Genomic DNA, 235,357 nt, shown 5'->3' on the forward strand with positions numbered 1-235,357 from the left:
GTATTTAGGATTAAAAACAACAATTGCTGCATGAAATATTCTCTTCATTTTAATATGAAAGCGTAAGTCGCCATGGCTCTCTTGTCCCCGTCGTCCAAAGGAGTAGCCACATGTAATCATGAACTTACGGGTAAACTAAATTCAAATAAATGAGGAAAATTTGTCACCCATGACTGTGGTATGTAAGGAGAAGATCTGAGTGCTGTGATAAGTTATGAAATAGAATAAATAAGCATAATGCCTATTGTGACGTTATAAGATTGGCGACGATCGACTTTCTCTAACATTGTGCAAGGTAGCTCTTTCTTGAATGAAAAATCCGGAATGCTCTGGTATCTGGTATGGCACATGAAAAATAATTGGAAGCGATTGTACCAACCACTTTTGTAATTTGAACAGGAATAGTGTATTTAGAAAAGGAAAAAATTACTAATAAATACAACCTAAAAATTATTTTTAACAAAACAATTGTTTCACTTTTTAAAGTTTAAACAAAAGCTTCATTACCACACCTGGCTACATAACGCCCCAAGCACTGAACACATCCTCACTGGCAATTTTTTTACTATTTTTAACAAAACTATTGTTTTACTTTTTGAAGTTTAAACAAAGCTTCATTGTCACTCCTGGCAATATAACGCCCCACGCACTAAATACATCCCCTCTGGCAATTTTTTTTACCGGCGCCGATGATCCTCTACTTGTACTCTTTACTCAAACATTAAATGCGACTGTTAGGATATGAATGAATTGAAAAGGCCGTATCCCCCTCGAATGAATGTGCCCTCCACTCCAAAAATCCTGAATGAGTCCTCCCTCAGTCACTCTTCTTAGCTACTGCCCCAAATTTTGATGGAGCTGCTTGCGTCATGCCTCCGATCCAGTGGCATAGCCAGGAATTTCGTTCAGAGGGGGTCCAAAACCAGGGGGGGGGGGGAAATTTTTGAAAAACAGGGTACCAAGTAGAGGGTTTTAAACTAATTTTAACACTCTTCATAATTGAAAAATATTAATTTGTTAAAGAAATATTTTGTAAATTAATGATATTTCAACATTTTGTTTTCTTTTATGAAGAAAAATTGTATTTTTACATTTAGGGGGGGTCCGGACTCCCCGGATCCCTCCCTGGCTACGCCACTTCTCCGATCCCTGTGGGGCACCCTGAATGAGTGAAAAAACTGGGATGTCAGTACCCTATCCTCAGTATCAGTATCCTCAAACGTTAATATGTTTACGCAGTCGCTACGAAAAAGAAGAGAATTTTCCTTAATTTTGGCTCGAGAGTGTTGAAAACGGTCGCGATATGTCAATAAAAACTGCGTAGAATCTACGACGTTTAATCTTAATTACGAAAGTTATTTAATTTGACATAAACCTGAGGTTCCAAAAATTGAACTCGCAACCCATAGAAGATAAACGGTGAGTTGCTGGATATGGAATAACTATTTCTCCAAAAGCATACATCCCCACCCATTCACCGAATAATGGATGGATTAAATAGCGTCATCTTGTAGAATCGACAGATATTTCCTGTAGAATAATAAATTTATTATGGATTAAATTGCATTTTCCTGTCGTAGATGTGCTAATAAACGGCCATGTTAAATTAGTCTTACATATTTTGATTAAATCAGTGACATTCACTTTTTAAAAATCGGATCGAATTACCCAGCAGCCATCCAAGCCTGTCTGTCTTAGCTGACGCGGGAAACCTTACGCATGAAACAGCGAAGAAATGAACGGACAGATCAGTTCCGCCCACGTAAGGAGTGAAGCCTCCTAAGTTAGGCAACTGAGATGATTCCACACATTGACTCGTGTAAATGAGCGTGCCCTTATGGGTATGCATGTGCCTGGGGAGACTGAAATTTGAGAAGAAACGGGACTTAAGAAAAATCGCATTGCACAGGGTAGGTACCCCTCCATTAACAAAATCTTCGCCCAATATAGGGGTCTGGGACCCGATTTTGAGTGTTCGTCGGCAATGAGATTAGATCCATTTATTAGCCAGTACTGACTATCCCATGAGCTTTAAAGTGGGGACAGTATTACTTCAAATGTTATAGGCGATAAATGTGGAATAGTGAATCAAGAGTGAGATAAATTATGCAATTTGTAATTCTTCGAGTAAATTTATTTACAGACAACCAGTTTAGATGCTAACGTGTCATTCTCGAGGATACGACGCTCTTGAGGTCCTCAAAGGAGATATCACCCACTTTGAGTGGCCAATCATTGAACTCACAAATTTTAAAGTAATCAAAGAATCTACTTTTTACTATGTCTAATTTTTTCCATTGCGCGTGAAATTTCATGACAGCAGGGAAGTAAATTTAAAAAATCTCTATGTGGTTCATTTGGTCAGCAAAACAATCAAACAAAACAAATCATTTCCCAAATGTTCATCTCTTCCCAGCTTTTAGGATGGGTACCTATAGTGTTTCCGGTCTCAAAACAGGTCATAATCCCTGGTGACCCAATATCCTTGTATCCGAACCTGGGGTTTTATCTCGCTGTCCCCAGCGAAAACTCGGGCGAGGGTCGGCCGTTCGCCTCGCCTCACCGAAATTTCTGGTTTTAATTTTCTGCCCTAGTCCCAGCTGTTTTAGCTGTCTCCAGTGTGTTTCTATTAAGTTAGTTTCAGGTACGTTTTTATCTTTGTTTGTTTACAGCGTGACAGGTAGGGTCGCCCGTATTCAGTCCACGGATGCTGAGTCCTCGCTCCACGTGCCTCGCCTCCGTGTCACAGCGTTCAAAGTTTCAGGAGAACTCTATTAGCATATATCTACCAACTTTTGAACTTGATTTAAGAATGCTGTAAAATACCCCAGCTTACATGATGACATACAACTTCCCTGTATGAGCCGTCTTCATCGTGACGTGCACGGTTGAACAAGGTGGACCGATATGTGACGAGAAATAATTTTCGAAACGAGAATTTATTTATGATTCCTCTTCCAAACTTATGCATAAATCTTCCATCCCATCGGATTGCACACGACCGCCCTAGTGTCATAACTCGAGGAGTTATTATTTGGCTATTAAGTCTTCTTGTCAAGGTTTTCATGAGGCTTCCCGTCTTTCCTACTCTTCTTAGGACTGCCTCATTACTTACTCGGTCGATCCATTTGATCCTCATCATTCTTCTATAGCACCACTATTCGAAGGCCCATACCCTTGATTTCTCCGCGACTTTTATTGCCCATACCTGAGTTCCGTAAAGAAGTATACTCCAAACGTCAGTTCTGATAAACTGTTTCCTTAGATCTAGGTTTAAAATTCCCGGTGTAAGTAATCTTTATTTTGTTGGGATGCTCTCTTCGCCTGGGGTATTCTGCTGATACTTCGGAGACTGCCCCTCTTCCGTAGAGAGCTCAACAAGACCAATTCCCATAGTAATAATAATGAAGTTGTGGTTTCAATATTGGCCTCATCTTTTGGTTGATGCACAGCCACCTTGAGCTCTCTTGTGTACATTTACTCCGAGGTCTACCATCGACCACGCCGCAATCACAATGCGCGAGGAGTTTCCGTGAGGTCCTTCACCCTTTCGCGGGCCACAAGCGTGGAGGGCGGACTTATTTTGAGGGGAAAGGCAGTGAGAGATAGAGAGGAGGGAGGGGTGGGAGGATAGAAACCTGTTCCTATTTATCTCGGTCCTTTAAGTGGGACCGGTAACAAAGGAAATCTCTTCTCCACGCCAAAAGTCGCCTCTCCTCCCACACCGCCTCACCTCCCAACCGGAAACACCCCTGAACCCCTCTTCTCACCCCACTCCTCCGAACTTCATCCCTCCATCTGTGTGACGTGCGATACTGTTCACGGAGCACAAAAAGTGTAAGGATTTAGTGTATTTTCATTATTTTATCTATTATCAACGTCTCCGTAAACAGCACATAACGGCCTTTTACAACGAGGATTTCCAACATTAAAGTAGTACAACACAAACATCCATGCCCTGGATAGGGGATTCGAACCCACGGCCTATGGTTTGGCAGGCGAGGACTTTACCCCACCGCCACCGAGACCTGCAAACCTTCACCATGCTTAAATCTTACCTACAACTTGAACAACCATGGCAACCAATTATGCAACGATAATGTATTTTACGAGGGAAAAATTTACAATTTAATTCACAAACAAGGATCCCAGGATCAAAACTGAGGGGGGGGGGGGGGCAAGCCATGGTTGTTCAAGTTGTAGGTAAGATTTAAGCATGGTAGAGGTGAATAAATTAACATTTTAAGAAAACTGTAACAGCTCTTTATTAATTTTTAAAATTATTTTCTTAAAAAAATATTATTTTCCTTAAAGATATTTGCATTTTTGCTCCTAGGGGGGGCAGCTGCCCCCTCCTGCCCCTCGCTGGGTATACCCATGTTCACAAATATGGATGTTAGATATCCTGCCAGGAAAGAGATCACCTCTCTTTTGGGAACCATCACGAAATATATTGTATAAGTATTACGAATCATAAATGTTGATTCACGAGCGTACGCGAGAAAGACCAGTTTTTTTACAGAAAAATTTTTCATAGACGAAATATTTTTAATGGGATGAAAATCAATCTCAACAAAACACCGTCTCTACATTGTTACATTACGTACTAATCTAATGAGTGATGTAAAGATAAAATTTATTTGCCAATCGAATAAAAAAATCCTAAACTGCTACAAATGAGGGTTTTCACCATTCAGGGTATGGGTGTGCATAAAATTCTGCTCATCCGATGCCTGGAAAACCTAAACCCTATAGGCTACGACTTCTAGGATTTCAGGAAAAAGACTGGGACAGAATCGTCAGATTGCATTAAAAAAAAAAAACTAGCAGGTCACCCGGCGTTACTCGGGGAGGATAGTACCCAGAGATATGGAAAACTTGGCATTCATTATCATGAAGGATTTTTCTGTTTTCTCTTTGAGCGTGTCAAGAGATGTGTCTACCCGGCAGGATGTCCAACCGTAGAACTGGTATGACGTGACGAGAAAACGACGCAAATGACGCATCGCACGTAACCAAAAGTAGCACTACAAGGTTTGGGAGCATGAGGTGCTCATATGTACCATCTTAAGTCGCAGTGAAGCCGTATGGAAACGCATAGCGGACAGTCAAACATATATTGTTTTTTCTATGCATAGAAGATACAAGGTGGAGAAAAATTGTGTTAAGAAATTTTAACCCAGGATAACTGATGCCAGTAGGAACCAAAATTAACAATGATATTTAGCTCGGAAACGCACAATTTGTAACAGAAACTTCGCACAAGCGCTCTTATTGGCCGCGAGTTTGCCCTGTAACCGCGCTACCACTGTGATAGCGAGCTGCTTTGAATATATAGCAATCTCCGGCAGGCAGAGCATTCAAGATCTTCAGTTGTCAGAGCACCCAGTAACAGGGCTAACTCGCGGCCAATCGGAGTTCTTGATACAAAGTTTTTGTAGGAAAGAAGCAAATTTCATTTTCATGAAAATTTCATAAAATATCTTCATTATTCAGATTTTTAAACATACTTATTGACCAAAATTTACTAACCCACTCTTAACTGATTGTGAGTGGTAGTCCGTCACACGGTATCTTGGTTTACTATCCAAGATACCTCATACTTATTGTGATTTTTCACAATATGTTTTATTGAACCACCAATTCATTGCTTTCGTTATGGCCTTAAGTCCGGTAAATATCCTGTTTATTTATACTTCATTCATCAGCCAATTAATTTCGAGGATTTTTGATTGATACTATCATAATAATAACCGCTTTTCTAAAGTATATTAAGATAGGTTTCAGCCATTATTTAGCTTAATAATGGAAATCAGTGGGGTAGCCAGGAATTTTATTCGGGGGGGATCCAAAATCAGGGGGAAAATTTAGAAAATCAGGGTACAAAGTAGAGGGTTTTAACCTAAAATCAACACTTTTCATCATCAAAAAACTTCATTTCTCAAAGAAATATTTGATAACTTCATGATTTTTCGATATTTTGTTTCTTTTATGAAGTCAATTGATTGTGTTTTTATATTTCGGGGGGGTCCGGACTCCCGTACTTCCCCCTTCGCTACGCCACTGATGGTAATGGTTTGCTGCAACTTAGATCGGCTCGCTAGCTCAATGTAAGCGCGCCAAACTTCGAGGATATATTGCGATGTCCAGCAGGCAAAACAGTCGAAGTCATGAGTTGTTCGTATCAACCGGCAACAGGGCAACCTCGCGGCCAATCGGAGCGCCTATTTGAATTCTATTCTCTTCCCCACCTTGCCACGCATATAACTTTCTATCTTCAGAAAAAAATCATTGTGATATTCAGGATTAAATGCCAAATTTATAAAATGCAAGGTGCCGCTTTGATGGGAAAATCTGATCTGATTGTCTACATAAACTTGATGTATATGTCTTTGGTCTTTCAGACAATATAGCGAGCTTGGCGTTGCAAAACTTCCATTTCACGTACACAAAAAATCAGCGGTCTTTTTAAAATCCTATTTTCCATAACGTATATTTTCAGTGTGAATCGCAAGGTCATTTCTATTTTCTCACTAAAAAGTCGTAGCTTTTTTGTTAGTTTCCTTCGGTTATTCTTCATGCTGAACTTGCTACGCTAGCATTCTAATAGTATCCTGAACATCATTTATAGCCTCTCTATTACACGCAAGTTTTATAAATTACTTCTGCGAATGAATGCAGGTTATTAGATGAAAAATCTAACTCTGGTTCCTGGAAAATCTAATACAGTTCATGACATGGACAATTGAACTCTGTTAATTTTATCCTTTTCCATCAAGGAAATAAAAAAAACAATTTTTCTGATTGTATTCGCTTTGTTAACAGTTTTTTATTACGCTAATGAACATGAGAGCAGTAAATAACATTAGTAATATATTTTAAATATTAACAGATCAACATAATATTAGCATTAAAAACCTTTGCTGGCTCAAAATACCATTTGTTGGAGATATAATGTCACAGTAACTGCAATGGAAGATGGCACATCTTTGAATTTTTTGATAGCTTATACGTTTATTACAGAAAAAAGTATATTGTTCCATTATGCTCTCTCTGTCTCATTTATGTGGAATCGTAAAATTCTAAGTATTTAATTATAAATTTACAAGTTTTCTTTGAAATGAAATGGTGATCGACGTCTTAAAATTTCCCCCGTGAAATTATGCACGTTATCTACATAGATAGGTTTTAATCTCGCATTCCGTGCATTATCAATCGGTATGTGCATCGACATTTAATGGCAGATAATGTCGAATGATAAGCGCACGTAACTTGGCCGATTTTTATAAACATAACTCAACATCTACCTTTGCCACCCTTGTTGTGACTTCGAATAAGTTTCGCACAGAAATTGCGGGTGTAATGGTAAAGTGTTTCATTTGCAAGGAAATGGTGTTGTAAGTTCCTTAAAATATTGTGTGAACGGAATCGAAAACTCGGCTATTGACCAGGAGAAGGATATCTCATCGTCAGACCACTGTGCGCTGCCGGTATTTTCGATTTTCGGCACCGTGACTAATTTCTGCATTAGACTCAGAACTCTTTATGTGTCAGTGCGTTCGCCTATTGAATGTCGTGTCCCTGATTTCTTATCCCGTGAACATGTTCTGGCGTTTCGTAGCTGAGCCGTACTCAGTTGGTGTTTTGGTTCAATATAGTGTGGAATGTGAGCTATACCGTGGTGGATATCGTCCGTATTAAGTTATTGTGTAAGTGATTGTTGTGTGGTGCAAATTTAATGAGATATTATTGTGATGAGATGATGTGAGGATAATTTCAAAGAAAACTTTCATCCGGCGCAATGTGCGGTAAGTAGTAGAGTACAGAATACCTCTGATATACAGTCAGCTATGTCTATAGGTATTATTTACCAATTTTTAGATTTCACCGTTATTACATATCCTATCGCCTTTCATCATGTTCAGATTTTCCAAGGTGAAGGGCGAGGGCTGAGTCCATGGTGTTAGTGTTAAATTTGTGCAATGCCACATTGCACTCTCAAGTGGCAAGTGTTTAAACATTGAATTCGCAACCCTCGCCTTTGGGATGTTGTGTAAATCTGCCAATACGTGGTGCGCTTTCCGTTTCTCGTCTCTGGTGCCATAACCCCTTCAAATTGGTCATATGCCAATGAGTAGAGGATCAGCTGTGGGCTGCTAGTTGGGCGGCTTTTATGTGGAAATTCGTCAACCGGTATTTTCCTTCTTCTGAGAAACGTGCTCCTTGGAATTTGAAGAGAGCCTCCGCTTTCATTGTCGTCATGAACTAGCTACAGTGTATGTGATTTATAAAATTGGATTCGATGATACTTTGTAGCAGAAGTCAATAAGCACTCGAGAATATAATAGATAATATTATATGATATATACAATGTTAATCGAAATACATGCAATGTATGGGATATGAAACGCGACCAACGGGGTAGGCAGCCACAGCATTTTTCAGCACACGAACACATCCTCTTAAACTAGAAATTCGAAAAGAATGATTTCATATTATTCATTTCATTCGAGTGTTATTTATGGAAATGCATTCTACGAATAATTAAATGAAACGTAACGAGGTGAGTGGCAAAATGTTTGTATCACCGTCATTATAAACGGATTTTACAAACTCGATGATATATGGTGCACCCTTAGCCTTAATTGAACGCATGAATTGGTTACAGTAATCGGTTGAATAGATGGTAGTGGTTGTATGAATAATTTGTGGAAATGTGCTTGGAATTAATGAAAAAGAGAGATGGATAGGCGTAAGATGAAGGTACTTTTTTACACAAATTTACTGATAAACTTAAACGCGTTTCGACGGTTAAATCATTTTCAACTACACTATGAAATTGTTGAAATCAGGAGCTGTATTTATACAGTTCGGATTAGTGGAGGTGGGAAGGGGGAGGGGAAGGTTGAGGAAAGAGGGGAGATGTGTCATTGGGTAGTGCACTTGGGGAATGGGATGGCAAGGAGTGAGGAGTGGCCCCTGAATGTTTGTTCCAAGGGAACTGCATTGAGGAGGCTCAATTCCATCCCGCAGAAGGCTGATTTCTGCTGCCACTTCGGTCACATTTTAATGGGGTTTAAAAAATTGTCCGCGGCGCGGTGATGAGTGCAATGCGATCCACTTTCTTCCAATATTTTTCAGTATTTTGCAATTGCGAGGAATAGAATTTAGAAGTTTTGAATTTGGTAAATCACACCACCATGTAAATGCATTTCGGTTGACACCCCTAATTATACCTCATTTCCCCGTGAAACTCGGATCAATTGGTTCGTCATCGACGGGAGTGGCGACTTTTGTAAACCCACTTAAATGCGCGGTAGTTTACAACACATTTAGAAGCCGACTTGAGTAATCCTCTTTTGTAATATTCGCAGTTTGTTCGTTCATTGAGGATATACCTCCTTGCATAATTTCCAATTTTTCCAGTGCATCCAGTCTTCAGCCTTTCCTTTCCAAGTGGACGATCTCCGGGTGCAAATCACAAGAACGTTTCTCTTCAAGATGTTTCGCCACGAGAGAGGTGGTCTCTCTCTTTTTTTTCAATTTGTTCATAGAGCAACGGATATGTTATTGTGTGGAAATTGTTTCTTTCATTCGCTCAAGTTTAATGGTCCGCATGGCCGTCGTCAGAGGGGTGTCGAAGGGTTCAAACCCCCCCCCGGATTGTTGTTTTGGGAAGATCGGTCTTAGGTGTACCCCCTCCAAGTGAACCTCCCACAGAAAATGCTATTTGGCTACAACCTTGCAACATAACGAGCTACGAACTGGTATATTTTAGCACCTAAATAAAATAATACTGATACTTTTTTGTGCTAAAATACCCTCTTAGTAAGGGTACTCCATACGAACTTCCTTGTAACTTTCAGTAATTGCGTTCATGTACGCACTTGTTTGGATACATGTAATGTGTTACAATGGCCTTGAGGGTACTTTTTCGCGATGTATACTAATGAACAAAAGTGTACTCTCTGAGCAAAAAAGTTGCATATTTGGGTGGATTCGGAAATAGTTTTCGCGTGCACTTAGAAAATGCTTAGGACGAGTCCTGTTCATATCACGCTAATTGTTTTAAAAATGTAATCTCTCAAAAAATGCGTCAAAATTGCATTAAGACACCCCTCAAGAATCGCAGATCGCGACCAAACTCCCAAACAAGTGAATCAGTCATAACACGTACCCAATGCCTATTTAAATTACTTAATTACATACTTTTTATTCTTTTATATTGTTTTTTATTTTTAATGCTCTCATAATCGGCTGTTTGGAGTTATATCCCTATTTTTTTATTTGGAGCTAAAATATAATCTTTAAATGGGAACTCAATACGAACATCATTTCAGTTGACGTCTCTCATTGCGATGCATTTGATGCTTTCCTCGGTAATGGCTCTGGTGAATTTTTCTTGCGTTTCACATCTGACTAAATTGTGCTGGGTGGTCAAGGCTTCGTTGAAATACGGAGGCGCTTCCTTAACCCATTATTCCCCAGACGGCACATAGGGCTTTTAACTCCGGTTATTTCGTATTTTACGGTTAATTATGGCCTAATTAAGATTAATTTTTGGACAAAATTATTATATCCAGCATAATATATGATTTGCGTAATGTTGCGTTTACGCAACGCTGGGAAAACTCCGGCAAATAAAAGCAAAAAAAAAAATTTGAAAACTTAGGTTGCATATTTTATTTTTAATCGTCTTTTCTGATGTAATGTTCAATAATATGCTGCTCGGAATTAAACGTAGCGCTTTGAACAACAGAATTATCCTTGATTTGCAAATTTGACATCTTTGCCGGGAATTATATGAAGCCTGCGGAAGAAATGCCGTATTCTCCCTTGACGGGCATGCTGCGGTTAACCCCACATACATGTTATTTTTCCTAAGGTGTCCCGCATGTGGACACCGATGTTTATGCCAAATGTCATCAGCCATTGTATTGGAAACGATTTCTAGTCTCAGTAAAGTTTTACGATCTCGGACCGAAATTCTAACTGAGGAATTGCTTTGCCCGTGACTTTGGCGTAAAATCACCACGTATTCACCACTGCACTGTCAACCCCTTTTTGGAATAGAGGCCACCTCCATTTTTTGCTCATAAAATAGATACGATAACATACAACATAATTATTGAGAAAATCTATCCCTCCCATTCCCTGATTGTAATCGTTGATGATATTTCGATTTTCTACGGGAGTCTCCGGGAATATCTTTTCGTCCTTACTATGGGTACCATATTCCCATAATTTAAAGCAACAGCGATGACACAGTTATCCTGCCATCGCACTAAGAGAATAATTTTTGACCTGTCAAACGAATAGTAGAAATCCCCGTTAGGTTTTTTTATCAAATCTCTCGAAGACATGAGTGCGCAGTTTTCCGTTCGATTTCCTCTTGCTTTCCCGTTGAAAAATAACAATTAGTTACTAATTACTAGTAACTCTTATTAGTACTAAGTACTAATAAGAGTTACTAATAGATTGTAACTGATGAAGAAATTATCAAAATACTTGGCAAGAATTTTCGGAGACTAACAAAAAAATTCAGTAAATTTATTACAACCCTTTCTTCTAGTGAACTTACAAAACCTAGGCATATCACTTTCAAGTTCCACCTCTTCATATGGCAAAAATTCATATAGATAGTCTGTAGATGAGGCCAGACACCACAATGTATAACCTACTCTAAATTGTTCCCCACGAATGAACATTTTAGCTGTGTGCCACCTGAAATATGGAACCATTTGTTAGGAAAATTCCTAACTGAATGGAATTTTGGTTAAGTCTATTGAGAAAAAGTCCAACATTCAAAAATGTATCACTTTGTGTAGTTGAGAATTATCAGAGAGCTGTCGATATTTATTTAATTCATCAAACCAAATCCTCGTCATAAATTGCCTCACAATTGCGACAGACATCTCATGGCTTGTCCAGTACAACTTAGTGCGTGGTAATATATAATACCCCGACAACATTACCATTCCAATTATTTTTTTATTTCTGCCTCACTCTGAGTAAATCTATGGTTATTTATCTCCTCAGCGTAATTATTGAGTAGCTTAAAATTACTTCAATTAATTTTCCACTGAGAAATAAGTGACGGAGCTCATATGGTGAGTGGCCTCCATACTGACAATGAGTAATAAGTGTTTCTATTCCCTTTTTCACACTGAAACTCGGGACTCCTACGGAGGTAGATTCTATTTTTTCACATTTAGATGAACCGCTGTTTGTTCTCTGCATCTTTTACCTGGGTGTGCACGTTTACTGGACGATTTTTCTTTTGATACTGCTTGAGTAAAATATGATTTACCTTGCAGCACCTCCTGCAATATTCAAAATACTGAGAAGATGTAATCCCCATTGTAGTTCCAAATTTAATAAAATATTATAAATCGCCTCTCCTGTCAATTTATATTCTTCAGTCACCTTCTTGACGCTTCTTATAAAGTATACGTCTGAGGCGTAGAAATAACGAATAAAATTTTCTTCAATTTTAAATCTGAAGGAAACCCCTGAATAAATTATTTAGCAAAAAGCCGAGCAAAAACTACTGCGGTATGATTGATATAATTACTAGATGAGAATTGAAGATGCATTTCAGAGGACAATTTTACTGATACGAACCCAACTGAAGCTAGATTATTAGCCTTACATCACCTAAGCGATAGAAGAAAAAATAGGTAGGTAACTCAGGATTGCACGGAGAAAATTCCAATGAGCGACTAGAGGAAAGCTCCACCTTCCATCACAATCCTGCGCAAACTAATACGTTTCTCACCCTCTCATTCTACCACCTCTAAAACTGAATTTAACGTCTACTAAGTAATCCTTCCACTCAACGACATGGAAATGACATTGCCCTGTATCGGTTCCACGTGTGCGCGCAACAGTTTGACTCCACGAAGTACCAGAGTGTTCCATGTAAAATTCGTACCTATGGCCATGTTGGAATTCAAGTTACCAGTCACCCTTTACTATGTAAACTCACAGCCTGTGAGTGCCAAAAATGCATCTAAACTGCCTCCAAAAGACTACGTTGTCGATTAAAAGCCATATTGACGATTTTCGTTATGCTTTGAGACAAGCCCTCTGGTGTACCAGAGAATTCCCATCGTTGCGTAAACGCAACATTATTTACAACAACCATATTTATACCAGTAGCGATGAAAATTCGTGACAAAAATAAACATGATGAATAAAGAAGCTTAGAACTAAGAGAAAACATTACCTCTAGCAAGATCGCCCAATAAATCTTTGTAAAAAAATATTTACAGTTTGTAGTACTTCAGCGCTTCGAAATAGGCAAATTTCGAAGTAAAATAAAAATTATTATTTTAATGAATATTTTTCCAAAAATAACTGAAAAAGAGCGAATGGTATTTCAGGAATTCAGAAACTCTGAGAAAAAATTATCCTGAAGCAAAGGTTTTGTATAATAATTTCAATTCAATAATGTTGCGTTTACGCAACGCTGGGGATTAATGGGTTAAGGACGTTGACCACATAGAAATTCGTTATCGATTTTAATCCACGACTTGTTATCTCTATGAATAATTAGGATTTATCTTAGATCTAATGCTATGCTCACTTCCAAGTACAGGGTAGTTTCTTCCGCTGGGTTTCGCAGCGTTCCTCTTAAAGTAAAGTGTCGGGCCTTAAGTGTTCAGACGCGTGTATCCACATTATGCCGAATACTTATAGGATTCATTGATGCAACCATCTCCGGGTGTGAAGTGATATGATTTCGAAATGCGCGCACTAATTCATTGGGGCTCAGGGAATTCTCTGCGTACTTGCAATAGGCCATTTACATACACTGAACAGGTTGTAGCCATATTCGAGGTTGAGGCTTTTTTGGCTGCTTAGACAACTAATTGGACTCTGATGGTAGCCCGGGAGGGCAATGATTCTCCTCTGTCAAAAATTTTGCTTTTTTTTTCTCTGACAGTTTTGTGGTCCATTCCGAGATAAGTTTCCTCCTCTGTGGGTAAGCAGCCTAATCCGGCGGATGGAGTGCTGTACTTGCTACGCCCTGCACCCGAGCAAAAACTGGGTTTCCTCTGAAATTTATCCGCAATTCAAACGCAGAATTTTATCTTGTAATAAGTACCGCAATAACCATTCCTCCACTTCCTCTATTCGTTTACTGATATGATGTCGTAGCATCAATTATTCATTAATGATAAACAGATATATTCAAGGTGAAGCAATTTCGCCTGATAGTATAGTAATTTATTTTGTTTTGCGGTGAAACAACCTTCAATAAATATACGACTAGTTCACAATTTTAGCAGTTACCAGACTTTCCGAAAGAGAGTGGAATGATGTGCATTTGTATTTCTGCAAAGGGTATCAATATTATGATTACTCTATGCAAGAGATCAATATTATGGATTTGAGAATGTTTTCGTGCCGAGCAATACAAATGATCTCCACGTGGTCTTTAAGGTATTAGCGAGAAACCGATCGACCGAACACTTGGTTCTGCGGCCATAAATGATATTGATTTGAGAGGAGGATACGCTGCTTCCTTTTTCGTAAAAAAAAAAATTAAAATTTAGCAGTTGACTGAGTTTTCCTTATCCAAGAAATTCAATTTTTCATTTTGGCTTGACTTATTTAGAGTAAATTTAAACCGAGGTATTGGAAAAAGAGAAAAAAATACGAGCGGTTTTGGATTACGATCGTTGTTTCGATGTGTTCAGTGTTTTCGGAGCACCTGAAAATTATTGTAGTTCCTCTCGATAAAACTGGATTTCTGGAGGATCTTTTTCGACAAGTAATGCACACCAAGGGCATGCACGAGAATGCATGTATGCAATTGATTAAATAAAACTTCAGTGGGAAAACGTCGTGAGTAATTATCAATTCAAAAAAATAACGGAAGGCTGTGATGAGCATCTTATCGCCGGAAAGCGATTATATTGTAACATTTAAAAGCCTCTAAATAAGCTTGCTCTTTTGCACCGTTCCTTTGTTGATTGATTGACTTGCATTGATTTACGGTACGGTTCAATGTGGAAACGAATTGATGGCTCGAATACTTAAAAATGGAGGAAAAAGAGTTTTTCTTTATCTTCGGTTAGCTCCACTCCTGGTCATCACTTAGCTATATTTTTTATATTTTAATATCTAGGTAATTTCTCCGTTTATCCCCTCGTGGTAGATAAATCACCTTCCTTTCTCCATTGCAATTATCATAATCGTTGTTTTTTCATACTTTACTTCTTCAAGGCCATGGAGGAACATATGCTTTAGTAGTATCGCCATTACTCATATCCATTAAGTAATACCTGCTTTGTGCAAATATGTTGTTCAAATTGTTTTATCTCTGTGCTTTATCCCCGTGCATGTTGGGGATATTTACAAATGTTGTTATTACGGCAGTTTCTATATTAAGACCGTGTTTTGCATCATGCAAAGTCCATGGTAACTGCAAAATAGTATATTGTTATTCGTAGCTGAGTACAGAAAGATGTGGTACAATGCAATTGCAGGTGATGATCGTTGTATCAAGTGATATAGGTGATTTTGTTTTAATCCAAGTTATTCAAAATGCTTTTTAAGAATATTTTCTTGAGACATCAGAAAGAATATAATGATATACAAGCAATTGTATATTGAGATGGAAATAACACTTCTGTGACATTTTTAGAGAGTTCTTGACGGCATTGGTATCCGTAAATAGTATTCCTCTAACTCCCATTAAGTTTTCATTTCTGACAAAAACGCTATTCATTCTTTAACATTTAATGGAGATCGAAGAATAAAGGGAGGTGTCGGGCAATACTTCAAGAATATGGCGTAGATACGGAAAGGATATGGATCCGTGAGGCGCGCCTTTGTGAGAAAGGGGTAGACCGGTGTAAGGAGAGTAAAGTAAGGTACATTTTAGATAAAAAAATTATGATTCAGTTTTTAGGAGAAAATATGTTGCTGGATGGGTGGATTATACATGGCTATTGTTGATTGGTTGTTTCATTTATTTTAGGATAATATTTATTCATTAGCGAGAACCATGTGTTAATATCGACCTCAAAACGTCCCTTATATATTTTCCGAGTGGCAGCACTCCATATTGGCAATGAGTGCATAATGTCAAATTAGGGGAAGATCAATTATGAGGTCCTTAATTATATAAGGATCCTTCCATTGAGCAATTCGGCCTCCAGTATTCCTTGACCTTTTTGTAGTAAACATTGTCATCTCCGGATATGCTTTGGTGACTCAATACTCGTGAATAATTTTCTGTTTCGGATGACTCATGCTAACGTGACCCTTTCTTATGGTAGGATGGGGGGTTTAAAAAAAAAAACCTGATAAATTGATATCTGACTATCAGTTTTTCCTGGGCTCAATATTTCAACGAATACGGGCAGGCAAACCCAATAAACGTATTTCGTTTTTGTTATCAGGAATCACGAACATTCATGCAGACTATCTGACATCGCTAACGCCACAATGAAACTATTAAAGGTGATACCACCAACTTGCATGCTTAGCAAATCGCGTGCTTGTAACTGCTCTCTCCGACTAGTATCACTTTTCCTTTCATCTCCATGGCTACCTTGACATTGCCTAGGTATCACGGAGCAGAAACAGCACGGGAAACGCCCCCATCTTCATATATCGTAAATAGAGGTTCAAGGGAACTCGTATAGGTGTCAGAAAAAGCTCAGATGCATTTCGGGGAGTACTTGCACTTTTCCGAATCGACAAGATGAGTAACACACGGACATATATATGCTCCCATTTTTTTATCCCTCCTTTTTTTCGTCTCCCCCACCCTTTGAAAATAAGTTCACCCCAGTCCCTTTTCGAGTAGTAAATCCACTTCACAACTGGAAATGATTCACGACTGCAATTACGCTAAGTAAAATACGGATGACCTGTGGACTTGCTATTCTGAATTAATTCCTTTGACGTAAATTGAAAACGAATATATACTCCATTTAGAAAAGAGTAAGATTGTAACTTGGGTGTATAAAATCCACGTTCCAGCCTCGCACTGTTCTCACTATATCGATCCGATGTTCCCTCCCTCCTTGCAGACGAGCGACGGCGCGCATGCTCGGACGTCGTTCGCGTCGGAGCCGTCGACTTTGGAACGACGTCGGGCGCCACCTCCCAGGCCCACAATGCACCGGGTCGGTTCCCAGAGCGTCGCGACGGCCAAAGGGGGCGAGGCGGAGGACGAGGTCACCGCGGGCCCCGTAACCTCAGCGACTACGCCCGATACAACGTGGTCGAGGACGAGGAGGGACACCTTTGGCTCGCCAGGAAACAGCAGTCGGATCAGCTGTTCGTCGTCGTGGTATCTCACACCAGTCCTGAGCTCATAGAGGACGAAGTCTTCTTCCCGCCCGAAGCGGCCAGAACAGAAGAGGCATCATCTTCGCCCTCCACCAAGAAGTCGAGGAAGAGCTCAGGTCGCGGCTGGAGTACGCCCGGGAGGGTCGGAACCAGGTTCCGGCGTTTCCGCACAGCTTCCGCGAACCCCAACAGGGTTTCCCCCGCCTTGGGCGCGACCCCTTCGTCAGCGGGTCGGCACCCCGGCCGCGACAGCCTCCGGTTCACCGACCCACGGATCCGTAGGAGGACCATAGGAGTGTTGGATGTGAGATCGGTCGAAAGCCAGCAGATCCAGCGCCCGTTCCTGGGGGAAGAAGAGGACAGGCGAACCTGCGAATGGGCCATCGCAAAGTCCCTCAAGGCGAAGGTCAAGGATGGAGAGGAGGGTGCGGCAAGGTCGGGAGATGGGTCAGTAGGGTCCACGCCCAAGCAGGTTCCAGTGATTAAGGTCCTCAACGGCTTGAATGGCAGAGCTCATCACTTGGCCTCGCCCTTACCACCGTGCACCGCCGAGGACAAGGAAGTAAACCAAATATCCCTCGCAGACGCCTCTATCAACAGGACCCCACTCGTGATACCCACTATCACACGGAGCCCATCTGTCGCCGAGACAGACGATGATTCCAGTTGGTTCGCCATCCAGACTCCGAGCCTCCACAAACCATCCCCGACTTTGAGCACTGGAGTGTCAACTACAGAAGTCCAGCAACAGAAAGGTGGTTTCTTTAGCCGCCTCTTCAAGTCCAGGAGGTTCTCTCGGTCAGAAGACGAACGCGAAGGCTCTCATAAGGTAGGACAAGAAAGTGTTGAGGGAACAGAAATGGGGAACCTACAGGGTAGCGAAGGCAAGAAAGGGAAGGATGGCAAAGCCTCTGGATCCGCGGAGGGCAAGGGCCCTAAAGAGAGCCCAAAAGGTCGCAGCGGGAAGCTGCATCTCGGGAGGAAGTCGCCAGCGAAGGAGCAGCAGAAAGCCGCCAAAGCGGCAGCGTCGGCCGGGAAGGGCCAGGCACCGCCGCCGCCGCCGCAGACGGCTCCGATCGTGACTGATTCGTGGAGGCAGGTGAACCGCCTCGAGGCCGCCTCCTCCCGGAACAATCAGGCCCCATCCCTCCTCCTCCACTCTCCCTCCTCAGCCGCCCCACCTCCCTCCGCCCTCTCCCCCGTCAGCCGCGAGTCCAGCTCCGAGTCGGTTTTCACGGATCCCTTGACTTTCCCGCGGAGCGGCGCTGGCAGCGGGGATAGCATACTTGCGGTGCTGGGGGGAGGGGGAGGAGGAGGCGGCGGCGGAGGAGGGGGTCTGGGGGGAGCTTCGGGGGCCGGCAACAACGCCGGAGGAAGCATAACCAGTAGTTACTACTCGGACGCCGGGACGCTCTCGAAGGAGCCCACGGAGGAGGCAGGGCTGGACCGGGCGAATGGGACCGAGTCGGCAATCTTGGGCACGTCCCTCGAGGAAGAGATGGTCCGGTGCGGGGAGGCCCTGCTTCAGGAGGGCCGGCACTCCTACTCACCGCAGGACGAAGTGAGGGAAGAGTACGCCATGGTGCCCGATGGCGGCGGTGAGGCTAGGCTGCCCTCGGCGGCCGGGGTCATGTCGGCGTCGGCGGACTCCGCGACGCTGTCTCGTATCCTCCAGGGGCAGCAGCAGACACAGGGCCAGAAAGTGTCGGAGGGCGAGCCGCAATGGAAGACGCACAGTTTGGACGCGTTGGACGAGGAAGAGGATGGCGGTCAGAAGGGCAAATCGAGGAGCGCGGACGCTCTGGAGGAGACGAACGCTAATGGTGGTGCGGCGAGGGGTGTTGGTGCTGGTGTCGTGGGTGGTGGTGGTGTGTCTCGTACGCTCTCGAGCGGTGGTGCCGCGTTCACCCTTAGCAGGCACCGGAAGGTTGAGCTGCCGCCGGTGAAGGTGCCCGAGGGAGTGACGAAGGACATGTTTACGCTGAGCGAACTCTCACTTCTCTCAGGTAAGAGTCAATCTTCTGTTTTGATTGTTTACCTCCTCCTCCCTATCTCTCTATTACTTTGAAGTGGCGAACTCATGGCTAAAGGTCAAAACTCTCAGAAAAACAAAAATATATGTAAGTCCAACTGATTTCTCTCATTGTAAACTCTAAATGCGTAATTTTAGCCTTATTTTAGTTTTTATTTAGCCGGCATTAACCAACCCACTTTTTAGTGGAATGTGCCACTCTTTTGTTTTTTTTCCTTTGCTATCGAAGGTATATTTTATCGACACTTTTATTTTTGTTTTAATTTAGTTAATTTGTTTTGGTCTTTGATGACTATACGAAATTCTCGATTCGCCTGTAAGCATCGCCTTCGAAACTCCTACGTTTTCCTAAATATTATACCTCAAAGGTATAATTTCATTCTACCTTTGTTCTTGAACTAGTCGCTCTGGAGTGGATATATCTGATAAAGAGCCACCCTCTCTCCACACAGACGTCATAATTCACCATGGAAACCCTCCATTAATCTGAGGAAGTGGCCTTGCTTTCTCCAGAGAATTCCTCGAGCGAATATAGCTCCTCTTGGGAAGGTAAACAGCTCCCTATTTTCCGTAAATACACACGAAAGGAATGTTTATGGGATAGATTATAAATTTCTTCATATCTCCTGTGAAAAAACACCTGAAATATCATTTCCAATAATTATTTCCTTCCAGTTTTCATCTTGTGTGCCATTTATATTATGAATTGCCTATTGCCTAACTTTTTGTACTTGCAACTGTAATAAAGCTGTTCTACAAGCGTAATTGGGTTAGAGGTTCTCCGAAGAAGATCGTTGCAGAACCTTTGTGACTCTTGCCATTGCTGTCAGTTATAATCTTATTCAGAAAAATATTCTTTTACCGCCTTTATATTTCACGCTAAGCATGATAAATATATTTGCTGTTGCCAAGGGAATTAAATTTTTTTTTCCATTGTTCCTCACTTTTCTGCCGTAATAAAATCGCGATGAATATTTTTGGCAAACCAAATATCTTCCACTTTCTTTGCTTCTTCGCTATTTACCTTACATCGTAAGAGCAGAAGTATATGATCTAGTTTTGTGGCCCACGTGTTTATCGTATTCTCTACCTATGCAACACTTTTCATTCACTAAAAATCGTTATTGTAAAATAAATAATAGCCTTCCTTCTATGGTGCTGCTATCTCAAGTAACTGCGGTGGAAATTCATCTGTGATAGTGCATAGGACTTTTTTTCTATGCTATGAACATTTCACAGTGCTCAAAGGAATTCTTTCCAACATTTTATCCAGTTTGCTGCCAACGTTATTTGCCCATAAGAATAATAACGCTTGAATATATACTCTACTAGCTGACCCGACAGACTTCGTCCTGTCAAAAAAATTTGTAATGTGGCAGTGTTTTGTTCCTACCTTTTTTATATTCTTTGCAAAAAATTATCCTGAACAGAACCGTCACCCTGGTAATAATTCGGTGTGAATTAAAAATAATTAAATAAAACACTATAAGCATTTAAAAGTAAGTAATTTTAATCATGTAAATCATAATTATTAACAAAAAAAAATCAGTTCTATTTTCATTTTAGTGCTTTGTGATAAACGATGTTTTTTGTTTGATTACCTGGCGCATAGACAAACAAATCTGATGGTTTTCCAATACGGGAACAGGCAACATACAATTGACCATGTGAGAAACATGGGTTTTCCAAATTAATACCACAAACACTTAATGATTGCCCCTGGGACTTGTTTATGGTCATAGCAAAAGCAAGCCGCACTGGAAACTGTAGTCGTTTAAACTCAAATGGCACATCAGTCGGAATCATTGGGATGCGCGGTATGAGAACATCTTCTCCTTTATACTTTCCTTTCAATATAGTTGTTTCTATCACGTTGTTTAGTAGTTTTTTTATCGCTAACCGTGTGCCGTTGCAAAGGCGCGGTTGGTTGATATTTCGCAACATTATAATTACCGATCCAACCTTTAATTGAAGATTGTGAGGTGGCAATCCTGGCAAATCCAGCGAGTTTAAAAATTCCGGTGGATAGTTAACTACATCGTCTTGGTTAGTTGCCGAATCAACTGATTTATATATCCTAGATTCGCCTGTAATTTGTTCTTGAATTTTGAAATTTAATTCATTTACATCAATGTTTTTAGCTGCCAATATAGCTCGTTCGCTTAACCAATCATGGTTTCTGTAATTTTGAGCAACATCTGGAAATACCTTCTGAATGAGTTCTTCTTTTGATTGAGTTAAATGACAAAAACTTTGAGGAAAGTTAATGCATCCAGTCAACATGTCAATAGGAAAATTGCCATTACCAATGTCAATGAGTTGTTTAGAGAATATGTTTCCAGATACGTCATTTTGCAACTCAACACGCATATTCTTGCTTAAATGAAGTACTTTGACATATTTCCACAAATTGGATGACTTTAGACATGCGTTGAGTTCATCAGCTGGCGTTGATATGAACTTTATATAATAATAGCAATAAAGCTCAAATTGATTCTACGTTTTAGTTAGAAAACGTTTGTATGTGAAAAAGAAAAGGGCTGTTTTTAGGGTTTTCCCGGCAATTATTCGATTTTTTCTCGCCGTAAGAACCATCCTTGGACTTCAACGAACATTTTAAAAAAAGAATTGGCCAAATTGGTCCAGGCGTTGTTGAGTTATGCGCTTACCAACACATTTTGCGATTCATTTTTATATATAAGATAATACAGCTGTAATACAGCTTGTCTTCTTAATATTTATTCCCAGCTGCAGTGCACTGATCTCTTATTTGATACTATTTGTATAATATTGATCTTTCTTTCCTCTTATATCATTATTAAAATCGACCCTTGCCGAAATCCTCTTATCATACTAGATCGACTGTTGGAAAATCTTGACCTTTTGTGTCAGATACACGTTTGACATTATGATTATGAAGTTATTTTTGGCAGGTAGATAATTGGTGTAAAGCATCTGGAGCTTCATTCACTTGCAATTTGCATTCGAGTTCATCAAAGTAGTTGAATTCTACACGAGATGTTTAATGGTATTTATTATTTTTATTCGAAAAACCTGTTTATTTTTTCCCTTATCTCGTCATTCTACGAATTGGTGGCGATGCGTTGACTGTTCATTTGTGGTACAGAACTTAAAATTACGTTGTAATCTGAAGCTAATTCATTTTCGTACTTACTTATTTGGTACTCCAAATTTGATGTAGAGAAACACTTATTTGCAGCCCCCAGAAGTCTTTGCTGTCACTTAAAAATGCTCTTGCTAGGATGAAATATCATGAACTACATATTTTTCAATGTCAGTGATTCAATTCCTGATCCAGGGTAATATTTTTCCAGGGCAATATATGTGGCTACATATTTGCTCCATAGAAGAGGGTCGATTGTGAAGATCACGGGAAAATAATCATTGAAATCATGGACACACGACAACATTCACAAAAGCGACTTTGGGGGGTCCGGATTCGAATATTGTTCAAGGATATGTTTCATCTGTATAATTCTCGCTCTTTCCGCGTAACTAAGGGTAAGCCACTGCCTGATCAGTGGTTATTCTTTGAATAATGACGTTTGATTATTCTAATAATAACCTGAAGTATTGAACTAAAATATTTTTGGCTAGTTATCTACGATCTCATTTATTTAGCTGTTCATGGTAATAATGATTGAGGAAAGGGCTGTTTTTCACATGCCCAAGATGTTGCACTTCGCGCTGATTCCTTATGCTTTTTTAAGTTAACGAAACTTGAGGTGCAAATGGAAATGTCTAAAGACATGATTTGAAAATCACTTTTAATGTAAAATTGAATGTTTTATCATGAGCGTTGAATTATTTATTAATGCGAGTTGATTATTCTTGATGCTGCTGGGATCCTGTCGCTCTTGAGAGCAGTGATAAATTTATGCCTGTGGTTAACAGTTTATCAAGTCATTAGTTCTATATCAATGCCGAAGGTGAATTATTTTATTCGGAAATTCTATTTTTTACATTTCTTTCATTGAATCCGCAATGAAAAATCAATCAATCAATCGATAACTATCTATTTACATCTCAGGTCACCTCTTCAGTTTTGAGTTTCAATGATCAGTGGCAGTTTCGAAATCCATAACTTCCTCATATTAATTAATTTCCTTAAAACAGACACATTCCTGTTGAAGTATACTCCTCTTTACTGACGTAATCACGACCTATTGAGCCATTCCGATGAGTAAAGAAATTGCAAAGCCGCTATAAAGGGGGCGTGGTCTTCTGGAGAGAAAATTTAACCAAGAATTTGATTTTGGTTCAGCAGATGGCCAAATTGTTTACAGGCCATTTCAATTTACTAAATGATAATGCCATGCTTACTGTTCGTGCTGAGTAACTTCTCCAATGGCGAGAGTGAAATTTTGAACCCGAAAACGTTATTTTTATAATAGGTGTATCAACTTTGGCTCCGAATTGACTAATCTAGCTGTTATTCCGTACCTTTAGACCACATATATTACTATTACATTATATTGAGAAAAAAAAACTTCTTACACATATATTCATTATATTGAAAAAAAACTTTTTCGAATAACCGTGTGTCTTTGCTTATTTTCATGGCAGTCACTGTCCAGTTGTGACACACTGGTCGCTCTCCATAATTCTTGTGATTTTGCGATTCCTTCCATGAGTAAAAAAGTGTGAGGGCGGTTTATTGCAACTTAGAGAGCGTTGCATTATTGATTAGATATTTCACCGGAAACTATCAGTTTGAGCTCTGATTTTAAAATAACGCATTAAATTTTTCTTCTCTCGTGAAGGTAGTGTCTCCCCTTGGATCTTTGGAAAATATATCAAATTTTTCTCATAATACTCCACCATTTGGAATTGTATCGTTAAGTAGTTCTTAATTTATGACCGCCTACCAAACTTTCAAGATATTATCATTGCTGCCTCGTTGCGAAAATAATTGGCCATTTTCGGTTCTTGTTTTTCTTTCACATATTCGGTGCGTAGAACGCTGTTGTAAGACTATGTATCGGGTTTTACATGGTGAAAATAAATTATCTCACTCAACATAAATAACATTGGGTTCCTGTCCTCCCATGTTTTACATAAATCGGTCATGCTTTTGACATCTGGGGTTGGAGACGTAAGGTGTCAGTAATAACTTGGAACGCAAGCCTTTGTCCTAAGAGGCCTTAAAATCTTCTGTAATCTTCAGGTCCAGATGTTAAAACTGTTGCCATTTTAATGTCAAAAGTGGGTGCAAAAGAACCCAGTACCATTTATTTTTACATTTTACCTTGGCCTTGGAGTCCTTAACTCATAGTGCCATCCTCAGGTCCGGATGTCTAAACAAAAGCCATTTTTTATTAAACGTGTCTGTAAAAGAGCCAAGTATCTTTTTATCATGAGTGTTGGTTAAAAATTTTAGGGGTTTTAAAACCTTTTTTTTTATCTTCAGATTTATTTGTTTCAAAATCGTTATCAATTTATACCTAACTTATGGGTAAAAGACAATATTTACTCAAATTGTCTGTAAAAGAGCAAAGTATCATTTTATCATGAATGCAGCTTAAAAATTTCAGAGGCCTTGTTATCTTGTTTTATCTTCATGTCCATGTGTGTCAAAACCATTATAATTTTTTATATAAATTTAATCGTATGCGTTGAAAATCCCCGTGTTTATTGGTCACAACTGCAAAACGTTCGTTTTTCTTCATGTCCCTCGTGGTTTTCCGATCCGCGTTTCCGATTCCACGCTCATGAGACAACAGCAAGAGCTGTTTCCAGTAACCGAAGGGGGCGAGGTCTTGCACCTCAGTCTCTTCAAATTGGATTCCGGCGGCGTGTTTATTACACCTTCCCTATGTGCACGCCATATACCCGCTCTCTCCCCCCCCCCCAATCGCCAACCCCATAGAGGCACAATTCTCTTTCCCACAACCCCCGTGGGACCCCGGGGGTGGAGTGGGCGGGTGCGCGAGAGCCATTATCGGGGACGCGGAAAATTGAGTTAGACGTGGAAACAGCTGAGGCACGAAAGGCTTTCTTTTTTTTTGAGCCGACGACACGACGAGTTTTACCGGCCGGGGAAGAGCATGCATCATGGACGGATTGTGGTTGGGATTTTTTTGGTCGGAGAGGGGGTGGGAAGGGGTAATTGGAGCCCATAGACGGCGTTACATCTTTGTTGTGACCAGGCGATTGAAATATTCGGTGAAGGCTGGAAGAAGGTTAAGGGGTGCGTTGGTGAAGCGTCGTTGATGGCTCGAGGGTACCAAGGTCAAGAGATCAAGGTCCATAGGCAAGATCCCCCCAGACCCTTAAAAATAGGCAAGATTTTTAACACGGTCCCATTATCATTGCGTTCATTTTTTATTACGAGGTATCCTTGTGCCCCCCCCCTATTCAGTAAATTGGGTGGAAGTAGTCTAAAATACTTTGATAATATTGGATAAACATTCACTCCTGTGGCCATTCAAATCCACGTCGATTTTTGGCCTCGCTATCAAGTTGTCACGAGACTACTCTGTCCTCCGAGATGTCAATCTCTTCCCCAAGTCCTCTCATAGTCATTCCTTCAACTACTTGCTCATTAGTCTTGGTGTTTCCCGTGGTTGCCTTCTTTCTGGTTGACCTCTCCACACTCTTCTTATCATTGCATCCTCCTACTTTCTTCTTACATAACCAAGCCTCCTGAATTTCCTTCTTATCCTTGGTGGGAAGGCATAAGTCGTGCACTACTTAACTTACAATTCATTTCCCGGGGTAAACACTAACAAAAGTTATATAAGATCATCCTTTAGGAGCCCGGATAGGATGATGAATTTTATTTTACTGCGTATGAAGTTTAGATTGAATTCGCTCCCGACATTTTGTTTTTCTATGGTGTATTTATCTTCAAATTGTCTTCTTCTGGGTAATATTTTTTTGAAACTTTATTAAATTCATCTTAAGTTAAAATTAATTTGACCATAATCTGGATCCTATTTAACTTGTTAGGTTTTCTAATAGGCCGTAAAGAGACGAAACGACAGATAGCGACTTTTGTAAGTCATTTATGCATTGTAATTGTAAATGGAAGAAGATATGGAGAACCTTACCCATTGTTATACCCGAAAAAACAGCAGAATAAAAACCAGGCATTAAATTATTTATGAATTTAATGCTATATGAAGGGACGAGTTGGTATCTTTGACGGGTTGAGCATTATGTATCCATTCACTCTCTTCTTAATCCCTTCCTTGAGCCATTCCCTTATTCATATCTCGTATTCTCTCGCGTCGAATTCAGTTTCACGTCAGTTCCCAGGTTACTTAGTAGCTGTTGACCAATAACTCACGAATGGACAGACGTCGATTAGGCTTCATTCCTTCGTCGTTTATTGTGGTCCGCGCCGACGCTTCCGATGTTCAAGTACCGGGGCCTTGATTCTATCGCGCAGTTGTTACATAACGAGCCGCAGATCTAAAGATCCGTCTGGCAAAATAAAACTCGGAGGAATTCATTGTCAGTGCTTCGACTCACGTCCTACGAGCGTACGTGAGGGCTGGATTAGGACGCTGTAGAGAGAGGGAATACTAATGTTAACGTCGCTGTGCCATCTTCGTGCGCTGTATCGGTTTAGCCAAGTGAGATGGTGGAGTTGGGAACTGCCGCTCGTATTCCTGCGGTCCCCATAGAATGAATGTCTTAGGTACATGAGATCGCTGATAGTTTACTGAAACGGCCTTGACCGCGACCTTCCCTTTCCAGCTGAAGGATTTGTCTGCCTTTGAAACTAAGACTGTGCACCCTTATTTTCTTGTGCGCGTAATTTCTAACTTTTAAGGAAACCCTTGTGCGTAGTGGCGGATACATACGGCCCCCCATTGCGGGGCCGCCCGCATTGCTTCACATAGCAGAACCACAATAATAACTTTTTATACCATAAGATGGCATTGTCTTGTATAAGCGTATTGTCAGTTTAAATAAAACTTAAAATTTGCATGTGACTTAATTATTTGTAATTTCGACAAAAGTAAATGTAGCTCAAGATATATTTTGCGCCCCCCCCTTGACTTTTTTCTGTATCCGCTACTACTTCTCCGTTGTCCCAAAAACTATTGTCTGATTGACTGAACAGGATATTTGTTTTTTATGATGCTTGTAATTTGAGGAATATTATCGAGAAACAGGATTTTTGACGATTTTACGTATTTCTCGTGTCTTAGCTTGACCGTGACCTTGCTTTACCAACTGAAGGTTTTGGCTGCCTTAGAAACCATGAATACGCTCTCATTTTTATTGCGAGCGTAATTAATAGCTTTTACATATGCCCTACACCGTTTGCCCAGAAACTCTTGTCTGAGTCACTAGGATATTTTTTTGTGATTCTTGTAATTTGTGGTTTACTATCGATGAATCGGATTCTTGGCGCTTGTACGAATTCCTCGTGTCTAATAAAAAATTGCGAAAGTGGTACTTCTATTTCGGGAGAAAACATTTTTTCGATACCTTTCAAAGAAAAATGGATTAGCTGGCTATTCATATCCATAAGTATGATGTGTTTTCTTCGTTGGTATTCGAGGTAAATCGGGACGACTTTTTCACCTAGCCGGTATATCCATTTCCTACTAGGTTTGAAGATTAAATCGCCGATTCTTAGGAGGAAAGTAAAAGCATGGCGCAGTGAGAAATCTGAATATCTTGCATCCCATCCTATGTTTTTTGTTTGGAAGTTAAATTGCCAGCGTTGAAAACTTTAACCTTATCGATACCTCCACTGCACAAACGCTCAATAATTCCCCACCGAATCTAATCCGTTCATTTAATGACCCAACAATACGAATGCGCTCAGCTGGCAGTATCCGGAGCATAAACGCTCACCTCCAATCCACCCAAGCTTCGGAGGTGAGCGTTTGTGTTCCGAACACTGCCAGCTGAGCGGATTTGATTTGGTGGGCGATAGTTGAGCGCTTTTGCAGTGGAGGTATCGTTATTGTATTAGTTTTTCTCTTCTGGCTACCTCAAAGAAGTGGATCTGGTTAAATTCCTGGTTAGTTCTCAAAATAAATACCCATGACGATACTCATTTATTTATGACTTTACGATGGGTATAACAGGACGTTTTCCCTAATATTTAGCCCTCTTACGCAGTTTTGGCGAGACATAAAGCAATGCGACCTTCGTGCGCGTAGGTTTTCTGGTGGATAGCTGTCATTAACGAATGGAATTTTTATATTTAAGAATCCCTTCTGAGTTAGCTATGCTGATCCTTTGTCTCCCCTCATCTATTTGCACCATATCCATCCTAATTTTTCCCCTACTCCTCTCACCACCCTATGAATACAACTATTCTTTGTTTGTTGTTTGATCATACTTTTGATTATAATTTTTTTCATTGTTGTCTACGGTTTGTTTACTATTTGTTAATTGTTTTCTTTTCTATCATGATTCCCTAATAATTGGCGTTGCGCTGTTTTTGGGGTGAATTAAATAATGATTAAGTGAATAAATATTTATGAAATGTGAAAAAAGCAAAGTTGTATCAAAGAGAATCAGTAGTCTTCTTCAAATCCTTTAATACACAAAACTCTTACAATTAATGCAAAGTTCGTAAAATCATTTTGAGTTTCAATCGCTCCCGCATTATTTTGTCCCCATGAATTACTAGTTAAACACTTACGCTTTCACCTCGAAATTTTCAGGGTATACGAAGTAGGCACTCGAAAACATTTTCCGGTACCTCGAATTTGAAAATTTGACCAAAGAAGTTTCTGGGTACTGTCAAGTTTTTCATTTGACGTACAGCCAAATATTCTAAAAGTTGTGCTCTATGTACACTCAAAACTTAATGATGATAACTTGGGTTTTCAACGCATAAATCGTCGCGAACATGGCAAAAATACAACCGGTCAAGAGAGTTTTCTGTGTCCACTGTCCCTCTTAACGGGTATAAGTGCACCCATAGAGTACAGTTACATACTAAGGCAGACATATATCCAGTAATATCCCAACAATACCTATTCTTTTTTTCAATGCCCTTTCCAATGAGTCCCTCATCTCCAGTCTGCAGTTGTGCGGAGGCCGCTCAAGAATATCCCAAGGTATTTCTCTCAAACGGGCCGCGCCTAAAGGAATTCCTTTCATGACGCTCCTAATTGGTTTTAATGGGCCGGGTCGAACTCTGGATGCTGCATTGCATCGCCTTCCGAACGATTCCGTCGAGGCATTGGGATTCGGTGACCTTGAGAGGATGGCGTCCCTATAAAGCTCCCTTGGGATGGCTGCGGTGCATGTGACGAGCCGCCGAATTCGATGCCAAAGTGGGTGAGGAGGTGGCCGATGGATCATCCCAAGGCCTCCTTCGCCCATTCCGTGACGGAATTCAATAATTTCTTTCGGAGGAAGTGGGCGGGCCTTTTAATTCCCAATGGGAACAGTATTTATTGAATGGTCGGGCGATAGGTAGAAGCACGAACGTTACAGTAGAAGACTCTTCAGTTGGTCTCTATATCTGCGGTCACCCACAGAACATTTGTATGGGTTCACAAAATCTGTCACTTGCGTCGCTGACGAGCGCAGCGCTCCGAATTATCCTGATAAATAAGCTATAATCACGGCTGATAATCAAAATTTGTAATGAGGAAGTCCTAAGAAGAGTAGAAGAGAAGAGAATCCTCACGAAAACCTTAACAAGAAGACGGAATAACCTAATCGGACATATGTTGAGACATGATTGCCTGTCGATTGAAGACAATCGTGGAGGGAAGAGAAGATGGCAAGAACGGAAAAGGAAGACCTAGAATGAAACAAATGGAACAGGTAAAGAAGGAGGTGAAAGAGAAGAAATACGTAGGTGCGAAAAAATTAGCTGATAAAAGAATCATATTATTTTTTATTGCCTAAATCGAAAGATTATTACTCCTAGAGTACATATTTCAGGCTTTTAGATTTTTAAATGACGATATCTATGTTTTGCGACTAAATGAAAATTGAAAAATTTCAAGCACGCGAAAACGCGACGGCTAAGTATGAATGCTGGGAAAAGCCCGTGTGACGTCTGGCTGTTGCTGCGTGATTTCACATGTGTGCGAAACTATGAACGCCGCCGCGATGCTTGCTGCCGAGCATGGCGGTAGCGTAGAGTACCCTGCTATCAGTTAGGGCTTGGCTTTTAATAAGGATTATTAATACCCTATCAAACGAAGGAAACTTTCCGACCTGAGGCAATTTAAATAGGTCGTTATTAAGAAATGTTTCCCTGATCTCTGTGCCTCATGCATGCATTGGTAATCTCAGACGATGTAAAACTCCTATCTATTCGTATAGAAACTAGGTCCCTGTGACATGACGTGGAGTGACAACGCATGGGTGCCAATCTGGCCTTTTTCAATGAGGTTTGACCATTAACGAATCGCAATCAATGCCTTTCATTTTCTTTGATGAAGGAAACTACCCTATTGAGTGGAGAGCTGCGTCAAACCAATCTTCGGATTGTCGACCAGTGATTATGAACAAAAATTTGTATTTGTGATAATGTGGTCTATCTAATTAACGAATTTTCAATGGTAATACTTTCAGTTGGGCTTTTGAAGTATTTAGATTTTTATAGTTTTCGTAAAACTTGCAATTACAATGCTATGATGCGTTAACGCTCGAGGAATAAAATCCGAAACCTATTCGTTCGAAAGTTTGCTCCCCTTATTGTATCACTTCAATCAATCTGCGGCCTTTAATTGTAATAAATGCTTGTTGCATATGTTAAATTTGTAGTTTTAAGTTTCCTCTTCACATAAACTGCATTTTACACCGCCAACGCAAAAAAATGCGCCTTTTTAACATTAAATATTTCTGTAAACTGTCTGGCTGGAGTGAGTAAGGGCTCACCGGAAGGGCATAATTGAACGCGCCTTAGGCGTGGTCATTGTTCGTGAACGGATCACAGTTCACCATGCATATGGGTTTATTTAGCTGAAGCCGGCTGATTTTAGTTAGGCCTCATTTGTCCGCGAATTCATTTGATTTTTAAATTTCATGTCCGTCTGTACTGGAGAGCGTCGATACAAAAAAAAATTCTTATCGCGGTCCCGTTCATACGTACATTCCTTTAGTGCGTCTGATTTTTTCTTTACATCTCCCTATTTCGTGATTACTCTAATAACTTTCCCCGCCAAAATCAGCGTTCTATAGAGTAAGAAGTTTAGATATTCGACACTTCTAGCGTCTTGTTGTGTATTTCAGTATTTAGCTGGTAATTTAGATCATTTATTTGATTTGATCTTTTCAAATGCGTGAAGTGGGCATCGGGATGAATGATAATAATGAAGTTGAAATTAAAAATGATTTTTCTCGCAAAACCTTAATTCATCACATTACAGTTCTTAAGGATTCTGGCCGAATTTATATGAAATAGATGATTTGCCTAACCCCGTGTTATCTTTGATTTTAGTTTTTGTAGATCACCTTGTGTCCTCAACACTGTCATTCATGGCACGTAATTTTTATTCAAAAGAGGCGTATTTATTAGTTGAGACTTGTCGAGTCCTATACACGATATTGATGTTTAAGAGTCAAATATTCATACTACCTTTTTTGAAATGATTATCCAAAGCGACTCAGAGACCCGTATTCCTTCCTAAGGTTTTAGAGACGGAGCAGTGGATGAGGAAGGCCATGCCCCTTCCTGGTACTCAGGCTTGCAGTTGGAACTTCGGAATTCGCATCCCGTAAAAAAAAAACGTTTCGGTACATTTGTGCACTCTCTGTTGAAAAATTCCCTCCTCGTAATTGAGAGGAGCGTCAATGCGTAAGTTATGCATAAATAAAACAGTGATAACAGGGAAAAAATATTCAATGGAAGAGACATGACTTCAGTCCAATGCTTACCTCAGTCGATTCCCACACATGATAGCTCTAAGTATGCCTATGTTTGTATTGCATTGGTACAAGATTAGTTTAAATTCACTATTTTATTCACTATGTATATTTGGTAATAAACAATACCTATATTTCAGTGAGTTACCAACTGGGAAGCTAATCGAATAAATGTTTGGTTTACCATGTGTATCTATGTATATCATTTTCTTTCGAATTGAAATTCCTAAATGAAATTCTGCTGCCGTTTGTATCTCTGAATTATTTGCGATGCGAATTCTCGGAGTGTTCGAGTTTTAATTTGGTGAAGGGTCTAGACTCCACCGCTCAATAACCTCAAGTTATTACTATTGACATTTAGTCATATAGACATTCCTCTAGAAATCGTTGGCTGTCTTTTGTTGATTTAATGTGGCCAACCATCTCTTGCGTGCATATTTCATTGGTCTTTTAATACTGTATCCTCACCTCTCAAACCAATAGTCCATATAAACCTCCAAAGTCAGTGACTCACTTCATAACTTTGAGTTTCAAACAATCCTAAAAAGTAAATTGCTTGAATAAATCCCTACTGCTTGCCACTATCCTCTGATTGGTTCGAGCAGACCCACTTACCCACTTAGTTTATCAAGTAGATGATTGAACGCCAAGTCATTGATAGGTTTGTGAAAGGAGGACAGTGGCTAGTCAAACAGAGATACGTAATGGAGTAAGAAAGAATGCCAATAAGATTCATGAGGGAGAAGGAGAAGGCAGACTCAGAATGGCAGATGGAGTTCCTGCGAACCTGCAGCTAATGTGCATGGAGGGATGGAGGTTAAAAGCAAAATTAGAGGCTCATTGTGTGTGTGGGCAAATATTGGAAGAGACCAACACTGACTGACTCCTCTTGCGACAGGAATAGATAGAGACTGAGAATATCTTATAAACCTTATCCTATTTAATGACGGATCATTAGGTGTCTTTGTTTTTCACGGGTAAAAATGCGTGTAGCTTCATATTTTTGTATTTTTACAACATTTTTGGTATCCGTAGCGTTATTTACGATGCCCGTGGTTTTAGATGGTGCTTGGACTCTGCTACACACACAAGATACTACAAGGAAATGAATGAAATTGATGAAACCGCGAAATTCAAGGAGCCCTAGAGATTGTGCCTATTACTTCTGACGTGAAATAATTGGGTTATGCCTAGAGCATGTCATGGAATTGCAGATTTAAGTCCTTGGATGTTATTTAAACCATAGCCATGTGATGATGGTTTATTTTTATGTCTTCTCACATGAAGTAATTAAGCCATGCCCGGGATAAATTATGCCATTGAAAATTCAAGAGTCCGCGAATATAAGCGTCATTAGCCCATGATTATTTCCTGTTTAAACGGAATTTGAACCGTTTCATCCAGCGCAAATTGCACGACCTTATTCGTCTTTAGATTTTTCAGATTCTTCACGGACCTGAAGGATAAAAAGTCGTAAGAGGACTGTGCGAATTTAATTCTTAGCGATGGCGATTAGTCAGTGATGTGGTGCCAGATTCTCTTTGATCATTTCCAGAACATTAGGGAGCGTTGCTTTATTCAATTCCCTTCCTTTTCGTCTCTCCACGGTCCCCGCGTGACACGAGTCTTTCTCAGTGGGGAGTTCATTAGTGTCCCGGGGTTTTCCGTCGGTGGTCTCTGGAGACAAAAGCGCGCCAACCTTTTGCCACCCCTGAAGTCATGGCGGGTGACCCATTTTGCACGCGCGCCGGCGAGTCCAAACTCAGGCGGCGAGTCACGAGACCCCAGCGCGTCGATCACGTGCTGCCGTCGCCTCGAATGCGTTGGTGAAATTCGACGTCTCCGCAATTCATGAATGTTGAAAATTAAAAAAAAGGAAAATATTAGGAAAAAAGCAAAATATAAGGTAAATTGTTGAGGAGGCCAAGACCATCAGACTGTCCATGCCCATATCTATCCGTTCGGCAAAATATCTCCCTTCAATTTATCGTCTTTATCGGACTTAAAGGGCTTTAATATGAAGTTCTCCGTGTCGCTGTTAAAGATACGCATTTTCAATCGCAAAAGCAATCTGAGCCTAGAGCGCAGCCTCTGATTCTCTAGCGGCTCTCAGCCCAATTCGCTAAACGTCTGAGTCAAGCTGTCTGACCGCACGTAGCAGTTTTTTACGAATCGCTCGGCTTTCCTTTGTATTTTAATCAGTTCACGGATTAAGTCTTTCTGCACCGGATCCCATATGCTCGCTGTATATTCAAGGTGTGACCAGACAACTGTGAAGTAGCACCTCTCTCTTAATTTGAGCATCCGGCTGCTCTCATGGTTTCCGGGTTTACACCGCGTTATTTATTGTCTGATGACGAATGTTTCGCTGGCAATACCCCCATTATTTTCAGTTCAGAAGTGGAGTTCGACACAAAATGGGCCTGTATGTGCACATAGGTCCAGTGGTGGTTGTAGCGGTCGTTTTTCAGTCAAGTTAGCTCTAAGTCGTATTAGGGTTTTGGGCGTGGGTTTTATGAAAAAGTCTTTTCCAAGCGTGGTGGAGAAGGTATCTGTCCTCTCAATGGAAGTTTCTTGGCGTTTTGGCCAGTTCTATAGCCTTCCGTATCAACTTAGGGAAGTCTTCGCTAGAACTTGAGCATCCACGCTTTAGAATACTTGAGAAATGATTCGCTCTACCCAGTTTTTTTTTCTCGTTTTTCCAACCGGCTGCATGGTCGATGCCGACATTAATTTTGGTAAATATCCCAGCGAAACGTCGATGAGTTTACTTCTAAAAGACGATGTTCACGGTTGAAAAGATAATACGGGGTTGCGGTTAATAGTTTTCATCTACATCTACGTACTACCGCAAACCGCTTAAAAGGCGTGTGGCAGGGGGTTTTAGGACACCAGCCGTTTACACATAAAAAGGAAATACGAAATTACGATCAGCATTTATTAAAGTCCTCATGGTTCGGGGGAAAAATGAATTCCCATATCTATCCGTTCGGCAAAGTATCTCTTCTAATTTATCGCTTCTGTCGGACTTGGAAATATAGTGGGGCTATAGTATTATGTCCTCCGTGTCGCTCTTAAATTCTCAATAGTGTAAGCAATCTAAGCTTTGCGGTTGGAGCGAGGAGAATTCACCAGAATAATTCACCGGGTAAGCTTTAGAGCAATCAATTTCTTTCGCTAGATTTTCAGAATAGGGGAGGTGAAATATGTTGCAAGGGGAGGAGATCTAGAGTTGGGAGAGAGGTAGGGTAATGTACGGTGGGAAAAGTGGGCACATGGCAAGCATATTGGCCAACATTCCTACTCATAGTATACGATCCGACTCACCGTCGAAAACGGAATATGCAGCCTGTATTCAGGAATGAAATGACGAGTCCCCTCCTTATCTCACAGCTGCGAATAGCTGGAGGCGTTCAAATTCGTTTGAGGATTTTAAGGAATTTCAATGTTAGCGACGTAAATCGTAAACTATTACCCGTCTTCCGGTGCTACCGGTCCACCTGCGGCACCCGTCTTTTAGGAATAAGCTCATCCAATTCCAAAACTCCTCAACTGCGCAATGCCTTAATCTTAGGCTGGGACTGTACTCTGTCTAGCTTCCTCAATTCCTTGGGGCTGGCCTGACTCCTTGTTAGCCGAGCATTTTCAATATTCTTATTTTTTGCCAATTTTGAAGGCTCAGTATTTTAATTTTTACGGCGCTTCCAGTTTATTAAGGTTGCAGTGGTGTTCGCATGTCACACTTTTGCTCTTAACCTGTGCTGTAGGAGTTTGGAAGCCTTATTTCGGTCAGGCTTGGCTGAGTTTGTGGATCATTCGGTGTCCATGTATGAGAATGCCTTCGTTTCGGGATATTATCCTTGAAAACCGTCATGTTACATTCGCGAAAATTCGATGGAAAACGCAAAAAGAGGCCTTCCGGGAACCTTAGCTGGTCTCAATACCGAGGAACCGCGAAATTCAAACACTTTCGTGGGAATATACCCTGGTTTTCGGAAAATATCGCCAAAATAGCCCGTAATACCGTATGATCGAAATAAATCGTAGTCAATAGCTGCAATTCCACAATACGCCAACATGGATGTTTTTTAAAATAATAGTTGACGTAAAAAACAGTTATTCAACAGTAATATATCATCAGCTTCGATAATTTTTGGTATAAATATCGGCGTAAAAAATTAATTTTTATTTAAAAGAAGAATCGCTCATTCTGATGCTTTCCTTGAGATCTAGCTGTATGCAAAAACTACGTCATGTGTCATGCATTCGTGACTATAAACAAGGGAAAGCAAAAATCACGAGTAAGCCTGCATTGCATATTAGGGTACCATAACACGAAGGCAAGTAAAACACTGCCCTCCAAAGACATGTGTGGCACTGCCCTGCTCAATGGACCTGTTTTCTCTGCCATTTAGTTGTAGTCCTGCAACACTGGCCCAACCCAATGAGCCAGACCAGACCGTGGAGCAGGCAAGATTGGGCGGCTAACCCTCTATTTTAAGTTTCGAAAACGCCCATAGCAGTAGATGTAGATGAATATTGTGGTCTTGGGCTGCGAGGTCGTTCGGTATACTGACTGCATCCTAGGCGATGGCATTCTCGCCTATCGGCGTTTGGGTGGCGCACCTGTTCCTCCCACCCACCCAGGAAGCGCAGCGGCTGGGATCATTGGCAATTGCACCCCGCTTCGCCGAACAGATAAGATAAATGGGCGCGGAGTTTGGAGAAGAAAGCTTGTGGGATGGCACGAACGGAAAAAAATAAAAGACTGCCGCATCCCGCTACCTGCCCGTCCGCATCCGAGGTGTGCGCAGTCACTTGCCCCGCAGGCAGTGCCGCTCGCCGGGGCCCGCGCTTCACTTCGCTCTCCGCGTGTTTTGCAATTCCCGGCCTCCAATAATTCATCACGACACCGGCACAGCCCTGGAAGACGCGGCGGGTAATGGTTACGGATGAGTGGAGAGGAAGATGACTAGAGGTAGTGAGAATCGTCAAGAGAACGCTTCATAGCCGCTCAACCAATCTTTTTTCTGGGCATATTATTTCTTTTGAAACGTTAGCTATCATCTTGAAAATTTCCAAGTCGCCGGGGTGGAGGAAAATTGTGTCACGAAAAGCCTGGATGGCTGATGCCAGGAGGACCCAAAATTACTAATGATGTTATGGTTGAAAATGCAGCATTTTTAAAATAAGGAAACTTTGAGTCAAGGTCTCCGATCGTCTCCGCGAGTTTTGCCCCGTTGCCGGATGATCTGTACATCCTGGATCTAGACGTCGTCTGATGTCAGATTCAGCCTAGTTCCACTCTTCCGTTTTTCTAATTGAAATGTCGTAACTTCCTGTGAGAGTGAATGGAATTTGGAGCACGAAATCTTTTGTATAAACATTTTGAAAATAATTTTCAAAATTGTGGTTGAACGATGAAAACGTGATCAAAAGAAATACTACTGCCCGTCCGAGCGTGCATTTCTCATTCATTCGCAAACGGCGCCACAAAATTGATGAAAACAAGGATTTCGCCAAAATATTTATTTTTTTATTTTGGAGCACTGTGCATTTTCGTGCTTTTTTATATCATCATCATGACGCATTTTGATGAAAAAAATCATCAATTACCTTTCTAGGAAATAACCGCACAATAGCTATCGCTGCACTAATTTCCCAAAGTGCGAAACATTTTCCGAGTCCCAGTGAAACCAATGGCTTTTTTCTCTGCAAATTTTTCGCATTTTAAAACCATATTGGTGATGGACCTCCATGTATTGAAGTGGGTATGAGTGAATACTTTTCAGCGCAATAATCGGAAGTCAATCGTTGGATGGCTGGATGCGCCCTAATCCGCATTTCTTTAGCTTTCCCGGTAGATAGAGAATCGTCGTGCAGTTATATATGTTTGGTGGTAAACACGGATGTAAGAATGCAAGACAAGCTGTAGCGAGGAGGACAAGGTGATTGGAGGTCTAGAGTCAGCGAAGGGTAAAGAATGAATAGCAGCTTAGAAAGGAGGATGTTTGCGACGGGCGAGTCGAAGGCTTGCGGCCGCTTGCTTTTCAGTTTTTTTTCCTTCGCCGCGAACTTGCTCCGTCCTGTACCTCATCCTCTATCGAACACGGCTCTGGATTCTTGAAGAACGCGTCTTCTGCGCCTCGACACGCGGCTTTAGAAAATTTTGCTCCGTGGATGAGGATATGGAGTGAGCGTGATGCTGTCGTTCTTGGCAAAACGTGAACAGCGGATGCAAAGCACGTACCTTGTTTTCCTCCTCTCTCTCTCGGTCAGAATCTCTTGGTAACTTTTTTCGCGAAAACGATAACGGATGAATGTATGTATGTATGGGAATTGGAGCGTTTGGTGAACCGGTTCATCTCGCCCCCTCCAGATCCTCTAGGTGCTTCGAAGGAAGTTGTGTAGGGTTGAAATCATCCCTGGTGCTTTCAACTGTCTGTGGTACACATGCATACACGTTGGATACTGTAATTGAGGTATTTGTCTGTTTAGGTCTCCATGTATGGTTTTCCTAGTCAGTAATGCCAGTTGTTTGACTGGGGTAATCGTGTCTTCACCTTTTCCTTGGCGTTACCGGCAATAAAAAATGTTGTGAGATAACGGTCGGATTTCTGCTGCAATGCTTGCATTTCTCTTGTCCCGGAATCGAAGAGTGCCATCAATTAACAAGCTAGTCCGTTGATTGAGTTCTACCACGACGCTATGACGGACAAAAAGGATGAAATCCCTAGTTTAGAATATTTATCTTAATTAGTAGGTGTTCAAAGGTTGGCTTAAAGGAGAATTGAGTGGAGAGCTGCGTCAAAACAATCTTAGGATTGTTGACCAGTGATGGTGATGATGAGAAGGAAAGAAATCTCGTATATAAAAGCAGCTATCTGGAATACATAGATGGGAACGCCCATAAAAACGTAATGCTTGTAATTCATCCAAAATACTCAAAAGCGACTTATTTAGAAGATAAAATGAACTTGATTTTCAGGTGGGTCTCAGCCTCTTTTAACTATCATTGCAATTATGAAAAATCTTTCATAACTATTTTATCAAAGTTAAAAAGATTTTATTTTACCATTAGAACGTATTACAAAAGGAAAAGGCTGGTTCTATTGATCTGATCATATTCTTCGAATTTCTAAATCCAATATAGATTTTGTGACGATGATGCACGAGAAATGTGAAACCATACCTTAATCGTTAAACATTTTAAGCTCTGAAAAGTTTTCTCGGGAATAAATTGCCTCGAAAATGCGTGAAACTTGGTTGATATTTTGCTTAGGCTGTGAAAAATTAAAGGGTTTAAAAAGTTGAAAAATTAAATTAATATGAGTAAGTGATGAAATATAGTTCGTATGTTAATAAGGCCGTTCATGTGTTCATAAATATAGTTAGTGCTGAAATATAGTTCGTATCTGATTACAAAATAAAATTCTGGTAGATGAAGATCGCAACGACTGAAATGTTTCTGGGGCTTCTGGGCTCTCAATATTTTGGATTATATTTTCTCCCTTTGTACTTCGTCTGCGCATTATTGATTGCCTTGTCATAGCTATGTTTGAGGATTTTTTCCTTTGATTTGGCAATTCGACGATTTCACTTTTGATTTGAATTTTGAACAATGCTCTCAGTTGAATGAATATTGTGTGTTGGTATGGTCCGTATTTAAAGGAGCAGAAATTTCCGTATTCACTGTGTTTTTTTTCTGTTTTTGGTCTGAGGTAAGCGTCATGATACAGCAATCAAGTACCGAAAACAAAAAAAATTATGAATCTTGAATCCTCACTTGAAGCTATTTTTTGTGCGAGGCAAACTATTGTGAAACTCAAAATCCGCGATTACGTATGTCTGTTGATTGTTGGCTAAGTAAGTAGGAAGGTATGGCAGAGCTAAGTGTGAGGTTATGATGAGAGTCATTACAGATTAGATTTAACTATGGCATCATGATTCTATTTATATGAACTTCGGTCAGGTCACCCTGTCAAAGCTCCCTTATTTTGTAATATTACTATAATTACTAGTATACTAGTTATATAATAGTATTATTTTTACAATTAATTTTATTAGTAATGTACTCAATGTACTGATGCGTCAAAATGAGCGAGGTCAGATAGATGGAATTCTGAATACGCAAAATTATCATTAAATATGCCCGCGTGCATGAGTCTCATTCTCTTTCCATGTTTTATTTCGTTATCGGTTATCGTCTTATGGTGTAATTAAAACAGCATTAAAAGTGGCGTATTAATGGCCTACGTGAAGTTCAGTGCCTACGAGTTGCCCGTCATTTTAACTATTTTATTGCATGGACGCAATAGAATCCACTAGCTTCTTTGATGCACGATTCTGCATCGGGAATGAGTTGATGAAGAGTAGTAAATGGGCTTGGGGTGAGTCGGAGATAGTGAGGGTTACGGAATTTCGACATCAATTGGATGTTTTTGCGACCGCCACTGCAGTTTATCCCATGAGTCAACGTAACATCTTGCCGCCAACAGGCCTTTTAATTGCAGCATTTGTTTACTCCAGCTTTGATTACGTAAGTCGTATTTGTGCAACTACATGGTAGAATTCTTTGCCAAAGGTGAGATCAGGATAGCAAAGCTTATTTGAAATCCAGGTGAATATTTGGCCCAAGTTTTCCACGATTTAGGAGAGAGGAGAAATTTCCGGGATTTTGACCTAATTGCATTCTGGGATTTAAAAAATGCATATTAATAAGTACAAAAAAGAATACTTATCTATAAATATCTGACCAATGTCTTCTCCGTTACCTTTTATTATTTTATTTTTATTTTTATGAACCATGTCTATTTCAACCTATTGAATATCCTATTCTTGCTATCAATTATTCTCTTGCCACAGCGAACGTTGTTTTTCGAATCTGCAAGATGTAATTTTTTTCGTTTTTTCTACGTAAGGTCGCAATTTAAGCCAAATTTGCCTCATGAATCTTTAACATATGCAGAATCAACTGAGATAAAAATATAGTAGTCAATGACAAGTTACCCATTGCTCCTCGGGCTTGCGTCCAATATTTTCACTTTACCTTAAACATAATATTTTATATCGATGCTCTGTAGGTTTATTAGATTCATGTTTATTTATTTTTAAAGCCCATGTAGTTTGAGATGAACAATTCTTATGTTCCCTTTTGGAAGCGTGTTCGTTTTAAGAAAACCATTGAGGATCTGTTGTTTTCACAGTTAGAGTGCTTGTGTTAGTAGCTTATATGACACCCCAGATTACAGTGCGCTGATTGAAAGTGGACTTAATTCCATTCCATGTGCGGAAGGAAGGAAAATATACACCGAAATCGATAAATATTACTACACTAGGATTATAATGAAGGAATTAACTGTAAATTCACCACAAGTTTTAAATTATAAAGTATTGTTTTCATTATAAATAAACTGAAATTATTGTGCATAATTGTATGGAATTTTTATCACAGATGTCGCTTTTTCAACCCTCTAATTAATCGAATGCCATTATTTTATAGCGTATAAATATGTAAATCCCTTATATATTTCCTCTGTATATAATTCGTTTTCCATTTTTCATTTAACTCATCTCCGTGATTTACTAAGCGTGACTCTCTCATCATGAGCCATATCAAATCCCATTAACTTCTCCTCGTTTTTGTGCCCCACTTCACATTTTAATATTTCAGTGTTTTGCAACTCCTCGTTTATTATGGGCGATGACGTCTTTAAAGTTGGTTTTGTAATAAAAATTTAGCTCATATGAGGAAGGCTCTTCTGTTTTGGGTGTATCTCTGTTCGAGTGACTCTGGAGCACGAATCATCGATAGTGTTAACTTGTGGACTTGGAACGTAATAGAATGAAACTTAATGCTTTTCGGTTTCATAGGTCGATTAATTGGTGGAAATGTAAGTGTTGCGAGGATACAATGAAGAGAATGGCTTTATCGGCGATCTACACGATATATATGAGTTATTAAGATAAAGTATTCGAGGTAATTTTTCTCAGTAACTTTTATTTTTTCGACCGGTTTCAGCACTTCTGTGTAATTTTCATGGGACTGTTGATTCATAGCATGCGAGATATCTTATATAGGACACCGAAATGGGAGGGGGGGACTACAGGCAAAGGTATAATAATGAGTGAATGCCATCGTTTAACGTTGTGAAAAATGGAAAAATAACTAGGGAGGATATCAGGAAGGGAAGGGTGTAGAGGAATAATGGGGTTAAGGTGCAACACCTTTCCCTTCCTGATATTCTCTCTGGTTTTTAATTTTTGACTGCGTTAAACGATGGAATTCACTCGTCATTTTACCTTTGACTTCACTATTTCATCTCTCCCTTCCATTTCGATGTAACATATAATATCTCTCCCATGCTGTGAGTTATTAGTCTCTTGAAAATGGCCCATAATTGCTGGTTGGAAAAATATATGTTATTGCGGAACAGTACCAAGTTTTTTTTCTTAGTATGATGGACTTCCTCAAATTGACGCCTAAAGTTGTTTAGCTGAAAAGAGGAATTAAAACATAACTGTCACTTATATGATTCTGTACTATGTACCTCGTTGCCACGAAAATGGAAATAAATAATGATAAAGATATTTATTTCACCGCCAAAAAATAACACTAAAACACATGAGAAAACAGTAAAATTGGGCACGGCAGAAGAAAAAATCTTATACAGTGGTTGCTCTTCAAATACTCAGAAAACCTTCTATACTTATTTCAATTGAAAACGTCTTCCATTAGCCATAATTATACTGAAGTTGGGATTTTAATGTTGGCCTCGGATAATGGTTATTGTGCGGCCACTTCGTGCGCTCTTGTATATAATTGATCAGAGGTCGTTGAAATATTACCATAGAGGACTACGATATGATGTACATTAGAGGATTCTCAAGATAGTTGCTAGAATTGTTGTCGTTCCGCGCTCATTAAAATCTGATTTTAAAATCGCCACTCGCGGCGCTACCAGTCTTCGATTTCCACTTTTCACGAGGGTATACACGGCAGTAATGCGTATCTGAGCCAATAAATCATATAAACCACATTTTTAACGCTCGCGAGACGACTTCCAACTAAAATTAGACCACTTCCTCTTCGTTTAATGGGGAAAGTCGCACTGAACGAGATACCACTCTCTAGTTTCGCCGCCGAATAAAAACGCGAAACGGCAACAGATTTAACGATTCACCTCCATGTTCTTGGACCTCCTTTGATGAAAAGGAACTGCATATAGGAGGTCCAATTCCATCCCATAGATCTCTGATTTCTGTTTTTACTTCGGTTGCATTTGGATCAGTTTTCAAAAATGTCCGAGCCCGGTGATGAGAGCAATGCGATCCACTTTTTAAATGTATTTTGCAGAATGTTTGTAATTGCGAGGAATAGCACTGAAAAGTTATGCATTTGATAGATTACATCATTATGTACATAAATTTCGGTTAACACCCCTAATTATACCTCATCACCACGTGAAACTTGGATCAATTCGTCCGTCATCGACGCGAGTGGCGACTTTTGTAAACCCATTTAAGTGCGTGTCGGATGGCAACACATTTAGTGGTCGACTTGAGGATCTTCTTTTGCATCATTCGTGGAAGTCTCCTGGAATAGATGTTCACCTATCGCTCGCGAGAAATCCGATTTACGCAGCAAGGCTAATGACCTCTGTTTCCTTGCGTCTCTCCGTGTCCACAGCGCGTGCTTGTGGGTGGCCGAGTGTCTCCCTTTATCTCTTTCGTGTCATCCTTCTTCCGCGACTCCGTCCGCCTTCTTGCAATCCCCATCCTCTGTAACCTTCTCGCGAGGTAACGGGAAGGTGGGTGATGGAAGACTAGGAGAATGGCGGGCTGTTATCTCAGAGTAAACATAGTAAAGGAGCTCAAAGTGCCTGCGCAGTAAGCAAAACTTGAGGTGGATATCGAAATCCCTGAATTCGGTATTGTAATTCCCAAAGAAGTGAGCTCGCACCTATTTCCACGTGTATTTCGTGTAGAAATGATTTATATCTTTGGATTAGTAAAATGCAGTCCATCATTTCCAGCCATCCCATATGTTTGATTTGCAATTCCTTCCCCTCATATGATGCTTTCCTCATATTTATGACTACATAGTTACTTATGTTTAGTAATAAACGTTTTTCACTCTGTCATAAGATGAGAAGGGTATATAAATGTAACGCAAATACTATGATTTATATTTTATCACAAGTTTTTTTCTTAAAATGGCGATTAAAGAAATAAATATAAAAAAATTCATGGTCATCGGTTACTTCGAACGCTAATTGACGTCAATTAAATTGGAATATCTGTTTTTAAAAAGACGTGCGTACTACGGGTGTTAAAGTAGGTAATACCTTCCTAGTAGTAAGTTTCCCTCGACGTCTTATTAATTGGAGTTAATTCCCAGTGCCCTCGTTTCTTTCTTAATAACCTTTATTATTGGAGTTTTTTTTAATGTTCTGAGGGTCTTCTGTGTCAGTTGTGTTTCTTGAAAATTCTTTGAGGTTTTCCTTTGAGGAAAAACCCTCCGTTGCATATCACAAGAGTATCAATAATAATTGGAGTTAATTCCCAGTGCCCTGTTTGCCGTTGCCGTTTCTTGGTGGCGGTGGGGTAAAGTCCTCGCCTGCCAATCCGTAGGTCGTGGGTTCAAATCCCGCCTGTGTAGGTGATCCCTAACCAGGGCATGGATGTTTGTTTTCTGCTTTGTTAATGTTGAAAACTCGTTATGAAGGCCGCAATGTGCTGTTTACGGGGAAGTGGGTAATAAATAAGTAAAATAAAATAAAAAAATCATCCCAAATGACCAGAATCAATTTACTTCGGTTTGTATTACCGCTGGCGCCTTTGAATCGTGTTTTTTTGTAATTCTCTTTCAAAGAGAGCCGGATTGCAAGAATAGATATAAGGTTTCTGACAAAGCATGCCAGTGAATGGAAAACTTGTCTGTCTCATCGTGAAAACTCTTTTTCATGTGTGACAAGACTAAAAATTATTTGAGGTCAAGCTGCAAAAGAGCCGTTCCACCACGTCTTGGTTTTGGTCCATTGGTGCGTGAAAACACGTTCATGGTTGCGTGTTATGTATGTAAGATATGCGCTGAAAGATTGTAGCATAAATTAAAAGAGTTACCTATCTCGAGAGGATTTTCTTGGCAGAGGATTCTTCTATGCCGTGCTCATTTTCCTGATAGTGATTCTATATCGATCCAATTATGTTATTTCACGCGATCTGCTTCGCTGGAACAAGTGTTCGTGTCACGGCGTTAGGTATCAAGGTTCTTTAGTTTTTCTGTACACATCATTTTTGGCTGGGTAATTTTTTATCCGTCATTGAAATATTCATTAATTTTAAATGATTATCGCTTTCGTGCTTTCCCGGCGAATGGACTTAGTGAATAGTTCTCGGGATCGCCACCGGGTCAGGAACTCCATATTTGCCGACGTTTCGATGTCCGACTCGGACATCGAAACGTCGGCAAATATGGAGTTCCTGACCCAGTGGCGATCCCGAGAACTATTCACTAAGATTATCGCTTGTCTGCACATTTTATTAAATTTATTTTCACCAGTAGAAGATAGTTATATCAAATACAATTGATAGCTACTTTCTTGCTTTCTTGATTGCTTTAGTAAATTCAATAATATTTAAATTATACCAGCACTAATATTTAAATTCAACCAGCTTAGATTAATAATATGTAAAACTCGAATTAAATACTCTAATAGAAGTGCATCTAATTTTTATACAATATTTTTTCCGATCGTTATGTCGTATTCAAATACTTATTGCCGTTATAAAATTTTGCTTCGCTCTAATATGACTAATATGAGTGTTTTGTATGAAGTGATCTTAGCTTGGCTTTGCACATTATTTTTACGTTCTCCATCACACTGGCTTTACGGATATTTTCTGCAAGATATTAGTTACAAATGCGCTACCTCGTGGATTTGAATCACAATAAAAAAAATATGCAAGTGAGAATTAAATGTAAACAAGTAAGGAAAATTTGGTCAACTTAAATGTGTCATAGATTTATCATCGAGCAATATGCATGTTAAGATCTAGAAGATGCGTAGAGTATATTTTTGCTTAGGAAATTTCTCTTTCGTAGAAACAACCTCCTAAACCCATCTATTTAGTAGGTTAGAATGTGAGAATCGGAGTCGATTTCAATGAGATACTTATTGTGTGATAGAAATGAAATGAGTACATCGAACCCAATGTGGGGAGATATTTCAAGCATGATCCAGCTTTATTCACTTTGAAATCCCTATTTGTGTTATTGTGAAGGGTGGAAAATTCATACTACAAGAAGTACTTACATTTTTATAAAAATTCCTCTCTTCAGCGAACTGTATTATCGTTTTCAGAATAATCACCATAATTCAGTATTTGGATGCGTATATTTTATAAGCTCACATTTAATCTAACTCCTACAACCCGTATTTATTACTTCTTCTAATAAAATATTCAATAAATAATAATCGTATAACAAAATTTGCGAGTCGCTTGTGGTCCCTTGTCAATTTTATACATTTGAATCGCGAACTACAGAAAGGCATCATTAGCCCAGGAAATGAAGCATTTTGGCTTGCAATTTTTTCAAACTGAATCGATTTTCTTGAAATTTTCACAATAAGTAGGGTATATACCAAGAATCAAAATCTATATCATGCCGACGGGCGCTTTTACCCTGGGGGTGGTTTCCACCCCATCTCGGGGGTGGAAAATTTTAATTATATTTTGACCACAGGAATCGATAGAAAAATAAATTTTAAGAATAAAATGTTCTTTCCATTTTTTGCGTAAAATTAATATTTTTCGAGTTATTTGCGATTGAAAGTAACAGTTTTTTGACGAAAAAATCAACGATTTTAATCGATTATATGCAAATAACTTGAAAAGTATTAATGTTATCAGGAAATTGTGGGTTACAAAACTGTAGCTTATAAACAATTAAATAAAAATCTTATTTTATATTTTCTTTATGACCAATTCGGACCGAGCTACAACTTGTTTATGGTTATCTATTGTTTGTCATACGCTAAATTTGAAAGATTCAATACCAAAAAGCGGGAATAATGTAATTTTCGAGGAAACATTATGCAATTTGTTTGAAATTGTTTTTAAAAAACTTTCTTATAATGAGAAAAAATATTTTTTATCATGAAATTTGAGCGAGTTATGATTAAAAATAAGATCAGTCCCTACTTTTTTGTGCGAAAAAATCAGTGAAAACAACTCCTTATTACCACACTAGACAAAATTAATCAATGCCCTTCAGTATTTCTCTTTATTTAAGTATTTTTAATTGATCCTAGAAGTTTTTTCAATTTACAACCCTAAATTTTGAAAAAAATGGAGGAAAAAGTGAAAAGTCATTTTCTACATTTTTGTTAAAAATGCTCTTTTTTTCAAAATAACTCCAAAAAAACTGGAGATAAGAAAAATATTGCAAGAGTAATAAATTATACCTTCTTTATTTTTAAATATTTTGGTGTGATTTAATTTTCCATACAATAAATATTTGGTGAGATATTGATAATTAAAACCTCTATTTCCAAGGGAGCTCCACCTTATTTAAACCCTTAAATCCCTCCCCTTTCAAAATTAATGACTCGAAAAAAATTTTATTCACATGACCTTGTAGTCAGTAAAAACCCTACAAAATAAAATTTAAATGAACTTTCTATCATAAAAAATATAGGAGCTATGTTTGAAATACCAATCAAATTTATTATCGAAAAATTCGAAATCCACAATTCAGAGCATAATATTCCTCATAATCAGCATATACTTTGTGTACTTTACGTTAGAAGCTAACGATACACTCAAATTTGCTACAAAATAAACACACATACCAATAAGATATATATATACATACACATATGTGAGTATGTGTGCTCTCGCTCACAGTGACCTGTGAGCATGCATGTGGTGGGAAGACTGAAAGCCATACAGTCTCCGTTTGATTGTGTTTCATGTAATGTCTACATAAATGTACATTTATTTGTTTATGTTACCATGACGAAGTTTGTTCTGTTTATCATATTGTTATATCTTTTCTGTGCTGTGATTAAAATCATGAGAGAAACAAGTGAATACATAATAAAAAGAGTAAGAAAGTGAATAAGAAGATACAATGTGAAAAATAATTTTTATTTTTAGGGTAAATTATTTTTTTTACATTAACCCTCAATAAGGGTTGATTATTATGGGTTGAAACACCATAAAATTATTTCCTATTTTTAAGTTTTAGCTTTTAGGGGTAGTTTTCACCCCTAAAAAATAAAAGGCGCCCTTCGGCATAGTATAGATTTTGAAGAAGGGATTTTGAATGATTAGTCTAATCCCAAATATTTATGCAAATCGATTCGGTTTGAAAAAAATTTTTAAAGGAGGTATGATTAGTATAAACACAAATTTTTATGCAAATCGATTCAGTTTGAAAATTCTTTTTGACATTAACCCCCAATAAGGGTTGTTTATTATGGGTTGAAACACCATAAAATTATTTTCCAAACATAAAAAATAATTATACATAAAATTTAAACTAAATTTTACTCGTATTTAGCTTTAAAAAATAATTTTTTAAGTTCCAGCTTTTAGGGGTAGTTTTCACCCCTAAAAAATAAAAAGCGCCCTTCGGCATAATATAGATTTTGAAGTAGGGGGTATAATTAGTCTAATCCCAAATTTTGGTGCAAATCGATTCAGTTTGAAAAAATTGCAAGGTTTTACACTTTTTTGAGCTTCATTTCCTGGACTACATGTCCAGGTTGGACGATTTTTCTTTTTTCTTCTTTAAGTTGTTGGTAAGTGCAATAATCAAGGCTTCCTACTAAAAGGAAACATTTTATGATAGCATATGCTCGGTGTTATTAGCATGACATGTTTCATTATAGTAGGAAACGTTTAGTCTTGCACCCAGCAACAACTAAAATAAAAAAAGATAAATCGTCCATTTTGAACATGATGCCTTTCTGCAGTTAGCGATTCATTTTCGGATATCGGAAGCTGACTGTTGGCAACGAATTGCCTTTGCCTCAGCTGGGATAAGAACACATAGCTTACGAGATAGCGCAATCACGCCATCCCTCGCAACGTTTCATTTAATTAGTGAATGCGCCAACCTACATTTATCTATAGAACCGAAGGCATGATATGAGGATATATCGTGCGTCCTTCTATAGTTCTCTTCGCCTTCCGCACCTGGCTTGTTTACACTTTGAGATGATTTTACGAAGGCGTAACTCTGGCACCAGACGCATTTAGTATGTTTTGGAGGGCTGGTCAAGGTGACTGATGCCCGATAGCGGTGGGTGAGTTAGGCTACGAGCCTTATTTTCCATGGAAAGATCGATGATAAGAGCGGCCGTAGTGAGAAAGATCGAGTGCGCTCCGGAAAAATGAGTGTTATTTGCTGTCGTTACTCATCGCCATCTTTCTCAAGCCAAAGTCAAACTGCGTATATATCTTCAAAGAATTTTTACGACTTTGGTCCACAAATACTATTCGAATGCTTGTCAAGAGACTCCAATTATCCTTACGACCACTCTCTTTTTTGATTCTCATGTTGCCGAAGACTGGTCCTTAAGTTCCATAAAAGCTATTCTTCCATAAGTTTAAAATAGAACAAAACGCTAAGTTGCCGCTCACTTGTCACGAGCTTCTATAAGTTGGAGACGTTATCGGAGTTTTGGTTCATTTATTCGATCAGAAAGAACCTCTCATTTACTACTAGGTAAGGAATTGCTAGCAAGAGAGTAAGCAACAAGGAACCAAATGAGACTCGTACACGAGACCAAGGAGTAGCAAAGACGCGGTGACACGCCATAAAGTTAGTTCGTGACATCATCAACTTATCTCTGAAAGGGGCATGGAAATTGAGACGTCATAATATTGTGACTCATTTATTCGATCAGGATCAGGAGTAGCAAAGATGCGGTGATACGCCAGACATGAGTTCTAGACGTCATCAACTCATCTTCGCAAGGGTTATGGCCGTCGATTTTTCGCCTCCAATTTCATGTTTCGAAATCAAAAAGTAGGCATTCGATAGAAAAACGGAAAGATACGGGTCTCTTAATTTTTCAAAAATCAGGAAATAACAAAAATTAAATTGTTGAACGAGCCCATTTCGAGGAGGCCTTCCTGAATGTAGTATGTGGTAATTCCATCCAGTCGCCTCCCTCGCACTTTCGTCCATCTCTTCCCGTCGACCTGCACTATCCATCCTTTTTACAACCACACCTCCTCCCCTCAACTCTTCCCCCAGGCCATTCCACGGTCTGCTAGCCAAGCGTGTATCCTCCCCTACTCTATCTCCCCATTCAATCCTGGGTCTCCCCCCGCCTTGCAGTGCGGCTACCGGACCCTGGGGTTAACTTATCAAATGCATTGTGGACGTAGGGAAAGGTGGACTGAGTGCGAATCTGGGTGGTAAATTATACACTCCTGAATTCCGGTGCCCTCTCGTCTAATATTGCGTTTGAAGCACTGACGTCGCTGTGATGGTAATTTACACCCGTGGCCATGCACTTCAATCAGCCGGAGACCTCTGAATGACGTTGAAGAAATGTGAAAATAATCCTCTTGACGATTTCTCCCTCAAAGAAGCTTTTCTGTCGCTATTTCAAATATCCTGATGATCTATAAACCTAAAACATTGGAGTGTCTGATGTCATGTCTTCATTTTCACCGGCAAGACTTCTCTTGTCTGTATTAAAAGGTGCGTGTTATGATATCAAGGTGTAGCGTTATCTAGACACCACAACAAAACTTAGAGGCGAATTTTAATGTGCTCCTCAAGTCAGTTTAAAGGTAAAACTACCAATTAATATTTCTTTTTTCTATGACAGTAGCGTATGATTATCCGATTTTTACTTTTAAAAGCTGATAAGGAAAGTATTATTTTCCTGTAGTAACGGTTTCGGGGCGAAAGAGTCATATATACTGGTGGGGAGGTGGCGAAAGGAAATGTTTCCCTTCCCCATCCGCATGTTTAAAAAACTATAAAATTTAGTTGAATAAGGGCTGTATGTAGAACATTTATTCGTCAGAGTAGTAATAAATATGTAAATTATTTGTATTTAATTGAAGACACCTCATTTTTTAAACGTAAGCATAATTTACGTGGTATTTCAAAGTAAAAATATATGAGTTCTCCATTGCCCTCGGTTTTATCATTCCCTTCCCAAAGCTAATTCTAAGAGTCGTTATTGGTAAAAGACCGTATTTTAAACAAAAATTCTTACAGAAGTCGTATTGGTGACGTTCTACCCAGTTCTCATTACAAATAAAATTTAATCTATGCTTGAGCTAATCCGAACTCAAAATTAATTGAGCTCGCGTATTTTATGATGTCACTGTTACGCGGAGTGGGAGAGCAAAGTAAATTGAAATCCCGGGAGAAATATTTTTGATGTGTAATTTTGATGGTTTAAAAATTAATATTTCTTGGGAATACTATGAGAAGGCTGCTTATTCCTCTGGGGTAAAATTACTCGTGCCATCGCCGTCAGGTGCCTTGAGTTGAGTTAGGTGCCGCTTGTTTATATTGCTCAGCTTTATTAATGACTGCCGCCGCCGGTGCTTCGCAAATCAAGACTGCGATAATTCAGGCTGAAACGGGTATTAACACTTTCCGTAATGATTTTCTCGTGGCACGAAAGCGGTTCTCAGAGGAAAAAAACATCTTTTACTAGAAGACATCTGCACGATGTTGCCGAACGAGTTCCTTGGCCGACTTCAAGCGCGATTTCCACGCACTCAACCTAACTGCAGTTGGAAGATGCACGAGTGAAGAATATATTGCAAGTGTTTATTTTGGATGAGTTATTAATGATCATATTTTTAATGAATTAAAAAAACCCGCTATAATTGCCGCTGAAAAATATACATCGGCCATCATTATCTTGCATTTTTGTCGTATTTTCTTCTCCTTATCGTTCATATTCGTTCGCCGGCCTCGGGTGGCGTCGGGTTAAAGTCCCCGACTGCTAACCTAGAGGTCGCGGGTTCGACTCCCGCCTGGGTGGATTGATCACCATCCAGAGCATGGATGTTTGTGATTGTCCATCAAGTTAATTGGAAGAGAGGACAACAATGTCCTAAATTCGCTTGAGAAAATAAGAGGAAATAATAATAATAATATATATTTTATACTGGAACCAGGAGGTATATCAACAAATATTCTGCGGAGTTCTTAATTTTATTTTCCCCAAACATTTCCTGGGTGTTTATCGCTTTTACGTCGAAGAAAAGCATTGAATCATTTCACAATTTCGTTGGATCGCGCCTTATCATATTATTGACATCAATGCTTAAGCCTATGCGTTTAAGACCTATAACTTTACTTACTTTTATTTACTTCATATTGAATCTTCGAGGTCGTAGAGCCCAATTTCCCATTCTTTTACCTACTACCTGTTTTAAACTAAAATTCTTATCCTAAAATTTTCAAGGGAGCAGTTTTCTTTCAATTGCTTGTACCGCAAATTTAAAAATATTTCAAAACCGTCTACACAGATATGATATTTTAATATTTGAGATTCAGGCAAATGTCAATGAGGGCCCCCTTTTATGCACCGAAGGTGATAATTTTAGACAGTAATACTTCAAATAAAATACAACCGAGGAAGCGGGAGTGATGGGTCGTCTTAATTCGTGCAATCGTTGACTCCCTTAATTAATGTACAAAATCCCGCGTGGCTCCTGGTCCTCCGCTCTCGTCCTCGATCCACCGGCGGCCGGTTTCTTATTCCCACGATCGCTGGCCTCGAAAGAGTGCGAAGACTTGAGAAAAGGCACCCGCTCCACGACTGCGACTCCCCCGCGGCGCCCAAAGAGTCTTATCCTCCAACTCCCTCTAAACGCTCCCCATTTATTTCTACTATGTGGTCCGTCCGCAACTCTTTCCCACCTCCGATTGTTCCACCTTATGGCCGAGTCGTGATCCGCCGCGGTCTGTCTGCGCTTCGCCGTGGAAACAATAAGAATCAAGAGCCGTTCACCTGCAGGTTTCTGGGTTGTCATCCGCGTCGATTCACCTTTTGTGACGAAAGTTTCACCGGCGTTGCAGCTGCCTCCTTCAGGTATGAATATATGAAGTCACATCAAACCTGAAGACGCCGGTGAAACTTTCGTCACGAAGATGAATCGACGCGGAGGAAAACCCGGAAACCCAACTTCGCCTAAGGAGAAAGTACTTGATTCTTAAAGAGTTGGGTTGTATGCTTACTGGGCTGTCCTCCGCATCGATTTATCTTCGTGACGAAAGTTTCACCAGCGTTGTAGTTGCCTTCTTCAGGTATGAAGATATGAAGTCACCTCATACCTGAATATGCCTGCTGCAACTCCGGGGAAACTTTTGTCACGATGATGACTCGACGCGGAGAACAGCCCGGTAACTCAACTGCTCCTAAAGTGAACGTACTTATTGTTAGTTCATTATGTGTTGGGTTGTAACGCCGGCGAAACTATCGTCACGAAGAATAGACGCGGAGGACAAGCCAGTAAGAATATTACCCAACACAATAAGAATCGAGTACAGTTCACCATAGGCGCAGTTGGGTTACCAGTTTGACCTTCTAAACGTTTTTGAACTAATCACGTGACATGGTTCATTATGAATCAGAGTTTTAAGTATCAAAATCACTTTTCAGGCCCGCATGAATAATGAAATTTATTTAAGCATATAGGCATTCTAAGATCTTGAAATTTTGGCTAGAATCAAAATAAAATCAATCTTAACTTTGCTCCCAGTCGAGCAATAAATTTCATTATTGATGCGTGCCTAAAAAGTGATTTTGATATATACTTAAAATTCTGATTCTCAATGAACCATGTCACGTGTTTAGTTGCAGAATGCACGATTATGAGGCGGGCGTATAGGAAAAAATGAGAGAAAATATCAATTACACATTTAACGGAAAGTCAGCTTCGAAGCTCTGGGTAGTTTGTAAAACATTAAATCACGCTTTGAGTCAACAATATGCGGGAGAAAAACTCTGAAACAAAAGACTTTGACGTTGCGCACTTTGAAAATTTCACGAAAATTCCTAATCGGCCTATCTAACTATCTATCTATCATCTAATGTTTTCATTAATTCACCCAGTTTTCGCTCCATTCGCCCATCTTTGCTGCATTCTCATTCTAAGAACTCCCTATGGTCAATATGTCTATATTTTTTTCCTTTTGTCCAGACTTTACACTTCCAACGTCCCCGTGGATACCAAGATGATGACTAGAACGTTCTCTCTCCTTTTCTCTGCATGGGCATCGTTTCATCCTTTGTAATGAGCGCCCGTCATCCTCTGTGGGTCCATACTCATTTTGACGGCAGAATGTGAACCGCTCGTGATCTTCAATCGCAAGGAGAAACATCCATTTCCTGACTTTTTCATTGTTTCCGTCGCCATGTGTGATCGCAGTCATCTGGTCTCCTATAAATTTCGGTGAATTATCGTCGTGCGCTGTTATTTCACGTGTAAACATATGTTTCCAAGGGTCGCTGAATCGAACCATCAAGTCAAATGCGGTTGAACGCACTATGTTAGAGTGGGCCGTCCAAGCATTACGTGACCCTTTTTGACGGTGGTTAGGGAACTCTGATGTTGTTATGGTATTGCCACAGAGTATACAGAGAGGACAAAAGCTATTTTCTCCCTTTAAATTTTGTAATGCGGAATGCGCGCGTCGGCCATGTTCTAAGCACGTTAAAAGACGGCGCGTATTCAAATACACCATTCACTGATTCGCAACCATCACGTCCACGGCCGATTCCCTGAATATAATGTGAGGAACTCTGTGCTTTATTTCCCGATTATAGTCGTTACTCCCACGCCCTTCTATCCGTCCGAGTTGAACCCGATGGCGGAAAGTTATTCCCCCATTATTTATATACCTTTCCCTTCGCACAAGTTGCTGGGGTTTAAACGCGTCAATAGCCGTAGTCTTGCGAGTTTTTATCAGACTAAAATCTTACGAAAGCAGAGGACTTGAAGCAAAGTACATTTTTTACACAGAATTATGCTACAAAGAAGCCAATAAGGCTCGAAGTATGAGTAGAGCCTGTATAACCCAAGTCTGCCATTTTTCTACTATACTTAACATTGGCTTCTAATGATGAAATCCATAACCAATAATTCAGTTGTAATGTAGAAATAGAAATGTAGAAAATGATGCACTGAAATATAAGCAATGGCATTGAACCTCATGATGTTGTCTCCACCACATGAGCAGACACTCACATGAATATTATCACAAAGGATTACCTTATACTCTGTGGTATATTATACTCTGTGGTATTGCGTTGTAAGAGGGTTTAGTTTCATGTTGCCTTACTAGTAGACTTTAGATAGTAGACAAGTAGTTTTTACCACCCTAATAAACATTTTTAGGTCTTCATGAAAGATATTTTGCAGTAACTGAGGTGATTTTGAGCCGATGCTGCATCATGCGTAGGCGTGGATTTTGTGCTATTTAAAGGTTGTATAACGAAGCCTATAGGCAAATCATTTTCGAAATTGTATTCCTAAAATATTTTATCTCCTCCACCATTATCTCCGCCCACGATAACATTAAAATTAAGTTAATAACCTGAGGTAACCCTAGAATCATCACCATTTCAGTGTTTACATACCTTTTTCGCATGACAGTTTCAGTAAATGTCATCGTAGCTATGTTCAGTATTTAACCCTGGAATTTACGAGGTCATATGGTGGAATTCCTTTTGGAAGGTGAATTTTGGCTATCATTACGCCATATTATTATCTGCAATTGAAATTTACTTAATATTTGAGAAAATGAGTAATATTTCTGATGAAAGTGTAAATAAAATTCTTTCTCATCGTACTCCAATTACTACGGTACACTTATGTATTCTTTAGAGCTCCATCTCGTGAGATACCTCTTTATCATTGCGTTGATGGATGATATCACTAATGTTGATAGTCTCCATTAATCGATCGCGGTGAAGATGATATCGTTCAACAAATCATGTTTTCATCTCTATATTTGCAGTTTGAAATCAGCTATTGCTGCCACGTTTGTCGTTTGATGCATGTCTGTAAGATGATGGATCACTTGATTTGAGAGGATAAGTTTCAAAGAAATAATTTTAATTGCCCCGCAAAAATCAGCGTTTAACAAAGGTGGGTAAATAAGAAACAAGATATTTATCAGGGAGGAAGTTTTTGATTATACCTGTGATTGCCAGTATTTTCAAGATTGATTCATGTATACACATTTTGTCCACGGTTAGCAACTTAATTTATCCATATGATCGATGGGGTTATTTAAATCAGAGGGATGTTGGACCGGTTTTGATAGAGATCCTATTAGGTTAATTAAATCCATTTTGTGTATATAATGACTCCGCTGTCTTTCTTGTCCATTTTCCTATCTTGTCCCTTCAGAAACGACGCGTCGTGTCCTCCCTCAGGCAACTCCATTCAAGTCACGACTTTATTCCACGAGTGTCGATATCAATTTTATTTTCGCTGTTTCATTTGTTGAAGTAGTCGATCAATCATCAAACCCATTACCTGTGTATATGTATAGCTCTTTTTTTTCCTAATCTTTTCGGGAAACGACAGAATCTCTTATGATTTGCTGAAAGGATCCTCTCAAATTAAATTGATATCATAAATTCCCCGACAGCTTAGATATGTCTCACATTTAGAATATTAAGATTTATATGGCTGTCCAGTATAGAGTTACAATGATGTCTAATATGATTATGTTATTTCTAAAAAGAAGTGCTACGGATTCGTTTACTTTTAAGTAAGAAGTAACATAGATGTAAACGAAACAAAATCTTATTATTGATGAAAATTGGACATTTTTCGTGTTTTGATTTCTAAGAGCCAGGGAGAAAGATTGCCTCACCTTTAGAAGATGAACTCGTCTGTTTAGAAGGTTGTGAAAGAAAGACAAATTTCCTCTATCATAGAGACACGCTTGTGACTGTTGCTTGAAGGTCCCCGCAGAAAATTCAGGAATTAGAGTGAAAATTGTGGTTATAGACTTGAGTCGATTGAGTTGTAAGTTGGTCATTAAGCTTTTAAAATTATTACAGTTTATCGAACTTGTTATAAAACATTATCGTTTGTTTCATACCCTCAGGGAACAATTTGTTGGCTCGCAACATTACGTTGTGCACTTCTGGCAATCATGTGTTTATGGAGAAAAATAGCAATTATTATAACGTGCTCTAAGCTTGAAACTTTTTCTGTCTGCATGCTGAAAATGTTTTACTTTGTCATCTTTGTTAGATGTTTTTATTTCGTTTGAATTAATACCATTTATTTAATGTTATTTCTCATATTTTGCTGGGAGGACGAAACTTCGCATAGAAGTTGCATCATTCGATCCTTATTGTCCCTGTTAAAATTGGTGATAATTCGTTTGCGTTGTCTATTCATGTCGTCACGGCGAAGACTCGAATAATATTCGACACGCTTTGGTGCGCATCGGTATGCTTGTCTCCATATTCACTGGCCATACGAGTTCAGTGTTGACAACCTGCCAGATAATATTATCGCCAAGGCATCACCATAGCAATCGAAAGTGAATGACTTGTTTCTTTGCTCATGGAAAGATGGGTCCAATTCCAAGGAAACGGGCATATCAAAACCAAATATTGGAGCCATCTTATTTTCTCTCTGCCTTCATCCATGTATCATTTTGTTCTTGATTGTAATAATATATTCACTTATGAATTTACAAAAAACTTTCTATGTGGAAAGGGATTATCACTGTGACACCGAGGATGTGGGAATATTGTTACAAAATATATATTCAAAGGCTATATTTGATGACATCAAGTACTATTCATGTAGCTTTTTCACAAGGCATTATTTTAATTTCAAGGAATTTTAAATTGAAATGCATGCTGCGTATGATATCGGTATATAAATACTTAATATGAATTTTCGCAAGTCATTTGGGGACACATATGTTACTCTAATATGAACATTTTAAGTGTGGCAGTTATTTCGAGATTCACCCGATGTGGTGGTTTTACATGCTCATTACTCATGCCCCACAAGAATTTATTATACATGTGCTTCCCTGTCAGCCTAACATGTATAGCATAACTAGCCGCCGCGTCTTGTCTGATTTCATGTTTCTGCTTAGAATCTTTAGCGGTTACCTCCGGATCAACGAAACTCTCCCTCTTTTCCGTGTTCATGTTCCTCCTCGCCCCTTACGTAATAACTCTCTGCTTTACATTCCGCGATTCCGTCTTTCCATCTCTCAACGCTGTCTTTTCTACTGAATCCCGTCGTTTTTTAACTCCATGGCTTCAAAAATCCCCTCCCTGGACCTCTTTTCCTCTGCCACTATCCACAAATCCCTCTTAAAATGCCACCTAAACTATTAACCGCTGTCTAATCCACAATGTCCCTTATTATGTTCAAAAATTTTGTTTTCTGTTAGTTTTATATTTATCGTGTTATCTTTTAGCTATTATTTATTTACGAATACAGCCAATGTAAAAGCCTTTGTACCGTTTTTGGCGGTGAAATAAATAAATGTTGGGGGTTTGGAGTCCTAATTTTTTCATATTGATTAAACGCTTGAGTTTTTCATGTCCTCTGAGAACATGTTCTTCACAACGTTATGTATTCCAGCCTACCCTTGAGATGACTCCCGGAGGCTCTCAACGTGGAGACCTTGACCCGGTGAAAAAATAGGAGAGGATTTCTGCGGCTTATATCCTAAAGAAGCGCAATAGAACATAATCAATAGTTGAGAAAGTTTAAAGTAGAAGTGAGACAGTAATGACTGTAGCAATTTATAAAGTTTCCATATAGGCTTCCGCGAATATTTTGACAGTAGGCAGTGATTCTTCCGGGTTTCTTTCCACGCTCTTCAATTTTTTCCCCAGAAAAAATTAATAACGTGGAAGAAAACCCAGAGGGGTCACTGCCTACCGACTGCACCACATAGCTGCAATCCCAAAAATGTCTCGAGGAACGTGTAACTTAAGAGAAAATGTGAATCTTAGTCGCTTGGTTTAATTATAAAATAATGGCTAATTCTCCCAATAAATAATTTAGCATGATTTAAATTTATGTCAATTGCGAGTTACTGCCTTATTTTGTGGGTTTCATTGTTAACTATTACAATTTAGAGCAGTGGCGTAACTGGGCATATGCTTTGGGGGGGATGGCCTGGGTTGGCGACCCCCATCCCAGGCAACAGAGGTTCTGGGAAAATGTTTGAAAGAAACGACATGCCTGGAAATAGATTTTACATAACTTTGGCGCTTAAAATTTAACCTTAAGCAGATGCAGTTTCTATACTTCAAAACTAGACAATAGTTTTATATAATTTTTTTATTTGTCTGAGGCCTTGTTGGGGAGGGGGAATCTATCCCCTCATCCTCCTCCCGTTAGTTACGTCATTGATTAAGAGCGAATCTTCTTTGAGTCATTCTCGAAGAGAACCAATTTGAAATTTGAAAAAAAAAAATTGAACGTAAAATTTGAATCCTCAGGCAACCTTCAGTTTTTCATGTTCATTTTTCACAATATGCTGTTCACCTAAAATGGTAGTCAAAACAAAATAAAAATAATAGCCCGGTAGAAGATCGATAAGAATATATTAAACATTTTAACTTATTATTATATCTGCATCAAACATTGTTAAGATCGTAGCCTTGAAAATATTTTGGAGTTTGGTTTGTTTGAAGCTGGAATACATTTCAAGGGTGATAGAATCCCTTGAATCCCCCCCCCCAATCCAACGGCCTTGACACATACGGTACGGGCAAAAGTACGCACGTACGGTAAATTTTCAGTTTTTATAGATAATCCTTATTTCTTCATCTGTCTCATTTTTTTAACATTAAAACTATTTATCGTTTGAGAGTCAACATAGAGCCCTAGGTCAGCCGTCTTTTTCTTACTTAGTAAAATCTCATTTAAACGTAATAGAACAACAGGAATTAGTTCCATGTAATTTTTAAAATTTGATATTTTATTTCCTAAATTCTGTTAAATCTTCCAAAACTATACTCGCAAAACTGTCAAAGAGAAGATAGACAAATTTCGAAAAGACATTTAATCTACCATTATTCGTGAGAAGGCAGTCAGAAAATTGAAATTCGTGATATAATGATGATTTTCTTCAAACTAGGTGTTGTGGCGATTTTATTAATAAAGGTAAAAATATTTGCTGTGTATCAGTTATGTCCCAAGAAGACTACGGAGTGAGCTTACGGTCATATTCAGAGTTTTTTCATTACATAGTTTTAATAATATCGTATATATCCCTATTAATCGATGCTTACGGTGCCGTATTTTAGTTTATGTCGAGTACGTGATGCTTTTTCCTCAAGTCATTGGTCGTGGGCTGTAAAAAACACCGCACGTTAACCCATTAATGCCCAGAAGATTTTTTTCTAAAAATTTTACTTTTTTTGCTTAAATTATGATTACACATCATACCTGATGCGGGAAAAAATATTTTAAAAAATCTCTAACATTTGCATAGTACTTAATCCTACACGTATCTTAAGATACATCTGGGCACATAAGGGGTCAAAAATGCACATTATCATTTAATTGTGTTAATGCTCGTTTTTGCTATATTATTCATTACCCATGCCTTCATCAGTAGTTTTTAATACTTGAATTTGTATTATTATGCATCAAATAATATACATAATTTTGAGTATTATTATAGTATTATAGCGTGAACAATTTACATTTGCATTTTGAAATTTTACAGCAGTGTGATACTGTATCCGAGTTTTTTATACCGTAACCATCCCTGTACAACTGATACATCCAAGTCTCATCTAAAATATTTGAACCACCATTTTTATTCCTGATTGTTGTCCGGTAATTTGCCAGGAATTGATCACACATGTCCACTCCACCCATGTGAGAATTGTAGTCCGCGATTGCCACTTGCATTTCGGAAACAGAATAACAAACAGGAGTTTTCATTTTTTTTATGTATGCTAATAATAATCAATTCTGATATGAATAAGTTGTCAGCAAATATGTTTGTACCTGGTGGTAATTTTCACTCATCCACTAGTCCTAAAAGTACATCTCCTTGACCAATATCTGTTCTCTGAATGTTGGCTACAGCATGATAAAGGTTGACTTGATTCGAAAATACACCATAATTTTAACCATAATCTTACTCGTTTCCATCTAATACATTGCTTGCAGCCATATCCACAATAGTAGAGGTTGGATGATTCATCCACCGAACAGTATTCTCCAGCGCTTACAAATTTGAAAGTCTAGCTCAAAACCTCAAACTAAGGTTGAACTTTATATAGCCATCCTTGCCATCATTCTTCCCATTATAATATTATCTGCCAGATGCAGAAACCTTAACATTTCTTCAAACCTGTTCCTTCGCATTGACTGAGAAACTATTTCGATGCTGCAGTCTGGAGATGATCTCCGATAAAGCCATCAACTAAGTAGACGGTGACCTGAGAGAAGCAATATTCCAAACACTTCATAAATCACTTTGATTTGTACGTACTAAGAATGTACTAACATTTTTTAACAATTGTTCATCAAATTTGTCTTGAATTTTATCTGCTGACAGCACTGATGTTAGAGCTATTTCAGATTTGTTTCACATCTGCTCAATCACTAAGGTACGTCTTCTCTTCTCAGCGGTAAATGGGAGCCCCTATGCTGTTTTCTTGACTTATATAGCAAGCGGTGTGCAACAAAAGTAACAAAAAAGTATTTACAGAAGAGACGGTTGAAAAGTCTTTAAAGTGCAGATTCCTCCTTATGTCAGGTATATCTTTCGGAGACTCGAATTTGAATACAAAGTACAGAGTTTTTGGTGATGGAGCGTAGTACAAAGTTTCTTTATCAATGTTCACCAAAGTTGCTTATTTCGTAACTGATTTCCGGCTTGCAAATTGGATATTATTGCCAGGGGAAAGTTGAACGAGAAACAAAGTAATCAATCCATTCCACTGTCGACGATACAGAATACAAGTAATGCCATGACAGTGGCAGATACATATGGGGGGTGAAGGGGAAAACTTTCCTAAACTTTGCACGTGACTTGATTATTTTTCATTACGATACAAGTAAAGATAGCTCAAGATATCTTTTGTGCCCCCCTTGAATTCTTTTCTGTATCCGCTACTGTGCCAGGATAGGCAACTTGATATTGCGAGTTTTTGCATTTCCAGAAATCCAATACTGACTCATTTTCTGCTTCCAATGAAGGTACTTTATCACAATTCAAATGAGGTTGCACAACAATTCTGAGAAAATTCCTGTTTTGCTGTATTTACCTAATTGTTCAATATTATACTTCATGAAATGGCAGGAATATAAAACTGTCTTCGATCTATCACATAATTAGGATTATAAAATTATTACTTATTCATCTAATCAATAAATAGAATGAAACATACCAATAAGTCAAAACTTGAATTTTTAGTACCACAAGTGCCCAGACGTATCTTTAGATACGTCAAAACTTTACTGATTAGTTTTGTGATGAGCTTGAAAGAAAAATGAATATCTTTAAAAAGATAATATTCCTTATACATTTAAAATAAAACAGGTAAAAACTGGATTCAGATAACTCAATGGTTTATGTGAAAATTTAATTTTCACATGACCATAGCGTAGCGATTTCTGAGTAGTTCATGACCAGCCATGTGTAAGTAAGCATAAAAATTGCAAATATTGGCTTAAATAATCTAAATCACTTGTATACCATTTCAAGACTTTATTCTGTCATATTACGTAAAGAAATCGCATTAACAAAAAACCACAGAGTATTTAGGAATTTTTAAAGTGTGACGTATCTAAAGATACGTCTGGGCATTAATGGGTTAATGAGAATAATTTTACATTGGGTTCGTCTAAAAAATACCACCTGTTCAATGTTTCAGGGTTAACTATTGTCCCCATACTAAAGCGCCTAATGGCATTTTCTTATCATTCTCTGGCAACGGTATTCTTTAATGAATGGAGCTAATTTTTTCAACATGTGTCGGCTCTTTCTTTGCTTTGAGGGCTTGGGACTCATATATTGCTCGCAGCTGTAATGTGCTCGATAATTAACATTACCGTAATGACAATTGTCACGTAAACCTAAGAGATGAACCAGTGGTCCTTGCAATGAAAATGAGAACTTTAAGTTGCGACAACCAGTAAAAATCTGCTTGCTTAATTTTTATTTTATCGCGATTAATATTTTATAATTTTTCTTTTTATGATTAGCTTACATGATTTTCTTGTTTAAAGATATTTCTACCTTAGACTTATATCTCATTTTCAACTTATCGATAAGCCTTACTTTCGGAGGCTATTTACACTTTTCGGATTTATTAATGCAAATCCCATGTATACCTATTGGATGGAAAGTTTAATAATATTTTATTCCGGTCAACAGGATAGCATGTGAACGGTATATTTTGAAATTGTGATGAAATTTGACCAATCCATTATAAAATATAATTTATTAATTATAATTTCTTCACTTAAATATATAACTCCACTACCGACCACGGTTTCTTAGCCAACCGCAGGTGGTGGTGTTATATATTAAAGTGTGGAAATCATAATTTATAAATTATATTTTATAATGGATATATCGTATATCCATTGAATCCATTAAATGGATATCCACCACGTCAAGCCTGAGAAGGTTTCATAAATTTGACCAAATTTCGTTCCCTACTGGAGCTTTCATAAGTATTATCAGTCCCATTTTCTAATTTTGGTGAAATCCTTTTTCACTTTCGTTGCCTCGTGGTCCAGTCCACTCCGCCGTAGGCCAGAAGACGCTATTCTTCCCCTCCCCCGCTATTCTTCCATCTCTTTTTGCCCCCATCTTTCTGAAAACTAGTTCCGACCACTCTCGCCGACTTCGAGTTAAAAGATAAAAAAATAAACGGTTTCGTCGTCGTCCTACTGCGAAGCCTTTGCGGCTTCACTTCGTCTCTTTTGACTTTTTTATATAATATTGTAGGTCTCCCTGACTACCGATTCCGCGTGCGGTGTGTCAGACGTCAGTAGGTGGGGGAAGAGGTGCCTTTTTCGAGATTCCCAAGGTCGGAATGTCGGATGGCTGGAGTGGCTGCGTTCGTTTTCTTGGGGAGCGTAATAATATGGGAGAAAATCTGTGAGTGCCGACATCGCTTATGCAAATTATCGATCTCGCGTTGCTTCGATTTGTTTGGGCTCGCTTAATGATTTGAAAGCCTGGATTAGTACATCGGCGGTGCCGGAGGCCAGTGGCGGATACAGAGAAAACTCAAGGGGGGGGGGGGGGGCGCAACATATCTTGAGTTGCCTTTAATTTTATCGTAATAAAAGATGATCAAGTCACAGGCAAAGTATATGACAATTTTATTTTAAGTGATTATAAACATGTAAAAGACAATGCCATCTTATGATATAAAAATGTTACAATTGTGGTTTTGCAATGTTCGGCAATACATGCGGACCCGCAAGGGGGGGGGGGCGCGCGCCCCCTGCGCCCCCATCTGTATCCGCCACTGCCGGAGGCCCAAGTCCATCCAGCAGCTGGCAAAATTCTCTAGTTACTCCGGACATTTTAATCGGTTTTCAAAAATGTCCGCGGCGCGTTACTGTGTGATCGTCTTATATCCAATATTTTGCACTACAATGTTTGTTATTGCGAGGAATAGCATTGAAAAGTTTCCTGGAAAATTCTGCTTTTTGACGATTGGTGGTTGAATTCTTGCGACGCCGCCATCCAAATCGAAGCAAAATACATAATTATTTTAAATAGACTTTTTTCATATGTTTCCTGATATCAAAATCCCTCTTATCGGAAACTCTTCTTTCATTAACTTTCCACTGAGTATAAGATTTTCTGCTTGGATAGTTACTTCAATTGAACTCTCTTATTCAAATACTTACAGCTTTGAAAACTAATAAGAACTGCTTGGGTACTGGACTTCATGTCCCGGTCACTTCAGTTTCTACCTACGGTATTTCACGGATTCACTGTCATCTTGAGAACATTTTAGGTGTGAATTTTTTATAAAGATCAGGATATCGGTTTCCTGTTCTGTTTTTTTGTCTCGTGTGAGCTGAATTTATATAGAATATGTAGACGTTTTATTGAACCCCAACTAATTGGGGTAACCGACATGTGTAGACAAGTTTCCATCATCTCACCACGTTACACGCAGCATGTTTATGACTTAATAATCGTTCCTGTAGTCATTTATAGCTATCCCATGAGCTGTATGTAGCCTATATGCATGTTTAGGATTGGATAGCACCCTTTGAAGCAAAAATGAATCCTCCTGGTAAACTTAGAAGTCTGAGGATTTTTTTATTACTCCGCAGTGGACGACCTGGGTATCATTTAATTGAGAGATTACTACTGAGGAAAACCCTTTCACCAATGCATTTCTTTGAAACACAGTCCCCCGGATTCACACCGCATGCTTAAACCAGTTAAGCTATCAATTATTTATGATTACCAAGTACATAGTTTGAAAACTATTAATGTGAGAAAAAAAGCATCAATAAATCCTCGGCATCTTTATATCGCGAATTTTTCTATTCTTTTTTCTATTTTATTAAAATTTGTTTTTTTATGCATTAATATGTTTGCTAATAATGATTCAATATTACTCATTATTTTATGGGTGATACTTTCGTCAGATAAGGTCAATTTATCTCACTATCAAATGTAAACACTCTTTTAGTTACAGCTTTCAATTTCAGTTAGTAGGGGGAATTCTTGACAGCTGGACGTTAAGGAACGAATAACTAAAACCACGTGAAAGCGCAGTGTAACCGAAAAATATTCGAAAGGGAATGAAAATAAATGCACGTTGGGCAACAAGAATTTTCAGAATCCACAAATACAATGAAACGTTCATTGAGCGAATCCCGCAGAAAAGCGAAGTTTAGCCACCAGGTAATGGTACCTAATTTACCTATACCTGGTGGCTTTTGGTAAATTGGGCTGTGTCACATTACAAGTTACTTGTAATTACTTTAAAATGTTGAATAATGTATTGTTCCTGTTAAATGTCTGAGGACCTTTGGATTGGTTTGATTCGAAAATACTAATTACAGATTAATACGCAGAAATTAGTATTTTCAAATAATTGAATGTATTTTAAGCCTGATTTCTTCTCAGCAAGGTTAGTTAATTCTCTATTCCCATTTCTAAAGCCCACTTTGATACGGTGCAACCTTTTTCTCTTCGATGAAAGTGTCGTAAGCACCCCAAAATACCTGTAGTGGTGGTTTGAGGCGTGTATTCGTTTGGGATCGACTGGAAATACGAAGATGATGACTCCGCGCGTGAAATCATCCGCCCTCAATTGCGGTCACACAACCACCCGCTGCAAACATCTCGACTGGCCGGCACCTCAGGCCTCGGCTCCGTCCATTATTTCGACCGCGGCCGAGTTGAATGAACCGCTCGAAGGAACCGCTACGCTTTGCCATTAGAAAAGCGGGAAAGCCTTTCTACCTAGCCGTGGTGGATGCATTCGCCGCGTCATCTTGGGCTTTCCTTTCAAGAGATAACATGATGCTTGGCAGGGCCTCGGAGGTTTTGTAACCCCTAGGCTCTACCTGTGGTGAGGGCTCGGCCGAAGGTAATAATGATAATAATTCGTCTCTATAGAGCTAGATAGGGACTAAAAAGTCCTATCTTCAATCTAACCATCCGTCAAAAATTAAATTTTTGCTATTAAATACATTGTCAAGTTGCTCATGAAATTACACGCAGAGAAATTATGTAAAGAGACATAGAAGTACGGTTTTCATTCAACAAACAAAGTTAACATTTACCAAGTGTAAAAAGATGTGAGAACACGTGGGAAAAACCTGAGGATATTAACTTTCGTCCTTATTGGCAGGAAAACGCCCACACAAGAAGGGGGAAAACCTGCGAAAGCCTACTGAAAAAGAGCTAATATAAACATGGGTATCTACAAATACAAGAAATTACAAGGAAATGTCAATCACTACCAGCAGTAAATCAGTACAGAGGTATGGAGAATGTAGAGAGATCCGCAAACTACGGAAGTACCACAATACAGATCGAGTGAGTTGAGGAGTCCTCTGAAAATTCTTAGGTAATAATTGACTTTCGGAAACCTTTGTGGTGCAGCTTCATGCAGTAACCTTAAGAGGACGCATCACTCCCGTTAGACTGGTCGTAATTTGTCTTTTTGTGCGGGGTATTACTTGTTTAAAACCGAAGATATTAATTTCTTACTAAAAACATTTCGTCGGAACGGAGTGATGCCTTCTCTTTAAGCTTCCAAAACAAATCCCCTCCATAAATATGAATGCCCTCTGATTCGTCAGAAGCGACTACTTAGCTTACAACGTGAATAATCCCCCTAGCCACACATCTCCGCTCCTTTGAAGAAACCTTCCTCTCTATCTTCGATTGCCTTGTCGGAAAAATCACTCGAGATCTCGCTTCAAAATCCGATGTACCAAATTTTTCACTCCCAAGAACCTTTAAATCCGCTCTCAGCACTAGCCACAAAATTATCATGATACCCTAATCTTATCGCACCATTCAGTATCAAAACATGAAAAGCAGGAAAATCTGAAAAATACTCAATATTTCTGCGTATAAAATTAGCACTAATACTTAGCAGGGATGAAATTATAGAGCAATTTTTAAATGTGGTCCTAAAAATAAATTTTAAAAGAAATGGGGATGGAGGGTAAATTATGTATCGGTAGTATTTTTATTGTAATAAAATGTTCATCATATCACTTGTTTTTCGTCAACATGGATTCCAAAATGTTTTATCAAGTACCTACGGTAGTGAAATTCAATTGTGTTGAATTTAAAGTGGCGTTAACATTGAGTTACCTCTTATTAGTGGCGGCTGTTCTGGTTCCCTTCCGGGTCAATTCTAACATAAGATTCTTACATATTACTGAGACCTCGGCGTTCGTAGGAATTGTGTTTGTTACATTCTTTCGTGCGCCAAGTGTTCAAAGCGTATTAAGTATGAAAGGCTATGAGTGACTCGAACATCGAAAGGGCGCGGCGGCAGCAATGTACGAATTGACCCGATGTAGAACCGGAGAGGTCCTTACTTGTCGCTCATCCCGGCAAAGAACTTAATCCTCCTTCCTTTCTCAAAGTCTGTTTGAAATTTTTGTGATTTTATTTTTAGTTGAAGAAGTGCTGTTTCCTAGTTATCCTTCTGCTCCTAAGCATTTAGCGATATACATTTTTCCTCTTAGTTCCAACAATCTCTTTGCTCGTTAGTTCTATTCTTTTGTGAAGATTAGTCCCTAGTGTCGACAGAGGTGGCGAGGCTATCCAAAAATCGAGTAAAATTCCCTGCTTCAGTCATGTACTCGTCTGCTCTAAATTCCTTGAGCCTTCCGCGTTGGAATTTTCTTGAAAGTTGAGAAAGGAGTGTCCCCGCGGAGTAGGGACTGAATTTCAACTTGACAGCGGAGGGCGATTTCCTGGTAATGGTACTTGGGGATTCTGCTCGAGTTCAATTCTCATGTCTTTATTGCCCCCTGTATCAACCGACCGTAAAGACCCATGCAGCACTGCGGCGCATTTCTCTCTCCACCTCATACTTCCTGTAGGTTCTGCTTTTAAGATATTCATGGATGAAATATGGCCAACATTTTTTGGAAAAAAATATATAACATTTATCCATTTATTTTTTTCTTAACATTCATCCATGATATATTTAACATTTATCCATGACATTTTTTCGGCATTCAAAGATTTTTAGTGTTTATAGGCATACAATTTTGGGTCCTTTTTTACAAACAAATTAGACGAATAAAGAGCCTAGTGTGAGGAAAGAGAAAGGAGAAGATGTTTCGTGGATGTTAAGCAGAGTAGCAAGCTTAATACTGTCCTCTAAGAAGATATATCAATGTGGGAAGGACGACAGACCCAAACGTTGATTAATGATGATGATCTATGCTTACATTCCCTGGATTCCGTTTGCGATAAGTAAAATGTTTCATACGAGTAAAAACCTGCCTTTTAATGATGGATAACTTACAATAATAATAATACAATAATTACCCATCTTCACTCCATCATGAGTGCTACGATAATCATGAAATTCCGAACATCACCTTCCTCGCTCATATTCTCCCAGTCACCATTCTCATACCTCCGCACCCAGTCTCACGCTCTCTGATTTCCCGAAGACTCGAGCGAAGAGGGGCGGCGTTAATTGAAACGGCTTGGATTAATTAGCAAACGGCCGGCGGGCAAATCTTCCACGGTCGGTTTCGCGCGCGATTATATTTTCTTGCGCTCTTGATTTCCGCGCTCTGTTTGGCGCGTCCGGGTGGCGGCGCCACTGATGCGGGCAGGTTGAGTCGGTCCCAACAGGGCAAAGGATGCTGTACAGCGCACCCCTTTCTCTATGGAAACTGGGGATGAGGAGTCTGAATGCATTGTGGTGATGTTAGAGGAGCAGTGGTGGGCTGATGAAAACAGTGCGATGGAAAATTGTTATTCAATCGTAGACGACATTCATCGAGGTTGAAAAGAAAATTAAAAGTACGGGGTTGTACGTAAACCAATTTTTACGATTTTAAATTTGCAATTTTTTGCAGCTGTTTGACCGATCATTGCATGTACTTATCCAACGTAATTCAACTTCAAAAACTGCATTCATTTTCTAATATCTGAGAAATAATCCTGTTAAGAGAATTTTTTAAATCTATATTTTCAAGACGCACTGAAAATTGTAATTTTTTTGAACTAAAGACATCGACTGAGCTAGCATTAATAAACTTTATTCGCATATTTGGACAAGTTCCGTCACAATAGCTTTCTTAAAAATGTGGATTTTCGAATGCAATCTCCTGTAGATGTAGTGATGAAAGCCTATTTTTGTGGTCGTCAGTCGATGAGGTATAACTAGAAAATTACCGTAAATAAACAAAAGTCAAAAGCATACTCGCGCTCAGGGTAAATTTCGGAGTCCAAATTCCCTCATCTTTGGAACTCAAAATATTGCACATTGCGCCTTTTAAACGTTCGCCCTCGTGTTGGATGGAGAAAAGAGCAGAGAAATAGTTACTGACGCTGCAGCGTCATAGGAATATTTAGTCCTCTGGCGTGTGGTCAAACATTCGTACTTGATTAGTTCATTACGGAATAAAAACAAATCCAAACAGTTATAAAACACACAGTCATGGAGGAAGGGATCCCACGAAAACATTCCCGTGTTTGCTCTTTCCGTTTATAAACGCGATCAATCTTTATATCCATCATTACAAACGCGCAGTGGATGACCGATGGATAGCTCATACGTGCGATAAACGGTTTTGGCCTTAATCTGTGGAATATTAGCAGTAATAGTACTTCTGTGGAATTCAAACGGCACCCTCCGCAAAAATATCTGCAAAAAAATAAGTAATTAAAATTAAAATCACGTCCTATTAATTGCGGGTCCGAGAAACATTTTGAAATATAAATGTTGAATGAGAGACATTGAAACGCACATAGGATCATTCTCCTTGCATTAAATGAATTTATTAAATAATTAATTTAGTATTGTTCACTTTGAAGTTAGGTAGTAGTAGTAGTAATCTTGTTTAATGGGTGTGTTGACATCTGAGGTCATTTTTCACCACACCATATCTTATGTTATAACGTTTTTTTTATTTTAATATCATCTCATAAATTGGAGATAATTGCATAGTCATGGTTTTCTCAAAATGTAAATATGAAAGAGAAAATGTATAAAAAGAAAATTATTAACATAAACTTTGGTTAGAAGGCCAGGTACTTAAAAAAAACTAAACCTTTACTTTAATATAGCTTTGGCGCTGGTAATTTGTATTGCAGTTATATGTGAATGCCTTGCGTCAGTGCCTTTCGACCGTGTAACTCCTCAAAGCAGGACGTTGAGCCATAAGGAATTGAGGCGTATAAAAGTACGTATTCTTTTGTCAAAGTCTTTTTCAATGTCGATTTTTTTATTTTACTTTCATTCCTGGCACTGGTGGAGGTTTTTCAATTGTTTCTTCATTAATCGAGAAGAGTGGATCGAGAGAAAGTTCCATGTTTTCTTTCCCGTAAAGTAACACTTCGGACTTACTACACAGAGCATGTGTTTTGAGTACGATGGAAACGATGTTGTTTTTATCCTCTTTTTGAGATAACGTTAACGTTCCATAGTCTGAAAATCTCGGAACTTGAAATAGTTAAGAATAAGATTTCTGAATTTATCTGAATAAAGATTAAGTTAAGTGTTGTATCAACCATAAGAAAGGCGAATTTAAAAAAAATATCATCATTGACATGGTACATGGGATCTGAATTTATTTTGTCGAAAAAATTTGTATATAATGGCTTACTGAACAATATTATATAATTTTTGTGTTTTGAGGAGTATATTTGAATTGTTTTTTTTCAAGTAAGGATGTTCGCACGCTATCAAGTTTGCACCACGAACGATGATGGTATTGCTTTAGAATGTAGCATTTCGCCGGTAGAGGTCAACTACAGGTAATTGTCTGCCTCTTGACCTTCGGAGGTGACTGAATTCACTCGATAAACTTGAATAAAAACTACGGGCACGCTAAAAAATGATGTCCTTCGGGTAATAGCTGTATTTATAGTCTCACGTTTGGTTTTTCCTGTGATTGCTCTTGGTGACTTCGACTCGGTTGAATCGGCATTAAGTGAAAAGGAGTCCATTCGCTTGTGCTCGCGAGAGAGAATATCTAGCCAGCTTAACGGGGAATTTAATTGAGTGCGCATCGTATTGACGTCTGAAGATAGCTTATGAATGTCCGCGTCCGTGTCCTTGTACTTCCGCCTTCTCGGGATTTATTTATGGAGTTTATCGCGTTAGGTAGATAGCCTGTCTTTGACTCGGCGGGACCCGACCTCCCTGCGTTCCTCCCTCCAAGACACTTATCAGGATTTTACTACGGCGAAAAAATGATGACTGGTGGTCGCAAAACTGTTCATAACTGCACGCCATGAATGAGACGTGCATCGTATCTGGGAAGTGTGAATTTAGAATCGAAAGGTTAGGATGGCGGCATTTCAATTTAGTGAGTGGTAAGGGGACTGCATAGACGAGGCCCAAATCCATTCCATAGAAGGCTGATTTCTCTTGCCACTTCGGTCGCATTTTAATCAGTTTTCAAAAAACTCCGCAGCGCAGTGCAAAGCGATCCACTTTTTTCCAATATTTTGCAGTCTAGTATTTGTAATTGCGAGGAATAGCATTGAAAAGTTATGAATTTGATGAATAACATAATGATGAATGTAAATTTCGGTCGACACCCCTAATTTTACCTTATTTCCCCGTGAAATCGGATCAATTTGTCTGTCAGCGACGCGAGTGGCCTCTTCTGTAAACCCATTTATCTGCGCGTTTGGGCGGCAACACAATATGAGTCCGACTAGAGGACCCTCTATTACAATATTTGTGTCCTCTGGATTAAGAGTAAACACGCCTCAAGTTTCACCTGCATCCCTTACAAAAATGTTTACTTTATATATTGTTTATAAATGGTGAGCATCCTTGCATCTAGAAATTTATTAGAGTTAATTCCAACGCTTTTATGAGCTAAACCTTCAAAGTCTATTTTAAGATTAATTTAGTTACAGTTATTTGGGATTGTTCGATTACGCTAATACTCGAGTTTCTATGTTTTGAAAAAAAAAACATTTTATACCGGAATGTAATGTCCCATTTTTTTAAAATTCCCTTCAAAATATTGAATTACGCATCGGCACTGGACGGCCTTCGAGTCTCCGTTTTTGCATATGCACTGTCATACTGTGTTAAGATAGAAAAAATAATTTATTTATTTATTTAGTGCAGTTCAAAAACAGCACAGTGACAATTACAAAAGATCATAGTGATGGAGAAAACAATTAACAAATATTGAAATAAACAATTGCAATTATCCACGATTATAAAATTTATTTCGATAAATATTTTGACCTGTGATGTCGACATCGAAACCTATTTCGGAATAAAGTTTATAATCGTGATAAATTGCAAGTGTTTATTTCAATATGGAAAAATTCCACTCCATCACGCTTGGATCTTCGGATTTTATAATTTAAAAATCGTAAACAAAACGTAGACAGCAATGAAGAAAAAATATTCAAAACTATTAAAATGTATCATAATAAAAAGAAAATTTTTGAACGAGCTCTTTTTCTCGATCGCAGGCAAACACTATACTTGTCGCATCCCGACCCATATACTCTTCAAGGAAGTTCCTCTCTCTTTCGATCTGGCCTTATGCTGCCTTCCTCTCCCTCGCAGCCTCTCTCGTCATGCAGTCGGCCTTGCCTCTCGGTCAAACGTTACGGTCCGCGGGAGAGGGTAGGAGGAGGCGGCAAGGCACCTGAGAGTGTGCGTGAGATCTCAGGTCATTCCCTCCTCTCGGCGCAGTTGTTGTATCCGGATGTGAGAGGAATGGAGCCCTGTTGCCGTCGTCGAGATTTTTCCGTGAGGGTGACGCGGAAGGGATGTTGGCCATGACTTTAAGCATCGCTCTCGTAATGCGATTACAGGAATCTCTCAGCCGGAGTGGGGGGTAGTGGAATCAAGTATTTTCATACATATACAGCATGCATAAAAATGGATGTTTGAGTGCCCTAGATCGATATAATTCGACACCAAACCATTCGTATTTTATAGACTACATCAAACAATAAAGTGTGCCTGTTAGTTCACAACTTCGTGATGCAAAGTATTAGCCTTGCCGTGGATAAATGATAAATAAGATAATATGAATGATATATAGAATGATAATAAATGATAAATTCTAGGCCAAATATCAGGTTGATATTAACGTGGAATAACTGCCAATACAATCACTCATCCTAATACGTTTCACTAATTATTTTTACGATTTTTTAAATATTTTTATAACATACTATGGTTTTAGCTCGGAAGATCCATGGTATAGGGGTTAATTTAATTGTAAGTATACACAAAAACGATTTATTTGCAGGAAACAGGAAATTAACGGGATAAAGAAATTCTAGACACATTAATAAGTCGCCATTTCTTAGGTGAATTAGGCAGATTCACTGCGCATCAAAAGACCAGGTTTTTCAAGTCAAGTTAAATTTTGTTTTGGTCTTTCGTCGTTTGCGGGAAAGATGAATGTCTATACTTATTCAACCTCGAAATTAGTTTTCATCCCAAACATAAGACTGAAATTAAATGAAATATTTCATATAGAATCAATAATTTAGGATCTCTTAAATTTCTATTGAAGGTGTTTCAATAAAAGGCTATTACCCTATATTATTGGTGCTATTACTATCCCAGTATCTGGTGCTATTACTACCCCAATATCTGATATTATTTGATTATCCTGTACTAGGTGTCTCTTCTGGTTTTATATAATATTTGGTCGGAAATTGTTTGGAATGTGAGCACAGGCTGTACCGAAAATCTGATATCTTTGAGCTTCCAACGTTATATTCGGAAAATGTGCTGATGGAAATTCTTTCAACATCCACAATTAAAAACTTGTGCTAACATTATTATTGAACTATGTTTTCCGGAACCCCCTATCCAAAAACTGCTCTTTACTCTTGAATATCATTTGGAAGAGCAATAAAAAACGTATATGATATTACTGCTATTATTTTTACAGCCAAATTCATTTCAATGGATGATTTTCGTGGGCGTTTATGGACCGCAGGTGTGAATAATGGGAGAATCCAGCGCGAATCACGTGTCAAGGGAACATCGTTGAAGGGACACGCCCCCCTCTCGATCGAAGAGATACACGGACAGCCGGAAGTGAGTCAGAGTGAGCAGGAGCAGAGCGAGACGAGATTTCGTGTCGCCAGAGCCACCTCTGGCGATCGATACGCATCCCTGTCTCAAGAACCACGTTCGATTCAGTCGGAAACGGACGGTGAAACGGCAGCACGCCGATGTGGGAAAAATCGGATGCATTTGGGATTTCTGCCGGTAGGCGTTAAAGCAGTAAAGGCGTTGCCAATGCGTGCATCACACAACCAAGAATCAACTATTTCATAGACTAAATCGAACAATAAAGTGTGCCTGTTATTTCACAACTGGGTAGTTTCCTTCGTCAAAGAAAACGGAAGTCATTGATTGCGATTCGTTACCCACCATTAGTGTATTCATAATACACAAATTATTTGGTCTTATAAATCCCAATTTAGACGAATGTTAATGGTCAATTTCAACCTCATTTGAAAAAGGCTAGATTGGCGCCCATGCGGTGCCACTCCACGCGACGTCACAGGGACCTAGATGCTATATGAGTTGATAGGAGTTTTTCATAGTCTGAGGTTACCAATACTTTTCATTTAATCTCGAAAAATAGATACCGTCATTTAAAAATATAAAAGCGTGAAATACGTACTCCAGAAGTAATAATCTTTCGATTTAGGCCATGAAAAATAATAGGAAACCACTCTACTGCGTGATGCAAATTATTAGCCTCTGAATTACAAGCTACTGGAGAAAAATGATTCTATTCACGCCATTTTCCCCTACAGCGCAACGTTTTTTGTGCCTAAAAATAAGATAATCGGTAGTCAACACAACATCACACCAACCCGATTCCGCAAGTCCAGGTTTTCGTACGATTCAGGAATGGATGCTTTCGAGTTATCTAGGTTTGATCCAGTAAACGCTGTACTCACTAGCAGTGGCGTAACTAGGAATATGGCTTGGGGGAATGTGATGGCGACTCCTCCCTTCCACCAAATCTGGTAAAATTGAAAAAAAATTGACATGCCTGGAAATACATTTTACATCATTTTAGCACTAAAAATTTAACTTTTAGCAGATTTAGTTAATTTACGTTAAAACTAGACAATAGTTTTAAATATTTTTCTATTTCTCTGAGGCTTTTGGGGGGATCTATCCCCTTATTCCCCCTCCCCCCATAGTTACGCCCCTGCTTACCAGTATCCTTGCGCAAGTCCCTGAATCACATGATGACCTGGAATTGCGGGTTAGTGTGGTGGCCTGAGTGTTGGCTTCCGATTATCATATTTTTTTGGCACAATAAAAGTTGTGCTGTAGGGGGACAATGGCATTAAGAGTATCATATTTCACCTCAAACTCGTAATTCAGAGGCTTTTCTCTCATTTTAGAATCCGCTATGATGAAAAGAAAGCGTAATAATAACTTTGGATAATAACCAGCTCAGTTTCAACGCATTCTCGCATTTGTTCTAGCAATTTACCACGAATGCGCAATCAAAATTTTTCAAATTTTGATTGCGCTTTCGTACATATGTCGGATTGCGCAATGATATGTGTCCCGTGTCAGGGACGCAGCTAGGAATTAGGAATTAAGGCTGCGTGGGGGGGGGAGGGGTATGGTGGAGGTATGGAACACCCACCAGGATAAGCGGTGGGTGCGAGATAAATAAATTGCGGAATTTTAAGATAAATGGTTCAAAATGGTGAGTTTTACGCCTTTCTGAGGGATAGTTTATTAATCCTTACACTATTCTATTAGTAATATCAATCCAATTAAGTCAAATGGATTAAACTTAAAAATTTCTCTGAGCTCTGGGGGGGGGGGGTTTATCCCCCAAACGACCCCACCCTCGCTGCGCCACTGCCCCTGTGTAAAACAGCCTTTACCGTCTGCTTGCGAAGTCCATTTGAGAGCTCGGGAAGTTCATGGAGTGGGTATCTTCTTTCCGCTCTACGGTGGCGAAGAGTCTCAAAACCTTTTTAGTTAGCCGTGAAAATTGTTCCGCTTGGCGCCCTCCGCAATTTCCAAACAATGAGAGGAGCTGGGGGTGAATTTAAGGGGGGGAAGAAGGAACTGGAGTGTGAGGTTGGACGTGTTGGTAACCGTGGGAGCGCATTTTTAAAAGATTAAGGATGGCGAAAGAGAATAAGTGGAGAATGATATGCACGAACAGGTTGTTTATCTATCTGGATCGGTATTTTTCCTACGCTCTGTCGCGGTGTTTGTGTTCTAATGAAGTCGGTATATTTTTATCGTTGGGTTGGATAGTTGTGTCTACTCACTTGTGATACCAATTAAGACAGCAAAGTGCATGAATTAAGATTGTTTAAAACTAGAGATAATTTTATAATGAGAGATAATTAGATGACAGTCTTCAACGCTGATGTGATGTGTACTGGGTGGCGAATTCAGAAGAGAAAAAAGCTGTTCGAAATGACCTTTGGATTACTTTTAATATGGCTATTTTCTTTCCCTCATATATTTTAGCCAGTTGTAATGAAAATAAAATTTCTTATCAACGACATATATTTTTAAATAATCACCGGTTTCAAGCAATTAATCTTTGAGCTTAATCTCAACGTTTTTCAGATTGTCTCAGGCAATTATAATCGCAAATTTTACAATGAATTATATAACGTCCCTAAGAATCCTGAGTATTGAATAAATTTCGAAAAGGCTGGGTATCCAAGAAATACCGTTTTCACGTTAACTGCAACGTGCATCCAAAAAAAAATGTTTGCATTGCAATAGCTCAGTAACTAAAGAGTTGCGACCCAATGTTTATGGACAAAATAATGCTGAAAATTTTCTCCCCTGCCACCTCGTAAGGTACTGCAGATTCCTATTGAAACACTCTAAATTAGCACGCGGTGAAAATGAGTGGAGTGCATCAGTTGATAATTCGTCTAGAATGGGAGGGATTCGGGATGTTTTCGTGCGCACCTGATGAGAGGGTAGCTGGTTGTGTTGGGACCGGCAGATTCACCTTGCGAGGTTTGTTTCCTCGGCCGGTCGAGGGAGGCACAGGTGGGGCGAAAAGAGGGGAAGTTGAGGGTCGTCCTCGGATTTTTTCACGGTCGGCTGGGGGGGCGGAGTGGAGGGGAAGGAAAGGGCTCGCTTAGGGGAGGGTGCGGAGGGCCGGAAGGACGACGGGGGGAGGAATAGACCTCACCCCTCTGCTCTCGTTGCAGGGGGGAAAACTTCATCCACGTTTTACCCGGAGGAAATTCCAAAGTCAGAGCGTGATTCAAAACAAATACCCAATGGTGTATATCGTAGATATATCGCAAGACAAAGGCCTTCAACCCCGCGGCCCGCCGGATAATTTCTTGCGCCCCTGAAAGGCTAAAAAAAAAATATTATATCGCGCCACACAAATTAAAATATATATCGGCACACTCGTAAAAAATAAACAGTGCCAAAAACCGCATAGGTCGATTGAAATTTTTAACCAATAAAGATTATCTCACTTTGAAATTATGTTTCTTTTTAATTTCTTTGATATGGTGGCAAAGTGACGTGGAGCATTATGGCCCTCCAGACGATGTGAAATCGATTTTTGGCCCTTGCATTAGAAAAGGTTGAAGATCCCTGCCGTAAGAATATATATCGCAGTATTTTTTGGGAACATTGCTTTTAGCATTGACTTCAATCTTAATAGCAAAGTTATTAAATCCATGGTATGCGAGTACACTTTGTGGAATGGTGACATGATAGATTGAAAAGTTAACTTTTTTGTATTCCAGAGAGATTCACCTCTTAATAATGACCTGAAAATTCCGAAACCGGTATAGTATTTTCGAAAATACTATCTGGAATGCGACAAAGTTTAATTTTTTATCTATGCATTGTATTTAGTATGAAGAATAGTGAACGATTATATTTTCAGAACTCATTCCCCGTTCAAAAATTTACTGTAGTTAGAGTCGGCTGTTTTGCTATTGTCATATGGTTCGACTTCCATAACCTCATTTATTTACCAATAACTCAGGAAGTCCTTTTGTGACCTTCAATTGTACCAAAGCTATTGTACAAAAACTCAGAAATTTTTTTGTCAAAATTCATCTAATGATAAGTTGCACGTTTTGTATAATTTTTTTTAGCGATCTTTGTTATAATACCATAGAGTAAGTATAATATACTTACTCTATAATAATACTCAGCAGAAATTTCCTAATTACCTAATGTCATTTTCAGAAGACATCGGGTAAAAATCAAGAAGTTAGAGCGATAGTAGGTAATGTGTGAAGGGCGCATTTTGTAATTTCCAGCAAAATGGTAGCTATTCTTCTTCGCCGTGGATTTTCCTTCAAGTTTCGTCCTCTCTTAATAGGAAGTGGATATTATTTTAAAATATCGGTAATAAGGTACGCAGGTGTTCGCCCACCATATAATGCGCATGATTAGAATACGGGTTTTGCAAATATTGTCTATTGGTCTTGTACCAGGGAAGGCCGTGTGAGGCGAAACGCTTCGTTCGCATTTAAATATTGTGGAAAAAATTACCAGATTTTATTTAAATATGGGTTTTGTTGTGTCACTATTCTACTGACATCTTAATCTAATAAGTTTTTCCCGTAGTATCTAAACACCTTTCTAGAACTATTTATTAGCCTTCGCAAACTGAAAGGTCACGTATGATATCAAAACTTATGGTTGCTCATCAATTCGATTGAAACTTTGGTGTTGGATATAGTTCCTAAAAGGGCGAAAAAGTAAGCATAATTTTCGTACGATTTGTGTTAGAAAAAGTAAACTAAATGTTCATTACGTCATTTTCTTTTTCCGAAAATGCTACTCTCGGGCAATCATCTCAATATTCCGGTTACAAGGGATGCATGGCCTGGGATAACAACCTTGAGTCTATAGCTACCAGCCAGTAGACCTGCTATGAGTTTTTAACGGAATGGAGCTGTGATCGTATAATATTCTGGGTACCAGATTTTTCTGGGAAATATAATTTTGTAATCGGAAAGGAGCTGTCACCGCTGAGTTCTGAGTGAAAACTGTTTCTTGAATGAGTTGTTGTTTGTCTAATGTAGAGATAATTGTAGGAAATTCCACCATTAAGGAGTAATGTGAGGATGGAGATGAAAAAATTAGGGTTTATTATAGATGGTTTGTAAGTATAAAGGCGAGAGGATGCCGAAGTATTTGGAGAATGTGGTGGGGATTTATTGCATATGAGAATGTAGTGATGACCGATTCATTGTGACTTCCTTTGAATCGCATTTTTTTAATCGAATTTTACGAAGACTCAATCAAATTTCAGGTTTTTAATTTCAAATTACAAAGTTATAAAATATACCGGTTCAATTCGGTAGGCATAGGATTCCATATTTCGATTGTAAATCACGTCGTCATGGCAGTTGGCGACGCGTTTTGATGCTAGCCGCCTGGAAACCAAAGTATGGACATATTCCTTGTTATTTTCGTTTTCTAGATTCTCATGGTCAACTTCAATCTCATATTCCCCGTAAGAATCGCTTTGTAGACTCATTAATCCCTCAAACCCATTCTGACGGCCCTGATACCGTTTTTTATTCCCTTTCATACGGTTTGTCCTCCTTTACTAGCCATTAATAAACTCTAACTACACTGAAACCCCATTGATGCCCATGAATTCGCCTCAATAAATCGATGTTTATGGAGACAAGCCAGGATTCTTTGCCCTCTATGTTATCCTCCGCATGGGAAAAATATCGGTTTGTCATAAATGTTTGAACGAATTGTTTTCCGTGCGCAGGTAGAGTTGATATATGTTCCTAAATTCCTTGTAAATTAAAAAAATAGTGTAATAAATAAGCATGGTGCGTTAAATGAATTCTAATGTTATATACCTTTCAACAAACTGCATAAATTTAGTTGGAATATTTTGATTGTGCATATTTTTCACGATATAAAACGCGATAATGTGTGCTCTTTCGGTACAGAATTAAAAAGAGGTTCAGGCGTAGGTTACATTTATTTGAATGGAGAAGAAAACCGATTATATAGTACTCGGCTTGAATGCAGGGGAGAGAAAACTATTTGAGGAGATAAAAAAGAATACGGAACGATTTTTGTGAGCGTAAGAGTAGTATGATTTTGAAAGTAATGGTTGTACGAATATAAAGTGAAGGGAATAGAATACTATGAAATACCGTCAGTAGACAGAATGAGTACGAATTCCGAGATTTGTAATGTACTTTTTTATGAATCCGCGGGAAAATGCTGGTAATTTCACAGAAAATTATTTTATTGGTAGATTTCTGCTGATAATTATAAAAACGAACAAAATTATCAATGATATTGGCTCACGAATAAAGTCAATAGAATAATCTCGTTTTGGTTCTGTTACACCAAGGGAAAAAAATAAGTCGGAAGTCAAATATATCTACTCGCAAAGCACAATTTTCGATGACGAAGTTTTGATTGCAGTTCTTTACAAGATGTGAGTGATCGGAGAGTGATCCTCAGATTACCGACCTAAGATAAGATTGGGCAGACTATACACTCGTGAAAAGACCGTAAGAGAAAACGGAGGTTGTATTAACTGGTACTTTACGTATCTGAATGAATGGGTGATATTGTTATTTTATTTGTAATCCTACGGAAAGTCGGCGAGAGGTTCCTTGCTCGTGGTCGCCCTTTCAAAGGAAAATCTCGGAAAAAGTGTAAGTAAAGTGATGATCCAGCCATTATGTCAGGCATCCACTCCGCCTGTGGAGCCTCCAGTCTGTCGATTAATGTTATCTTCGCTAGAGATCTCAATTGCCCCGAGGAACCGCGGCGGTTCTCAACGATCTAGTGTGAATTACATGTGGTGCGAATTATAAATAGCTTGCAGGGTTTTTGAATCTCATTTAAGGTAATGTATATTCAATATCGGTTATATATCCATTTTTAATAATTTCTCATTTGAGAATATTTTTAAATGATGAAAGTTGCTATAGTTGGGGGTGATTCCTTTATCATATTAGCCATGCGGCCTCGAAATTAGGGGTGAATTGAAAATTTTAGGCCATGTGGTTGGCAATTTTGGTAGGTTTGATTACTCTAGTATTTATCATTTAAAATGGTTTATTTCCTGATAGAAAGTCTATTCTAGGGAGGAAATAGCTTTAGAGATGACGAACGGATCCAAAATGTTAAATTTATTAATCTCAGAGAGAATATTTTTCTCTCGGATTTTTTGGATTACTTTGAGTTCACCACTGGGAGGACATGAGTTACAGTCGGTAGTCTCTTCCAATAACTGACCAGCCATACGAATCTGCTATTAGTATCTCTTAGAGGGACGATCGTCAAGAAAAAATGGATGAAATCCCAATTTGCATGAAAGTTTCGTATTTATGGATGAAAATAGCTATTTTTAACTAATATTCGTGATAGTCAGTGAGAAAATTGGATGCAAACCTTCGTCATCTTCATATTTATGGGGCAGTTATGAGAAATGTAATGAGAGGTTGGATAATTTTAACGACGACTTAAATTACTATTTTTTGCTTGTCTCTGTTCTAAATAATTTAGAATGTCCTGTTTAAAATCTTGATTTTTAGCTTTTGAAAATTATTCCAGGCTTTGAATGACATTTTTGTTGGTCTTGGTCCTAAAAAGAGTCGTTTCTTGAATTATTTTGGACGTAAATTAAAAATTTCCGAATCCCCAGTTAATTAGTCGGTACCCAATCATATTTCCTGTGCTATGCTTGCTGCAAGGCCACCGAAAACACCTTAAGATGAATACCTAACTATTTTGTCGTTATCTGGAGAGTATATTCATTTGGAGTCCAAATGCACTCATTTAACTGTACATAATGCCTAAGTTATTCAAAACACTTATCTTTGAATTTTAAGCTTCCTTCAACATCATTTGGTTAACCAGCTTGACATAATTGACTTATATTTGACCGGAACGGTGATGACATCTAGACGAAACGATAGTGGCAGATTCCAGTCCGGTGCACATTGAATTTTGCGAGAGACCTTAATTTTTATTGAAGCTCTTGAGAAAAATCGGGAAGATACTAGATATAATTGAATACTTGGGTTTTTTTCTGTCGTTATTTGCTCTGTGCAATGAATGACATTTTCTCTGCGGTAGCTTGCTTTTCAAGACAGCAAATCTTGATCTTTTTCTGCCCGATTATATAACTCCGCGCGCTTAATTTAGATAATCAAGTATGCTTCCGAAGAGGCCGTTCGGAGAAATATCTGAATCTTCGCCATAGGTACTTAATGTTATGTAACCTCCGCGCGCTTATTTCAAAGAAAATATTCATCGATTTTGTGCTATGAGAGATTCGTTTTTTAAGATGCACATTCGCTCGTATATCGCTCTTGATATTTTTGAAGAGAGGTTTTTCCATTCATATATTGAGAAAATAGTATTATACTTCCTTTCCTGCTGTTTATTGATGCAGACCAAGCAGCTTGGGGCTGTTGCTTTCATGATCAGCGCACAATAGAATCCCTCTCGTCAGAATATTCCCGCTGGCTACATACTTAGTTTTCGTACGTGGCGTGCCGTGACGCCACTCGCGGTTCCCGCAGCACGGTGGCGACATCAAGTAGTTGAACTCTGCACTCGCTGTTACTCCAACGCGCGTGTCATTTGAAAAGGCCGCAGCGTGCGTCGCCGAGAAAATATTTTGTTACAATGTCGACCTCGGATTAGGATATGGTTATCTAGTCCTATTATTTTGCAGTCATCCTTTCATTTAAATTCTTGCCAGAGCCAACGTCGTTCATCTTCGGTTATCATTCGAAAATTCAGTTATTTTCTCGCGAAGTGATTTGACTTTCTTCTCACTTTCCACCGCAATAATGCAAAAATACGAGGTGTATTAAAATTGTTCACCACGTAAGAGTATCTAATGACTAGATTAGGCATAAAAATTATTTTTTTTCTCCATAATTTTCCTCTATACGTCTTTGTTGGCATATTCGTTCTTTCGCAAAAAAAGATTCGCAATGTAAAGGTGGTGGTGTCCCCCTCTTCTTAACGTCTTCCCGGATTACCCACTAAGACGTCTTTGTTTCTGCTGCGAATTTCTCATGGGCGTTCTATTGCCCGCCGTTTAGCTGGCAGGCAGTCGTCTTCTCCTCTACTGGCGATCGGGCGCTTGTACTTATCGCGCGGACCGACCGTAATGTCCGCTGTTCGCTGAATTTCTGCGAACGGCGACTCCTTTGCCTTATCAAAGAAACTGTTTGCCCGTTCGGGCTGAAGTTCCTTCAGTGTTTTTAAGTTTGTTGCTTCGTGCAGCCTGGCAATGGTCTCGTATCTGGTCGCAAAAAAAATTGGTGGCAAAAAAAGAAACCCAATCCAGGTTTAATTATGCTAATTTTGATGGAGTGCGTTTTGGTTTTATCGTTTTCATTGATGGATTCAAAAATAGGTTATGAGATGAAAGTTGTTTATGATAACGTTGACCCTCTTTTTTTCAACTGAATCGATTTTTCATGCAGTGTAATTGAAATTTCATTGATTTCATCATTCTCTATATTATATAGATTTCATACGGAGGCAGCCTTCCAGGAGTAGATTCGTGAAACATAGCACCTTTAATGTTTCTTTTACACCTCATAGCCACAATGTCGTTTTAGATGACCAATCAGGAGTAACCTCTCTGTGATTAATAACTAATCTCGTCAGACTCTTGTTCCAAATTCTACGGAATTAGTAAAATCTTAAATATCTCAGTTTAACTTATTGCCACAAGTTCAAATCTGTATTTTAAATTGGCAATTATTGTCTAGAGAGTGTAAAATTTGAAGTTTGGAGGATTCCCTGATAATTTCTCTTTTAAATAAATTATAAAAGTGGTACGTATATTTAAGTTGTGACTTCAGGATATGTTACGTGTATCCTCTCCTTATAAAAATAGTAAGTTTTTCGTAAACCTAATACATTTTCATTGCACGTAGTCTCACAATCAGTGGCGCGGCGATGGGAGGGGGGGTCTGGTGGATAGACCCACCCCCCGCCCCAGAGCTCAGAGACATTTTTAAGTTTAATCCATTTTACTTAATTGGATTGATATTACTAATAGAATTGTGTAAGGATTAATAAAATATCCCTCAGAAAGCCGTAAAACTCACCATTTTGAACCATTTATCTTTAAAATTCCGTATTTTATTTATCTCGCACCTACCGCTTATCCTGGTGGGTATTCCATACTTCCACACCACTCGGTGTTATGTGCACCTAAACCCCCCCCCCCCCCTGCCTTAATTCCTAGCAGCGCCCCTGCGTTGTCTAGTAACAAAATTGATAACGTAATGTAATCCAAGACGTACCGATAAAATATGTTTGGTGCACATTATTTTGTTTTTACTGTTTCATTTCCGATCTTACGAAAGAAAATCCAAGCTTTTCATAATTTAGCTTATTTATTTTAAAGAGTGAACTTCGGGGTGGGTTTTACCTTACACGGTGTTGACGTCACAGGTCCACACTGTGGCACATGTGGCGATGGTCGTACTTTCTCTAAAATGGACATAAAGGATTCTCCTTTAATATGAGTGCAAACAAGTGCGTACCCAGGATCATAACTAGGGGGGGGGGGGGAAAGCCATGGTCTAGAGGGTGGGCAAGCCATGGTCTAGGGGCTTCAATCCAAGTTGTGACATTAGTTTATGAGATTATTTCCTTGAAAAAATAGTTTTATTTTAGTTAGTATATCTCATGCATATAATTTTTCATGGGTTTAAAGGAAATTTGTTGAATGCTTTCGTTTCAATTCAGTACTTATTTTGCTTAAAGACTTTTGCGATTTTTGCTTCTAGAGGGGGGCAGCTGCCCCCCCCTGCTCCTCTCTGGGTACGCCTAGAGTGCAAACGATTTTGGACTCCGCCGTCATACACGCCGTAGCAGGCATCTAATTTTGCCGAAATCTTTGTTTTGCAGCGTGAGAAATGAGAATTGAATACTTTGCGACACTTATTTTAATTACCGATGTTTATTTTGTGTAAATGATCATTAACATTTTATGTGGATAGCGTAACAGAGGCCTCAGACGAATCTGACCAGACGTCTGCGACGTAGTTTTTGGTCGAGGTACTACTTGGAGCCTTAAGGATTGAATGTCTCCTCTTTCTCCATCCATTATCATCGTATTGTGAATGATAGTGCCATCTGTTCTTCCGTATCCTTTACAAAAGACCTCATACCGCCTTTCATCTTTCAACTACCTCTCATTTATTACCTTATCAATTTCCGCTTTGGAATGAGAGCTAAATGCTGTGGTAGTGTGTAAAGGCTTAAGTTAAAGCGGCGTAATCCACATGCGATTGATCAGTGGAAATTCTAAGAGATGATAATCCTGCGGAGATACTCGAAACGACTCTAAAGTGCATCGATTTACACGTGTAAGATGAGTGATGGAGAAACGCTTTGTCATGCTGCAGACTTTTTGTAAGCTTAAATATTTTCGCATAAGTTTAACCTTTTGCTTAATTTTTGGCTAGTGTGTATTTATGGTATTAAAACGAAGACTAGCTTCCTAAAGCGGCGTCATGGACACACCAGAAAGTAAAATAAAATCAAAGCTCTTGATATCCTTCACTCATAATTTCATTTTTAATCTTGTTTTTTGATCGAATGATGAAGAACTATTGCAATTCTTTGCTTTTAACCTGCGGGGAACAGATTAAGTAATCATTATCATAATACTTATTGGTACTTTCATTTATAGAAATTTTTTGTTTTACCTTTTTTCTTTGTACGATGTACAATTGTAGAACCTTGTATTCCTCTTAAAAGCACTTCCAACCTACAACCTAAAGTTCGTTGGTTGATGTAGTTAGGTACGGAGATGTAAGTCGAAAGAAAATCCCCTTTACAGAGAGTGTTAGTTAATTAGAAGAAGGCAAAACACTGAGCCAAACAGTTTACAGGAAACCTGTGAATAGTAAAAAAATATATACATAAACTCTGATTCACGTCTCTACTTTGGGAGCCACTATCTTTGACATTCGTGGACTTGCTACCTATGAAGTTTGGTACGCGAAACGAAGTGTAGTTCATGAAAATTTCAAAATATACTCTTGCAATTGCTCCTTATCGAAGGTCAGCCACAAAAAAGGCTTTTTGCTGGATCTTTCTTTAAATTTAGCCAAAAATCGGAATTTTTATGTAGGTTCTTTTGTCGATACTGGTCAAAGCATTCTAAAAGTGTCCATCAATGCTACTACTATATAAACTTCGTTTCCACAAAAAAATTGATTGAAAGTTTAAAATCGCGATTAAAACAAAACTTGATGGTGACGGCACTACCTTTTTTGAGTTAATAATAAATTAATTTCTGAAACTGAAGTCAAATCACTTTAGCAGGTACGATGGCGGGGTGTTAATTACTGGGTAGAATATGCATGCCATTTTGAGAAAAACTAATCCAATGTTTGTAATATTTAAGAATCACGTCAAAAATAAAACGTTTGGGAGATTGATTTTTTTAGTTTCCAGAAATTTAATGCTGTAATTAATGTTAAATTGGGTTAATTGCATGGAAATGGTGTAAGGCCCGGCTCTAAAACCTGGAAAAAGTCATAACTGAAATATGTTAGGACTGAATTATACACTATCTCTTTACTCTTATTTTACCCGAAGAATGTCGTCTAGTTTTCAGAAAAAAAGCATTCCCCTTGAATAAAACTCGAGAAAAGTATTTTTTGAGAAAAGTTGTGGATCTTCTTCCGTAATTTTTACCATTTCTTTCTGTCTCCCGCAGGTCACCAGCAGTTGCAATTGTTGCAATCGCACGCAGCGGCCGCCATCGCCGGGGCGTCCCAGCAACAACAGCAGCAAGAGGCCTTGCTTCGACGTCACTCGTCCGTCAGCGATGTGCCGCTGCCCCTGGACTCTGCACACTCGGCGGCCACCGCGGCCGCCATCGCCGCCTCCTGCACCTCTCCCGGCGGCGGTGGGAACGTCCTCCGCAAAGTGGCCAGCCTCACGCTGGACCGCGCGACCATCGACCAGAGGATAGCCAAGCCCAAGTTCGTCCCCGAGAAGTTGGACTTCCAGATCTACGAGAAGTTCGAAGGTGAGTGTTCCATGAACGGGTGAATTTTGGATTCAAAAGCAAAAGGAATCGGTTCGGATGATTCCTGCATTTTCTTGAGGTTCTTACCGCGTCCGTTGGCTTTTTTTTACTATAGTTTCACTGACGTTGCAATTAGCGTCTTCAGGTGAAAAGTGATAAAACACATCAAACTACCGCCTTATATAAGCCTTTATATCCAAGCGCTGCTCTCTCATTGGTCGGCGGTTGGAGAACCCTTTTCCTGAAATAAACTGAACTTACTTTGTTATTCCTTATAAATTTATGTGGGATTACAAAGTTTTAGTTTTATTATGCACTCTCTCCGCACGCGCTCTTACCTCATTGTTTTGGACATGCAGAGCTGCGCCGTGACCAAATGCCTAGGTCAATATTGAAACCACCCACTTTCAGTTTTATTTTTGGAAATGGAAAAAGTTAGGAAATTTAATGCTAACAAATTAATTTTTTTATTGCAGTTCTGATACCTCACCTCCTTCGTGAGTGTCAAACTAAATGTAAATAATAATTGAAATTGAGTTTACGCGAACTTTCGAAAATAAGGCGCGAACAAAAAAAGAGAGTTGTAGCTCCAAATTCAGTTGATTGACTGGATTCAGTAATCGCGATCATTTCGACCTGAATATTTTCCTGAGATTGGGAATAAAACTTTTTCATCACTAGACATAAAGTGCATGGGAAGGTATTTCACTCCTCATGAATGGAATGCTTTTGATACCTACACCCAACTTAAACACTCCCCCAATGGAGTTTTTTTTACAATTAATCTAACATAATTGCTGCTTTTCAGCGGTATAAAGTTTTTTATCGCTTGTTTGATCTTATTATTTGAAAATGTACACAATATCGTAGCATTTACCGGACGAAAAAAGTACGGCGGTTTTATTTTCACATAAATATAAACGCCTCACGGCTTTAACAGTGTTTGATATTCAATACTGAGCTCATTTTCAGCATTTAACGTACCATTCGGTAGTATTCTGTGGCCTTTCGGACGTAAGCTCATACCAAGCACCCCGGAAGTAAGTAGTTGGGAGTATTGGCCTCTTAATGACTCCCATCGTCAACCTCCGCGAACGTAGTTAATGAGAAATAATCTCCTCCATTTTCACGGCCACTTAATCGCGGTAAGGCATCGCCCGGGTTCAGCGGTGCTCTTAATTGCGCATTAAGATCCTTTTACAGGAGGTTCGAAGACTTGATGCCGGTCTCTCCAAAGGTTCCTCGTGAAGAATGCGATCTTTACGTACCTTACGAAGCGCCACCTTTAGAAAAGCACTCGCTGAAATTTTTAAGCGGTGGTTTCAGTTGATAGACAGGTAGTGAAATGGATAAGTTAGACAAGGAAGTTTTAACTTAAAGATTCCGCGTGAAATATTATGCATACGACTTGGTCGTTGCCCTTATTATCATATCATCTTTTGGTTGCGTTATTATTCAGCGAAATCCTAGTGTTTTTAAATTACGCAATAAAAAATTAAATTATTTTCATTCCAACGTTTAATTTTGGGTGTGAAACAATAATATACATACTGCGGTAAGTCCGCTTCCCTCAATCGGTTACAGGAGCAAGCGTTCCTGTTGACTGTGTGCAGTTGAATAACGTTGGAAAAACTATTTTCACATACCCTTTACCTGATGTGCGTATTCTTTTCATCTCACACCGCTTTTACTGTCTTACCGCCCTTACTTGCTTACCGCGTTTGAAAGATGCTAAAAAATAAATGCTGGCTACAGACTTGGACTTTGCAATTCAGCGGATTGTTTTAATCATGCATTATATGCTTCGATCACAGTGGGATGCATGATTCCAAATATTCCGTAAATTGTGAAATTCCAAATCTTGATTAAATTAATACGTGAACTTCCAAGAACAGCTTATCGAGGCACTATCTTTAGTCTTTCACCGAGATCTTAAAACTGGCCGTATTGATATTTTCTCTCGTTGGCGTGTCAGCGTCACGTATTACTGATCCTTCATTCCCGATGAAATTTGATTTGGAGGGCAACAGTAGGAAGAGATTTGTGAATCTCTCCATTTTCAAACATAGAGAAGTAAAAGAGCATCCCAATCATTGTTTCCATTGCGATCTCACCGTCATACACCTGATAACATGATTTCACTTCTCATCATCACTGATCAACACATGGGCGTACCTAGCGAGGGGCAGGAGGGGGCAGCGGCCCCCCCCCCCCCCCAGAAGCAAAAATCGCAAATGTCTATAAGGAAAGTAATATTTTTTCAAGCACATAATTTTAAAAACTATTATAGAGCTGTTACAGTTTCCTTAAAATGTTGATTTCATTCACCTTTTCCATGCTTAAATCTTACCTATAACTTGAACAACCATGGCTTGCCCCCCCCCCCCAAGTTTTGATCCTGGGTAGGCCCTTGGATCAACAATCATTAGATTGGTTTGAAGTAGCTCTCCACTCAATCCTCCCGTCAGCCAATCTTTTCACATGCACTGTTTCACATCCTCCTTTGATTGTTCCATATATTCCATTCGAGGTCTTCCGTTCTTGTCATCCACTTGTGCCTCGTCGATTAGATTCAGGTGCGGATCCAGGATTTCTTTCTGGGGGGCACAAGGATACCTCGTAATACATAACGAACGCAATGATAATGGGATCGTATTAAAAATCTTGTATATTTTTAAAGGTCTGGGGGGGGGGGCACGTGCCCCCGACCCCCCCCCTAGATCCGCCTATGATTAGATTGTTTCGTCTTCTTGTTGAAGTTTCCAAGAGGCTTCTCTACTCTTTTCATGTCTACCCCATTACATACTTGCTCGATCGATCCATTTGATAATTATCATTCATCTGTAGTACCACATTCCGAAAGCCTCCATCCACGCAGTAAAGTGCACCAGAAGAATGACGAGAATTCAATAGATCGACCGAGTAAGCAATGAGGAATTCCTACGAAGAGTAGCAGAGAAGAGAATCCTCGTCAAAACCGTGATAAGAAGACGAAACGACGTAATGGGAAAAAGAAAAATTGCCTCTCCCCTGTGAAGCGTTCTATCCGATGTATTTTCACGGTCCGCACATTTCCCGTAATTAATCTTCACCCGCATACTGACATTAGGTGCGTATTTAGACTCCCAAGGGCATTGCAGCAAGGTGATTTGTCACGCTGTACCATGTGTGCATGGAGAGGACTTATTGACCGGAAGGAGTAAAAATCGGCATTGAAATCGATGCATTGTAATGGGAGTTCCCTGAAAAAGATCATACACTGGTGTGTTCTTAATATTAAGGAGTGAAACTTTACTATGTTACCCAAAGGCTAGCCAGAACGTGCTGTTATAGTTTGGAATATAATTGGGCGCAAATTACTTCATTTAGCAGTATAATGTATCCGCCTAATTGTAACTCCTAATCTCTTTAATATGCATGATGACTATGCGATACTAAGTCTGCTAGTGGCCCTACACACACATTTGAAGTATTGTATTTTTTTGTAATAGTTAACTGTGGCTTATTGAGTGACAAGTATATGTAAATTGAATATCTTCGTCCCGTGGAAGTATTTTGGTTATTGAAGTGAACTCAGTGACCAGCAAATCATGGAATTTAATGGTTATCAACTTGATGTCATTAAAAGAAATCGAACAATGGCCTCTGCTATCAGGGGATGGCGAATCGTATATATCACTTTATCTCATATTATCTCGCTCTTTCCTTTTAGACATCGATATCTGTTATACATAGGTTGACCATTACTCTGGCTTCATACTGGCGTACTCGCATACTGAGTAACAATAGGAATGATATTATTTACGAAGAGTGTAACAGAAGCGATTTTATTCTACGTGCTATTTTACGATTAATTTATCCTCTTCTAATATGTATTCCAGAGCGGATTCTGTTGTAAAACATTTGAAAAGCGCGAGGTGATGCACTGTATTCTAGGTTAGTCGGAGCTAATTTGAGTTCAGAGGAATCATTTATACGTATACCTACATGTCAGACATCAAAGCCTTCGCATCATTATTGAAAGCAGAGACTTGATGTATAAACTTTCCCCTATTTGTAAGTTTAATACTACTTCCATTGCAATTTCTGCATTCAATTATGCTGAAAAATCATTTTACTTTATAAGAATTAATACGCAAACCGTGTATCGTTTAGCGTGTATTTACTGTTCATGTTCATTTTGCAGGGGAAAACGTGCGATCAACTAATCTTAACCATTTTTTTCAAATTTGGGCGCCACATCTACAGTATATTTGGCGAGAAAATTAAGATTGTAGAGCGTGCGAACAATAATACTGGTTGCAGGGATAGCTACTTCTTGGATTATTATTTATATCTTTAACGTATTTATTTTCATGATATTTATTTTTCTGCGAATGTAGGTATCCATTGCGGAGTTTTTAAACGATCTGAAGACCTTGCTAGGGAGGAAAGATTTGGTGATACTTAACTGTGGCATATCGAGGGATAAGTATGTGTAATTTGAATATCTTCGTCTGGTGAAAGTATTTTGGTTACTGAAGTGAACTGCTTGACCAGAAAATCATGGAATTAGTGGTTATCAACTTGATGTCATTAAAAGAAACCTTTTCTGTGATTTTGTGGGAGATATAATTAAAGTTATTCATGCATTTGATGAAATGTACGAAGAAAATGTTTAGTGTGAGCTATTTCCGGAGAACGTGAATTGAAAGTCACGTATTAGCAATTGAAATTGTTATGTTTTTCCTACCAACGACGGCAGTTATTTGCGCTGCATATTTAAAATCAAGAATCCAGGTGTAGAAACATGAAAATCGTAAGGCAATTGAAGTCATTAAATGATCGATTAGTCTCTAACTCTATGCAATAATCAGATGTCGATGTAAATGGTTAAAAGGAAATATTTGGTATGATAAATGTAACTAGCTGCTCTTTTCCATTCATCGTGAAACAGTTGTATTTTAATTTGATGCCATGGAATTCAGTTAATTTATTAATTAATTACAATCGAAATAATCTGAAATATATAAAGATTAACCAGTGACTTCAAAGTCATATATCTATTCTGAATCCTTTATTCCATCGCATTTGAGACTAGTCCCATGCATTTGTCCTATGCTGCAAGGTCTTGGTTGAATCATTGGTTTTTCTTACTTCCCTGCTAATCATTCGCCAAAAGACGAAGGCTTCATTCGCTTCAAATGGTCGAAGGCAAATTGTAGCAATCTTCATTCATGGCGGAAAAAAGGCACGCATGCAGAATTTCCATTGTTTCTCATATTACCTCCGCGGAATTCCCAGTTACGCCCGCCAATTTGCCCCAAATCGAATGATGAGAAAATCTGAATGGGCGACAAATTGGCCCTAAGATAAGGGGGCGGGGCCATCTCTCCATCGTCGTGTCTTCCACCAGCCTCACGCACGGTGACACCTGACGATCATAATGCGTTGCCAGATGGACGTATGCCTCCATTTAATGACATCCATGGGTGCGTGCTTACGAAAACGCGATACGAAAATAAATCATATTTTCCGTTATCAAATGGCTTTGACAATCCAAGGATTCATTTCCGGTTTGATATGAAGAAATGTTCTTAAAATATTACCTGGAAATAGTATTTTTGTGAGACATCATCTAATTAAATTTAATGTTTAATTGATTTAAAAAATTAAATTCTGGAGAGAGAATATGATTGAGCTGTTGTCAGCAAAACTGTGGCAGTTCTCGCCATGTAGATAACGTTATTATTTTTTTGGGGTGAGCTGATGTGTGATTAGAATTATGACCAAAAATTATACATCTCTGCTAATACTTACCTCTTGGAAATGTGAGAAATTTATTGTTTTCCCTTCTTTATTCACCATTGGAGATATATAATTTGATAATTAATACATAACTATAGCAGAGGCGTAATTAAAATTGGGAAAAATATTCCACTTGCATACATCGCTTCATTCTACGTACATTAAACTTATTTAAGTCGTCTTTTTCTTGCAATTTCGCCAGTGACTCGGGATATAAAAATGGACAGAGGGTTTTTTTTCTATTAATTCGCACAGAAGAAAAACGAACGCTGTCGTGAATAAGTTACAGTATTACGCATAGGCGGGAACGCATTAAATTTTCATAATAAAAACAGAAGACTCACGGGTAGTCCTCTCGAGCTTGCCATTCTTGGAAACCAAATTTCATAAGATATGTCCCGACTCAGGACTCTTGGGGCAAATTGGACGAAAAAGAAAGCCCAGGGAAATGTTTAATTCGCATCGCCGAACGAATCTTCGCGTCGGATCTCACTGTCTCGTGGCGAAGACTCGCGGAGATAAAACTTTCAGATACGAGGCAGGGAGACCATTTCGCGGCATACGATATGAGCTTCGAGGTGCTCGCAGGAGGGGGCGAACCGGAGAAATGAGGGGCAAAAACACTCTCTGAATGCAGGAAACCATTATGCGAGACGCCCATGGGAGATCAATTTCGCCGAAAAAGGTAGCGGAGGGAGGGACATAGGTAAATTGTCGGGAAACAAGACTCGAATAGTCAAGGAAACGAGACTCAAGGTGGTCGTGGGAGGGTGTAGCCGAAATTGGGATCAAAAATAACTTTCGTGGCCAAGGTCGTCTCATTTTTTTTCATCGAGGATGCTCTTTCTGCGTGAAACCATACACATTGAATTTGGACGATCATTGGGCCATTTAATAGTTTTTTCGCATTATCGTGAATTTCGCAGTCTACAATGTACCGCTTTGTAAAGGATACCATCATTGAAAAATTCTGGTGGTATACTAACTTCGAGCCAGTTACTATATTTATTGAAGTATTCTACCCATAAAGGTAGGTTTCCGTGGGGCACTTAAAAAGAATTCTGGGAGCCTCCCTTTTCATCAAGTATTTCCCTTTTCAATCCACAATAAGGCCTACTCCCTTTCGTTCTATCTAAAAATCCTATTCTCTTCCTTTCTCTCCCTCGTTTACCCAACATTTCATCACTAAAACTGTTTTCTGCATCCCCTCCCCGCTAAGTACTTGCTCCATACATACATTCCGTCTCCTCCATATCTCATCCAGAGGCTGCCTCTCCTCACCCACCATATCCAGCACTTAGTCGTTCCTCCTCCGATTCTCCTCTTTACTTTCTCCATTCTTCTCCACAACCACATCTCTAACTCCCCCAGTCTTCTCTCGTCCTCCTTCCTCAGTTTCCATGTTTCCGCACCGTAAAGCGCAACACTCCAGATGAGACTGTTCACTGACCTTTTCATATACTTGATAAATTTGTTGTATATGAGATGAGCTATCGGATGTATGAATGTAGTTCCGACCACGTTTTGAGTGGCGACTCGTAGCCCATCCTCAAGCAAATTGTTTATTGTTAGGTATAAGAGCTACGTGTAACATAATTTCTACTTAAGAACCAACCTGAAAGCGATTAAAGATCTTAAGGGTTATTAGGTCATTAAGACTCTTGAAATGACACGGCTAAATATCTTTCAGGGCAAGAGTATTGTTTACATATCGGTGAAAGACTTGATGTATTGAATTGTGGGGAGCAAAGTTCTGCGTGTTTTCAGTTTTTCAAAACACGAGAATTGACATAGTTTTGTCGAAGAGGCTAAATGGCTACTTGATATGTTAAATTTCTTTTTGTTTTTGGTCATAATTCTTTCGGTAAAATTCGTTTTTGTCTTTTGATTCGTCCTTTCAACCGTTATCTGCCATTACTTATTTGAGATGTGGTGATAACCACAGCATTTAAAAAGGATGTTAACAAAATCGGTTCTCCTTTATTTCGCGGAGCAGCGAACCGACCAGTAGATATTACCTCGCTTACCTCACTGCACGTTTTGGCCCGCAAGTTTTCCTTCTCTACGTCCATGCGTGAAACATTCAGATATCGACCCGCGAGCGTTCGCGAAAAAAAAAGCGCTCCACCCACAAGGTCTGGGCTATTGTGACAGCCCTAGTTTTAACCTTGCTTTTTCTCCTAACCGACACAATAACCCTCTCCAAAAGTCATTGGGCGTGTTCTCCCCTCCCTGCTGATACCTGTAGAAAACCGGATGATTGAGGATGATGTGTAGGCGGGCATCACTTTTCCCTTTGGACGCAAACGACCCCGCAGGGCAAGAAGAGGTTGGGGTAGGTGGGGCTTGCAGGGAAGGACAATACAGTATAAAGAATGAGAAGACGGGAGGAACGGGAGGCAAGATTGTATTAAGCTTGTTTTGTGGGCGATTTCGGTCATCTAAATTTTCTTGCTCACAGTCCTGGTGAAATCTCTCGGTGTTGCGCAGTAGACAGTTTTGAGGCTGGAAAAGGCTCTTCTCATAATGAAATGAGGAAAAAAACTTTTTTCCACCAATACTATTTAAAAGTATTTTTATTCCACCAATTTATTTAAAAATATTTTATTTCCCCAATTTATTTATAGGTATTTATTATTCCTTCAATTTATTTATTGGTGTAAAACAAAGTTTTTTCATTTCATTATTAAAATGAACTTCCACAAAGCTGAACCATAGACGATAGAGGTAAGGCTCTTCTATAAAAATCGGTAGTCGTGTATTGTTAGATAAAGTTCGGACGTTGGGGTAGAACGCTGATAGGACGGAATTTTATCAACTAGTTTCGTCGACAACTTCGACGTTTGTTTTATGCATCCGCATATGGTCCGATCCCCTTTTATGTACAAGAATGTAGAGGACATTGACTTTGGCGAATAATGCACTTTATCTGTGTCACAGCCCGGTATGAGTTTTGGATTTCCTCAAGACGCTTGCCCATTATCTTCTGTTCTGCTTTTTCTACCATTATCTCACGATCCTCATAGTCTCTTTAAGTTTTCTTCCAAACCCTTCATCCATCATTTCAATTATCTTCCTCTTTTTCACTTTACAACCGCATTTTAGTGTAGCAGCTTAGGAATTGTGAATAATTTCTTCCCTCATTCTTTAAAGTGATCTAGTTAAGTTAATCTTTGGTTCTCCACTTATCTCATTAAGTCTTTACTTCTGTTAATATTTCCTATTTCTATGTTAGTTCTTGTAGGGCATTTTACACTGTCGGTCCCAGGACCATATATCCTTCGTAAAACTTCTGATAAAATCTCGTTAAAGCAAGTTCCTTTTTTTGAGATATGACCCACTTTTTGCTCGTATGTCACGACCAGTCTGATAGATTTTGATTACAATCTTCTTACACAGAAGGGTGGATTTCAAGAGCCTAAAAAATCAAATTCTGCGTTATTTCTGGCCATTATCGTCTTGTGGGCCTCTTTTGTCAAGAGACGTTTATGATTTCAATTATCAATATATGTCGAATAAAATAATCAACGAGATTCGATTCGCAATGCAATAAATGGGGGTTGAGCTTCTACGGCCTCGGAAATTATAGAAAAGAAAATGAGATTCGATTCGATGTCGATTTCGCGTATCGACTGATGGTCAGCAATGGAGATCTAGCGTCATCGATTGTCGATACTCAACTATGATAACGACTGTACAAACCCCTTTTGTAGTGTCCTGCATCCACTTAATGATTATTATTAGGTCTAGTCTTTTTCAATGACCATCGGCTGTTGATTGTCAGCAGTCATCTATTTGCGATAATCAACGATCGTTATTGGCCATGTATAGTCACTGAATCCTCATACACATAATGCTATGGAAATTACCTCCCTATTGCCCATACTTCATCTCAGTGTATGTACATGGTCGCCGTTTTTTGTTTTATTGCCGAGATATTCTTTGGCAGTTTACCCAGTGGCAACCCATTATACCGAAAGTTGATTGAAAAATGGTAGGTAACTGGTATAAAATACTCATAAAATTGTCAGCATGGAAATTGGAGTACTTTCGCATCGTTGATATCTCGTGGAAATTGTCGTTAATAGTTAAAACCATAGACTCACATTCGATTGATCATACAGCGCAGGTTATTACTAATTTGTCATCGGAGATTTGGAAGACAGGGTTTCTGGGCGTGGTCGGTTCCTGTAGAAAGGTAAAAGAAGAATGGATAACTTCTGACGAGACTACGTTCGTTTCTCCGCCCCTTAACATTGGTAGTTCCCATGGGCTTTTAACGGTAATGGGCCTCAAAATAAACGGATCAAGAGGAAGGAATATAATTGTCTGAGGGTAAATTAAAGCTGACGAGGATATCGCTTCCGATTAGACCCGTAGGTTCGTCAAAGGTAATTTCTTCGGGAAATGGGAGCGGACTATTTCCGGTGTTCTCCTGCGGGGAGACCAGCCGATCATTTTTTGTTTACATCTCGAAGGAAACATGACAGCGGACGACTTCCATCGTAAATCACGCCCTGAAATGCCTTTATATCCGAGAAAACCAACTGCTTAGCCAGTGGTTATTCTTGAGGGTCCTCCAATCATTGGCTCGCTAGGCTAATTATTATTTTTTTTCAAAACCAGTTTTATAATTTGTCCAAAAGAACATAAGAGTAGTATTTTTAGCAGTAAATTTATTTTCTGCACATATATCCTGCTTTTATTGTTATTTCTTATATACTTGGTAGGGATATATATATCCTCCTACATCGAATAAGTCAACCTCCATTTCCACAATTTTGAAAACTTTCGACCTTTTAATGATTCTGTGATTTGTGATTTTTATAAAATGTGAGTGATATTCGGCCAACCAATAAAAACAATAATTCTTATATTAATTTAGGAGAATAGTTCGCTGTGTTATTAACTATTAATTAATGTATCCAAAACACAATTTTTTAAAGAGAGGATGTCAATCAGGAATGATGGGCATGGGGAAGAGTTAAAATTTATTTTGGTTGAATCGGAACTTGGAAAGTGGTTTCTCTCCGTCCGATATTAATAGCTTAGGACTTGTCGCTCGCGATGTCAATGATGTTGGACGTCATCCGCGTTCCGGAGTATCATAACGAGGCCCCTGCTCAATCGAGTGTTCTCATCGTCTGCGTATTGGGTGAGCGCTCAATGAAAACTCGACTCCCTTGACGCGACATGTTTGTCCTAGCGATCGTCTCCTTTAGAAAGGAAGTTGACGGCGAGAATCTTCAGCTAATCAACCGAATATCGACCAATTAAGTGCTCCAATTATGGAAGTATCAAATATCCATCGCCCCAGACGTTCTCTATCGGAGGAGGCTTAGTCGAGGTTCATTATGTGTGCAAGAAAATTGCCTCTGCTTCAATAACGTCTCTCACCCTTCTGCACTCCTGTATCCATATTTTGGTTCCCTCAGGTAATTTTAGATTCATTCTCAATGGTATCTTTCTTAATATTTTCCTCATAATAAAATCGATGGTTTTTATACCACCTTTTTTTAAATCACTTCGTACAAATTATGACTAAAGTATATTATATCCATTGCCTTACCGTTCATGATGATGCATTGTAACAAAAAAATGCTAGTTTGTTCGATTTATAACAATGTACTGATGCACTTAGTAATTTTTCAGCGAATTTTTTTATTGCGGTCGTTTAATTTGAAACGATACTATAGCTACTAATATTACGTGGCAAATGTATCATTGTAAGACGATCGTGCTGCTTATGCTAACTATTAGTTAATACCATTCATTTCATCAAATCAAAGTACCTCTTCATATTAATTGCATTAACGTTTCATGAAATCACCGTTGAACTAAAGTTTATTTTAGCTTTTTAAAAGGCAGAGTAAGGTGATTACTAAACAAAATATAATGTAATAAAATGATTGGAGAATTGCTTTTAGAGGCATGATATATTTCATCTGCCCTACCCAATGACGTAAAATGTTTGCATCACTCCGATATCGTATTTTTCTGCTCTGCGTTTATGAGGAACTTGTTTGTATCAGTGTTCCGGTAAAGAACCTCTCAACGACCTTAGCTAATCTTGGATCTGATCATTGCGAGGCAAGGTAATTGTAGATAAGAATAAAGGGAGATAAGAAATGGTGATAAGGTTATTGAGTGAGCTCGTTTAGCAACAGACACATATACTAAGAGTCTTAACTGATGAAGATAATGGTATTTTCATGGAGTTGGTGAGTGAATTATAAGTACTATTAAAGTCACATACGTAGTCATTGCCAAAGAGTTATCAAGCCCCTTACTGGTACTCTAATTTCAAAATGAATGTAATGGTCACATCGCAACCTTTTTTTAATAAATATTGTCGCTGCCTCATGGCAATTTTATCAAATTAACGCGTTTGGTAAAAATAAATTTTCTCTATATTTATTCACATCGCTACAATTAACTAATAAATTTTAGTGGGGTGGTCAGGGCTAAATAACATTTTATTGCGTGGGCATTACAATAGCTCTTGTTCTATCAAGTGAGGTCCAATGAATCAGTTGTCATATATAATTTATAGTACAGTGTTTGTAATAGTACGGAGCAAATCAATTTATTTGCATGAATTTTGTATACCCTCAAAAACTCGAGTACTTCAGTGATTAGATGTATTTACTTTTTTTAAATTATCTGTAAAAGCTGGATTCTTCGGAACATCGGCTTGCACCTAATTTCATCATGTATTGAGCTGATATATATTTAATTTTCATCTTGAAAATGAGAAATTATACCTGCAATGTAGTGGGTAACGTATTCATGCATTTGCAAAGACATCGTAGAGAGTTATTGTAATTCCAAGTTCGCACTGTTGCTTCCTAATGTTTAGATGTGTGTGGGGTTGCAGCTTGTATTTTGGAAGGGAACTCATGCAACTAGGAAAATTGGAAAAATTTGACGAGTAGGTATAAACATAATTCATATTAGTCTGCAGCGTAAAGCCTTATGTCCATTTTCACATAACGGCCTTGCTTGAGTTAATAGGATAATGCCTGCTAAAGAACTTTCATTGTTGAAAGAAAGTGTGGACTATATCAAAGATTTGACATGGAAGTACTAAATAATTACATTCCTTCACAACCAAGGTAAAATTTAAGCATCTTGAAAAAATGATGTTTCAATGAACATGTTTCGGTGGATCCTTTGAATAATAACAATAAAAAAATCCAAATTATGGAAAAATAATAAAAATAAACAGCGGTTTTTTTGTGGGACATGACCCGGATACACAACTATTTTTAGGATCAGTTTTAGGAGAATTTGGGTCCGGTGAGTTAGTTCTAAAAAATGGAGAATAAATTATCTCCGAATCTTATATATTTTGAGAAGTGTAGAGGCTGATGTAGTTGGACACTTTATTTTCAGCTTAAGAGGTAGTAAGGTACTGCATTACTAAGGCAAAGACTGAGACTGTGGACCTAATCCTATGCCCTTGGACTACTACTTGGAGAGCAGAGCAATAGAGCGCTTTGAAAACTGGTCATGTACATGCCCCACTGAGGTCGTCAGTCGTCGGCTGTTTTTCTGCCGAAGGATTGGAGACATGGTGGTTAGCACACGACTGTGGAGTAGTGTGTGGACGGCGTCTGGGGCATAGCTGGACGTTTAAGAGCCAAGTGACATGGCAGTGCATTTTCGCAAGCAGCTAAATAGAGTTGTGTACAGCGTCTTGCGAATATTCCTTGTGGGCATTTGCAATTAGTGAAATTTACTTTTCGGTCTATGTATTTTGAGGAAAAAATTTATTAAGGAAGGAAAGTCTCGATTTCAATGTTTTATTGATTGATATACTGTCCCTTTTCTTTAGACAAGAAATTATGCTAATTCTTTAATATGCAATCTCATGACTAGTTCGAATTCGTTTTTAATAGTTCTTCCATTGAAGCAATATTAATGGTCGGAATTTCGTTGACAAGGAGGAAAATAATAGCGTTTTACCTGTTAGTAATACGTTAGTTGAAACACGGGTCGGGAAAATCTTTTAGCGTGTGCATCATATCCGAAATGAGTTCATTCGACGTATTTCAAATTCAGCTTGATGATGCCTGTATGTTTTAAGTGAATTGGTTTTTTATATAACTGAGCAGAACCACCTGATTTTGAATTTGCATTTTTTATTCTACTAAACACACGCGAAAAGTAACGCAATTCAACTGTAAGCTGGCCACGAATACTTTTTAATCATATGGTAAAACGTTATGATCATGAGCAAGTAGACAACCGTCGGAATGCAAATCATCAACAATCGATCGGCCATCGCCTTTAATAACTAAATAGTCGATGCATGAATAGATCTTTTTTTTATATTTATAAAACCCTCGAATTATCATCGTAGAAATCGCAAATTTAGGATCGGTAGGCCATCTTCCTATGCAATTAAATTGGCGATACTTGACAGTAAGGTATCTGTCGTATCGTTGATGAATCAAACTATTTACATTTTTTGTTTTTATGAAACCCTCGAATTGGCAAAATATAAATAGGAGATACAGGGTATAAGCTGAACTTCGTGTAATATCTCAGGTGTTGGCGCGACTCGGGCGCGAAAAATCCACCTGAAGTCTTCGGTGGACCTTGCACGCAAAAAGGTGTGGGTGGCGGTGGTCGGGAGGAGTGTAGATAAGAGAGGAGTGGGGTGAGCGAGCGAGTGGGCGGGGTAGATCAGGGGAGGAGTGGGAGGGAGGAAGGTGGGGTGGTAATGGGACGTGGGATGAGGAGGCCCTTTGCCTTGCCCAAGGTGGGAGGCTCGTGGGAGGTCCCCCCCCAGCTTACACTCTCCCGGAGAGGGACAGGCGGGGATGTCTTCCTACCCACCGCGGGGAGGCGTAACTCAAACCGATCTGCCACTTCTTTAAAGACTCTCCCCGCCAAAACACGGTCTCTTTACTCGTCGCGCTTTCACGCGCGATCCCCGTGTCCCACAGCCTTCTCAAGTACCACCGGACTTACCCTGAGACGCAACAGTCGGGGTTGTCTCCTCATCGGGATACCCTGGTAGCGCACCCTAGACGGAGTTTAGACGTGTTTTCAACGGGAGTTTTCAGTGCTACCGAAAAAGAAGGTGTTAAAGCCCTCGCGTCTCGATTCTCTCGCTTCCCCAGTACCACTGGAATACTTCCTCGTCGGCATATCCTGGCAGAGTGCTCCACAGTCGAGGTTGAGCTTAGCACCTAGCATTCTTTTGGGTGTTTTTGCCCAAAAAGGAGTCGGTGTTGTGCGTAGAGATCTCCAGATGGTACTTCAGCAGTCTGCTCCTTGGAAAGCTGAAGTTCTCCATGTTTGGGCCATCCCCGGTCGCACATCTTGTTCATACCTTATCAGTGAACCCGGACTTCAGTGGAAGCTATAGCGTGTAGTCAAGGGGCAAATACAGTGCTACCCGTGGTCCGAAGCGAGTTATGCTCCTACCATGTCTACCATCGCCTTTTCCTCGCTGCATTGCGGACCTGGTGGAGGGCGACGCGCGAAATACGGACCCCTGGTGACTTCTTCCGTGGCGATGGGGAAGGGTCAGAGGTACCCATGGCCCTTGTTGCTGACTCCGACGCCGCTGGGTGGATGGGACATGGGGCGGTCCGTAGTGGCGGAGTGGGGCCGTACGGAGGCTCCACCGGCACCGGCGATGGTCCTGGAGGACGCCGGGGAGCAGGCGATGACGGCGCTTCTCCCGCGACAGGATATGCCGGTGGTATTATGGTCAGACGGAAGATTTACGTCGCTGACGAAGGTCCCGCGAGGGATTGGCGAATTCGCGGAGACTCCATGCGGGCTCACGCCGATCGAAACGGATGAAAGTACGTTTACACCTTCGCTTTCCGACAATTCCCAAATCGAGATGTTATAGGGGGAGTGTCGGGAGTAGTTTTGCATTACGGTGGAGATGGAGGTTTAGATTCTCAATTACAATTAATTGGGTTTACGTATTTACACGTTTACACCTTAGCCTTCTGGTAATTACCAAATCGCGAAATTGAGATTTTATTGCAGGAGGGTTGGGAGTAGTTTTGCGTTACCGGCTTCGGTGGAGATGGAGTTTTAGACTCCCAATTATAATTAGTAGGGGACTGGGTTGCCTGAGGAGTGTTTTATTATGCTTTTGGGCGGACGCCACACCAAAAAATAGTTTTATCTTCGTTTTCTCGACATTATGATTTTTCATAATCGATACTTTACTTGGGGGAGTATTGAGGAGTATCTTCCACTCCCACAAAATGGAGAATTGGGATATTTTAGGAGTGTTTATTTAATAATTTACTGTTAGCATAATAATTTCGCAAGAATTCGATTAACTTAAGTGAAAATTGTTGGGAAATCTGGTTTGAAACATTAAGTATGGTGAAAATAAATATTTGATGCACCCCCAAAAGTAAGTCTGTATACCCTTTGGAATTTTTATCATTGGTTTACGATTTGTAGATGACACTTTATATACTCATTTGAAATTATTTGATGGTCCATCGTTTGAAGCTGTCGCTTTCCAATGGCCCTCATGATCTGTTTTCTGTATAATATTATTAAGAAATTAAGGTGTAATATCTCATCTCTCAGAGCTTAATGCAGCAAAAGCCTATTGTTTTCCATACAATGGCAAGCTTCTTGGGATCACATATGATGGTCGGATGGGATAAAAGCCCGTTTACATCACGTAAAAGTTATGTTGAAGTAACTAATTTTCGCCCGATTTTAATTGAGTTTTACGAGATTTAATTTAGGAAAAGCCGCGTCAGCAGTACAGGAATAAGCCTTTTTAATCACGCACTATCAATGCGAAAGTTCATAGTTCTATATATTTTCTCGTCTGTTGAGGACTTCTGAGGTCACGTTATGTTGGTTGAGCCCAATTTAAACTTTCGTGTACTCAATCTATTTATGTAGCATTATTCTTTTTAAGGGTTTTTGTGACAATCTCTCGTGTTATTTATGCTAATATAAATTATATATGCCCTTATTAAAAACTAGCCTCTTTATAAATCGTAGTTTAACATTTTCCACAGTTATAATGAGAGGTGAGTTCCTTATTAAATAAGAATTACTTTATCATTCGGTTTTATTCTTATGTGGCCATTTTGCTCATAATTATTTCATCGTTTGTATGAGATAATCTTTAATTACAATTAAAATAGGTTTAGTACGACCTAACATTTTTCATCGCACAGTTTTACCCAGCCATAAATTATTTTATGATTAATTTAACTATTTATGATGAATCCTTTTGTGAATTATCTTACTCTTTTCCACTATTTTATATTAACGCATTTTCTTGGCAAAATTAACGAAGACTCCGCACTTAATCTGATCATTACTGTTTATATGTCTTATCTTCTATCGTACATTTGCATTCTACCAGTTTCATGAGGGAGCGGAAGTTATGTAACCGTGACATCATCGAGCCATCCTCATTAATATGTTTGACTCAATCACTCATTTGCCGTGAAAGACTTTATGACCGTACGCGTACTAGTATTTCTTAATAATTTTTCCACATGCCTTGCTTTTAATGATTGCCTCTATCATTGAGAAAATATAAGTTACTGATGGAGTTGTTGATCAATATATGTCATCGGAGAATCGACGCTGATATTGAGAGGAAATATTTTAGGGAGGATTTCGTTGAGTAAGCTCGAAGTGAATAATTCTTAGATGCACAGTATGAGTTTACCTTGACTCGCAAATGAGGTTTCGGTGGGCCATTGAAAAACTAAAAAGACACCAAGTTGTGCGGGAATTGCAGTCCTAAACCGTCTCCATAGAGATTAAAGGACAGAAAATGCAGTGGTGATTTAAGTAGGTAATTATTCATGCCTATAGAATCGCAGTTTTTGTCACCTCATCAAAACGCTAAATCAATTTTAATTTAATCAAGAGTCAAGTATGCAATCAATATCAAATTTGGGACAAGTTTTTTATGCTCCAAATATTTGTGAATCCTCTTTCATGTGGAGTACATGTACTATTTTTTCATTAAAAAAACCCATGACGCACAAATGTTTCGTAAAACGTTACTGAACCGAAGGGTTGGCGTTAAGCATAATGCCAGCTTGTCTCTTAAATAGGATATTTTTTATCTTTGGTGACACTGCAAATTTTCATCACAAAGCCATGCCGCTATCGCGTTTTTTGCTTAAGACTTATCAGTAAATTAAGGTGTAGCTTTTTTGTGCACTCGTTTGTTTTTGTTTTAAGGCTGAGGTTGCAGTCAAAATAGCTTTGCCCTCAAAAGTGGTGAAAATAATTATTCATCGAAGATAGGGAAGCTGTTGATGCTCATAGATAGACATAAGTTTAACTGGAGCCTAGGTAACCGGCGTTTTTGTTTTTAGGTGTGGAGTTTTTATTCTTAAAACGGCGTGGGAAATTTAGTAAATCACGATGTCAAATACTCTGTCGATTGGACTGTAATTTGAGCTAGCTGCACTATCCATTTCAGTATGTGATGAGTTCGGTTGTCTTGGTTTGATCGTAAGTATTACGTCGCCATTTGGATTCATTCTCTTCCTATTTGTGAACGTTGAATTTTCATCAGCAGTCGTCTTACTTTCTATCAAAAAGCTGTAACTTCATGAACGATCGCAAAACGAGATGGAAATTTAGCTATCGGTGCGAGGACCAGGAAATTCGACTGTGCGATGTAAATTACATAATCTTAAATTATCTGAAGATATAGGTGAAAATGTGGTGGAAGGCACAGCGAGTAGGGGTTTTGGGGAATAACCCCCTCCCCAGAGCTCAGAGAAATTTTTAAGATTAATCCATTTTACTTAATTGGATTGATATTACTAATAGAATAGTCTAAGGATAAATAAAACATCCCTCAGAAAGCCGTAAAACTCACCATTTTGAATCATTTATCTTAAAATTCCGCAATTTATTAATCTCGCACACACCTCTTATCCTGGTGGGTATTCCATACCCCCACACACCCCGGTATTAGTTGCACCTAAATCCCCTCCCCCCCGCCTTAATTCTTTGCTGCGCCCCTGATGGAAGGCATTATTTAAGAAAGTCCTTTGAACATCACGCTGCTTTGTGTTCAAGGTGTCGGTGGAGCTGCTTGATTTTTGTAGGCCGTGAGGATCTGCAGTATCAACTGATCGAATCTCGATCGAATCGAGTTTTTTTTTCTCGGTGGAAAATGGACTTGGGAATGAGATCAAGAGGGAGAAGCTCGAGTGGTCTAAATATCGTTTTTGGGAACGCGTGTCGCCAGTTAGGGATGGCCGACGTAAAACAGTCCATGCTAAAAACTCATTTTTTTGCAATGAATTTGAGAATATCGGTTTTTTACGATCTTTTTTATCTGTCAGATCATAACAGAGCCCTGCAGGAAATAAGGTCATATCAGTAGCTGAATCTACCAAAATATAGTCTAGCAGCGATAAGGGAATCTTTTCGCTGTCGTGTCGGTACGAAGAAAAATTTTTTTAATCTCGAAATTCGTGTGTCTAGGATTCTCTATTCATATTTTGAACTTGAAAGTCTCAGACACCTGTGGATTCATATATTTAACTGATAACTTCAGGCTTGACTCTGAGAAACCTCTCCATATTGGAAATAAAAGAATAAAATTTTGTATGGTTCACTTGTGTATTTAAATAGACGTAGTTACATCTTCAGGAATCAAACGTTAAAGTGACGGAAACAGGCGAAATGTAGTGGAATGGTATCCTGTAAGTACTAAAAGAAAATAGAGATGGCACTTTTCCACAGGTTTATTTAGACTACGACGCGTTTCAACGGTTAGGTCATTATCAAGTACAATGTTACAGAATTTAACGTAGTTACATCTTCAGGACCTGAATGTCATGTATCATGGAGAATGTCAGGACCTGAAGATGTAACTACGTCACAAAACTCGGGTCGTGCCCATTTAAATACACAAGTGAACCTTACGAAGTTTTATTCTTTTATTTCCAATTCCTAGTGGATTCAACTGAACGTTTATATTTTGGATTTTCTTGGTGTCCCAATATCTAAGCCAGTCATTCTAATAGAAGTACATGTTAAAGGTTTACAGGACCACAATGAAAAACAAAGCTTTACTCACAATAATAATGAGCAGGGCCAACCATGTCGAAACCAGAACCGAATTTTGTGATTAGGAGTTATATCACGAATTTTCCACTTAATAAAAACGGACACATTGTGTCATAAAATCAACTCGAAGGAATGGAAAATTTATTAAAGTTGAACTCGGCAGATATGAATGGCATCATGAAATTACTATATCCACTACGGAGTTTGCACTTGGGGTTGACAAGTTGTCGTTTGCTGGTCTGCTGCTATAGGTATCTGCCTATTTTTCAAACTTCCATTTTTCCAAATTTTTGTAATACTTTCTCGTCACGTCGTCTCGACCGTGCTTTAGGATGAAGTAATTTTCATCGATTATTGAATTGCTGCTTAGAAATTGTTTTTGGACCCACGGTAACGCGTTTTCTACAATGTCGACGTGCTTAGTAGATTGTAAAGTCTTCGTTGAAGACACCGTAGAGTGTGGTCCGTCGAATCTGCTTTGAACAACTGCGCTATTTACTGGTTTTAAGAACTTTCGATTCCAGTTTATACTTAAACGTATTCTGACAGACTGAGACTTATTAATGTCTACGGTATTCTTCATATGTAGATGTATCATAATCATTTTATTTTAAGCACACGAAAATTACCTTGAACGGGAACTTAATTTGGCTTCAGCCGTGGCAATTTTTGTTTATCTTTAAGTTGGGTATTATCTCGCAGATTAGCGTAGGTGTTTCGCATTCATGCTCGATATCAGTTTGGAAGCTAAATTGAGAGTTAAGAGCTTTTGTTGATAGTCATCATAACTAGTGTTTTCCATTTGTGTTTGTAACTACATTTGGTAAGTATCATGGCCATTGTGAGATCTTAAGCGGTGACCTTATCTAAAGCGGCTTATGATCACCATTTGATCGACTTTTTAATGGACTGCAGTCGTAAATGGATGTTAAAATGGGTATCAAATCTGATATAATTGAATACCGAATCAATTTATATCCACCATTGTTTAGGTTCACGAGATTTCTTACAGCATTTCATAAAGAAGAAACCGACTTTGTCAAGAGGGAAAGAGTTTGTATATGTACTTAAGGGATTGAACTGACCGATCTTTATATATTTTTCACCTCGTTTTAACTACGTCAATAATAGGCCTTGCAGGTTCATCTGAGGGAAATGAAACCCTGAGCGAGTTCATCCTACGTTTCTCTCACTGGAAGAGAAGGTCATCTCAATCTAAAATGGAGCCACAGATCTTTGGTATCCCGTGCTTCTGCGCATAATTCAGTGCAAATACCTTGTTTGTTTCCATTGAGGACCTTGGAGGCTAAGGTTTACAAGTGAAATATTTATCGCAGGGTATACAAGTGAATCGCTGATAATTATGTACATAAAGATTCCGTGAATCACTTGCATTCCTTTGCCACAGCAATATTGTGTACCCAACTAACCATTATCTGTACTCATATCCAAAATTATAAAAATTTTAATTATACCCTTTGGCTTCTAGGGCCTTCAATTCTGGTTTCATCTTTACCGCGATAGAAAGAGATGTGCATCATATTCCTTAGCATGAAAGAGAACAATAATCCCGCAAAACTATGGTGAAGCCGTGCAGTTGAAATCGCCATAAATTTTCCCCTAGATCTTTAGAATATACATGGCATAGTAAACAATGAAGTGTTCTGGAAACCTTATCGGATCAGATATCAATCTTGGGAGGAACATCCGAGGTACATAGCTAAAATGCGACACACAATTAATAGCGAAATGAATTTTTTCAAAGTCCTGTATGTTTTTATGACAAATTTCCCACTTTTTCCCAATAGGAGCGAGTTATATCTAGGAGTAAGTCCAGCTAGTCCTTCAGAACATCAGCTGTAGATTTCGCTCTTTTTCAAGGTTTTTAATTATCAGCCGAATCAGGAAAATCTTTTTTTCTTGATTTGTTAACATTTTTGGGCATATCCACCCCTTAAATTTATTATGGAGCCGACATTCTTTCTCCCTTCCCAGGGACTTCTTCTTTGCCATTTTTTAAAATAAATACAGTGCAAAATTTCACTTCCCACAAATACGAATGGTAGGCTTTCAGTCAAGGATTTTATTAATGTAATTCATGTCAATATCATCGATGCTTTACATATGTACTTCAAAATATCTCAAGCTCTTCATGGATAACTGGGTGAAGATTTCTTGATTTTTCCCGAAGATGTAACTTTCTTAAAATTACGTTCAAGTTGTTAAATCTGGGCGTTCCTCTTATTGAAGAATTCAGCAAATGTGTATTTTTCATTCATGCTGTGGGTTTCATCGGTTCAGAATAAATTCGGTTTTTTATCGCAAGTGATATTTAATTTTAGGAACATTTATTTATTTTTTGTACACCAACAAAAACCTCAGCTTAGTGAAGGTATAGTTTGTTTCAATTTCTGTTCCGGAAGTAGTACCTCTATTATAGAGTATGTAATCTCAATTCAGGAGTAACTCTGTCCCTTACCTTATCCAATTTCGTTCTGCAAGATGGAGTATCTACTACAAGAAAAATGAATCAGTTTAGGAACGTTTTAAGATAGGTTACTTTACCCATGTTTATATTTTTCATTATTATTTAAATCGGTATACATGCATATGAAAAATTATGCAATGAATAGTCATATTGCTGTCAGTAACATTTATAGATAAATAGTTTACAGTATGCAACTTTCTTTTTTGTTTTTAATGCCCTCCTAGCTACTGTTTTGAGAGGCAAGCGAGTAGAACAAGGTTGTATTGTTATCGCACTTCTTTTTGTGTCAAGGATAGAGGCGCAGGAAACGCACATTGTGGTTATCATGGCTTATGAGTCAATTAATTCTGCATGAAAATTACGCATGTCTATTACGATTTTATTTCCTAGGTCAAGAGTATTGTTAAGTACACTTCCAGTTTTTTAAATCTAAAATTGGCTCGAATAGCTGGATCTGACATCATAATTTTTCACACTCATGTTAATTTCACGCACGCATGCAGGGAGAAGGTCCAATGAATGTAAATGGACCACTGTGCAGGGTGAAGATATTATGTCCACAGGTTTCGTCCATACTGGAAGCCGCATCATTTTAATCAGTAACCAAAATCTCTAAACTCTCTGTTGCTACACGCCACTTTTAGGTAAAAATAGAAAGTTTTCACCTACGAAATACAGTACTTTCAAATTCAATAACCATAGTGATCCGCAAAAAGTAACTCCCGTGAATGGTAATGCATTCAGATACATCGTCTCCAACCGGAGTCATAGTCTTTGTTCGAGTCCTCACAATGACACATTAACTATACACTCACTGTAAAGGCCGTGTTACACGGGGCACGTAATTGCACAATCTGACGTGTGTACAAAGGCACAGTCAAAATTGCGTCTTGAAAAGCTGTGAATTGCTGGAATGCATGCGAGAATGCATGGATGTGAGGTTTAAAAATGGCTCCTGTTCTAATTTCGTTCGTGTAACAGCGCAATTGCACGCCATAATGAGAAATTAATGCAGTTCTATAACCTGCGCAAATACGTGCCCCGCTGCGCGGGTTAGCACTGAAAACATTAGATGAAATTGAGGGAATGCGATCTCGGAATTAGATCAGGGGCTATTTTTCCTTACTTTGTATATGCATTCTCGCATTTGTTCCAACAATTCACCGCTTTACACGACGCAATTTCGATTGCGCCTTCATACATACAATTGCGCAATGGCGGCCTATAAAGGCCGTTTTACACGGTACACGTAATTGCACAATCTGACGTGTGTTCGACGGCGCAGTCAAAATTGCGTCGTGTAAAGCGGTGAATTGCTAGAACACATGCAGGAATACCTGGACGTGAGATGGCAAAATAGCCCCTGTTCTAATTTCGTTCATGCATTCGCGCAATTCCACGCCATTTTAGAAATAAATGCAGCTCTAACCTGCACAATTCCGTGCCCCGTGTAAAACAGCCTTTATGTCGGCGCATCTCCTCCGAAAGTCTTACCTTTCCCGTGATTCCACCGTATAATCTTAATTTTTTTCTTATTATAAATTTGCATTAGATGATAACTCGGCAATATAGCCCTCCAGGTGCTCTTTACTCAGACTCAGTGGCACATATCTAAAGGCTGGTGAGGCAATCTCAACGACTCATGAAACCGAACGGAAATGTTTATGAATGGATCGAGGACCCTACCGACTAATTAATTCTAATTAATTCCGAGATTGATTCCACTCATTCTGTTGAGGACAGTGTGCTTCTTTCCGCGCCGTGAATCGGCCACGTGAATCCCGTTTACGAGATTCGTCGTCGCCTTGAAATCCATTTTGCCACCACACTCTCGCTTTCTCCGTTGCAGGCACGCGCGCTTTAGTAGGAAGTTTATCCGATGCTCTTTTGGGTCCGCCCTGGGGGCGTTTCCGCCCATATACCGGCCGGTTGCATATATCCCAAATGCGAGAAACAATCACGGCTTCTCGTATACGATGGCGATACACCCATTTGACGCGCGGGAACAATGGGCGTGGGTGAATTAGCAAATGGCCGCCTTTGCTTTCGACAGTGCGCTCGCCGCGTTGGTGAATCACCAAGGGTGGTCTCTGTCTTGGTGTGGCCTACCTCGGTTTAGCCTCGTTTTCTACACTATAGAAGAGGCCGCTTCCTGGCCGCATCGATAGACGACCGGTGTCTATACTTGGCCAAGGACGTCTGCTGTAGTTACTCATGGTATTTAATTAGTGGAAGTTAAAGTGTGCCGGAGTTCGAATTGCGGGAGGATATGGAGTTAAAGGACCCATCATTGCAGGCATATGCGGATCTAGGGGGGGGGGGCACGGGGGCACGTGCCCCCCCGCCAGACCCTTAAATATAAGCAAATTTTTAATATGGTCCCATTATCATTGTATTCGTTTTGTATTATGAGGTATCCTTGTGCCCCCCCCCCCCAGAACAAAATCCTGGATACGGCCTTGCTTGTGTCCCCCCCAGAAAGAAATCCTGGATCCGCTCCTGATTGCAGGTGGATCTGATGACCTACCCTAACTTGGACATTTTTTCATTTTTCTTTTATTTCAATCTTTTTTATCTATATAATGCTAGTTTTTTTAATATAGTCTGACAATTCAGTACCCGTTTTTTCTCTGGAATCCTAGAATTCGTAGCCTTCATTTAGATTTTTCAGGGATCGGATGAGCAAAATTTTACGCATACCCGTATCCTGAATGGTGAAAAATGCACATTTGTTGCAGTTCAGGATTTGTTAAATTCGATTGGCGCATAAGTTTTATCTTAACATCACCCATTAGATTCCTACGTGTTGTAACAATGTGAAAACGGTATTTTGTGGAGATTGATTTTAAATTTAATATTTATCGTATTAAAAATATTTCGTCTATGAAAAATTTTCTGTTAAAAAAACTGTTCTTTCTCGTGCACGCTCGTGAATCAACATTTATAATTCATAATGCATAAGTTTATCATATTTTTCGTGATGGTTCCCAAAAGAAAGGTGGTAGGACATCTATCACCCATATTTGTGAATGAAATTAAAAAATTTTCTTTCGTAGAATACATTACCATTGCATAATGAAAATGTACACTCCTGTAGCTATAAATTTTCTCATCGAAATACATTGCCATAGAGTATGATAACTCTTCTTCACAGTGGGGTAGCCAGGATGAGGGGGGGTCCAAAATCAGGGGGAAAATTTTTTAATAACAAGGTACTAAGTAAACTTTTTAAACTAATTTTAACACTTTTCACTTCCAAAAAAACTTAATATGTTAAAGAAATCTTTTATAAATTCATGATTTTTCAATATTTTGTTTTCTTTTGTGAAGAAAATTAATTTTGATTTTGTATTTCGGTATTTTATATACCCTGACCCTCCGGACCTTCCCCATGGCTACGCCACTGCTTCTTCACTGCAAATAAACTATCTCACATTTTTCTTAGGTAATATTGTCACAAATGTAGCGATGTTCATTAAATATCGCCTCTCGCATGTGATTTTTTCATAAAATAAATGCCATAGTTTCTCTTACCAAGTTTTGCATTATAAACCATTACTTTGGAGCTATTTTTGTTTCCGCATTTAATCGTTATATAAGAATAATTGGTTATTTCTACTATATTAATGATATGGGGGACAAACAAGTGCTAACGTATACGTTTACTATACATATACGTTTCTTATTCGCCCACTATCTGTCGTAATACTTCCTGCAATGATTCCCACGTTCAAAACAACTTGGCCTACTTCCTTTCTTTTAGTCGGAGGAGAATGGCGTAACGCTGCACTACCTTTATGTTTGATTTTAATAATTGTAGTGGAATAACTCAAAGTGTATGCGTAATATAAGAGCCTTTGCATTTCAAGCCTTTGTTCAAGCCTTTGCAATGCAAGAGCATTTCAAGCCTTTGTCTCAATGGTAAAATCTCAGACCAAATCTTCCAAGCGAGTTAATTCATTCGAATAGCGGTATTATATAATGTAACTGGCTGGGCTTGTCTCTTGCCACACTTACTTGTACCTACACTAAAGCCAATCGATGACGCATCCAACCTTGGCGTCACACAGATGCATTATTTCATTAATACGGTTTGTTGTAATGTTAATTTCCATTTTGTGTAGGTATATATATCAATTCAATTTTTTTACCATTTCTTAAAAATGCTGTTATGGCAAACCTTTTCCGTTCGTCACCACTTTGAAAATATCTGGCAGGGATAACTTTCGCCCTTCCGATTGCTTTTCGCCCTAACGACTCCTTTGGGAAATGCATAAAAAAAAAGAAATTGATATATTTTAAAACCGATCATCCCTTCCATCTGAAACTCACCTATTATATTTTAATTAGAAAGTTACTTTCTTGGTGGTTTGCGAACTTTAGCACATTTTTCCCGTGGGTTCCGCATATATTTGTGATTATCGACTCGAAAATTGTTCCAAATTTTAAAAAAACCATCTCGTTCCTCTCCCAGCAAGCCTGTATGCCCTTTCTTAATGTGCTCACTGCTTGATATATTTTGGGTATTGAGAAACATTATAACTACATTATACAGGAAAGTCATTCACCAAGTGGCAAGCGCCAATGGTGGTAAAAATTCATGTACAAAAGAGCATCCATCTGAGCTAGACGGCTGGTTTGAAATGGGAACATTCGGCTCAATTCCCTAGGTACCTTATCTATGATCTGGTGCCGCAATGTAGTCTATCTGATATGATGATATCACGTCCGTGTTGAAAATGTGTGCTGCAATTCAATGTCAAGGAAAATTGCGAGATACTCGGGCGTTTAGTCTCATTGCTTTTCACTGTGCTCAGCCGTAAACTATTGGATGTCTCTGAATAGTATTTTAACGCTGAACCATAGGCATTGTTCCGACTTAACCCGGATTCGATCTTTCATACGACATTTTGACGTCAGACTTTTGATTTATGGCTTTCATCGTGAGGGGAAAAAAACTACCGCACGATAATTACCATTTCGCTAAATTGCACCCTTGAAAATATCGTTTGGGAGCAAAAAAAGGAACTGCAAATATACCAGTAAGAAATCAAGTGCGTGTGATGGATATTCGCATGTTGCTATGCATTTATTTTGAAGAAGTAAAACATTAAATGGTAATTATATTGAGAGTGGGTAAAAGGGGACTCTTTATGTACGTTCTTGAGCTGATGAGTACATTTTAGCACTCTTTCTCCGTAACAATAGCAATTGCAACAGCAGTGAGAATGAAATATGCTCTGTGGTAATCAAAGTTAACGTACCCTTTGATTCTCGGGATCTTACTTAGTGGGTTTTTTTATTTCCTAAGGTGTGCTATCTTTTAAGTTTGTCAGAAGCCAGATAGCAGGTACGTTTTTATAATGGTATCCCTATTGTCTCCGTTAAACTGCTAAGTGCCAGGAAATTGAAAGATTGAAATACGCAGATTTTTTTTCAATCTAAAGGCCATTAGGAGGAACACACTGAAAGCGGGTAAAGGTTAATATCACACATGGCTATGCGAGCTCGTAGATGGATAGGAATTAAATCTAACTGTTGATGATCGTTGAGCATTACTGGGGAATGGAAATATTGATTTAGTGAGATGCTTTTCGTTTGTAGAAGTTTGATTCTGAATATTTGATTTCCGGTTTGTGTATTTATGGAAAATTCGTCACTAAAAATTGCACAAAATTTATTTATCTATCTTCCGCTCTCTTATAGGATAAGCGTCTTAAATTGAAGTTCATAGTACTACCATTTTAAAATGGGGTAGAATAATAGATGAATGAGGTAGATCTCTGTGCTAAACGTACACGATTATTAGGAGTTTCAGTTTTGAACCACCGAAAAAAGTCGCAGGTGGATTGAATTGAAGTGGCTAATGTCAGTCTAATTGAAGAATTAACTGCCCCCATTTTGATTGAAAAAAAATGCTTTAAGAAAATATGCATGGAATATGATTTTGATTTTGAAATTCTTCGCATGCGTAATACTGTGAATTTTCAAGCATCGGCGGCTTTTTTATCTGTGATAAAAGTGGAAGAAGAGATTATAACAGGTCGTGACATACACAATTTATTTAAAACATTACGACCGGTTTCGGCTATCAAGACATTATGAAGTACATAAGTAACAGTAGTTAAAAAAAAATACATTGTGGAAGTCACGAAGTGTTATCAATGCTCATATGAAGCCCTTCCACCACGTTCAAGCTTCTAATTTCAGTCGAAGGAGAGAATACGTCATTTATAGACGTTGAAACTGTAATACATTGAATGGATGATATGTCATCGCCATGTTTAAAAAAATCGTGTAGGCAATTTTATGGTTGAATATTTTCCCGTTCCTTCTCATTCGTTTTAATGTGGATTTTACATTAATAGTACAACTACTCTGTCATTCTCGTCTCGTATCTACGCGACCCCGTGTCCATCGTCTCGTGCTCCAGGTGTGCGGAAGAAGGTTGTTCATGATCCATGGCGATGACCTCATCAGCTCTTTATTGCCGAGCGCAAGGGTCTTTGCGGTTCGTTTCCTGTCGTAAAGGATTTTTGCGCATGGCACGACAACGATCCATTGACAGCTTTTGGGTCGACGCCATTTTATTTCGAAATATTCATTTTATAATGGGCATTATCACTCGTCATACGTCGGAAACGCTTAAAATACTCGGGGCTGAAGTATTGTTTCATTGCTCAGAGATTCTTGGATTGAGATGTGGTTGAACTATTCTGTAAACTGAAAAGAGAGTAAGAATGTTCACTTTATTTTGCACGACCTTTTGCATTTGTGTGAAATAGACAGCTCTCCTTTGCCGTGGCGTAGCAAAGGGATTACTTTATGGCATAAGATTCATAGCTCAAGCAGGTATTCCATCGAGATCTTAAGGAAATCAGATGCATTCTGAGGAAAATATTCAGGCTGTTATTAAAATTCACAAAATAATTATTCGAATGTTTATTCAATAAATGGAGGTGGATGGTGGACAATAGGACGAGTTGATACTAACAGGCCCCATGGCTGCTAATTGAAGGTAGGTCGTAGCATTTGGATATGCTTCATCATTCAACTCCGTATCAAATAAATATAAATTGAAGTTTCATGCTGAGGAAACATCAAATCCTTTCTTTTGTAGCGTTGCACCGCAAAATTATCGTGTCTTATCCGTCAAGAAATCTCTTTTGTTCTCATGCTCTCAATCCGAAATTTTCTGTCCTTTGGTGAAGGAAAGCATTAGCTTTAGCGTTTGGACGTTAGTGCTAGTAACCTGGATCGTTGATGGAGAGCACGCAACTCTTAACACGCAAGATTTTCCTTCCCGGCCAAGGACGTCAACTTTGGATGCACCTTTTGGGCGAAGTCTTGGTGCACTGTTGTGTGCATTATCAGGCGTGGTCGTCCGTGTAAACGTAATTTAATTGTGCGGTGGTGATTTTAAAGCAGCTTGAATGCTATTTCGATCTTGAATTTCTTATCTGCTGACCTTCTGTCCTTCTAGGGCGTGTGGCGTGTATAGAATTCCTACATTCAAAACATATTATCCTCTTAAGTCAAATTGCCCATGAATTAGTGGATATAGGAGGTTTTTGAACGGAATTTCGATCTACACTTATGTTTTATGTTGCTGTGCTCGCTTCATCCATGCAAAAATAGTCCACCTCGTCAGCATTTCCAAAAAGTATTATTTTTTAATGTAAAATAGCGTAGTTTAAATGCGATGAACAAATAACTAGGTGGAAGCGAATACAGATAACATTTTTGAAGGGAAGTAGAGGAGATGTATTGACCTGAATTTGGTTCTTAAATGGGAGATATCTATGTTTTATTCATTTTGTTTTACATTTCCAATGTTGGTCCTCTCTTGATGTAATTCGATTAAAAACTCTGCATTATGGATATATATATGCTTAATATTTGTTTCTTGGATAACAGTAGCAGACCAGTCAGTGGCGTAGCCAGGAATTTCGTTCGGGGGGGTCCAAAACCAGGGGTGAAAATTTTTGAAAAACAGGGTACTAAGTAGAGGGTTTTGAACAAACTTTAACACTTTTTTCAATCGAAAAAACTTCATTTGTTAAAGAAATATTTTGTAAAATCATGACTTTTCAATATTTTGTTTTCTTTTATGAAGGAAAATAATTGTGTTTTTATATTTCGGGGGGGTCCGGACCCCTCGGCACCCCCTTGGCTACGCCACTGAGACCAGTTAATTATGGATTTATTTTGATAAGCACATTTTTGAAAGTTGGGAAAAGTAATACGAGTTCTTTGATGCTCTTATAATGCGATTTTTAAAAATCAATACCTACTTGATCGTTATAATGTCATTACTTTTTAACGTACAACGAATCGACGACCTCTAAATGTCGTAGAAATAGGATATGCATCAAACATATTTTCATTATGGACGCCGCATTGCTAAAATTCAACAGCAAATTCTCGGTTTTAGCTGCCTGCATTTCCTTCACAGGCGCCAAGGTGCGATGTTTTTCGCTTCGTTAACTCATTGGTATAGAAAATTGAGATAAATGTTTTCTTCCCGTCGGTGTGCATTCTTTTCTTCTGAAGGGAATTTGATTCCACCCTTACGGCGTGACATTTTACAGCGTCCATTCAGGGCTTCAAGGTCTTCCTCAAATAGGGAAGGACTGACCGAGACCTAGGGTCAAATGCATTATCGGTTCATTGGCTGGAGAGACCTTCAATAAAGAATCCCAAGGTGGTGACATCGGGCGAAAAGAGTCGCTGGAAAAAGAAAAATCAGTATCCTCAGCTATTTTCTAGCTGGACGCACGCATGAGAGCTCTTTCAAAGTATAGGAAAGAACACAACTTCCGTATTTTTACATTTCTTAGTCTTTGCAACCAGGGGTATTTCCTTAATAAAAATCGAGTCTTGTCACTTCGGGTCGGGTGGGTAAGCTGGAGAGCTGGATTTTTTGGGCTCTGGTTTAAAAACGGGGGAATAACTGTAAAAAATGATTCAGGGTAAGCAGAATATTATTTTTTTACTCACGAAATATACCTATAAGGAATATTATATTCTACTCCATGTTTTGACGGGAAAGTATGGTGTAAAACATGGATCATCTCATAGCAATGCTTTAAATACGACTAAAATAGCATAGTATTTGTATTCAGCTTATTAAAACAACTTGTCTGTTTCCACACTATTTTATTTTCACCGACCATGGTTTCGGCAACTTGTGCCATTGTCATTGACCTTGACAATGGCACAAGTTGCCGAAACCATGGTCGGTGAAAATAAAATAGTGTGGAAACAGACAAGTTGTTTTAATAAGCTGAATATCAAAGATTTCCACCGCATCACGCCGGACACTGTATCTTTTATTAGTATTTGTAAAATGGCTCACAATTGGACGACTGGAACACACTTGTCTCACGATTTTTATGGTGGAATTTAATATCTGTGCAACAATAAGCAAATTATAATGTAATTGAATGAAGACGATTTTCCAAATATTTTGCTATAAAACGTTATTCTCCTGAGTTCTTCCCTATTTTATTTGAAAAGGCATAACCATAGACAGACTCAGTATTTTATCATTTTATACGAGATTTTCGATATTTCGGCGCTCCTTAGAAAACAGCAAGAAAAGGGCAATGGTCGACGATTTATCTTGGTGTAAATTCATCTTATGATTATAATGAATGAGGTGGAGCTTATGACTGTTTCTTAATGTGACGGTACATCCCCCTTCTGTAACGTTTTTAGAAAACCATGACCTTCACCCTTGATCTTCAAATAGTCCTCAATCCTCACCCCCACTCTACTTCTAATTTTCCGTTCGTTACCCCACCTACCCTACCATCTTTATATAAACGAGGCTAACTGCTTGTTGTATTGACAACTCTCGAAATTGACGTGAGACCGGTCGAAACCGGTTGGGTTTTAATTAACATAGTGTGAAACATTACTACGCTGTCTCGCTTATTATTATAAGCAGTAAGACATGAATGTGTATCATTATAAATATATATAGTATAAGTATTCGTGTATTTCTCATGTCTTTTTAAAATAGTAATTCCAAATTTAATAGCTCTCACAGTTGCCAAGTAAATAGGTTTTTTTAGATCAAACCGTGAATCATGGAGGAAGGTATTCCGGGATGAAAAATAACTTGGATATGAACTAAATTGAAAAGCGAACTCCTGAAAATACATCTATGCGGCTAAGGAATTACTCATTTTCAGTACTGTGCGTTCTTCTTTTCGAAAATTTCTGCACAATAATGATAAATGGCATATACCTAGGGCGCATTAATGTTTTTAATGAACGCCCATGACACATTAAGCTTATGTTTTGTGAATGCCTTAGTTCAATTTTTCGCTAATTTTGCTATAATCCTGCCTTTTACTTGAAAGTGAGTCACGCGCTCATTCTTGGCGTGCATGTTAGTGTCGTGGGCTTCGTTCGTTACGACCTTCTCAGCAATCTTACCTTATCTTCCGCTCACTTCTGATGCATATTTACATTTCCATTTGTTTGCTCTCCTCTCTTGCTCGCGACTTTCTTGGAGCCTTGTTTTTCTCCATCACCTCTCACCTGCTTATTTACCCCCACCTGTCTCGACAGGCGTCAAATGCAAAGACTTCGCGTTAATTAAGACGATCGTTACGCTGTAAATTGCTCTCATTCATTAAAAATCACTCCGAAAAATAAATGCTTGTTGTCATTAGATCACATAGGATATACTTTTTGGGAATCTCAATCAATATATCTATTCTACTGAAAGTATAAGAGTATTTATATTTTGTCCATAAGAGTTAATTGAAAAGAGGAAAATCTCATATTTTGGCCACATTCTGAGACAGAGAAAGAAAGAAATTCTCAGTATGATCTTTGAAGGAAGAGTTGAAGGAGAATGCCCAAGAGGGAGAAGAAAATTTTTCTGAGCACAAAACATCAAGGATTGGACCAGTGGCGTAGCCAGAGGGGGTCCGGACCTCCCCCCCCCCCCCCCCCCCCCCGAAATATTAAAGCACAATTAATTTTCTCCATGAAAGATAACAAAATATTGTAAAACAATGAATTTACAAAATAATTTTTAACAAATGAAGTTTTATCGATTATGAAAAGCGTTTAAATTAATTAAAAACCCTGTACTAAGTACCCTGTTTTTAAAAAATTTCCCCTCTGATTTTGGACCCCCCCGAACGAAACTCCTGACTACGCCACTGGATTGGACATCAATTAGAGATACTGGGACCTATTTCAACGGGCAAGAGAGAAATTCCTGAGAAGCCAACGCGCTGAATAGTGTACGGCATCAAGAAGAAAACTATGAGCGTTTTTGGATTTCGTATCATTTTCGCTATGGATTACATTCTTACATAGCTCTTAAAACCATGGGCATAGAATAGAGATTTAATATATTTGATGACGAATGAACAGAGTAAAATGTTGAAATCGATGTAAAGTCTAACGCTTATCTGGTGATTCGATAAGTTTGCGGTTTTTTGTGAAGATCACCGGTTAAAGCAGCATATTACTGGCGACGTTTCGACTCTCTAACCGAGAGTCGTCTTTAGGGCTGAGTGAGTTTAATTGAAATTTTTATTTCCCCCCTCTAACTCTCCTAAAATTGAAGGGCAGTCATCGAAAACGAGGTTTATCGACAAAATTTATTTTTCTATCAGTTCGATGCATTACGGAAATGCGTTTTCGTTCCATTAATTTTTGTAAAGAGATAATCCAAAGTCCCATTTTTGTTATTCCAGGGTTTTTTTCAGGAAGAATTTGCAGTACTTAAGGAGGCGGTAGAAGGGACAATTTTAAGTATTTTTGTCCATAAACAAGGGGACGTAACTCCTTAGTTCCTGAGCTCTAGCAACGCAAACATTTTTGGATGCACTCTGGAGTCACCGTGAAAATGGTTTTTTTTATTGTGTATCCACTATCCAGCCTTTTCGACATTTTATTAATATTCTGGATTCTTAAGGGAATCAATTAATTAAGGTTGAACGAAAATTTGTGATCGTGGTCTGAAATAATTTATCTCAAAATGGGTGAGGTGGCCCAATCATATTTTTGATACTTGCTCAAAACTCTCGTTTAAGTTTTTCAGTTCAAAGATTGCATACCCTCCAGGCGCGCCCAAGAAAAGTCAACCACTACTTCCCCAAAACCAACGATTTTTATTTATTACCAATTCGTATTCGAACTAGTGCACACTAAACTTTTTCTCACGTCCATTGCTAGTATAAATAATCACTTAGATTTCGGGAGGAATGACAAGAATGATCTAAATAGCCACCATGATTTCGTTAAATATGTCCAAGATGTTGAGCAGTGTTGAATCTAACTTATTGGTTACTTCTTGAGCTAGAATAAAATTATTCCTTCATACTAATGTTAAATTGAATTGCTTAACGCATCAATTGGCGTCCGTTTTAGCTTCCTTCCCCGTGTATTAGGGCCTTGACTCTATGGAGCAGGACACGACAGCGCACTTGCGCACCAAGGCTCAAGTTATCAGTCGAGCGCAGCTAAAGAGCCCGCACGTCGTAAATGATTTGCGCTTAGTTCATTAACTAGCTCTTAGTGACAGCCCTTGAAATTCTCCATCACATCTTGTCTGGTTCTGAGTATTAAAACTGTTAAGTTACTAGAACTCACTGTATGTGTCAAAAAATTGGTATTTGACTTATTTGGTAACCATTTACCGTAAAAAACCTCTTACATCTAGAGGCGAGACTTTAAATGCAAATTGCGTAAGTTGGAGACTTCATAGGCGCTTATATCTTTAATTAATGTCTTGCTATTTAAAAATATAAAAGGAAAATTTTTAATAAAATCCATTAATTGCGGTCTCATTAGAGTTCTTTTGTGAAAGTTGCATCACCTAAATCTTTAAATATTCACCCTGGTGCAGAAGCTCATGAAATCGTCATTTTTGTAATTTTGGGCATTGTCCTAAGCACTGTATAAACACCTCCGTAAATACTCATTGTAAATGTGGTACCCACTGGGTATAAATCCAATCTACATCTCCAACTCCTAGAATCCCAGAATAAAGTTTTGCCTTGCAGTTTTGCATGGACGGCATCATTATGGACTGCACTCAAATTTTATTAAATATGTCTTTCGTTGATATTGACAATTAATCGAAGAACCTGACGTCACACAATCAGAAAATATTTTCTTTACTCCGTTGGAAAACAGCAGCTGCTATTATCTTATGCTGGGTGGGTAGATGCCTGCTTGATAGGTTGTAAATTACTGTGTTCGACTCAGTTATTTGAACATGAATAAAAGTATCATTTTTACGCTACACTTGGCATTCGAAAAATGTGTTGCTAATCAAAACGCATCCTCTGCAGAAAATATTTCCGTAAATAATTTATTAAAATTCCTCGCTTTGCTCTTGAAAACGTCAAATTCCGAAGTCATTGTAGTCAGGTCAGTAAATGAAGTTTGAACAAGAGGTGTCATCGAGATAATTTATTAAAATATGTGATTCCAAGGTCGTTAGGATTCTTCAATGATTGAAAAATGTAACTGGTATAGGGGAAAAAATTCAAAACTCCTCAATTGTTTGTAATGGAGGCAAATAAATTTCTTCCTCATATTATTGAAATAAGACATTGCAATATTTCCACTTAGTTTTATTATTACATGACGCGTTTTGTCGTTACAAACAATATTATCAAGTGTTTGTAACGACGAAACGCGTTGTGTAGTAATAAAACTAAGTGGAAATATTGCAATGTCTTATTTTAATAATATTAAGAACTTACACCATACCGTGCCCAACATCATACAAGATATTCTTCCTCATAAATGGTATAACTCGCAGATGCTTTGGTTCATGGTGCTTCTATACCACTTTTATATTCATAACAATATGAAATTAAATCATTAAAATAAAAAAGACGGCTTAATTATTTTAGGATACGTTTTAATGTGCCCACTTTTATTCATTGTGATCCACATTTTAGGTGTTTCTTTAACTGGAAAACTGTACGTGACCCAAATTTTCCTACGATTTCACTGTAGACTCACTTTTGGATTCTACAGCAGAATTCTAAGAATCCATGAGAATAGGTATGTTTGATTTGTGTCGCAGAAAAATATGTTATTCCCTACCGTTGTTGTTATAAAATGCTCGACGAAGAGATTTAGCGGAGACAATCAAGAATCTAGATGTGAAATTGCGATTTCTCTGCCAAGGGGCAAAATTGGGATTTGCAGCCCCGAGCAGGCAACCATTCTCCCATTCCCTACACTTCCGGTCGGTTCAGTTTTATTCAGCGATACGCCCAACAAGCAAAAGGATAAACATTATATGGTTGCATGATTTTTATCAGCAATGATCTATCAACATACAGCTATTCACACAATGTGTGACATCTTTGAAATTACGGTGACCGTTACCCACTCAACGTAAATGTGTCTGTTAGATAGACAACATTTAAAATATGGCTAAACTGTATTCGGGATTCCCACCGGGTTAATTCTTTCATAACGGCCAACGTTTCAAGCTCCGTCTCGGCGCTCATCATCAGGGCTGAAATGCATGGCCATTATCATCAGGGCTTATTTAGCCCTGATGAACCTTGAAACGCTGGCCGTTATGAAAGAATTAATCCGGTGGGAATCCCGAGTACAGTTTACCCACATAATTCGCCGGGAAAGCATCAAATCATATTTAATTTTAAAATGTTCCCGAATTATGTTCATTTTTTAAAAATTGAACTAATGAATGATGTTTTGATTGGATGCCTTTTGGTACCAGGTAATATATAAGACCTCATTGTTCGTCTCGTTTGGATCATTACCGTCCTTAATAACTTTTATTGTGTATCTAGGACTCTTAGGTCAATTTCATGAAGAGTGCCCAAATCTGGATTACATTTATGAGTTGCACAGTTGCATCTTTCTATGCACGAATGCATTTACCGTCCTCATAGTTATTTTTGTAGACCATCGACATTGGATCTATGGAGTTGCTAGTGTTTAATATCATCCTGGTAATCTGTTACTATATTTTTTTATTCGAGTGAGGTGTAATTCACTTTATATCTGGAACACAATGCTATTTTTGGCTATTTAAATAATTGAATTAACATCTTGAAAGGTCTTTCCGCTTTCAAAATCACCAGTGATCGTAAGTAGGTATTTACTTTAGCCTACAACCTCTGACTGTTGAGGTGTTTGAATGACGCTCTGGAAACTATCGTAACCTTGCAAAATGTAGGGCACACTATCTCTAGGAGGGAAAAGGCCGTAAAACTAGGCTATAAACCACTCCGACTTCGGGTCATGTACAAATATAACCATCCAAATTTTGAAAAAGTTTGTAAAAGATTTATGGAGTGAAGCTGAAATTAGGTTCATTTTACGTCACTTTGGCAAATAGGTTGAGACTATTCTTTTTGCTAGCCGTTGAGTTCAAAGAAGTCACCAATAATTTTTCACCCCTTTCAATGGTTCGTCCCTGAAATCAAATCAAACGAGCATATTGCACCTTATCAATGTTACGAGTCAAAAATAAGTTTAATTACGCTCTTATGGTTTAAGGAAGACTGTCTCCTCTTTTTCTCCTACTCATCCTAGCACTTCCTCCACGAATATTACAAAAGTCTTCAATGCAGTCCCCTTGATTTCCTCATTGCTTACGCTGTCAATCCATTTTATCTTCATCATTCTTCGGTAGCACCACATTTCGAATGCGTCCTTTCTTTACTTCTCTGCTGCTCTAAACGCTCATGACTCGGTTCCATACTGAAACATGTTCCATATGAAGCATCTAATGAAATATTGCCTTTTATTATTTTATTTCATTTATTTCAATTGCCCTAGAATGCAGTACATTGAGGAATTTACATCGAGGGTTCAGATTAAAACTTTTCAATAGAAGATCACACACATCCATGGTCTGGATAGGGGTAACCTATCCTGGCAGGACTCGAACCCGCGACTTAAGGTATGGTAGGCGATGACTTATTCCTCGGCAACCGAAGCTGGCAAATAATCATCAAATATGGAACGTTTCTGAGTGTCTCTAGGCTGACTTTGTGTTACTTTTGCGCTCCAAGCAGAACGCAGGAAAGGTAATCGATGCGCTCGCATTAAGGAGTGGAATCATGATCGCAACCTGTCCCGTGACTCAGTGATTTCTTCCCACGTCGCTTGCGCAGCCCGTGGAACCTGCCCTCTGATCACTCGGCGCAGAAAGTGACCAACTGGTTGAACTTCTGTTTACGTCACCTCCAGACTTACGGTATCTTTTTGTCCCTCGATTGCATTAGCTTCATCTTGCTTCTTTTTTTTGTTTCTTCCATCAGTCGTGCGATTTACGACTAGGTCAAAGGGAGTGGTAAACTACGACGACCGTCGAAGTATCGACGTGAACCGCGCTAATCTTTGATTCCGCTCCTGTGAAATATACTGTCCTGGGGCAATATTTCTCTCGCCATGCATGGAGAGTAACATGTATGAAGAATGTGGATTAACAAGTTTATTTTCAACGGGGGAATTTTGTAATTTCCATGTTTTACTAGTATTGCCGCAATATTCTGAGGACCACTATTTCTTTATGTGCTGTGAAGAACGTGACTGTGCAATAAATTGACATATGATTAAAACGTAAAAAAAGCCCGTCTGAAGTTAAGGTAGAACACATCACTGCCCTGTCGGGCCCTCAAGAAGGACTTAAAGGTGGTTCTTCCAATGCTTTGGTTAATTGAAAAGCATATAAATAATAGCATAGGATAATATAATAACTTACCTGAATGATGAAATAATCATAGTCTTTAGAACTTCCGTCTTCGTTAAATTTTGGATAAGTAACTTACATTGTGCACCTGTATAGATGAACTAAATGTGAAAAAATTATATTTAATAAATTTTTGTCTAAATTCGACGTTTCGTAGCTCATGGGGCGAGTAAATCTAGGCTTGTAGTGCAGGAGGATCTGTGGGTGATCAGGGAAAAAACGCTAGTCTGCAATCTCTACCAGTGGCTGGAAAAAATTCAATAAAAGTCCATAGAGAATGAATGAAGTAATATATACCCTTAATTCAAGCTTGGGCATCGTATTTTCCGAAGAAAGTAATAGGCTGATCTCACGTCGTATGTTGCGTTGAATGGAATCGTTAATGTTATTACCTCATCATGAATGAATTTGAATTTCTTGAAGTAAGTTTGATATTATGTCTAGAATATTTTTAATGGTTATATTAATTCATTTTGTGCTCAGGGTTATAAATATTAATTCTGTTTGTAGAATTACCTACATATAATTTATTTATACCTACTCATCCTCAATTTTAAAAGTCGAATCTCTCTCTTTCATTAATGGCGTAAAAACCTAAAGATGTCGATACCATTGACGTACATATTTAGTATTTCTTCATGTGGAGCACTGATTGAGTGATATTAGTGGAAAAATTATTTACAGTGAAGGCTAATTGGATTGTAAGGAAAACTATTAGATGATTGTCAATTACTTTTCCATTATCGTGAGGGAAATCTCTTTGTGTTTTCAACGGGACCTCCTGGCGGAACTATCTATGTATCTTGACCTCCACGTCCCGCAGGTTGATTTTTGATGCTTGATATTATCTTGTCGCCGGAGTCAGTCAAGCATGTTCTTTGACGTCAGTGTCGTGGGTATATTGTCGCTCTCTCGAAGGTTTCGTATGCAGTTGCTCATTTCAAACCTGCCATTAGAGTTCGAAATGTGGGGAATAAGATCGCTCGTTTATGATCCATTTGATTAGAATAAAATTTGAAGCAAATTAGTGCAGAAGCTCGATAGTTGACGTGGTGGCTGAATTAGTTGTCTTCTGACGTAAATGCTGTGCGAGTATTAAGTGCGGAATTACACTCGATCTGTCCTAGAATCAAGATAACTTTGAAAGTTGATAAATGTACGTTTGACAGGATTTAAAACTGTCTAACGGCCGCCACTTTTTGTTGATATTTTTCCCGGATAATCTAAACTCGTGATAGATTGCTTATAACACTCTCCTCGCTCCAAAATAATTACTCCGCTCACCACTTACTTAGGGTTCGAATAACTTTCATTTCATACTACCGGTCTAGATCGGGAAGGATCGAACACTTTGTATAATTTTCTTGCGGCTCGGGCTATGATCTTAAGGACGTATTACACAGGCCAACGATGAAAAACTTTTTTACTGAAAATACCTTCTTATTATGTTTTTTAGGTTGCTGAATCCAAATACGATGCTTAAAAAGTTGTATCCCCCACCATTTATTCATATTTTATATTTCAATTTATGAAATCAAGCAATTAATTTTAGAATTAAACAGCTTTTTTATAGTTAAAATAGAATTGAAAAAGTAGGTCTAATGAACGAAGATGATGTATTAATATGATAAGTAATTTAATCGTAAATACAAACCATTTTATGATGTAACTCAGAGTTTCATTGATTTCTCTAATAATCGTATAGTGGTATTAGACTATATAATAAAATACATATTGCTTGTAAACTATGGGTGATACAAAAAAACTAAGGCCAGGTTTGGATTCTGCACACAAAAATCTATAAAAATCATCTATTAAAATAAAAAAAAGTTTTCAAACAAATTTTTTTGTTGGCCTGTGTTATGGGTGAATTGAGACCTCAGGGAGGCATCTCATGCGGGCGACCCCTGGCAAGGTCCCCCTGTGCTTATGTAATATCATTGAGTAAGTATGTACTTACTCTATGGTAATATCTTATGTTTATCTACGGTTTAGACTATTGCATTTTGTATCTGAGGCTCTTTAACTCCACATTCTCGGTCTGAATCATCGCAGCCAATAAAAACAAACCCGGTTGTATGCGTACATATTCGGAGACCGAACGGTAGATTAGTAGACTTGACGTAAACGTTGTGAGTCATCTCAGCGGCACAAATAGAAGCCCACTTTGTGGGTTAGAGGCTTTCTACGGGGGAGGCCCAGGCTTAACTACCGGAGGTCGATGATACATCTGCATCTACATAATACCCTGCGAGCCACCTTTGGGATGCTTGGCAGGGGGTGATCAATCACCAATATGCACCTCAAGAGGACCGCCACATACACACCACATGACCATGAAATATTACCCATGACAACAATAAGAAATACGAACACATTTATGAATAAACAAAACTTGCCAACGGTTAATAATTACTCATCCCTCTAGCAAATCCATCCAAGATTAGAAAAATCGAAAAAAAATAAAAACGTGCAATGAGTCGACCTACCTTGTAACGCCATTGATTCTATTAATTGAGACATCGTTGCTATCCTTTATAGTACGAAGAAAAAATGACATTTTAAATTTATCTATTTTGCAGTCTATTTCCTTTGTTTTCGTCTCGTGATCACGTCTACCATAGTACGACGGTAAACGAAGGATATGTTTCACTTCGTCTGAGAAAAATTTTTCACCGGATTTGCTAGGTAAACTTAGCCTACACTGTGCTTTACACTCTGGTAAAGATTCCCATCCTAACTCGCCTAACATATTGGAAACGCCACACTTTTTGTCATAACAACTCATCGCGAATCTGACCGCCCCGTGCTGTACTCTATTGATTTCTGCTATCAGCCCTACTTCGTAAGTGTCCCAAACGTAGCAGCATATTCCATGTGAGGCCTACTACTTTCGGCGTCAATATAATGTGCCGTTGTACTTTGCAAATTTATATTTTGGCTTGTGTGAATGCGTCATGCTTGCTTGAATGAACAATGCGTCATTTTTAATAAAATTGTATTGTTAATTCTGAGTTATTATTTGTTTTATGAAAAATTCAGAACTGTAGACCCGCCATTGCAATAATCGACTCCGCGCACCGTAAAATTAACCGTTTTGTCAACCTCATTGACTTTGTAACTCAACCTAGGAAAAACTACAAAGTTTACAGTATTCATCTTTCACAATAACTTTCGGAAATTATTGGGGGTGCATATAAAGGCCTTTTCGTACCTTTATAACTCATAGTTTGTAGTTAATTAACGAAAATGTTTGAGTGATGTCAGGTAGCCTGCGTGACCAGCTCATAGCGAAAGGCGGCAGAAGTACCACTAACTTGACGTCCTTTCCGACGGACGGTGTACCATACTCTCTCGTCGTAGCTATGCAAAGGTTGGATTAATTTGCAAAATTACATCTGCATCTGCGTACTATCCCGCAAGGCGCTTTAAAAGCTTTCACTACCCCCACCACACACTGTTGAAGCGGCTCGCGGGATAGTATGTGGATGTAGAAGTAGTTTTGCAAATTAATTCGACCTTTGCATAGCTATGACGAGAGAGAATGGTACACCGTTCGTCGGAGAAGTAATTGTCACTCATCTAATAGTTTTCCGTCAAGTTTGTGGTACTTCTGCCGTCTTTCGCTATGAGCTAGCTACACAGACTACGCAATGACGTCGGCAGGCTAGTAGTTCACGGCATGCGGGCATCTCAGATGTCCTCAGCTATGCACTCTCCTCTCCCACTATCCACAGAATCCACTTCATTCAGGAAGTCAATCTCCAACCTATTTTTTCCTATCGTTTTTTTCCTCATACAGCATTCCAAACAAGATGTCACGTAATTATATTGCATTTTACTTTAAATATATGTCCCATCTAATAGTTCTTATTTCTGCCTAGAGCTGCTTTCAAAAGTTTCCTTAATTTTACTCTAGTCGTTGCTACTTCATCACTTCGTTTCTGATCACGCAACGCTTAGCACTCTTCTTCATGCTTACGTTTATAAATTTTACAGACTCTCTAATCCTATCTTTCATTCCAAGACTTGACATTATTATCCATCATCCCTTACCTTTCATAAATATGTACACTATCAAGAAAAACACTTCTCCCTTTCCGGAGCATAGTTACGTAAGGAGGGGAAACAATGTAATACATTGATGAATTGCGGGAAGCCTATTTTTATTCCTTGAGGGTTTTATCTTTTTGATATTTTTCGGAGACAACAGTATCAGTCTGACATCACCCATCGTAGTAGAGCCGTGCTGGCGCATTGCTTATGAATCGTTTTCCGGAGCTGCAAGTCGACGCTGGCATTCCAATTCGGAATTGATGTGCGTAGAATGTCCTCGCCACTCTCGTAATGATGTAAATATCGTTGGTTACATAAGTCCAGAGTCTGCACCTTGGGGAACCAGTCTACTCTTGGCGTCTTTGAGACTCGATTGTCCATACCCTTCCCCCAGCGAGTTCAATTTGCATTTCTTCAGATCGCCATGTTCTGCTAGAAATTAAATTTCTCTTCGCCGTGAATTAATGTAAAAAAATCTGTTGGGCCAGTGCATGTTTCCCTTATTTTAAATACATTTTATTCGGTGATGGCGTTCGGCAGAAGTGAGGTTTCTTCATAATGAATTATGTTGGATTGTAAGCTTTAATTCTATTAATTCTTTAATCATCTATGATATAATAAATACAGCCCGAAGATTTATTTCATATACGCAAGAATAATCACATTAGAGGTGAGCTTTCATCAGGATTCCTTTATTTAATGCGATATCAAAAAAGAAAAGGTAGGTGTATACTTTTTATTTCCAAGGAAGTTTGGTGTGTAGGAAAAAGTACATTTGTCCAGCCGAAAGTTTGACAAAAACATCAACTTTCTTTATTTCGAAGTCTAATTTCATGTTCTATGCTTATTTATTAAAACATTAAGTACCAATGATGCTCATTGAAATTTAAAATCATTCATAGGATGATGGTTAATTTTTATCGTCAATGGGACGATCCTCCATGATACTTAAAATTATTCATAGCTGTCAAGAAACTTAACCAGTTGTTATGTATGTATTTCGTAAATAAAGGGTTCACTTACTTCATAATAGTGACCCCATTAGCATTCCTGGAAATTTAAGGAAAAAAATTTCAGAATGGGAAGAACATCTTTCAAAAAATAGGGACAAACTTGATGAAAGAAAAACCGAGATGAGCATTTTGATATATATTTTTTTAAACCATCCCATATCTGAGTTGGTCGACAGAAACTCTAGTTTCTACCCTCCACCACCGATTCTTACTCTATGCCTCTACTCAGCTCTAATCGGCATTTCGTGGTACGGCGAACCTAGGTTTTGCACTTAATGGGCACCCCTTCAGTAACAGCGCTCCTCGCGGTGTAAGCATAGCATCGACCAAGCCTTCGCCGGTGGTAATTGAGACTCAACCCTCTCCATTGCACCGTCTGAGTCATCGCAGTCCAAAAATACAAACGTTTTGGGATATCTAATCATAAACACAACGGTTGAAGATCGGAAGTCAAGGCTATGAGTCAGCTCATTTGCGGGCAACATAGCGCTTTGCGTGATTATTGTCTGTTTTGAGGCAACATCGACTGATTCAGGCTTCATGCAGTGAAAGGTATCCATAATTGAAATACTGTACATTTTTACAGGTATTTATCGCATAAGATTTTGTAAAAAGGAAACGGTAGATATTTCCATTACTTTTTCGAAGTGCTATACATTTTTTGAGAAATTTTCCGAGTGTTGAGGCTTCCGTTTTCCTGGGTTTCCGCCCCTTCGGTCCATTATGAAGGTAATATTTCGTGATATGTCTTGTAGAATTTCTCATGCCCTTAAATATCGTTCTATAATAGAAAATATTTCATCCTTAAACTTATTCAATGATCAATTATAAGATTTAAACGAATTTCAGACAATGGTTCCCATCCTAATTGCTGTCGTGGACTCCTTACAGTAATTAAAAAATCGTATCGACTTTTAATGTAGTATCTTACTGATAGCTGCTCGTGGTTCAGGTTATTGATTCGTTCGAATTGCTCTGGGGTATTGCCCGCCACTTTATGCCCCACTATCGGGATGGACGAGTTTCTTTTTACGCATTCCTCCATTTTTTTACGCCTTTTCTAAATAGGAAAGTTGTTCACATAGGATATGGCTGAAAATTCTTAGTTACTCGAGACAATCGCTTTCTCTTGGTTAGGTATCAACCAAACAGCGTATTACCGCATTGATCCACGTTTTACGCCCGTCATCGTAGATCGATTGTCGTCAGTGATTATCAGAAATAGGCAGGGTATCAAAATTAAGTAATATAATTGAGTTTTTGGTGATCTTTTTTTCATTGTTTACCAGTCACAATTGTCAATTACTATTTTAAGAGGAAATAGAGCAAGTAAAATTACATTACCTTCCATAATGTCTGAAATGTTCGCACAGGTGAATATTAGCTTGTTTGATGTATGATTTTGTTCTTATGGTTATGGTTTGAGTTTTCCGATTTCTTAATTTTCATACTTCCATATAATTTATAAATATTTCTCTCCGTACAATTTACAAATAATTGAAAGTTCTCAACATCCCTAGCCAAGCAGAAGTCTCACTTCGCTTTCATTAGTCCTGGAACCATACACTTCGAATGGAAGGTATGAGGCATATTTATTTTTTGCCAAATTTGTGTGTGAATTTATTCCGCGAGGCATAAACACAGAAAGTTGCGATTTTTTTAGAAAACGGATACTTTTTGATTTGACACTAACGATCATAAACTAAAGAATTCTTAATATCCCGAATTGTACTGATTGCTTAGTCGCTCCTCATATATGAGCGATTACATGAAAATTGTCATTCATGGCTTTTGTAACTACTACATAGATAACGCATTACAAAAACACTCTGAATCGATTACTGACAGGAGAGAATATAAGTGGATGGCCGGCAGCTAGAGTACTTCGAGCTACTCACGAGGATGTGGTATTAATTTGAAAGGAAACATTAGTGTAGTCATCTCAGAATATACACGAATTAAGATTGTTTCTGGGGATGAAGATTTTAAAAATGATGTCCTTCTATAGATAACGAAGGTTCCTCGTTTGTCAATTTTCTCTGCTTGTAAAAATCTCAGCGTTGCATGAATGAATGAGTATCAGCCTTACCATGCCGTAACGACTGAAAGATCCTTATGTCCTTATGTAAGTTTGAATAGCACTGGGAAAATTGTCATTCAATTGACGATGCCCTCAGAGAGACGTGACTTGTGACTTTACCCCTATGCCTAACGGAAGTGAAGTCGCGATAGTTTCGTGCTCGTTGGTACCCAGAGAAAGAGCCTGAGAATCAAGGACTCACATATCCTTGGTACAATCGAAATGGAGTGAGGTATTTAAATCATTTCCAAAGTGAAAGGACACATGCCATTTTTCTCAGAGCTTTCAAATGCAAATTTTGCAAAATACATTGCAAATTTGGTTGCGTAACGGTGAAAATTTATTTTGTTTCTTAATTTAATGTTCTCATAGATCAAATTAAGCGGAAATGTCGAACAACATAGAACGGATGCCATTACACTCCTCTCCAATGCAATAGTGTACCGATTAGGGTCGTTAAGGCCGTTTTACACGGTACACGGAATTGCGCAGTCTGACGTAAGTGTGAAGGCGCAATCAAAATTGCGTCGTGAAAAGCGGTGAATTGCTAGAACACATGCGAGAATGCGTGGATGCGATACGGCAAAATAGCCCCTGTTCTAATTTCGTTCATGCATTCGCGCAATTCCACGCCATTTTAGAAATTAATGCAGCTCTAACCTGCGCAATTCCGTGTACCGTGTAAAACGGCCTTTATATTACACCCACGATCAGTAGATTACTCCCTCACAAGTTTATTTATTTATAATTAATTTTGTTTTGTCGAGAAAAACTAAAGTATTTTACTAAAAATTGCGTTTTTTTCTAATCAAAGCCTAAGAGAGGCACTAAATAGTGTTGCTTAGCAGTAAATTTGTATTTCATGATTAATAGCTTGTAGAAAACTTAAGGAGGGTTACGCAGGATGATAATTTGGAGAAAAAAAGTCACTTGCACCTTGAGACCTCCCGGATTAGCTGGTGACCATTCAAGACTTAACATTAACTACCAGATCGTCGCCATCCGCCATCACCACTTTTGTTTGCAAGCACTTCAATGATTTGCTTATCGTCCCATAACTTGGCGCGAGGTGTAAGTTGAACCTCACTTTAGGCTCGACGCGTTGGCGTTTTCCGCTTACATTAGACAGTGTGTAGGAGACAGCGTCGCAATTGTATTAGTGCCGGGTGATCTGGCGTTTTATGGGATGTCCATTTTCGTTAGCCTCATTCCTCATAAATTATACGCTTATGTGATTATGATACATGGTAATACCTACTTAAGACGTCAATTTTTAACCATTCTGTCGACTTCATTTGGTTTGCTTTTCCAGTCAGGTATTACATGTGACAGATTGTCAAATGCCCTTCAATTATACGGATCACGGCTCTTCATTTGATGTCGCTTGTTCGAAGTGACATGAAATAGTCTTTCTCTTTTTTGTAAAAAAAAAGCTTAGCAACAGACAAAGTAAACTTTAGTAATCGCAAGTTGGTTAAATCATTCTTGATATTATCTATTATAGGTTGCTAGTAATTTTCATGCGGTTTACTTTTTCCGTTCATACATAACGCATTAAAAATATTAAAAGTATAACTAACCATCCGGTTTACTATCAGAGAAATCTGACAACGGCAAAGTTGCAATTCCGGTTAACAGCTTAATAACCGCTTCACAACTGGACATGCATCTTCTTCATGAGATTCCGAATTTCAGAGCACTGGTTCTGATGTAACTCAATCGATTCTCTATCTATTCGTGTAAATTAAGCGAAGTAAATGATTTCTCAAAATACATGTTGTATTATACATTTTACAGCTCAAATCGAAATCTTTTGATCGGTGTAAAGAATCGGGGAACATACGTAGATTTTCGCGGTGATTGTTGTTTATTGAAAGAAGCTTTCACGGGTTCTCACCCAGATGATAGATTTGGTGGGCACCGAAGATTCGCTACGTTTCAATGGTGTAGTCGTTTTGTCATAAGACTGAGTGGCGTAGAGTTTCACTCTCAATGAGAGCAGTGGTGGTTTTCGGGAAATATTATAAAACATTTGGATACTTTTTGAAAAAAAACCCACAATCATATCAACTTCAAATTCATCACCATCAAAGAGAATGTCGAGGTCGTGAGCCATAATCACAATGTTGTACGGTGTGAAAACGATGTATTTCTGCTCGTTGGTCGTTTGCTAGGAATGATCGCCAATGAAATTAAAAATTTCAGTCGCAAAGTATCAATTAAAAATAATTTTCATTCGTCAACAGTGCGATTCAAGATTGGTATGGCTCTCCTGCAGAACTGCTTCGATGTATACCTGAATGTTTTTAAGGAAAGGTTAAAAAAATTATCATTGGCAAAAGGGTAGTTTCCTTCATCAAAGAAAACGGAAGGCATTGATTGCGATTCGTTACCCACAGTTAGTGTATTCATAATACACAAATTATTTGGTTTTAGAAATACCGGTTTAGACGAATGGCAATGGTCAATTTTTATCCTCATTTGAAAAAGGCCAGATTGGCGCCCATGCGATGCCACTCCACGTGACGTCACAGGGACCAAGTTTCTATACGAGTAGATGGGAGTTATACATCGTCTGAGATTACCTATGCATGCATGAGGCACAGAGCTCAGGGAAACATCTCTTAATAATCACACATTAAAAATACCTAAGTTCGGAAAGTTTCCTTCGTTTGATAGGGGAATAATAATCCTTATTTAAGCCAAGCGCTACCAGCTAGCAGGGCACTCAGCTACCTGCTAGCATCCTGCGTCGTATCAGCGCTCAAGCCTCGCCCCAAGGTCACCTCACTGTCGGCAGCAGGAACCAGAACGACGTCACACGGAGATTTCCCGGCATTCATACTTAGCCGTCGCGTTTTCGCGCGCTTGAAATTTTTCACTTTTCATTTAATCGCGAAAAATAGATATCGTCATTTAAAAATCTAAAAGCGTGAAATACGCACTCCAGGAGTAATAATCTTTCGATTTAGGCAATAAAAAATAATAGGAAACCACCCTATTTATTCTATCTAATTTAACCCATTTTATTGTTTTCACTTGGCATGTTTTATTTGAGCGATCGAATACGATTTTTTGGTATTTCATTATATTGTCAACGTGAGTGCCGTGTCTGATGGACAACTTGTCACTCTTTTAGTGTAAAAAAATATTAACAATAATATCAAGAGCCAATGCCATTCCAGGAGCCCACCAAGTCACAAGAAAATTGTTTACTGCGAATGCAAGAACGAAATTAGAACGGGTTATTTTTCCATCTCACGTAGACACATTCTCTCATTTTTTCCCAGCAATTCACCGCTTTAAAGGCCGTTTTACACGGGGCACGTACTTGCACAATCTGACGTGTGTACGAAGGCGCAGTCAAAATTGCGTCGTGTAAAGCTGTGATTTGCTTGAACACATGCGAGAATGCGTGGACGTGAGATGCCAAAATTGCACCTGTTCTAATTTCGTTCATGGATTCACCAAATTTCACGCCATTTTAGAAATTAATACAGTTCCAACCTCTGCCATTCCGTGCTCTATGTAAAACGGCCTTATGCAATGCACGACGCAATTTTGTCTGCTCCTTCGTATACACGCCGGATTGTGCAAGTACGTGCCCAGTGTATAAAGGCTAGATGGGTGTCTCAGCATCCCGTGCTTGACCGCCTCTCTTCCCTCGGGAACACCACGCACAAACCACGCATATCCCACGATTTCGGACGCGTGGACCAAAACACCCGATACCGTATTATTATTCTCCCCCTTTCCAGCTTTTCCTTTTGCCTCGAATCCGGTGGTCATTGAGAATGCTGCATTACGACCCCACCTTCTGTGACTTGTCGGCTCTCCTCCCCTTCCCCTCAAGTCTGGGTGCCACACACAAACAAGAGACGGCCAGCAGATACGCACCTTCGGAAGGAAGGCAAAAACCCCCTCCTCCGTCTCCCATTCCAACGACCATTTCGCCCATTCTCAAGGAGGAAGGGAAAGGTTAGGGCGGGGTGGGTGCACAGGACACAAGCTTTCTCCCATGTGTTGACCGTGCCGGGAGAATTCTTCGGTACCTCAGTGTCTCCCGGTCCTTCCTTCAGTGTGAGTGGGTGGCTCTCTGGAGCTGCCGTGACTTCTTCTTGCTGGGTGACCGACCGCGCGCCGGGCGGTGGGCTTGTCCCGGGAAATCCGTTAAGTGGTGGTCCGTTTGGTGGGATGAGGAAGACGACACATCACCATAGGGTCGGGAGTTTTTGAAGGAAAACACCTGTGTCAGTGTATGCTTGCGGTGCACCAGGGTTTTTGGCGGGGCCGCTGGAGGTGTTGATTCTTGCCGGCGGCGATAGAAGAAATGTGTTTGTGCGTGTGTTTGAAGAAAATGCGGAGAAATGACGGATTCACAGGTACCTACGCATTACAATGTTCAGATTGCTTTTGGGTGGATAGGGTGTGTTGACGTTTTCATGTCAACTTATAGTGATTCAATGAGTTTCCGCGCATTGGGCACCCGTGATGATGATGCCGCTTTGATTTCTTAATTGGGAGCAACCATCGTCAGGCCTTCATACTTGCAAGAACATCTCTGCGTCGTCGAAACGTCGAATACTAGGGGAGGCAACAGGGGCGAGACCAATGGCGCAGCGAGGGGGGGTTTTGGGGGATAAAACCCCCCAGGGCTCAGAGAAATTTTTGAGTTTAATCCATTTTACTTGAATGAATTGATATTGCGAATAGAATAATTTAAGGATTAATAAAAATATCCCTCAGAAAGCCGTAAAACTCACCATTTTGAACCATTTATCTTAAACTTCCGCAATTTATTAATCTCGCACCTACCTCTTATCCTGGTGGGTGTACCATATTAGTACCGTATTATACCATATTAGTATATATACCGGTATTAGTTGCACCTAAACCCCCCCCCCCCCCAGCCTTAATTCCTAGCTGCGCCCTTGGGGGTGATTACACGAGAAACCCGATTTGAGCTAGGCAGCATAGAATATTGGGGAGTTTAAACCCTTCCCCCTCCACTCACGGCAGTCTTGACGCTGCTGAACCTTTCCGAAGAAATTTTTAAGTATTTAGTGGTCTTCGACATAAAACTGATGCAATTCAAGCTGACTAACTTTAATTTTCGGTGTATTAAGGTCTGTTTACACGATACATTAGCTCGTACGAACCTGTTTTAATTAATACATCTCAACGAGCGGCGCCCGTTCCGGAAAATTTTTCGCCTGACCTGGATAACTTGAACTGCAAGCATTTTACAAATGTATTCATTATAACCAACCCCAAGAAAATTTACTTGTTAGCCGACCTGACAACCTGTCTGCCATAGCCGCCCATCCTCCCCGGCCTGTAATCCTGGCTACGGCCGGCCGTGGCCCTACTCCGGCGTGGCTACTTTGTATGCCTGCTGGTGCAAAACAATTTCTGGGAATAGTATTCATATTCCATGGCGGAAACTTAATCATGTTGGCGTACTTTATTGCAGTCCCCGTGATTCAGAAAGCGATTTAGTATGTTAAACTACTTGTCAATGAATTGAATCATTTTGGAAAAGTTGGAATTCCCTCGGCAATGCTGTAAATTTTCTTTTTGGTAAACGCTCGATTTTGATAGTAAGTACTTCTCGTAAAAATGAAAATCTCATAAAAGTTTGTTACCCTAGGGTTCTTTTAAGAGCTTGATGACGGTCTCAATAATTATGAGTTATCTATTATCCTTCTCGAAACATGATTCTTCGTGTTTCAATTACCTAAGCCGAACCCAAACAATTTTACATAGTATTTTTTAAACACTCAAGAGAAATCCTTGCACTATTGTTTGATCAAAAATATTTTTCTGCTAAAATTAATAAATTTGGGGGGAGGGGGCATGTGCACCCTGTGTCCCCCTGGCTACTCCACTCCCTGAGAGGAATACATTTAGCTAATTTACCTATCTTTAAATGCATAAACTATTCTTAATTTAACTTTCTAAATTTATTAATTTTATCTTACAGGGCAAATGCTTATCAATTGGTTTGTGTCAGCATTTGGAGAGGACCATTACCTTCGTTTACTCCTCACCCCACAAGACCTTCGAATCCTGGCAGTCCAGTTCTGCACTCACATGTTGGCTGCAGGAGTCATCCGACAAATTCCCGACAAGGATGTCCCTTTGGAAGCTCTCTTCAGGGTAAGAAATGACCATTATTAAATTTTCATGGGGTTTAATTTTATCATGGAGGAAGTTAACCGGTTAACTTAAAACCGCTGTCTGATTACAGTGCATCCTGAAGTTTTTATCTCCTCATAAAGAATTAGGGCCTTTAGATTTACTTTGTCATCTGTGATTATAATTTTCGCCATCTATTGTGCGTTATAGTAAAAGAACGTCTGACTTATTTTGTCGAAAATATTTCCATAATTTCATGTACTTTTGAGAAATCCTTGTGTATGCTTTTGCACTGTGGTGAAGATTCAGCAGGGAGGTTTACGGGATACAGTGTTTCCATCTTCATAGATGACAGTTTTGCTGGTATTGTTGTGGTATCTTTAGGTTACTGAAGTTCATAGAGATTGTTTCGACCATCTTTCATTCACATCCATTAGAGTCAGACATTTTCTAATTGGTCCATATAGGAGGGTGGAGACTTCTCATTGGTTCGTCTCCCCATTAATTGTGCTTACAAAGCTATGGCCATGTAATAACTGATGCTTAATTTCCTCAATGGTAACATGATTTTCTGCATATCTTCAGAAAATTCAATTCAAATTGTCTAGGGGCATTCCTAATTTTAAAATAAGTATAGACCAAGTTCAGGTATATGAAAAAAAACTTAATTTATTCATAACTGTCATCATCATGCATTGTCATTATTATTATGCTCAATATACCTCTATACCTATACATACTCTTAATGGCCAGTCTTTGAGTAAAACTAGTGGGCATATATTCAAGTAAGTGTGTTAATTAGTACAACTTGGAGAACTTTTTGTAATATTTCTGTGATCTATTTGTCTGTCATTTTTTTATGCAGCCTATAGGAAGTTTAGAATATACATAGTACATATTTGTGCAATTTTTTCTTTTAAAGAAATGTATGGTTAATCCTCATACTCCCTCAAAAATATGCTTGAAAAGCATGATGATATAAAGAACGGAACTGGCCCTCTTACCCAGAATGTGTGAAATTCACATGCCCTCAGATTAGTTGAGGATGAGCTCTACCCTCACCTAACCAAAACAATATTTCAGTAGACTTATGGCCTGAGTGAGTGAGGTTTAGTGTTTCGGCTAACCTTACATTGTGGATTTTTTTATTTTGTGAAATTGATATTTGTATTTATAAACAATTCCTGAGGTAAATTTTTATTTCCTCTGACACAGCCGGACCTCATGTATTACTGGGCACACTCTGAGGTTCCGACTGCTCCGCCTCCAACACCAGGCAAGCTTCCTCCAGTGTCATGGCCTCCTAGCCTTCCTGATCTGGCCACAGCTGCTCCACGCCCAGGGGCCAGGTACACTGAAGCTGGTAAGGATATAATTTTCATCCTTAATCATTTACACAACAGAATTTCAATGTTTTAACAAAGATTTAAGTTAAACTTAGCATTAATAAATCATATATCTCATAAAATATTATTTTTCTGTCCATCAAACATTTTTGGGTCTTGCAATTTTTTTAATTCTAATTTGAGGAAATGTAGAAGTCTATGTTTTGAACTAACTGTATGTCAGGGACTGTGTTCTGACATCTGTAAATAACATGTAACTATAAATTTCTATTTCATGTTTTAATATCTGTCAGTTTATAGAAACTTTTGGTTTTACAAATACTAGCAAGATTAAGCCTTTCAGCAGATGGAGTTATATTTGTGTATTTACTCAAAATGCTATTAAATTACACCTTCTTGCTCGCTATTCTACTTTCTCATGGTAAATATTCAGTGAGGATTTCTTTTGTCCTCCTTCCTTATTTTTGTTGACTAGAGATTACTCTTGGTTATATAATTAAAGGGCTCATTTTTTTACAAAAATAATATAGGGCTATAAGTTGTCTACTTGGATGTTAAATTTCCTCTATGTTAGGCCAAGATTTTGAAAATAAACTCAATAAGTTATGATTCATCTTGAGAAAAATTCAAGGAATTTAAAAAATGGGATTGGAAAATAGTTCTCTGTTAAGCAGTGGCAGTGCTAGAGGTGACCCTGTGTGGACCCTGGCCCACCCAAATTTTTTCCGCCCCACCTAAATAGCATGGACAAATTTCAGAATCGTTGTCCAAAGCAGTGGTGTAACTACGGGGGGGGGTGGGGGGGGAGGGGGGGTGAGGATAGATCCCCCCCAAAGCCTCAGAGAAATAAAAAATTATTTTAAATATTTTCTAGTTTTGACACATAAAAACTATGTATGCTTAAAGTTAATTTTTCTAGTGCCAAAATTACGTGAAATGTATTTTTTTTTATTTTCCTGGACACCTTGTCGGGGGGAGGGGGATCGTCGCCCCCAAGCCATCCCATTCCCCTCCCCCCCCCTTCCCCCAAAGCATATTCCTAGTTACACCACATGTCCAAAGTTAAACTTTATTCTATAAAATTAAAATAAAATGTATACAATTATTGGCATATAGAAAGCCACTCTGTTAATGTGCTTAATAATTCTGTTGTCTGTATTAACTACGTGAAATTAAACAAATACCATCAAAGTGGTTCTTATGACAACAAAGGCCCACCCATGTGTCACATGCTATAGCCACTGCTGGTGTTTAGTTATTGTATTGAAAAATAAGAGAAAGACTTGATTTTTTCTGAAAAAACATTGAAATAGCATCTCGTATGTAGATGAAAATGAGGCTTCTAAGAACCAATGATAATAGGTAAACATATATGTATTTTGGGCTCTGGGCAGACATGACCATAGGTCGGTTTTAGCATTAACCATTCACTGTTTAAATCATCAACTTAACACATTGAAATTTCTGAATAATATCATTCTATTCATTAAAAAAAACACTATTGAATGTCCTGGAATCCTGCAAAGTTCAATTTTATTTGAATTGGACCCTTGAATGAGCATCCAGCTTTGTAACACAGAACAATTTTTTTTTTGCCTTTTGTTATTTATTAATGTAGGGGAGAAATCTTGATGGTTCAATTTTATTCGTGTCAATTTTGTCTTCCCTACTTCTGGAGGTTTTCAAGTTCCCCCTATAGTGGATTTAACCAATTAATTTAGGGTTCTGCTGCCAAAGGGTATTTGTGGGAGATGACGTGGTACATCTCATTTGTCATGGAAATTCCTGGAAAAATGGATGGTGTGGATTTGCTGAGATGATATTGCATGCATTTTTGGGGTTAACAGGATGAAACTGTTTACACTAATTACTTTTTTTTAAATCTTGAATCTTACACTGTTGTGACTGTTTCTTTGTGCTAATTTTGGTTGTGTGTGTGCGTTGACTAATGCGAAAATTAAATGTGAGATAGCCAAATTTCTGCTCAAATTTGTGCATTCCTAATCTTGAGTAGGGATCTTTGGGCAACCTTATTTTCAACCTTGTCGAAATGAATAGCTCTCGCCCAAATCCAACATTTCAATGTGTCCTAAAGGAAAGTCTCCAGAGGCAGTGAATGGAACTCATAGGGCAGCCTCATTACCAGTTACCCCAGCTGTGGAGGAAACTTCTGCTAAGACTGAGGAAGAAAGATCAGGAGGTGAAAATGGCCAAGGTGGGAGGGTGGGACTGCCCACCCCATTGTAGAAGCAACCACTCATCTCACTCTCTTGCGCACCTTGCTGTTTCTCTGATCTGCATCATTTCTATACTCTTTGTGCACAGACAGCTGCCTGACTATCTGCTCTGTGCATTAGTTTGTGTGCATGATTGTATGGTAAATTGTTCCCTATAGCTCAAAATATTAACATTAAATTACAATACTCATTTATGTCCATAATGAAAGTTATTACAGGAGAAATATAGAAATGTACTAGATCTCACCGTATGCAAGTGATATGGAGATGGGTTGAAAAAAAAAATGAAACCAAAAGGTGCATATGGATTCAGAATCCTTTTTCATGCATAGGAACCAGATCACTATTCTCAAATAATTTTCTTCATGGAATCCAAGCACTTACTTGTTATTAAGTACGTCCACATTTCACATTGGTTTTTCTTACGATGTAGATTTCATATATGATAGCAATAAGGTTCATAGAAGAAATTCCATGTTACATTTTACTTGGTAGTAAATACATATTTCATTTTAATGTTAAAGATGTACATATTGGTTTAATAATTGTTTCAATAATCATAATCCACGATATTTCATATGCATTGGGTTTGTCACCAATATGCAATGGATTAGTACTGATGCTCTATACATAAAATCGTTGCCTGGAAATAATTCCAGTTCCACATATAATGGTTTCACTTCAATATTGGTTTCCTAGAACAGATTAATATCGTAATAAAAGCTGTAAGTGCTGAAGTTATTAATTGACTTAAGGATTTATTCACAGGTTATTATTTAATGTACATCTTACCCTGAGAATAAATTTACTCAATGATATATAGTATTGCGAGAAGTAAAACTTTTTATTGCTTCAATGTGACACTTTTCCTGGGGCATGTTCAATTATAATATTTACTCTACTGGAAAAAGTCTACATTGAGTGAATGAGGGTGTCAATTAATGGCTGCTGTCCTTATTCTTTAATTTTCTTTATTTTACTATTGTAAGGTGATGCATACATTTCTCTTGTAATAAATGAATCAGGTTTCTATTTCTTGGAAGTCATATCAGATTTCAAAATATTTTAGATTCAGGGATAATAATTAATATTTTGTGCTGTTTGGGATCCCTCTTGACTGATGTTATATCTTTTAACAATTTTTATTGATCCACAGGCTTAATTTTGTAATGCTAACTGAATTTTGTTGTAGATACTTTGTATGTTTGAAATATTTTGTGCATGATATGTCTGTATATTTTCTCCTTTGACAATGGTGGTGTTATACAATTACTAATTAGATATGGAGTTTTATTCTGTAGAATATAATGACCATAACATACTTTTTGAATCTGTGTGTAGCAAATTTAATGAAATATAAGTACCATTTTGTTATGAAAATGCACTTCTAATTATGCTTATCTGCTTTATTAATATAGATATTGCTCAGCCTTTTCTTTGCATTTATTCAAGAGAAAAATTGTCTTTCTGCTGATTGAAAGTTATCTCCTATTAATTTTTGTCAACTGGTCCAAGAAAAAAAAAGAATATTAAATATTATTATATTTCTGGTATTTAAGAACAATATAAAAGCTCTATTACTCTATGCAGCTTTCATGTTGTTTCAGCAAAAAATTTAATAAAATTGTACAATGGGTGAAACCTGTTACTTTTGGAAAGTGAATTTATGAAAGTCTGAGGTAAAATGTAATTATAGATCTATAAAATTGAAAATTACCTTTTGAATATTTAATTATATTCATTACTTGATAAAATAATTTCTTTATTTCTGTGAAATCTTCCAAGTTGTTAAGACATTAGTTTCTGGGTTTTCAATGATTGATAATAGCTAAAAATTAGTACTGTGTATTCATGGTGAAATAAAAACACAGTACTATTCCACAACCTTATATTTTTGGAGTCTACTAGTTTCGACGTTTACACCGTCATTATCAGTTAGTCTTGATAATCACAGTGTAAACGTCGAAACTAGTAGACTCCAAAAATATAAGGTTGTGGAATAGTACTGTGTTTTTATTTCACCATGAATATTTCATCGTTCCACCAAGTAACGCCCAAATCTGTTGATTTTATTCAGTACTGTGTACTTCTAAATCATTCTGGCAAGTGAAGGTTTATTACATGTCAAAAGGAACATACCCCTGATTTCTTAATTTTGTTTCTTTTGAGATGGATTGCTGTTGATGGAAGTGTACGATGTAATGGAGAAATTAATTTCATAATGTAATTGTCACTCAATTATTGTTGATTACATTGAATTAGTAAAATATATGGTGAACTAATTTCTTTTGGTGAGATTTATGTGTGTGCACTTCTGTATTACACCAATAGTCGTTTATTGCATGGCACAATTAGAAGTAGTAAACACTTGTGTTTGAATATTTTTCAAAGTCTCTTATGTGAGAGATTATTTAATAAACCCTAAAATTTGCTTACAAAACTTTACCAATTGCATTTTACAGAGTTCCAGCAAGTTGTCATGGGCTTGAAACGGGAGCATCAAGATAACTTGAGTCGCATGTCAAAAAATCAAGAGGTGGCATTGTTTTCCTTACGGGGAGAGCAAGCTGAAAAGCTCTGTGAATATGAGGAGCGCATTGCACAGTTGGAAGAAACAGTAATGAAACTTCAACAGGAGTTAGAGAAATGTCAAACATTAGCAAGTATAGAGGTACGTGGTTTTACATGGACCATAGACCATACTCCACTCTGCTCTTCTTTTCACTAACCTTTTAAATCCATTAGAAGTTTCAGAGAATTTGATATTCTGGCAACTTAATTTGCAGTCAATTGTATATTCCATTATTATTAATCAAAGTACCCTTACTTTCACTGCCCTATTTTTTTATGGTCACAGCCATACTGCATAATTTTACAATTATTTTTCCTCTTCTAATTCATACCACTTATAACCTAATTGAATGCATTTGAATACAATCAAGTGTGTCCATCCCCTCTAAGGACAATGGTGCATATCAATAATTTCAACCCCATAACCCCTTTCATTTGGAAGCAGTTTCATATCAAATAAGTTGATATTTTTTCAGCATGCTTTCATCAACGGAATGTATAAAAAGTATAGAAATATTTTAGATAATAATGCAAGGCCTGCCAAAATTCAACTGCATTAATTAATATTTGTTCAGATAAATTAAAGATTTCCAATGGTTTTCCAGCATATTTTTAATTATATGTAACTAATGTAATGATAAAATTTGAAGTAACCCTGGAATTTTTCAGAGAATGCCTTTTCCTGAAAAACTGTAATCTGTCCTATAAGACCTGGCAAAATTTGGAATCAAAATTGAACCATTGTGAGTGATGACTTTTATTGCACTTTCAGAGGCTAACTCAAAAGGCTCAGGCTGACTTCAGCTCTCCAACGGAAGAAGAGGTCTCAATACTAACCAGCAAAGAAGCTCTCAGTGAAAAGCTACGCAAGCAACCAAAGATCCCTACTCCAACCTCTCTACCTTTGAGTTCATCCCCTCAAAAGGAGGAGAAAGAGAAACTTGAGAAGAAGGCTGCTTCTCCCGTCGAAAGGAAGTCTGTAGATGGAGCGAGTGAGAGTGAAAAAGTTGAGTCAAAAGTGGAAGAAACAAAGTCAAGTGTAGTGTCCTCGCCACCTGTGTCAGTTGCATCACCTACTAAACAAAAGACGCTCATGGCCAAGAGCCTGGCTTCACCCTCTCCATCACCCACAACCCTGTCTCCTCAGCATACTCCCGAGAAGCAGGCGGACTCTCAACCGTCTCCCACAAAGCCCCTCACCGTGAAGGTCACACCCATCCACGCACCCTCCCCTACGCCGGCGTTCGATGTGGCTGGCCCACCTCCTCCGCCTCCTGCCCCCGCGGTACCGCCCCCTCCCCCACCACCACCCCCTTCCACGGATGAAGGCCCACCCCCTCCTCCCCCGCCAATGCCAAGCTCAACCGGCCCTCCACCACCCCCTCCCCCTATGCCCGGCATGGCTGGCCCTCCACCCCCTCCCCCCATGCCCGGCATGGGTATACCGCCCCCACCTCCTCCCCCAATGCCAGGGATAGGTGGACCTCCCCCTCCACCTCCCATGCCGGGAATGGGCGGTCCACCTCCGCCCCCTCCCATGCCCGGCATGGGCGGTCCGCCCCCTCCTCCACCTCTCCCCGGCATGGGTGGTCCGCCCCCTCCACCCCCCCTCCCTGGTATGGGTGGACCGCCCCCGCCTCCGCCGGCACCTGGCACGTCGACGTCTCCGCTCCCGTTCCCGGCGCCACCTCCCGGAGGATGGAATGCAAACAGAACAAGTGAGCTGCAAATCTTTATTCTCTCCCCGACCTCTCTTTTGAGCCGTTGCGATCACTCAATAGCTACTCACGAAAATGTGTGTCTGCATACATATCCGTGTACCGTCAGATCACGCTGCAAGTTTAAACCTCACCCACACCTTTGCATTGAATGGAAACTTAGTGTTAGAGTAAGTCATGTTTTAAATTTTATTTACTGCTAGCACAGCTTGAATTTGAGCAACTCCAGGCAAGTTGTGTTGTATTCACTGTTTAATGTTATGCAATGATTGAGACCAAATTGCTAATTATGTTTTCATTTATCATTCGTTCTGCATCATGAAACTATCATCGTCTTAAGGGGGTATGATTATAAAATCAAATTTGAAATTAAAATATTTTATTAATGGCAATTGTTTAATAATATGAATAAGCCAGTGTGGTTTTTACCATCATAGGCTTAGTATAATCTTTTGAGCATTCCCTCATATTACAAAGTAATTTTAGTTGCCTCAGTCTCCCATGAGCGTGCTAATGTTAAGAAAAGTATGTGGTGAGATGCAAGAGGAATTTGGTTCAAGGAGCTGCATATTATTCATTACTTACATACAATGTTATTTTGAATAGAGTTCATTTATATTTATAAAATGTTGCATAATTTATGGTGTGATTCATATTATAAACCTTGGTTTTGTTTCATTTAAAGTTGTAGAGGTTCTGGCTGTTGGTCTAAGCCTCTTTTTTCCTAGATTCTCTGTATTGCTACAAAACCATCAGTTCTGTTATCATAGAATGGAAGCCCTAGGATGGATTCAGAATTGCAAGGATTAAAGGTCCTGCTAGTAGAGGTGCCTAACAATTTTTAATTTCAGTCAGATGCTAGTTGTGATAAAGATCAAGAAATAAGGATTATATTCGTATGTTATGCATGTAAGAGAAGTTGTTGCCAGTTTAAAGTCTCAAATTCTGCATTTGAGGTAACATTCCACCCATTTATTCTCTTTGTTGAAAGTTTACAGTTTATTCAGAAGATGAATTTTCTTTCTTTCTGACTGCAGAATCTGATATGAACCTTTAATCTGGTTATCATTTTTAATGGAGAAAGAAATAATTGACTTAGAAAATCTTGGGAAAAAATTAAAGATATTAGAAAACTTGCTGATTTTTCATGGTAATGTAGATCCATAGCATTTTGCTTCATTGAAATGGACATGTTTTTCAATTCAGCAAAATAAAAATTTTGCTGAATTTAATTTTAAACTGAAGTTATGGTGAATGCTTATTCAAATTAAAGAGCTAAGTGGTTCATCAAATATAGTATATGTATGTGGTTAAATCAATGGCATATACATATTTACTTTATTTTCTCATGCATGCATGCCATGTACCGTTCATTGCTCTTTTCAGTTGTGTGATCCTTATTTTCATCCTATTCCTCAATGTGAAGTTTTTCATTGATTCTGAAGAAGTTTTTTACCATGGCTATTTTTGATGATTTTCATAGCCAAGTTTTCAGAGAAATAACAAACTTGCTGGTTTATTGTGTGGACACTGAAACAAATTGGAAGCTTTTTCTCCAGTTGCTAAATTAAAGTTATGGCATTGAATTTTCAACATGAGTCAAAGGGTAGGGGAAGTTGTGGGATATGTTACTGGTATTTTTATTGTTTAGATTAATCATCTAAATCGTACTAAATTTATGTATAAAGATATAAGTATGCTATGAACTGTCAAAGAGAAGATTTTTTGCCATTGAGTTTTTTTTTCCATTAATGCCATTGCAAACAGATATCATAGTGTAACCCGCACATCCTTGTTCATCATAAACAACATCTAAATTATTACGGAGGCTTCCGCGGTTAGTTGATTGGTGATGGTTTTCCGGGTTTACACCCCGTTGATTCATGTTTTGCGGGCGACAGTTTCGGGCGCGTTCCTGCTCCCGTCTTCAGGTCCAAATGATCTTTCTTTTTATCATTTGGACCTGAAGACGGGAGCTGAAATGCGCCCGAAACTGTCGTCCGCAAAACATGAATCAACGCGGTGTAAACCCGGAAAACCATCACCATAAGCAACATCTTTTTGATGCCACTTGAAAGGTAGATGGTATGCATGGTATATGTACTTGAGGAAATAGTTTTCTTTTTTCTTGACTTAATTATATAGAGGTATTAAATAAAGGGAAAACAATGTCTTAAAGAACCGAGTAACTTCCTGGTTTTAGAAATAATACCTATTTAATAGCTTCAAATTTTTGCCATCAATGTTGAGTGAAAAAAATTAATTGTTGAATTACTGTGAATATTATTACATGTAATTTTAGATGAATGTGGTTTGAAGGTACTGATCATAGAATGTGTGCCATGGGAATGCTTCATAATTAGCTAGAGATTTAATTTTACATAGATCCGTAGAAGGAACTAATCTTTGGTATGCTGGTGTATTAACAACTCTTAAGGAAATGGTTACTTATATGTACTTGGAAGAATGGAAAGGGTCTTCAATCTTAATAGCATATGCTGGAGTAGTGACTGCATATGTGTGCCTGTAACAGTTTTACTTGTGAGAATTTAATTTGTTCTGGTTCTGTCATTATCCAGGATCAGTAGGTACTCATCTCATAGTAGGTTCTTGACACACGTTCTGCATGAAGCCCCGAAGCCATTGGATTGACTATGCTTTCAAAGTACTTACATTTAATGATCGTAATTACCCCTTAACAGAATATGTAAGTGACTTATGGAATGAAAATTAAACTATGTTTTTCTTAAAATATTTATTAGATCACTACATACCATGGTTTCAACGCTCCTTTTATAATAACTTTAATTTAAGAGTTTCTTCTCCAAATCCAAAGACGTCATCCCAAGTCTGGAAAATAGTGGTGTGTACAAACTTAAGTGCGAATGTTCTGCATTTTTATATTGGCAAACTGGCCGGAAATTCAAAGAAAGACTAAAAGAGCACATAGCTTGTTTTAACATAATAATGCCAACTCCAACTTCACAAAACACCTGATAGACAAAGGCCACACCAGCGATTTTTGCTTGGAAATCTTGCATTGTGAAGGTAAAGGCCCCGGACTAGATGCTCTGGAGCAAGTTGAAATTTTAAAATCTTTAAAATCCAATTGTGATATTGTTAATGACTTTTTGTATACTTCCCACTCTCCACTCCTCAACCTCTCCCTCTTCCATCAACCTCATACATACCTTCACACATTAGTGGTTTCCGTTTCCCCTCCTCCCTATCCTTTTACCGTCACCCATCTCCGCTTATGCTCTTAAACATGGAAAATTTTGTACTCTGTTCATGTCCTATTGTATTCTTCCTGCTCTCCCCTACCTCTCCCTACTTTGCCCAACTTTCACTGCAGTTAGTCAGCTTGGGCGAATTGACCCTACCTACCTCCCCATCCTCTCAAATCCCCTTGGCTTTTACAACCAGGGGATGACCCAACCCCTCCCCTTCCACCCTCCTAATTTCCCCCTATCTCTACAGTTTCCCCCCCCCCCCCACTCCTTCTGCCTTATATTAGCAGGTATTTAAGATGATTAATCAATATACTCCTTGCTTGAGGATGACGCGGAGAATCGAAACCATGGTAGTGATCTAATAAATATTTTATGTGGGATAACATAGTTTAATTTTCATTCAAAATGAATGAATTCCAGAAAGTAGCACCTCAAATCATCAACAAGAATAAGTGACCTAAGGATTTAAAGCTAAGTTAATTATTGCATTTGGGAAACATGGTAAAACAACAGGACAAATTCTAATACACTTTGGGGTATACTAGGCATACTTAAGATTCCCCAGTTTCAAGAAGTGATTAGACGTTTTTTTTGACTTTATGCCAATTTCATGACCAAAACAATGTCATATTTTGGCTGGTACTACTACTATAGTTGAAGGCACACTACAGAGTTGTAACAGTCTTACGAAAGAAACATTGGTGAACATGGACCAAATGTATGACCAAATTATTTGTTCTATAAATATTATTTTATCAGCCTGAGCTACAGTTTTAGGTTCAAAATAGTTTTGAAACTCAATGCACTTAACACAAGCCTTGTACAGAAAAATAATCTCCTTATCTTTGATTTATATGTTTAACTAGTGTGTAAGTGAGCTTTCAAAATTTTCGACTGGAGATATGACATTTTGGTTGAATTTCATACATTTGTTTATGTTCACCCCCAGCTGATAATTGAAAAAAGTTTTGTAAAATTAAATTGCAGTTAGCCTATTGCATATATTAATTCTGTTTTCTTTTATGCATTCATAATTATTGCAACATTATGTACTATCAAAAGAGAAGCTCTTCGTCGACATATTTCATTCTCCATCCCACTGCCAAATTAGTACATAATTCCAATCTTAGACTTAATTATTTTTCTAAGCAACACTTAAAAAGTGCTAATATGGTCAGTGGTGTAGAAATCACCATTTTTGTCCATAAATATTACGCATATCTTTTAGCACAACGCAGCACCATGTGACTTGTTTTGGTCTACAGTTCGTAAACGAACAGCGGCATCAGTGTGCAAACAGCGTTCCAGTTTGTAGATTAACTTGAGTTTGTAGGTACATGATATATACTAAGGTGGTACACTTAGATTTTAATTTGCCCATCGTCACAAAAATAATAATTTTATACCCATGTGATAATATTAATTGGGTGTTGGTGAAAAAAAGGTGACATGCTTACTTGATAGAGAAAAATATCTAGGGCTAAATGTATACTATGAAGGGCTTTTGAATCATGACTTAATAAACTGGTGGATCAGGGTGATACTTGGTTTAAATTTAAACAGAGGATATGGGAATCTCTACATTTTACAAGTTCATCTATATTAGAGCTCATCCAGCCTAAATATATATTCTGTTCATCATGGGACCTCATTGTGATCGAAGTTACTCTGTGTGTTTTGCATTTCCTAATGATTGATTACTTTAAGTTTTTAGTTTGCATGCTCCTGATCCCTAATTAACAGTTATTTATCTACCCATGCATCTATGATGCCCGAATTAAAGACTACCAATCCCTACTAATTTGAATTATTTGCTTTCTAGTAATTTGAACATTTAGATCTTGGTTCTGATGCTTGGTTTCTCTTCTCATGTTTCTTCCATTATCCCTTGGTAGTGGCTCCAGGATTCGTCCCAGGTAAGGGAAATAATGCTAACGCTAGCAAGTGTATTATGAGAAGAAAGGTAATCCATCTTCATCTCTTACTTAATCTTTCTCTTTCTCTCTTATTTATTTCTGCCTCCTCTCCAGCCAGGTGTTGAGAGCTTGCAGTCCTCTACCCTCATTAATAAGTCTGCGTATAAAATTATTCTTGAGTTAAATTTTGTGCCTGCTTCTTTAATGTCCCTGCTTTTTTTATTTGCTGGTCTCTTGGCTTATGTCTTTGCCTCTATTTTTTCTGTGTGGTGTTTTACACTAATGCTCATTTTCATTGAGGAAGTTGCAGCATCTTCATTGTTATCCAAGCATGATTGGATAAGCTGTCACTTCATACACAATAATGACAAACATTTTTTCAGACATCTATTTCCTGGTTGATAGCTCTGTGGTAGTAGAAGGAATGGTGCATTTTTGGGTATTTTTGATGATGTGTTGTTATTCATGTTGATATCTCTACTACTAGGTATCAGGGATGCAAACTTTAACCATCATTTATAATGGTTATTCATACGAACCCATGAATGCTATCTGAATAATTGATTGCATAATCTAAGTCTATTGAAGCTGAATTATTTGTGCAAGAGCACATATTTAAATACCTATTTTGTGTCTGATTTTACATGGTGTGGGGATTCTAAGTCAAAATGTGATTCTGACTATGATTCAAAACTTTGCTGATATGTTATGAAAATGTTTGATTGCTATTGGAGGTTATTAGGTTTCAAAGAAGTAATCATTTCATCAAATTTATGGTGGAGAAGGAATTTATTGGAAATTCATTTCTTAAGTAAAATTTGTGCCTATAGTTTTCGGCAGTACATTTTCAAGATATTAGTTATGCATGTAAGGCACATGAAGCATGGGCAATAATCAAATATACACGGCATGTGCAGCACTATATTATGTATTAGATATGTATGAAGCTAATTAGCAACTTTGGTTCTTCAGATGATAATTCTCTGGAAAAAAATAACTTTTAGTCAGAAATAAGGTCAGGGCTTAGGTCAGGACCAATGATTAGCCTCAGTTTTGTAACATTAATATTTTTTCTGTTATTTAACAAATGAATGAGTAGTCTCTCATAAAGTATTTTCAAAATAAATGCATCCATATTATGAAAAGAAAGGCAAATTTGCATCTTGTTGAGGACAACGTTGATTCATTATACTCAAGCTTTGTAATTTTTAAATATATGATTCAACTGTCAACCTTTTCAGTGTTGAGAAAGCAGCCTTTGAATCCAGCTGTTCCAATGAGGCCTCTGTATTGGACTAGGATATTAGTTACCACCCCTGCTCCTGATTGGTAAGGAAGTAACTAATGTACTTGGCATGCAATTCATACATAAGCTAGTAATCCTTATCACAGTGAAAGGAATACCCAGATTGCTTTGTTCAAGGTAAAGTCTTACACAAAATTGAGCTGGTTTAGCGACTTAAACATGGGAGGCTAACTAATGAGCCTGCTGCTGAATAAGCTCACGTACAAGTTTTCAGTGTTAGCTTCACCATTTGTTGCACTGTGACATTCTTTGAAGCAAGTGCCTCGTTGAACTGCATTTCGTGCGGGCCATTGAATCATTTTGTGTTTTCTTACATTTTGATTTCAAGTAGCCATGATTATCTTCTTGCAAATCTACAAATATGCTTGGTAACAGCTGTATCTGTCCCCTGGGTGTTTCCTATTTCAGGATTACCTATTACTTGTGCAAGTCATATAAAAAGTTTAGACAGCTTAGACAGTATGTGACAATTTGGTAGACTTTGACATGTTCGTTGTATTTAAGAGTGAGTGACCAGAAGCTGCAATAGGTGGCAAAGGAAGGAGAAGTTGGAAATGGAGTATAAAAGAGCATATCGGGGACAATGGAATACTTTTTGAGGATTAAAAGATTGATGAATCAAATGGTTGGTTAGTCAAAGGATGGATAATGAGAGCTCTATTTTTATGTGCTTGCTCATTGTTTCGACTTGAAGATATGATTTGATAGGTGAGGCTAGAGCTATCATGGACTTAGGTGGCATTCAAATTTTTCACATGCAGGTTCAGGAGGCCTGTTTATTCCCTGGGCTATGCTACTTTTTGAGGGTTCTTCAGGGGGCATCCCCGTCCTCATTTGAACCCTTTGATCAGTTTCTAAGCACTCCCCAGCTAGCACATCATAAGTCATTGAGATAAGGTGAAAGGGAGAAATTAAGAAGATGCTTATCAAGTAAGCTTGTTATGAGTTTCTTACGGTCAGGCCGACAAACATCCAGAGTAATGACAAAATGGATTCCAATATTTCAGCACTTCCGTAGATGTTGTTTAGATTCCATCGTTTTTGAGCATTCATTAAGGGATTTATGTATAAGAATAATTTTTCCATTCTTGGCACTTCTATAATATGAGTAGAAATAACATCATACTGCCATAATTTGAAAATCATTCACATGTATGAACTGATGGTGAAACGACGGTCGTAAGAAAAACCACATAATTTCACAAGAATAGCGACGTAGAATAATATAAAAATGCCGGAAGGAATCTCTAATATAGGTACATATCGTAGTCATCGGGTTATCAAGCCATAAATTAAAATTCATAAATGTTAAATTGGACCTTGAATAATTTCAGTTTTCATGCTCATACCAAGCAAGTTTTTCTACATAATTGGATTTTAAAATGGTAACTACGCCAGTTCCTCTCATCAGCTGCCGTGGTGTAGTGGTTAGCGTACAAGAGCGTCGGATACATAGGTCGTACGTTCGGTCCTCCCTGATGTTATTTTTTTACTTTCCGCCGCAAGGATAAAGTACTTGTATTATGATTTATATCTTCACTAGCTGGTCGCTTTCAGTTATTAATTTTTTTCTATTTACAGGAAAATCTGTTATCAGTTGTTAAGCCCTTATAAAGACTCACTTAATTTCACCGGTAGCCTTTAAATTCATTTCGGGATGAGCCACGTAGCATGTGTAGTACGCTGTTCAGCGGCCTTTGGCGCTCCAACAGAAGCCACTTACGTTGCCTGAGGATATTTGACAGCATTCCTTACCTATTCTTCCCTAAAATCTTACCCTTGCCTTATATAAGCCCGTTGGCTTAAGATAAGCTGCTTAACAATTTTTCCCGTAAGAAAACCATAAGAAACGGTTAACTCTCTTACTTTGTGCTATCTGGGTCCAACCGTAAGGCCAGTATATTCTTCTGGTCTACTGTATTAAAAGGAGTTCCTTATTCACTAAAGATCAGTTAAATTTGTAATTCATCACTTTATATTTTATAATGATAGTCGGTAGATATACATTTCAGAGGCATTATACATTTATTCCTAATATTTGATTTTGGTTACTCATTGCAGTAGCGTCGTCCCTGAAATCAGCGATCAGCCTGCTCTCTGGGACAAGCTTGAAGAAGCAAGCATTGAAAACTTAAATGAATTCACAGATTTATTTTCAAGACAGATAGTGGAAAGAAAGCCTCCCAAAAAGAAGACTGAGCAGTCCTCCAAACAGCAGGTAAATTTGTTTTGTTTCTTAAAAAAATTGATGTTTTTGCTTTTGTTTATCATTTAGTGGAATTGTTTGAATGTTTTTTGTTCCTTGTCGTTGAACATTTTTTTCCTTCTTTCGGTCCTTGGGTTATAGATTTATGGATACTGAGGGAAGTTAGTGGGCCATTTTTCAGAGTCAAAAAATTTTCACTGGAGTAGATGGTGATTGAAGTCATGAATTTTCTATTGAAAATATTTTTATTAAAGCTGATGGAGTGATGTTGTATGAATTGATTTAACTGAGTTATTCACCAGATTTTTTACTTTAAGAACCAACCACACTTTCCAATTTTGTAGTGACATAAATAGGTACACTCAGTGTTAAATGACTTATGGGGATAGGAAAGTTACCTGATTATGCCAGTATCCAAAGAAATTTGAAAATCTGTGAAAATTGGCTGGCCAATCAATTCTTTCAGTTGACTCTGGGGGTCTCATAGCATCCATTTGATGTGGGTCTTTACATCAAGTTAAATTAATCTACTGTGTCTTATTTATTATGTATCTTATGTGTTTATTATAGACATTATCTTACATTTATTGTACATTATATACTCGTTTATTTCCATTGGGTGACAATTTGGGTTCACAATTCACAACTGATTTGGATCATCCCATTACATTTAGCACTTAAAGTGTTCACGATGGACTGTGCTGAAATTTTGGACTTGTTTTGAAAGTAAGTCCACTCAGTCTGCTTACAGACCAGTCTATTTACCAACCCAATCCGAGTCCGCCAGACCAATGAAAAAACATAGTTGATGGCTTGGTAAACATTGTTAGTTACAGATTTCTAATCACTTCGCCAGAGTATAGGGTCTTTGCCCATTTCTCCATCAAAAATGTGAAATGAAAAATTATTCACTATCAGCCAACTTATTGTGGCTAAGTACAGAAACCATTTTTCATGGCTCTAACTGAGTGACACCAACCCTGGTGATGCTTGATTCTGATATCAAGTATGCATAAAAAATCATCATCAGTCTACATATGTTTATTTTGATGGTAAAGGTACTTGATATTTACCATGATTACCTATTTTCTACTCAAATAGGCGATGAAGATTTTGGACAGCAAGCGGTCTCAAAATGTGGGAATATTGTCTTCTAGTCTCCATGTTGATTTTTCAGAAATAGAAAATGGTGAGTTATTATTTACTTCATATTTTCTCTACTTATTAATGCCCCAATGCGAGTTTGCTGTGTGGAAGGATGCTTAGGATACATTGTGATCTCTGGCAGGAAAAACATTCAAAGTCTTGAGATGTCCAGAATATGTTCAGAAAAGGGCAAAATTGCAGCCAATTGGAGCACATGGCTCAAAGTTTTTGCAGTTTAAAAAGGGTACATTTTTGACCTAAACATCATTATTAATTTTGAATCCTGGTGGCACCATCTATTGAAGGTTAAAATTTTGTGACACAATATTTCTCCACTCTGTATGCAGGAGAGGAGAGTCCCGAACAAACCAAGAGTTTCCGGATAACTCTGTGCACTGCAGCATATCTGCTTTGAACCTTTCATAATAAAGAATAGATACATAATGCATTATAGAAACTTACAATGATGTAAAATACTAGATATGTACATAAATGTTTGCTTTAAAAATTTAATTCTTTCAAAAATTAGTAATGAGACGAACTTAAATTTGTTACTACATCGTTACAAGCCTTGAAATCCTCAAAATTTTCGTAACCTCCTGGACCCCCACTACTGCTGGGAGGTTACCCCACAAGACCCTCTGCCTAACTCCCCCTTGTCCCAATCCTGGATCCACCTCTGGTACCAGATGATGGCTTTTTGAGCTGAAACGTTGTAGGTATTAAAATAGTTTTGCATAGTTGGAATCATATTTTATTTTAATAAATTGATGTGTAGGCTTTACTTATTCTAAATTTTACATTACTAATTCGTCATCAGCTCATACATTGATAACCAATCACTTTACCACTGACTGTAAGAGGCTTAGAATTTGTTGCACCTCTCTGTACCCAATTTTTCTATTTTCTAATTTTTATGCTCCTTTTACAAAGAAAGAAAAGCAACTAATAATATTTATTGCTAGTGGTTTATGAAATTATGTACCGTGAAAATGCTTTAAAATTTAATTAAATTTTTTTTTCAATTACAGCAATTTATAACTTTGATACCTCAGTTATATCTTTGGAAGCCTTACAACAAATTTATGAAGTGGTAAGCATAGATGTTTTTGTCTCTTTAATGGAAGTAAATTTTGTATTATCCAGAATATCCCATTCTAAAATTTTCATAATTCCTTTATCCAATACAGCGTGCAACCAAAGAAGAGTTAGAAAAAATTAGAAGTCATGTAGAGTCCAAACCAGAAGTGCCTTTGGACAAGCCAGAACAGTATGTATTTTTTCCTATGGTATTTTTGTATTTCATTAAGAAAATTATTTATGTTTTTAATCTAATGTAATTTTTATTAATTTTAGGTTCCTGTACGAGTTATCTGAAATACCAAATTTTGCTGATCGAATAGCTTGTTTTATGTTCCAATCAGACTTTGAGGATGGTATCAGTACCATTGATAGTAAACTGAATAATATGAAGCTAACTTGTGAGGTATGTAATTGTTTGCTACTAAACAAAATGCCAACAACAGATATTGATATGACTCTATGTTTATTGCCCTCATTTGTATATTACTTCATAAATTTTGTTGTAGCATGTACCTAATATCCGGGATTTTCTGCTTTGCTATTGTCTGCCTCCTTCTGCCTTACTGATTTTCGAATTATATATTCATATATGCATGTGTGTCTCTGGTTCAGTTAAGGTTGGAATAGTGACATTTTAAAGGGCATACTTAGAACTTCAGATTATAGTTTTATTTTATAAACTGTGAAAAATTATGATCTTTATAAAAACTTTAACCATATTTCCATTCTTTCCAGTTTTTAATGACATCTGAAAGCCTCAAAAAGGTGATGGCCATTATCTTGGCACTAGGAAACTACATGAATGGGGGAAATAGAACACGTGGCCAAGCGGATGGTTTTGGTTTGGAGATATTGCCTAGACTGAGGGATGTGAAGAGTAAGGATAGCTCTGTGACTCTCCTGCATTTTATCATCAGGACTTACATGAAGGTCAGATTTTTAATTATCCTTAAAGAGCATGCACTTAATGTTATGTAGTGTTATTTAGCAATCCCCAAAATACATTCGAGATACATTCTTAAATATTCCCTTGTAACATGGCCCTGTTTCTCCTGGCTAGCTTCGGGTGTGGTTGATGATAAGGGGCTTGAATAACTAGGCATAGAACAACAAGATGCAAATCTTAGTGTGAGTGCAGGAACACTGCAATCTAGGTAAAATCCTTCTACGTAAAAAAGAAATTTTCTTCCTCATAGGAAATTTTTTCCTTTCTGTAGAAACATTAAATCATGGTTTCGATAGTTGTGGCCCCTGATTGCCCTCACAGCGGCGAGGGTATTCCCTATCCCTCCCTTCCAAACCTATCCCTTCGTGGGAGGTTTTGTCAGGCTCTCATCGTGGCGATGCCTCCTATCCTTTATTTCCCTTCCTCAGTCCTTCCCCTCTTGAGATGGCACGGGCGTATAAGTCTGTGACTTGGTTCCCGGTCCTCGAGAGTGTACCCCTTGTGGGCCCACCCTGGGTTTCCGATTTCAATGTCAGTGCAGGAAAGGGGAGGTTAGAAAAAAATCTGCCTGCTCTCGGATGGGAGGTGAAGGGAAAGAAAGGTTTGTCCTCTTCGTAATTCCCTCAGTGACTTACACTTCTTAAAAGTGTCCCGAGTCACATGTCATCATTGGGAATTACTTTAAGGAGGGAAGAGAGGGGTAGGTAAAAGAAAAGGTACCACCGCAAGCTACTGACTCACTTGCTGCTTCGGCTTCCTCCACCTCCACGGTTTACTCCTCGGCAGCCTAACGTCACGAACTTCAATGAAAAAGCAAATCCTCTTCACAGGGCTATATACCCTGGTTGACACCACTACTACTCTGCAGCCTGTACGAAATACACAAAAATAAAAGAAAAATGGGCACCAAAAACATGTTGCAGGCATACTAGCACCCTCTCCAGCAAAATGTACCCCCCTTCCCCTGGTAAATCTCCCTCTAACATTTTTCCGGCTACAGCCTTGAATGATTTTTGTAGAATATAATTATTTTCGATGTTTACTTTACATTTCTTATGCAGACAAGTTTTTCTAATTGATTTACCTGAGTAAGAATTATTGAAATTAGTTTTTGCTGTTCCTGAAAGCAGTCTATTTCATGGATTTTATTACCATCTTTTGTGGGCCAGCAAATGATTTGCTGTTTGTGATCCAACATTAGTCACTTTTTAGTTGTTTTCAAGATTGTGGTAATTTTTGGAGTAGCATAATTTTCTCGAAATTCCTTATTCTTGTACTAATATTTTTTCTTAGGCCTCTTAGTTTGCCTCTTAGTATATCAGCTCCTACTGATACCATTATCAAAATTCCTGTAACTAATTCCATTTTTCTTGAATGGTGTTTTTTTCTTTATTCGGAAGATTAATTTCTCTGAATAATTTGACACATTTTTTATTATTTTATCATTCATATTAAATATTTTTATTAAAGCATTAATCTTATTTAATTTTATGTTTATTTTTGTTTATTTTTGTGGGTTAACTCACCCTCATAGCATACATAATTTTTTTTAAACACCATTGTACACTAAGTTTTCCTTGTGTCTTTTTTTATATTTATAATTGTGCAAAAAAAATATTTTCTCTAGCAAATATATTTAAATATGTTATTATGGTTCTGAAAAAAAATATTATTGCTAAAAAATAAAATCCATACCCTACAAAAATTACATTTTTTATCAAAAATATAAAAGAATTGTATAGTTATAAACATTTTCAATGAAAATAAAATTTAAAAATTGCAATAAGATCTGGAACAACTTCATGTAGTTCTTTTTTGCTAAAAAGTGACATTTCACTAATTAATAAATACTCCACATTTCTCACTGGGTAATAGGAAGTACATACATATGAAAATTAAACTTGCATTACTCCTCAAAGTGCATCAATCATGGATATTTATTATTTTGCATCACATTCCTCAGGACCTGCCTGATCCCCTCGCAACAGATGTACCTTTGCCAGTGCCTGAGCCAGGAGACATAGATAGATCCTCAGCAGTTGAATTTGAAGATATTGAATCAGATCTGAAACAGCTACAAAAGGATTTCTCAAGTATGTATTTCTCATGCATGAATTGAACATTTGACCCAATGTTGAGTTTGATAGTTTTCTGGTTACTAAATTGTGTCAGTGAAGTCTTATGGAATCAATGGTGGCCTTAATTTTAATGTGGTTGATTAATTAGCATGTCATAAATTTTGATGCTGTGGGTATAGGGAATACAAAGCATTATATGTGGCAATTGAATTTTTGGATGGATTCCACAAAAAATTCTGTTGATCACCAATTGTGTACATCAGAAAGTTTATCCCTGTCACTGAAATCCGTGACAATCCCTACATGGATATGCACAAATTTTCCATAGATATAGGCAGTGCTGGAAGTTCCCTTCTTCTATCTAGTTTAGAGCCTCCATTATATCTTCTATCATGTCCATTCTTTTTATTCATGTTCCCTTAATCTCTGATTTGAATTTAGAGAATTATGAAAATGCCATAGGTACCCAGGTTTGCTGAGTATGGTGGGTGGTCCAATGTAGCGATGCCTATATCTTGTATCAAATGCCTTCACATATAAGCTGGGATGGACTGCAACGTGGCCCAGGAGCAGTGGTGCCAACTCCATGGTGCTTGAGGGGGCCCGAGCCCCCTCAAAAATTCGTTATGGGTGTGAGGAAAAAATGTGTCAGACTTGCTGATTTTCCCCGGAGTGTTCAGATATTGAGATTATAGTTATCAGGGCTCTAATGTTGATCATATGACTCTTCTAAAATGCTTAAAAAACTTAAAACTCACTACTTATAATATTTTCTGGGGCAAGATCCCCGGTTTGGGCCCCCCCAATATTTTTTGTAAGTCAGCACCCCTGCCCAGGAGTGAGAAGTTTTGACAACAATTTTTAGGGCTGTTTTACACAGCTCATGCTATTGCACAATCTGACGTATGTACGAAGGCAGAGTCAAAATTGCATAATGTAGATTGGCAAATGGCTAGAATGGATGGATGCTAGATGGCGAAATAATGCCTGTTCTAATTATGTTCAAGCATTTTTGCAATTGCACTATATACTGAGAAAGAAATGCATTTATAACCTGTGCAATCATATGCCTTGTCAAAATGGCCTTTACAAAACTTTGTGCATGTTCATTTATTCATCCAAACACTTATGAGCACTTTTTAGTAAATGCCAGAGATTTTTAGCCTGAGTCAGAGACTCCAATAGTGATTTTCTGGGAATTATTTATGTACCTTTTTGGTGTATGTAGTTGTCTCTTTGTTATGGATACGGTTGTTCAGGGTATGAATCATCTTTTGCCCCCTCCCTTCCCCCTCTTAATCAGCCATACTGACCTAGAGTGCTAGTCACTCTCTCAAACACATCTCTTGTCCCCCTTCCCTATCCTCCATTTTATCCCTCTAATAGGTAACCTTCCACATTTGCAAGTAATTTTCTAATGAAATTTTTGGAAAAGTAGTGCAGAAACCAAAGTAAAAATTAATATGTAAATCATCATTAATGGAGACTCCATCTCTTTCAAATATCCATTTGGGGCTTTCCTTTACAATGCTCAGACTAGGTGTAATGTACATTTTGAATTTATCAAAAGTGCTGTACAAGGTATGATATTCATTCTTTTAAATACAGAGACTAATTCATTCATTTTTTTATTTAGTTTGCCAGAAGAAGACAGACAAAGTGATTGCATCGTCAACAGAAGAGCATCTTCAGCCTTTCAAAGAGAAAATGGAAGCATTTTTAACGAAAGGTTTGTGATATACCTACCATCCAATTTAATGCTATTTGGAGCATAGTTATGAAATATGTTCTTATTAACATGTGTTTTTTACAGGTCAGAAGCAGCTCACTGATGAATTTGAAAATCTTCAAGAATGTAAGCAGAAGTAAGTTTTTGTGAAAAATAAATTAATGTGACCATTTTTAGCTGGCAGCTTTTAACTGTACGAAACAAATGTTGAAAATAATTGTACTTTTTGGACTTGTTTAATGCAGGTTTGTTGCTGTGATGAAATTCTATCAGTATGTACCCAAAGGATCAAAGATGGAAGAAGTTGCACCCAAGGATTTTTTCATTCTTTGGTCTCCATTTTGTAAAGAATTCAAAGATATTTGGAAAAAGGAACAGCAGAGGGTGATGAAAGAGAAGTATGTTTCTACTTCTCGTGCACTTTTGTCTCCCCGTACATTTTATTTCAATGTCCACAAATGTAATTTTATTTGACAGCCATTAGCCATTTTCATGTTTTTTACTTAACTTTCATAATATGTATATTTATAATATTATAAAGTGCGCGTCAATAATTATTTTGTGTAAAATTTAGTTGGCAATTGACATTTAATATCTATAGTGTCTTCAATATATACCATACTATGGGTTTTCTCCTATTGTTATCAATTGAATAGTTTTAAATTTCAAACTGAGCATCATTTCGGTACAATCATAGGGAGCTATAGTAATGCAGTAAATTCTAATATTGTACTTTTATAATTTGGGTGTAAAGTTTGAAGTATTGACTCAATTTTATTCTCCATCAGGGTCCAAGAAGCAAAGAAAAAACAGGAAGAGAAAAAGAAGTCCCTGACTGTGAAAACATCAAAGAAAGAAGAAGGTGGTCTTGTAAGTGCCCATCTTTCACATAATTTAATAAAAGGGGAAAGTTCTAGGTTAACTGCACATTAGAGTTCAGGTTTCCAATTTAATTTATCAATTATCTTCACTACATCTTCTAATATTCCCCTGTTCTCATTTGCTGTAACAGAAAAAAAGTTGCCTTTGGATTTTCTATAGTTTTGTTCATATTTGAATTTTGAAAGACAGGATCAATGTCATCAGGTCTTCCAAACTATGCTGATACTAAATAGTCACGTTTCATTATTACAATATCGCTAAAGATATTGATTTCAACATTCATCAAATTATTAGTTTTGATCAATGGTATTAATGTATGTACTACCTATGTGATTATTTATTTTTAGATAGAAAAATCATATTCATTTATCATGTATCAGTTTAATACCACAGTTATTTCTTTTACAGAAATCCAAGCTGCAAAAGAAATTACTGAAGTTGGATGAACGGTCAAATTCATTGACCTGACAAGAGTAATGATCACCAAAAGACTGCTACTTACCAGAATGATATTTTTGTTATTGCTGATGCGAGGGTTGTACTCTATGTTGCTGCTCAGAGTACTTGAATTTTAATGGATAAGCAAATGTACATAGCATTATCTCTATAACTTGTGGTGCTGTGAACACTATGTTCACCTAGAAGACAGAAATGTTCTTCTAGATCTGTGATCAGTGCTTGAGGACTATGTGATTAGATGTGGTAATTAATTCAATTGAATTATAAATGCAGCAGCAGACAATTCATCTCCATGATTTCCTCAGCAATTAAGGAATAAACAGCTGGGACATACTGTGTACATATTAATACTGCCGTAAATCCGTTGGCTGGTCTCCATTCAGCTTTCAAATCATATGGACCTTTCATGATTGCTGACTGCATGAAGAATTGTTCCTGTCCAAAATTACATCAAGTTAAACCTTTTTAAGACTAGCTATTTCAGATTGAGGACCTACAAGAAAAGTTATATTATTATCAGAAGGTATTAGAGAGTGATTTATTAAATGCAGCACACACATTATAAATGTGTTTATGGTACGCTGTAAACAGCTCATTGAGCAGTTATGTAAACTAAAAATTTTTATTGACCATCTATTCACAGGTATCTGCTCGACATTTTTTTAATGAAATAATACTGTTGAATATTTTTATACTCATACTCATAATTATACATCCTCATGCCATAATAATCAAGAACAAAGCTCAAATCATTATAGCATTTGAATATAATTACTAAGTTATTGGAAAGATAATTCGGCGCTAATTAGTTTAAAAAAAAGTACAAGAAAATATTGAAACCCAAAAATGCTGAACCATGTTTTAGCTTTATTGAGTGTATGTTTAATAACAACTTGAACAGCATTTAGCAATTATTTGGTTTCAGTATTTTTGTATGCTAAAGATGAAAATGTTTTATCTTAATTAAATATTTGATTCAAGATAGATTCAGAAAATTTCAGACACTTGCCAGGTTCTGTAGACATGAAGGGAATGCGTAAGAGGATATATTTCTCTGCCAATATTGTTATAGTCTATTGCTGGTGCATATATAATGCATGTCAAATTATTTCCTTGTTTTTTCATATTTTAAGTATATCATATAGGCACAGGAAACAAAAATTGCACAATTGTGAATTGGGTATGAATTGAACTTTCATTGCACAAAGTATTTTTTGGGTATCAATTTCATTTTGATGCATCATTCAAAAATTATTTATGAGAGTAAGTACTGTAAAATCAAGTCTATTTTCATGTTTTCTGCATCTGTGAATTTAATTCCAAATTTTCACAATGCACTGTGGCATTTTGTTGTGAGGAAGGGTGCTTTTTCCCTGAACATCGAAAAACTAGTCTGGAAATAATTTTTAGAAATTGTAAATAGTTATTTATACTAATTTTGTAATAATTTGAAAAAATAATGCATATGACTACACAAATAAATTTATTTTCCATGACTCTGTTGTATGAGTATGACCTTTATCTCACCTTACCCATTAGGCCACTCAAGCATCAGAAGTTCTTTGGCCTTGCCAATAGCACCTGGCCGCCTCTCTCGATCCTGTATCCAAGCGACTTCTGCTCCAACTCTTCTGATGTCTTTTATGATTTGATCCTTCCAGCAAAGTCATGGCTGTCCCAAAGGTCGCTTTTCTCTCGGTAATCCTGATACAGTTATTATTATTGTGGTATCTTCTCTCCTCGATAAATGGCCTGCGCCCAACTGAGTCTTCTGTTTTCGACTCGTGCTACTGCATCTGGCTCTTTGTATAGCTCTGGTAGTTCTTTGTTTGTTCAGATCCTCCATGTTCCATCATCATTTATTGGCCAAAAAATTTATCTTAAAATTTTATTTTCAAACACTATTAGCTTTTTTTCAGTATGCTTTGACATATTTCATATTTCTCCCATATTTCTCACCCATAGAAGATAGCAGGTTGTATAATTGTTTTAATATCCATAATTTGGTCATTCTTGAGAACAGTATGATTTTTAAAAGCCCTCATAAAGCCCTGCAGCATCTTAACATCTTTATGATGCTTGTCATTGAAAATGTTACCAAGGTTATAATGATTTTAAAATTTTTAAATTCACTGCAAATGCTCAGACTTATAAATATGAATCAGTATTTTAGTTCCAATTTTTCATTAGTAAATTTTCCTGAATGTTTTAAGAGTCAAGATTTCTGTAGCCATGTTTGCCTTACTGAGTTTGAAGTGATATACAAATTATTCTGTCCTTTATATCCTTATGAATTATATTTAAATTTTTGGTGAGATGAGAATGAGGTAAACCAGTAACTAAAATTTCTTTATGAATCTACCACCATTTATTGTGATATTTTTCACTCTATAATACCTATTAATGTGGTATATTCAAGCCTCCCAGGATGAACGGCAGTGAAATTCACATTTATTCCAAGATATAGCGACACGAGGGGATATGGGCTTCCTGGTAGCCATTATCTAAAGTGAACCCTATTCTAGTGCTACTGCTGTGCATGGTGGTGTGTATGGTATAGAGTGAGTTTCTACAAGGTCATTCACTGATATCCAAAATTGAAATTTATTTATTTAATTTGCTATATGGTACGGAAATATGCTTTATAACGAAAAACAAATATTCTCGTTTCTCAGCCATTCTTTAGTAAATTTCAAGTATATAGACATAAAAGATGCTGCCCCCTCTTCATTGTTGAGTTGGTTACATTATCAGAGTTAAGTTTCATTTACTTGTTCAGGAAGAACATTTGATTGAGATGTGGAACTCGTCCTTATAAGCAATGAGGTTTGCCAAAGATGCTCTATATATGTAGATTGGCTTGTAATTCTTTTGATTGATTGAATTGATACATAATCATATTTGAAGAATCAATCAGATGAGTGATTCAATTTTTTTTTGTTATTGAAGTTCGCATTCTGTTCTTTAAAGATTTCTTCTATTTTTTTAAAGATTTATCCTTGTATGGTAAGCAACCCACCTCACTAAGCCCATGTCGTTCTGCACGCAAAGCTGAGAATCGTGTCTTTACTGACTCAACTACGTCCTGCAGTAGATCTAAAATTGGAAAATGAAGGGGTGAATTTTCATCAAATATTTATTTTAATTTTTTTAGTCTATTATTTATCTGATCAATGGCTGCTTCTGCATTTATGAGCATAGAGCTCATAAGAGGATAAACAAATATGAATCATGTGAGGCCCTTGCCTAGAAGCAGCTGAGAAGTAGTAACATGTTTCGCTTGAGTCCATTATGCCATCAGCTTATCTGAAAAGGGTTGAAGCATGAGATTTTTTTAATCACGGCTATCTCATGAAGAAAGTATAAACGTATGGAAATATCAGTACATATGTAACTCTTTAATTTTTGAAAACTATCACAGTCGGCAATATTTCAAGAAGTTTCCAGTAACAGATTGAAGAACAGAAAAATGCCTTCTTTTTCTAACTCTATATTGTAATCGGTAATACTGAAAAATTGGTGAATGAGTGGAGTAATGGAGTTAATAAAGTGGAGTAAAGGAATAATGGAGTTGCAACTGCGTGAGTTACAAATGAAAGTAGAGTCAAACCAGTCTTAAAATTGTTGACTAATGTTGATGATGATGGCGTATGTATTATTTAATTGAAATATCTTGTGAAAATTCGAGTCATTTCATATTTCGAAATCATGGAAATGTGGTCACGTGGACTACAAGCATGAAAAAGTTGCTGGCACCTCCTCTAGAGATTGATGCTTTGTTCTTTACAAGCAATGGGATTTTCCAAAAATACTGCATATAAATTGGCAGATAATTCTGTGAAGTAACCAGTACATGACTGCATTTGTAGAATCAATCACATGTGTGATTCATTTTTTTTAATAGATATCCAAGTTCACATTTAATTCTTAAATTTTTTGAGGCTTTATTCTTGTGTGGTAAGCAACCCACCTCACTCCTACCCCCACCCCAGGAAAAGTTCAGCTATCTACCTAATAACATATCGCAGACTGACCACAGAGTTCTCCGTGTTTGGCACCCTTAAGGCTCCCGGATACCTTGACCAAAATCTACGCTGCAGACGTCTGGGCAGATTCGTCTGAGGCCTCTGTTATTCTATGCACATAGCATTTGAATGCTTATTTACGAAGAAGAAACATGAATATTTAAAAAGATCGTCGTAATTTTTCATTTCTCGTTTTTCACGCTGCAATATTGCCGAGGACCAGTCACTGAGATCTACATGTTTTCTCATGCGATAACGAAACTTATCCTGTTTCTTTTAATATTGATTACCTGTATGTACTCCCATTTGCCTGTAGAGTGTTAGAGAATGTCCTTTAAATGATTTAGATAAGTTTCATAGCATTCAAATTTTGAATTTTTAGGTGAATGTAATTCACTTTAGAGATTTATGACTTGTATGAATCAAAGTTCACCAAGTCACAACGTGGGAAAAAAACTCAACTAAGTATGTATTACTTTTTTCAATACAGTAACTGTATAATGTCTCCAGCAGTTTCTTAGGTAATAAGGAAGAGCTATAATCGGATGGTTCTTTTTCAATCAGTGCTTATACAAAATCAGTTTGTCAGTAATTCTCTGATTGCCTAATGCACATGTGGCGGCGTAAAGTGAACACTGAATATATTGTTTCTGGATGCATATTTACCCCAGGCCTTCACATGTCCTTACGGGTGTACAGACAGCGCTACCCAGATGTTGAGCAAACTAGGCTGGGAGCCGCTGGAGACTCGGAGGCTGTGCGCTAAGCTTAGATTGCTTGAACGATTGAGAATAGATACATATCTTTACGAGCGACACGGAGAACGTAATATTGGAGCCACACTATATGTCCAGGTCCTACAGAAGCGATATGTAGCTTAAAGCTTTTTTAAATTTAAATGCCCATTCCCACTCGAAGAGATTCGATTTAAATACCTGGTTTGCAATGTGTTAAAATGAATACATAATGGAAATAACATAAATGTGATACATGCTCATCCTACTCATTCTTTTATTTACTTGTGCAGTGAAAGAATTCAGCATAAAAAATTATGCTGTCCAAGACTTTTGTGGGCCCCTTATTGATCCAGGAGCAAGGGAGGGGTTGATGGGGACACTTCTCCTCCCCTAGGGACTAAAAATGAATTGTACATTTGAAATTGGAGGGGTTAGATACCCCTTACTCCTCATTAAGCCTACACAGTATCGTATCATATTAGTAAGTTTGCAATACAACCCAAAGACTATCCTTTATCTCCCACTGACCCTTATCCCCAAATTGCTGCTACAAGGAGGAAGCCCAACCGTGATTGCGAGGGAGCTCAGCACATCGTGGATTCCACATTGCCTGGTAGGACACAGTAGCAACCTTCGTTGATCGTTGTAAAAAGGAGTGAAAACATAATTAATTACTATAATTAGGTTTCACCCCATCTCCTTCCCTCCAAATGTCATTTTTCATTCATAAAAAATGGAAAAACATCCATGTATCAGCTCTAAACCCCTGATATGGATGTGATATCCATGTAACCAGGCTCTAGGTGTTACTGTGAATGTTCAGTGTGCATAAGAAGGTCAAGGCTGGGGCTTGGTACTATTGATGGGTGTCTTTCTAAGGAAAAGGGAAATATAATACAAGAGCAAACAATTATTACCTCTTTAATGACAATAATACAAATAGTGAAATCACAGATAATTTATGTACAAAAATATAATTTAGTGTAATATTTATGCAAACATTTACACATTTCTTAAAAAAACATATGTATAACAAAATAGGCCAAAGGTACATCATTCACATTCTCAGAGCATCAGGGACAAAATGTCTGTGTTTTTTTTACATTTTTTCACCTTGAGAAGAACTTCTTCAAAATATAAACCAACCTGATATTCGGCTTATTCACTGACAATCTCCACTTCAAGGCAAGAAATGCAATCAACCGACATAAAACTCCTAAAAATATCAACAGCAAAATTGGACTCCATATACTTCCGGAGAATTGCCCATTTTCTTCTAGATCCAAGTAACGTATTAAAGTAGCAGGATCCTTGTACACACAAAATTGCCTCCTCACAGAAGGACACTGGAGTTTCCCTCGGCCAGAGCCATACAGAGCCTTAATTAAACCTATGAAGCTGGGACGCATGAAACTTGTGTGAATGAGAAGTTTCATGGGCAATCCAACCTGGCGAGCATAATCAATTCCATGGATTGCAAAGCACAAGAGAGTAGCCATACACAATGGACCCATGGCAGCTCCATTCTGTGAATAGAAAATCAGTAGTGTTTCTCATAAAAAGAATCTACCAACTATCTAACGTAAGATAATAACATAAAAACTAAAAACACCCATTTACTTATCATCTAAATATTGAGTAAAGAACCACTCAGGGAAAACAGGCAGACTATTTTTGCACTGTGATATATATGTAATGTATTCCACCACTCTTTGGAGTGGTTGTAATGTTTCTGGAATAAAAAAATGGTACACAGCAGTCAAGGCCTTTGCAAGTGAGGTGGAGGTCTGGGGGTCAAACCTCCACTTCAAATGTTTTGGGGACATTGTCTTAAGCATACCCCATCCCACTGAAAACCCCTGAAATGTAAAATAAAATGCCTGCAAGAAACGTACTGAAAACCCGCGAAAATTATTCTGGCTTTGGCCTCGTCAGCAAGTCATGACACCCCCATTTCCCCCATTCATTGAAAGCAAGAAGTGCTGCAACTCAACACAGAAGTACAAGTTACTCTGGTAAAACCTAAAAGTGAAAGCAACAATATAACAATGTAAGGAAACAAAACTGGGATGATTACCTAACACTGGCCTTATATGTATAAGTATACAACTTTTTGATTATCCACTTACCATGGGACCCCATGAAATTTGCAACTTGATTAGGTAAGTTGGCTGATTGTGAAATTTTCTTAAAAGGAATTGTGGCTCATTATTTTTTGAGTGAAACATACCAAAAAATCTTGGTTATGACTTTAAAAACCATATAAAATGGAATCTACATTGTGTGAAGCTTGGTTTATGGTTTAGAACAGAACACTGAACTATTTTAAGGTAGCAAATTTGACGATGGATAGCTAAAGTCTTACCAGAACACTGAAAAGGGATCCAATGGCCAGTCCAACTCCCTCAGCAGCAACAGATGTGCCTAGGCCTAGGATGCAGTAGTATGTGAATCGTTGCAATTCCATAGGCTGGTCAGTTATAAAATAACACAGAGCCAAGAACATGAACCCTAAAACAAACTGCAAAGGAAAAATTAGTAGAAAGCAATATAATTTAATTCATTAACATATGATTTTAAAGCTTTGTCAATCATAAATTGCCCAGAGTTGAATTAGTCAATGTTTTTCTAAATAATTATGACAAATGAGACATGATTTGCTTAACTTTTACAACTTTGAGTTCAACCCTTCAGGTGCGTATTTCATGATTTCTTTGGGATATACAATCAACCAGTCCCTGAGTACCCCAGGATTTCCACCTCCTCTAGTTTTCCTTTTATCTCATTCGGCATTTCCCCAAAATTCCTCATCTGATCCTTTTACCCTATACATTCATTCAATGATTATGCATTTTCAAAGAGTGAAGGGAGCCTCATTCACTAGGGTTACCAAATGAGATGAGATTGGTCTGCACAGGTCTCCAATCTCAAACCCATAGACTTCACGAGATCCAATTGAATTTTAAAATATCAGCCTATTCTCTGCTAAAGGGGTTGGACCCTGTACTCAATACAATGTAGTCCCACTTAAGTAAGCATACATTTTCAAAGACAACAAATACTGACATTATCACATCCTTAATTAAATACAATATTTAATCATTTATGTTCCCAGTCTTTACCAATCACTCTAGTCATCAATGAGAAGGCATGGATACATTATAATAGCAAACTGAATTTAGTGAACCACCTTATAAGAGCAAAAGATATTATTAAATTATTGACAACCATACCTGCAGAGGAAGTCTTGAAATGGTGAGTGCAGCATAGTATGGCTTCAAGTGATACCATCCATTGAAGTGTTCTCTTCTTAGGAGAGCAACCTCTGACGGAACTAGAGAAGAGGAAAAATCATGATTAGGGCATAATTTTTTGGCAAAGCAAACCATGCATAATACCAATCTTACTTGATCATTTTGAATCAATTCATACTGATCAGACACATTTTCAATCACAGAAAAAATACATCATTAATACATTTTGAAACTTACAAACAAGAACTGGCACCATAATCTGCGTGTAAGTGAAGAAAACTGTGATCCCTAAGCAGAATTTTAAGTTGAGGAACATCTGGCCTGCATCATTTAGATGCTTTCCATAAATAAGAGACATAATCAGTCCAGTCAAGGTGTAATGGAGCAGCTGCAGGTACAAAGCAACCTAAAAATATTTAAAATATTGCAATTAAAATTATTTGTAGGCACAATGAATTATGGATGGCTTTAATTCAACACACTTGCATGAACACTACACTATTAAGGCAACTGAAAGGATGGCAGTTCATCACTAGCAACTGTTAATTTAGGGCAATGATGAAGTTGTGAATGTAAACTTGAAATACAGGCAAGCCCCTGTTTAACGTTATGTTATATCATCTCTGACAGAATGACAGTATACACCAATGATTGAACAATCTAGAGGTTCAATGGTTTTTTTTAACCCCATTCTAATAATTTATCCAAAATACTCTTCAATTTTTAAAATTTTCATTCCATTTCTGCAGAAAATACATTCTCAATTACCTAATTAGCATTCATTGAATTTATGCAGTCTACCCAATTGACTGATCCATGCGAGTATGGGGTGGGGCAAAAGCTCAGACAGACAGATAAAATTAGAACAGGGGTTGTTTCCTGGACATACATTCGGGCATTTGTGCAATTTTGTTAAAATGGTGCAATTTTGATGGTGAATGTGATTTGGAATCTAAATGTGTTGGTAAATGCATCGTATAAACATTCTGCTCCATGACATTTTTTCTCGCCCCACTCATTTTAGAGATGAATCGAATTCTGTTCCATTCTTCCGGATATTCACTGCATTGATGTTGGTATAATGGTCAGAACATCTCTATATACTCACAGAAACCATCTTTCTATAATTTTAATGCTTCATGAAAATAAATTAATATTTATTCTACACACTCCAACATTGCCCAAAAAACACATATGTCAAGGCTGATGACAACAAAAGTAGCATGTTAAACACAAACTTCTCTCTTAATTATCTGTAATATTGCAAAACTGTTGAGAACATGGGAAGTTTGTCATGTTTAGAGGAAAACTTATAAATATAAAACCATCCTTTGAGAGGCATGCAAATAGGAGGTAAAAGAAGAAAGAATTGAGTGAAGGTTGTTTTAGCATAAATGAAATAGGTATTTTCACAAGCATGCACTCACTTTGTTTCTCCTCATTTGTAATATCATACGTCCGAGGAGGATGAGGAACTGGTTCCATTCTGAAGGGCCCTGGACAACAATATTCAGGTCTATGGATGTCTCGGCTCCTTCAGACTCACCATCACTCCTATCGTATTTCACAGGGTCCACAGAGAGGGTCTTCCTGCTGCACGATGGCCCTGGATCACCGAGCCCTTCCCCACCCTCATCGTCACCAAGGTTAGCATCCACCATGGAGCACGTCCTCTTCCCATTTAAAATTTCCATTGTCAGAAGGATAACATTTGCCTCATGAGGCCCTTGCGTTGTCTCAATAACTGAAAAAAAACCATTAAATAAGGTGGAGTTAAAAACTCTGGACATAGAGCAGCCAGTAAGCAGATAACATAATTCATGATGATTAAAGATTCCCTTAGATTTCTATGTTTTTACTTAACGAACGGTGAGGTCCAAATGTAAATAAACAGTAGATGACTATTAATTTAATATGCTACACATTATTATTTCCCATAAATAAATGTAATTTCACTGAGCAAATAATAATTACAACATGATTTCTTTTTAATTTAAACTAATAAACAATAAATTGTAAGTCTAAATGCTTCTTTCCTTTTATTTATATTTAATGGTTATGAAATCAGGATTTTTCCATAATCTTTGGAATATTCCAATGTTTTTTCCAGATTTTTTGACTGGGATTCGAACCTTGATCCCCCAATTTCCGGTCAAGTGCTTTAGCCAGCTAAGCTACCGATGTGTCTTTCCTCTCCACAGAAAAGATCCCTCGGTAGCTTAACTGACTAAGGCCTGTTTCACATGGACACGGACGGTCCGTGCTACACGCATGGATAAGGTTCCATTGACAATGGATGTTTACACATGAGTGCGGACCATCTGCATGCAGAGGACCCACTGCGTGGCCCCTCCAGCCTGCAGATCATCCGCGGATGGCTGATGCGGACCAAGTAGATTTGTCAGCGGAATTAGAGCGAGCTTGGAGATAACCATGGACATTCCCAGCAAAGGGTAGGAGGGGGCAGCTGCCCCCCCATAGAAGCAAAAATTGCTAAAGTCTTCAATCGCTAAAGATCGCTAAAACCGCTTAAGGAAAATCAGCCTGAACTGAATCAAAAGTTTTCAACAATTTTTCTTTTAATATTATTTTAAGACTGGTAACTAAGACGTTTTTTAAAGCAAATACTTTTAGAAGCTAATAAAGCGCTGTTATGATTGTCTTAAAATGTTGGTCTCATTCACCTTTTCCATGCTAAAATGTAAACTGTTATAGCTTGGTTTGCCCCCCCTAGTTTTGACCCTGGGTACGCTCTTGGAGAAAACAGTGCGAGTGCATCTGTTCGCCATGGATAGTGAAATTGACACTGACAAAATAATTGGAAAAAATTATATTCATCAGCGAGTAGTTCAGTAAATGTGACCACTAAAGTGGCTTTTAATGTTCTTCCTACCACAATAGGGTGTACCCAAAACCTCCTTTGTCAAGCACTTTTCTACCGTTTTTTTCCAACCTGGTATACAATAAATGCTTGAATTGCACTAGGCAGTATGACATTCTTCTACCTTGGCAAGCTACACACAGTTGACATTGTGCCGGACACAGAAGGATTTCATCCACGCCTATGTAAACAACGGCCATTTCTCACAGCGTCCCAGGCACATAGCACGGGACACAGATCGTCCATGTTCATGTGAAACGGGCCTAAAGCACTAGAATGGAAATCAGGAGATCCGGCTTCGAATCCCCGTCAAGGTGAATAATTTTTTCTCTGTGGAATTTTCACACAATTTGTGCATTGCGGGTGATTCCGCAAAGTTATCACCGTGGCTAGTCCCGGTATACTTTAATTACAAGATGTGGTCACCCTGTGATAAAAACTTACCAAAATCTGCTGGGTTGTGTGAGATGGGACAAGCCGGCTGTGGGTGGAGGGCATGCGCAAGGAATGGCGCCAGGCCATGGGGGCATCCCTGGTAGACACACTGCCCCCGCACCAGCACATACAGGTGGTCCACCTTCCCAAGGAGGATGGATGCCGGAGGCTGGTGCAGGGTGGCGACCACTGTACGTCCCTGCTCGGCCAGAAGCTTCAAGAGTGAGACACAGTCCCTCATGGCCACGGAGTCCAAGCCACTGCAGGGAGAAATTGATGGAATAACGGTTGATCTTAAATACTGACCCAAGAGGAGAAACACACAGTGTAAAAAAAACCCTCTCTTATGGGAATAAGATCAAACTCATAATAATTGCATTCATGCAATAAATTTAGTCTAAAATTTTAAAAATTTTAGGGTATTAGCTAGCATTTTGTATCACAATTTACTTCCAAAGTTCACCTTCAAGCATTTTACGGTAAAGGTTTTATCCCAGCAACATAAATTACAATTTTTTTACTAGAATAAAATTATAGGAAAGATAAATTCATCATGTAACCATGTACTAAAGATGGTAACCTATTAGGAAACTATATTTCTTAAATTATCAAGAACGTATGAAGATGCTTGCATGAGAAATGCTGAATTTGATTGCATTTAAATAAATGATGTGATATTATGTGTGCACACACTTTTGATTTATATTTAATACATAAATGGAGTACTTTAAGCCGTTAAACAACTCGGCTAAAGAGTCTGGTTCACATCTTTCATTGAAAGGCATTTTCGTACCATGGGGGTGCAATATGACAACTTACGTAGTGGGCTCGTCCAGAAAAAACACAGACGGATTGCTGACCAGCTCAAGAGCAATGGACAGCCTTTTTCTTTGGCCTCCTGAGAGCTGCTCTACCATTGTGTCCTTGCATTTCAGCAGACCAAGAGTTTTCAGGACGCCTGTAACCTAAAAATATAACAACATAATAAAAAGCAATATCCTGTTGCTAAACAATATAAAATATCAAAATATGCATCCTATTAAAATGGCCATTTTCTAATACATCATATTCACAAACCCAGCTTTTATAAGACAGCTCCAAAATTTAAAAATATACTGAGATAATCCAAGGTCAGCTTCACGAAAATTTCCATTTCTCTATAATTGGTTGCACATTTATAAAATTCATAAATTCACATTAACCCATAATCACTATTCCATGAACACATTTTAAAATTGTGAATTATAGCAAAATTCCTCAAGAAGACCTCTGCCAAATAACAAGGTTTATAGAACAAATATTGACATATTAAATATTCTGCAATTATCCACCAATAGGTATAGAGCACCAGGGGTGGTCTGGGATGATTGGAGGCCCTCAGCAGGGGCTAATGATGGGGCCCTCCTTACTAAGGGATTCGTGAGTCCTCATGTGGAACTTTTTAGGAAATTGCATGCATGGAAATGATGGTATTGTGGCTCTTTAAAACCAAATAAAAGTTAATAGAAAATAGCTATTATATAAGAAAATATACTACAAAAAGTCAACATTTCAGAGCTTATAACGTTTAATAATATATGTATTACGGTTTTATCATCCATTTAGCAAATATGTACCTGGAAACTGCACTGAAATCTAAAAAAAAAACTAGAACATAACCTTATTGAATTACACTTTCAAAAAAGCAGAGGCTTCAGAGCTCAAACCTTCCCTTTATTACAAAAAAAAGGCTCCAGAGGAAATTTTTCCTCATTAAAATTTACACAAACAACATTCTCACTAGTCATTTACATTCTCTGGTTCATTGAAAGGAAACAAATTTCAAACTGATATCCCATTTTCCTCATTTCGATTTTTAGCTCTCCGTAAAATTCCATGATATTTTTGCTGGGCATACTCACAACAGTGGCACGGTGCTGATCCGACCTGGCTAAAGCGGGAGGCATCTTCAACCGAGCGGACACCAGAAGAGATTCCTCAGCCGTCATCTTGGACTGGAGAAGATCCTCTTGGGGCACGTGGCAAGACAGCCTACGGAATATCCTGGGCACCCTAGGTTGACCATTGCTCAACAGTCGACCAGAAACCCCACCATTCCGCCTGTGTTAATAAGATTGCAAAGCCGTTAGACAAGTGATGGGATGGAAAGATATTATGTATAAAAAATGCTGTACTTGATATATGGATGGCCCAATACAGATTTCGCATAGTCATTTAAATTACCAGGGTCCTAAGCATACAAAACTTCAGCAGAATATCCTTACTTCAACAACACTAATTAGTTATTACTTTTTTGTTAACTATAACCAAAAGTAAAATAAAATCGTAAACGTAGCAGCAGATTACGTTATAAAGCACAATGGGTTTACTAAAAAGCAATTTTCAATGGCATGGTTATCATTAAGAATCAAAATTATTAATTAAAAAGTAAGAATTGTTAACCATCGAAGGCCTATTTTAAGTTCTTTATTTACTGGAGGTGAAATTAAACTGCGATTACTCATTTCTTACACGATTACAATATTAAGATTTTTAATTCCGAGAGCTAAATACCTTGTGCTCAAGTGTTAATCATTCTGTGATATCATCCTTTCGAAATATATAATACATTGAATGTACAGAGAGAAAATAATTTTTTTTAAAATTATTATTTAATGCTTGGATCAAAGAAAGCCAACTCCACTAAAGAATACAATGACTACTCATTTGCAAAGAGCCTTCCTCCTCCCCAGAGCAAAAAATTGGTCATCAGCGCGACTATGATACACAAAAGTGGCGTAACTATGGGGGGGGGGGGGGGAAGATCCCCCCAAACCCTCAGAGAAATTTAAAAAAATATTCAAAACCACTGTCTAGTTTTGACATGTAATAACTTAATCTGCTTAAAGTTAAATGTTTAGTGCCACAATGATGTAAAATGCATTTCCTGGCATGTCATTTTTTTTTAATTTTCCCGAACCCACAAGGGGAGAGGGGGAAATCGCCACCCCAGGCCATCTCATCCCCCCAATGTATATTCCTAGTTACGTCACTGATACACAACATATATGAGTGCTGAAGAAATATATCGCAGAATAATTTAGCATCATGAGTAATACAATGGCGCCCGGAGAAAGTATTCGGTTTTGCATCAAAGAGTGATGAAATATATTTTGCTTCTGGAGAGAAAAGGGTTCGTAAACGAATTTCCTTATTTTTTCCATTCAAATAGGGTCTTTCAAATAAAAAGACCCACATTTTTTTCGTTTATCGACGAGACCTTCACTTTTCGTGCTAATACGCTGCGAAAAGTCAACGGCCTTGAACTTACGAATATATGATGATGGCGTATCCAACCTTGCCCGGCATGTCGAGGAATGGCAGGGAAGTGGGGATCCCCACGTCTCTGCCATTCCTCGGCCTTGTATATGGGCCTCTTGTGGTACATTGTTGTTCACACTCTCGCTAGTGACCCTTCCCCCATAGAAAAGTTCTCCCTGACGGGGCATAAATAAATCAAAAATCTACGGGCGTCACCAAATCATGAAAAAAGGAAGGCAATTTACGACTTTCTTAACTTTAAACTCATGAGAGAACGGCTTTATGAAGTATATTTATTTTCTTATTTTCGCAATCCATCTTTCTCTTCCCTTTTACGAATTCTTTTATTACATTGCGATTCGAGCCTCAGTGAACGACAGCATTGTAATATTGCGCCCGCCATGAACTTCACGGCGATCAATAGCGGGCTGATATCGAAATAAGCTAGCCAAAAGCAATATTAATACGTATTTCCCTTTGGAATATAGGATGAAATTCATGAGTAATCGTATCGCAATAAGTAAATTTCGAAATAATTGCATCCCTCTGCTCTTTGATCTGGAAGATAAGCTTAAGTCTAAAGCTTTTGAAAAAAGTCCCGAATTTAAACTGTCCTTAATAATATAATAATATCGACAGTTAATAGTCATAGTTAATATCGACAACGGACGAAAAAATTTCGTTCCAGTAGTTTTTCACGTAAATACGTCATGAAAAAGTGTACATTGTACCTCTCATAACCATCCCAGTGATTCCATACTCTGTTGATTTAAAAATGTATTATACAGAAAATCTGGACATTTTTGGCGATTTTTTCTTTCGAGTAATAATATTTGATTTTAACGATCTTTTCGGCAAAAAAGTGATATAAAAAATGTAACATGGCTGAGCCGAAGGGGTCCCAGGCGATCAAATCTCCCGAAATATTTGGCATACATGGCCTTATGTGTTCCCGCGACAAATGTACCCCGACCCTTCGAAATATATCTCCTCTCAACTTGAATCCCCAGGATTATTTATTGTAACGGCCAATATATGAGCGTGGCCTCTGAGATCGCGGACTAACATGCGGAGGTATTCGGTAATGTACCAGAGACGTGAAAAATAAGCACTAAGTTTCAATCTAATTTGTATAATTATTCACTATATTCGATAAATTTTCCGAAATACATTATTAAATATTCGACCAAAGTTGTATCTTCCAAAAATTCCGATTTTATCTCTAGAAAATTACGATCGAACGGAAGGACTGCGGTCAGGTAGAATCACTATAGCCCCCTTGGCCAGTATGATTCTTCCCACAACATCTTTTTTTCGAAATTGGCTTCGCTTAAGACAGATTGAGTATCTTATCCTCAAAATCATAATAAATTTTAGTTAATTAATGAATAATTAAGTCAGCAAAGTGATACAAGTGAAATTATTTCAATTCAGCAATAATATTTGTACTACATAATGAACGCTAAATCCACCTACGCACCAAGGTAGCCATTTGATCTCGCCACAAAATCACGTTCACCAAAATTTTAGTACCAAGGTTTCCTTGCCTCGCATCTTCGGCCTCCCCGCCCTATATCGAAGCAGCTTGCGTGCTTAGGCCTTTAAGGCGTATACCTAATTCTTGGAATGTGAGGAAGACCAACCTTTATTGGTCCATTTACGGAATAAAACATTTTCTGAAATCAAGAGGCAATTTCCGAGAGGTGAAATGAATCGTTTTCCGCTTCGGGCCGCGATGAAAGGGATAGAACAAGATCTTTGTAATTACTCACGAACGTAATTAGAGAATAAACTACCAAGCCGACCCGACGAAAAAACAAACATATACACAAGAAAAAAATCATACTACCCTCATAAGAAGTTTTTTCGTTCAATAAGTATCAATAAAATCATGCAATTATGTTGTGTTGTAGTGACGGGACAAATTGATGTGTTGAAGTGATTACCAAGTCCAATATATCCACAGCACAGAGATGGATGTCTTATTTATGCGAATGTCTAAACATTTATGGTTAACTTCCCCATTCATTTTCAGCTACTATCTTTCTAAAGCGTTTTTTTGTAAAGTGATTGTGTGAAGAGATTTTAGTGCTACATGGATGCAGACCGTCGGAGAGATGGATATTATCATGTGTTATAATGTAATGTAAGGTGTTTCATAATACATATTAATCATTTTTTTGCTCCTCCCATGAATGTGTTCATGATCTCATTATACTTTCATTTGTGTGTCTTTGGCCTTATATGAGCATTTAATTTCAGTGCCGGTAGTTAAGGCTGTGTAATTGTTTTGCATTTTTAGAAAGTTTAGCCATGCATATTCCCGAAGTCCACGCGGAATTCATCACAAAAACAATATGTATGTATATGCAATATGTATGTATATGACTTTCATATTGAGAGAAGGAACAACGTAAGCAGGTTTATCATTGTTGTGGTCAAGTAATAATGAATCACCTTCGCTTGCAAAAGTGCAAGGTTGGCTGTTGGCATGCAATACTGATTCATAAAACCATTTAAATACTAATTTAGCCCTCGTGAGAATGACATGGCAAGAGAGTATTGTGTCAATATTGTTTGAAGCATATTATGAGCCATAAATGATTGTTTAGGCCAATCTGAGCGAAACGACGCAATTTTCAAAAAACAATTTTCTTTAGTTGACCGGCTAATAATTATATTTTCCAGCTTTATATATTTTTATTATTATTTCCGGCTTTATATATATTATTTATATCCGGCATTATATTTATTATATATACCGGCTAATGATTGTCTTTTTTCTGACTTCCCTATCATCAGTTATGTCACTAAAGGAGTGCGTAATCCTCAGATGCTTGAAAAACTTCTGAAGGCAACTCACTGCCTCGGTCGAAAGCGTAAAGCTCCGAGATTATTGGCAGGTATGGAACCTCGATCTTCGCATGATAACATTATGCAGTACTACATTCAAGAATATGCAGCATTTACAGTTCAACTTCATATTTCGAGCTCTTTAGAGCACAATACAGGATTCTGCAGTCGGCTATTACACAGCGCATTGAAATGGGTATTTATAAGTCGCCACTCGAAGAAGCCTGTCATTCTCATTCTCCTACACTAACACTGGAAAGGTTAAACTGGTCCCTTTACACTTGCATTGTCAAAATTGTCCCGCCGACGCACTTTGCGTACAATCAACGCCGCTGAAGAGGTTGCATATATACTCACCGGCAGCTGGACCATCCACGGGTATATAACCCGGTCAAATTTAATTATATGCGCAAAAAACCCATTGAACTGTAAACTGGCTGGTTGTGGTAAACATGGTTTACCGGTACAGCGTTGAACGCGCCTGCGGCGCGACAGATAACGTGACTGTGTATTTGAGGGTCGACGACGACGACTCGAGAGCAATTCAAATTTAACGGAGAATGATAAACAAAGATGCTGCCCACTTTATTTTATTGCACAACTATAGCTGCGACGATTGCAAGACAATTGAAATGAGTGTAGTAAAATTGTAAAATAAAATTAATTTGGCAGCATGATATCTCTGTGTATTATTTTATATGCTGTTCCACGAGATTTCTCCGGAATTAGTTAACTTTAACGGAGAAATAACCTGTAATTAGTCCTGTTAACCGAAATGTAAAATCTTGACTATATATTCAATCAAATTAAAAACTTTTCGATGATATTTCAATTTTTCAACGTCATCATCATCATCATAACTGGTCAACAATCCTAAGATTGGTTTGACCCAGCTCTCCACTCAATTTCTCGTATCAGCTGATCTTTTCACACCTACGTATTTCTACTCTTTCACATCCTTCTTTACCTGTTCCATATATTTTGTTCGACGTCTTCCTTTTCCATTCTTGCCATCTACATGTCCCTCCACGATTGCCTTATGCCACCATGTCTCAATAAATGGCCGATTTGGCGTTTCGTCCTCTTATTAAGGTTTACATGAGGCTTCTCTTCTTTCCCACCCTTCTCACGACTTCCTCCTCATTACTGAAATGTTATATGGTAAATTTCATTATATAGTAAATATTGAGAATAAATTGATCGTTCCCATTTCATCGCCTCGCTGCGGACATTTTTGAAAACTGATTAAAATGTGCCAAAATGGCAACAAAAATCAAGATTCAACGGACGGACAGGAGCCTTCTCCACATATTCCCCTTGATGTTTACTCCGAGCTTTCTATGAACCGTGCTTCGCAGGACCGGAATTAGGAGTTTTGTCAGGGGGGGGCAAAGATCAGTTAGCCGCCTCCCTCCCCTAATCCCCCCTCTCTCCCTCCCTCCCAATTCCCTCACCACTTAACTATAATACATCCCTAATTTTTTTTGAGAAAGTTGAAATAAGTCAAGTTGTAATTAATAAAAGAGGTAGTAGGTACAAATTACTCACCGTATGTTTGCTATTGACAATAAGAAATTTTATTAATATTATTGTTTAATAATTTCTATATCAATAATTATTTTTCATAATTTAATTAGAAAATTAATTGACTTTTTTACTAAACATGCGGCGTCCGAACTACATTACTACATTGCTTGGTTTTCTAGCTTCATTATTTTAAGCATTGTTTTAGCGAGTTCGTAGTTTCATGTTGGTCGTTTTTACATTGTTGCTATGCGAGGAATTTGTTTGAAATAAATTAACATTCAAATTTTGCCGCCCGGGGCACGAGCCCCCTCTGCCCCGCCCTTATTACGGGCCTAGTGTTTCGTTCGTTCCGCTATAAACGAATAGAACCCTAAGTGCATCTCTTCATCTCAGCAACACCGTGCCGTTTCCCGCTACACCCATCGTCACTGATCTACCGCACTCTCGCGACCCAAAGAGGGAGTTGACGAATGGGCGTCCTTGGTATCCAATGCAACGCATAACGGAGAAAGGAAGGGAGGGATGGGTATAGTGGTCAAACAGGATGAAGTAGGGTGTTGGGTGAGGCGCATCTTACCGGAAACCGGAAAGTATGTCCATGAGCGTGCTCTTCCCGGCTCCCGATGGACCCAGGATGGCCGTCAACTTCCCCGACTGGAACTGCCCGCTGACAGACTTGAGCACGTAGGTCCCATCTGCGAAAGAAAAGAGTAAACATTAAGGCCGTTTTACACGGGGCACGGAATTGCGCAGGTTAGAGCTGCATTAATTTATAAAATGGCGTGGAATTGCGCGAACGCATGAATGAAATTAGAACAGGGGCTATTTTTCCGTCTCGCATCCACGCATTCTCGCATGTGTTCTAGCAATTCACCGCTTTACACGACGCAATTTTGATTGCGCCTTCGCACGTACGTCAGATTGCGCAATTCCGTGTACCGTGTAAAACGGCCTTTAGAGATGGTAGGATCGTGGATATTTTCGGGTTTAGTGCTACAGGCTTGTAGGCTCAGAATACTTGGGATTCAAGGAGGAACCTTCGGTATCCATGGCAGGGTTCATACCAACATCCCATTTTTAATTTTAATTTAATTTCCCTTACCACTACCTGATTTCCAGTCCCAAAATTTCAATTTCCCTGGCTTTATATCAATAGCAAAGCAGTCGTATAAACGGATTTCGTGGGTATTATAATACAAGTATGGTATTTGGAGGAGGCGACCGACAGCTGACATCATTTGTGCCATGAGGGAAGAGTATGGAAGAAAGGATGGAGAGAAACCCGGCGTCATAATTAGTCTGCTCTTACGGAAAGGCGCCAATGGGACCACGGGTTGACGTCCCACCGGACGGACTGAGTGTTGAGCTTGACTTGCCCTCCATGAAATCCAGCAATTTGATCTTTGGATTTTACTTGTTTATCGTAAAATCTTCCAAAATCGTTGGCACAATAAAGTATGATATCGCTAGTAGTGGGCCCCGGCCGCTTCCAAGGCGGTGAGGGTGTACCCTATCCCAGTGGCGGATCTAGGATAGGGACAAGGTCCTATCCCACCCTATCCCTACCCCGGAGGCGTCGTTGGGCTCCTATCGCGGCGGCGCCTTCATCCTTTTTCCTTCCCATTCCACTCCCTTTCCCGGAAGCGCGGGCGTATCAGTTAATTACTGGGTCCCGGCTCCAGTATGTTGTAACCTTCCTCATACTCTCTATCCTCCATAAAACACTCCATCAAGGATCGGGCAGTCTCTAAAAATTCTCCGCCACCGCCGGGATTTGAAGCCGAGTCTACTGGGTAGAAAGCCAATACTCTAACCACCTCACCAACCCGATCCCCTTGGGTTTTCGTGCTAGGCTCAGAATTATCGGGATTCAAGAAGGAACCTTCGGTGTCCAAGGCAGAGTTCGTGCCAACATCCCACTTTTAATTTCTCTTACCACTTCCTGATTTCCAGTCCCGAATTTTCAATTTCACTGACTTTAAAGCGATAGTAAGGCAGTCCTAAAAACGGAGTATGTGCGAAAATACAGAAAGATATATTTTAAGCCAAGCAAAAGTAGTAGCAGCAGGAATAAAGTCTACTAGCACCAAGACGAAGCTAACACATGCCGCTCACTCAGTACGGCAACAAATATCATCTTCGAAGAGGATATCAGATGATATTGGGACACTGGATAATCAGCACTTCGCGTGTAATAAACTCATTTATTTGTGCGCCGAATTTTTTATTAGCTCAAAATCACAGTCATTAACTGTAGCGGGGCTGATAATAGATTTAAAAAATCACGAACCAGAAATTAACTGGTGACATAATTCATACAATGATTGAGTCAACTTGAAAATTGCTCATTTTCTCGACTTTTGATATTGGAAAATTTTCAGCCAAAACATGATAACAACTCAAGGATAACGTGATAGCAGCAGGAAAATAATCAGAATACGGGAGAAAAGGTAAAGTACTTCCTTTTTTCCTCTTGAGAAACTTAGGAAAAATAACAATTTAATGATAAAAAACATACTGCACAACTAATGATGGCGGTTTTTATAGTTTCTATGATATTCAATTGCATTATTGAATTGTTTATTATAGATTGAATTATTTTATCTATATTATTGCTGACGATTCTTGAGGCCATTAATTCATTGGCATCAATGCAATGTAACGCTTCACACATTTCCGTAAAAATGCATAAATCAATGCCTTTCCGACGAAATGCATCAAAACCAACAATATAAGGCAAACCAGTTTACCAGAGTAGGGTAATGACGAGGCTTTGACGATGAATTCGAAGAAGGTAAATAATTACATACGCATGACAGAAGTTTGAATGCACTAGGTTTGCCAGGAAGCGAAATGTCACAAGGAACAGGTTAGACCGCTCCACGGCCTATAAAACCACTGCAAATTACTGGAAAGGAATCAACAAGTTCATGGAAGGGGACGCTGTGAACTACGTATCTATTAAAATGTCTACTGCACTGTTCCTTTTTTCAGTTCAAATAATATACATACAGTCTATTTTTCGAAATAAATCAATTCTGCGAGGACAACTGGAATGAAATAAGGGTTTGGAAAAGAGTGAACTTGATACTGACCTTTAGGCTCACTCTCATATAACCTTATCACTGTTAAATGATAAAAAAAATGTTCAAAACCCTTTTAATCGGGAGTTTTACAGTTTGATCCATCGACCGAAAACTCACAATGACAACTTATGGCCTCTTCAACTCATTAACGAAGGGAAGGACATTTGAGATGGGTATTAGAGGTTAATCATTGTGGGATTGAGGTAAATATATATAGTAACGGGGTAGTCAGAAAACAGATTTAAATGTGGGCATAATATTCTGGCCGGTTATCCATGGAGGAAAATTCCGTCGGTTCTTAACGAGAAAGGTCGTGATAAATTTAGCAGATCCATATTAAACGCCTGATTACACGAAACATTTACATGTACAATTTAATGTCTGATTGCATGAATGATTTTTGTGAACCGGAACGGAACATGTACGAATGCATGAACCAAAATAGAACAGGTTCTATTTTCTGTACAATTAATGCTAATGCATCGTGTAACCAGGCCTTAAGAATTACTCAGCATTCACATTTATCAGGGAAAACCTTCAGTTTGCGGCTGCACACGAGATGATGCATTTATCCACCCCGTGGGCAAAATCATGGAGACTTATCGCTTCCGCGCGACTGAATCCGTCGCAACGGGACGCGAGGGGGTCGTCGACTCCTTACTTCGCGTGGTTCGGTGCCCTCGAATGCTCCCGGCAGCATCGGTCATCCTCCCCGACGCGGTTTCAGGGACGCAACATTCCGAATCCGGGTCAAGAGATTCCCGGGACGACTCCCACCGTTGAGTTTCCCCACCACCACCGTTGACGGCGCCACCCTCTTTCCCGGTTCATTGAGATCGGCGAATGCCATCTCGCAAGTCGTGCGCACCTCAGAGTAAGTACGTATTACGAACGGACAAGAACGCACAAGGTGGTTTTGCAGTGATCAGGGACGAATTTAAGGGGGTGGTACAGGGGTCATGACCGAACCCCCAAATTGTATCAATTTTTATTTTTATTAGTTCAATAGTTTTTGTATCCTTGAAAAGAATCAAAGGGAGTGCATATGCAAATGCATGGGTACAGGTCTCCCAAACGTGAGAGGAGTTAAAAGGGGTATTTATCGTAGATATTGACTCTATCCAGGGGCGCAGCTAAGAAATAAGGCTAAGGGGGTTTTAGGCGCAAGTAATACTTAGGAGTGTGGGTGTATTGCATACCCGCCAGGGTAAGCAGGAGTTGCGGGGACCCTCCTCCAGAAAATTTTTAAGAGGAATGGTTCAAAATTATGAGTTTTACGGCTTTCTGAGGGATATTTGATTAATCCTATTACTATGCTATAATTAATACTGATCCAATAAAGTAAAATGGATTAAATTAAAAAAATTCTCTGAGCTCTGGGGGGGGGGGGGATTTATCCCCCAAAACCCCCCTGCTGCGCCACTGACCTTATCCATGTAGATATTGACCTCGTAGTGTGTGCCCACTGATTATCACGCATGATAAATGATGAACTTAAAAATTCCATAATCGTTTTTTTATATTTTGTAAATCATCACTAGCTACGGACTCAAAATTATTAGATTATTACTTTCCATTTCTGGAAGGAAATATCGACGGTTGAGTGCAGAAAATCTTTTTGCGATTATTATATTCTAGAGGATGAGAATCGTTACTATGGCAGCATGTTTATATTATCGTTAGTTCTTCCGCCGGTAGCTCTCCTACGCCTATTAAGGAAGGAATGCGGGTATAAGAAAAGGGTCAGTCGACGGATCTTGGCGTAAAACAAGTGACGCGCATGGAACGCAGTTTGGAGTACGAACGTACTCTCTTCCGCACCTGATTATGAACCTCCGTTTTTTTACCCGAGGAACCGGTTCCGTTGGACTGGACTTGTGGCCTCAACAAACTCATGCCCGCAAGTGCGAACAGTGGGAGAAAAAAAAGTACTCCTTTTCCCGTGGGATGAAAAATCTTCTCCCAGTATCCGCATGCACACCTTCACCTATCAACAAGCCACGCCCTACAAATGCAATTCATCAAAGCAATTTAATGCACGAGAAATCGTTCGAAATTTGGTGCTAACGAAGATCGATGAAGATGAAATGGATCGATCGAGTAAATGATGAGAAAGATCTAAAAAGATAGGGAGAAAAAAAGAGAAGTCTTCCGTATATCATAAGTAGAAGACGGAACAACTTATCAGAGAACTCCAGAAATAAGTGACTTTGTTCGCAGTCACGCGCACAGGTGCAGAGTTAAGTACACCAACGGATTATCACCAACAGACGCAAAGTTAAATACAGTGTGGACTTGTGACGTCAACATCTTGTACGGTAAAACCCATCCCGAAATTCGCTCTGAGAAAATGGCTTGGTGGTGTACATGGCTAACACACCTGACCGGCAATCGAGAGATCCAGGTTCGAATCCCGGCTGAGTCAAATATATTTTCCATGGCGAACTTCATCCGTTGGTGTATTTATTAGGGAACATCATGAGTCATGATGGATTAAAAAAAGTCGTTAAAGGACAGGTGGACGGAATAAGGGCGAAGGGTAGCCCCGAAGCGAAACTGTAATTAGTTCTTGTGCAGGGATATTTTTCTATAAAGTGTGTACCATTCTTTTGTTTGTTGAGTAGTTTTCTTTTAAAAATCATTCACTGTCTATACAAAAGCATAACTTAGGAGTATTTCAGGATAAGGAAAAAATGGATTCAATGGGCTTTGGACAAACGGTGATACCGCTTCAATCGATTACCGCGATCTGATCAAAAATCTGGATGGGATAAAGCACAACCTACCTTGCCCTAATAAAATATAGTGAAGTTCGAAGCGCCATGGAATGCTATACAAGGAATTTTACACAGAAATATATTATTGTTCGTAATAAGATAGATAACTTATTTAATTCCTCGGATTTAAGGCATATCTCATGGGCGCATCGGGGGGCAGGAAAGGGTAGCAGCTGAAGAAGCTATAGTACTACAGCTACTAGAAGCAATAGTAAATTTAGTTCAAAATAAAATGTTTGAACAAATTTTCTTTAAATCCCAGAAAAGTGATGGTAGTATGAAACATGCAATTAAAATAAAAAGTTTTTCCCGATCAAATGGTTTAAAAAAATACAAAGCGCGGTTATAATTTTCTTAAAATTTTCGTTTCATAACCTTTTCTGTGTTACAACTTGAACGACCACGGCTTGCACCCCTCTAGTTTTGATCCTGGGTACGCCCTAGGCACATCTTAATGCAAAGCACACTCAATTGGCGCATTGACGGACACAATTAAGTGAAAGTGAACACAGGAAAGCACATCGGTGAACAGGTTTTAGTTTCCCAATGTGCCCACAGCACCGCGTGGGCACTTCAGTCTTTTCATAAGGGGTAACAACGAAATTATGGCCAGAGGACAAAGGAGATTCTGAGGCCTGATTCAGGACAAGGTCGACGAGTATTTAAAGAGAAAAATTCTTTTTTCTCACTCCCCGAAAATGATTGCGAGGTCACTGACTGGAAGAGGAAATTCGTCGAAATGATTACGGAAACAGTTAATTATACTTCATAATATTTTTGGCCCAACCACGGCCTCTTAGGAGAAATTCATTTTTAAGATTTTTAATATCATAAAATTGACCTAAATACATCGAAACCGAGGTGATTTTTCACAATCTTAAAACAAGGATAAAATTTCAAAAATCAGTCAACCGTTTCCTTTCTTTTATTTCTACTGCCACCGAATTTCTCTCAATGTAATATACTTCCTTCAGTTTGAAGAATTTTCATTAGCAAATCATACCATTATATTATACTGAAATCCACTTCTGAGATGCTTTTCAGATGTTTTAAACGTTGACATAGTAAATTTCACCATAGCTCCTTGCACCAAATTACAAGCAAAATATAATATCCAAAGTCTGAAAGAAAACAGCGGCAGGAGAAGACAGCAAAAGAAATAGGCAATGAATGATTTGTAAAAGAAAACTACTCAGAAAAAATGGTAAAAATTTAAAGAAAATTATCCCTGAACAAGAACTTATTGTGGACTATAAAAATATAAAGCTTCTCTGGTTCCGCGGTGCATTCGAGAAAAGTCACCGGATGAGTGATTAAGATTATCGTAAGCACAAGGGTTCTACAAAACGACTTATCATTCGTGATAAAGAAATTACCAAATAGAGTATTAAAAGATATAAATGTTAAAATAATCATGACACAATAATTACATTGGATTATGAGAACAAGAGTTTTATGTAGCATGAAACTATAGACATTCGAATCGATAGAAGCAGGTCAAAATTTGATATTTATCGGTGAAGGGAAGAAGCAAAGAAATCATGGCAAAAATTTCACGTTGTTGACAGCAGTGAGAGGACTCAACTGAATGAAAGAGGACGTACATAATACGGCACAACCCGCCTCATAAGTTTATAAGAGAAAAATACATGAAGAGCTGCGGAAAAATACGAATGACATGACCCAATTACACCATATGTGACAATGTCAAATGAAAATGTAGAAAAACACCATTTAAGTGGAAGAGTTACACTTTAACTGATAAGTGCCAAAAATCAGGCGTTCACTGCCCTCACAACGCATCTAACGCTATGAATTCGTTTAAAGGTGAGTTTTTAAGGAGCACGAGTTTACCCATTCGTGAAATGCAACTGTCTCCGAAATGGACCAATTTTTTACCGCCAAGATCGCATAGCGTAAGTAGTAACTTAAGAAACGCTTTCTCCATCTTCGACTGGTTTGCCCACAGGCAGACAGGTGCAATATGTATTCCTGCATTTACGCTCCATAAGGAAAACGAAACGTGCCGGATATTGCGAAATCTGGCAGTGCTTTACCCACTCTTAGTTAGACTTGGGCAGAAAAATATTCGAAAAGAATTTTTAGAGTATTCTGAAATAAAAAAAATCTTGTACTAAAATTTAGAATTGAATATCGTGAGAAGAAGACTGCATAACCTAATGAACCACATTTTGACACAGTATAGTTTCGTAAAGAGGATCGTAAAAGGGCAATTGCAGGGAGAAAACGACAAATAATACATCGTTTGAGATGTATAGATCAGATAAGCTGATCACAGCAGTAGATAAGCTGTAGTATACAGATATCTCCAATGCACAAACGCTCAACAATCGCCCACCGAATCAAATCCGCTCATCTAGTACTACTAGGGCTACAAGATGAGCGGGTTTGATTTGGTGGACGATTTTTGAGCGTTTGTGCAGTGGAGGTATCGGTGCGTAAACACGAAAAAAATAGGCAGAAAGGATAGCTGGATAGATCCAATCCTTGGATTGTTTCCCAATTATGACTAAAAATTTGGCGCGAGAATGCAGCCTTTTATTTTTCATTAATCTCGGAAAAATTATAATGATTTAAATACCTACTTCCTTCTCGCAACATGATAGTACACAGCATGACACTGGAACAAATAATGGATATCATTTGATGAACGATTTTTGCTGGTCATTCGTTTTCCAATTGCCTTAACCCTGTGAAAACTTATCGATCGATATTGTATTTTATGTCTAACCATGCAATATGAATTTGCAGAGCTAATAATCGGCATGAATCATGATCATACAATTCATTATCGTTAAATTTGTATTTTTTTACATTTTAATAAAAACCTTAAGACTGTGAATAAATCTCATTGTCCTGAAAAATCAATCAATTTTTTCTTACCCGAATATGTATATTGTTTGCAACGAATCACATTGAAATAACAGCGAGAAATAATAGGTAAATTTAATTCATTCAATAGCCGTCTTTTTCCACGGATTCAATTAAAATGAAAATATTTCATGACATTAGGATTAATACGAGCGGATTCCGAATCTATTCACGCAAAGACGACAGGTAATCCCAAAGCCGCAGTGAATACCGCTGGCAGCAACTGAATGCCTTTCTTCCGTGATTTCACACCATACAATTATCTTGTTTATCTCCACAGTGAATGATTCGTATAAGTGACATGTGACCACAGTCTTGACTTTATGGCTGATTTAAGCGCCTTGACGACAGTTTCTTTACTACCCTCTCAGGCTATTTGCGGCTGAGGCAGTATACCATCGCTTCCAGCCGGCAGTATATTTCCAAAACCCTCTGGCATCGTATGCCTAGTGTCAATTAACAACCTCAGATGACACGAAAACCATCGTCATTATTTACTTGAGAACCCTTCATATTTTCGATAGAGTTATAAAACGATTCCTACCAACCGAATATCCAGAATAGGTACAATATCTACGCTACGAAAATTTAAGAACATCGAAAAATCCATGGTCATTATTACTGGCTTCGTGACAACATCACAAAATGATGGAAATTGAGAAATTGAAATTTTAATAAACATGAACATATGCGTTTCTAACGCCATATAAATTCATTATCTAGCGGGTTTCCTAAACATCGATATTATAATTCCGTCAATTTACTCAAATCGCGCAAACATTCCAACTCCACATGTATGAATCCATGAAGTAACAAGTAGTTATACGGATGAAATAAAATTCTTAGATATTAGGGATCAATCTTACCGGAACAAATCATTCACAGATCCAACATTTTAAGAGGAGATCGATCGCTTATATGACAAGCCATGAAGAATATAAAAACGTCACCTAAGATAATATTGATCATGATGATTTTCCCGGCTTTATGGTCTTTCTTTGATTCTCTGAACCACGACTGTCCACGGAGCTCCGCGGTCATAAAGGTCGCTACTCGAGGAGTGAGAAACAACTACGGCAAAACCTTGACCATGACTAGAAGGATAATGGCGGGAAAAGGAAAGAATCAATTTTCCGTTCGAGGAAGAAAACGCCCAAGGATAACTTTGGCACCTCAGTTTTAAGAATTGTGAGCACGGAAATCCCAGCTTAAATGTGGGAAGAGAGCCAAGTTACGAATATATCAACCACGTCATTGGATCACAGTGGTGCTACCAGGCCTCATCAATAATTCAGGGACTCGACTGAAAGCGAAGCGTGTCGAGGGCTTTTTGAGGCATGCCGAAAGCGAAAAGCGACACGAAACTCGATACCAATGAGAAACCAATGGGCACGCGTTGCTTCTCCATTGCAGCCTCGTGAAAACATCATCCAGGTGATATTTGGTGAGGCAAAATAAAGCGAATATTCAGACCAAAAATAATTCCGAATTAGGGATGTCGCCACGACTGCGCAATACAAGACTAGCATATTCCCATTTATCCCGCATTTTGCAACTGTTTCTGTACTTGTCACATTTAATAGATGGATATCATCCTTCGCCACTTAAAGAAAAATAAGAATTACGTGTTGCACGTGGAATTTTACATGAATTTATACATGCATTAGTATTATTCCCGGATGTTTTAGCCGACTCGTCCTCATAATTCGATACAGGTATTTCATGGCTTTTTATTGTTTCATGTTTGTTATACATGGTTTCATGTTTTGTTTGTTACACATGGTATTTCATGGCGATGGTTTACATGGCTTTCCAGAGGATTCTCTATTTTCATTTATTGTTAGTATAATAGCTTCTCCATTTAACATTGTATTAAATAACAAAAGCCTAAGGAATACATCAATCGATCACAGGTATATTAAGATGATTCAAATAAGAGGGAAAATTGTAAGAAAAATATAAGCCACTAGATTATTTTTTATCGTATTCTCAAAATTGATTTCCACTTCTAAGACGTTTCCTTTGTAAGAGTGGCGAGCTTAATATCTAAATTTAAACGACTCGGAATATCAATAAATTTATCGTAAACTTCAAGAATATGAAAATATAATCATTTAAATTTACTCAAAACGTTAGTCACACACGGACGGGCAACTAGGCGAATTTCGGACCACACGCTAAAATTTCATGTATTGTGGTTATTTTATACATATGAAGGTAGAATGCACGCTATAAAATGACTTAAAACTCGGTTCCATGAATTTATTTTAATTCCTAAATAAGGTATAAAACTAAAAATTAAGCGGTGTGCCTGGTTTACAAGATATATTGCACGAAAGAAGCAATGCAAACACATGCGCGCCAAATCAAATTACAGACACTTGATGGCGGTTCCGCAAAAATTCCTCGTAATTAGCGCCAGAATGAAGAAGAATTAATAAAGAGAATTTTCAGCTTCTCCGTCATATTTTTGGTTGAATAATATATTTTACAACATGGAAAAATAAATCGATTCGTTTCCATCGGTACCTAAGGGTAATATGCCACCACAAAAAAAATAAAATAATATCACCCTTCGCCTTATCCATTAACATAGTTTCAAGGAAAAGTGCCCATGGGGCGAATATACATTCGATCAAGGGAGTTACGACATCGGCAATTTAGGGAGCGATGGAATGCACAGATCCCTTTCAAATAATGTTGAAACCAGAGAGTTGGACTCGATATTACCTCAGGCTAAAGGGAATGAATGCATTGGTTCAAGCAAGAGTGCCCGCAAACAAATTAATCCAATTTCTTGATCAACTGGAGCTAAGGAATTTTAGTTAGTCCAGTAATTCCATCAAAAACTCTTGGAGCATGGACTTATATTTGAAATTACATGAAAAATTATTTGTTCCGCCATCCATGGGCAAGTACGACTATTTGTATTGTAAAACTAAGGGCTTCCCTTGAGTCCTTCATGCGACAGAGTAAAAATAAATACCTTCCTTTTTCAATAAGAAAAAGAAATAAAACACAACTTCAGTTTGAGCGATACTTGTGAATGAAGGTTGTTCATGGAAACACGAGGTGAGCCGTTTCATAACGAAGAACTGTTGCGGTGAATTAATGTCGAAGCTAAATAACATCCATCATGCTTCACTAAAAAGCCATTGAAACGAAAGGGGGGATTTCTGAAAGAACGGACAGGTCTTCTCATAAACACCAGAGACACCTTAGAATAAACATAATCCTTTATGTTTAACGAAACGACGTGTTGCCTAAATACGAGCGAGGCATTCACCTTTCAGCAACATTTTTGTACCTCAACGAATTGAAAAACGGATCAATGCTGTATAGTCTTAAGTCCGTTTCGTATCTAATACTGATAATGTTAAGAGATATTTTCGTCACAGCAAGATCGAAACACCAAATAATCAACCGCAAATATTCGTTTCAATCTTCGAGTAGCATCGGAGTATTTTTCATGATCGCCTTTCAATGGCATCAAAAATTACACAAGCATTCGTCAATGATTCACTCGCACGTTTGAAATTTAAAAAACTTAATTTCAATTCAATCCGAGGGATTCGATATTTCAGGGCCACGGACCAGTTCAAGGTATTCACCGATCCTCCACAGATTTCTCCCCAGTCAACAGCGGTGTAAACCTCACGCCTACGAGTGGCAAATCCACCCATTACCATTCATACAGTGTACGACGCACTAATTCCGCTTACGAATAGACTTCTAAGTCCGATTCGGCCTTCGGAAGGTTACACCGAATAGCTTACCGCCAATTGGGGTGAGAACTGACACACATCTTCGCTGTCGTTGAAAGCGAAATCCTCAATGCTCAATTTCCTTGCTCCATTTAATAAAATCCGAAGATACAAGCGCGATGGAGTGGAATTTTTCCACAAAGAAATAAACACTTGCAATTTTCTGCGATTATTAATTATGGAAATTATTATTTTTTACTCATTAACAATTTTCCACGATAATCAAAAGTGAAAAATTGCAAGTGTTTATTTGAATTTGAATATATTTGAATCTATCTAACATCATGCACAAGAGCTTGCGCGACAATTTCGTCAGGTTCCCGATGCACAGAGCACTATAATTTTTGCAATAGAATCTATTAGTCAGCAATTTTTCATATAAATCAATTTTAAATTAATATGCAGTCATAATGTAAACTACATTTTAAAAGAATAGAGCTGATTTTTAACTTTATTCTAATATGTCAAATAAAAATGTAAAAAGAAAAAATATAATATTAATTTTACTTTAAATACTCACTATCGTAAAAAAATACGTTGTTCGCCGTAATCGAGACATTGCAGTCCACGAAATTCCAAGTTTTCTAGTTCCAAATTAAATGTTTCCACGCATTCACCCAATCTTCATGTATTCACTAATGCACTAATACAGCGACATTTTAATTACAAATACTCGAAAACGTTTAGGGCTTAAATGCACTCCCAGCTGCCCTTAAAATAGATTTGAACGGATACGATATATTCAGCACACAACGACGTATTTTTTTCAAAATTTAATTTCATGGGGTGGAGCAGGGGAGCATAGTAGTTAGTAAGTTTTCAGATTGCACAGAAGCATCAATAGCAGATTTTCCGGGTGCTTTGGGGGGGTTCTTACAGATTTTCATACAAACTCTATGATATGGAAGTTTTCTTCGTCGGACACCCTAAAAATTGAGGACTATGGGGAAGGAAAAAAATAATTGAAAATGCACCAATGCACGACGTCCACTATCCTCTGGTGTCCTCGAATGAGACGCGGCGTCCGCGAGTCAAGACTGCCTACGTAACGCGGGGACCACGTGACCGTGGAAATCGTATGCATAGAACCAGACAGTTGGCGTCGACTCGAGCAGGTAATCAAGACGGTTCGCGGGGGGGCTGAGAGCGGTGGGCGCCGATCCTACAGCAAGTCCCCGCCTCTCCTCCATCGGTCTCTCCCTGCGACTGTTCGCTTTATGCCCGCACGGCTCGCTTCCGTGTTCGAGTACGGCATTCCGCGATGAAAAGGCGGCGAACGGGGACTTTGCTTATTCAGGTGATTTATGTCTCGCCTCTTACGTTATCCGACGCTAAATACGTTTGAGCTGAGGGAGCCAAAGGCGAGTGACCTGACAGGACAGCCTCCGGCGATCGGATAGCCTCCATACGCGAGATGCACAGGGAAAAGTGCAAATCGCACGGGGAAAATGGGAGCTGAAGAACCAAAGGAATTCTACGAAGGAAGACCCGAGCTAGGGAATCGATAATTCAAACACATTTCCTGTAGAGATACAGGTTAGCGAGATTATTATGACCCAGTGGCGCCGACTCCATGGGGCCTGAGGGGTCCCGAGCCCCCTCAAAAATTCGTAATGGGTGTGAGGAATAAATGTGTCAGGCTTGTCGATTTTCCCCGTAGTGTCCAGATATCAATATTCGAGTTATCAGGGTTCTAATGTTGATAATATGATTCTTCTAAAATGCTTAAAAAACTTCAAACTCACTACTTATAAAATTTCCCGGGGAAAGATCCCCGATTTGGACCCCCCCAATATTTTTTGTAAGTCGGCATCCCTGTCATGACCTCCGAAGTAGAATGTTTTATCAATCAGCAACGGATGATGCTAAAACGAGAAGATTTCAGTGATTGCGGAGGTTTTAGTTTTTATAAAAATAGTAGGTATGATATCCTCCTGCAATCCCTATTCAGGGGGCGAATCACGGTATTTGTTCATTGGCGCTTCGTAGAATGCAATACCTATCAGCGATATTGCGTCTGAGTTCTGAAGTCTAGAAACTTAGAGATATTTATCGAATATTTTTAAAGATTGCTTATGCAAGTGGTGAAATGTACTTTCATTAGATAGGCATCGCAAAAATTAACATCTTATACCGCAATAACTAAATAAAATGAAAATAATGCAAATTAATTAAATAAAAAAATAATTATTCCAGGGAAGCGGTCCCCGTACCCTCTACCTCCGCCACCGGCAATAATTCCGTTCTGATGCTATGTTGCGCCGTCGCTGCGCAGAGAGCAGAAAACGAATAATGCTGGCCAAAACATCAAAATTCCAAAATATGAGCCATGTGATGAGCCAAATTAATTTTTTTTCCAGTTATTGGATATAAAAAAAATACACGGGGTCGAAGTTTAGGAATTTCGTGAAAAACGGCCCCCTCCGATTTTCTCCCTAAATTGTCAAGGGTAACTTCGAGCTGTACTTTAATGGATTAACTTGAGGAAATAATCTTTTACGCCACATTATTATATCGCTCTTTAACTGATGGTATTTCATAGATTAAATGGTGAGTTCAAAACAAATACGGAGAAAAAGTAAAGGCCGAAATTACTCGATAGCTTCTTTTCCTCAAAATAAAAAACAGTACCTCTCGATTCTTAATTAGCCCAGATTATTCTATGAATTACACATGAAGAAATACCATCTTTCTAAAAGTCCTAAATATGGCCTTATTCTGGTAAAAAAATCTTAAAGAATTCATCAGGATCAGTTAGAATCAGAGCAGCAGTATGAGAGATATTTTAAATTGGATCACATAGAAAGATGCTAGGGATTACTTCAGTATTTGGAGATTGCTGACCGCTTATATTTATATAAGCGTAATATATTCCACATGATTCCGCTAGTTTTCTCTTATGCATTCCCTTATCTAAGGTGTATTTCACGTGCAAAAAGAAATATGAATTTATGAAGAAATATATGGAAAAGATAAAAAAAATTGAGTTCAAAATATCTGGGAGGATGAAAACGACCTAACACAACGTAAAACTTGTTCCAGGAAACGATGAAAAAACCACGCAAATGACCTGAATGACTACATAGGTAGGTAATAACCTTTCTTTGAGAGAAAAAAACTAATATCTTTTAACGGACATAAGTTGAAACATTACTTTCTTCTCATTTTTCCACGACTCAATGGTAAACTGAGGCGAGTTGGGAGACTTGGGCTGTTGCAAACAAAGCGGCAATAAATTAAAACCCGGTTAAAATCTGAAGCTATAAATTACATAAACACACGTTTACTTCATTCCTACTCCAGTTTACAGAGAATATTACCAAGCGAAACCGCACAACGGATGTGGTGCTCGCCGCAATGGAAAAGTAGTAGGCTTGCCTGAAGAGAACCCTTGCAATCAAGCACCGGATACGGATTCGGGTGGTGTTTCAAGCACGTGCGTTCCCGGGAGTTAATCGCTCGAGTAAGAGGAAGCGTTAACGTACAACAAGTCCCCCTGATAATTTAAAGAGGCTCGACTTCTTTGGATAGGTTGGTAAGCGTAAAATTAGAGAAAGAATTCGTTCTTCCCATGAATAACTCCGGGCCAACAAGGTTACCCCAAGTCCAGAAAAATCGGACCACAATAATTTTAACACTTTACGCCTGAAATTTCTAAGCAATTTAGAAAATTATCCATTAAAAAGAAACGAAACACCATAATGGCCCATCTGCAGTGATGTAAAATTAAAACTGTTATAACGCCGCGAATTTTGTATTTGATGTTTTGATGATTCTATAACTGATATCGATGATTCTGTAACTGATTTTTTGCTATAAATCAGTCCTAAATTAAAGTATATTTGATATACTGTATACTTCAGAATGAATTTTGAGTGCATCGTTTTAGGAAATGATAAAGGTTTCCAAAAACACAGAATTTTTCACGAAATTTCATTTTCTTTTAAATTAGTTTTCTTCATTTTTATTTCCATATATATCAAGATTTAGCTTTATCTTTCATTGAAGGCTTTCGTCTCCTAAATTATGTTTAGGGCACACTTTAACCTCGACATTTAAAATACTTAACTTAGTGTAGTGTGAGCTCAAGAGTTTGTGCGTACATATGTTTTTACATTGTTCTTCATCCAAACATGATGTACACAACATTTATTTTCCATTTCACCGTAAACAGCACATTGCGGCCTTTACAACGGGTTTATCAACAACGCACAACAAAAACATCCATGCCCTGGTTAGAGATCACCTACCCAGGCGGGATTCGAACCCGCGACCTACGGATTGGCAGGCGAGGACTTAACCCCACCGCCACCGAGGCCGGCAAATCGTAATTCAATGAGGAACTGGAAGGCATATTAAGTTCCACAATTCATTATTGCTTCTTCAATCATATATTCTAAAACCTGCTTACATACCGGAGTATTTCAGAGTTTTCGACTCTTCCTTTTAGCGAGTAATTTATTTATTTTTTAATTCAGCATTATTGGAGTCGTTTGAAATGGAAAGAAAATTTCTATACCGAAACACCTGGCCGGATGGACGGATAAGACAACAGAGGAGAAAACCGGGGGATGGTCAGAAAAAGAATGCATTATTGCGAGGATAGAGAGTTACGATAGGCACATATCAGCGAAACTAAAGAAAACAACAGGAGGCGTGCAGATATTCCACAGGTGCTTTCAAGGTGAGTGATGGGTGAAGTCACCAGGGCGTGAGCAGCCGCTACTCTTTTATTTTGAAACCGGAAACAGTAAAAAATATATATGACTTGATTCTTTCCCGGCGAATAATGTGGGCGAGTCACGAGGGCGTGAGCAGCCGATACTCATTTATTTTGAAACCGGAAAAAGTAAAAAATACATGTGATTTGATTCTTTCTCGGCGAATAATGTGGGAAAACGTTTCTCGGGATTCCCATCGCGTTAAAACCAATGTTGAATAAGTAAATTTGGCATTGAGTCATGCTAGCTCGTTGTCTGATCCGAATGTTCCCGGGCAGCTGTCACTTATTTTTGTCATAAGCATATTGTTAACAACAAATATAGTTTGGTATGGAGTAGTTATTACAGCCACAGACTCGTATTGTAGCCTACATTACTATTGAGTGTGACGGAAGAAGAGAAAATGTAAATATCTAAATATTTTCTCAAAATCCATTCATGATTTAACTAGTTGCCACTAAATTTTATTTTTTAATATAGTACGGTTATGTGCCTAGATTATAAAATAAAAGTTAGGGGAAATTCTGAGAAATAGTACTTGATAAAGGTTAATGAACAATCTTTTAACATTTAAATATATGAAAAACAGGGACGGGGATTTTATAATATTTTACGCAGCATTTTATGCAAAGTCATAGCTTCAAGTTATAAATCATGGCTCATCGAAAATTTGGTAATGAAATAGGAGGATTTGTATAACTCAAGGCACGTTTTTGTTTTCAAGGCAAAAATGCGAAAAACATTCATACGCGCAAAAAACGGACGAAAACATTTCTTCGTAAAACGATCTGCAATTATTTAGCTGGAGGTGAATGAATGAATGAATATTTTTATTATGCTCTATCTCAAACCTATGAGAGCAAAAAATAGAAAATACAGAAAATGTTCTACTCTTAATAAAAACCATTTTGACAAAAATATGGCATTATGGATATTATTGCTGGGCTAACAAGTAGTAGATATTTAGACAAAAAATGTAAAATATTCAATACTAATAACATAAAAATATAAGTTTTAACACAGATAGTAATGAACACACACATACATATACACATTTATGTAGAGAGTTTTGATTACATCACAACTTTACGATGATAACTTCAATGAGTTGAGGAGACTAACTTAAGCCCCAGACTTCAAATAGGAGTACAGCCTTCCTTTAAACGACTGAAGTGATTGTGACGTCTTTATATTTGGCGGTAGAGAGTTCCAGAATCTAGATGCAATTAGATGAAAAGATTTGAAATGCATGGAGGTGGATATAGACCCAAACAGAATTTTCATCAAAATCTGAGACCTAAAGGGACAAACGTTAGTTGAATTGAGTCGAAAGAACCATTCGAGATCGACTGGAACAATATCCATGGAGTGTGCGAAGTTAATTCTATGAAGCACCGATTTTATCACGATTCCCCACGAAGCTGAGCTGAAAAGGAAGCATCACTACTTCTATATAGGGCTTATTTTTTCTTTTTTTTTACAAACGCAGAACTAATTTTAATGCTTAGGCCATCAACTTGAAATATTCAAGCAATAGACTACAAATCTTCGTCAATATTTGTATGTATCTCAAATTTAAAAACAGCTTCTTGAGGGAAACCAAAAACTTGTTGTGCAACACGAAATTTTGTTTTATAACGCAATGTTACATGAAATATGTTACAAGGATTTGTAACTTTTCGCAAAACACGTTGTATGCAACTTGTTATATATGTATAACATGTTACAAAGTGTAGGCTCACCTTTTTATGCGCTGATGAATTAAAGACGATAAAATTAGTTTTCAAGAGAAATATGTCACTACGAAGACTGGTCGAACTGGAAGGATGGGTTCTCTTAAAAGTTTGTACAAGAACAGCTTTGTGACTACGAAGCTCTTCCAGTAAAAGGAAAGAAAAAACACACGCTTATGTAAATGAGCACACACGAAAAAAAAACATTGCGGCGTCCGTAGCTGAGTCACGAGCTCGTGCTTTCGTTTGGAAATATTTATCGTAATCTTTTTTCTGGAGAAAAATCTTGGGAGGCAAATGGTTGGTGAGTCAACACTCTAGTACCGTTAGTCTTGAAGAAATGAGGTTTTCACGTGAGAAAAAAAGAGTATGCTAAACAGTCCGATTCGTATTAAACAAAATAACTTTGTTAATGTCACATATTTAATTTCACACCACGGGATGATGTCGCACTGCGACGAAGCAGCCCGTGTGAAAATAACGAAGTAATTTCATTCAATAGGAAGCAATGCAACTAAGTAACTCCAGATATTATTGACTATGCCAATGCGCCTAGCTGACAATATCAGTGTAAGAATAATTACAATTTATTTTACAATAACAACAAAAAGCATGGCTGAAGGAAAACACGGTTATTATTTAAGGATTGTTGAATCAGTGACTTAAATGCCTGCTCATGAAATTCAATACTCTAGTGAGGAAATGTAAAGATTGCTGTAAAATGTCCGTAAAAATTGCCGTACATAAGACTTCAATTCATCGGTTCAATACGAATCAAATCTAACATGTTTTTGGTTTTCCACTTCGTCAGGAAAATTTGTTTTATAACACATTGTTACATGTACCATGTTACACGGGTCTGTAACTTTTTCGTAAAATATGTCAAATATAATTTGTTTTATATAACATGTTACACAGTGTTAACGTACCTTTAAGGAGGTAGCCTAAGAAGTGACCATTAGTTTTGGATTCTGTCAGACAATTTTGATAGACGTTTTGGGAAACGCGCGTCGTACCAAAATTCGTCCCTCATGATGGCGTTTCCACCACGATAACGCGTCTACTCACACGCTATTCAGGACAGGGTTTTTCGCCAAAACCAGAACTTCCGTGATCCCGCAGCCACTCTACTCTCCAGACGTGGCTCCATCAGACTTTGTTGTCTCCAAAGATAAAATCAACCTTGAAAGGGCACCGACTCGACTCTATAGCGGATATTAAAACTTGTACGACGGACCTGAAGAAGATCCCTAAGGCGGCTTACCAGTCAGGATTCGAGAGCTGGAAGAAACGTTTGTAAAGGTGTGTCGTCAGCCAAGGTATGTTTTTTGAGGGTGACATGTTCGATTAAGCTGTATCCATTGAAATAAACAAGTTATAAAACCAATACGGTCTTTTTTTGATCACGCCTGACACAAATGCTTCAAAAGATGAAAAAAACCTGAAGCTTATATGTATATTATTCATTGAGATCGTTGCTATTTAAAAAGATAGGCATAGGATGTCGACTAGAATATTAAACGAGCGTGCCGCGACTTAAGAATGTTTCCTGGAGTCACCTTGCTGCTAATTGAATGCTAGCAACTCGTCACCACTTCGATTTCTTCGGTAAATCGTCCTTCGCGTCCCTGGAAATGTTTCGCAGACGTAGATTAAGAGACAGAGAAAAATATCAGAGAGTTTTTACGACCTTACCGAGATCATATACATAAAATTTAATTCCGTATAGCTTGACAATAATTTTATACGCATGCTTCTATGCTATCTCAGAAGTTTAAAAAAATAATTTCCGACAATATATGCCCAAGAATTTTGAATCTGAAATTCCTGCCACTCTGACGTCTAGCCCTATTTTTGTGGGCTAAATCAAATTTGAAATTCATTTAGTTAGATAACAGAGAAACTGATTAGTATCTACATTTTTCCATTGAAACGTATGTACACTCTTCAAATATTTATTTTCTGTTAGCGTAAAAAAATTATTTTAGGATTTCAGTTAGCGTAGAGGAAGTTGCCTGCGTAGCTGCGAAGGCCTAAGGTAAATGATCAATTCACGGCAATGGTTCAATGTTTCCTGATAGAATTTCATGTTGGGGTTCATTAAAATTTCGAACAGAAAACATTTAATCTGAATGAGAGAAGAGATTATATACTGTGTACGTTACAGAAGTGGTTTTGAAATATAACATACGTAAGATAAAGATGTTTATTTATGGTTGATTCATTCACGAAGATGTAAGATGGATAAGGGAGACTCAGGATTTCTATGGTGAAATTTTGAAGGCTGTAAAATAATGAGTTCGTTTAAAGAAGACATATTGTGCGCAAGTAGAGAATCACACGAATCAAAAATATTTCTGGTGGTATGGTATTTGGAGGAGGCGACCGATAGCTAAGGTCATTCGCGCGATGAGGGAGGGGTAGGGAAGGAAGGTAGGAGAGAAACACGGTGTCGGCATTAGCCTGCTAATGAAAGGCGCCATGGGGACCATGGCTTAACGTCCCATCCAACGGATGGTGTGCTGCGCTTCTTGGTTGCCTCCACACTTCATTCAAGTAGGGATCGCGCAGTCTATGAAAATTCTCCACCACCGCCGCGCCGGGATTTGAACCCGAGCCCGCGGGGTGGAAAGAGTACACTCTAGCCACCACACCAACCCGATTCCCTTAAACAATATTTATACGAAACAAATATTATGTTTGGCTGAAAGAGAAATGTCTCCTAACAATCAACAATATGTTTTAAACTTTAGCAAAACAATTACTAAAGGATAAGCATATAAAACGTAACAGAAGCTGATACCTGATAACTCTGGAGACCCATTGCAGACATTATCTTATTAGCAATTAATGATTGACGCTAAAATAATAACAGTTTAAAAATATTGGTGCACCTCACCCAGAGAAGTTAGCCGAACATAAACTAAGCGTGATAAATAGGTCGGGAAATCTAAAACGTATTTAATGAATCCATGAGCACATGCCATCTCATTGCTAGATAGTTTTATGCCACGGATGGTAGGCAGTATGTAGCTCAGTTCGGTGCGGTGGAATTGACTTTTGACCCCACCGATTCCCATACATCCCACTTTATTCTTCGAGGTCCCTCTCTCAAATTAACCGCAATCTAGGGTGAACACAACAGCAGCAACGTGTCGACTGCGATGAGAAAGCATTTCGTGCCACCGGTACATGGTTATTTTTTTCTCGATACCTGAACTGTTCTCTTTACGGAGGTGCAGCGGGAGGCGGTCGGTGGTGGAAAACACGACCGTGGAGTGGCCTAGACCTTCGCGGCAAGCCTTTTCTCTTCCTGTCGGTGTGAAGCCGACGAGAGATCGGCGGGAAGGAGAGGCCGACTTCCTAGTGGGGAGGGGGGCCCAAGGCTCCCACACTCGGTGCATTCCCCCGGCAACCGCGATCTCTCTCAGCGGAGTCAGCGGCCGATGACTCTCGCAGCTGCACAAGACGATGCGGTGGCTCGAGAAGTGTCTATTTCAACTCCTTTTTCTCACCTAAGAGGATGCAACACTCCCACTCAACCAGTCGCTCATATTCCATTCATAACTCGTTTAAAATAATGGATGGGTCGAGGCGTGACTTCGTAAAATTGCTTCATATCGAATCAAAAAAGTTCGTAAATTTCACATAAAAAATATTAATATCGAACACTTGCGTCTCACAGCGAAATTAAAAAGTATAATCTATGGTATACTATTAGATGTTTTCAGAGCCGTAATTTCTCTAAAATATAGCATAAACTTTTTTATTTAGAATTAATGCATTTAAAAAGACAAATTTACAGCATCTTTACACGTCAAAGATTTAAGCCCTCGGCAAGCCGACAATGCTTTCGATTCGCGCTTGGTGACATAAATTTTCCTATGGATTTTGCTAATGAAGAGATTCCCTGACTTTTTAGTTTTTACTGATTTCCTCCACCAATTTCAAATGCCCTACTTATCTATAATTATCATGATTCCCCTAACATGCAACAGCCACGCAATATTTTCTCATGTGGAAAATTTTTGCTTAGAATACGCAGGCCAATATTCACAAAGGTCAACTCTGTACATCCCGAAAGATTCAAGAAGTTAGCCTATGTTTTAAACAACAAATACGACGAGACGATGCACTGGTTATGTAGGAGTGACGCGTCCACATAACATTTTAGCACTAAAACATTTCCTTTTTTCAGCTTCGGTTAAGGATAACAAGCTGCATTTCGACCAATTCGGGAGGGAAAACTTTCGGGGTGTAATATGAGAATGGATTTCCGTAAGACCACTCCTTTTAATTTCATCGAGTGTAGAATATTGAAATTAAATACATCATAATAAGGCGGCAATAATACATAATAATGCGGCAAAGTATATATGAAAAAGCGATTAAATGGAATTTTAAAATACGTTATACTTAAGTTTCTGTCAAATGTTCCTGACGCGTACGTGTAATCTGCGTAGCCTCGCTTTGCCACATTTTGCAAAAAATATATAAATTCTTACAGACAGGGAAGTTCCTTGAGTTATTGCAGGTCCTAAAATCAGTAGAAACATGACCATCAGTAATTTGATATTTTAAGTTAATGCCTTATGTCGGTATCGAAAAGGCTCACTTAGCGGTCGACATCGGAGCTCATCTAAAGCAATGCAAAATCATAAATCATGAATTCACTAGTAAGGAAATAGAAATGGGACACTCCGCATTGACAAAACCGTGACAAAAGGTTACTGGGGACAATGGCAGATCGTGTCGCTGATGAGCAACACTTTTGAACTGCATCACTGTTTCAGTGACTGCGGGGTGTTTCCTTATCTCGCAGTCTCAGTCAAAGGATAGATTTCGTCATTAGAATGAAACAAAGGGAAACCGGTCGGAATACAGAGGAATACACTCGAACTGATTCACGCCGTTTGTCGAACAGTCTGTCTTGAGTAATGCCTCCAAGTATACTCTATCCAAATGCAACTACAAAATCGCTGTGATACTGCAGTTACCAGTACCCTGTGAGCAACCTTAAATACAGTGGGTGGGGATGAGTCACCCACCCTGCAATGCGCTATCTTTTGATTCAAAATCCACTGGAATAGGAAACGTATACATGTGTACCCCTGTGAGGCGGCGAAAAATGTTTTCATGTCATCATTAAATACAGCAAAAAATAACAAATCACGCGTTTTACAATCAAATGACCTATGATTCTTCCACTACAGTGTTTGACTGAAGAAAAAAAGCTCCAACTCAGTGATTATCCAGCCAAACATTCGCAACCTAATGCAAATGAGACTTGCTACCGACCAATTTGCAAACATTTTTTCATTAGAATTCGCACTTCTCCATAAATTGCTGAACAGAGCTACGACCAAAATATGAAAATTATGGTAGACAGATATTTGATAATTATAGATAGACGAATGAAAAATGAAAAAAGAATTGAGCTCAGCCCTGCCAGTTGAGCAAGGTGACTTGTATAGTAAACCGTTACCTCTGGACCGACACGCATAGTATGGCGGCGCTGATTTTTATGCTGTCACATAAGAAGTTATAGTTCGAGCAATTAACTAACGAGAATGGCCTAAAAGTGTCTCAGTGGCTGCATGCCAAAACCATCTATGAGCCAGCCTGTGCAGCGAGAAGTTCTACTCTTCATCATTAGGCATACTATAGCCACCTCGTATTATAACCACTTCCTTAACATACCAGAGATCAACTAAGCAACCTCCACAATCACAACAGAATTTAAAGTGGACTTACTATGGTAATATTTATGTCATTTTTGAATGGTACCGTGATAATTTGGGCAAAGCACATAGTAATACTATTGGCATATACTATTGTTGAATTTACTTGGTGTGACAGAAAAATTCCCGAATTCTCGTTCTCTTTGATATTTAGCTACTTTAATGTCAAAGGGAATAAGACCAAAAGTAAAATCCGAGGATTCCGGCGAAATCGAATGCAATATGCTTTCAGCGAAAGAATAATTACAAGCTATTTCCCACAAAATATATTTTTTTAAATTACATGCTATCAGGGAATCCTTCACTAAAACCATACAGAGTTTCTCGGGCGGAGTAGAGGTGTAAATTTGAGACCAATTAAAGAAACTTATAATGTGATCAATAAAGAAAACCTAATTAATTGGTAAAATACCAGTGAGCTGTAATATTAGGCTGACAGCTGTAATTTAGTATTCCTTGAATCAGAACCAGTGATGGTAAAAGATTCATGCAGCTGAGTTCAAAGTTTCACCATGGAATTTCTTGACCTGCAAAGATACTGCGAGCATGATGGAGGCCCATTGACACACTTCGCGGAGGACTGATTTCCAATGAGAAAAGAAAATCACCCGCTTATATAGAGAGAATAAATGCAATAAATTCGCTTTCTAGCCTTCTGAAGTCGTTTAGAGATGGCAAAATTATAATGGAAATTAATATGGATTCTTTGATTTTCGATGAAGGAAGCATAGAGTTATTTCATATTCAGTAAAAAATAAATGAATGAAGCAGATACTTTAAGTGAAAATAAATGTTTACAGGAGTTTACGTCCGAAATCTAGTAGCTTAAATCCTCTATAGATGATTTCCTGGTTACCAAAACTTAGCACAACAATGCAACTGGCGCAGGAAAATAAAATGGGACTCTTGCCTTACTGGTTTGACAAAATCACACAAAAATGGCTTAGCAAGTCATCAGAATTACCTTCTCTTATTAATGTCAATATACGGGGTACAAGTTGATAAATCATTAAGTTTCAAAAAGTCTTTGTTTTCTTTTTATTTTTATGATACCTGAATTTATATAAGCGTCTGCAACTTGCAATTTTTGGGTTTGTATGTTTTTTGTATGGTTTTTGATTTTGTTTCATGTCTTTGGAAATCTGTATACAGGTGGTTGTTTGAGTTGGTTGGTTAAGTGTTTCATGATTTCTTCTTTTTTTTTATGTTAACCTTCTCAGCCTGAGTGTTTATGATTATGTATTAATTTAGGCTCCAAAGGAAAGGATTCCTAGAGCCAATAAAGTTTATTTATTATTTATTATTATTTAAGTTTCAAAAATCTACTTCTGGAGGTCTACCCTCGTTTTTCGTGGTAAGCTGGAGAATAGGGTAGTTTCCTTCATCAAAGAAAACGAAAGGAATTGATTGCGATTCGTTACCCACCATTAGTGTATTCATAATATACAAATTATTTGGTTTTATAAATCCCAGTTTAGACGAATGTTAATGGCCAATTTTAACTTCATTTTAAAAAGGCCAGATTGGCGCCCATACGATGCCACTCCACGTGACGTCACAGGGATGCTATAAGAGTAGTCAGGAGTTTAACATCGCCTAAGATTACCAATGCATGCATGAGGCACAGAGCTCAGGCAAACATCTATTAATAACAGCCTATAAAAAATGCCTATGGTCGGAAAGTTTCCTTCGTTTAATAGGGTATTAAGTAGCCTTATTTAAGCCAAGCGCCAACTGCTAGTAGCCTGCATCGTAGCGGCGCTCATAGCCTCACACCAAGGTGGCCTCACGGCGGCAGCCGGAACCAGAATGACGTCACACGGGCTTTTCCCACCATTCATACTGTAGCCGTCACGTTTTCGCGCGCTTGAAATTTCTCACTTTTCATTTAATCGCGAAAAATAGGTATCGTCATTTAAAAATCTAAAAGCGTGAAATACGTACTCCTTGAGTAATAACCTTTCAATTCATTAAATAAAAAAAAAAACGGGAAACCACCCTATTCGCGAGTGTACCGTGACTCATGTGTACTTATAGTGGCACTCAAAATAATTTCGGTTACGTTGCTGGAATGATGATTACGGCTTCGTTACGTACGAGAATGTGTACATTGAGTGGTTTACATACAAAGTTTCACAGAGAGCCAAGTATGTAAGTGGTTGTGACGAATATTTCTCGGGTTTTCAGCCAGGTCAATGCTTTTATGTAAGCCGACGTGTGAAATTGGACTTCCATGAAGTAACACAGCCTTGAGGATGGGAGACAAGTCGTCTCCCGAAACGTCGCTAAATAACTTAATGATGTTCGTATTTTTGTTTTTTAATAAAAAATGTATAATTTACTGGTTAATATTTATGTTAACAATAATTTTAATGCTATTTCAATGTTATATTACAAATAGCATATCAAATCTATTGACATTGCTGCATCGATTCAACTTTTTAAATTTAAAATTGAGCCAATCGGGTAGCTGTAGAGCTGTCTTGAAGATCGGAATATTTCGAAGCGAGAGGGATTCTATGAACCTCAGCTGCGCACCTGTCACTTTGCCAGTGATTTATACGAAGATGTGCATACTTACTTGCTTTTCAAATTAATTTTTCAGCGGCTCAAATCAGTGTCTTCCCAACCATGATATGAAAAAACAAAACCCCAAACTTTTATTTTTCTAATTATGACCACCTTTTTTGGATTTGGTCCCACTGTGCGTCGGCTTATATAAAAGCATTAACCTGGCTGAGAACCCGAGAAGTATTCGTCACAAGTATTCAACAGGAACAATTAAAATCGTATATGTAAGTGGTTATTCATACACAGCCTTACACTATTGACGTGGCTTCCGTTGTGCCATACGAATGTAAATCTCAATTAAGTGGTAATCTCTCCCCTAACATAATATTTTACTCGCTTTTGTTCTACCATAACGGTCCAGCCCATGCGACCGACTTCGATAAAAACCCTTCTCTGCTGCGTGGGGGTCTTGACCCCGACTTTGAAAATTACCAACGCTTAAGTGGTGTCAGTGCAGTGCCCGTAAAGCGGTCTCGTTCCCAGTGATAGCGGAGGCTAGAGGACATGATTTATGGAACACCTCGACGTTTACCGTACTGATGGAAACTTCGCAAGAGCGTCGGATATTAATTTATGCTGACACAGAAGCACAGTGAGCAATTCATAAATGTCTCTTTGGGAAACACCTTTACTCCCGCCCGCTTGCAAAATCATAGCGTTTCTCTCTGTTCCACTAGGATGTTATTCGTTACATACCCATCGATTTTTTGCCCACGGCTTCATTAAGATCGACAGAAGCTTAATATTAGGTTAGATTAGGAGACTTTTCTATCATTTAATCGGCAGTGCGAAGTATTGCTCGGTCTGTTTTTAAATCCAAAGCTTAGAATAAATATGAACCATCATACTAGCATTTTGAATCGTTCCAACCAATAAAGTAATGCTCAAGATTTCATTATTTCAGATAGATTTCTCATTCGTTGCGTTAAATTGGGACCTCAGATACCAAGAAACTAGGGAGAAGGTATTATATCATATGACCAGTAATTTTATATTGAAAATTGACTATTTACACCAATGCTCACGGAGGAAACTTTTATCAGTGCAAAAATCAATACAAATTTTCAATGCTACTTACGATAGATAGCAGCATGGTTTTTCGAAATCACGCATTATTTTCTCCCGATCATCATCTTTCGTTTTAACTGCACCTTTCAAGTTTCATTGTGTATAATGTTCTGAATTTGAAAGCTAAGTGCAATTATTTAACCTAACAATACTCTATGTACGTTGCGTAGCACCCTCGCCTTGCGTTACATTTGATCAAGTGGGGAATGACTCACATGCTTACGCCGCAATTTTATGAATCAAGTCGGAATCTACTTCCAAATTCAATCGCTTCTTATTTTCCTCATAGTAAGGCAAAGTGTTATTTTTTCAACGCACTGGAGCAAGATATAAATCACTTGTTAACTAACGGAGAGTTAAGTGGTAGTACTTTGGTTTCAGAACAATTATGTCCTTGTCAGCGAGATGTAATTGCTCCTAGAGGCAAACAAATTTTCATATCCATAACAAATTATATCGAAATCATATTGGTAGCTAACAGTAGTGAATATCTTTCCCAATGCATTAAGACTGGGATAAAATCGTCCGCTGTTATAAATTCCGTGAAGCGACTCTGCGGGAAGGTAGAACACACATAGACTGACTTGCAGTCCTAAAATTTTGTTGTAAATTCTTTTCCTTTTATAACTACCACCGTAGAAAGAAAAAAAATCGTCGAAATTAACAGCACCACTCCGAATTAAGCGTGAAGGTCCGAGTTTATGGTTTTCTTAAGGCCAAGGACTTGTACGAGGCAGAATTTTCCTCTCGGTTAATTTTTTTGCCAAATTGCTGATGCCCAGGTTGGACTGAAATGCCTCCGATCTCTTCAGGTGCTCGTCATTTCGAGAGCAGCTCGTCTGCCTAGCGTGACCAGATTCACGCAACCAAAGATCCTCATCTGGACCTTGTGAAGGTCATTCCAAGTTACCCGTGGCAGAGTCGCGAGACGGAATATTAACATTAATTTGTACGAGGTTTTCGAGAGGAAGCTGGTTAATTACATCGATTAGACTGTTGCTTTAGACTAACAGCTGAGGTCTCCCTCCTCTTTTTGTTTTCTGGCCTGCCTTGAATTTCATTTTTAAGATGGTAGCTTCCATGCTGGTTTTTTTATTTTAACCATTGAAGTTACCTAAAGCTCGATTAATTTCGTGTTGTTAAAAAAAAGTGTACATTCAAGGTTGGAGTAATAAATTCATTCATTCAATTCATTCATTCTTCACTAGTGTTTAGGTATGTGAAGATGGTAATATTGTCGCTGTCATTGTTTGCGAACAAAAGGAAGAATATAGACGAATTTCGGTCTTATCTTATGGAGGGACTCAGCGCTACCTAGAGAGCTCTTAATACGACACATCACTCCCCCTTGACCGATCTTTTCCATGACGCATCGTTATTTTAAAAAAGTATGCTGTCAAATTGAAATGTTCAGAGTATATCGAGTAAATCATACTAAGTATTCGCCTGTGTCTCAAATTTTAAAACTATGCCTAACTATTTTCGCGGATAAAAAAATTTTACGTTTGATATAAAGGTAAATGTTGAAACGGCCCAACTCAATGCACCTTGAAAAGCTCAATATGACGGCTTCAGATTTAAAGATGTCCCAAAAAAGACAAAACACGACAGGCCGAGGGAGAGAAACACGTTCTCTTCATTAGAGATTTTCTTCAAATACATATACAAAAGGTTAAAAAAACTCACCATTAAAATATCATTCGACTTCATCAAGATGCGAACCCTAATCTCACAGTTTCTTCACACTTCTATTGCCAACGTAGCCAACTGACCTCTACGCCGCTTTGACTATTCCCGTTTCAATACTATCCAACCATTCCTCTTCAGTCTGCATATCTTATAAGTTTCAGATACTATTTTCCACTATTTCCTAGTATTCTCTCCTTATAGTCCCCTTCAGAGCTTCTACGTTCCATTTACTAAATGCTCTAATTTTCATAATTCTTATGAATCTTACGCTGCATGCCGTAATCACTAGGCTAAGGTAAAAATCCGCATCCGCTGCAGGGAAGCTGAGCGAGTTTTTCACACTATTCCTGAATATTTGTCTTACCATGATGTAGTCTATCGGATATCTCGCCGTGTCCCCTAGACTTTTTCATGTGTACCTTTACCCTTTATGATGATTAAACCAAGTGTTTGTGATGAATAACTTGTTTCTCCGGCAAATACCTACCGTTCTCTCTCCCCGGTTGTTTCGCATTCCTAATCAAAATTTTCCCTTTTCGTTTCCATTCCTCTCTTCCCCTACTGAGGCGTCCCCCACCCAACATTCCAGTCCCCCATCACCATTAGATTTTTATCGCCCGAGATTTGGCTAATTATTTCCTCGAGCAGTTTAGACACCCCATCCACTTCTTCCTCCCAATGATTGCGAGTGGGCATGCAAAACTTGAACGCGCATCAATTTCTATCACCAGAATCCTATCTCTTACTTGATCTATACCTACCACTCTATCACCCATCTTGCTGTTTAATACCCTCGTCGACTTTCCTTCTACCACTTTATGTATCCCACAATCCTTCCACAGCACTTCGCATAATCCTTCCCCCAGTTGTAGTTGGTGATCATCAAATACCGTTCAGCGACTCTGTTCGCACTCTTGGACAAACCCTCACACAAAATTTGTCTTGGAACTAACATGTCAATGACATCTGTAATAAAGTCATTATCACTTTCTATCAACTAAAACTTCATACCCACTTACTTCCTATATCCACCCGAAAAATTTTAATCTCTACCTTAGTATCCCCTTCCTTTGATTATTTTAGTCTTGTTTATAATGACATGCCTAAAGAGCTGGATAAAAAGTGACAAAGGCCACTTAATTCATGTGTAAGATATGTATTTAATTTAAGAAAATATGTTCATGTATTATAGTACAGAATCAGCCTTGGTTGGCTAAATATTTGTAACCGAAGAAAATTCGACTCGGTGCTCTTCTTTTGAAGATATTCAGAGAAAGAATCCCTAATTATCTCCGGGAAATTTTTATGAACAGATAAGTAACCACTCAGATGTCATCTCGCAAAGAGGACTATTTACGTTAACCTACTTTACGTACAACTGCCTACCACAAATCATTTATAGTTACGGCATCTAAATTTTGGAATTTTCTCACTCAGGGTCTAAAAAAAAGGAATCCAACCATGCATTTAAATATAAATTACATATTGCTTTACTCAATGGAGAGCGGAAGAGGTCACCATAATTCCAATTGCAGAAAAATGCGCGAAAATTTGGTTTTTGCTCACACAAAAAACCGTCACTAAAACAGCCTTACCTAACGATAAAATGACTGGATAGAAAAATTAAAGTTTCTTCAAAAGTTTGCTGTAAATTCTATTCTTCCGCAAGCATTTTCACGCCCCTTTCTCACCTAGTTTGAGGAATCCGCCAGTTTCGAATTAGACAATGCGACTTCGACACAGACAATGAGAATCAGTGGAGATAAAAAAAAAAAAAGGCTTACTGCTCAACTGCATCAGCATTTTAGCTCATCCCAAGGCTGTCCGCACAGTATAATTCTCATCAAAATTATAACCTCCCTTGTGTATGTTTTACCTTTTACCACGTGGAATTTGACATTGTACGAACAGGATGGATGATTCCCCATCTTATTTTCTCGCAGACTATAAAGATAATCCTAGATTCCCCGATAATTTTGGTTAAAAAATAATTCTAACCATCTGATGAAGAGGGCAAGACGCCTTCGAAGATGAATTTCAAGTAAGTAAGATTTGCCATCTTTCCATTTTCTGACCCCTGTGCTCGTGTTAGGAAAACAAACTTCGACGAAACAATGAAATGAAGCTCGAACGATCATCACTCAGACTAGTGCCTTTGCATCACAGCAAGAAACAAACAAAAATAAAATCAAGAAAGAATCAAACAATGAGAAAAACAAACAGCAGAGATGCTCACAGATTGGAATGTGAAACTCATGCAAGCGAGTAGCGGATACCAGATCCTTCCTTTACGTGAAAGTTTTTTTTTTCCGGAACATCAGACATTCCATTTCATCTATGTTATACCATTTCAGCTTACAATCATTAAGTTATAATTTAATTTATAGATTCAACCTATAATTTATCTCTATTGTATCTTTCAATTTGAGCAAATGAGTAAGGGTGCTCGGAAATTTTCAAATGCTGAAAAGTAGTTCCTTAGGAAATGCTTCCACCACCAGTCAATATACGATTTATCTCCACTGACAACAAGGGAAAGGGAAAAATATCTCTTTAAAGACATGAAAGTCATAGTTTACCCGTATTCAAGAACCAATATACAAGTTTTATTTAACAATCATGCATTGCCACAGCAAATCTGTATGCCAAATTTTCGTTCGCGTTTGACGAATGACGGGCGAACGCGGCGGATTCGAAAAATGTAGATGTCCTTGATGCACATTTTTAATTGAAAATACGGGATACAAGGTGCGTGTTTTAATTCGGATACTAAGTGCACGAAACGACATTTTTTTTTGTTTCGGCGGCGAGACACGCACGGAACAGAAAGCCACAATTCGGCGAGCGGGGAACTCAATCTGCTTGGCGACGGTCAACCGGTTCAGGCAAAAGATCTGTCACTCAACCATCTCTCAACCAGTCTATCAAGTCTCAATCAAATCGAATCTTTCATCAATCAAAACTTAGGTTATCATATTTTTATAGCCAGGGTATACGGCAATGGCGGATCTAGGGGGGACAAGGGGGGGGCTAAGAGGGGGTTAAAAAGTGGGGCTCGGAAAAAATTACCATTCTATCTAGTGTAAATTAAAAGATACAGTGTCCGGCATGATACGGTGGAAATCTTTGATGTTCAGCTTATTAAAACCACTTGTCTGTTTTCACACACTCTTATTTACACCGACCATGGTTTCGGCAACTTGCGCCAAGTGACCTTGATAATGGCACAAGTTGCCGAAACCATGGTCGGTGTAAATAAAAGTGTGCGGAAACAAACAAGTGGTTTTAATAAGCTGAATAGTGTAAATTGGATACCCAAGGGCGCGCTATAGTCCCCTTGCCCCCCCCCCCCCCCCATAGATCCGCCACTGGTATACGGAACATTTCTTCACAGCTAAATTCATTTCACATTTTCTCCACCATTAATCCCAAATTTTTTGATACGAATCTTCCACGAACCACAATTTATCTCCATCCTTATTGGACTGTGAGGCTCCAAGCACTTACTTTCATCCGCAGGCTCTCCGTCCTTTTAGATGCATAGCGGTGTGTCGAGAGAGGTAGAGGTAGAGAGAGAGACTGGGAGAATGAGAGGAATACAGAAATAGTCGTGACGGCGATTTAGCTGAGATGGTTTATTATTCGAGTGGCAGCTATGGGACCATAAGCATAACCCTGTCTTTCGAAAAATAAACAAAGAGAGGTGAAAGGAGGCATTTCGCATACGATGTCACGAGTATCTACTGAACGGCCAAAGAACCCTTCGGAAAAACCGAAAGAGCTTTTGAAAAGCTATTTCATTGCGCAATGGTTTTAGCCTTTTTCTACTAACATAAGGACTTGGTGAGACAACGTAATTTTCAGTGATAGACCCTAAAAATTGAAGATTAACAGTAAACCCCGCTTATTATGTACTTCAGGGGACATGTTCTATTTTGTTATAAATGGGATTTTATTACATCCATAATAAAGGATTATATACTTTACAGGATTGCCGCCTACTATTCTGTAAATCATCTTTATGTAAGCAACAGATCCGTAACATATAACCGTCGTCACACCCTCTCCATCAAACGGCTATCAGGGTGAGGATTTTACGATCCAGATTAGAACTAGTGGTGAGGGTCACAAGTAAGGACAACTGATAATAAGGTAAGGAACGGTTAAGTAACGAAGATGGCCGTAATTTTTTTACAAAAGAGAAAATAATTCCCCAAGGCACCAAGGAATAGTTCGTAATACCGGGGGGGATCTTGTATCATCCAAACACGTTAAATGAGGGAAAATAAACATTGGCGATCATATAAAAGTCCAAGGGACCGGGTACTCACCTCGTTATAAGTGAGATTTCGTTACATGCATGATCGTTATTAGCGAGTTTTACCATAGCTATTTTTAAGTCTCCTGCAAAATATTTTGGCAGCAGATTTATACCACAGCGTATATCGACTTATTTCAACTCAATAAATAATTGCAGAGAAAATATGAACAAGAATGATTTTCGGCTTCTGAAGCGTAAAAAACCGAGATCATGTGATGAGTCTGATTGCCTTGATACGACAATAACGTTATTTCCATGTTGTTTATGCCGATTTAAACATCATTTTCACTAAATTTAATAATCACGGAGAAGAAATTACAGATCTGTAAATATTTGTACATAATAATGTATTAAATACACATATTAGTACTTCATCTTTGAACTTGTCCATTTACAAAAATAAGACTGAAGATGGTGCTAAATACTGACCTCGGCTTTTACTTACCGCGCAGCCACCTCGAGAACTGTAGAATATATTTACTCTACGACATCAGCAAGAGAATTGCATTAGCAAAGGAGGCGTTCATGAACAGTAAGGAGGCTATGAGAGGTTCGAATTTATGTAAGAATTTAAAGAAAAGGTTAGAGAAGAGTCTGATATGGAGTGTGGCGCTTTACTGTGCAGAAACGTAGACACTTAGGTAGGAGGACGAGAGAAGACTGAAGGCATTCGTGATGTGGGTGTGGCGAAGAATGGAGAGGGTGAAGTGGAAGAAGAGGAGAAGGAGCTACGAAGTGCTGGACATGGTGAGTGAGGAGAGGTAGCTTTTAGATGAAATACGGAGAACACAAGGTGTGGATGGAGGGAGTACTTAGCGGGGAGGAGATGTTGAAAACAGTGCTGGAGGGTAGAATGTTAGGTAAACGAGGGAGAGGAAGGAAAAGAATGGAATTTTTAGATAGAATGAAAGGGAGTAGACCTTACTGTGAATTGAAGAGGGAAGTGCTTGATGGAATTGGAGGCTTCCAGAATTCTTCTTAAGCCCTCCATCGAAACCTACTTTAATCGGTAGAATACTTTAATAATAAAAGGGAATTACTACGTGGATCAGACCGAGGGACATCTGAGCGACTTCCAATGGTAAAGTAGCATCGATTAGATCGACGCTGAATTTTATTTAGTCAACTTAGTCACCCAATCCTCCCCTGTCGTGATGTTTGATGGCAAAATATCAATAATTTAGACTCTTTTTCATCTTCACTTCATGGCAAACGAAAACCCCATTAATCTAGCAACAAGTTTTCAACGATATTATCTTAAATTTCAAATAAACATTCTGCAGACATTTCATTGGAAAAAGTAGTGAAATGTTGTTTTTCCTCTTCCAAAAGTAACTACGCTACGAGTAAAGAATACGTGACGCAAAAAGCGAAATTCTGACAGCGGAATGCGACCTTTTCATTCAAGTAAAGCGAAAATTATCCAACTAGGAAAATTAATTTATAATAAATCCACAAGTCTGCATTCTAACAATGAATTTTTTTTAAATAAAATCCTTTTGTGATTCGAGAAGAATCGGGTCCTACAAAGGGTCAGATTAAGGAAATTATTTGGGGGGGGGGGTATTTGTTATTTACCGCAGCACCTTTGTAATATGCAATATCTCGCAGTGATTACGCCCGTGAGGTTTGATATGCGTAGACAAGAGGCTTTTAGATATTCATCAATTATTTAAAAAATTGTTTTTTAGGCATGTGAAAAAAACTTAAAGAGCCACCTTGAAAATTAGCTCGATTTCAATTTTTCCAGAAATTCCGAGGGGCGGCCACTCCCCCCCCCCCCTCAATCCGTTACTGTACCGCTATCAAAATCAGCGTTTTGATGACCGACATATTTATTACCCTCGGGGCTCTAACACCGAGCATTGGCTCATATGTGACGTATTTAGGTCATACGCGGTGCATCTCGCGGCCGCGAGGAAGACAAACTGGTCCGTCATCGATACACCTTAAGAAGTAGAAGGACCTGAACTTCATCCACACGCTCACTATTGACATCACATTTTCAGTGTCAGCAACACGGAATCGTTAGACACCCCACAAACTTTAAATAATTATTAATAATGATTTTAAATCATGCCGGGTGTTATATATTGGATGTAGAACGCTATACTATATGCTTATACTCGCTACACCTTTAGTAAGTAAACATACTTCACAGCATTTTATGACATACCACGTGGGTCACACGAGATCAGTTCATTGAGTACCAAAATTGTACACATTCATAAGGACATATTTCATTTGCTATCCGGCAGAATTGATTTCGGAAAACATTTCCAGAACTAATACAAGTTTGGAAATTCGGAGTTTGTGCATTGATAGAACGTTTAGAACTAATATCGGTAGATTCTACAAAATGTAGCTTGCCATTATAACTTATATGCTTACGAAAAATTTTCGCAACTAAAAAATAATTCAGGAAATATACAAAATGTTCGCACCAACCAAAAACAAACACTAAATATAAATTTTGTTGCACGTAAGTAAAAATTCCCCCAAAAGATGTATCAAATATCTTTCTGAGAGCTGCCAACATGTTAACAAAAAATAGTTTCAGTAAAAACATTACATAAAGAGTTCCAATAAATTGCATGATAATAATCCACATCCCTATTATTTTCAGACCCTGTTTTATTCCCTACAAATACTTTCCTCCTACATTTGACCTTCGTTCTAAAGAGAACCTGATGTCCCCTACAGTGAACCAAATTTTGACCTTGTTCTCTTTTGTTGAAGACGGTTTATTAGGGTGATTTGCCTAAACACTTCGATATGAAAACGTCGCCATAATTTTTTTTATTCTCTCTCTTCTCAAGGTAAATAATTGCCGAAACATTTATAACTATTCAAGCATGGACACATTTGTCGACCCTGGGATTCGCTACCATCTTCCCCGTGATTCTTAAGACATGATTCCCTGCATAATTGACTCCATAAATTTATCTAAATTTTGTTTAATCGTCAGTACCTAAAGGAATTTTGAATCTTAATTTTGAACAAAAAAATGAAATGTATAGATGAAGATCGAAACTGGCATTCAAAATTCACATGGAATATTTCATCAGTTCTTCGGAGATACCACCCTAAACTAACTGGTTCTAAAACGTATTTATTAAACGAGGTTTGGGAAAGGCTAGAGCTAAGTTTTCCTCATTTCTGATTGGTTAGGGACAAAATGAACACGTGACTCATAATCTCAATTTATGATTTTTTTGAAAAATCGCGAAAAGGAAGATAACGACATATTTCGCAACCGTCGACAATGAAAAACAACTATCGTATCTTCTTTAATTCAATAATTGCCAGTGGAAAACAGAACTTAGTTTGTTGAAAAATCAGTTATGTTAAAGTAAAATTTCATCATCACGATAGTGCAGGTACGTCCATGAAAAACGAACTTTCATGCCACCAAAAATTGCCACCCATACTAGAATGTAATGGCAACAAAGATTAACAGACAAACGTCCATATGATTCAAGAAACAAGTCTACAATATCGGAGTTCGGAAGTACGGTTCAACCTTGGATTATTTTTTTACACCTAAGCTAAGGCCATCATTTACTCGTTCGTGTACTTTCTCATTAAAAGCGGAACCGACGAATTAAAACTAAAGGTTGTTTCCGGATGACCTTGGATCAAGCGTAGAATTCGAACGATGAATTCGAAAATATCACATAAATTTTGCACTTTCCATTTCCATCGAGAATACTTACTTTACTATTCTTAATAAAGACCTCATAAGTGTAGAAAATCCCTCCTTAAGAAGCTTCAAAAACTACTATTTCCGCAAGCAAAGCGGTAAGAGACCTCATTGCGTCTAGGGGAAAAATAAAGGTATACTCCTGGATGCAATAGTCTACTTGGCGGCCGATACGGCAAAAGGGACATTATGTAGAGATAAAAATTTTGGACTATATCTATAATGAGTGTTTTCTGCTGATACAAACTGAGCACGTGCGTGCCGACGGATGTGAACACTTCCTTTTCCCTCGCTAGCTCATTAAGTAACATACTCGTTGGAAAAGCTCCCAACTGGAGTTAATCGGCTAACCTTCGAACATGAGACGGGACTTCGCTAAATTGCAGGACGAAAATCTCTCGTGATCTTAAACCCGACCGATCAGTTCTTTCATGACCCCGAAAACTCCAAATTGCAAAAACGAAGGTTTAAAAAGCATTTTACTTTAATGAAAATAAGATGAGAAAAGAATAATCACCAATTAAATTTATATATAAACATATTCACGCACAATTCCAAGAGGTAACAAATAACGGAGAAAATAGCAAAGAGCTAAATAAACGAAGGAAAAATGAATAATTTCCGCCAAATTTGAGACAATGGTGAGATAATTTTAATGGAACTTTAGAACTGGACAAATTATTATGATTACTGTTGTTTTGGAGCATATTTATTTTGTTCCCGGACAGTAATTTCAGGTAAATTGCTCACAATAATCGCGGGCCTTTCCACAAAGATTCAAGCGCAGTACCCAACACAGTAGAACAGCCGAAGGTTCGTGTTTACTATAGACGTTGTGTAGCATTCTTTTCACTTCGTCAGGTTTTTTTTAATGATTTGAGGATTGAATAAGTGAGGATATTAAATCACATAAATAACACCCTCCTGCTTCACTTGATTCAAACTTAGCTATAAATAACGCTTCTATTAATATTTTTCCGTCCACCTGGAATGAAAATATATTTATTGCCCTGGATCTATTATATATATGTAATTAATAAGATGGATAAGCTGCATAAGAAACCTCAGGATGTCCCAAAAAAACAAAAGTTCCCCGATAACTTTTTGAGAGACGGTATTTAGCCTAGACCTCTGATGAGCAGAACAATACTTTATTCTCAAATTTCCCACGATGAATACACCCAGTGGCGGATCTAGGGTAGGGACAAGGGACATTGGACATGATTCCCTGCATAATTGACTCCATAAATTTATCTAAATTTTGTTTTTTCTTTTCTATTCTAGAGATGCTAAGTAGGGGTCAATCTACCAGCATTTGTGGTTGTCCAGACAGAATTACAATTCCAGCTAGTCTAAATTGGATGCCCAAGGGGGGACTATAGCTCTCTAAGCCCCCCTCCCCCCTTAGATCCAGAGGGATACACATGATAAAAGAAAATACGCACTTAAGTAATAAAACATTGCATTCATTCACCTAAAGGTTCAGCATTCCTGTTATGCACCATTAAAGGACGCAAGATTGAATACAACTGGAAGGCCTACCTCGGAAGGTGTCATGTATTCTCGGGTCTACCAGTATTTTTCCACTGGTGAACCCGAAGGGTATCAAGGGTCTTCTGACAAAAATAAAGAAAATTGGCCGCTGAGCCGTGAAAAGGTCTAGTTATGTTCTTTAGAGGTGAACCTTAGCTCAGGCCCTTAGCACCTGTAATGACAGGTTGGTTATAACAGCGGCGGCTGAGAATTTGAACCCGGGCCCATGACAAGGACATCAATACACCAGAGAGTCAACATTCTACGGAAGATCAGAATATATAAATAAAATAAGAGAGATAGACTGTAGAGCAGCCAGATTCAGAATGTCTTTTTTTCCACGATCAATAAGAGATTATAACGGCAGCGTTAGAATTCACAAATAGATTAAATGACTTGTAGTGTAGCCTACTAACTTATGTATAACTTAATCATGTTTCGGAATTTTATTATTATTTCTAACAGCATATGGTAGTATAATTTGTTAGCATGCGTGACGTTTTTTTGACCGTGTGGTGTGTATGTGGGAGTCCAATTGCATGCGGGTGATTGATCACCCCCTGCCATACACCCTAGAGGTAGTTGGCAGGGTATTATGTAGATGTAGATGAGAGTCAAGGATTCAACGCATAGAAATCAAGAATCTTGCATTGTTGTTCCAAAGATCTTTATGCTGCCGCAACGTGATCCAAGATATAATTACTCACTGGTTGAAAAAAAAATAGAATTGTGTTTTCATAAGCTGTATTTCTACCAAGACAAGCAACGGTTTTTCACGATATGAGCAAAAGCTCCCGAACGATTATTATCGTTAACAGTCAAAGTAACCTGAACGAATTCATTATACATTAGTCTCGAGTGTTGTGTACCAAATCTAAGGTTTGACCCTATAGATAAGGAGCACGGCCTTGGCCAGCGAAAACACGTTAACACGAAATAAAATAGTCAATCTATGGTAAGCAACAAGTTATGGTCTTTTATCTAAACTTCAAATCCACCCCAGGGCTACTTTCTTCATGTGTGATGGCAACATAGAATGGCACCTCCGTGTTATTACTAAGTTCCAACATATTAAAATAGAGTAATCTTTTCAACTACATCATAAAAATATTCTATATTTATAACAAAATTAACTTTAACAAAAGTGCTTATCGCTAATTAAGACGGAAATATTTCTATAATATTTCTAAACTTATCGATTCAAAATCGGAGATTATGTACAAACGAATGCAGTCTTTGCCGCCTTCGATTTTTGCTAAATGTATCGCTAACTTTCTCAAATGAGGGTGACTATCTCCGTAGTGGGTATCTCAAAATTGTTCACATCAAATACGATATATTATAAGACGTAGAGATCGACGGTTTGGGAATTGTTTGATTGAAATAAGAAAAAAATACGCAAAACAAAAAATTAAATAAAACTGTTCAAAAGAAAAAAGTGGTGAAAATAAAGACATACTATTGCAAAAAAATAAAAAAGAACAAAACGCATAACAATGCAACAAAAAAATCAAACGCCACGCCGAAATTTCCTTTTTTGATTTTTCACTGCTCCCAGCCAACTGGCTGTCCACAGTGCGGTTCAATAATTTTCATCTCTTGATGAAATTAGTCACATAAAGTCACAGTGTGGCAGATAGGTATTTAAGGGGAGGCGATGGAGTGGGGGGCCAGGGCATATTCTGGAATTTTGTACTTCTCATTTTTATTGGGGGAGTAATTGAAAAAAATGATACTTCAAATTTAAAAAATGTTTTGGGCCAATCAGGGCCTTTTTCCGACTTCTGTTGCCGGTTAGCTTTAGTTCTTCTAAATTTAGTGTGCTTTTACACGCGCTCACTAGAAGCCTGTCTTTCTCATTCTCCTTCACTGACAGTGGAAAGGTTACACTGGTCCCCTTTACACTTGAATTGTCATTTTTTCCCTGCGTGAGTACTTGCTCATATTCATCGCCGCTGAAGAGGTGGAAAATATTGAAAAAATAATTAATATAAAAAATTAATAAAAAATAAACAACCAAAAAATAATAAAACAAATAGTTATAATTTAATAACATTGATTGATACCAATGTGATGGCTATCAAAAAGCCAATTCTACTGTTGTAAATATTAGTTTCTATTTCACACAGACAACACATTACACCCACAACAGAACACGTGCACCATTTTTTCAATTAACAAATTGTTAACTGGTTGGTTGGGGTGAGCCAAGGCTCACCGTTACAGCAAGTACTTCAACGTGATGGGGACGGACGGTCATGAACTATAATTTTTGTGTTGAATTGTTTCACAGAAAAGAATTACCTTGGACCAGATGTCGAACGGTGGAAAACCGCATTTTCATAAATGCTTTGCACGCTATGATTCACTTCCCAGACCGGTTGGCTTTCTGTCTGGTGGATTATAGTTGGTGTATGAACTAGTTTTATGGGGGCTGTTCAGTCTTTAAACTGATTGGGAAACTAAGGCGATATACAGTAGTGTAGTACGTAATTATTAAGTACATACATAAGTATTAAGTGCGCATAGTACGTAAATTTTCAGTCACAAAAAACGGCTGTTTACACTTTATTCACGGAACATTCCGTTCGTTCAATAACACAGGGCATACGAGGAGTCCATCAAATAAAAAAACTAAAGGTTCTAATTTAAATTTACACAACTTAACTATTTCTACCACACTGCAGCAGCACTTGATGGCATGAAATCTCATTTCACTCACACGAAATTTACATAGCGACCTCGAGACGTTTTTCAATTAAATACCCCGTGTAGACACAACGCAAAGTAACAAGTTGAACCAGTGTAACACCCCTAGTCGTACATGAGCGACGAAGGAGTCAAAACAAGCATTCGGGACGGAGGACACAACTTTGTGAAGACGGAAGAATGGACTAGTCTAGACAGCGTCACTTAACACGGGACGGTTGGTCACTACGGTTGTCAACATAGTAGACCCGGAGGGTATAATTCACCGAAAACAGCAATGTAATTCATGACTGAAAGCTTACAGAGGCCTGCAAGATGGGAGACCACAACTCTATGATGCTTTCGTCCCATAGCAGTACATAATCCCGAACGCACATCTTCATAAGGGGATGTATCTACGTGATTCATATATTGAAAATAAGTAACTTATCCCAATATCAACTAATTTAACTTTTTTAAATTATGGCATATTTCGACACCAATCTTAACTAACGCGATCGACATACATTCGAGACTCAAGCGAATCATCGTTGTAACTACCCTATCAGTCAAATCACATACTCATTAATATTCTCCGCGGAATGGATTCTTCCCAACCCAACCAAAATCTGTTTCGATTAGGGGTGAGTATCATGATAAAATCTCAAAATTATCAACTTGTATTATTTCTGACAGCAAAACAAAAAATTTACCGTGTTACGACATTGACAGACAGTTGAAATTAATAGAAAAATTACTTGGACGGGGAAGGAGAAATGGACCTCAAGATATCAAGATAAAATTTTTCTTCGAAAAGTGGCACCGTAAGCTACCGCATGAAGTTCGTTTCCCGGTCCAGCAAATTATTCTCCAGTGGCCACTTCCGTGTATCTACATTAACACGGCTGACTTTTTTTTTAACTTCACTCACTATACCTTCAAAAAAGAGACATTTTTCATCACTCACATGGAAGAATGCGCAATTAACTCAACGAGAGTCATCAATTCTCCATAGCTCGCACTAGGAAAATCACATTTCTCCACAAATATATTTGAAATTGAGAAGGAATCATGCTATTCCACGGCCTGTCCCCGCATTTTTCTTATTTCATCGTCAACACAATAGTAGTTCTTCCGTCGGACTTTTGCCGTTAACGATTTCACATGTCAATTTTATTTAGGCTTCACCGCGTGTTATTATCAGTAAATTCCAACGTTTTGCAACCCCAAAAATTCCCTCAGAAGAGGCAATCAGCAGGGTTTGCGACACGTCATAATTTTCCTTAAAAAAGGCGGTAACACCGGAAAAAAGTCACTCTTATCAAAACGATAATATATTTCCACCGAGAGCTGGGCAAAAGGGGCGCAAGTAGGGCGACTGGGAACACAATTTTGGTATATGGAATCACAAATTCCAGGGGGATTTGAAGAATAAGCAAGAAAATATTCTCAAACTTCGAGCACCCGCTAACATTAATTTAAAACGCAGTGGGAAGTTTCCATCACATACGAAAGCTAAACGACAACTATTTAACCGCATGCTACGAGTCGGTACGGTTCGACACGCCATCAAATTTTAGCCCTGAGTACAAGGATTTTTGTTTTGAGAGCATTTCTCCATAGTGATTGGGGGACATGAGCACAGTCGTTTCCGTTTTACCAAAACGCACACGTCGAAATGAATAAATTAACACAAAAAAACTAACTAATCTAGACTTATTGCATAGAAATGTAGTACACTACCAATGGAAAAATAATTACGGGAGTGTTCTACAAAATATTTTTACTATTTAAGACCCGTTTGAAACATCTTCAGGTAGATATATATGCCAATAGGAAAGTGAAAAAATCTGCTAACACTAGGAGAAGCTTATCGCGACGACCAAAAATATTTTGCACAAGGCTACAATAACGATTAAACCACGGCGCCGCTGCAACGATAACACCGAAATATAGTCTGCAGAAAATACAACCGTAAATCTCTGGGAATATAATCAGAACTAAGATGCATTACTTGAAAAATATTTTTCGACCCGTTTGAAATACCCCCAGGTAGAGATATACATCAACAAGAGGGTTAAAAACATCTGTTGACACTTGGTAAAAACACACGACCAAAATATTTTGCAGAAGGCTATAATAATGATTTAACCACAAACTACATTAGAGCCCCATCACGGCGCCAACACCCAAATGTAGTCCACGCCGCAGAGTCTGAAGAAAATACGAACGTAAATCTGCCAGAATATAATCAGAAAAAGGATGCGTATTCGACATTCATACTTGTTTTTAGTACTTCTTCGTTCTTAGCACTCAATTTTTAATCTTTGGTAACCATAGTAACCCGGACGCCACCGAAGTCAAATTTTTAGTCGACACAAATGTCTACCACGAACACAAAACACGATGAGACAACCGCGGGTGATTAATGCACATTTCCGGGAAATCCGAGGAGGAAAACCGAAAAAGAATTATCCGGAATGCGTCGCCCGCTTACCGCTGTTCCTCCAACTACGCGCAGTGTAGCAGAGGTCCTCGAAGCCCACGTCTATCCTGGCGAGGGGCTTCCGGGCGCAGAGGGCCAGTTCCTCACAGCCTTCCTCCATTGCCAGGCGGAGAGAGGTCAGCGCACTGCTCGTCACTGCCGGCTCCACTCACAGACTGCTTACACACAGCCCCTCTCTCTCCGGAAGGCGCGATGCTCTGCAGCGGCAGTGGTGGTAGGAGCTGTGCCGTTCACGGGTGAGTCGTTCTCTGAACGACTCACCCGTATACATGTACCGACTCCATTGAAACAGTCGATAAGATCGCCGAGTGACCGCACACTCCACAATTCACCTGTCCTATACCTAATGAAAAAAATTACAACATGTGGACTAACCGGTGAGCACCCGCAGAACGTTCAATAGACAATTTGCACCAGTTTGTGTCGTCCATGCGCGACCATATTTTTCAGTTCAAATCCTTCAGAATGCCTATTGTATCATCAGGGAAGTTCATGTGTTTGTCATGTATGAAGTTTGATTCGTAAAATTATTTTTTTTTCCGTCCCTTTGAGTGATAACTCAAGCGATAGCTTTTCAGGGACCAAAGAAATGATCGCTCGACCCGTCATTTTCTGAATCACACGGTCATTTCAACCGTCCCTTTTTCTATCGCTTATTCCGTCACTTTCCGTAGTTACAGCAGTCGTTCAATTAAAAGACAATCGTGGCGTTACAAACGCTGTTAGCGGCTGATGGGCAGTGCCCGAGGATGTTGTAAATATCTGGAGACGCTGTTTCCGAGTTTTTGGCGGGGACAATGTTCCGCCATCTTTGTTAGACAATTTTTGGACTCGGTTTCCGACTGATATTTTGAGTAGGCTGATTTTTGTTCTAAAAATGAACGTAATTAAGTGAAAAATGCTACCGTAATCATTAGTATTTCGCCGGTGATTGCCATCGGATTTTTCCCATCCGTGGCGTAACTATGGGGAAGGGGATAGATCCCCCCTCCCAAAGCCTCAGAGAAACAAAAAAAATATTTAAAGACATTGCCTTGATTTGACTAATAATTACTGCATCTGCTTTAAGTTAAATTTTATGTGACAAAATGATGTAAAATGTATTTCCAGGCAAGTCATTTTTCAAAAATTTTCCCGGAAATTGTGTTGCTTGGGGGGGGGGGGGTCGCCACCTCAGGCCATCTCAACCCCCCCAAAGCATATTCCAAGTTACGCCACTGTTTCCCATAATTAGCTATACTTCTTTAATGCATAAATTCTTTTTCTGTTAGCCACTGTACTGGTGGGGATATCATTGACAATATACTTTTGCACTGTAATTGTTATATTTACGTTGGCTATAAAAATTTAATACCAGTATAAGTGCAGGGAAATGACTACTTAGTTTGCAATCGTAAAATTTTATTTTCAGCCAAGATGGTTGTAGAACGTAACCGCGATTATTGATTATAATTTTTCCCTGGGAAAAGATTTGAGTCATAACTTCGCGAAGGCTACCAATAAAGTAAGAAAAAAAGGTTTACATTGTGCGTTCCGTAGTTTATTTTAATGTATTAACGAGTGATGACCAAAAATTTCAGCAAACAGCAAGCATTGACCCTTATGGGATTGTCAATGTCAGTGGCGTAGCCAGGGGGGCGGTCCGGGGGGTCCGGACCCCCTCCCCCGAAATATAAAAGCACAATTACTTTGCTTCATAAAAGAACAGAAAATATTGAAAATTGATGAATTTACAAAAGATTTATTTGTCCAATGAAGTTTTCTTTTAAATTATGAAAAGTGTTTAAAATTAGTTAAAAACCCTCTCCTGAGTAATCTTTTTTTCAAAAAATTTCCCCTTATTTTGACCCCCCCCCCCCCCAAGAACGAAATTCCTGGCTACGCCACTGGTCAATGTTTTGGTCAAAGTGGGCGTGGCTTGTCCTACCCAGAAACGCCCATTCTGGACACACTTCGCTCCACGCTCGAAACCAGTGGTGCCCCCTCCAGGTATTTACAACCTCATTGACAGTAATGGCTTCAGCGACGGAAAAAAGGTCGTGCCGATTTAAGGAAAAAGGTATAGAAATCCCACCCTTGGAGCTATCGCGGGAAATGAACCCCTGAAACGGTAATTTTTTCGGCCATAATTAGAGCGATTGCTGTATCTGTCCCTCCAAAGGGATGGAAAACAATGATCGCAACATTCAGGCTTTACATTTCGAGGGGAGTGCATTTGATGGCAGTGAACAGTAATCAGAATCAGTGGCGGATCCAGGATAGGGACAAAAGGGGAGGGGCTATGTGGGGTTAAAAATTACAGCAGTAGTTGGGTTCGGAAAAAATTACCATTCTATCTAGTGTAAACTGGATACCCAAATAGTGTAAATGGGCTATAGTCCCCTTAGCCCCCCCTCCATAGATGCGCCACTGAGCAGAATCACCAAAAAATTTAGGGGGGTTGATACTCTTAAACCAAAACCCCAGCATTGCTCAGTCGGTAGATTTGCGCTATACCCGAGCGCTAATCCCTCTGCGATTTTACGAGAATTTTAAACAGATAAATTCTCAACTACATTTATTAATGCTAATAGTGGATTGTTTCCCGTAAACAATTATTTTGAATGTAAATAATGACCCAGCCTCTGGCGATTCGCAATTTTTTGTTGAATTGCACGAACGGTAAATCCATATTTGGCATGAAAGCTGAATACTTTCGGATGGAAGGGGGGAGGGGTCACACTCCATTCCATTTCCTCCAATCGTTTCGTAGGGGGTTTTAACATCTTGACGCCCCTCTCCTGGAATCATTTCGCTCCTTATGAACGATTTAAAGAATTAAATCATTGCTAAGAACGAAGTCAAATGATCCGAATCATGAGAACGAAATCCCCACCTCTCCGTCCTAGGACTGGGGAATTGTGGCGGGGCCGGTGGGTGGGGGCGGTAGGCGGTCTCTCCCAAGAGAGGAGCGTATAATACGGTGGTCAGGGACAGCTCAGAGGAGGCAGAGATGAGGGTTGAGGTTGCCGTTCCGCAAGGCTTCCATCTGGCGGACGAAAGGGCCAACTTAACGGAGTCTCGCAAGAACTCGTTCGCCTCACACCCTCAGGGAACGAACTAGTAGTAACTTTGTCTTTTCTTTCCTGCGGGAGGATAACGAAAAAAAGGATGGGCCGAATATGTGACATACGTTGACTCTGTGATGCGAACTAAGTCAAGGGCGTACCCAGGATCAAAACAAGGGAGGGCAAGCCATGGCTGTTCAAGTTGTCGGTAAGATTTAAGAATGGAAAAGGTGAATGAAATCAACATTTTAAGGAAACTGTAACAGCTCTTTAATAGTTTTTAAAATTATTTGCTTGAAAAATAATATTTTCCTTAAAGACATTTGCGATTTTTGCTTCTGGGGGGGTGGGGGCAGCTGTCCCCTCCTGCCCCTCGCTGGGTACGCCCATGAACACAAGTGCACAATGTGATATTTCCCGGTCGTACCCCGCTGCTATTGACGGCCGGGACGGCGACGATCCACATTCTTTACTTTCAATGTCCGCGCCGAAAGCGCGTTTGAAAATGCGGTACCATTGAGTCCAATACTCACCCCAAACAGCTACTTTACAGTAAGTATGGGATTTCCAGTTAGTTAGTATGTTTGTTTTTTGGGGTGCGTCGACAGCAAAGGTCATTTTGCACCACAACCGTCCTTACGTAAAACAATTTAGGTGTTTAATGGAACATTATAAAGGGTATTAATATAAAAAATAAAAAAATATGCTCAATCTGTTTAAATTAATTTACAGTTTATTAAAAACGCTAATTTCCTTTAATAAGGCAATTACTCGAGACAAACGCTCCGGACAACCACCGAGGGTATGATTTAAGGGGCCGTTAAGGGCCTAATTCTTTCGATGGTTTTTCGGTTTGTTTATTATGTTTAGATAATAACTGCGCACCAATCCCAACTCATCACGCTCCTCTACACTCTATTCTAATAAACCTAATAATCATCCACGTTTTATTCTCCGAGTGATGAGATGCTTATTTTTTACTTTTTAATGCATTTTATACTGTTTTCGGAAAAAGCGTGTTTTCTTAATTTTTTTAAATTATATTTTACTTAACCCTTTCTGTCAGATATGCAGATATAGTAGGATTCTAAGATAATGCCCTCAGAGTCGATCAAAAAGATACCTGTTTGATACATGCTCAAGCAATCTAAGCCTAAGACTTATCCTACGAACTCCCAGGCTAATTCATCAAAAAGCTGCGTAACTCTATCTGTTTGGCGAACATTGTTCACAGATTTTAACGAATCCTGCAGCTTTCATTTGCATTTTATTTAGTTCATGGATCAATTTTTGTCGCGCCGGATCCTATATGCCAGCAGCCTATTCAAGGTGCGGACTGACGGGTGTGAAATAGCACCTCTCATTCAAAAAGGGTTTGATTCTTTTCCGCCAAATGGTGGCTGTGAATGCCCCTCGGGCTTTCCACCGGGTTTGGGGACTTCATTTCTGCCGACGTTTCGATGAAATACTTTTCCATCGTCCTCAGGGCTCGGCATCCACCAGTCCTGAAGAAGATGGAAAAGTATTTCACCGACACGTCGGCTGAAATGGAGTCCCTAACCCGGTGGAAAGCCCAAGAGATATTCACTGTCACCTCTGATTTACTTTCTCCTCATAAAACCTTCCTAAAACACACGAGACGAATCCTGGAGTTAATATATCCTTGCTTAAAATATTCTTCTTTTCCCCTGTGATAGTTTGTGTCTAGATAGTCTGTGATAGTTTCGGAGTTATCGTTACTCCCAGATATTTTAATTCTTTCGACGCTAATAAGTTAACTCCAAATAAACTAATTTGGTGGGGTAAATTAAGAGAAAGAGGAACGCCAAAGATTCATTAAATTGCCGATATTTTTTCCGATAAAACCTAAGTAGAACGTGATAGTTTTAATAAAAGGTTGGTAGCGTATCTCTCACATTTCCTCTTCATACCAGTTATTCGGAAGCTAATCAGAGGAAACTAATGTTCTCCATTCTTTCCCGTGCCTTGCGCAACGATATTCCGTGAATAATAGCAGCATACCGCGTAACCAAACCCAGAAGAAACTGATTTTAGGCGCCTTCCAACCAAGTCCTTTAGCTGGTCTTGTTACTTTTTCAATTTGCTGGTGAACATCTTGACAGCTGGTGGCGTTATTTCTCATTTTATTAAGCGTTTTATGTTCTCATATGAGGGGTTTTCAGCGTGGCGCGTTCAACACGCCGCGCCGTTTAACTAGCGCGAAGTAGCATCAACAATTTAGCTTTCCATGCGAGATCTTCCCTTAAATACATACATATGATGTGATGCATGAATCGGAAGTCCATATGGTGAAGAAAGTCATTAGGACACTCAAGTGCTATGCAAACCACAGGATGTTTACGGTTAACAACAAGACAGCTACCGCCATCCTTCCTTTCCGGTTGTGTGCGGCATAACGGCGGCGGAAGCGCATCAACAAAATCCTCATGTTGTGTGTATCGCAGAAGGCTGGGAACGATGTAGCTCTTATTCTGGGATTTCCGCCGCGTCGATTCTTTTCTACAACACTTTCGTCAACGTTTGAGCAGGCGTATTTACCTGTGAAATGACTTCACTTTCGAGAGCGCAATCTCGAATGCCGCGTTGCTTCGGTGACATTGTGATAATACACTGAAGTATGCGATTAAATTTCCTAAAATAAACATCTGTGCGAAAATTTTCATGCACTTTTGATAGTTAAAAATAAAGATAATAAGTGGTAATAACAAATATTTAATCGCAAGCTCCACATTTTCCAGGATGAGATTTGATGAATGAGATTAGTAGCGATACGGTAACTTAAAATTTACCGAGGCAGACGATGTATAGTGGAAGGACATCCTTATTCATGAATAAGGGATATGACAACTTTCTACAAATTCAAAGATAAATTTGAGGAAAATTGCAATATTTCTATTTCATTAATTAACGGTAACTTTAATTTTAGTAAACATCTTCCCTTCGGAATAAACGGAATACTCTGTCATGCTTCTACCTACCAACCTATTCAATCTTCGTTTTTTTCTTGATTTCTTATAACGGTATTCTCTCCCCACTCACATAGCCCGTGACTTACACGTTTACTTACCTTTTACGTCCATTCAGACCCATCGAGAAAAATAACAGGCTCCTGAGCAAACATGGCGTGAGGGCACCAACCTATCCTCTAGCCGTTTAAAGACGTAGGTTCCAAAACTTTCAGACGAAAGGACTACAAAAGCACTCTTTCTGATGCTACCCGGGAAAAATACATACATAATTTTATACTATACCGAGGCGATTATAGCCAAATAGAACTTTTCAAATTCAAACCTTGAAAGACGAGACAAATAAGTCAAATATAGGTACTAATTAACAAATTATAGAATTTAAAAA

At 38.4% G+C, this 235,357-nt stretch overlaps 2 protein-coding genes across 4 annotated transcripts; one reads left to right on the forward strand and one right to left on the reverse strand.

Moving 5' to 3' along the window:
- The first annotated feature begins 6,858 nt into the window (after positions 1 to 6,858).
- On the forward strand, positions 6,859 to 166,574 carry LOC124157667 (protein cappuccino). 3 transcript variants are annotated; one of them, XM_046532598.1, is made up of 22 exons: positions 6,859 to 7,808; positions 17,052 to 19,319; positions 87,608 to 87,922; positions 140,120 to 140,295; positions 141,490 to 141,637; positions 143,716 to 143,835; positions 146,320 to 146,528; positions 147,201 to 148,146; positions 153,275 to 153,295; positions 154,537 to 154,624; positions 156,663 to 156,819; positions 157,909 to 157,996; positions 158,985 to 159,046; positions 159,144 to 159,223; positions 159,310 to 159,439; positions 159,772 to 159,966; positions 161,946 to 162,075; positions 163,697 to 163,789; positions 163,874 to 163,925; positions 164,035 to 164,187; positions 164,578 to 164,659; positions 165,080 to 166,574. In XM_046532598.1, the coding sequence occupies exons 1-22, from the start codon at positions 7,802 to 7,804 to the stop codon at positions 165,137 to 165,139; spliced, it is 5,580 nt and encodes a 1,859-aa protein (XP_046388554.1). In that variant the 5' UTR covers positions 6,859 to 7,801; the 3' UTR covers positions 165,140 to 166,574. The 3 variants fall into 3 exon arrangements, with proteins under 3 accessions (XP_046388554.1, XP_046388556.1, XP_046388557.1); XM_046532600.1 differs by lacking the exon at positions 153,275 to 153,295 and having other exon boundaries at positions 6,860 to 7,808; XM_046532601.1 differs by lacking the exon at positions 143,716 to 143,835 and having other exon boundaries at positions 6,861 to 7,808.
- A 4,223-nt stretch (positions 166,575 to 170,797) lies between these two features.
- Positions 170,798 to 229,111, reverse strand: LOC124157668 (ATP-binding cassette subfamily G member 4-like). The gene is made up of 10 exons (XM_046532602.1): positions 228,927 to 229,111; positions 184,720 to 184,837; positions 178,364 to 178,562; positions 177,282 to 177,427; positions 176,472 to 176,722; positions 174,574 to 174,890; positions 173,384 to 173,552; positions 173,126 to 173,226; positions 172,258 to 172,413; positions 170,798 to 171,418 (listed from the first exon to the last, which is right to left on the reverse strand). Exons 1-10 carry the CDS (start codon positions 229,033 to 229,035, stop codon positions 171,002 to 171,004), a joined length of 1,983 nt encoding a protein of 660 aa, XP_046388558.1. The 5' UTR covers positions 229,036 to 229,111; the 3' UTR covers positions 170,798 to 171,001.
- Between the last annotated feature and the right edge of the window lie 6,246 nt (positions 229,112 to 235,357).

Source organism: Ischnura elegans, chromosome 4 (assembly GCF_921293095.1).
Source record: "Ischnura elegans chromosome 4, ioIscEleg1.1, whole genome shotgun sequence".
Classification (NCBI taxonomy): Eukaryota; Metazoa; Arthropoda; class Insecta; order Odonata; family Coenagrionidae; genus Ischnura; species Ischnura elegans.

What these genes read in the sequence shown, in the direction of transcription:
- LOC124157668 (XM_046532602.1), bottom strand. Translation starts at nt 229,035, where the DNA reads ATGGAGGAAGGCTGTGAGGAACTGGCCCTCTGCGCCCGGAAGCCCCTC. An exon ending in TTTCTGGACGAGCCCACTAC is followed by an intron (nt 176,723 to 177,281) that starts GTAAGTTGTCAT and finishes TTCTCCCTGCAG; the next exon opens with TGGCTTGGACTCCGTGGCCA. An exon ending in TTTCAAGACTTCCTCTGCAG is followed by an intron (nt 172,414 to 173,125) that starts GTATGGTTGTCA and finishes TTTCCTTTGCAG; the next exon opens with TTTGTTTTAGGGTTCATGTT.
- LOC124157667 (XM_046532598.1), top strand. An exon ending in CCTTTGGACAAGCCAGAACA is followed by an intron (nt 159,224 to 159,309) that starts GTATGTATTTTT and finishes TATTAATTTTAG; the next exon opens with GTTCCTGTACGAGTTATCTG. An exon ending in GCTACAAAAGGATTTCTCAA is followed by an intron (nt 162,076 to 163,696) that starts GTATGTATTTCT and finishes TTTTTTATTTAG; the next exon opens with TTTGCCAGAAGAAGACAGAC.